The 288,358-nt window shown below is 45.8% G+C and overlaps 1 protein-coding gene across 2 annotated transcripts; it reads right to left on the bottom strand.

The window, feature by feature from the left end:
- Positions 1-75,686: 75,686 nt before the first annotated feature.
- Positions 75,687-275,541, bottom strand: LOC146796236 (uncharacterized). 2 transcript variants are annotated; one of them, XM_085630186.1, is made up of 4 exons: positions 275,314-275,541; positions 209,147-209,236; positions 207,587-207,697; positions 206,331-206,597 (listed from the first exon to the last, which is right to left on the bottom strand). In XM_085630186.1, exons 1-4 carry the CDS (start codon positions 275,488-275,490, stop codon positions 206,502-206,504), a joined length of 474 nt encoding a protein of 157 aa, XP_085486312.1. In that variant the 5' UTR covers positions 275,491-275,541; the 3' UTR covers positions 206,331-206,501. The 2 variants fall into 2 exon arrangements, with proteins under 2 accessions (XP_085486313.1, XP_085486312.1); XM_085630187.1 differs by lacking the exons at positions 206,331-206,597; positions 207,587-207,697; positions 209,147-209,236 and adding exons at positions 75,687-76,191; positions 137,726-137,825.
- Positions 275,542-288,358: the final 12,817 nt, after the last annotated feature.

Below are 288,358 nucleotides of genomic sequence, written 5' to 3'. Positions count from 1 at the left end.
CCCGCGGATCTGACCCTGCGAGATGTCATGGGAGCTATCGCCGAGATGAAGGCCTCGGTGGACCAGCGCTTTGACACACTGGCGCAAAAGATTGACTCGGTCCACGTGGATGTTGGCCTGGTGAGGGCTGATTTATCCAAGACCAACGACCGGGTCGATTCTTTGGCCCACACCACCTCGGGCCTTACAGCGGACGTGGCGGCCCTCCAAAAGGAGGTGCGCCGGCTTGGCCAGGCGAGCGCCCTGATGGATCGTCGACTGGAGGATTCTGAGGGTCGGGCCCGGAGGAACAATGTCCGCATTGTCGGGGTGCCGGAGGGACGTGAGGAGGCGGCGGCGGACCCGTTTGTGGAGGACCTGATTCTCACCCATCTCCAGCCCCGGGGGCTGAGCAAATTCTTTGCGGTGGAACGTGCCCACAGGGTTCCTGGAGGAAGACCTAAGGCCGGAGCCCCTCCGAGGCCTCTCATTGCCCGGATTTTCAACTTTCGGGACAGAGACGCTATCCTTCAGACTTCTAGGCAACAAGGACCGGTCAGACTTGACAATATGGACGTAAACTTCTATCCTGATTTCACCCCAGCGGTCCAGAAGCAGAGACTGAGCTTTCTCGGAGTCAAACGTCGTCTACGGGACTTGAGCCTCAAGTATGCAATGCTTTTTCCAGCTAAGTTGCGGGTGGAGGTGGATGGCCGCACGCACTTTTTTGATCGTCCCGAGGCGGCCGGGGACTGGTTGGACTCCTTGCCCGGGGATCGGGGCCGGGGGGGTGGGGGGGGCGCGGTCGGAGGGGAGGGCTCGCCGGATCAGGACTGAGGGACTAATAGTGGGCCTCGCTCTGGACAACATTGTCGTCATTTTTGACTGTTCGTTAAGTCTCCCTCCTGTGGAGGTGGTACGGGGTCTCTTGGGGGCTCTCCCTCCTCCTCTGGGGGACTAGTTAGTTTAATCATTCATGGGGCGACAGGCACACTGCACTTTGGGGGGGCTGTTTGGGCTCATGCAGGGGTGCAGGGAGGGGGGAGTTCTGTTGGGATGGGTGGGTTGGGGTGGGGTGTTGTTCGTTTTTACCACAAGGCAAACCCTTTATTGTATTGGTGTTTTTAAGGTGCTCTCGGGGGGACGAATGATGGCTTCTGTATGTGATGGGGGGTAGGGACCTGACTTTATTGTCCTGGAACGTTAACGGACTGGGGGATAGGATTAAGCGAGGTGTGGTCCTGCAGTATTTGAAACGACTTTCGCCAGATGTGGTCTTTCTGCAGGAGACACACCTTATTGGTAATTCCTTTTGTGCCATGAATCGGCGTGGCTATCGCTTGGTGGCTCACTCGGGCTTCACGTCGGGCTCACGGGGGGTGGGCATCATGGTGAAGAACTCGCTCCCGTTGGAAATAGACGAGGTGCGCCATGATGAGAGGGGACGATACACTGTCTTAGTGGGGAGAATGGAGGGTAAAGTAGTTGTCTTTGTATCAGTGTACGTCCCACCGGGGTTACAGTCTACGACTTTTGCAGACCTAGGGCGCCTCCTCCTTGACCTTCCGGGGGGGCTTCTGGTGGTTGGGGGGGACTTCAATGCGGTGGTTTCTGGGACCGTGGATCGTCACCCCCCTAGGGACCTCCCCCGGGCGCAGGCGTGGCTGTCCGGCTTCTTAGATACACTGGGATTGGTGGACTGCTGGCGCTTAAAACATCCCACGCAGCTGCAGTACACTTTCCACTCGGGTGCCCATGGTAGCCTCTCACGGCTTGATTATGTCCTTGTCCCTGCGGCCTATGTTGGGAGGGTAGGAGAGGTGCGCCATTTGGCGCGGGGTATTTCAGATCACTCCCCGCTCCTGTTGCACGTTGATGTCTTCCCGAGGGGGGAAGGCAGGGTAGCTCCAATCAATGCCTGGTACCTGCGCGACCCCACTATTCGCGCTGATTTGATTAAATCCTTGCAGCGGTATTTCGATGAGAATGTGGGGTCCGTCCCTTCGGCTATCTCCCTGTGGGAAGCCTTCAAAACAGTTCTTAGAGGGGAGGCCCTCTCCTTTATTTCCCATGCCCGGAGGCGCGAGCAGGAGGAGGTGACCCGGGTGGAGGCCGAAATCGCTGAATTGGAGGGTGATCTAGAGGGTGGGGTGACGGATGCTGCACTACATGTCCTACAACTTAAGCAGGCGGCCTACAGGGCCCTCGTCACGGAGGCGGCCAGGGGCCTCTATAGAGAGCAACAGGGGCGACTGTATGATGTGGGTGATAAGGCTGGTAAACTGCTTGCATGGTTGGATAAAAAGGAGAGAGCGAGTCGTGTGGTCCCGCTGATTGAGAGGATGGATGGTGTGCGTGTCACCGAGCCAGAAGACATTGTCTCTTGTTTCGCGGATTATTTCCGCGAGGTGTATTCCCCGGTTTCTCCCTGCTCGGAGGAGGATTCCCATGCCCTGCTTAGGGATATCGCGCTGCCTTCCCTTTCGGTGGAAGACAGGGTGTCGTTAGATGCCGCTCCTACCTCCGACGAAATTGCCCTCGCCATACGCTCGGTCGCATCCGGCAAGGCCATGGGCCCGAACGGCATCCCTATCGAGTTGTATAAGCTGCGACCGGATGTACTGGCACCCCACCTCCGTGCGATGTTCCTGGCGGCCCACTCGCTGGGCTCCCTCCCGCCGGACCAACGTCTGGCTACAATCGTGGTGATCCACAAGGAAGGGAGACCTCGAGACCGGGTTACATCCTACCGGCCTATCTCGCTCTTGAATGCGGAGCCCAAAATCCTCGCCGAGGTGCTAGCCAACCGGCTGGTCGGCGTGGTGGGCGATTTGGTCCACCAAGACCAGTCCGGCTTTATTCCCCATCGCAACACGGCCCTTAATCTGCGGCGCTTGCACGGGGTGCTCGCGCGTGTCCCGTTTGTGCGGGAGCCGGCCATATTGGCGTCCTTAGACGCCACCATGGCGTTTGACACGCTCGAGTGGCCATACATCTGGGCTATGCTGGCGAAGTTTGGATTTGGCCCGGGGTTCATCAGCTGGGTCAAATTGTTGTATTCGGGCCCATTGGCGCAGGTGGTGGTGAATGGAAGAGTATCGGTCCCATTCGAGCTGGGACGGGGCACGCGACAGGGCTGTCCCTTGTCGCCGCTCCTGTTCGCGCTGGCCTTGGAACCCCTGGCGGAGTGGCTGCGGTGGCACCCTTCCATCCGTGGTCTCCGTTGGACCCCCGAGTATGAGGACCGCGTGTCCCTCTACGCTGACGATATCCTTTTGTACCTAGCCTCCCCGCGTAAATCACTGATTGTCCTGGTTGATGTTTTGCGCTCATTCGGCCGCAACTCAAGCCTTGTCATCAACTGGGCTAAATCATGTGTGTATGTGCTTTCCGGGGAGGCTCCCGTCCTCCCGCGGGGCTGTCCGATCCAGATTGCCTCACAGGGGTTTCGGTACCTGGGGGTTTACATTACTCTGGACCCGGAGGCCCGCTACGAGCGGAATTTGCTTCCCCCCCTCCAGCGCTTGAAGGAGGACGTCGCGCGCTGGCGGCGCCTGCCGCTTTCGCCGCTCGGCCGGGCGGCATTGTTTAAGATGATGTCGTTGCCACGCTTCCTGTACGCTCTCCAGAATACTATGGACTTAGTCCCGGCGCGCTACTTCCGTGAGGTGGAGAGTCTACAGCGCCGCCTGTTCTGGGACGGGAGGCCGCGTATTGCCCTGGCGAAGTTGACGCTCCCATGGTACGACGGGGGGATTGCCCTCCCGGATAGTAAACGGTATTACTGGGCCTCCCAGCTAGCTGCAATTAATCATGGCCTTTACGGGCCCGCCTCAAACCCGGCATTTGAAATGGACAAGATGCTCCTGCCTGGTGGCGACTACAATCGAGCGCTCTACTCTGGCGCGCCCGGACCCCGCCTGACGGGACCTACGCGTGTCATGGTACGAGTATGGCACGCGGCTAACGCAGCTATGGGGTGGAAGGACCGTTTGACCCGGGCATCACCGTTGTACGCGTCTGAGAGATTGGGCTCCCTGTGGACCTCGAAGGGCTTCGAGAAGTGGGACACGATCGGCATCAGTAAAGTGGGGGACCTCTGGACGAGGGGGGGATTTAAAACATTCGAGACGCTGCAGACGGAGTTTCAGCTGCAGGGCAGTGAATACTTTCGGTACTTGCAGGTCCGTCACGCGCTGGGCTCAGTCTTCCCAGACGTCGCCTCCATCCCGGAGTCTTCCCCCCTGGAGGATAGAGTGCTGGATGGCCACGTTCCGGACAGCACGATTTCCCTTATTTACAAAAAATTGATTAATGACCGCTCGAGCTTGCTGACTGGCCTCCGCGAGGCTTGGGTTGCCGACGGGCTGGAGTTGGACGACGAAGACTGGATTTCCGCGGTGGCCTCTCCGAAGGAGGTGGCCATACCGGCTCGCCTTCGCTTCGTCCAGCTTAAGATACTCCATCGGGTTTACATGACGGGGCCAAGGCTTCTGCGTATGGGCTATGCTGAGGATGGGTTGTGTAAGCGTGGGTGTGGTGCTTTGGCGACTTTTTTGCATATTTTGTGGGAATGCCCGAAGGTGGAGCGATTCTGGCGTGGTGTGCATGAGGTCCTGCGAGTGGTTACGCATGTCGCGCTGCTGCCTGAAGCGAGGAGATGCCTGCTGAATGTGTGGGAACCAACTGACTACTCGGTTCCGCAGACGCGATGGGTGACTCTGGGATATATGATAGCTAAGCGTGACATTGCTCAACTGTGGGGATCCCAGAGGCCCCCGGCGGTGTCGGCCTGGAAAGAACACATGGATTGGTGCATGTTCCGAGAAAAGGTGGTGTATGTGGCAAGGGGTAAGCCTGGGGCATGGGTGAAAGTATGGGGCCCCTGGAACGCCTACCGCGGGGGTATCTGCGCGCCACCACTGCTGCCTGCGGCCTCACCAGCCCCGTCCCCTTAGTTGACTCCTTTCCCTAGCCCCGAGCACGGAGTTCCCCCAGTCCTCGATCTGTTCCCCTTCCCCTCTTTAGACTCCTGTGGATGGCTGGGGTCCCCCATTCGGGGAGCACGTGCTGTTACTTTCGATTGCGGGTTGCCTTGCGGGTGTGGTTTTTGTGTTGTTTGTGTAAAATGAAACCGTATTGTGGGGTCAGAGTGATGTGGCCCACGACGCTGATACCTCCTGATCTTGCTTCTCTGCAACGCCAAGTGTTTTTGTACGTATGTCATATGCTCCTGTCATTCTAGCGGCCGGCCGGAAGGTTGTAGGCCCATACTTGTATATTCTTGAGATTGCAATAAACGGTTTCAAAAAAAAAGAATGGTTTTGAGTGTGATGTCTTTGGCCATTGTTTCCTACTCTTCCAAGATCTTTTGCGTTTTCCTTGTCACCATCTCTGTAAAAAAGAAGTTGGCATGCTGATTTCAACATTAAGATGTCAAGTATGAAAGTGTGTGGTATTACTAACTTTGGCTCCCTGAGATGGGCGTTTCATTTTATGATTTACAGTCTGTCTAAGCCGGAGCTTCAAGTAATGAGGGGCCCTCCTGGTGGATGAGCATTAGTGGAACAGAATGATGGCTATCAGGCCTCCCTAGACGGGCTCAGGTAAGGGAATTACCTCTCCCTCGTTTAGGAGTACTCTGCCTCCTTAGGTTCTGTGCCAGTTTTACAGGTCATGTGGCGCTAGAGCGTTTTTCCAAGTGTAAACATTATCAGGGGGGACCTAGCATCCTGTTCATTGTGGGCACTCTATGCATTTTTATAAAAAAAATGCATAGAGTCCGTCCGCCATCGTCTCGGGGAGTGGGACCTCCCGCCTACAAGGCGACGGTCCCACAGCGGGTATTAGAATGCAACCATCACCGTGGCGGTCGCACTTGCCATAGTTTGCATCACAGCGGGTGCTGCTGGCTGCAGCACCCGCCGCAATGTAAAAAAAAGGCACTGTTTACATTTCCCTGCACTACGTGGTAGGCACCATGCATGCCTGCCACATGGTGCAGGGAAATATAGGGCAACCCCCAAACAAAAGTGCCCAGGGTGAAGGGGGCCCGCTACAGGCCCCCAATGTCCATCCCTGCAAGCCTTTCCATGGCGGGTGATGGACCATGGAAAGGCTGGCAGGGATGGACCATGGTAATCCCAATGGCAGTGCCTGGTAGGCACCACCCCTATTTATGGGATTGGAAGGCCTCTGCAGCACCGGTGGGCTCAAGGAGCCCGTCAGATGAGTGGCGGTCAGAGTTTCCGGCCGTCACGGAGTCGCCCGCCATTATGATATGGCGGGAGGAAAATGGAGTAACGATGGCGGTGAACCCGCCACTGACAGCCTGTCATTGTCGGGTTCACCGCCATCGTAATCAACTCCCTAAGATCTAAATAAATAGTAGATTTTATGTATTTCCCTCCATATTACTATTTTATTAAAATGGTAAAAGATAGGGAAAAAATAATTATATTTTTCCATATATTGTAAAAAAAAGTTATGGAGTATTACAGTACATCCTTGGAAGTACCGCAATACTTAATAAACATTAAATAAATTTAAATATGAAATTTAAAAAAACACTGTACTACACTAAATTTGAAAAATATAGCATACTTCAGTGTATTACGGATTTTGAACCTTTTTGAGTCTTTAAAAAAAGAAAAAGAAAATTAAGGGGCATATTCACAAAGAAGTGGCGGTGAGAGGCATTAGCCTCCTTGGCTCAACGCTTCTCACCGCCACTCCTGAAACGCCAGGCTGTACCCTATTCACAAGAATGTGGTGCAGCCTGGCATTTCCCCAATCGAAGGCGCTAAGTCTGACGACTTAATGCCAAAACAGGCACCCTTGCACCAGAGTGCAAGGGTGTCTGCGGGCAGGGTGGTTTGTTATTGCACAGGAAGGTGTCCCTTCCTGTACATTAACAAACCAAAAATACCAGTTTGCTTTTTCCATGTGTGCTGCTACATGCAGTACATATTGAAAAAGCATAAACGAGGAGAAATAAAGCTTTTCTCCTCGTTTAGCCACCTTAAGACCTGATTTTTCTAAGTCTTAACTTTGGCACTGCCACCCATTATCGTCGCCCTTGATAATAGGCGGTAGCGTCAAACTCAATGGGTGTTGCGGTGGTACGCCTAAAGCTACCACCGCAACACCCAGAACACACCTAACTGTGGGGAAAAACAACATGGTTGCCTTTTAGTTTTGTGAAGGTGGACACGCCACTGCCACTCCAATCTCCCCTCTTCGCCACTCAGCTCTATGCCACTCAACTCTATGCCACTCTTCTCTATGCCACTTTGCACTATTCCACTCCACTCCATGCTATTCCACTCTGCGCCACTCCACTCGACGCCACTTCATGCTACACCACGGCAGCCGACCCTACTATACTCTATGACACTCCACTCAAAGCTATTCTACTCTATGCCACTCCACTCTATCCCACTCCAATCTATGCCACTCCACTCTATGCCCCTCCACTGTACAACACTACATTCTACGACACTCTCCTCCACTATTCTCTATAATCCTCCACTTAATGATGCTCTGCTTAACTATAGTCCACTCTACGAGTTGAAACACCATTTATTAAAAAATAAAAACTATTGACACGCACAACCCTCAAATTATTATAACTCACGCACATTCATACACAGTGTAGTGAACTCAGTAGCCACACTACATTAACTATAACTCGCAGCTTCTTCATGCACTGCTTATACCCTTTATTATTATACAACTTATGCCATCTGAAATCATAGCATTCATACAACACTTATGACTTCACAAATCACACAATTTGTGAGAACAAAGTGCACGGTAGAGTGGCAAGTCTGGACACCTGCTACCACCCTCATGGCAAAGACCCCGCTGCCTTGTTCTTGATTAAATCATTCCAGTGAAGGAGCTGTGGAAAGGGGAGATGTGGACTAGGTATCTACAAGGCTGGTGTTGATGATTAAACATTTTTACAGAGCACATTGCTGCCCAATGAGCATCTTGGCACTATCTGTGAAGCAGACAATTACAGAAATGCTGGCCCTCCATAGGTAGGGTCATAAAGGTCATCTGGCTCCTAGTGCACTACTTGCTCTATCCAGGCTGATCAGCAGTAATTTTGAGGGGCAGGGCCTTCAAGGCAGTGGTTTAACAATATGTGAGGGGTTCCCCTTGCAAGCTATCCTACAAGGGGCCCCCACACCATGTTCTGTCCCCTTATCTATCTATCTATCTATCTATCTATCTATCTATCTATCTATCTATCTATCTATCTATCTATCTATCTATCTGTCTACATAATTTTGCCGGTATCCACAGATCCTCCGCGGTTTCCCTTCAAAAACGATCTGCCTGGTATTTGGAAAAAAATCAAGTTTTAAATATTGAGATACAGAAATATTGGAAAAAATAAATTGCGATGCAGAAATATCATTGACAAGAATATTGATTTTTTTAGGTAAGTAATATCGTTCTCTAGAATATCTGTTATTAATATTATTTTCAATAATATAGTTGTAAAAAATATCATTTTTAATTCTCTTTGTGTTTTAGTTTATATATTAATTTTATATGTCAAATATTGGTTGTAAAATTGTTGAAAATATTTCCAAATATAGTTTGTCATTTTAGATGATTTATACATTTAATTGCTAACAGTAATTTATAGTGTTGTAGCAGGTTGTGAGGTTTTTAGGGGTACTGCTTGGTAAGTAGATTATGTATGACTACTTTACAAATAATAATATTAATTATATAAATTGTATCGGTATATATTTTAGTCATAGGTGTGGGTTGCTGTGTGCTGTAAAATGTGTAGTTATATTTTTTAGTTATATAATAGGTGCGGGTTGCTGGGTTTGTAGAGGTATAGAGTGCAAAGTTAAGTAATGATTAATTCATAATTATTAATGTATTATGGATTATTTAATTGGGTTTTAATTATGTAAATTGTGCAATCATAATATTTTTTAAGTTAAACGTTTGGTGAGGGATGTTGGGATCACAGAGTTTCAGAGTAGGAAATTAAGTAATAACTGATTAATAATTAATCACTAATTTATTATTAATTATTTAAATTATTGGTATTTATGTTAATTGTGTGATAATTACATTGTTTAAGTTATATATTATGCCCTGGTGATTGGGTTTGTAGGGGCATAGGGTTGGAAGTTAATTAAGTAATAATTGATTAACAATTACTTATCGATTTATTATGAATTTTTGCTTGATTATTAGGTAAGTAGTGTAATAATTATATTATTAAGTTGTATATTAGGTGCAAGCTGTTGTGTTTGTAGAGGCATTGGTGAGCTCTTCAAATAATACATAATGAATAATAAATTATTCATTTATTAATAATTATTTAATTAATTATTACATATGTTAAATTAGTTATTTTTTTGTTTGTTACATTTTAAGTGTTGGGTGCTAGGTTTGTGTAAGTATAGTGTGAGAACTTAATTAAATAATACTTTTAATTAATAATACATTTTTTAATTAGCATGAAAATCATTTATTTGTTTTTTATTTTGATATACCTAATTTTCCTAATAACAGTTTTGTATTCCTGGTGAACTAATAGGGTTAGTAAAACATGTTATGTGTTTGAAGTGAAGTACTTTCCCTATTGCTGCACAGACTAGAGTGGGAATAGTAAATTGTATCTCTCAGAAGTCCAACCCTGCCCTTACTGTTGCACAGACTGGGGTGGGAATAGTAAATTGAACCCCTCCAAGGTCCATCGCTTTCCCTACTGTTGCACAGACTGGAGTGGGAATAGTAAATGTAACCCCTTCAAAGTTCTGCGCTTTCCCTACCGTAGAACAGACTGGAGTAGGAATAGTAAATTAAATAGCTCTTGAGTCTAACAATTTTCCCAATGTTGCACAGACTGGGATGGGGATAGTGTATGTTTTATTTTTTATTTAAATACTTATTTTTGATATTGTTCACACACACACATATATATATGTATTACCTACTGGCGGTCGTAGTTAGGACCTATTTTCTATAGGAAATCTGCAACATTCTATTTGGAATAACTTTGGCGCTGATTGACGAATCTTGACGAAATTTTCAAAACTTTTGGCCAACTCCGGTCCGCTCCTATCCTGAAAGTTTCACAGTGATTCGTTAAGCGGAGGCCGAGAAAAAAGGGGGTCCCAAAACGCATTTTCCCCATGCAATTTCCCATAGGACCTTTAGCCGCAGCTACAGCCCGAACTGCTGAACGGAATTACACCAAATTTGGCAAAGAGATAGTCCTTAGTTCAGACTCGTGCCTTTTGCTTAAATGGTGTAAATCCGTTCAGTAGTTCCTGAGAAAATGACATTTAAAAGTATATATATATATCTATGGCCTCGGATGATCCGCGCACCCTACGCGCACCCAGCGCGCACCCTGCCATGCAAGAGCTGTATTCTAATTGGCTGTCAACACTCCAAATCAGGAAGTATTGGCAGCCATCTTGTGCCTCGGTAGAACCGAGGCACAAGAAACCTAAGAAACAAACACGCAAAACTCGAAAAGGGGGCAGGGTAGAAACACCTTGACCCCCTAGGCCTGCTCAGGGGGTCCCACAAAGACCCCCAGGGCCCAAAAAAGCATTTTAAAAAAAAATAAAATCGTCGAGATTCTCATTCTTTAATGCAAATTGCTATATATATATAGAATGCATATTTAAATAGCGAACCAAACCACATTCACTGGATGATGTCATCAGTGATGTCATCAGTGATGTAATTTGAGATGTCATCAGTGATGTCACTGACCATGTCATGAATGATGTAATATGTGACATCATCAGCAGTGGATTGCGGGTGCGCAAGATGTAGTTTGCACAACTAACTATGGGGCTGATTCCAATCCTGTAGTTTATTCCCCCGTACGACTCGCATCTGTAAATTTTTACATACGAATCGTACGAGTCCCGTCCGACCTATGAAGTACGATTCGTATGTGAAAAATACATACGAATCCGCCCCATCCTTACGAATTTGAGTCTGGAAAAGTAGTACGACACGGACTCGGACACTTTTACATACAATTTGTAAAAATAGATTCCGAACGTACAAGTACGATCCGGACCGGGTTACCGAATTACGATTCGTAAGGAAAATGTCCGTCTCGTACACAGGGAATGACTTCCACATAAGCGATGCCGGTGTTCGCACCGTACCCAGCAATGGCGGGTACGCACCGCACATAAGTGATGGCGGGGTACGCACCGTACCTAGCAATGGCGGGGTATGCACCGTACATAAGCGATGGCGGGGTACGCACTGTACCTAGCAATGGCGGGGTACGCACCATACATAAGCGATGGCGGGGTACGCACCGTACCAAGCAATGGCGGGTATGCACCGCACATAAGCGATGGCGGGGTACGCACCGTACCTAGCAATGGTGGGGTACGCACCGTACATAAGCGATGCCGGTGTACGCACCGTACCCAGCAATGGCGGGGTATGCACCGTACATAAGCGATGCCGGTGTACGCACCGTACCCAGCAATGGCGGGGTACGCACCGCACATAAGCAATGGCGGGGTACGCACCGTACCCAGCAATGGCGGGTACGCACCGCACATAAGTGATGGCCGGGTACACACCGTACCCGGCAATGGCGGGGTACGCACCGCACATAAGCGATGCCGGTGTATGCACCGTACCCAGCAATGGCGGGGTACGCACCGCACATAAGCGATGCCAGTGTACGGACCGTACCCAGCAATGGCGGGGTACGCACCGTACATAAGCGATTCCGGTGTACGCACCGTACCCAGCAATGGCGATGCCGGTGTATGCACCTTACCCAGCAATGGCGGGTACGCACTGCACATAAGCGATGGCGGGGTACGCACCGTACATACACAACGCATGGGGGGGTGTGCCTGTACGACTCGTACCCCTGTACCGTACTGAACCACGGACACTGTAAAACAGCACAAGGAGTGTCCATTCGATTCGCACAACACCACAAAACACGTCTACACTGCACCAAAAATGGAAAGAACTGACCTGGACACAACCAAATAGGCAAACAGAGGGGCAAACTCACAACCACCCTTTATAACACACCCACCAAAAATTCAAACTGAGCCCCACCCACAAATTGACCAATAAAAAGGGCCCACACACACAAACCATGAGCCTTTGCAACAGACCCACTGCTGAGAGACACCACACAAACAACTGCACCCACCCACCTTAACTTACACACCTTCACACAACCTCCTTCACACATACCCCCTCTTCACATTCAGACCCACACCGTAACATTCACACACACCCACCCACAACCATCCACACCCTCACCCCACACCATGCCCACAGACAAGAATCCGAAGTTCACAAGGGAGGAGCTGGAGATCCTTGTCAATGAAGTTATCAGAGTCGAGCCACAGCTGTTTGGAACATTGGTCAGACAGACCAGCATAGCTGAAAAATCAACCCTGTGGCAGAGGATCGTCGATAGGGTGAATGCTGTTGAACCCAACAGAAGGACCAGGAACGATTGCCAAACCAGGTGATACGATCTGCAGAGGGCTGTCAAGAGGAAAATGACAGAGGAGCACGCCCAGAGCAACATCACTGGAGGTGGGGCGCCCCGCAGACCAGTACATTACCATCCCTGGGAGGAGAAGGTGATGGGCACGCTTCCGCCGGTGGGAGTACATGGACTCCAAGGACTCCCAGAGCCTGGTGAGTACTCCAACAACTTATGTAACAGGGGGGTAATGCCATCCACACCCCAACTACACCAAATGCACGCAACTACCCCCAAGCCATCACCGGCCACAACCACAGTCAAAAGCAATGTGAATGACAATAACATGTGTATACCCCATTGAGAAAGCAAGGCCATGATATGTCCCATGCTACACGAAGCACCAACCCAAGAATGGATGTCCGGTATGCAGGGAGGGTGGGTGCCACAAAACGCTTGTTTGAAATCCTAATCAGGCACAATTGCCCTCATCCCATATGGCCCAGCTACATACTCATGCACCATGCGCAATGCACAGTGATTGGGAAAGTACTGACAAGATAGCGCACACTCGGCCCTGGTGTAGGCAGCACAAGGCCCTCCTGTGACCAGTGCAAACACCAAGATAACAAGGTCAGATAGCTAGGACAGGAACTCACACTCACTGTCATGGCAGCATGCTCCATGTGGGGACAGCTACATCACCTGGGAGCCCCAGTGCCAAATCACACTACATCACCACCAGGCCCTGTCACACACACCCCTTACACAAGAAAACACCATCAGGACAGGCAATGGATTCACCCACTGTCACAATGGACATGCAACACAACAAGACCAATACATAGCCGAAGAAGCACCAAAGCCGCAATTCGACATGTCAACATATCAATCTGTCCCCCGCAACATACCCATCCACAAGTGAACATTCTGGAGAATGCTAGGCACATACAACTACCTGGAGAAACAGTGCCAACATGAATGTGTATGAAACATGCATGTTGCATGAAACAGCATTAACATTGTCTGTCTCTCACACACAGGGCAACGTGAAGAACATCCCCCCCAACAATGGGGGGGAAGATTCACAGTCACAGGCTCGTGAGGAACCTGTCCCCACCAGCAGCGACACCTCTCAACACTCCGCAGATGACACCGACCAACCTGGACCCTCTGGTGTCCAAGCCCCTGCAGCACCTGGTTCAGGGACATCTGTGCCAACCACCACCCCCATGACTGCCACATCCCAGGAGACCCCGCGGAGCCCTGCCCACACTGAACAACTGAGCCTGTCTGACCAGGAGGGACAAGGTGCAACGGGCACCCAGGAGGAGGCAGACAACCCCGCCACTGCCATCCCTCAGGGGTCCCGTAGACCCGATGTGCCCACAACGGCAGCCCAGGCTCGTGTGGGCAGGGGTGGTGGGAGTGGAAGACGGCGGAGGCGAGAACCGGACTGGTATGTCACACATACAGGACATCATGGCCGCATACCGGCGGGACACCAGGGTGTTGAGCCAGGTAGCGGTGACCCTCACAGAGATAAAAAACCAGCAGGCTGAGCTCTACGCCAATCAACAGGAACACCAAGGACGGATGGAGGCAAGACAGGCTGAGCTCCTGGCGGTGCAAAGGGACATTAGCCATTCACTCAGTCGGATTGCCGACAACATAGGCAACCCTCCCTGTGCCACCAGGCGAAGACCAGCACCAGCCACAGGGAGGGAGGAGGAGGAGGATTTGTCCGACGGAGCGTCCCATGCATTGTCAAGGCCTGCATATGAGGGTCCCGCGAGGAAGGAGGGTCGTCCACGGAAAAGACCATGAGAAGCAGCCGCCCATCCACATCTCCCAGGTCACCTGGTCTGGCACCTGGCCTTCATGTGTGACAGCATCACCTCATTGACTGACATCATCTGCCACATGGACTTGCTGGTCACAGTCTGACCAATGATGACAAACACTGTGGGCTGAACTCTGATTACTTCAAATGCCAAGGATCCCATCTCCCCCTGTGAACTTTGGATTCTAGGGTCCCTGCATTGCCCCTTTTTCTTTGCACAAATCACGCCCCAGAGCCAAAAATAAAAAATCTACTTTTCAAATTTTATGTTTCCATCATTTAGCATGAGTCCACAACATACATGTGGAGATATGTCAAAGTATGCCTGAGTGCGGAACTAACTCCAGCCATCCATACACTGGGATCTGAGTCTGGTCGAGGATACACATGATCCACAATGTAACACCAAATACAGACATGAAGCACAATACTCACCCGTGATGGCCTCAAGCTGCAGATGGGGGGCTTGCAATACTGCTCAGACAGACCAATTTTGAAGAGTATCATGAAGGTGTAGAGCTCATGGGTCATGTTGAGATGCCCGGGGAGGGAGTCCCAGGTCTGTTTGGCGAGGTGGGACGGTGCCGCAGGTGAGGCAGCAACAGGTGGAAGGGGTGAGAATTTACGCAAAAAGTAGCACACAAAGACAAGGAGTTCAGAAAGGCACAGTGCAACAGGTGTATGTAAAGGAAGGAGTGTCAGGCTACTCATGGGTCACCACGAGAAAATGTATGAACAATCAACCACAATTAAGGCCACAGGATCAATCAACATAATGTGGAGCTGCGCACAGGAGACACAACATCATCAGGTATTCACGTTCTGTTGTGTGGAGCAACATGCAGAAATACCTACACAACCAGGGACTACATGCACAATAGAGATCATTAGCCATGAAGCACTGCATGCATGTTGTCGAAGGACACATACACACAGATGCTCAATCTGTGACAATTATGCCATAGATGACGCATGCAAACTGGCAAGACAGCTGCAGTGACAGAGAGGAGGCACTTAGGATTGTGCTGAACACCTTTATTGCACATACACACACAAAGGGATATGCATCCATATGAACAGACTCACAGGTCAGTTGACAGAACATGTGGGATATATGCTGGACACCACCTTCACAACACGGATGATGTAAATCCCAATGAACTGCCACACAAGATTAAGGGGATGAGCCAAACATATCCTGCTGCACACAGAGAGGATGCAATTCCCCATAGAGTCTGTTGTTGTGAGGTCCCACACTACGTCCACCCGTAGCATCCGCAATGTTTCAGAGGCAAGTTTTACACACATCGATGCCTTCATCAGACGCCACACTCCACTACAGATGACTGTCAAGAAGGGTGACTATCATGTCATGGGAGTGATGCTACATGTGATTTTGTCCATGGTGAAAATACATGTATGCATGGTACCACAACATGCACAGAAGCAGGCCCACACAGTCCCAACCCGTACCACCACCAAATAGCTTTGCTGCAATCCTTAGCCAAACTGACATTTCCACATGTCTGTTCATGGAACGCTGATTCAGCACACGTTGAAATACTCATGAGGAATAGCAGGAGGACAACGATGACACGAGCAGACAACAGGCGCAAAACCCTGTGAATGAGAGACACACAAGAAGTCACCTAAAACAATTATCGCTGCACACATGGACATTTACAAAACATGAACAGAGTTTGACACATGTACACTTGATAGACAGTCTCTCCGCCAAACTGTATGGCATGACATCATCACTCGAGTGACACATCAGAACACACATCAAAGTCAATTAGCATTCATTCAGTTGGACACACACATTGCATCACATGCCACTCAATGCTACAAGCTTCCACACCCATACCCAGTCACTCACCATCATGAGAAGTTGTGTATGAGCTGACTCCGGATATCATCATCCTCCTCCTCATCACTAGCCTCGTGACCAAGCCCATCATCCTCCACGGGTGGATGTTCCTGCTCATATGGATCGAGGATGAGTGGCACTGCCTTGTCAACTGCCATGTTGTGCAGCATGAAGCACATGAGGAAGATTTTGCAGACCTTCTCCGGGGCATAAGGGAGGGACCCGCCTCTCTTGTCCAGGCACCGGAATCGGTCTGCCCGTGTGCATTGTTGTATCGGTCATCTGCATCTGTTCTTGGGTTGCGGAGAGGTGTCAGCAGCCATGGCATGTTGGGATAGCAAGAGTCTCCTACATGGAAACATCATGTAAAGAAGTGGGTCAGGAGATGCCATAAGAGACAAAAATACCGCAACACACAGGACAAAAAGACTGAACCCACCAACAAGACATGCTCGTTCATTGTGCAGCCGCTGCATCATTAGTGGCACCCTGCTACGCCTCATGATGTAGGCATCGTGTGCTGATCCTGGAAAACGTGCACAGACATGGGAAATCAGCATGTTAGCACGACACACCACAAGGGCATTTATCGAGTGGTAATGTTTACGGTTGCAATAGGCTACCTCCTGTGCCTGTGGTGGTACCAAAGCCACTTGTGTACCATCAATGGACCCAATTACATGGGGCATCCCTCCCAGAGCATATAAATCACCCTTGACATCTCTCAACTCCTCTGGAGTGGGAAATTGGATAAATTCATCAAGGTGTCCCAACATGGCTGCTAAAACATCACGCAAGACACGGCTGAACATGGTCTGGGACATCCCACCCACATCACCTATGGTCAATTGAAACGTACCTGTGGCAAAAAAATGTAAGGCTGCCATCACCTTCACCTTGGGGGTCAGCGCAGTAGGATACCTGTGTCGCGGTTGGAGGTCTGCTGCCAGCCTGTCTGTCAAGTCCTCAATAAACTGCTGAGTGAATCGGTACCGGCGGATGCAGGCCCGTTCCCTCACGGTACCCAAGTCTGGCATTGGTCTTGGGACAGGTGGCGCCCTGCAAAACATTGTTTAGAAGAAGGAAGATTGAGAGTGGGGAAACATCAATGTCAATGAACATACCACATGCTACACTGCCAATATACATCAGCTAACTATGGAGTCTGGTGGGTGCAATACATACAGGACACATATGCCAGCTTGCTGCCACTCCTACAAAAACCAACATACACCTGTTTTTGGTCAAGTCTACATGATATGCCTTGAAATGTTCTTGGGCCCAGTATGAGTGAAAAGCCACAGTTATCACCAGAGTGACACACAACCACATAGCTGCATTGGAAGGATGTTATCTCATCCAGACAGATGATTGCAAAGCACACGTACAGGTCACATGGAATGTCAAATGTACATATCAAACATATTGCGATGACAACACAAACACACAGCCATTGAGACAACGAAGACATGTATGCCTGGGAAGCACGATGTCTGATGCACACTGACACTACAGCCGTGGGAATCCACATGGGGCATGGTGTGAGTAGATGTGTTCCATGCCCATATCCACACAGACCCATGTTGGACGCCCCAACAGCAGATGCAGTTGACGGAACACTGACATCAAGGTCATGTGAACACATGACACACACCTGACATAGTCACAAAGGGGCACGCTGATCGTGACCTGTCAGTTGATGGAGTGTCCCTGTCCCTGCCATCAGGAGACAGGTGCGGGTGTTGATGACTGTGCCATCCCACTGCTGCTGTGCATGACACAGTTGGACTACAGACACACATGTGGCAAATGTCAAGGTGATGTGTGCCACATATTGCACCATCCCACATGACATGTGTCCACAGGTCATCACACATCAATTGTGCAACTAGATGAGATGACCTGTGCAATATCACTGGCTAACACACCTAGGGCCTGCACATGACAGTATGCAATGACAAGTACATGATGGACATCCGTGTGCGACTCGTAGCCCTCCATTCCTGGCATGTGTACGCCTGTATTACCATTGTAAGCGTGTGAAATGCCTACCTGTACGTGTACTAACAGTGCCCACACGTACGTGTAGGTCCCTAGTAGTACGCGTACCCGTATGCGTACTACCAGTACCTACCCGTACGCATACTACTAGTGCCTACACGTACATGTAGGCACTGGTAGTACGCGTACCCGTACGTGTACAACTAGTGCCTACATGTACGTGTAGGCACTAGTAGTACGCGTATGTGTAGGCACTGGTAGTGCACGTACCCGTACCAGTAGTACACGTACCCGTACCAGTGCCTACACGTACGTGTAGGCACTAGTAGTACACGTACGTGTAGGCACTGGTAGTACGCATACCCGTACGTGTACAACTAGTGCCTACACGTATGTGTAGGCACTGGTAGTATGCGTACCCGTACGCGTACTACTAGTGCCTACACGTACGTGTAGGCACTAGTTGTACACGTACGGATACGCATACTACCAGTGCCTACCCGTACGCGTACTACCAGTGCCTACCCGTACGCGTACTACTAGTGCCTACACGTATGTGTAGGCACTAGTTGTACACATACGGGTACGCGTACGACCAGTGCCTACGCGTACTACCAGTGCCTACCCATACGCGTAATACTAGTGCCTACACATACGTGTAGGCACTAGTTGTACACGTACGGGTATGCGTACTACCAGTGCCTACCCGTATGCGTACTACCAGTGCCTACCCGTACGCCTACTACTAGTGCCTGTAGGCACTAGTTGTACACGTATGGGTACGTGCACTACCAGTGCCTACCCGGACGCTTACTACCAGTGCCTACCCGTAGGCGTACTACACGTACCCGTACGCATACCACTAGTGCCTACACGTACGTGTAGGCACTGGTGGTACGCGTACTACTAGTGCCTACACGTACGTGTAGGCACTGGTAGTACGCGTACAGGTACGTGTACTACCAGTGCCTACACGTATGTGTAGGCACTGGTAGTACGCGTACAGGTACGCGTACTGCTAGTGCCTACACGTACGTGTAGGCACTGGTAGTACGCGTACGGGTATGCGTACTACCAGTGCCCACCCGTACGCCTATTACTAGTGCCTACACGTACGTGTAGGCACTAGTTGTACACGTACCCGTACTACTAGTGCCTACACGTACGTGTAGGCACTGGTAGTACGCGTACCCATACGCGTACTACCAGTGCCTACCTGTATGCGTACTACTAGTGCCTACACGTAAGTGTAGGCACTAGTTGTACACGTACCTGTACGTGTACTACTAGTGCCTACACGTACGTGTAGGCACTAGTTGTACACGTACCCGTACGCGTACTACTTGTGCCTACACGTATGTGTAGGCACTGGTAGTACACGTACGGGTACGCATACTACCAGTGCCTACCCAGATGCGTACTACCAGGGCCTACCCGTACGCGTACTACTAGTGCCTACATGTACGTGTAGGCACTAGTTGTACACGTACCCGTACGCGTACTACTAGTGCCGACACATATGTGTAGGCACTGGTAGTATGCGTACGGGTACGCGTACTACCAGTGCCTACACGTACGTGTAGGCACTAGTAGTACGCGTACCACTAGAGCCTACATGTACGTGTAGGCTCTGGTAGTACGCGTACAGGTACGCGTACTGCTAGTGCCTACACGTACGTGTAGGCACTGGTAGTACGCGTACGGGTACACGTACTACCAGTGCCCACCCATACGCATATTACTAGTGCCTACACATACGTGTAGGCACTAGTTGTACACGTACCCGTACGCGTACTACTAGTGCCTACACCTACATGTAGGCACTGGTAGTACACGTACTACCAGTGCTTACCTGTACGCGTACTACTAGTGCCTACACGTATGTGTAGGCACTAGTTGTACACGTACCCGTACGTGTACTACTAGTACCTACACGTACGTGTAGGCACTAGTTGTACACGTACCCGTACTACTAGTGCCTCCACGTATGTGCAGGCACTGGTAGTACACGTACGGGTACGCGTACTACCAGTGCCTACACATACGTGTAGGCACTAGTAGTACACGTACCACTAGTGCCTACACGTACGTGTAGGCACTGGTAGTACGCGTACAGGTACGCGTACTGCTAGTGCCTACACGTACGTGTAGGCACTGGTAGTACACGTACCCATACACGTGCTACCAGTGCCTACCCGTACGGGTATTACTAGTGCCTACACGTACGTGTAGGCACTAGTTGTACACGTACCTGTACGCGTACTACTAGTGCCTACACATACGTGTAGGCACTGGTAATACGCGTACCCGTACGCGTACTACCAGTGCCTACCTGTACGAGTAATACTAGTGCCTACATGTATGTGTAGGCACTAGTTGTACACGTACCCGTACGTGTACTACTAGTGCCTAAACGTACGTGTAGGCACTGGTAGTACGCATACGCATACTACCAGTGCTTACGTGTACTACTAGTACCTACACGTACGTGTAGGCACTAGTAGTATGCATACCCGTATGCGTACCACTAGTGGCTACACATACGTGTAGGCACTGGTAGTACGCGTACAGGTACGCGTACTAATAGCGCCTACACGTACGTGTAGGCACTGGTAGTACGCATACCCATACGCGTACTACCAGTACCTACCCGTACACGTACTACTAGTGCCTACATGTACGTGTAGGCACTAGTTGTACACATACCCGTATGCGTACTACTAGTGCCTACACGTACGTGTAGGTACTGGTAGTACGCGTACCTGTATGCGTACTACCAGTGCCTACACGTACATGTAGGCACTAGTAGTACGCGTACCCATAAGCGATGCCGGTGTACGCACCGTACCCAGCAATGGCGGGGTACGCACCGTACATAAGCAATGGCGGGGTACGCACCGTACCCAGCAATGGCGGGTACGCACCGCACATAAGTGATGGCGGGGTACACACCGTACCCTGCAATGGCGGGGTATGCACCGCACATAAGCGATGCCGGTGTACGCACCGTACCCAGCAATGGCGGGGTACGCACCGCACATAAGCGAAGCCGGTGTACGCACCGTACCCAGCAATGGCGATGCCGGTGTACGCACCTTACCCAGCAATGGCGGGTACGCACCGCACATAAGCGATGGCGGGGTACGCACCGTACATACACAACGCATGGGGGGGTGTGCCTGTACGACTCGTACCCCAGTACCGTACTGAACCACGGACACTGTAAAACAGCACAAGGAGTGTCCATTCGACTCACACAATACCACAAAACACGTCTACACTGCACCAAAAATGGAAAGAACTGACCTGGACACAACCAAACAGGCAAACAGAGGGGCAAACTCACAACCACCCTTTATAACACACCCACCAAAAATTTAAACTGAGCCCCACCCACAAATTGACCAATAAAAAGGGCCCACACACACAAACCATGAGCCTTTGCAACAGACCCACTGCTGAGAGACACCACACAAACAACTGCACCCACCCACCTTAACTTACACACCTTCACACAACCTCCTTCACACATAACCCCTCTTCACATTCAGACCCACACCGTCACATTCACACACACCCACCCACAACCATCCACACCCTCACCCCACACCATGCCCACAGACAAGAATCCAAAGTTTACAAGGGAGGAGCTGGAGATCCTTGTCAATGAAGTTATCAGAGTCGAGCCACAGCTGTTTGGAACATTGGTCAGACAGACCAGCATAGCTGAAAAATCAACTCTGTGGCAGAGGATCGTCGATAGGGTGAATGCTGTTGAACCCAAACACCAGTACGTGTAGGCTAGTAGTACGCATACCCGTACGCGTACTACTAGTGCCTACACATACGTGTAGGCACTGGTAGTACACGTACCCGTACGCGTACTACCAGTGCCTACCTGTACGAGTAATACTAGTGCCTACATGTATGTGTAGGCACTAGTTGTACACGTACCCGTACGTGTACTACTAGTGCCTACATGTACGTGTAGGCACTGGTAGTACGCGTACGCATACTACCAGTGCCTACCCGTACGCGTACTACTCGTGCCTACATGTACGTGTAGGCACTAGTTGTACACGTACCCGTACGCGTACTACTAGTGCCTACACATATGTGTAGGCACTGGTAGTACGCGTACGGGTACGCATACTACCAGTGCCTACATGTACGTGTAGGCACTAGTAGTATGCGTACCCGTATGCGTACCACTAGTGGCTACACATACGTGTAGGCACTGGTAGTACGCGTACAGGTCCGCGTACTAATAGTGCCTACACATACGTGTAGGCACTGGTAGTACGTGTACCCGTACTGCCAGTGCCTACACATACGTGTAGGCACTAGTAGTACGCGACCCGTACGCGTACCACTAGTGCCTACATGTACTTATAGGCACTGGTAGTACGCGTACAGGTACGCGTACTACTAGTGCCTACACGTACGTGTAGGCACTGGTAGTACGCATCCCTGTACGCGTACTACCAGTGCCTACCCATACGCGTACTACTAATGCCTACCCGTACGTGTAGGCACTAGTTGTACACGTACCCATACGCGTACTACCAGTGCCTACACGTACGTGTAGGCACTGGTAGTATGCGTACAGGTACGCGTACTACTAGTGCCTACACTGTAGGCACTGGTAGTACACGTACCCATACGCGTACTGCCAGTGCCTACCCGTACGTGTACTACTAGTGCCTACACGTACGTGTAGGCACTAGTTGTACACGTACCCGTATGCGTACTACTAGTGCCTACACGTACATGTAGGCACTGGTAGTACGCATACCCGTACGCGTACTACCAGTGCCTACCCGTACACGTACTACTAGTGCCTACACGTACGTGTGGGCACTAGTTGTACACGTACCCGTACGTGTACAACTAGTGCCTACACGTACATGTCAAATACACTGTGCAACTGGTGCCGTAGGGGTACGTATTGAACGCGCCGTAACTGTGTGTGGATTTCAAAATTACATAGGGGACACATAAGGGACAAGTTTTAGGCCCTAAATGCATGCTGGTTGTCATGGATACCGAGTTTTCGGTTCAAATTTTTCCATCAGGTGTCCTGGAAAAGTCAGTTGGCCACTAAATACAATGTTGCAAAGTGGTTGTTGACTTGACATGATGCTCAAAATTTGAAAGATGCAAATGCTGTCACTGGTGTATGTTTAAAGGGATTGGAGTAAACGTAAGATGCTAATGATTCTGACCAATCATTATGTACTCCTCAAAATGAATGCCCCTCAGCAAGACAGATATGAGGCAGCCAGGACCCATGAGAGGGCACTTGCCTGCACAACTTTCCTGTCGACAAGATTGCTGCTGTCACTGCTTCCCTGTACCATGTCTCGTGCTGTGGAGAGGGCCCTGCCATTCACCCAGGAGGAGAATGAGGCCCTGCTGGATCTCATCCTACCAAAGTGCACCAGCCTGTATGGGAGACCAGGGGAGCAGGCGAGTGCTGAGTCCACTACCTTAGTCTATGCACCTGTTATGTGACTGTCAATATTGTGTCCAGGTGGGACTGACATGCAATGTTGTTTAGAGTGTGTCCCGGGGGGGGCTCATGCTTAAGGCTCTCATGCAGAGCATCATGTAGTTCCTGTGTGCACTCCTCACTTGCATAGTGCTTACAGTGACTTTCACTGCATAGTGCATGACACATTCAGCCTGGGAAATCGTTGGGGGCTTTTGTTCCTGTTGTCCTGAGGTGATTCAGTGGTCCCCCGGTGTGACAGGTGACTGTACCCACAGATGTGTAGGAGTTGAGTGGACCTGTGGTGAGAGTGTCCAAATGATGTGTATGACCTCATGGACATTGATGTGTGTGAATGTTCCTTGTCATGTGTCTGAGTGTCTATGTGAAGTGTTGCACCACAGCTGCATGTTTGAGGCTACAGATCTACCCATCTGATGTGAAAAGTGAGCCGTGCTTCGTGTCTGACTTCCAGAGCTAGCACCACACCTGTGACTCCCCACTGGCAAATGGCACATGTGCAGAGTGAGGGTTGTATCCGCTGTTGTCAATGACAGGCCAGTGATCTGTGGCTGGGTGTGTCTGTCTAGTCTGCTGAGGGTGCGTGACCATCAGCCTGCTGTTGCATGTGCTGCACAGTGTGTGGCATGTGCATTGAGTGTGTTGCACCCCTCATGCCACCTGTAGACGTTCAATGGCATGTACTGCATTGGCGCTTGCACACAGGCCCATTTCATGTTGTGAATGAGGCTATTGATGTCAGCATCCTATGCCCTGTTCAACATTTCAAAGATGTTCTAATGTGGGTCTCTGGGACATGGAGCAGGTGTATTGATGTTGTGTCACTTTGTCAGCCTGACAGGTAACTGCCTACGAGAAGGGGGAGATCTGGACCAGCGTCGTCAGGGCTGTGAGGACTGCGGGGGGCGTGATCGCCAGCTGGCCCAGGTCCGCAAGAGGTGGCAGGACATCCGGTGCTGGACCCGGCGGATTGCCCGGGTCCAGCTCAACCTATCGCCACCTCGCGCCCACGGCGGCCGCCGACACCTCACCACCCTGATGAAACGTGTCCTGGCGGTGGTCTTCCCTGTGCTTGATAGGCAGTTACAGGAGAGACTGCAGCAAGGAGGGGGTAGGTACATGGCTTTTGTCGTGTTATGTCTTGCCAGCTTTAGGAGGTGCTATTTTGCATGACGATGACGGACAGAAAAGCCCTCCGACCGCCATGGAATCGGGAAATATTCCCCGCATGACCCGCGGCATTTCCGTCGGACAAATTACGATGCAATGGAGGCAAAATCAGACTGCGGCGGAAGGATGCCACAAAAGACCGTCCACCACGTTCGGAAAAGCTTAAAATCCGACCGGGTCGGACTGGGAAAGCTGTTCAAAGGTTTGAAAAGGCAGCTCCTGCCGTGGCATGACCGCACGGCCAAATACGATGAGAATGCGGAGCTGGCGGACCGAGCACTGCGTCCAACCGCCGTGCACGCACATAGGCCAAATGAATAGCTGACGGAACCAACTTCACAACAACGCCCGAAGTGTGCCTGTACCCCCTGCTGCCCACAATCACAACACACACGCCACAATGACACACCCCAACTTGCACCTGGGAAGGAAAGCCATGCGCAGCATTGAAGAGACATCTGGGGGCCATCACCCACGTGGACACACCCACAGACAACTGTATAAAACCAACCCCATCCTGGGCCAATATCCTTTGCACACCGCAAGCCAAGACAGTGAGACAGTACACCATTGACACACACTGCACAACACCACATACACATATCACCACACAACAACACTCTCACCCACACACCACACACATCTCTACCATTACCTTGCAACCTGCACCCCTCATTGATATGCACCATGCCGCCAAAGAAAATGCCCAAACTCACCGAATCAGAGTTGAAAGTGATGGCTGACAAGACAATCAGGGTCGAACCACATTTGTCTGGGCACCTGGTCCAACACACCGCACTTGCGCGCAAGAAACAGATGTGGGCAATGGCGTAGGGACCACCCTATGCACTGTGCGTGAAATCCTGAAGTGATGGGGCGACCTCAAGCGCCAGGTCATGCATTGGGCCCAGAGAAACCATGCAGCAGTCCATAGAACTGGTGGTGGGCCTCCCATTCTGCCACTAACCTTCACTGAATGGGAGGAGAAGGTGCCTGCCACTATGCATCCAGAGAGTCTCACATGAATCGAAGGGGAACTGGAGGCTGGCAAGTGCCAACAAAATGATCACATCACATTGTAATGCACCGTTATGCACAACAAGTGAGCCCAATCGCCCGCACACATCAAACCCAGGTAGAATGCACCCTTACAATATGAATGGATCACAAGGACAGCATCTTCTCAATCAGCTCAACCTCACAGGTAGGTGGTCAGCTCATGCACCACAGCCTCCCTCCCAAACAGCATGCCTCACCCTCCCCACCCCACAGCCATGTGGCAGCTAACTCCGTCGACAGTTCCTCCCAACAGGTAGATAGCCATCTTACTGGGGAGTGGTCATTGAAACCTGACAGCAAGAGCACAACTCCCACAAGGCCATCTGTTTCCCCTCACAAACAGCATGGAGCCAAATGACCCCCACATCCTGCAATGGGTAGCCCACTTTGGAAACCCCAATAAATGTATAGGCTGCGAACCACAGCTTACACCATCGAGAGGCCACATAATTCACAGTGTCACCGATGAAGTCACATGCAACTGCAATGCAGAATGCAAGAACGCGTCCCCAAAAAGCCAATGTGCAAGTCTCATAGCCACAAAGCAGAAAGACTCTGGTCAACACAAAACATGCATGGGAACACTGTCAAACCTCACATACCACAGGAGGTAAGCACAAAAAACACAACACAAATCACGAAGTCGTGGCACAGTAGTCAGATACACATCGAAAAGACACTAATGTCCAAGCATTAACTGAATGGGATGAGCAACAGGTTCGTACCAGAGGACATGTCCTCGGTAACACAACATCGGTACACATGAAATTGGCCCTTTTGCCATGTCACATCGCTGACGAGCAATGTAGGTACCCAGGGCTTCAAGTGAGATGAACAAACTGGGGGATCTCTCAAAGGGGCCTGGCCAATGTATTTAAGGGCGTTGCCAAAAAACCTCAGACCTAAATCTGGGCTTAGCATATTGGGTTACCCGACTAGCACTTTTCTGTCATTGCCAATGCACCCAGATATATGCTACAATAAGGAACATGAAACCTACCACAACTCCGGACTACTGGCCTTGGCAATGTTTCTCAGTTGCATGAGATAAAGAAGCTGCAACTAAGGAGTACATCTAACATCGTAAAATCTTCCACTTAAAGCAGTGAATACACCACAAGGATGTTGCTGCTCATGAGTCTCCAAAGGAGTAAATTCCAGAGACAAAATGAATCCCCAAAGGATTTCACCTCCCCACAACGCTCACCTGGCATGACGTCATGCCGTATTGACTCCGCCACTGAGAAGTGAGGAGTGTGACCATGCGTACATCTATGTGCCTGCTGTCAATGCATTCCGGCTGAAAGAACGGACCACCTGTGGCAGGGCACAAAACAAAGCACGAAAGAGACCTGTACCGAGGCCCACTCAGAAAAAGGGACGGTGCACAGCACCAGTAAGAACCGGCCCACTGAAAGCCCTGTATGTACATCAACATCATGTGCGACTGATGACATACTGACATGAATGCATAGTAAAGCAATGGCAAAAGTCATGTCACCTCAATTCAAATGTGGCAGGCATGGATATCTATGTTGTACTGTGTGCAGAACATGCTGACAAAAGTGACCTAACTCCAAAAGGTGACTCGATAGCAACAGCAGGCAACCGTGCCATGGACGAGCCCAGCCAGCCCCCTGGAAGATGAAGCCTTGGATGCATAGTCCCTGGTCTGTTCAGGTAAGGAGGACCTACATGGCCCCTCCTGCGTGCACAGGCCAGGCATTACGTATATGGGAACAGTTGCACAACGTGTCCTTTTTGTGCCAATGTTCTGCTAACTCCCCCATTGTGGATAGTCAATCGTGGCCTCACATTCCCAAATCGAAAGCATACTTCCATGAGTGTGCATGCACAATGGGCCTCTGTTTAGAAAAGTAGTCGCTCCCACACCAGCCCGAAGACTTTGCTGATCACGGCTCCCCCACTATTTTTGCGGCGAACTGACACACAGAGTATTGATAGCATCTGATACTGAAGACCGTTGCACACTTTTTATCAGACTTGTAGGCTTTGGCCTTGTCCCTTCCTTCCATGCTTTTCCAGGAGTACCACCGGGTGTCAGTACTCTAATTAGCACACTGCATTTTGCGCTTTCTGATCATAAGTTTGGCTGTACAGCTGAGCGCTGGTTCCGAGATTGCTCTCACGCCATGTCTCACAGTCCAGTGGGCCAGGCCGAGCCCGGTCATGTGCAACGGTACCGTGCCCGCATGCAGCGTCTCTTCGGATGTGTCCCACTGGCTGTGCTTGGCATCAGTTATAGTAGGCGAACGTTCCGCAATGCCCACTTCACCTGCGTGCAACCCGTCTTTTCCTGCAGAAGATGTCTGTTCGAGTGAGCCATGGATGTCTGCCTTTCGAACACATCCTATGCTGACCTGGATCATGAGCTGTGGGTGACTCCTTTGTTGGTCCACGTGTAAGACTGCTTTGGCAAGACACGTTTATCGGATGTCTTTCAATGTGTCAGGCAGGCTGACACTTGCGCCTGTGCGTTTGCGCAATGGCTCCTGTGCAATGCCTACATTGAACCTCTCACAGTGAAGAAATAAAACCCTTCTAAGGGGTTCACTGATACACCTGGTCCTTTTAAACCAACAAAGAAGAGATTGGCACAGAAGCTGTAATTTAAAAACAATGCATTTATTAACCTCAGATGAGGGAGATTGCGTCACACAGTACCCTCCGGCCACTGTAGGAGACATTCTAAGGAGTATAGAGAACAGGCGCCTTATATACCCACACAGGGGCTCAAAAGGAGGCGGTACAAGTACACGAGAAGAGTTACACACATAGATGGTCATACAGAAAATGCACAGTCAACAAGTAGGAGGAGTAATGAGTTGCTGAATCAGTTAGAACAGCCTGACAGTTCTATACTAGGAGCAGGTGCATTCTGGCAGCTACAGATCCCTCTGAGCATGTGCAAGGCTCTGGAAGAGGGAGAAAGCACATGGCTAACAAAAATGGCTGCCAGGAACAAAATGGCTTTCAGCTCATGCTAATAGATTCCTGCAATCTTTAACAGATGGTCCTTTTAGCATGAGCTAAAGATATCCCTATGATCTGGTAGGAACATAGAAAATATTTTGCACATTTATTTTCCTAAATTCATCAATGTCCTAATCCATTGCTAGGTGGGCATTTCTCATCCAAACATTTCATTAAGCGGGTATATATAAGGTATACGCAGGAGGACAAAGGGAATAGAGCATTGGGTCATAATTAACATACAGATAGCAGGAGAGAGAAATGGCTATTACAAACAGAACCATCAATATTTTTCAACCCTAAGCAGAAAGCAAATCCTAGAACCATCTAGTCCAATTCTATGTAAAAAACATTTTCAATAGACTTTTCCAGTGTTCCTTTTATGAGGGCTAGAGTATCAATCATTATAGTCAAGGAAAGGGCAAAGTAACATTTGTCAACTGTTTAGATGAACTTTTGCAGAATAAACATTATTCCTAATGCAAATATTAAAGCAGTCAGACGTATTATTACAAAAACAATCCTGGCTGCAGGGGACCAGGAGGACCACACAGGGCCATGAGAATTAGGACGAGGAGTGCACCGGTTTTCTTCGCTTCAATCTAACAGGCACCAGAGGCACAGCACCTGTACCCTGAACTCAAGTCCTTCCCTAACTCCTGTTTTGCTCCTCTGGCACACTGCTCTTTCATTGGGGCCACAGATTGTATCCAGTGTGTCCAGGTATCTCTTGATCAACAAACAAAGCTTTGTGCAGACTTTACAGTCAGCATTCAGGGGCGTGATGCTGAAGTACCTGAAGCAACCCTTGTTTCAAAGGGGGTCACTTCAAGGAAAAGCCTCCTTGCCGTTCTAGTAGGTCTGTGACTCTCTCAGCTGGGCATCAAAAACTGGATCCACGACTTCTCCTTTCTGATTTGTGACCCCGTCTTTCACCCAAGACAGTGGCAGGGGTACACACTTCACATCCCAGTGCTTCCGGTCTTCTACCTTCATTGGGGTCCTAGTTGCCAGCAATGCATGTGCTGGTTCCCTTCACCTTGGCTACAAGCTGGACTGGTGCTGACTCCTCAGACTGGATCTGATGTCCGGGACCCTCTGGCAATTGTTGTAAGGCAGCAAATATCTATTGGTGGACAGAACAAAAGGTCTTTAGACAAGGCATACAAATAGTCTATCAACAGGGAGGATATTCTATTTCAGAAAACGTCTTTTAGTCTTGAGGTGTCCCATACATTAGCAAGGCACCTAAGAACCACTTCATCTATCTGAGAGTAAAAACAACCCTGGACCTATTACACTATTTGAAGCAGCTAAGGAGGTCTGTGTTCATTTACTAAATTCTGAAGAAAAGAGAAAAACAATACAGACATACTCCAAATCATTACATTTGTGTATTCCTATATTATTCATCTGAAGACCCTAAAAAAAAAAAAGGAAATGTTCTACACTTTTACTCATATACTTTACATTACTTGTACAGGACTGCAGACACTTCTAAAATGATTTTTCTTTCATAAAAAACACCTACATTGTACGCTTAGGACCATGCTCTCATGTTATAGGTGCAGCAGGAAAATCTAAAACTGCAAATTTAACGGGGATTCTTATTACAAAAAGAACTTTAAAAAAACTTCAACATAGTGGGTACATACATTTCTTCAGCAGAACATGTTGTAACAAACAAACTCCTATAAAACAATATTTTCCTTCAAAAATGTTTGCTGAGGATCACATGGGCGTCTTCCCTGACATTATAAACCTTATGCATTCTACTTTTCATGATATTGACTATGCAACATCATTTTCAAAGGAAAAAACCCCATTCACCAGCTCTAATAAGGGCTGTCAGCTCAATTACACAGACTAACTAATAAAAGACTAGCAATGCCCTTGCAAAACTGTATGTATCATGAGAATAATATAATAATATATAGTTTACCCTTAAAGGTCAAATAAGGGAACAGCAATCTAGACTACTCATCCTTTCATAATTTCATCAGACAGGATGGGCAGTAACATAGCATATTTTTTTTTTCTTTATTTTATTAAATGCTAACAATTGTAAAACAGTATTACTGAATAGCCAATTTAATGTCTCATGGCTATTTCCTAAACAATTTAGACAGGCTCAAAGAGAGTGAGAAAAAGAGAGAGAAAACATAAATTTGCCTTCCCTTAATTTGTAGAGGAGCTAACCTCCTTCCCCCATTTCGACAGTAGGAAAACCTGAAATAGGTTTACCTTATGTCGACACTATCAACCCCTAATTGTGGCAGCTGGGCAATATTTCCTTCAGCTAATGTTACCTAAAACATCACTTATAGTGCTTTACCTTACAGTGTGAGGATCACAATATTTAAGTAATACAAATAAATCACATACTGTCACAGTGGCTCCCTACGTGGAAATAGCACGTTCAGTTGGTTAGTTCTAAAAACAGACTTTGGCCTTTGACCCTGAAACCTGTTGTCCTCTGTCTTAGAAGGGCTACGTCATGCGGACTTTCCAATTCAAAGCAACTATGAAGAATCACAGCTGAAAGGCAGTCAGTCATGTTCCCTTCCTGTTTTCCAGTAATTTAGAGGTACGCTTAATAACTTCTGCTGGGTTTTTCATACATATTTTCAATTGTAAGCAGTGTGCGGTGTGATTGTCTAGCAGTATAGAGGTCAGCTACTTGTTCTATACTTGCATGTGTGCATTACTGAAGCCTGAGATCAGTTTGAAAACTGCTCTGAGTGGCAGAACTGCTTTTAAACAGTACATGCCCAATTTCGACTTTGGTGTGGGGGCACTTAAAAATGAATAACCTACAATGTTTTGGCATATTAGTCATCCCCAGAGTGTCCCCTACATATCCCAGGAATGAGGGATCAAAAATGTTTAAGGTACACCCTTAAAAAAACGAGATTTGTATGCCTTTGTAAAGTGACATTTTCCATTTTAGTTCCCCCCCCATTGCAGTAAAGCGCTGCTTAAATTCAACTTTGATGCTAGGAGTTCACAGTATGATTATTAGGCCATATAGAGATTAAAAAGCAAATTTAGTGGACTTATTTTTAATAAACTTTTTTTTCATATAATCAAAATTCCCCCCCTTTTTTTTTTTATTAACACCAACCCTTTTGATGGTTGCACATATAAAAAGCAAGCCACATTCCTTTTTGCCTTAAAATGTATTCATTTATAAATATTAGCACAGAAGCCTTACTTGAAACATGCTCTGCGCCACTTTTTAAAGGACAGTTATTATTTAACATCAGAACCACAGATATGCTTATGTAAAAAGCTTTAAGAAAGGAAATCCCTACTTTTAATATTTTCTCTGTTATAATGAAACTGTCTTTTGTAACTTTTAAAATCAGCAGTCTGTAATCTAGTAAAATCTAGTTAACTCAGCAGTTTTTCTGTGTGGCTTTGGACCAGAAATAGCCGTGTGTTATTGACGCAGCTGTTGCTCTGACCAGCAGGCGTCACTTTACATGCCTCTCTCAGGAGAAAAACTCTTGCTACATTGTAATGTCCTGAAAAAGTTTAATCTCCGTTGGTTGTGACAGACAGTTTCTTCTCAATGAGAGAGTTTAAACACAGCTGTTTGAACGCTCTTTTTGTGGTGCAGGAAATTTGAGCATGGTTGAGTCTATTTAAAACTGAGGCATTTCAAGCCAGCACAAAATCTATCATTCTGCAATGTCGTGTTTAGTTCAGCAACAACCAATTTACTCAGATGATGTGAATGCCTTTTAATACCTAATACATAAGGATAAATGCTGTGACATTTTGCATCTTAGTCCAAATTATTGTAAATCCCACAATTTCGTTTTTTCTTCCTTTCTATGAGGCCTTTTTTATTCCTATTGATTGTAAATTCTAATTAATCTTTAGCATTGTGGCAATTTGCACACATGTATAGTTCCTTACTCTTTCAATTTTAATGATAGCGTGCAGCTATTTAGCATATATTACATAATTCATTCCTGGATTTAAAAAAAAAATGTAATTCATTCAATGACATTTTGCATAACAGAATGATGATAAAAAAACACATTGAGCTCATTCCAGACGTTCTCAGAAGGGGGAAATACACTCAGAACACACAATACAGCGCGCTTAAGGCTAGCCATTCTTACAAAAAGAGCGCAATCACTACTTACTCACACAAGTACCACCAATGACAAACCACATAGACATTTAAACACACAATTAACCCACAAATCAACATTTAGGACAGAAACAAAAGACAGCCCAACAGACTGTACTTAAACCAAACCTTGTAAATATTAATTGTAAGTCATATTTACAAGAAAAGCTCTCAAAAGTAGTTCAAAAGACTGCACAAAAAAACAGCCCAAAAGACTGTTCCATGTTCAAGAAGCCAAAATACACCAAATGTGCCTATTTTGGCTGGCAGAACACTCAAAAAGTGCTCTGCATATCACCACTTATGAATGTTACTAAGTGCATAGAACAGGATCCTTTTTATGTACATATTTAATTCATTGGGGTACTTAGTCACCAAGGAAGAAATACGTTTTTATACCTAAACCTATTTAGGTATCCCCTCTAGGGGAGCCGGCTGATTCCATTCAAGATTCATATTGGTACCTCCAAGAAAGCAGCACATTCTTTGATGTGCGCTTGAAAAAGAAATGCCAAAAATATTGCAGCATATACAATATTATACAGCAGTGGCACTTAACACAATATGTGCCGTTACGAATTATTCAAACGTTAAAGAAAAATCTCCTCATTACCTGCCTAAACAAATTGCAATTCATATATTTACAAATTCCAAAATCTTTGGCCTAAACCACAGCAAATCACATGTCGACGACCTTTCCACGCACAAATCTACAAAAACGCACTGCCAAGTTCTGAATGACCTAACGGTCGTTTTTAGAGTACTCAAGCCAAAAAGGTTCTCAGTCAGGAGCGGCAAACATTTGGGGAATCAGATCAGAAAGACCAGAAATATACTGGGCTGCAGAGACAGAGAATCTCCGTGCGTAGGGTACCTCCTCAAAAGATTTCTGTCCTGTCCTCCTCAGTAGATTCCTGTCCCTGTCAAGACCACTCCCTTGGATAGCCGCTTCTCCGATGAGGTCCAAGATTCGGGCGCCATTTGAAGAAATAAAAACCTGCTAAGGGGTTCACTGATACACCTGGTCCTTTTAAACCAACAAAGAAGAGATTGGCACAGAAGCTGCAATATAAAAACAATGCATTTATTAACCTCAGATGAGGGAGATAGCGTCACACAGTACCCCCAGGCCACTGTAGGAGACATTCTAAGGAGTACAGAGAACAGGGGCCTTACATACCCACACAGGGGCTCAAAAGGAGGCGGTACAAGAACACATGAGAAGAGTTACACACATAGATGGTCATGTAGAAAATGCACAGTCAACAAGTAGGAGGAGTAATGAGTTGCTGACAGTTAGAACAGCCTGACAGTTCTATACTAGGAGCAGGTGCATTCTGGCAGCTACAGGTCCCTCTGAGCATGTGCAATGCTCTGGAAGAGGGAGAAAGCACATGGCTAACTAAAATGGCTGCCAGGAACAAAATGGCTTTCAGCTCATGCTAACAGATTCCTGCAATCTTTAACACCAGGTTGCGATGGGATGCACCTTGCAACCTCGGGGTGCGAGGAGCACATCTGTTCCTTCATACTGCTGCATTGGATGGCGGTCCTCTTTGCTGAAGATGAACTGGATCGTCTCTTGGAACTGATTTCCTTCGAAGCTGCCTGTGTCTTCTTAGATTAGTAACCACTTCACAGCAACAGGAACTGTTGGTGACTAATTCAATCATCGTTTCCCTTTCTTCACGCCTCCTGACAAGAATTGGGAACCAGCTCTCTGACTTTGGCCCTGTCTGCATTGGCTTGGACTGTGCTGCGCGGTCTATTTAGCTTTGCACCACAGACCAGTGCAAGTGGCGGTTGTCATCTGACCATTGTGGACATTGTCGTCTGGCATGAGGCCAGCTTCACTAATGCAGCTGTAGCGCACGAAGATTACATGGCGTTGTTGTTTTGCAAGTACCCATGGCTCAAGTCGGGGGTACACGCAGGTACAAGGTGCCCCCCCCTCTTAGCAGGGGGTGGATGCCGTCCCCCCTGCCAGGATGTTGGTCCCCACATGGATATGCTTAACTTGCCCCGGTGTACTCTCCAGATACAGGGAAACCTTCCGCAGCACCTGCACGTTGACTGCTGTCCATTCCCAGCAGCAACATGCATGCAGCGAGCGAGCTTTTACTCACCTCCAGCCAGGCCGAGGAAAAGGGGCCATCCGGACTTTGTTTGTACATGCTGACTGGGCTCCGCCTTGGATCTTAAATGTAAATGTAGATGCCACAGAGGGAAACATATGCACACAGCTTGCTGTCTCTTCACAGGTACTTAAGGGAGACATGTTTTTGCCTTTGTTCAGTCCCTCTATATCAATGCAGACACTGTTAGACTGTCAGATGGGTTAGTCTGTCCCAGTATTTTCACAAATCATGTTATTTGCACTATTTTACTTCTTTCATAGTGCTATGTCATGACGTTGTGAGATCATTTGCAATTTGTCTTACTTGGTCAGTCCCCTCACTTCTTTTTTTAGGACTTGTGCCCTGTAAGTCCCTTAGTACATGTCTGTCACATGAGAGGTGTCCGCAGAGCTTGTTCTCTGCGCGGTCCTGGAGTACTGTCTGGACATTCTGTCTGTGGTCGGAGAACCTTGTCCCTTCTCTTTCAGTTCAGTTCAGGCCATAGTACCCCGACTCAACAAAGTGTCACAGCTGCAGGAGGACACGGATTCCCTTTGAATGACATGGGATTGCGGGCTAAATGCCCCACACTTGGAGGGTGATCCATCCAGTGATGAGTGTGACACATCCAATGTGGTGTAATTTCACCATGTATAGGCTGAGTAATGGGTTCTGCTGACAAGGGCCATGGACTAGGGACATCCCATACAACTCCTTCCTACAAGGGGTGGGGGGATTTGCATGTGGATCGACGTCCAGAGGGATTATTGATGCGACATCTAGCTTCTTGTTAAATGGATATGTCACTGTGGTTACTGGTTAGGTACTCTTGCATTTTCAACCTGTTGTGGCATGTATGTTGCATGCTTTGACACTGTAGTAAAAACTTCACTTTTGGAAACGTTTCTAGTCTTCAACTTTTCTGCTTGTGTACAGTCGCTTGAATGCCTCAGAGTGAGTAGGGGAGCAAGTGAGGCAGTATGGCAATGATGTCCTGTGAGTAGCGGTGTTCAGTCCCTGCATGCATGTGTTTTCGAAAACGGTGCATTGTCCAGTATGTGTACGAAGTCTCTGGAACATCTGACCAAGTCTGTGAGACAACAGCAAGGCACACAGTCATAGTCGTTCATTGTTGCATCACACTCAACGGAAGTAGTTGACAATGAGTTGTTGACACTGGTCAAGGCCTTCTTCCTCACCACTGTCATTGTCACTGGGCATGGGTGGGTTGGGAGCGGGGGAGATGTTGCTGGTCCGCCAGATGAAGCAGTCATGTGCCGATCCCGGATATTCTGCACACACGTGTGAGATGATCTGCTCCGCTTGTCATACCACTTGCATGTTGATGGAGTGGTAGTGTGTGCGGTTCCTATACATGGGTTCACTTGCATGTGGTGGTATGAGGCCAATGTGTGTATCATCAATGGCTGCCATCAACATTTGGGATGCCTCCTAGGAAGGGCCGGCTCAAGGAATCTTTATTTGTGTGGTACAACGAGGCATTCGGGTGGGCAACTGCGTGCCCAATTTGTCACTTATGTCTCTCGCCAGGCCTGCTTCAGGGCCCTCCTTTATCTCTCCTTAGTTTTACAAGGGCCAGGGAGACGCATTCTTTCCTTCCAAATTCTCTTTCTAGATGTTGTCACTCTCAAGAAGTGTGTTTTTTCCTTAAAAGGTACTCCTGATAGGAGGGGGAGGTTTCCTAAGGTGGGAGTATCAGGCATGCAACACTTCTCATGCTCTCACTCATGCCCTCCTCCTCGAATTTCCTCTCTGCCACCCTCATCCAGCGCCCCTCATCTCTCCATAGCCACTCGCTCACGTGCATTTCATTTGTTGTATGACGCTACTGATATGGGTGTAGGGTGTGACAGCACTTTATATCACCCACACATTGTACAGAGACAATCAGTCATGCAAGTACATCAGTCTACAGGGAATGTCACGAAAGCCAATAAGGATTGTAAGGTATGGTAATCATATGTCCTACATACTGAAGGGCAGGATTTTTTAGGGCATTTGGTCTGGGGAAGCACTGACTCAGGACGTGTGTGGGGACATTTACAGGCAGTAGCAGCTAGGCAACTTGCACGCCACACCACTACGTGTGTTGGAAGCGCTAGGGATTACACGTATGTCTGATTTGAAGACAATCGACACCTCTGATTGTCTGCCTATGCCACTGACCCTTCACAAGACGACCCCTGGCCAAGAGACGCCAGTCAGATGTCAAGGGATATTCAAGCAGGGTTCACAGGTTGGATGTTTCATTACACAACATTGGTACAGTGCCGGGGACCTTTGTCCTTTTTGACTCCTTCCCTCATTTGAGTTCATCTTGCCACGAGGCATGGCTATGTATGTAATTTCACTCTCCTTTCCATGAACATTCCATGTGTGTGAAGACTTGGCTCACGGGTCACACTCTCTCATCCCTTCACAGTGTAGTGAGCAGTTGGCATCTTGTCTGCTGGAGGTGCAGCAGGTGGTGCAGCAGGAAGGCCTGTAGCGCAGGATCCATGACGGCTCCAGTGGTTTAGATGGCTTCTGTTTTGGCTCTTCCTCTCCGTAGTTGTATTTCACCATCCGCAACATGGTGGTTTTTACGCAGCGGTGGGAAGGGCTGTCTGCAACATCGTGATCTGCTTGGCGGACGAAACATGTTTCCGCACGCCGGTATTGCCCTGTTGGCTCCGTCCACCACCCTTGCGTAAACAAAAAACGTGCGGAGCCTGACACTGCGGCGAACAGAAAATAGTCTCTGTGGGTCCATTGTGATTAGTTGGTCGCAATGAAGGCACATGGGGCAGAAAACAAAATGATTTTCCGCCACCGCTACCAGGACGGATGGGCTATCGTCCATCATCGTGATGAGCCTCTAAATCAGTAATAATATTTTTATTTCATAGGGATCGGACTCTATTGTCTCTTCCTAGCCTTCTTTAAGTCAGCCTATCCTTTACTTCAAATCTCTTCATTTTCCACCTTCTGACTTTGGGTGGTTCACTGCTCAATGACTTGGAGTTCACATATAGATTCCGCTCCTAGTGGAGATTTGGGCTCTTTGTTTACAAGCTGCTCCTGAGTAGGTTGCCACCATACTGACAAGACGGGTTTCATGATAGATGCCTTGATGGAATAATTAACATTTTCTTATGAGATACATTTGTACCATAGCTTTGACCCTTTCACCGAGCACAGTGAGATACTTTAAGTTAAGTACCTGCTATTGCAGTTTGTGCGTAACCTGAAGGTCTCAGATTCTATGGCCTGATGGTCTGCCTCACTTGTTTACACTACTGTCTCTGACACATTCAGAACAATAAGTGATGCAATAATAATACTTGCTATTTAACATGCTACAAATCACTAAATAAATGTGGGAGGCGCTTTAAATTTAACAAGAAAGGTTTTTCAAAAATCTATTAATGTGTCTTATTGTTCCTCTAAGTAGTTTAGAGTGCTCTATATTATGTGAAAATTGCATATATATACAATTTTGGAACTTGAAATGTCTGACCTCTTCCTCATTCCTGCCTAAAATCCTTCATTCAGGAACAAATTAAATCCCCATTGTATTAAGGGAAAGAAGTCTCTCATACAGTAACTGAATTTTTTAACTGTGATTAATGACTTGCTTGCATGTATTACTGGCTAGAGTTTGGGGTCGATTATTTGTCTAAGAAGGAGCATTTAAACTTTATTCCATTCACACTGAGCACTATACACAACCTCTACCAAGGATGCATTTCACAGAAGGTGGAAAGAGGAATTACACTGGAGCACAGTGAACAAAGAGGCTGGTAAAATGCAAGAGTTGGTGGAGGTTTGCACATGTATGACAGTATAGTACACTTTAAGGGGGATAAAATACATGACAACAGAAGTGGTGTTGACATTGCACAATGGCTGTACTGAGTCTTATGCTTGCAAAATGTTTCCTGTCTGAGCCCTATGTAAGGTGGAAGGCCTTTATTGCACACTGGTTTCCTATATGGAATTATCGCGCACCTATGATGTTCCTTCTTTTGCCATCTGCTTAGATTTTGCACTTGCAGTAGTTTGCTAATGGTTTGGGAGAAGTTTCAATTGTTGTATACCATTTTTAAATAGGGGCTGTAGAGGTAGAAAACTGCCAGCCAACTAGATCATGTCATCAAATCATTTTAGGTTATTGATGGATTCTGTCTATTATGTCTAAAGTAACAAGATTAACATGGAATGCTGGTGAATAGGATCAAGGTTTTAGCAAAAGGGTGTGGTTTAGGCAAGGACCCAACAAGACGTGTCCTCTCTGAGCTAAGTCTGTGCCAGTCTAAGAACAGGATTGTTGGGTGCCAGCTGATTAAACTGAATTCGGTCAGTAGTGATCCCAACATGATGATGAATGCCTGTGTGCCTGGAGAAGGTTGTTGGTGGTTTCTTGATAACGGGTCCATCGAGTTTTACTTGAACGAGTGGTGTCTCCCTCAGTGCTTCCAAGATGGCTGCACCAAGACGGTCATGGCGTAGAGAGCTGCCCTGCGCTGGGACCTGTAGCCCGAGAAGAAGTTGTGATTGGCATATGTGGTGAGATTCACCCAAGAGAAAGACAAACTAATCTCATACTCCCATGCATAAAAATAAAGTAAGAGAAAGGAGATTTGAACATGAGTTGACAGTACAACACTTAGATAGATTACAAAACCGGGGGTGGTGCTAGACTGTTTTAAACTTTGCACAGGGCTAGGGGCGAGTTAGACCATCACCTGATAGTGGCTACAGTGAAGAAAATGTTATACGTTGGGCAAAAGTAATGCAAAATGGGGAATGGCAGACCATCTCCTGGTGGACAAATTTAAAACACAACAAACTCACGGTTATATCAGAGAGATAAAAGACAAGATGGATGGTGGATTAGAGTGCTGGATTACATACATTTCTGCAAGAAATTGTAGCAATGTTCTTTGACTATTAGTTATGTTGGCTTTATTCTAGACAGTCAGCAGCAGAACAACTGCAAGATGCATATTTACAGGAGTATTCATCTCCTTTGATCCCTAGGCTCCTGGGGGAGGACCTAAAGAAACGAATATCACCTTAGGAAGTTTGGAAAATGATTTGGGATCACCTATGAAACAAGGCCTAAGACCCTGAGAGATTTACAGCCTCCTTTTATTGTGCTTTCCAGTATCTTTTTGCCAACACCCTGGCAAAATTGTTTAATCAACCTGGAGTGATGGATCTGTTCACGGATACCATGACTAATTTAATGATTTATGTAATTCTCAAGGCCAGGAGAGACCCACATTCATGTAAGTCCTATCGCCCCTTAGTAATTCTCAACCAGGATGCAAAAATCTTTACTAACATTCTGAGAGCCTGGTTCACAAAGGTAACTTACACTTTTGAGAAATATACACTTTGGAGTAGGTTTACTAGTTTTTGTTTTTCACAAAGTTCAAGTGTAAATGTACTGCTTAAGTGTAAGTTACTTGTCTCAATCACCGGAGTATAGCAATTGACTAATTCTTGTATGGTGGGTGACGTTCCTCCCCAATGTTCTTTAAACCCTTCTCTTCAATCCTACCCCCTTTTTTAGTAAGTCTGCCCTTTTAAAAGCCACTCTTTTGTGTACCGCCCACAGTTCCTACTAAATTGTATACTGTGCGGAGACTCTGAAGTCAAGTCGGAAAATGCTGCATAAGTATAGTAATACAGAGGAGTAAAACTCTGCACGCAATATGTGAATTAGAATTTGTAGTACATTTTGTAGCAGTAAAATATGCACTACAAAGTGCAGTTTATGATTTGTAGATTACGTTCTATTTGGCCAGAGATTATTTCTCCATTCCTGGCTAGTTTCATCAAACTGTGGCAAACCAATGACAATATCAGATTAACATTAAATCTGATCAGCATTGCCAAAAAATGAAAGGTTCCAATGGTCCTCTCATTGGATGCAGAAACAGCCTTCAATAACATTGATTGGAATTAACTGAGTTAAGTCCTAGACTAAATATCTTTGAGCCCCTGAAATGACTTGTTTAATTCTAGCTAACTGTGTTCATCTTGTGGCCCGAATCAGCATTAACAATATACACTCCTAAAAGATCAAGCTGGGAGAGGAGGAACAAGACAGGGGGGCACACTCTCCACTTCAATTTATATCCCTAATTAGAACAACAGAAATAAATGACAATTAGCAAATAAAAGGATAAATCGCACAAAAGGGCACTGATAAATTGCCTGTTTTGCACAGGATGGCATTTGTGCCACATCTAGCCACTTCCCTCCCAGCATTGATTGTAGAAGTCAAAAGGGTTTCCCCAGGTATCAAGGTTCAAGATTCTAAATCATCTGGGATGTTGTTGGCAGTTGGTCACTATGCCTGCCACTCAGTTCCCTACTTGGGGGTTCCTACTGATAAATCATATGAGATACTACAAAGATTGCAAAATCCACCACTGCTAGATACTCTGTCCAATGGCCTATTAGAGTTCTTTTGGTCCAGCAGGATCATCTTGAAGAAGATGAATTTCTTGTGCAGGTTCATATATGTGGCCCAAACCCTAAGGGCCTCATGTAGGTAGCGAAATACCGGTCGGTAACGGCCGATTTTCGGTAAATATGCCGTTACCGACCGGTATTCAGACAAGTGAGATGTAGGAGTCCAAAAACCACTTTTCGGTAAATATGAGGCGGTAAATACCGATTCATAGTTACCGAATTCCAAAATACCGATTCATGTTTACCGAATACATAATTAACGAATCGGTAAATATGAAGTGGTAAATATGAAGTGGTAAAAATTTAAAATGACATGTAGGAGCAGGCGGTAATTAAGAAATCCAGGAAAATCGGTAAATAAGAGTCGGTAATTAACACGGATTGAAAGCAGGTGGTAACCATCAACAATGCACATAAGCAATCCCAAAATGCAACAGCGTGGACAACATGGCCGCCATGTACGTCATTGCAAGGCGCCTACGTCTACAGGCAGCAGGACTGAGGGTGTGGCGACGGGAGGAACAAATCTACAGACAGCGCATCACACTACTACAGCTGACTGATGCAGAGATACATGAGAGGTACAGGCTACACCCCGAAACCATCACGGACCTGATAAGGGACCTGCACCCACTCCTGGACCAGCCAACAAGAAGGGCGCACGCCATACCACCACATGTGCAGGTGCTCTGCAGCCTACATCTACTGGCATCCGGCAGTTATCAGGTGGTGATAGCTGCGGTGGGTGGTGTATCCCAGAGTTGCCTGTCCCGTTTCTTCAGGAAGTTCCTGGATGCCATGATGCAGAGAATGCACCACTACATAAGCTTCCCAAACACACAGGCTGCACTGCAGAAAACAAAAACAGACTTTTATCACATGGCACAGTTCCCCCATGTCATCGGCTGTATTGATGGTACACACATCCCAATCTGTCCACCAGCTGATACAGAGCACATCTACAGGAACAGGAAGTCCACCCACTCCATCAATGTGCAGGTGATCTGTGATGCAGGGAACATCATCACAGATATTGTTGCAAAGTTTCCTGGGAGCACCCACGACTCATACATCTTCCAGAATAGTGGGATCTACACACGACTGAGTGCCGGCGAATTCGGAGAGGGATACCTGCTGGGTAAGTAACAGTGACGCCCCTTGAAACCTGCAAATCAGAGTGTATAGAGGCATGTAACTGATGGTTCCCTCTTACTCATCCAGGCGACAGTGCATATGCATGCCGTTCATTCATCCTCACTCCCTACCTACACCCAGCAACCCAGAGTGAGAGACGATACAACGTGGCCCACAAAACAACACGCAATGTGGTGGAGCGCACGTTTGGACTACTGAAGAGCAGGTTCCGCTGCCTCCACAAGAGCGGAGGCGCACGCCAGTACAAACCCATCACCTGCTGCAAGATTATTGCCACTTGTGCAATGCTGCACAACCTTGCCACGAAAAAAGGTACAGATGTGGAACTAACATATGTTGAGGACAACGAGGATGAGTCAGGCCAGCCAGAGGGCAGCGCAGCTAGAGTGCCAACTGCAATCGATGGGAGAGAGAGACGGGCAGAGATCACATGCAACTATTTCTGAGTAAGTGAGGGGACACAGCGAGTTGTGAGAAGTCATGACGTAGTTTAATGTGGCACCACGCCATGAACACATGAACAGGCCAATCTGGCAATATACCATCTATACAAGGAGTATGTCCAGGGTTACGTCACCCAATGGGAAGTGGCTAAGCAGGGCCACATCAATGTTTGCGCATACGCGCTGCAGTGGTGGATTGCACGGCCTGTGCATCCTCACTAGAGCCAACCCCAAGCCGCCTGCTGCTCCTGCGTGCTTCTGGGACGGGGGGTGTGATGCTGCTGCTGGTGTCGATGCGCTCCGCAGCATCCCCTGCAGCAGTTGTCGACGCCTGACTAGTCAATAGCACCCCTAGTGCACTTGTCACCTGCACCATCCCCCGAGACAGGTCGCTGCAGCACTGTGTTAGGCCCTCCTGCATCGTCACAGAGCGCCGGCAAAGTAGGGAAGTCGCAGTTGCCAGACGGTTGAGTGCCCTGCTGGTAGTGTCCCTTCTCTGGCGTTCCCGGCGCCGTGCTTCGATGTCAGCATCTAATTTGCTGCACAACTGCTGGATTGACTGGGACATGTCCCGAATGCCCGCAGCCATGCCGCCAATGTTTGTGTCCATGTTGACTAAGCTTGTCTTCATCACCCGCATGTGCCTCTGGACTGACATAACTGCCTTTGATTGCAGGCGCTGTTGCTTCAACATTTGGCCCTCGAGCCCCAAGAAGACACCATGGCCGTCAGTGGGTGCTGGTGGACTCTGGACACGCGACCTGCGGCGCCCTCTTGCTCCCGTCTGTGCTGCCTGTGAGGTGTGGGGCACAGTGGGATGGCTCCCTTCCTGGTGCCCGGTGCGGTCTTCTGGGCCCATGCTGTCGTCTGACGAGGTGTCGAAGGCTCGTAGCCTGGCTGCTGGACGCCTCCTCATTCTCACACCTGCAAGCGGAGATGTGGCCGGTGATTCGAACATGAGTGGCGATGCTGGCTGTGGTTGTGGTGATGCTGGCTCTCGGTGAGGTGATGCTGGCTCTGTGTGCGGCGAGGCTGGCTGTGTTGGTGGTGCGGCTGCCAGTGGGCCTGCTCCCTGGTCTGAACTCGTGCTGGCTAGAGGTGATTTTTGTGGCAGGTGTGCCGTCTCCCCTGCAGCATGCCCTGTACTGCATGATGTCACATCTGTGGACAGAAAAACAACATTGGCTCAGTGTCCCCGAAGGGCTGCATTGCAAGCGTCACAATAAATCATTTCACATTCCAATCTGTCCTCTGTCTCCTTGTGCCTCGAGTGCGTGACATGCCCTGTTGCCCTGTGACATTTACGTCATGGTTAGTGTTGCCCTGACTACATCTCCCGGAATGCATTGCCTGTCTGCACTGACACGTGTGGACTGCAGTGTGATTCTCGTTTCACAATGGGGGATGTGGGATAGGGGTAGGGGGGGCTACATTGCTGTGCTTTCGTCTTACCTTGGTGTGTTGCGGCTCTGGCAGAGCTGTCGGCGTCCCCAAGACCCACGACGCTCTCTTGCTCGATTGTGGCCGCCACCAGCTCCTCCAGTTCGGTGAGGGCAGGTGCCCTGTTGGTTCCACCTCCGGTCTGGCTGGCCTCCTTCTGGATGTCGCCCATCTTCCTCTTGGTCACAATCCTCAGGTCATACCAGCGCTTTTTGAGGACCTCAATGTCCCTGTGGGTCACTCCCACAGCATTGACCTGCGCCTGGATGGCCAGCCATATGTTGCGCTTTTCGGCCTCAGGCACTTGCAGGGATTGCCTCCCAAACAGCTTCTGGTGCTGCTTCACCACCTCCTCCACCAGCACCTGGAGTTCCTTGGGGCTGAATTTGAGCTTCCTCCTCCTTTCCCCTCCGTCTTTCTGTGTTCTCTGGCTGGACATGCTGTTCGTTTCCCGCTCGCACATGCAACTGCTCCCTGCCTCTCCTCTGCACTCCAAGCCTCTCCAGGGTCGGCTAATTATGTACACCTGCCTAGTTGTGGCCACGTCGGCTAATTGTGCACACCTGCCTGGGTGTGGGCAGTTCCTGGTTGGGTGGGCTGTCGTTGCACAGGATTAGCTGTTTCGTCAAGTCATGTGATGTTATTTACCGAATCCGTACATACCGATTCGGTATTTTCCGATTCGGTGGATACCACCTCGGTATTTTCCGAATCGGTAGATACCACCTCGGTATTTTCCGATTCGGTAATTATCACCTCGGTATTTACCGATTCGGTGAATTCCGATTCGTATTTACCGAATGTTACCGAATCGGTAACTGTTACCGAATTTTTACCTACATATAACTTACCGATTCTAATTTACCGATTCGGTACGGCTCGGTATTTAAGAACCGGTAAAATTTATTTACCTACATGAGGCCCTAAATCTCTGGAGCTACTATGATTGAGATTTAAAAATGCCTTTGTAAATTTGTCTGGGCTAACAGACTCCCAGAAAAGCTAAAGTCACTTTGAGTACAAAACCTCCAGATGGTGGTATAGGCTTCCATTATGTTTCCAAGTACTTTATTGCTGCCCCGCTTAGACCAGCAATCGACAGGCTAAATGTTAACAAACTCAATCCATGGATAACAGTCCAAGAGGGCTATGGTCAGATTCCGCTTTGTAACCTTTGTGGCTTTTACCATAGCCTAAAGATTGACTGGCTGACATACTACAGGGCTCACAAACACTCTGGGACCTGTGGACCAACCTAGCATACAGCAAGAAGGGGACAACATTCCCCTGTCCATTGATGCCTTTGACTTGAAATCCGTACTTTCTCACGGTCCACATGACTATATTTTTTTTAATCCTGGAAGCATACGGAAATTAGAAGACTTCTACAAGAACTTGAAAGTTAAGAGAAAAGAAAACTGCATCACAGAGTTTTGAATATCCTCGTGTAATGAGTACAAACTAATCCAGGACCAACATTAAGCAACAGCTTAAGATATACCTACCCAGGCAATAACTGACCTGATGCATTTGAGATGGTCCTCTCTTATGTCCTCCCGTAAATTTTTCACAAGCTTAAACAAAGCACTTCTCCACATCACCCTCAAAGAAATAAAACTATGAGAATAAATCGAAAATTGCCCTAGGCCACAAACTGCTGTCTAAAGCATGGCATAGGTTTTGGCTAGGAGCAGGGAAGAGCTCCATCTGTACTCAATATCTAGGAAATGCCGTCAAACATATTACTGCTCATATCTAACTCTAAATAGACTTAGGGCTATGTTTGGGTCCCCATATATTTTCTTGAGAGATTGTGAGGGATAGAGATCACATTTTTATATCTGGCAGACTGACTTTAGTTCAACAGTTGAAACAGGAAATCTCTTCACCCAGGGGCATCTGATGGTCTAAAATATAACAAATCTTCACAATGGAAAAGTTAACAGAACTCGTAAGTGATAGAATGGCCTGTTGCGGGCATATTTGGAACCCATTTAAAAACATATTAGTAGAAAGGCTGGAGGATGCTGAAACATGTTCCAGACCTGGGGTCATATTTACAAACCCCTATCGCCACGGAAACGTCACTTTATTGCGATGTTCCTGTGGCAATAGGGCTTCTCCTTATTTACAAGGCAGGGGGGCTTATTGCTGCTTTGTAAATAAGGCCCCCTTTCATGCTATGCTTAGCGTGACAGGGGAGGGCAATGGGTGTTGCGGTGGGCGTTCCACCGCAACATCCATAGATTCTGACACTATGCAATTATAGACAAAAAGCAGCTAGGTTATGCGTGAATGCACAGCTTGGACCTGTCACTGAACAGTAGTGAAAGTATTGCCCACCTCAAATGGCCAGCTGCTTAAACGGCCATGGATAAGACATATGTTCACACAGATATGAGAGGCAACACAAAAACAGATTCACTGTGTTAATACAGTTGAGCACTGGTTGTTGAGTCCACACAAAATGTATATAAGATTTAAGTGTTCTTTATTCCACACTTCAGCACAGTTATATTCACAGCCAACGCGTTTCGCCCAAACATGGGCTTCTTCAAGGCACGGATTTATAAGACGAAGATGCACAATGGTATTCTTAGACGTGTTAAAATGGTAGCTTAGAATAGGTAAGACCTTGCTAGAAAGTAGCATGTGAGCAAAAGAGATGCGTCTAGCGAAGTGCGTCAATAACTGGCTATTCAAATCTTGGGTATCCTATGTAAAGGATTATCCAAAGGGGGTCTGTAATGCTGTAGTCGCCGTCGTGTTGAGACGGTGCCTTGAAGAAGTCCATGTTTGGGTGAAACGCGTTGGCTGTGAATATAACTGTGCCGAAGTGTAGATTCTGACACTGCCTCCTATTTACAAAATTAAATTGGAGGCAGTGCCAGAATTAAGACCAGGGAAAACCTGGGCTTAACCTGGCGATGTAAGGAGAAATGTTTCATTTCGCCTAGTTTTTGCTGTTTTCATGTGTGCTGCGTTGTGCAGCACACATGGAAACAGCAAAAGGCCAATGATTGTTTATGTACAGAAAGGTCCCCCTTCCTGCACATAAACAATCATGTTTTTAAAATGCTGTTCAGCAACATCTGTGTGTGCTGCTGTAGGCAACACACATAAAAGTTACACAATGGCATTTCAAGATTGTTTATGTGCAGGAAGGGGGACCTTTCTGTACATAAACAATCTTCCCCTGCACGCAGACACCCTTGCACTATGGTGCCAGCGTTGGTGCTAACCTGCTAATCTTTGTGCCAGCGCAGGGAGAAACGCAGAGCTGCACCACATTCTAGTAAATATGGTGCAGCACTGCGTTTCAGAAGTGGCGGAGTAAAGCGTGAAGCAAGGAATGCTAATGCCTCACTGCGCTAATTCCCTTGTTAATATGCCCCCTAACTCGTAAGGGAAATTTGAATAGAATGTTATTAGATGAAGAGTTGTCATTTCAATGGTAGCCGTTTGCTGGAATCTGGAAGCCACTCCTGCCCTGTGCCAGTGAGATGCCAAATCCTCTCACAGGGAAGGGTCAGGGGTTATAAGCAGGCTTTAATGTATATCCCACGGGTCTATCCCTCTAATGGAAAGTTGACAATAGGAACTAATTTCCTGCATTCTACTTAGGGACTGTCTATCTCTGATTGACTGTTTTCTATTTAGTAATAAACAACCTAATTTCTGCCGTCCCCACAATCACTATGATATGATTCCCTCCTTTTGTCCTGATGCAGGTTTATCGATTTGTCGCTTTTTTTTTTCCTTACCCACGTTTCCCTCTTTTAGCACGTTGGTGTTATGGATGGTTTAATTAAGGCTGTGCTATTTTGTCACTGCCTCTGGGTTGAATACCTTCAGAAGGAAATGTGGCTAACACGTGAAAAGATTCTATGTGCTCATACGCTACAATATGCAATAAAGATATCTATAAAAAGTTAATAACTATCTGCCCTTGGCACAGAATTATGTGGAAATCTGAACCCCCAAGTTCACAGCATCAGATCGGAGCAGATTTTGGAATTTCAGACATTCACAAAGGATTCATAGAGTACGTCGGGGATCGGCGACAGTCACAGGTTTCTAGCTGCACCCTGAAAAATATTTGCGAATTTGCACTTGCCACTATGTGGAGGCATTCCCAATACTCAGTTGCACATGGTGCAATTAACATTTGCATTTATCGATTTGCCTTTGCTTTTGGATAATGGCATTTTTTTTCTCTTCGCTATGCGGAAAATATGTTTTCCCATTTGACATATCCGGTCACTTACACCCAGTACACTCTAATCAATTTGGTGTGAGGGTGTGGCTTTCCCACTCCCATTCCTACCATGGAATGGGATTTATATTTCTCCTCAAAGGAGTAGATGGCCGAAAAAAAGTTTGCAAATACCGACAAAGTCTCCAGTAAACAGATTTGCAAGTGGAAGGACATTTTTTGGGAATTCCTTGGTCTCCTAGCAAAAGCCATTAGCACTTCTAAATTAAGATGGCTTGCACAGATGGGTTTTAGAATCAATTCAGGTGTGGGCAATTCACAAAGAAAGGGGGACCGCGCACGGCACTAAGCGCTAAAATCGCCACGCAGCAGCACCTACCTGGTTTTTGGGCTCCAGGGCAGACTTTCCAGGATCTTTCTGCCTCGTCGCTGTTAGTCTCCCCCGCCGCCTCTCGCTCCATCGAGGCTGCAGGAGGGGGGGGACTACAGCCCCCAGCGTCCATCCTGCGAACCGCCCACTTCCGGCGGACACCGCGCCTGGAGGCGCTACTTTAACAGAGGCTCTCCCGGTGGAGCTTGGGGACCGCGCACGGCACTAAGCGCTAAAATCGCCACGCAGCAGCACCTACCTGGTTTTTGGGCTCCAGGGCAGACTTTCCAGGATCTTTCTGCCTCGTCGCTGTTAGTCTCCCCCGCCGCCTCTCGCTGCATCGAGGCCGCAGTAGGGGGGGGACTACAGCCCCCAGCGTCCATCCTGCGAACCGCCCACTTCCGGCGGACACCGCGCCCGGAGGCGCTACTTTAACAGAGGCTCTCCCGGTGGAGCTTGGGGACCGCGCACGGCACTAAGCGCTAAAATCGCCACGCAGCAGCACCTACCTGGTTTTTGGGCTCCAGGGCAGACTTTCCAGGATCTTTCTGCCTCGTCGCTGTTAGTCTCCTCCGCCGCCTCTCGCTCCATCGAGGCCGCAGTAGGGGGGACTACAGCCCCCAGCGTCCATCCTGCGAACCGCCCACTTCCGGCGGACACCGCGCCCGGAGGCGCTACTTTAACAGAGGCTCTCCCCGCGTCGCGGGCGTCGCCGGGCTGAGCCCGGGCAGAGGGCGGGCCGTCTGTGGCCGTCATAGGCCGAAGGAGGCCGGGCTGGGCCACATCTCTTGGCCGCGGACACCGGGTTAGTCTGGACTTCTAATCCCCACTGGTCATTAGATTTTTGTTTTTACATGTAGCACTCAGCCATAAGCTGTGCATAGAGTGTTCTATCTTTTAACAAATACTGTTTAGTTTTTAGTTATTCTTTTGTATAGGGGTTCTTTCCTGCAATATACCAGCTTGTTAGGCTGCACCTGAACTATGGGGAAACACTCTAAACCTTCATCGAGTCGCCCTATGACTAGACAACTAGCCAATTCAAATCCGCCACTCCCAAGTCTTACAGCTATAGATAAAATGCTGCAGAAAACAATTGGGGTGGTTGCTACAGCCATTGAAAGTACGGAAAGACGGCTGTCCATTACCCCTGCATTTACTATGGCACCCCCTTCTGATGGATTGGCTGATTCGTCTTCATATCAGGTGGACATGGAAGCTATGTCATCTATGTTGCCCTTCTTTACCCATCTACCTTGTGCACAGGCGATAGTAGACGAGTCTGAGCAAGCGGAAGTCGGCCCATTATCATCCTCTTTTGTTTCTATAGTGGCCCCCAAGAAGCAGGTAAAGCCAAGGAAAAAAAAACAGATATCTAAAAAAAGGAGTATATATCCTGCCCCCCCTGCAGCTGGGCCTGCCCTTCCAGTTCTGGCCCAACACCCTCCCATTTCTAACCCACCGGTCTGGGCTTCTAATCTATTAATAGACCTACAGTCGCATATAGACCACTCCCTAAACCTTCTTTTAAAAACCCTGTCTTCTAAAATCGACAGGTTGGTATCCTTAATCAATACCAAAGGTATTGGGAAGAAGCAGCCAAATCACGATCTTCTGCATAACTCTGGTAGTATGGAGGGCGTTGGTACTCAAGCCACGATCAACAATCCTACTCCACAAGGTCAGTCTATTTTCCCCTCGCACCCTATTCCTTCTGTTTTAGCCCAGCCACCTCTGGCACTGCTAACTGCCCCTCCTCTCCCTGCTGGTCCCCCTATGCCCCCGATCATCCCCCGAGTTTATATTGTTTCATCAGCATGTGATCAGTCCCACAGTATTAAGGATCATATTCCACGGAGCCCTGGTGGGGGTAGGCTTCCCTCTAATATGGGTGGGAATTCAGCTCCACGGAGCCTGGCTGATTCCTCTCCCCTTGTACAGCTCCCCCCCGAGGCAGCACCCTATGTGATCGTGCTTACAGGAGTTCCTCCACTAACAAATGCTAAGGGGGAAACATACTATGAACTAAAAAACAAAGTTATCCACTGGTTGTCTAAAAATAGACCATTGAATGGAGTTGGTAGAGGGGAGACCCTTTTTGTTTGCAGGGTTAGCTGGGTAGGGACTCGACCAAAGGATATCGGTGGGGATTGTGTCCTGATTAATTTTAGGGACCCTAGAGTAGTCGGACATATATTGGATCTGGGCGGGAAGTTTAAACTAGGATCCATTGACACTTCTCATCTGGGGTATTTTTACCCCCATCCCAATGTTCTGAACCCTGTGGAACTTCCCTACTTCCACCAAGCCTCTCATAATTCCTACTTTAATATCCCGGTTGTCAACCGTTTTGATGTGCTCAGTTCCGTGGATTGACCATCACCCCTGAGGCATAACAAGGGAAGGCACATGCATACGGGGGGGGAGTTTGGGCGGGGATGGCTACGGTATGGAGATGGATCTCTCCTTGGCTGTACTTGGTACCGGGAGAGGACCCACTTCCTCCTCTTCTTTGCTTCTGAACAACAGCTCTACGGAAGGGCGCCCTGAGTTGGGCCCCCTTGAGCATATTGCTTCTCACTGTTCCCCCTTCTCTCTCCCCCTGGTGGCCAGCTCCCTCCGCACACATACACGTAGACCTTTAGTAGGGTCTTGGAATGTGGCTGGATTGGAGTCCAAACTCTCTGACCCTGAGTGGGGAGAGTTAATGGACAATTATGATATTTGTCTATTCCAAGAAACAGGGCTACGGCACATTCCAGTGAGGGCAGGCTACGCATCTTTTTCTGTTCCTGCGGTCCAAGGTGCCAGGGGCAGACCTTCGGGGGGGGTTAGTTGTCTGGGTTGCAACCCATTTAGGTTGCTCTGTAAAGCCCATAGATTCAAAGTCCCCTGATATCTTGTGTCTGTTACTTACCTTTCCTGCCGGTTATTCGCTGGTAGTACTAAATGTCTACCTGCGTCCCTATCCGGTACAGCTGGGTCTGTCGATTCTGGGTGCCCTAGATGATGTATTACATTCCCTTCCCCCTGCGTCTCATAAATTAATAGGTGCAGATTTTAACTGTCATTTTGAACCCCTCCTTGGGATCCCCTCCCCTACTTGTGATGAGGACGAAAACTATAAAATCCCAGATCCTACCATCTATCCTGCCAAACGTCTCCTCCCACTAGCCCTTGAGATCAACAAGCTTGCCATTGCACATTCCTTGAGGGCTTGCAATGGTAGACTTTGTCCTGATGTACCGGGTTCTTTCACTTTTAATAGACCCAGGAGTTGTTCGACTATCGACTACATTCTGGTGAACGTGGAATTTTGGGGCTATTTAGCAGCTTTTTCTGTTATTCCGCGGGTCGATAGTGATCACAACCTATTGTCACTGGAACTGGTAAATAATATTGGTGGCAGTGGAGTCCCACAGGGCCTAACACCATCAAGTAGCGAGAACTTGGTGCTAGCTGCAGGAGGTAGACGGATTAGGTGGGCAAGGGTTGTGACCGATGAGACAAAGCTTGCAGCATTATACAGCAGTGTCACTCGCTCCCTGGAGGCGGTTTCCCACCTTTTGAGCCCCAATGGGGATATCCGGCAGAACCATCTCCTAGATTTCCAGAATATTCACAAGGAACTCCTCGGCGGTCTGGTTGGCTTTTTCTACAGTTCTACTGTCCCAAGGCCAAGGGCTTCAAGGCCTGAGCATTGGTTCAATGGTTCTTGTAGGCTGGCCAAGACTGCCCTGATTAAAGAGGTAAAAAAGGGTACACAGTCCAGTATCCAGGCTGCGAGGGCCTTCTACAAAAATCTGATTAAGGAGGCAAAATCTGAGTGGGAGGATCTAAGGTGGCAAAATATGAAGCAAGCATTAGCAGATCGTGACTCGAGGGCTTTTTGGAACATTGTACGAACTGGTACGGCAGCATGCAGCCCCGCTATTATCCCCAATCTCAGCGAGGAGGTCTGGCTTGCCCATTTTAAACCCCTTTATTCTCCCAGTAACCCTAGGGGAGGTCTTGACCCTGTAATGAATCAAATGGACCAGGAAGATTTAGTGAGCCGATCCTTCTCCCCTCCAGAAATAGAGTTGGCCCTTAGCACCCTATCAGTAGGGAAAGCTCCGGGGCTCGACAGGATCCCTGGTGACCTGTATAGAAGCGAATTAAAAATTTGGGCCCCTTACATTCGGGTATACTTTAATGCCATTCTGCAGGGCCTTGAGATCTCTGATACCTGGTTGGGAGCAGAAATTATACCCATTCATAAAAAATCTTCCCCTTTGGATCCAGCCAATTATCGCCCCATAAGTTTGATTGAATGTCCTTCAGAAGCTGTTTGCCCGAGTCCTTTTGACAAGACTGCAGACCTGGATGGAGGACCATCAAATCCTAACCTCCCTCCAGGCGGGGTTTCGAGCAAAGGTTTCTACCATTGATCAATTGTTTAGGCTACAGTTGATTCTTTGGAAGACAGTCAGCATGGGTGCAGGCAATCTTTACTTGATTTTTGTGGACCTTCGGTCCGCATTTGATATGGTCCAAAGGGAAAAATTATGGGTTTTATTATTAGAGATGGGTGGTCCCCCCTACCTTTGCCATTTATTCAAACGCCTGCATAAAGGCACTTATGCAAGGGTGAGATTTGGGAGATGTGGGGAAATTTTAGGGCCATTTCCGGTTGAAAAGGGTGTGAGGCAGGGCTGTGTCCTGGCCACCACTCTCTTCTCCCTTTTTATTAATGGGTTGATTGAGCATCTCTTGTGCGCCGCTAATCTGGATTCCCCTAGCCTAGCGGGTCGTAAGATACCGGCCCTAATGTTCGCGGATGACACGCTCCTGTTGTCTAAATCTTACATGGGCATCCAGCGTACATTAGAGGCCTTTTGCTCCTTCTGTAAAAAAAGGGATTTGGAACTGAACCTATCTAAAACAAAATTTATGGTTTTCGGCTCTAATTCAATCAACTGTCCCCATCCTAAGATGGGAGATGTAGAGCTGGATAGGGTGTCCACTTTTGATTATTTGGGGGTGACCCTCAATGACAAAATGAAATGGGGGTCTCACATGGCGAAGGCAAATTTGAAGCTAGCACAATCAGTGGGGGGTATCCTGAAGGTTTTTAATAACACTTCTTCTAAACCTCTGGGCCCCCCCATGGTAATCTACAAATCCCAAGCAAGAGGGGGTGCGCTTTACGGCGCTGAACTCTGGGGATATTGTACTCCTGCTTCCTTATCGTCAATTGAGAATTCTTTTATTAGGCGATTGCTGAAACTACCTGCAAGTACCCCCTTAATTCCCTTGAGATGGGATCTAGGTTTAGTTCCTATAGAAGAGATTGCCCTGAATCGCCCTCTCCTGTTCTGGAGACGACTCTGGTCAACGCCCGAGCTTGCAAGCTATAGGTATGATCTCGGCGATATACTGTCAAGGGGAAAATCGGAAAAAATTCCTTGGTTAACATATGTAAAGAACCTCTGTTATTCCATAGGGATGGGGGACCTATGGTCCGCACCGGAAGAGACAAGCCGCTCACTATCTAAGAAATCATTGCGGGAGGCTTTGCAATTGTATCGGAAGGAAATTTTACTGCATTCCTCTCTGGGTAGGCTTACTGACACCTTTCTGGACATCAAGATTAGTCCCCAGTTCGAAGTTTTCTTGGATGTTATCCAACCACCTCTGGCAAAGAAACTTTACATTCAGTTTAGACACGGTTCGTTACCACTGAGGGCTTTTACATATAGATGGTCTAACGCATCTGATCCCTTAAGCACGTGTCCTGTATGTACTGATATTTGTGAAACAGAGCTGCATGTTGTTCTTTTCTGCCCCCTATATAACAAGGCAAGGAAGAAGTGGATCATCCAGCTCTGCAAGTCTAGGGGTCTCAGGGACTATCAGGAGGTGTTTAGAATTCTGAAGTACGACACTACCCCATTGATAGTGTTTACAATGGCCAAATATCTTCTTTCTATGTGGTTCACCAGGTCCAAAAATATGCTATTAGCCACACAACTCTCTTGATCCTAGTATTGTTATTACTGTTACTATAGAAGCCTGTGGTGTAGTGAGAAAATTTTGGGCCTTGGATACAGTTCCAACAATATGTTCTTATGTGGAAAAATGTTGTTCTCATTTGTCCGTGTAATTTTTACTACATAAATTTTAATGTTTTGATGGATTTACTCTATGCAATGTCTATTTAATCATGTTTTATTGTATATAATTATTTATGTCTTTTTATGGTATTTTACCGAAATAAAAGCTTTGACTGACTGACAAAGAAAGTAGTACATTTGCCGCAAAAGTTCTCCTATGAATGGATGCCGATTACTACTTTTTGGAATTCACAAATATTCCCAGTAGCACTTTGTAAAAGCTGGCCGAGGCAAGGCTTCCAGGCGTGCTAGGGTAATGACATGAGTCATTTACAGATGGCTCTCATGTCCCACTGGATAAAACTACATAGCGTAGACTTAAACAGTCGGGAAAAAGTGCTCAAAATGCAAGCACATTTTTTTCCCTTTTTGGAAATCATTTTCCCTATGGAGAAACTTTTCCTCTACTGTCTCCAACATGTCTGGCGGTAACCTGTTCCCTTAACTATCCTGGAAGGAAAGTAATTTCAACTGTTTGCCAGAGTAAATCTCCAATCCTTTCTAGCATTAGAAAGGGTTGGATAGGAGTTTGTAAATGCCAACAAACCTGCAAGATTGAGGGCACTGAAATTCATGCAAGGCTTACCAAGCCTTGTCCTGCTCACGTTATCCTTGGCATGGGATTTACTAGAGCATATTTCTATGCAGTTGTGGCAGAGAAATATGCAAACTTATTTACACTTGCCAAGGTTCATTTTGTGGATGCCTGGCTTTTAGAAATGTTGCCATTTTCAACCATAAACATACATTTACAGCCCAAAATGTCTTTTTTCATATGCCCAAGATCTTTACTCAGGAAACTCTATTGAGCTCTTGAAACCACAGCACGAGACCCGTCTGCTGTATTTTTGTTGTCCACATTTTGCGGGAAAAGCAAGTGTTCACCAGCCTATTGGAGAAGAAGTGTGGGTCGATGTTCAGTATAACCCTGCCTTGTGTATATGGGTGCACTCATAAATAGTGTTTTTTAATCTGAAAAAGAGGACGTGAACTAGCGGGGAGCCAGTAGACGTTTGACACAACTCATGACGCATAGAGTGTGGCACCAGAATAGCATTGTCACATTATATGACATATAAAGCTTGCCCTAAATGTTGCACACAAAAATACCTACACGCTGGAATGAATGATAGTCATTAACACCCAAAGCATGATATTTTTGTAAACAATATTTGAGCCACATTATTTACATAAGAAAATGTTTCACTGTATTTTATTCTGATGTACAATCATGCTGAGTTCGCAAGTACGTGAAGTTTTTAAGCATTTCATTTTCCATTATCTAGTTTTGCATCTCTATTACCTCTTACTATAATGGCATAAGCCTGTTGCTTTAATACAAGGTGAGGTTTATGCAGATTCTTCAAGTGATCATTTGAAGATTGAGCAATGGCATTCACGTGAAAACCCATGGATATGGTACTCTCAGAAGGCACTAAAGGCTGCCAATAACTGATACCAAAAAGGTAACATTCCATTTTAGAGGGGATGTCATGTCATGATCTTGGGGAAGGTCTCAGTAACTATCCTATGATTACTTTCTAAGTTACATGATAGAGGAAACAGCAAAATGGTGGAAGCGGACAACCAATTCCATCAGATGTTGATGCAAAGGTGGTAATTATATCTCAAAAAGAGAGGATAGGCAAGATTCCCCCAAATTCAATGAGGACATCTTCTGCTTGTTCCTGACACATGGCTACCTGAAAAACTCGATACCTGAGAAGAAAGGACTTCAACCAATTTAACAGCAGATGAGAAATATCCACCACCTCCTGCAGTAGTTTTGACAAAATATGCGGTTAATCACATTTAAATCTGCAGATAGATCCAGCAGAAGTGAATGGTCGCCAGAATCTACAGTGTTCAGGACAGTGGACTCTACATTGATGAGAGCAGTCTCTGTTCCTCTATTTGGACAAAACTAGATTGAGCCATCCCAAGAAACCCAACTGCTTTCACAAGTTCCTGAAATTGTGGTATAGCAGCTTTCTACATCAGTTTCAGAAGCCACTGGACATTTGAAATTGAGTAGGTGTTTTAGGTTAGTGGCATGCAAACTGTGTTTCATAAGGAGCAGTCTCACCTAGGCTTGCTCGAGAGTATATGGAATAATATTTTTCACAAAAAGTGTTGATAATTTCTCAGCTATAATGAACCAGCTCAATATGTCTTGCTTGGACAATTTTCGCTGGACAGAGATCTCCCTGACAAAAAGAGGGATTAATAGTCTTCAGAATGGTGATCGTCTCAGATGGTCTCATCAAGGGAGAGCTCACAAAAGATGAAAGGAGCAATGGCATGATCCACTGACATAGAACAAGCTTTCAGCAACTCTCTTGTATCCAAATGATCACAAAAAGAACAGTTTTGTATTTTAAAAGTCTCTGTTCCTATGTACAACAGTTTCAGGCTGCTCAGGAGGGAAGAGACAGTGGTAATGGTGAAGGTTTTCAAAGTATGATGCATTGCTTTAATCTTATTTGTCTGCTCCCAAATTTTCTAAGTTGAAAAGACGTTTTTGTTTTCTTCATGATAACTTCTTTTTATAATTCAAGCTTTCAATTGAATGTTAGCTTACAATTGGTGCATTCTTTAGGGTCCTTACACCACAGCCTCTCTATTCTCATCTCTTCTGTCTGTATAAGTTTAATCTCTCCATTAGACCAGGAGGGGGATGTACATAGTCTTTTGTAATGAGAGCATGCTGGAGGGGTGAATTGATCCACAAATCTGATCAGCATATGATGATACAACTCTGACATTTGTGTAGTATTTACTCCTGCTGGAAAATGTAAATACTCTTTACTAACAAACAAGGCACAATTATCCACAGAGTTGTCAGTAAGCTGCCCAAAGGGTACAGTTTTCTGTAGCCCTCATTCACATGGAACTCAATGTCCAGTAAAGGAGACAGATCTTAGAAAAAGATAATACTTATGCAATGTACCTTCTTTATATCTACATTGGCAATGATGAGTAAAGGCAAGCTTCATGCCAATGAAGTATATGATTTACAGTAAGCAATAGCATTTAAAGCATGTATAACAAATGTTGTGCATGAATTAAATTACCAGCATTGACATATGGAGGGGGGGCAGGGTTTACCCACAGTTCTCCTGTCATACCAATCATTACTTCAAATTTGTCCTGGACCATTCATCAAAATACAGGCCATTAAACCTGAGGAAAACTCCATCAATGAAGCTTGTGGAATTCTTTTACTTGACTTTTGCTTTCACTGTCTACTGTAGGGCAAGTGGCTAGTACGGGCCCTGCAGAAAAAGGGGAAAGTGGGAAAACCCACCTGGTACCTTGCACTATTCACCAGCTTGGGGAATCCCCCCAAGAATACATTTTAGATCAAAATTATTTCAAATGACATTTTCAAAATATAACAAACTTTACACAAGTTAGAAGTGAACAAAACATCTTTAGTGATCAACCATTTGATCTCAAGAAAAAACTTAATCCAAGTTCTCAATGGTGCATCAAGTTAATAGTTTAACAGTGCATACAAATTAACTGGTTCATCATTGAACAAACGTGGCTGTTTTATACATAATAAAAATTGCTTTCAATTCGTTGGTGGAAAATGCCCAATGCATTTCGGGAGTATGAAAGTCCCTTCGTCAGGGGCCGACCTAAAACAGATGTAAGCATCATAAACTTTTCATGTTGAAAACCTTGTAACACAAATGCTAATCCGGTGATGCTTAAGTGGAGGTTAGTAATAACACGCAGCATGCTTGACACTTCAAGCCATGTTTAAGTGTGAAAGGTAACAACTTCTATTTAAAGTACCCTTGTGTGAGTATAGTGACCACAAAAGTAGGCATTGACTATACGTGATATGTTTACCATTAGTGAGAAGGAAACATTCTTGTGGAAAGTTTAATGTGAAAAAACCAGAGGACGAGTTCGTGTATGCCCGTTGGTAAAAATTAGGAAGACTAGGGGTGTTGACTAATGAAAATAGGCAAGCCTGAAGGCGCTCACCTGAAAGCTTGTGATAACTGAATTTATCACTTAAACGAGTATGGCAACCAAATGAGTTTCAAAGAAATCTATGACTTAAAAAATGTGGTAAATTGTAGATATATGTAATCCACAAAAACAAAACTCTAAGAAAACTTTGGAACAGTGAAAAACATGAAGAGGTTCTGGGCTTACCTAGTTCACAAAAAGTGAAATGGCAGCGCTGTATAATCTGTGGATAATAATAGCCACGTACGGTGCCTCCAGAACGGTGAGTTAGGTTGTGACTAAAACAAGAATGATAGTTGTTGTAATATTTAAAGACTGCTGCGGGACAAAACACAGCGATAGACTAATACGTGCAAACGGATACCTTTCCTGCCGTGAACCGGGACGCGCACAGGTGGGAATTCGAAATCTGTGGAGCAAGCTGAAACAGATGCGGTGATTGGACAAAGAAACGCTGATACTTAATGGGATGTACGGCAGTGATGAAAGTCACGTGCAACAAAGAACATAGAAGAAAAACTTCTAGCTATGCAGATTAGAAGCTGAATTATCGATAAGCTGTAAATTCGAGCGAAAAAACGAACTGATAAGTTGGGAGTGAATGAAATGACTAGAACGATCACAAACACGAAAAAGTGTATATTGATGGGAAAAGAAAAAAAGAGAAGGGAACATCTGATTGACTTGTATTGCAAGAACACTCCTGCTAGGAACCATGTCTTAGTGACTAGAGAGAAAAAAATTCTACCGTTAGGGACGAGTCTAATAAAAAGAAAAAAGAAGGCAGTGCATGTGAACCAATATGTTGTGGATGCGTAATGCTTAAAGACCCGAACAATATGTGGGTTAATTGAGTGCTCTTCGTGTAAATCTAGACACATACAACATGTAAACACTTCAAATACGTGCTAGTTCAAGATATACAATTTAACATCAATAATTGAACATGAATGTAAATATCAGGATATTAATCTGTAGCCATGTCCCAAAAATTTCGAGGAATTGAATAGGTATTATAAATGGGGGCTTGTGAGGTACGGGAATGAAAAGAGAGGGAATCAAAAAGGGTGGGGAGTGTGAATGTGCATGTATTCACAGAAAACAGTTCATATCAATCCGGTCGTTGAAACCGGATGGGATCAAAGTGTTCAGGTACTTGATCCAGAAGATCTCTCTTTGTAGCAGTTTTTGCGATGTGTCAATGCCTGGAGTGATGCTGATGAGTTCGACTACCTGAAATCTCAATTGAGAAATGGTGTGATGGAATTCATTTCAGTGGGTGGCAAGTGGAGAAGAGGTACTGAGGTTCCTAATTTTACTTTTGTGTTACGTAATTCTTACTTTGATTTTTCTTTCCGTTTTGCTGATGTAGGCTTTGCCACAAGGACATTTGATGCAATATATTACGTTCATGGAATTGCAATCGCATGAATGTTTCAAGGTGATTGATTTGCCTGAAGATGGATGTGTCAATGTATTTCCAGTAATCACGTTATTGCAATGCACACAGTTATTGCATTTAGTCATTCCTTTATGATGAGTAGTAGTTCGGCTGATATGCGTTGTAGATAAAAGTGTTTTGAGATTTTTCCCGCGAGTATACGCAAATAACGGCTTGGTGACAAAGATTTTGTTAAAGTCATCTTCTGATGATAACATCTCCCATCTGGGGTTGATGATGTTCCGTATCTCTTTAGCAGCTGTGGAGAATTTGGACACAAAGACTGGACGATCAGTTGATTTTTGTGTTTGTTTTTGAAGCAACATGGTTCTATCCTCTTGTTGTGCACGCTGTAGGCATTCGTAGAGAACGCTGTCAGGATATCCCCTGTTTTGGAAGCGGGAAATGTATTCAAGTTCTTTGTTTTTAGTGATTTCTGGGTTTGAACAGATTCTTCTAATTCTGAGGAATTGAGAGAATGGCAGATTCCTAAGGAGGCTGTTTGGGTGAAAACTACTGTAATGAAGGGTACTGTTGCGGTCTGTGGGTTTCAAAAATACTGAGGTTTCAAAATTATTGTTGTCTTCTGTTTTGGTGATAAGAACATCTAAAAAATGGATCTTGTGTTTTTGAATGTTCCAAGTGAACTGAATCCTGGGGTTGATGGTGTTCAATTCTGTGATCATAGTTTCTAGTTGAATCGTTGTCCCTTTCCAGAGAATAAATATGTCGTCAATATAACGACAATACAACAGTAACAAAAAGTGCCATAAATTTTCAGGAACATCTTTAAAAAGATAGAAAAAATAATCCAGCATATGCTTGATAAAAGTCAGAAGGTGATAAAAAAGTGGAAAGTCACAGATGAGAATGGAGTTGAGTTTTAAGTGAGTATATTTTTTAACATTGTGGACATAATATTTTGCTACATTTATACTTTGGCATAGTTTTCAAGGGCAGGATGCAGTTAAGCTCTCGCTTGTTTCTGTTGTGATACCTTGAATGAAGGGTGCTACCCTTCACTTGGCATATATGTGAAAGGTTAGGTATAGGATGTGGAGAACCTCCGTTCCTTCTCACTGCACACAGCCAAATGTCCTTAAGGTTTCTATAATATGTACAAATTACAAAACATTTGCAAAAATAATACCAAATTACACACGTATGTGAAGTAGGAATCAATTATTGCATTGTTTCTTTTATGTCATGCAACCTGTATCAAATGAACTTGAAACTAATAATTCATGTACATTACAGTGCTTGTTGACATTCACAAGATTCACAATGTGCTTAAAATCACAGCCACCAAACTAAAGCAACCCCAATGCATCTCGGGTTGAATAACCCTTCTTCAGGGGAAAATTAATGCAAAGAGTAATACAGTAATGCCAAGATATATATCAGTCTTCAATCGCCTCCAACCAGAAAAATAAAAGAAATGACGGTAATAGAGTAGCAGTTAAAGTTCTGTAGATGCTAGGAATACATAAATGTAACTCTATCTGTGTCCACATAAACTGTGTCCCATCGTGGTGCCACCAAAGACATACTCCAAGTGTGATTCATGCTTCCGTTTACAAGAAATAATATGAAGTGTGTGTAAAAAAAAAACGCAAACATAATTCTCATCAAGTGTGTGTGAAAACGGGCCCTTGAAAACACCAATGTGTCTCCTCTATAAAACAGCCGGTGCCACACTCTAAATATAATGATGACTCAATGTGACGGTGTTGGAGTAATACCTGAGGAAATAATGTGGCCGGAACTTCTGAATGTGAAAAAAACACATATTATTGCCAGAATTGTAAAGAAACAAACGTCAGCCACACCATGATGCCTGAACAATTCTTACCGGAGAAGTGCGGAAATGACTTGTCTACTCAGGAATCTGTTAAAAAAGATCCAATCTAGTGAGTTTCACTCTACCCGACTCAATCGAAAACACATGCGTAACAGTACAACTACAAAATGCTACTTGGGCTGTACAGATCCAGCGTTAAGACAACATCTTATACCTTACCCTGAGGATGCAGCTCGTATCTTGTGCAGTGATCTGAAAAACCAAGTATACAATAGTTCAGCTCCACTCGTCTGCAATTATTTTATGCTCTCGCTGCAAGTAGCCAAAAGTCAACGCAACTCACCAGCATGTGACGTCACTACGTATTCAATCACGTGACCCCTCGGTGACGAGAAGGAGTTTCTCTGTGTTTATATCGCCGAAACCACTCCCTAAAGCACTTACACGTGTGAAGTTGAAAAATTACACTAACTTTATAGATTCCAATCCTGCCATGACAATATTCCAACAAATACCAAATAAACACACTGTCAAAATGTATGAGAGTGTGAACCTGACTCAAACCACTGATGAAAATAGAGTTTTGAGTAACCAAAAATTGTGCAAGTGCGTATGAAAAATAAACAAACAAATGAGTAAATACTGTGCGTCACACACATACAACAAGTGAAATTATGGTGTAACAGTGAATGCGGGTACAGATTCACAATTTCTTAAAGCGCAAAAACATGGATAGTGTTCACAGGAGTAAGAGAACATCTCTATAAGAAACAGAACATTTCATAATTGTCATTAAGACCTGTCGGTATTACAGTCCCAAGGTACTTAATCCAGAATGCTTCCCTGTCAGCTAGTTGTGCATGAAATTCAGTGCCTCTGCCAGCAATGAGTTTCTCTGATACTGTGAATCGAAGTTGTGGAATGGAGTGGTGTAAATCAATCCAATGTGCAGCTAAACAGGAGTTCCTATTGCCTGTACGAATCATGCTCTTGTGTTCAAGTATGCTTACTTTGATTTTACGGAAGGTTCTGCCCACATAAGTCAATCCGAATGGACATTGGATAGCATATATAACTCCCTCAGTGTTGCAATCAGATGAGTGTTTCAAACAAATCTTTTTGCTGGTATGAGGGTGAGAAAAAGTATTACCAGTGATTACGTTACCACATTGGCCACAATTCCAACATTTGTTCATACCCTTGTGTTTTTGAGAGTCCACCGAAGGGGCTATATTCAAAATTTCCCTCAGATTATTTGAGCGTGTATGTGCAAAAAGGGGTTTATCGATGACCACTATAGTAAAATCCGTTTCCTGCTCCACTATCTCCCATCTTCTCAAGATACCTTTTTTGATCTTCATTGCTTGATATGAATGTTTCAACACAAAGATCTCACGTTTCTTGCTGAGTTTGGGTGTGCTTAACAATAGGTCCTCACAACGCTTTCTGTTCACCATGTCTCTAGCTGATTGCAATACCTCAAAGGGATATCCCCGTTTGGTATATCTGACTGATTGCTCCTGTATTAATATTTTGGTCTGTGTTGCATTGGAAGAGATGCATTTAATCCGGATAAACTGGGATAATGGTAGATGTTTCTAGAGAGCTATAGAGTGAAAACTGGCAAAGTGAAGTGCATTATTTCGATCGGTGGGTTTCTTGTAAACCGATGTTTGTAAACCTGTGTCTGTGTTTTGTATAAGAATGTCCAAGAAATTGATACTGTTCTTTTGAATGTTGTATGTAAATTGTATGCGAGGGTTACATTGGTTTAGTGTGTGTATATTGTCCTCAAGTACCTGACGTTCCCCTTTCCAGATTGCCAACATATCATCGATAAAGCGCATGTATATAATGGTATGTTTTTGCCAAAGTTCATTATGAAGAATGAAAGTGCTCAAAGTATGCCATGTATGTGTCGGCATACGAGGGGGCTACTGGAAAGCCCATGGATGCTCCGGTTCTTTGCAGGAAATAATTCCCATTCCATGAGAAATAACTTTGATACAATGAAAACTGTATAATATAATAGAAAAAACCCGTTCACTTCATTGTTTTGGTTGTTCAACAATCTCCATTCTACAGCCTCCAAGACCTCCCCATGAGGGATTGAGGTGTATAAGGCGACTACATCAATGATACATAGCCATATGTCTTGATTGAATTCTTCACATATGTTTGATTAGACAATCAGTGGTGTCCTTCACATAAGTACTCCAAGACTGGACCAGCAGTTGTAGATAAAACTCCAAATACTTGCCAATAGGTTCATGTATGGAACCTTATCCAGGCGAAATGGAGGGTCCACAGCATTCTTATGCATTTTTGGGAGCATGTATCATGGTGTGGCTGACGTTTGTTTCTTTACAATTCAGGCAATAATATGTGTTTTTTTCACATTCAGAAGTTCCGGCCACATTATTTCCTCAGGTTTTCTTCTAACACCGTCACATTGAGTCTTTACATTTAGAGAGTGGCACCGGCAGTTTTATAGAGGAGACTCATTGGTGTTTTTTAAGGTCACGTTTTCACGCACACTTGATGAGGATTATTATTATTATTTTTCTAACACTCTTCATAATATTTTTTGTAAACTGAGGCATGAATCACACTTGGAGTATGTCTTTGGTGGCACCACAATGGGACACAGTTTATGTGGACACAGATATGGTTAAATGTATGTATTCCTAGCATCTACAGAACTTTTACTGATACTCTGTTACTGTCATTTCTTTTATTGTTCCGGTAGGAGGCGACTGAAGACTGATATATATCTTGGCATTACTGGATTACTCTCTGCATTCATTTTTTCCCCTGAAGAAGGGTTATTCAACCCGAAATGCATTGGGGTTGCTTTATTTTGGTGGCTGTGATTTTAAGCACATTGTGAATCTTGTGAATGTCAACAAGCACTGTAATGTACATTAATTATTAGTTTCAAGTTTATTTGATACAGGTTGCATGATATAAAAGAAACAATGCAATAATTGATTTCTACTTCACATACGTGTGTAATTTGGTATTTTTGCAAATGTTTTGTAATTTGTACATTATTATAAAAATCCTTAGGGACATTTGGCTGTGCGCTGTGAGAAGGAACGGAGGTTCTCCGTATCCTTTAACTAAGCATTTCAGTTCGTAGGGTCACAGGCAGATCCCTCATGTCACAGCAGCACGCATGGTTTAAAACTGTTAGTTAAAACTCAGTTATATTCACTTTAGCCAGGTGTGCAGGTTGCAATCCTTTTTCTGATCATATATGTGAAAGGTGTCATGATTTCCTTTAAAAGGTACCCTTTCGAGGAAAAAAAAAAATCACAAAGGCAATAGGAATAATTCAAGACACCAAACTACCCCCGAGACTGAGCAGAGGAACAGTTGAGCATAATCTCTGTGGTTGAAAACTTCAACAGGCAAAAGCAGCTTAGGAAAACGGAGCGCAAACCAGTGACAACAAGTATCTACCTTGAGGGATGAATGCAACGCAAACTAGGGGTATACAAAACATTGTACCCATCCTTCTCAGCTCCAGGCTCCCTTATATATGAGTGGAACAAGAAAAAACCTCATAAGAAAATGGTTGAACAACTGTCATGGTCATTTGTAGTAGATTGAGCCCTGTGCTGGGGAACGAGCATACATAAGAATCCCTAGACAGGGGGAGGAGCCAAGATGGCGACCGGGACGGCAGCGTAGACTCCCGGCTCCGTGAACCTCCGCATCCCGCACGGATATCCTGCACGAGATCCTCAACCTGTGCTACGCGGTCGTGTTTCTGAAGGAGAGTGGCACCCGACTGTGTGACTCCGAGGTTTCTGGCTGCGGTACCGCCGGAGAAATGTGCATCTGAACTTTGCGGCCTGTGCGGCCCCGGAGCCGGGACCTCGAGTGGACGCCGTGGCCGGGTGGCAGTTCAACAACAGCGGTCTGTTGTGACTGGGTGGAGTCGGTCCACCGGAGCGGTGCCAAACTCGGCCTACATTTCGTCGTGGTCGTTTCTATTGTCAAGCGTAGCGGACCGGGTGCATGCCCGGGGGTGCAATTCTCAGATCCTCCGGTGGCTGCCCCTGCCTTTGATGGCGAGCTGCCCGGCCGCCGCCCGTATCCTGCCCGGATCATTGCGGGCCGCCCCCGGATTTTTACGGGAGCTGGTCCGTAGTGGGGACGACTGTTGCCCGTGACCACGCAACGGATAACTTTTTGCCTGCCCCCGGAACCCGGTCACCAGCGACGTGGACATCGAGACGCTTGTCCCAGGGTCCCGGCCCCGGTGAGGGTCGGGCATACTTGGCGGCCATCTTGTTGCGATGAAGCCTACCATCCTGTCCGCTGGGTCGCAGTGGGCTTGTGAGAGTGCGACTTTTGGGAGTGTGGCGGCGCGATCCCAGAGAGCTGTGCTGGGGTACGGCGACCTCCTCGAGGCCCTTGGTGCTCTTCACTCCTCCTTGATCCATGGTGTCGGGGTCTTGGGGAGTAAGCTCAACGGTGTGGCGTCGGCGTTGGGGCAATGGCGACCCGCCTGTCCGCACGTACACAGGGACTACTCACACTGCGCACAGGAGGACACTTTGGCGGCCACCCCTGAGGTTAGTGCACAGCTGGACACTCCGGCCAGTATGCTACAGTGTGTTCGTCCAGTTGAGGGCCTGATCTGTCCCGGAGGCATTGGCCCTGAGTGGGATGTGGTAGCCTCGTCCCGTACGTGCCCTCCTGCGACCCAAGGACAACTCCAGCAACTATTGTCTGCTTTGGCTGCTTCTGCCTTCCTGGACCTTGAGTGCAGTGCATATCCTGGGGCAGCACTGGGAAGCCTGTTTCTCCACGCTGCGGACTGTGTTGATGCTCAGAGACTTCCATCCCACCTGTATGTGTCGCTTCTCGGACGTTTTTGGACAATCCTCTACCTTGGAACATCGGATATGGTGCTGGGTCGAGGGGTAGGCATGGGCAGAATTCCAAAGAGTGGTCAGGGATAAGGCTGATCCTTCAGGGGTGGTCATCTAGTGGACGGGCGGGCTCAGGGGTTGCGTGCTCTCCTGGCATAGCTAACAGCATAATAGGTGCATAATGCTCCCCATCTTTCTTTGAGAAGATCGATTTTGTGCTGTTTATTGTTCACTTTGGGGGAAACTTACCGTGCGGGAGGGAGAAGCCGGGGGTATGTTTTGAAGGCCCTCCTCCAGTTTATTAATACTCTCTCTACCCCCCCCGTCTGGTGGGGTTCTTTTCCTACTTCTTTTTCCCTATTCTCCTATATTTCGGGTCTGGTTCCAGGGCGACAGGCACACTGCTGGGGGGGGGGGGCCGTACTCATCTGCAGAGGTGCAGGGTGGGGGGTTGGGGGAGGGGATTCTTTAGTCTTTTCTCTCTTTTTCCATGGCCTCCTTTTTCTTCTCTGTTTCTTTTTGTTTTTCTTTTTCTGGGATCAGCGTGATACACTTCCTTTGCTATGACTCGCTGCCGCTCCATGTGTACCACAATTTCCGGGGTGCTCTCCGGGAGTTCTGGCGGGGGACTGCAGGCGCCACTGCGTACGATATTCTTCCCCATCCTGATGTTCTTGTGTTTGCGCCATTGACCTAACAGATTGCTGTAAATCGTTTCTGTCTATTACTCTGCATATCTGTAATTGCTGTTTGAAAATTGTCTGGCACCTGATCCTTCTGCCTTGTTTCATTATAAAATGAAAACCTTTTTCTCCTGGTGCCCTACCTACGCTGTTCACAGCATTAGCATTACGATTCTCCTCCCCGAAGTGCTGCCTGTGTTTACATTTGCCTGTTTTTGCTCTGATTGCTTAGCGGCCGGCCCCGGGAGGTTGTAGGCCCATACCTGTTCTTGATTGAACTGTCAATAAAGGTTTTCAAAAAAAAAAAAAAAGAATCCCTAGACATATAATAAAACACTAGCGATCGTGTGACAGTCAGCTCCTTTAGTTCTAGAAAGTGTGGAACTACGAGTATATAAGCCCATCCCTTACAGTGTGCAGATGCTTCTCAATTCAAGGAGTCTCCGTCTGTGCCAGGACAGATAAGTACCAGTCTTTTCGGTTTACCCTACTTGTTGGTGACATGGACTTTATTTATCAGCTTGTGGCGAGTTGTACTTTGGCTGGTATTCTTCTCATTGATTGCAAATGGGTATAATGTCGTGCAGTTCGATGTTATAACCATTTCCAGTGTGGAATGCCTACGAGTAAATCAGAGTGGTCCGCACATGTCATTGATGGATTTTGATGGCAGTAGGGCTGGTGTCTAGCATAATTCCTAGTTGTTGTTTTCTCGTACCTACAGGGTACAACAGATGGTTCACTGCCTATTGAGAAAGAAGAATTTCTTATTATCGAGAGAGGATGGAAGAGGCCTTGTGGTGGTGGATCGCTGCCTTTTTGTTATTCTATCCCTTTCCCTTTTCCCCTGTGTGCTTCCTTGCAGGGTAGTGACTCGTAATACTCCCAATAGGTTTGCCAAGGGTGGAACTGGGAAACTTTTGCCCCCACTGGATCTGTTATGGAAGTTTAGTGGCTGGTATACTCTGCTAACCTGTCAGAACTAGACAGATTGACAAGCCCAAGTAGCATATCCAGCCTGGGTGATGGATACCAACACGGTCCTTACCTCTATACTAGAAACCAGACCTGCCATGCAGACGGAGGTCCATGCCTTTCGAGCAGAGAATCAGGAATTACGAAAAGAGATGGGTTCTATAAGGAGAGAGGTGGCTGGATTAGCCAGATGAGGCAAACAAGAATAGGGGAGTAGGTCTTAAATCAAAGATTGGACATTGCCCCACCACCACAGACACAGACGTCCCTATAGGGAACTCTATACCAGTCTCAACTGGAGGGAGGGCACCTGGATCCAGGTATTTCACTGCCCCACACTCTCCCCCTCTGCCAGCATCAGGCCCTGCAGCTATTCAGGTTATTCAGTCCCCAAAAATTCCTCTGGCCGCACCCGAACGCATTTATGGGCATCCCAAAAAGTTTGGGACCTTACTCAGTGTTGGCTGCATTTCTTATGCAAATCCACAATATTTCACGATGACCAGTCTAAGACTGCTTTCATTATGTCCTACATGGGTGGGAATGCAACAAGCTGGTCAATTCCACTGATAGAAAGAGACAACCCCCATACTGTATAGCTTACCGACTTCTGCACAGAGATCTGTAAGCTGTTTGATAGGAAATCGCATCTTCTCATCTCTGATTGAGAACTAAGCACCCTAAAGCAGGGCTCGCAGGATCACCACGTTCAATCACCGTTTGTTTGAAACAGATTGGCTGCAATAAAACAGAGCCAATCTTTTTTATCAAGGGCTACATGGGGAGTTTAAAGACCTCCTTGACAGGTGATCCATTTACCACAAACTTGTGAGGAATTAATCCAACTCACGGTACAACTCGACCATCAGATGCAGGAAAGGAAGAGTAACAAGAACCGTAGTGATCTCAAGTACTTCATTCCTCATGTTAGGCAGGTTTCCAGAGAATCTGCAAGACCTCCAGAAAGGGTGGAACCCATGCAAATAAACAGAATACGTGGACCTCTTACTGTGGAGGAACTAGAACAAAGACGCAAACAACGACTGTATTGTGAAAAAGGAGGACACTTCATCAAAGATTGAACGGCCAGAAACCAGTCTCCAGAGAAACGACCCCAGTCCAAGACACAGGCGGTAGTGCAAAGACAATGGAATAGAATTGATGAGTTGGAAAACTATAGAACCTGGGCCAGCAAGAGATCCCTAGCTCAGGGGTAGAAGTCGATGTGGTCTCTCCTGTAGTAGCAAACACCATACAGAAGTCTGTTCCTCACATGAATGTGTTTGTGACTCTTTGGCTGGAAGAAGGGTTCCAGTCGCAGGTGCCAGCCTTGTTGGATTCTGGAGCAAAGGGTAACTTCATAGACAGACAATACGCAAAAGAGATAGGTGTGCCTTATCTAAAGAAGATCTCACCTGAACCGGTGAAGGTGGTGGACGGAACATCATTGACTACAGGGCCTGTTAGATTCCATACTCAACCTGTGATCATGCAATTCGGAAAAGAACATTATGAAACTATACAGTTTGATTTTATTGACGTTCCGCACTTCCGTTTGATTCTCAGCATGCCATGGGTAACTGCATGATCCCATGGGAAGATGGGCTAATCGTTCCCAGACAATGGATCCCTCTTTTTGTTGGGAACACTGTACTAGAGTCACTGTATTGCAACAAAAAACATTGGACTTACAGGCACACCTTCTGTCTGTAGGGTGTGAAGAACAGTTAATGTGCTGTGTTATGTCTTTGCCCCAGAGTATGAACTATTCCGCTCTGTATTCAGTAAGCAGAAAGCCAGTCACCTCCCTTCTCATAGGGAGTATGATTGCAGGATTGAACTGACCCTGGGGGCAGCGATTCTATGTACTCAGATTTACACATTAACCGAACCAAAAACTTAACATTTACCAGAATATCTGGATGAAAACCTTGCCATTGGATTTATACGTCCTTCATAGTCTCTTGCTTCTTCCTCATCCCGAAGAAAGGAGATCTAAGAACCTGCATCGATTATAGAGCAATCAGCAGAGTAACCATAAAGAATCAATATCCTTTGCCCCTCATTCCGGTACTGTTAGACCAATTGTAAGGAGCAACTATATTCACAAAGTTGGATCTCCAAGGCACTTATCATTTAGTGAGAGTAAAGGAGGGAGATGAGTGGAGACGGCCATTTGAACGAAATTTGGGCGATTCGAATATCAGGTGATACCTTTCTGCCTATGCAATGCCCCTGAGGCGTTCCAGTACTTTATGGATGTGGTGCTTCGTGGACTCTTGGACGTGTTCTGCATAGTATAAATTATTGACATTCTTATACACTCCTCCAATCCCACAGACCATATGCAACATGTACATCTAGTTCTAAAGAGATTGCAGAAACACTCATTGGATGCCAAACTTGGGAAGTGTCTCTTTCATGCCTCTGATTTGGAATTCTTGGGGTATGTCATTAACACCAAGGGTATACAGATGGACACAAAGGAGGTCAAACTCAGTGGAAACCCCCCATAAGTCTTAAGTCTTTGCAAAGCTTTATAGGCTTTGCCAACTTTTACAGGAGGTTTATCATAGATTTCTCTAAAATCATTCAACCAATATCCCATTTATTGAGAAAGGGGGTGTCCTTCAATTGGAATGAAAAGGCTGAACATGCCTTCCAGGAACTGAAGGCATGTTTCACACAAGCTCCCATGTTAAGACATCCAGATGCTCAGCTGCCGTCCGTAATGGAACCAGAAGCTTCACACTACCCATTAGGGTGAATCCTGTCACAAAGACACCCTGAAACTGGACAGCTGCATCCCGTGGCCTTTTATTCCAGGAAGCTCACTCCCTCTGAGATGAATGATAACATTAAGGACAAAGAGTTATTAGCAATCAAAAGGGCATGTGAAGAGTGGAGACATCACCTGCTGGGGGCCAAACACATGATTGAGATATCCACAGACTAATGGAATTTGTTTTTTCAGAAGCCAGCCTGGGTCTTCATGCCTCGGCAGTTGCGATAGCCACTTTTCTTCTCGGATTATGATTTTGTCATTAAATATCGACCAGGACCCCAAAATGGCAAGGCCGATGCCTTATCCATAAGGGAATCCACATTATCAGAAGATGTTCTTCCTGCCACTGAACCCCCACATATCCTTCATGAGGCTTCTTTCCTGGAACAGGAGATAGCACTGTTCACTACAAAGGACTTTTTGGAACATCTAAAAGTGTGTTTATCTACTGTTGACAAACAGGCTTGGGTAGTAGAAAAACGAAAAAACAGAACAGAGGAGGATCTACTGTATCGTTTCCATGCGTTATAAAATCCAGATGCGGCCTTGCAGGTGCGAGTCTTCACATGGGCCCACCATCCTACGTTGGGAAGACACACGGGTATATACAAAAACATAACTCTCCTAGAAAGATACTTCAGTTGGGCCAAGTTGCGTCAGGCAGTAAAACAATATGTGAAGGAATGTACTGTCTGCCCAAGGGAAATCAAACCTGCAGGACTGCTTTGTCCTATTCCTATTCCTCCTAGTCCTTGGCACACTGTGGCCATGGACTTCATCGTGGAGATGCCATCCAGCAATGGACACACAGTGATACTGGTAGCGGTGGATCACTTAACTAACATGAGTCACTTCATTCCCATGAAGAAGATTCCCACGTCCCCCGAACTAGCGGGTGCCTTCCTGCAGCATGTTGTAAGAGCTCATGGAGTACCAGCAGTGATCATAACAGACCGAGGATAACAGTTCACTTCAAGACTCTGGCAAGAACTATGCAAGACCATGAAGGTATGTGCTCACCTATCCACCAGTTACCATCTGCACACCAACAGGAAGACGGAACGTCTAAACCAAACGTTGAAACAGTACTTGAGGTATGTCTCTTTACAGCATGCAACAGAATGGAGCACCCTTCTGTGGACAGCTGAATTCGCATACAACAAAAGAGAACATGCTACCTTGGGGTGTTCTCCGTTCTTTTGTTTATACGGATACAACCCAAACATGCTTCCTTTTGAGTGGTCAGTTATTGCAAAACATCCTTCCATACAAGAACCTCATGTGCATCTCTGTGCAGTGCTTCTAGATGCAAAAAGTCAGCTAGCTAAGGCACAAGAAGCCTGTAGGCACTTTGCAGACAAGAAACGCTCAAAAGAGCCTTTGTATCAGGTGGGGGGAAAGGCATGGCTAGCTACTAAGAACTTGCACTTGAAGGGGGGTTAACAAGCTGAAACTCAAGTTTGTAGGGCCATATCCGATTGTGAAAATTATAAATCCCCTTGCATGGCACATACACCCTGTTTTCCATGTTTCTCTATTGTGTCCTTGCCCACCGCACACGAGAATATCTAGTCCTCTATTAGCTATGGAGGTAGACGGCAAGCTGGAATATGAAGTGCCATGTATACTAGATTCCAGGTAAAGGTGATGGAGGGTCTACTACCTCGTGGAATGGAAAGGATTCAGACCAGAGGACAGACCCTGGGAACCTGTCCACAACCTCCATTTTCCACTCCTCCTCCACCGGTTCCATGCTCTTCACCCTGCCAAACCAGGGTGTCCGCCGAGATGGCGTTCTTTGTGGAGGTGTACTATCATGGTCATCTGTAGTAGATTGAGCTCTGTGGTGGGGAACAAGCTCATAAGAATCCCTAGACATGTAATGAAACACTAGCTATCGTGTGACTGAGTTGTGTGTGTCTGGTAAGAAAGGAACTACGATTCTCAGAAGACATTGGGGCAGTCAGCTCCTTCAGTTCCAGGAAGGGTGGAACTAAGAGTATATAAGTACCTCCCTTAGAGTGGGCAGATGGTTGTCAAATTCTAAGCCGATTGGATTTGTGCTCTCCATTTCTGAAGACCTACCGTGCAGTGTGTTCAAGACCAAACGCTGCTGCTGCAGAAGATGCTCTGAAGAGCTTGGAGCACTTTTTACTACGCATTCTGAACCGAACTCTTCCTTAGCTGGATTCCTGGGTTTGACAAGGAATCTCTGTCATACATATTCAGGACCGAACACTCCCAGCCAAAGGATTTCCTCGGCTTGGCTCCAGGCTTTTTGCTACGACGCGCTCTGGATTTAACCACCTGCTATCAGGGCTAACGAAGCAGCCCCAACGAAAAACAGTGTGCACTCTCCAGGACCGTGAGAGAAAGATTAAAGCACATGCTTTTTTTTAAAAATATATTAGCTTTACCCCAGGCGTTTTTCTTCATTTAGAGGAGCACTTTATATAGACACTAACAATGCAGGAGTTAGGATATCTTGAAACAACGTGGACCCGGTGAAGTCTTCCCTTCATTTATTCTACAACAGGAGTGATATGGCTTTAGGAGTCTCCTTGTGTACCAGGGCAGATAATTAGATGCCTTGTTTGTTTACCCTACTCGTTGGTGACATTGACTTTGTATTCATCAGCTTGTGGCATGTTGTAGTGTTGCTGGTATTGTTCTTATGGACTGCAAATGGGTATAATGTGGTGCAGTTCGATGCTACAACCCTTTCCAGTGTGGAATGCCTGTGAGTTAATCAGAAGAAGCCTGTACATGACATTAATAGATTTTGATGGCAGTAAGGCTGGTGTCTAGCGTAATTCCTAGTTGTTGATTTCTCTTACCTACAGGGTACCACAGATGGTTCACTGCCTATTGAGAAAGAAGGATTTATTATAATCGGGAAAGCACAGAAGATGCCTTATGGTGGTGGACCACTGCCTTTGTTATTTTATCCCTTTCCCTTTCCCCCTGTGTACTTTCTTGCAGGGTAATGACTGGTAATAATCCCTGTGTGTTTGTACAGGGTGGAACTGGGAAAATATCATCGCGACCGTTGGATCTGTTCCCAAAGGTTAGTGCCTGGTATACTCTGCTAACCTGTCAGAACCTGATAACACTGTCTTGGGCAGGATAACTCGGACAGCAAATGCTGTGAAGATGACCATCTTGATTAGAAATTAATATATCCATAACCAAACCTGCCATCACAGGAAAGTGGCATTGTCCTGGAATGGTAGCTGCATGAAAGGAAATCAAATGTTCTAATGCTGGATCATTTACAGAACAGCCTGGGGGCTGCAGATGCTCTTCAAGGCTGCGTGGCTGTAAGCACTACAACCTAGGTGAAGATGATGGGGAATCCCTCTTGGACAGCAAGTGTGCCACCTTCCCATCTGCTGCCGCCACCTCTCTGGAACCAAGTCAATTCTCCTAGGAGTTCAGAATGTGGATGTAACAATAGTTTAAAGAAATCTACACATTTTGTGGTTGCAACATCAACAGAATAGTTACACTTTTTACTAAATACAGGAAGCTTCTAAAAAATTGAACAAAGGAAACGTTAACCACCTGTGATTGAACAGCTGAAAAACTGCTAAACATTTGTTTTCAAACTCTACTTGCTGTGAGAAGAAAGAGATTGTAATATTAGGGATTCAAACATACTGTTACAGCCTTTAACACACAAACATACACTGTTTAACACATTTTATTACTATCATGTACTGACAATCTTATTTTAAAACCAAAAATCACAGACATCTTACCTGTTACAATTTTGTGGTAATACTCAGATTTCATAATGGCATCTTTCATAAATTTGTATACAAATAAATTGAACATGCCCAAATGTAAAAAAGATGTATCTGAGGTGCAAAATCTGCGATGGCAAGAGAATAATATCTAAAGCAAATTATATATTCTATTTCTGAATAGCAAGTGATGTAATGTTAAACCAAATTGCAGCAGAATTAAATCGAAATAGTTATTTTCAAGGGAGACATTGATAAGTGAATCACTTCTAGGCATGTCGAATTGCCTGGCTGCCTTCTTCGGACTTTATCTCTCGTTCTAAAAGAAGGCAACATGAACATCAGAATGTTCTTTCCTATTCACATCTGAGATATTACTTCATCTTTTTTTCTTTAGGTTTTCCGCATCTGGCCTTTATCCTCGTTATAATTCTCACAGGCAGGGTCTAAAAGAACAATGGTGACATGTCAGAAAATCTAGAAACAGCAAAAATGCAAATGCATGTGAAACCAGTATAAAGTATAGCTTAGAAATAGGAATGCCTGAAGTAAGACGTTTTTATCACTTATACCAAGACAATCGACATGATTAAATATCATTTTTTCTATTAATATATCAATGTCTCCAATTAAATTTTGGGACTTTTTAAAAGCATTGAATGCAAATCCATGCTTAAATGGTATACCACTTGCCTACAATGACAAACAAAACAAGCTTCAGAGAATGCTTGCTACTCTGTTAGCATGTCTTTCAAATTTAATAATAGTACAGCATTTAGAATAATACTGAAAACACTCTGGGAATAATGTTTTCCTTTACAAACATACCCTAATTTGCGCTAACAGAAAATAATCAGACAAACCAACAGCAAGCCTTCATCAGTTTGGAGTTTAGCACATGTTGCTTCTAATGGTCTAGTCTTTGACCTGTTTAGTGAAAGTTACCTTAAATCACACATTTTTGCTGTTTTTCACACACAAGTTGTATGAAATTTTGCTTATGATGCAATTATCCCTAACTTTTTTGCTTTTTATGGACCTGAATTGCTGGTACTTTTTACCTTTAGGCAATGAGGAACTGCCAAACAGCTTATCACCACATGTAGTTTTCCCTGAGCTCAGATAACAAGTTGTACGGTGGAAAAGTTATATACTTGTCCCATATTTACTAACATTTTGCGTCGTGGTGGCTCCACTTTTTTGCACAGGCACGACATAAAATGCTAATCAAGATTTATAAAGTCATCATGGACCGATTTGTGTTGGCTTGCATGGCTTTGCATCGAGTAGACGTTACTTGGATGAAGCATTTGCATGCATCCATGTATTTTGCCACAAACCCAGATTCACTAAAGGCAGTAAACCTGGGTTTTTGCCAAAATGGTTCGCCTACGCCAGAGAGGCGTAACAAGGAGAAATATCTTCATTTCTCCTCATTACTTCCTTTTTCCACGTGTTCTACATTCTACAGCACACAGGTAAATGTGCCTCTAAGGATTGCTCTCATGCAGGTGGGTATAACTTCCTGCCCATTTGAATGCAAAAGCAGTTTTAACTGTTCCTTAGAAATCGTGCCCCTGCTGTATACCCGACAACTTGTACACTGCTTAAAATCATGCTTCTTAGCTCTGGCTCAGGGAGAACTAAAAACCACTTTTAGACCTGTCCGCCCTAGGGTGGTCTTTCCTGGGTTTTTTTCGCCCTTGCCTCATTTTTTTTCTACCCTCTTTTTGGTTGGCCCTAGGTCTCCGGGCACCTTACCATTGCTAGTCAATGCTAAGGTGCAGGTGCTCTCTACTACTAACATGGCTGCCACAGACCCCTGCTACTGCGGAGCGGTCTTTCTTGTAGCGCCCTAGTTGTCAGGAGCTGGCTAGAACCTCTAAGTATTGTGACATCACCAGCCTGACTCCCCTGACCATACCTAGAATGTAGAAACCCCTGGAACCTTCCGGAATAGGGAGTGGTCACATGACCTGGGAGTATATATAGAAAGGGCGGGAAACTTTCTAGTCAGTTGTTGAGGTGCCACTGACCTGGGGGGACCCTGTGCTGGAGTTTTAGGCGGAAGGGGGAGGGGGCACCTATACCACTAGGGGTGACTAGGTCTAGGCCTTGCCCACTAAGTTGTGTGAGGGAACCTGACCAAACCCACTGACCTGGCCAGGGTGAGGGAATCCCCAGGGGACCATCCAGAGAGGCCTGATCGATAGCAGCCTCCAACTCAACCCCCCCCCCCCCCCTAACTGTCTAACCAACCCGTCAGGAAAAAGGGCCGCGTGCCATCAGCGCCACAAGAGATCAACACCTGAGCGAAGAACTGCTGGGGACTCAATCGAGTATCCTCTCTAGAGCCCCCCCCCCCCTCATTGACTCTGTCAGCACTGATCCCCCTCCAGACCCCAGCGCTATGCACTAGAAGCACTAAAGTGGATGGACGCTGTCCTGTCCCTGAAGCACCGAGCCCTGAAGCGCTGAGCCCTGAAGCGCTAGGCTAGAAGCGCTAACAATTATCCCCAATCACCACCACTGCCTGAGTTCTCGTCAGCGCGATATTGAAGAGACCTAAATTGCCTCCATTCACCGCCACCGCACCGAGTTCCTGTCAGCGCGGTAGTGGAAAAGTAGTAATTTGCCCCCAAACTCACCGCCGCTGCCCGGGGTGGCTGCCACTGCAACTGTCAGGGGGCGGGCCGTCCCTTTTGTGAACCCTCACATCAGCTGAGAAGACTCATCAGCACAGAGGCACCGGCGGCCGCAGCCGACCCATGGAAGCTATCCACCATCACGTGACGGGGCACCGGCCGTGTCGTAGGCCTCGCCCTCGTCCAGCCTCCACAGAGCTCCGTCATTACCTCACGCCAGCGGCGCTGGTCCCAGCGGAAGTGGGCGGAATCGCGAATTCCCCGGAAGCCTCCCTTCGGAGTTGACGGCTGGGAGAGACCAGCGCAAGGGCCCCGGACGGCCGAAGAATGCAGGTAACTTCCCCGGGGGAGGGGCACGGAGACCGAGGAGCGCGCAGGGGGGCTGCCGAGAAGCGTTCCTTTCTTAGGAGGCAGCCCCGCATCCGCCCCTCCCCGGGAGAGACTGGGACAGGGCCTCTTGTGCCTGGGGGACGTCGGGAGGCTCGGGTCATTCAGGAAGATACTGTGACCGAGCGTGTGAGGCTGAGGAGAGCCACAAGGCAAGCGCAAAAGCCCCATACGGAACCCCCTTTGATTGTGGTAACTGGAAGCCATACACCAGATTGCTCCCATTACGAGGGGAGATGATTCCCAGTTACCGTGATACTATTAGAGCGGGTTGAAGTGCTCAGTCTTTAATGAATTCATGCTAATTTACTGCCAATGTTTTGCTCAGTCTTTAATGAATTCATGCTAATTTATTGCCAAGGTTATGCTCCTATCTGAATGAATTCAGGCTAACTTACTTCCTGCTACAAAACGCTACATAAAGAGTCTTGTTTTTAAACACAAGTGGTGTGGTGTCAGATCATTGCGTGCGTTACTCTGCCTAGGTGGATGCGTGTGCTGCACAGCTACTTTACACAGAATGCCCTTGGGTGCCTTCCTGCCACGAGCCAGGCTACCCTTGTGAATTGGCAAACCCAGTTCCAACATAATTTGGTGCTCAGAGGTGGGATCCGAACCTGTGGTTGTGCAGCACCCTCCAGTGAGGCAGAGTACGCCGCAATTGGACACCTATTGTTCAGCAAGCATAGCCAGGTGGCCCCTACTGTCTAACGGTGTGCTCAGAGGATTGCCCTAAGTTGTTGCCTACGTCCTAATATTCACTCATATTGTCTGGGTCCCCACCTGTCGAAATGGAGTTCCAGCTGGCCAACATAGAGGAGTACTCGGTGGTTCAGCTGAGGAGTTTCTGTCAGGGGATGGGGGTGGCAGTTGGGAAGAGAGCCAAAGGAGAGGAGCTCCGTAAAGCCCTACAAGCATGGGTATTAGCCCACCCAGAGAGAAAAGGGGACGAGGAACCGGAGGGGCAGGGGGCACTAGGGGAGGCGGGCACGTCACGAGAGCTAGACCTGCTGCACATTGATGTCAGTGAAAACCTGGCGCCAGGGAGACGTTCTGGGGCAGGCAGTAGTGTATCTAGAAGGAGTGCCTCGCCGGAGGAGTATGAGGACAGGAGGGAGGAGAGGCTACTAAGGTGGGAGCTTGCAAAGTTGGAGAAAGAAAAGGAAGATAAGAGGCTAGCAATGGAGGAGAGGAAGCTTGCGCATGAGCTCCAGCTGAAAGAATTGGACTTGAGGGCATTGTAGATCAGTGCGCAAGGGAATGTAAATGGTGGCAGCGTACCAGAGGTTCCACGGGAGCCCAAATTCTATCTCCCAAAGGATGTGATCGCTAGTTACGGTGTAGGGGATGACATCAACCGGTGGTTGGAGGCGTACGAAGTATCCCTGAAGGTCCATGGGGTGCCCACAAGCTACGGGGGGGGGGGGTGGCCTGTACCGATATATACCTCCCGTAGGGAGGGACACCCTCCTGTATTTAGAGAAGGTAGACCAAACCAACTATCCGGTGATGAAGGAGGCCCTGCTTAAGAAGTTTGGCCTCACCCCTGAGAGATACCGTCAGAGATTCCGTAGCAGTCACAAGTTAAACACGCAGAACTGGGTTGATTTCTATGACTATGCCCGGAAGGCTTTGGATGGATGGGTGCGTGGCAGCGAGGTGCATGATTTTGAGGGTCTGTACAACCTATTTCTGAGAGAGCACCTCTTGGATAAGTGTTTTCCGGAGCTGCGCCAACATCTGGTGGACCGCAAGTTGACCGACCCCCGGACACTTGCGGAAGAGGCGGACACTTGGGTTAGCACCCGAGTGACCCTCAAGGGACCCGGGGAAGATGGCCCGAAGGGTGGACAGAGCGCCCCCCAGAAGAAAGAGGGGGGAGATAAAAAGAAGGAGCTCTTCCAAGGCCCACCAAACAGGCAGTTTGGGAAAGGTGTAGGGACCCCCTCTCAGTCCAGTTTCCCAAAGCCCACTCCCCCTGACAAGGGTCAACAGCCAAGAACAGTTAAGTGTTATGAATGTGGGGAGGTGGGACACTATAAAGGGGATGCCCAGTGTCGCAAAAGAACCCCCGCCCCCACGGGAGGTAAGCCCCCCGGGGTGGCTAGTGTAGCGCTTGGGGTGGAGTTGCCCCTAGATAGGGAGGGGGAGTGGACAGGCCTGACCCTGGTTTCACTGGGGGATAGAGAAGAGGTCCCAGCGATTTCCTTACCATCGAATACTGCCAAGTACCGGCAGAGGGTACAGGTGAATGGGCAGGAGGTGGAGGCTCTGAGGGACACAGGTGCCAGCATGACCACCGTAGTAAGGCGGCTGGTGTCCCCGGAGCAGTTGATCCCTGACGTGTTCCATCCGGCCGTATTGGCTGATGGCAGCCTGAGTCATTACCCGGTGGCTCAGGTTCCATTTGAGTGGGAAGGAGTCAAAGGCCCCTTGAAAGTTGCCGTGAGCCCCGCCTTGCCAGTAGACTGTCTGCTCGGGAACGACTTGGAGACCAACATCTGGAAGGAAGTGGAGCTACGAGCCCACACAGAAATCCTGGGGTTACCAGGATGGGCCTGTGTGGTCACAAGGTCCATGGCTGCCCAGCAAAGAATTCACACCGGGTTGGAGCCGGAAATAACAGCCCAACCCGAGGTTGGACAAGAAGAGGAGGTGGACACCCCCCGTGTGATGGAAGAGGAGCCGGCGGTTGTGGCCCCAGAGTCCGCAGAGGTGGATGTTGTTCCTTTGGGGGGACCTGCCTATCCCGGCCGAATGGTGCGTGGAAGGAGGGCCTACCCGGGAGGAATTTCGCCAGGGCCAGAGGGAGTGCCCCACCCTTGAAGGCATGCGGCGACAGGCCACAGCCCAGGCGACCAATAAGGAGAACGGTAGTTACCACGTGTACTGGGAGGATGGCCTCCTTTATAGTGAGCCGAAGGTTCCGGTGCATGGGTCTTCGAGGGCCTTAGTAGTCCCCCAATGCTACCGGACCTTTTTGCTGGAATTAGCCCATGAGATACCTCTAGCTGGACACCTGGGCCAGGACAAGACTTGCGCGCGGTTAGTCCTGCATTTTTATTGGCCCAGAATGCCTCGGACACCTATTGCAAGACCTGCAAGACTTGCCAGGCAAGTGGCAAGACAGGAACCAAGGTGAAGGTCCCCTTGGAACCGCTTCCGGTGGTCGGGACCCCTTTTGAGCGGGTCGGGATCGACATTGTGGGGCCGTTGGACCCTCCAACCTCTTCGGGACACCGGTTCATCTTGGTGTTAGTGGACCACGCCACCTGGTACCCTGAGGCCATTCCTCTGAGGACCATCACTGCACCCGTGGTGGCGCAGGCCCTAATGGGGATTTTTAACCGAGTGGGATTCCCCAAGGTCGTGGTGTCGGATAGGGGCACAAATTTTATGTCAGCCTATATGCAGGCCATGTGGAAGGAGTGCGGGGTGACCTATCGGTTCTCCACTCCTTACCACCCCCAGACTAACGGGCTCGTAGAGCGCTTTAACAAGACCTTAAAGAGGATGATCTGGAGCCTGCCAGAGGACTTGAGGCGGAAATGGGACATCCTCCTCCCTTGCTTGCTATTTTCGTACCGCGAGGTGCCGCAGAAGGGAGTCGGGTTCAGCCCCTTTGAGCTGCTCTACGGCCATCCCGTTAGGGGGCCCCTCAGCCTTGTCAAGGAGGGATGGGAGAAGACTTCCATGAAGCTTCCCCGGGATGTTGTCAACTATATGCTGGCATTCCGCAGCCAGATGGCCAAGCTGTGGAAGGAGGCCTCAGCCAATCTGGAAGCCAGTCAAGCCGTCATGAAGGAGTGGTATGACCGCAACGCTCGGACGGTGGAGTTGGATGCTGGACAGAAGGTGTGGGTCATGGAGCCTGGGGAGCTTAGCGCCCTCCAGGACCGGTGGACTGGTCCGTTCGAGATTGTGGAGCGGCGAGGCCAGACCGGCGAGGCCAGACCACCTACGTAGTAGACTTGAAGACCCCCCGGCAGCCCCATCGGGTGTTCCACGCCAACCGCCTGAAGCCGCACCATGAGAGATCGGAGATGACCCTCCTCATGGTGACGGATGGGAGCGAGGAGGAAGAGAGCGAGCCTCTTCCTGACCTTCTGGCGGCCCAAGAGAAGGATGGTTCGGTAGAGGGAGTGGTCCTCTCCCCATCCTTGACCCCGGAACAACGGAGGGACTGCCGCCAGGTTCTGGAGCATTACGCCTCGTTGTTCTCCCTCACGCCTGGAATCACGCATCTGTGTACCCATGATGTGGACACAGGGGACAGCCCACCGGTTAAAGCCAAGTCTTATCGGCTGTCCGACAAAGTGAGGAGTAGTATCCAGGGTGAGGTGACCAAGATGCTGGAGCTAGGAGTTATTGAGCCCTCCAGCAGCCCTTGGGCAAGTCCGGTAGTGTTGGTGCCGAAAGCAGCCCCACCGGGCACCACACCAGAACTCCGGTTCTGTGTGGATTATCGGGGTTTGAATTCCGTCACCAAGACGGACGCTCATCCGATCCCTCGGGCGGATGAGCTGATTGACCGGCTGGGAGCAGCCCGGTACCTTAGTACCATTGACTTGACGTCAGGGTACTGGCAGATTGCCATGGCGGACGGAGCACTGGAGAAAACGGCGTTCTCCACCCCCGAGGGCCACTTTCAATTTAAAGTGATGCCCTTTGGGCTCAAGAATGCTCCGGCCACGTTCCAGCGGTTGGTGAACCAGGTGCTATCTGGCATGGAGTCCTTCTCAGCGGCCTACCTGGACGACATAGCTGTCTTCAGTAGCGGCTGGGAGGACCATCTGCAGCATCTCCAGGAGGTGCTGCGGGATCTGCAACGAGATGGTCTAACCATCAAGGCCAGCAAGTGCCAGATTGGACAGGGATCTGTCGTTTACCTGGGACACCTGGTGGGCGGGGGTAAGGTGCAACCCCTCCAGGCCAAGATTGAGGCCATATTGGCCTGGGAGCCCCCCCAAGACCCAGACTGAGGTCCAAGCTTTTCTCGGCCTCACTGGATATTACCGCCGGTTTGTCAGGGGGTATGGAACCATCGTTGCCCCCCTGACTGAATTGACATCTAAAAAGCAACCACGGAAAGTCAACTGGACAGCTGCTTGCCAGGAGGCATTTGACACCTTGAAGCATGCGATGTGCACCGCTCCGGTGCTTAGGACTCATGATTATACCAAGGAATTCATCGTGCAGACAGACGCCTCTGAGCATGGCATAGGTGCTGTGCTCTCGCAACTGAACCAGGATGGCCAAGACCAACCGGTGGCCTTTATATCCAGAAGGCTCCTTCCCAGGGAACAACGGTGGAGCACCATTGAACGTGAAGCCTTTGCGGTGGTCTGGGCCCTGAAGAAGTTGAGACCATATCTTTTTGGTTCTCACTTCCTCATACAGACCGACCACCGCCCCCTTCGCTGGCTCATGCAAATGAGAGGCGAGAACCCAAAGTTGCTAAGGTGGTCCATTTCCCTACAGGGGATGGATTTTCGGGTGGAACATCGGCCCGGAGTTGACCACGCCAACGCGGACAGTCTCTCTCGGTTTTTCCGCCTTAGCGATGAGAGCTCCCTAGAGGTTGGGTAGGTCTCCACGCTTTCGGCGGGGGGGGGGGGGGGGGGGGGGGGGGTTTCGCCTGTTAGACCTGTCCACCCTAGGGTGGTCTTTCCTGGGTTTTTTTCGCCCTTGCTTCATTTTTTTTCTACCCTCTTTTTGGTTGGCCCTAGGTCTCTGGGCACCTTACCATTGCTAGTCAATGCTGAGGTGCAGGTGCGCTCTACTACTAACATGGCTGTCACAGACCCCTGCTACTGCGGAGGGGTCTTTCTAGTAGCGCCCTAGGTGTCAGGAGCTGGCTAGAACCTCTAAGTATTGTGACATCACCAGCCTGACTCCCCTGGCCATACCTAGAATGTAGAAACCCCTGGAACCTTCCGGAATAGGGAGTGGTCACATGACCTGGGAGTATATATAGAAAGGGCGGGAAACTTTCTACTCAGTTGTTGAGGTGCCACTGACCTGGGGGGACCCTGCGCTGGAGTTTTAGGCGGAAGGGGGAGGGGGCACCTATACCACTAGGGGTGACTAGGTCTAGGCCTTGCCCACTAAGTTGTGTGAGGGAACCTGACCAAACCCACTGACCTGGCCCAGTGTGAGGGAATCCCCAGGGGACCATCCAGAGAGGCCTGATCGATAGCAGCCTCCAACTCAACCCCCCCCCCTAACTGTCTAACCAACCCCTCGTCAGGAAAAAGGGCCGCGTGCCATCAGCGCCACAAGAGATCAACACCTGAGCGAAGAACTGCTGGGGACTCAATCGAGTATCCTCTCTAGAGCCCCCCCCCCCTCATTGACTGTCAGCACTGATCCCCCTCCAGACCCCGTCGCTATGCACTAGAAGCACTAAAGTGGATGGACGCTGTCCTGTCCCTGAAGCACCGAGCCCTGAAGCGCTGAGCCCTGAAGCGCTAGGCTAGAAGCGCTAACAATTATCCCCAATCACCACCACTGCCTGAGTTCTCGTCAGCGCGATATTGAAGAGACCTAAATTGCCTCCATTCACCGCCACCGCACCGAGTTCCTATCAGCGCGGTAGTGGAAAAGTAGTAATTTGCCCCCAAACTCACCGCCGCCGCCCGGGGTGGCTGCCACTGCAACTGTCAGGGGGCGGGCCGTCCCTTTCGTGACCCCTCACATCAGCTGAGAAGACTCATCAGCGCAGAGGCACCGGCGGCCGCAGCCGACCCAAGAAAGCTATCCACCATCACGTGACGGGGCGCCGGCCGTGTCGTAGGCCTCGCCCCCGCCCACATCCAGCCTCCACAGAGCTCAGTCATTACCTCACGCCAGCGGCGCTGGTCCCAGCGGGAGTGGGCGGAATCCTTCCCCGGAAGCCTCCCTCCGGAGTTGACGGCTGGGAGAGACCGGCGCAAGAGCCCCGGACGGCCGAAGAAGGCAGGTAACTTCCCCGGGGGAGGGGCGCGGAGACCGAGGAGCGCGCAGGGGGGCTGCCGAGAAGCGTTCATCCCTTAGGAGGCAGCCCCGATTCCGCCCCTCCCCGGGAGAGACTGGGACTGGGCCTCTTGTGCCTGGGGGGACGTCGGGAGGCTCGGGTCATTCAGGAAGATACTGGGACCGAGCGTGTGAGGCTGAGGAGAGCCACAAGGCAAGCGCAAAAGCCCCATACGGAACCCCCTTTGATTGTGGTAACTGGAAGCCATACACCAGATTGCTCCCATTACGAGGGGAGATGATCCCCAGTTACCGTGACACTATTAGAGCGGGTTGAAGTGCTCAGTCTTTAATGAATTCATGCTAATTTACTGCCAATGTTTTGCTCAGTCTTTAATGAATTCATGCTAATTTATTGCCAAGGTTATGCTCCTATCTGAATGAATTCAGGCTAACTTTCTTCCTGCTACAAAACGCTACATAAAGAGTCTTGTTTTTAAACACAAGTGGTGTGGTGTCAGATCATTGCGTGCGTTACTCTGCCTAGGTGGATGCGTGTGCTGCACAGCTACTTTACACAAAATGCCCTTGGGTGCCTTCCTGCCACGAGCCAGGCTACCCTGGTGAATTGGCAAACCCAGTTCCAACAACCACGCTCTAATAACTCATTGGATGACTGGCAAAAATAAAAATTGTTAGTTTACACTGAATTTGTTATTCCATCTGTAAGAGCGATTACGTTTAAAAGGTTGATATACATAATTGCTGACTTCTGCTGCCTGGATTGCTCCAAACAGTTAAGCATTAATTACTTTCCTTCACATTTCCCTTGAGTCCTGAAAAGGCGTGAGGAGGAGTAAATAGCCACAAATCTAGCCATCTCCATGGGCAAAAGGCATCCACAGCTTTGCTCCCTTTATTTCTCACAGTCATCGATCAAGAAAAGAAGATCATTGATGAGATACGTATGCAGGTAAAAGAACTGGCAAATGTTGGCTGGCATTTTATTTTTATTTTCTTTGAGTTTTATATAGCGCGCACTAGACCCAAATATATCAGGTATCAGAGTGCTTTACATGATCACCAGCTTAGTTACAGATGGACACATTCATTTTTGTCTGGCAAGTGATTTGCCCAGAATCACAGGATGTTGAGCATCGTTGCCGAGACTTGAACCTGGTTCCCCAGGTTCGAGGTTGACCACTCTAGCTGTAAGGCTACATCCTCTCACCTATCCTCTTCTGATTAGGGAACCACTTAAGGTGAGATGAGTGACATTTATGCCAGGTCAGCAAACGCTAAAAAAATCATGCCACCTCTGATTCTGATATTTCTAATGCCTTCCAAGTTTACTATGAATCACTATATACAGAAAATATCACTCCCTCGGACCTTGACCAAGGCTTTTATGATGGTCTTCCTAATCCCCATTCTATCGCTAATACTTGCAATGCATTAGAAGGTGATATAACTCGTCAAGAAATTACTAATGCAATCAAGTCCTTAAGAAAGCCAAAGCTCCTGATCCATATGGATTCTCCATTGAACTAATATCCTCTTTGTCTTTTTTGCCCCTAAATTGCTTGAGCTTTTCAACTTTTTTCCTTTAAATTCAAAGGTCAGTGGCTCCTTTCTGGAAGCCCTAATCGTAAACCTTCGTTCGGTACACCAAAACCTGCTTGCTGTGCCTTGGTCTTGAAAGAAGAAATGGGGAGATAGAACCTTCTCGATTGCTGCAAGTAAACTCTGGAACGATCTTCCACAAAGCATGAGGGCTATCCCCCAGTTGTTGACTTTTATGAAAGCACTTAAAACCTGGCTTCATGCTTTAGAGATAGTTTTTTTCATTTGGATTTTCAGTTAGGTTTTAGCACTGGACGATTGATAATAGCACCTTGATGCCTTTGGGTAACTGTTGCGCTCTACAAATTCAAAATCAAATAAAATTCCTAAACTAGACAAAGATCATACCCGCTGTCAAAATATTTGTCCTATTTCATTAATCAACTATGGAGGTAAATATTTGCTAAAATCTTAGCATCTCAACTTGAAAGTGCGATTCCCCTTCCTGCTAAATCTGACCAATCTGGTTTTATTAAGGGTAGAGTTGCTGCGGATAATGGCAGAATGTTCTAGAATATTCTTGCATTTGGTAAAAAATATTACTCCTCCCTTGCAGCCTTATCTGGGATAAGTGCTGCAGCCCAGCGGACTGAATTTACGATATTACTTTTTTTAAAACACAATGGTTTGTGTTTTACTCTATAGGCCCCCGCAGAATATGCCACTGTTCCCACAATCTCTGGGTGAACAGGTAGCCCACCTAATAACAAATCACGCAAACATTTTATTGATTGGTGATTTTAATTACTGGGCCAACGACATATTGGGTGGTCCTCACTGAATTTACTGACCTACTGACAGGGATAAATCTTAAACAGATGACTGTCGCAGCACACATTAAAGGGCACATACTCGACCAGGTATGGACTGCCAACCTTACTATGTCTAACCTGGTGATTGTCCTTTGCCCATGGTCCGACCATCATCTGATTAAATGTATTATCAAAAATCTCACTAGGGCCGAAACCCCCGCCCCTGACGGTAGGGTAGCGAGGAGCTGGAATAATACCAATAAAAGTCAATTCCTCAAGATATTGACCAACACGGCCCCGCCTGCCCAATCCTCTATTAATCATAGCGATCAGCTTGGTTACTAGCAGCCAGTAACAAACCTGCACCCCTTAGGAAAATACATCGAACCCGACCTCACGAGGCAGAGATGGTTTTCCTCAGACTTAAAAACCGTAAAACTAGCCCTTCGACAATCCGAAAGGAGGTGGAGAAGTAAATACCCAACTGTGGATAAAAGCATCTACTTAGCTGCACTAAAAAACTACAAAAAAGCTATCCTGGCCACAAAAACTGCATATTTCTCCTCCAAAATTGTGACCTCCACAAACCGGTCCAAAGAAATCCTCGATAGTTAATGAACTATCCAGTCCCGATAGGGTGACATTAAAATCCACGCCTTCACAGAGCTTATGTGACTCTCTGAACAACTTTTTTATTAACAAAATTAAGGCCATTAAGGCTAGTATCTCCATATGTTCCACTCCAGCATGCCCGACCGCGCTAATGAACTCTTGCACTATTGAACGGATCCCAAGAATAAGTCGTGAACTATTACTGGACCTGTTGACCAAAGTAAAATCAGGCTCACCCAGGGATTGCTGCCCCCCCCTGGATGCTAAGGGAAGTCTTCTCTGCTCTCCCTGGCCCAGCTATATCTGTCTTGAATGAGTCATTGTTCCAAGGCTATGTCCCAGACACCTTCAAGGAGGCCATTGTCATTCCCCTCCTGAAGAAGCCAGTGGCCGACCCTAAAACTCTGACAAACTACCGCCTGATCTCCTTGTTGTCTTATCTGGCCAAGGTACTTGAAGCCCATGTGGCCAGATGTCTATCTGCCTTTCTGGAACAGTCTGAATATCTGGACCCCCATCAAGCAGGGTTTCGTCCAGCACATTCCACAGAGTCTGTCATACTAACTGTACTGGACACTCTTCGGAAGGAAGCTTACAGGAGCTCTCCGCAGGCTCTGGATCTCTCCGCAGCATTCGACATGGTCGACCACGACATACTGGTTGATTGTGTAAGAAGCGCAGGAATCCAGGGCTCAGCGCTTGAATGGATCCGCTCCTTTCTGGGAAATCGATCTCAAGCGGTCTGCATAGGACAGTTCACAGCCCCCAAGATGAGTACCACTTGCGGTGTCCCGCAGAGCTCCTCACTCTCCCCCCTCTGTTCAATCTATACCTCCTCCCTCATATTCATGCCCTAAAGGAAAGGAGAGTGCGTACCTTTAACTATGCGGACAACTTTCAACTCATGTTTCGATCAGCAACTCCTCTACATCCATCCACGAATTTCAGACTACTATGCTACTCATCCGCGATTGGATGGATGTCAATCACTTAAAACTTAATCCAGATAAGACAGAAGTGGTCCCAACAGGGGGGCTCAATGAACCCCTGGAGTCCTCTCTTTTGGCCAAAGGAACTAGGACAGCCTCCCACCCCGTCCTATTCTGCCAAAACCTTGTGGGTAACAATTAACATTGATCTCATAATGAAGACCCAAATTAGCTCTGTGACATCAACGTGCTTCTTCCAGTTAAGAAAAATAAGAAAAATATGTGGATTCCTCACACAAGAAGCCAAAATACAGGTAGTCTTAGCTATGGTAATATCCCACATAGACTATGCCAATTCTCTATATTTTGGCATTCCAGCCTACCTAATTAACCGACTACAATTGGTACAGAACCAGGAAGCAAGACTGATTTTTCAGCAAAACAACATCAACATGTCACGCCCCTCATGAGGAAGTTACACTGGCTGCCTATAGCCCATAGATGCGCCTTCAAGGAGGGATGTATCATCTTTAAATCCCTGAATGGCATGAACCCTAAAATTTGTCGACAGTCTCATTCAAAGGCACAATCCTACGCGCAATCTGCGATCTGCCCACATGCATCTCTTATCTATCTCCTCTTTCAAACTGAAGCGCTTCTGTGGAATGAGAATCACTGTACTAGGCCCCAGATACTGGAACTACCCGCCTCTCGAAATCAGATCCTGCACAGATCTTATGAGCTTTAGAAAGCTCCTCAAGACATGGTTGTTTAGACAGGCATACAAGTAAAATCCCAGGATGCAGCACTCCTTAGAGCAGCGCCATGAAACCAATCTGGTGTACGTGCACTTTATAAGAAATATTTAACATAACATTCTGACAAGGCATTTGACCGCAATAACTGGCAATTTATGTTCACTACTCTCCATTGGTTTTGATTTGGCTCTAAATGTATTTAATTCATAAAATTGTTATGTTCTGAACCCCATGCTAGTGTTTGTCAATGGACATGTTTTCGCCTTATTTTAATTTGCATGGAGATACTAGACTAGGTTGTCCTCTTTCTTCTTTGCTGTTTATTCTTGGTTTAGAACCCTTCCATGAACGCATTCGTTATAATACCCTTTTTTTTATGTTTAAACGCAATTCCCTTGAAACTAATCTATTGGCTTATGCTGACGATATTTTGATATGCAGGTCTAATCCCATGACCTCCTTACATCCCTTTTGCCAGAGATTAATTTATATTCTAATATCTCAGATTACAAGTTAAATTTCTGTAAAACTGAGATTTTGCCATTAAATCCGTTCTGCTTACAACATATGCTTGCTAACTGTAATTTTGCATAGTGCCCTTCCAGAATTAAATACCTTGGTGTTTGATTTTCTCTGACTATTTCCAGCGTAATTAGGCACAACGGTAATATTTTGAAACTTAAAATTCTGAATTTACTCACCTTCTGGTCTCCTCTTCACCTTTCAAGGTAGGGTAGGTTTGATACCCTTATAATGATTGTATCACATGTCCTTTGTCCACTTTGTACCTTTCAAAAAACTCAATTATTGTTTTGACCAGACCAATTCCATTTGTACCAAATTGTTTTGGAACAGCAAACGTGTACGTAATGTCTTATCTAAATGTATTCGCCCAAGGAATGAAAGCGGTGTCTATTTCCCTGAGTTTAAGTTATACCATTCTGCTTTTTTAATTAGACAGTTTTATGCCTTGAATAAAGATTTCCTCAATGAATTGTATTTTAATGTTATTTCTTGCAGGATTTTTCATTTACTGATGTGGTGTACATTTCTAACTGCACTTTTATTTCTAAACACCCAACTTGAAAATATTCTCAACATTTGTTGCATACAATATTTTCACAAGGTTTTGATTTATATCAAAGTTTTTTAGCCTCTTCCATTTGGTATAGTAGGTTCATAAAATGTAATCGGAAAAAAAATCTATTTTAAGCATTGGAGAGAAAAGGACAATATGTATGTTCATCAACTAGTATTACATAACTCTGTTATACCTTTCCCCAACTACAAATACAACATAACTTACCAAGCTCTTGGTTACAGGAATATTACCTAATATCATCTGCTCTTCATTCCTTTTTAATAGATAATATTTTTTCTCCTAATCCTGTATCCTTCCACTCGCTTGAAACCATTATATAACCATTATATAATATTGGTCTCAAATCCACTCCCAAAGCTGCGTATATAACAAAATTCAGTCATCACCAACTTCTGTACGACTTAAAAACACTATTGAATTGCTTTGGAAAAGTGACCTTTCTGTATCGTTCACTGTTCATCAGTGGGTAAAAATATGTCTGATAATTTTCACACAGTCATTGTTTTTTGTTTATAGTAGAGCTGTTATCACTCATAAATATATCTCTAAATTTGATCCATCCACTTCTCCATTATGCTGGGGATGTTCGTTTTTCATTGGTTCTTTAACTCATTTACTATACTAGTGTTCTCATGTGTTTAATTTCTGGAAAATTATTTTGTCAAAATGTTCACAGATCTTTCAATGTAACATTCCATTAGCAATCCAGAATGTTTTCTTTGGAACTATGTCATCTGATTTTGATCACATTTTGCCCAAACCTGTGCTATTTGATCTTTTCATTGCATTTGCTTTTAAGGTTATACTTTCTTTTTGGAAAGATTCCTCTAAATGATATGTTTCAACATGGGGCAATCTTATTTGAGATGAACGTAGAATATCTAAAGTTTCTTCATTATCTACACTTCAGAAGATTAAATCAGATCTATATTGGTTACCCTTTACTACTTTATCTTCACACTCACCTACATCTTAGCTTTCATATTCCTATTTCCCCTTCAGTCTCCTCCTACTCCCTGCCCTTATGTTTCTCTTTACTATCCTTCCTCGTCCCTTCCCCTTCTATACTTTTGATTTGTCTTTCTCTTCTTTTATATAAAAATGTTTGCACTCATTATGCTTAGTAACTATTGTTTTTATTTTCTATCTCTGTTCTAACTTAACCTGTAGTTGTATTACTTTGCAATATACAGCATTGTTATATTATTTTTATTACACATACGGTTACTGCTTTCTGAATCTTGAATACAATAGATTTACAAAACAAAAATAATTTTCTGCTTTTTGTGTTAGCAACTGTAAATCATAGTGGCATAGCGCCAGTGGATCCGTTGAAGTAAGAGGGTCAAATAGAGAGGCAGTCACCATACGGTCTTGAAGGGATAACACAGTGCTGATCATAATGGGTGTGTTTCACTTTGATCATAAAACAGTTGGAAGAGGTAGTCTTAATATCCATGTGTGCCTCATGCCGGAATTCTACAAGAGCGGAGTGCAGGTCACTGGTAGAGAGTTTGTGCCACGATCATTAGTGAAGAAAGGGTCTAGTGTGTGCCCGGCCGAGTGGGTGGCGGCCTGGATCAAAGGGTAGAGTTGTAGGGCTGCTAAGTCAGCCAAGAGGTTTTTAATTGTGGAATCTTGAGTTAGGTAGAAATAAAGATTAAGGTCTCCTAGTATGGTGAAATTGGCCGAGCTCACCACTAAGGAGCTTGCCACTTCAAGGAGAGCTTCAATAAATTTAGAAGCAGGTCCGGGAGGCCGGTAGATGTATAGGCCAGAAAGGGAGAAATGGGGGCCCGTTGTGATATTGAATCGAGCACTTTCACAGCTGGAGATATTTTCTTTAGTAAAGGAACATATGAATTGTTTTCTGTAGATGACAGCGATGCCGCCTCCTCTGGCGTCTCTATTTAGCGATTTCATTAAGTAGCTTTCTGGTAGCGCGAGGTTCGGTATACTAGTCGTATCGTCACGGAGCCAGGTTTCGCATAGAAAGAGAATGTCGGGGTTCTCTTCAAGTAGGAAAGTATTTACTTCTAGGTGGTGTTTAACGAGAGACCTGACATTGAGTTGGAGGATGGTAAGGAGGGTTAGTTTGTGCGTACCTGAGAGGTGCCTAAGTGGGCAGGGGCTGGGTGTAGAGAAATGACAGGACTTACATTGGAGGCATGTCTGTCCGAGGGTTCCTGATATCACCTCGCAGATCTGTCCAGGGTTCAGGGCGACTAGAGATTTTCTATCATAGTGGCGGAGTTCTCGTGGAGTTTGGTCAGGGGGACAGGCGAGAGGCGATGTCTTGGCGATGACTGGCGCAGACTGGCTTGCCCTAGGGGGGGCAGAAAAGCCCACTAGACACCAGGGATGTATTTAGGAAGCGACCCATTTGGCAAGGGTCGCTTCCTTGGCGGCCTAATTTATTTGAAGACTTTTCTGCCCCCCCCTGGGGGCAGATCGGTCGTCTTTCTGCCTCTGGGGGGGGGGCAGAAAAGCCCACTAGACAGCAGGGATGTATTTTTTCTGCATGAGGAAGCGACCCCTTGGGCAAGGGTCGCTTCCTTTGGGGCATAAATAATGGGAAGACTTTTCTGCCCCCCCTGGGGGCAGATCGGTCGTCTTTCGGTCCGTTTCTGCTCCCAGGGGGGGCAGAAAAGCCCACTAGACACCAGGGATGTGTTTTTCTGCATGAGGAAGCGACCCCTTGGCAAAAACTGTTTGCATTTGTGCTCGATGTGTATTTTGTTGTCTTGTGAGTAATTCGTTATTTTTTTCTTCTTTCTAGTTGGATATCGTTGGTTTTTGCTGTGTCACTGCAAAGTAGGTTCTGGTGAGTGTAGCGGTCTCTTGTAATTGAATTCTATAGTTTTTGAGTACATTGATCATTGTGATAAAGGTACACATTTCTTTACTTACTTGGTTTGCACATTGTTGGTTGTTGTTGACTTGTTTGTGCAGTCTTCAATCTTAGTAAGTATAATGGCTAGCTGCAGGATTACTGCTCAGCAGGTTGTTGGTTTGCTGTTTGAGTCTTCCTCTGATATTGGTTCAGAGACTGACTCTGCATCGGAGGGAGAGGAGGCAGGGGACGATTCTGGCAGTGAGTTTTCTCTCCGTATGGAGTCATCGGATGATGAAGATACTCTTAGTGCGGATGAAGTGCCTGTGTTAGAGGAGGAGACTGATGTGCCGATAGTGCGGCAAGAGGCATCTGGGCTGCAGCCTGGGGCTGCAAGGCTTCCCGTTGGTGTAGTGCGGCAAGAGGCTTCTGGGCTGCAGCCTGCGGCTGCAAGGCTTCCCGTTGGTGTAGTGCGGCAAGAGGCATCTGGGCTGCAGGCTGGGGCTGCAAGGCTTCCCTTTGAAAGTGATGACCTCTGGGTTGCCCCTGGCATGGTGCAGCCGGCATTGCCAGAGTTTACTGGTGTTCCAGGGTCTAGAGTGAATACTGAAAACTTTTTGCCGGTAAATTTTTTTCAGTTGTTTATGGACGATGTGTTTTTGGCAGAGATTGTTGAGCAGACTAATTTGTATGCCGAACAGTTTTTGAGGGACAACAGTGCCAGACTTAGGCCCTACTCTAGAGCTACCCGGTGGACTCCCACAAATGTTGAAGAGATGAAGAAGTTCTTGGGTTTAACTTTTTTGATGGGCTTGCTAAGGAAGCCATCAATGTCTTCATATTGGTCTAGCAGTCCCTTGATGGCAACGTCTATTTTTCCGGCAGTCATGAGTCGTGACAGGTATTTGCTTCTGCTTCGGATGATGCATTTTGTTGATAATGGTTTAGCGTTGCCACGAGATCACCCTGATTGTGACCGTCTTTTTAAGATTAGGCCTGTCCTTGATCACTTTGTTGATCGATTTTCTGAGATTTATGCCCCTGGGAAAGAAATTGCAGTGGATGAGTCTTTGGTGTTGTTCAAGGGCCGCTTGGTTTTTAGGCAATACATTCCTAGTAAGAGGGCACGCTATGGAATAAAGCTGTATATGCTGTGTGACAGTAGGACTGGATATGTGTCTAATTTCAGGGTGTACACCGGTAAGGAATCTAGGATTAACCTACCTGGTTGTCCGTCCACTTTTGGAGTGACTGAGAAAATTGTTTGGGAACTTGGTAGAGGATTTTTTAACAAAGGCCACCATTTATATGTAGATAACTTCTACACTGGTGTGCGGTTGTTCAGGGAATTGGCCAAAGTGGACACTGTTGCTTGTGGCACAATCCGCTCTAACCGTAAAGGTTTCCCGAAAGAACTTGTTTGTCAAAAGCTTGTGCGGGGACAGTGCAGTGCGTTGCGTTGCCAGGAGCTTCTTGCTGTGAAGTTTTCAGACAGGAGAGATGTCTACATGCTGACTACCGTCCATGATGAAAGCACTGCACCTGTGACTGTTTGGGGTCAGGTCGCTGAAGCGCGCAAACCTGTGTGCATTTTAGACTATAATAGGCACATGGGTGGTGTTGACAGAGTAGATCAGAGGTTGGAACCTTACACTGCTCTTCGTAAGGCTTACATTTGGTACAAGAAGTTGGCTATCCATCTTTTCCACTTGGCAATGTTTAATGCTTTTGTTGTGTTCCAGGATTCTTGCCCTGAGTCAAAGATGACTTTTGCTAAGTTTCAGGAGTCTGTAATAGGCAGCCTTGTTGTAGTGGAACAGGCAAGTGTTTCTAGAGTTGGAGTGGTGGAGGATGTTGCTAGATTGAAAGATCGCCACTTTCCAGATCACATTCCTCCCACACCCTCAAAAGATTTTCCCAGTAGGAGATGTAGAGTCTGTTGGTGAAGAGGTACGCGGTAGGAGAGTCGTATGTACTGCCCCATCTGTCCTTCTCATCCTGCACTGTGTCTCCCTGCTTGTTTTAGAGCGTACCACACGCGAAAGAATTATTGGGAGCATTCATGAGTGGTAAAGTGAACTGCCTGGTCTGTATTCTTTGGATAATTTGATTCTGTTTCAAGGTTGGTGTTAGTGCAATGTATTTAGTTGCTGATTTTCTGTTAGAAGATTTGTATCTATTTGCGATTTGTTTGTGTTTTTATTTTTTTCTAAAAAAATCCTAAATGTGATGACGGTGTGTGTAGGCTTGCGCTTGGCTGTTGGTGTGTGTGGACTGGCACTTGGTTGGTGGTGTGCGTGGAATGGTGCTTGGCTGGCGGTGAGCGTGGACTAGCGGTGTGCATGGACTGGTGCGTGGCTGGTGGTGTGCGTGGAATGGTGCTTGGCTGGCTGTGTGCGCGGACTGGTACTTGGCTGGCGGTGTGCCTGGACTGGCGCTCGGCTGGCGGTGTGCGTGGACTGGTGGTGTGTGCGGACTGGTGCTTGGCTGGTGGTGTCCGTGGACTGGAGCTTGGCTGGTGGTGTGCGTGGACTGGAGCTTGGCTGGTGGTGTGCGTGGACTGGTGGTGTGTGCGGACTGGTGCTTGGCTGGTGGTGTCCGTGGACTGGTGCTTGGCTGGTGGTGTCCGTGGACTGGAGCTTGGCTGGTGGTGTGCGTGGACTGGAGCTTGGCAGGCGGTGTGCGTGGAATGGTGCTTGGCTGGGGGTGTGCGTGGACTGGTACTTGGCTGGCGGTGTGCGTGGAATGGTGGTGTGTGCGGACTGGTGCTTGGCTGGAGGTGTGCGTGGATTGGCGATTTGCTGCCGGTGTGCCTGGACTGGCGATTGGCTGGCGGTGTGCCTGGACTGGCGCTTGGCTGGCGGTGTGCCTGGACTGGCGCTTGGCTAGCGGTGTGCCTGGACTGGCGCTTGGCTAGCGGTGTGCCTGGACTGGCGCTCGGCTAGCGGTGTGTGTGGACTGGAGCTCGGCTGTCTGTGTGTGAGTAGTGACTTTCTGCTGGTCACTACACACACTGCTAGCTGAGTGCCACTCCACGCAATCCATCAGCATGTGTAGTTGCTGTGTCTGGATTGTGGGCGTGTGAAAGTGATGGGCCCTTGAATGGCGCTGTGTGCTGGTGTGAGTTTTGTTATGTGATGGGCCCGCGGCTGGCGGTGTGAATGGTTTTGTATGTCTCACACGTATGAAAGGTGTATGAATGGCCTGTAAAGAGGTTGGTGCCTTGTCGTGGCTTTACAGCTCACGAGCTGAGAGTCAATGGTTCAGTTTCTCGCCCTTTCAATTATTACCAGTGCATTTCATGTTTTGTGAAATAACTTGCTACTACAATTGTATCTACTGAACCATCACTCACCCTCGTGCCAAATCCAACCGGTATTTGTGTGTGCTTGCGGATTAGATGGCTATGCAGTAATATTTGTTTTTCTGAAGCTGGGTGTACCTTGTCCCTTTTTGGTGAATTTTGTACTGTGTTGCATTTGTACCTGGTGGTGCGAATGGTCTTGTTTGTATCACGTATGAAAGGTGTGTGAATGGCCTGTAAAGTGGTTGGTGCCTTGACGTGGCTTTACAGCTCACGAGCTGCAAGTAATTGGTTTGGTTTTTTGTGAATTATTGACAGTGCATTTCATTTTTGTGAAATCTCTAGTTAATAAAATTTAATACACTGAACCATGACTCGCCCTTGTGCCAAATCCAACCAGTATGTGTGTGTGTTTGAGGAATAGATGGTTGTGCAGCAATCTTTGTCTTTAGTTTCTCTGCCAAGGTACACTTTCCATGTAAAAATAACCCACCAACTGTAGATATTGTCGAAAACCCATGGGAGTTCATGGTGATGTCTCTCTTGTGAATTCAAAAAATCTTTTTATCCCCAATGTCCTGCAAACCTCAAAATGTCTGCCCCATATTCTTTGCAATTTTATTCCAAAATCCTCACGCTGTAGGAACAATAGTTAATCTGGTTTTGCAAGGGGGGTCACTTTGGTTTTTGGCCCGGTGCTTAGCGGCCATCTAGGGAAACCTACCAAACCCACGCATTTCTGAAAACTAGACACCCGGCGGCATCCAGGGAGGTATGGCTTGCGTGGATCCCCAACGTTTCCTTACCCAGAATCCCCTGCAAACCTCAATTTTTGCTGAAAAAAAACACTTTTTTCACACATTTTGGGGTGGGAAAGTTGTGGCATCACCGGGCTCACACAAATTTACCACCGCCCAGCGTTCCCCCAGGTCTCCCGGTAAAAATGGTGCCTCACTTGTGTGGGAGGCCCAAGTACCCGAGGCCGTTGATGCCACAACTTTCACACCCCAAAATGTGTGAAAAAGTGATTTTTTTCAGCAAAAATTGAGGTTTGCAGGGGATTCTGGGTAAGGAAACGTTGGGGGATCCACGCAAGCCATACCTCCCTGGAAGCCGCCGGGTGTCTAGCTTTCAGAAATGCGTGGGTTTGGTAGGTTTCCCTAGGTGCCGGCAGAGCTAGGGTTAAAAAACTACAGCTCGTCACTTTGCCAAAAAAGGGTCATTTTTCACTGCAAAATTGAGGTGACACCACGTTGCGTTTTGCGCCGTTTCCTGTCGCGGGCACTATGCCGACCCGCACAAGTGAGGTACCATTTTTCTCGTAGGACTTTGGGGAACGCGGGGTGGGTGGAAATTTGTGGATCCACGCAGATTCCAGAACTTTCCATCACAGAAATGTGGGGAAAATGTGTTTTTTTTGTCAATTTTGTACGTTTGCAAGGGATTCTGGGTAACAGACCATGGTGGGAGGCAGTCAAGTCACCCCATCCTGGATTCCCCTGGGTATCTAGTTTTCAAAAATGTATAGGTTTGCTAGGTTTCCCTAGGTGCCGGCAGAGCTAGGGATAAAAAAACTACAGCTACACTCTTCGCAAAAAAAAAAGTGTAAATTTTCAGTTTGAAAATGTGGTGTGTTCACCTTAGGTTTTGAGCCACTTCCTGTCGTGGGCACTATGCCTACCCACACAAGTGAGCTACCATTTTTATCGGGAGACTTAGGGTAGTTCAGATTTGTAAAGCAACTGTTATTACCTATTGATTTTTGATGCATTTCTCCCTTCCAAATGAAAGACATTGTGTAAAAAAAAAGTCATTTTGAAAAATGACCAATAATTGTCATGCAAGTATGAGTATTCCCAATTTCGAAAATGTCCAAATATGCACTGTTTCTAAACTCTGTAATTTGTTCCCATTTCAGAAATACATAGGTGCCTTTCATACCGATTTTTCCATGTATACATTTTCCCACAATAATTGCTATATACCCGGAACAAAAAAAAAAAACATTACAAAATGCTGCTCAGTTTTTTACTCTGGGTTCGTTGGGCTCTTGGTGAACCTACAAGTCCTATATATCCCCACAACCAGGAAGGTCCACCGGATGCAACGGTACATTGCTTTCAAAGAGATGTCATAATTCGAAGAAGTTACAGGTGAAAACGTTGACTCAAAAGGCTGCTTTTTTCAACAAATTTTAAATTTTTCCTATATTTACCTGTTAGTTTCTATGAAGAAACCTTGATGGATCTACACAAATGACCCCTTGCTGAATTCAGAATTTTGTCTACTTTTCAAAAATGTATAGCTTTCCAGGATCCATTATTGCTTTTCTACCCATTTTTACCATTATCTGGAAGGAGGTTGAAAGCACAAAAAATAGCAAAAATAGGGTATGTCCCAGAAAAATGTCAAAACTGTGTAAAAAATGTTTGATTTCTGACAAAAATCTGTCATTCCCTAAAAGCTGGAGAAATTGTGATTTCAGCCCCACAAACCCTTTTTTGATATCATTTGCAGAGAAAAACCCAGACGCTTTCATTTGCAGCCACTTTTCCGCATTTTTCACAAAAAACCCCAAATTTTGCTGTATTTTGACTAATTTCTGGGAACCCTCTAGGAGAATCCACAAACCCTGGGTACCTTTAGAATCCCCATGATGTTGGAAGAAAAGGACGCAAATTTGGTGTGGATACCTAATGTGGTCAAAAAGTTACAGGGGCCTAAACGTGCACTACCCCAAATAGCCCAAAAAATGCTTAGCACAGGAGGGGAAAAGGCCTAGCAGCGAAGGGGTTAAAGTACTCATGAAGCGCTCTACCGGCCATTGGCCTTGGGCCAAAGAGGAGTGGTGTTTTTTCATGCTTTATATTGAGGTGATTTAGAAACTACTTGAATTTATGACTATGAAAAGGTGGGCCACTGTCAGTTTTTAAGACTCTCAGTACATCCCATGTCACAAAGATATCATCTAATTTTTTAATAACCTTTTCATGTGTAGTGGATGAAAGGTCTTCTACCAATAGGACATGGGACTATTCATTAACAATGACTAGAAGATGAAGTCCATTCTCAAGAGGAACAAAGAAATCAAAAGCAATTATCTGCCAAGCATGATGTGGCAATTCTGATCTGTTCAAAGGGTGCTGAATAACTTGAAATGAAAGACAGTAGCATATATGACAAATCTTCAATTCTTTTTTTATCCTTTTGTCGAGGAAACCAGAATTGGTCATGGAGAGCTCTCTTGGTGGCAACTATTTCTCAATATCCCTCCTGGGTGACGTTGATCACTTGTTGTCGTACACTGTCAGGAATGACAATTCACGTACCTCACAGAATAAAGTCTTCTTGATACACTGAAAGTTCATCACTTACATTTTTTAGCTTCAAATATGGACTATCATTAATGAGAGGTCTAGAGTGCTGGTTCCACGATTGCTGAGTAATGTCTTAACTTTAGCATGTCACTATCTTGGCTCGTGGCAGTGAAAATTTGTTCTAAAGACATGGCAGTTGGAGTGCTCGATTTCACAATAAAATTGATGTAGGCCTCCACGGTCTTAGATGGGGTGCCAGGGCACTGTCAGGTCACTCTGACCTGACAGGACAAAAAACATCTGCTGGGTTCTGATCTCTCCCTGGATGATGAAGCAATATATAGTTTTAGTCTTGTAAACTCAAATCCCAATGTTCAATTCAAGTAGGCTCTTTGGGATTGCCAAATATCGCAGACAGTGCTTGATGATCAGTCACTACTGTGAAAGATTTTCCATACAAGAATATTCACAAGCCCAAACCACTGCCAAACTTTCTTTCTCAGTTTGTGAATAAGCATGTTCCGTTAGTGACTGACATATGATCTGATATGTCCCCCAGCATTTGGCTGTCTGTTGTGCTGTGCAAATATTGTGCCTAACCCAACAAGGCTAACGTCAACTACAACCTCTGTGTGAAGTTTGGGATCAAACTAGGCCATTTCTGTGGCCCTCTCAATGGCTTGATTGTTTTTTTGGAAGCCCTTCTCACATTCATTTGACTAATAAAAATAAATATTATTTTTCATTAATTCTCGTAACGGTGCACTGACAGTAGCAAAGTCTTGTATGTATCTAGAACAGTAACGGGCCATTCCAGGAAATGATTGTGACATAGAAGTGTCTTGTGGCAGTAGACAACTCTTGCACTTTAGCGGGGATCAAGTTTCATGCCCCAATTAGAAAAAACATGGGCAACAAATTTCAATCTTTTCTCGTGGAATTCACATTTGTTAGCTTTCAGAGTTAAGCATGCATCGTACAACAACAGACATACTTGCATGAGAGCTTTGTCGTGCTCTTTCTGTGTGGCTCCAAAAACCAATATGTCATTACTATAGTTAAATGCATTTACTATAGGCTGTATGACACGTCAAATGACATCTTGGAAAAGTTCTACAGCAGAGGACACATGAAAACTCAAACGCTTATAGCGAAACAGACGAATATGCGTAGAAAAGGTTGTAATGTACCTGGATTTTTCTTCAAGTTCCAATGGGGGATATCCTTTCTTTAAGTTAAGTCGAGAGAAGAACTTTGCACCATTCAATTGAGTTATCATATCAGCAATGTGCAGACAGGATGTTGCTCTCACTCAATTGCCTTTTTAATCTGACACATGCCAAAGCACATGCATACAGCTCCTTCACTGTTTCCTTTAGGCACCACTACAATGGGAGAAACTAATGGAGTTGGACCAGTGGAGTGTTCAATTATGCCATTTTTAAGCAACAAATTAAGTACCTTTTCAACCGTTTCCTGCAAGTGAAACGCAATTTATCTGTGTCCTTGAGCAACAGGACGAACATCTTCATTATATGTAACCTTACTTTCATTGTTTTGAATTCTCCTAACCCATGAAATAATGAAGGAAATGGACTTACAATTTTATGATGAGCATTCATATTGTACTTCACTAATATCAATCCCATATCAGCAGCAGTGTTGAAACTCAACAGGCCCTTGAAGCAGTTCCTTGAATATATGAATCAGGTTTCGTCATGGCTACAAAGGAAACTTAACTCTAAGAGTGTTGAGGCAGCCCATGTGTATACTTTAGTTTTTGACTTTGTAGATTGTGGTGACTGAGACAATTCTTGATACTTCTCCTCAGGCATGATATTTATCGATGCACCACTGTCATTTATAAATGGTATCCAACACCAATTTATCTTTATAGTGCTCTTCGGACAATGTTTGAATGTTTTTGGTGCCTTTTGGTGTCAATGTTTTTTTCACATTGGATTTTTTCTCACCCTTAACTAGTCCCACATGTGCATGCCTTTTTGAAGTAAACATTGACATTGCACAATTGTCATTGACACTCACTGAAAACTGATGCTGAGGAACTCTTTGTCGATGATTTAGAAGACTATCAACTTTGTTTGGTATCGATTTGCCTCAGTTGGAGTGAACCCGTGGCCTTATGAGAGCACCTTGAACGTCGCTGAGGTAGCATTCGGTCTGCCCTTTTGTTTTCACATGTGACACATGTATTTTTCTCTACGCTTGCACGTCATCACAAACTGGTTCACTTTACCCCAGCCGATGCATATCTGTCCAATGGCAGGACATTTACCTTCATGTGGGAATGACAGTCTACATCTGTAACACATTTTCTTTTTCTGTGGAGACATCGCCTTGTGTCACTTGGCCTTGAAACTTAGCTTACCTTTCATTCTCATGACTAATGCACATTGGATACCTCTGGCCTCCATGTCAGACACTTGACTATCAGCATGCTCTTCAGCGTGAGCAGCCTTGAGGACTTGTACCAAACTGAGACTTTCCTTTAGCATTTGTCATTGAGAGGAATCTGAAAGACATCCATTGGTTGCTCTGAGGCGGGTAGTTTACTCATCATTAAATTAATTGAATTTACAGTGCTTCACCAGAACATCCAGTCTCTAAACAAACTTATTGATGGCTTCATCTGGTCAGTAGCATTCTTGACAATATATATATATCTCATAATCCACATTTGCACTGAATTAAACTCGACATTCAAGGCAGTATTGATTTAATCGTACATCACATCACCCTCTTTTGTCGTCTTTTTCATGTCTTCTTTCACTTCACCAACCATGCTCCTCAGATACTTTATAATCTTTTTCAAATCTTTTTCATCTATTGCAGCTATGAAATCTTCAAAAGTCTCTATCCATGCAGTCCATCTAATGCCACTATTGCATTTTTTGGCAGAATCAAATGAGGTTGGTGGTTTTAAGAATGCAGCAGCCGTCTATACATTGGTCGACAGTAATGTTTTCTAGGGTGCTTCTTGTGTAACTCGATCAGGCAGAGCTTATTTAGCGCCTTGTAACGTTCTGGCTTGGAGTCGGCCTTAACGACTTATGGGGCTTGGATTTCACCCTGACTCTCCATCAGAACTCTTTACTTGATGGCAGTCTAAGAAGGTGTTATGAGCCCTTACCTGGCAACTTTGTTGGTGGGCTGCTACATTCAAGAACAACTCTACTAGCACAAACCAAACCCTCTTTCTGGGTCTGCTTCGTAGTACATTGTGGCACAATGATTCCTTAATGGTTTCGGTAAGTACATAAACCTTGTATCCTACTAGTCCATGAAAGCAGATAACATTTTGATATTTACTTGGCTTTTTGCTTAAACGTTTCTTCTCAAACACCAGATTAATCTCTGTTTCATAGCACATACATTTCAGTTTAATTTATACTGAACTATTGCTGTGTGCTGCTTTCACAGCCTGGTTGCATTCACCTTTAGCATTCTTGTTCTGTTAGCATTAATTTATGTAATGGCCCAGTACCTTTTATTTCCTGGCCACTGATACATAGACCTTGAATGTTGCTTTCCTTATCTTTAAGCCATTTTACACAGGCTGCCATTACTCTGAGACTCCACCGGTGCCAGCGTCGATTATGCACTTTGACTGGGGCACACTTGGCATGCATGAGCAGTTTGCTGGACTACGACAAACTCTCTGGTAGAGCGCTTTCAATGGATGGGCTTTGTATCCCCTATCATTGCCATTTGTAGTGTCCTGCCAGCCCAGGCACTCACCAATAACCACGCCACACATTGAGGGTCATTGTACACATCTTTATTCTACTGGGTGCAAGTCAAAACTCAACATTCTAAGACTCCTCTCTCCAACGCTTATGTCACAGGCCTACGGTGTACAGTGGGAACCAAAAGAGTTCCAGAGTTCTTTTATTTACAAGACACTACAATAAAAATCTGAAGGCCCTTAATAAAATTAAATCCAGTCCTCTTGAAGCTTAACTGTACTACTTCGAAAATTGCCTACACACAACCAAATATAAAAATTCTTAAGCATCAGGAGGTGTGGCATAGCAGGCTTCATGGACTTAAAATGTGACACTTTTATACAAGGTATTCAAATTTGTTTTCTTGGCCAGAAAAATGCTGACAAAACAATACAAAATGGGCAATGGTCTGGGCCGATGTTTTATTGCACTCAGAAAGGCAAGAAAGTGCCCCTTCTGACTAAGCTCCACTGGCTTCCAGTAAGGAAAAGAGTGAAATTTAAGATGGGCTGTATTGTCTTCAAGGCCTTAAACGGTCTCGGCCCGTCCTATCTCTCTAGCAAAATAACCAACTACACTCCTCTACGCTCTCTTAGGTCAGGATCTAAACGCTTCCTCTCTATCCCCAGAATTAAAAAAAAATCGCGTAGCGGCGGTAAAGCTTTTTCTTATCTGGCCCCGTTTTCTGGAATGAATTACCACAACATCTCCGTGAATGCATGACCATCTCTCATTTCAGAAAACTCCTTAAAACCTATCTCTTCTAATCAGCCCGCCGATGCAGTCGGGCCGTTACAAGCGCAGCGATACCCCTAGGGGTGATTCAGCGCTATACAAAACCATAAATCAAAGGCGCTATTGAGCTATAAGCAGGCAAACCCTTGGGAATGCTGATTCATTGTACAAAGAGATTAAGCCTAAACCTTGTCAATAGCTGGCAATGATAAGCATTAGTCACCCATGTGATCTGATATTTGTAAAGCGCAAGCAAATACCCAGAGGTGTTTTGGCGCTAAGTGACAGGGTTAGTGAGCAGGTTTCAAATGCTTTTGTCTAAAAAGCCAGGAAATGAATCCTTACGGAGCAAGCTGGAAACCTATTTATTCCGGGGCCCTGATATACTTCTGTAAAAAAGTGTTGTCCAGAAATTTTCATTTTTGATTTGTATTTTTGTATCATTAGAGAAGTAATTTAGCTTGGGTAGACATTGCTGATCCGGGCCAAATTGTATGACGACATTTTTAAAAATGGCGATTGTGTTGCAAAGATGATGTAATATTTAAGGAACCATGAGACCTATATACTTCTTTTTGGCGTCAAAACATAGGTTTTGGGGGCCAAGTAGTCTTATAGAGACAGAAAATAGCTCAGCGGAGGCACCCTTCCACCATATCCCACAATGGCAGCTATAATAGAAGGAGACATATTTAGAAACAAAACAAATAATAATGGTTTTTAGTCCTTTTATGTATACACTCAACAATGTTTATCATTGATATAAATATGAAAAAAACAATGTTCATCACTCCTGTTTTAGACACATTTTCATAGTTAACTTTATTTGTTTCGACAGTCGCTAGTGGTATATTTGCAGAATGTTGAACATTTAAGAAGAGCATATAGACAGGTGTGAAAAAGGAGAACACCGGGCACAGTGTGAATAACAAACTTGTTGCGTATCAAATCCCAATTAAATTAATTACAACTAAACATATCGACAGGGACATCTTTTTTCAGCATAGGTTTCGCATGTACATTTAAGTTCTGTAGGTAGAGGCTTTAGAATTTTTTTTAGATTTTAGCATCCCAAATCTTCCTAACCAAATTCACACAGATTTTTTTCTACATAAGCACTATCCAAAACATTTAAAACTCTTCTGATCAAGTACAACACTCTTTTAATGTGTCCACGCACAGAATATGATGTTGGTGAAAGGTAATTTAGCGGGACTGATATATTGAATTCGCTGTACCAAAGATTATCAAATGTATGAGAGTCAGAACTCGTTTTCCACACACGCGCAAGGTATTTTTGTACGTCTTGAAAGTCACATTCTTCTTCTGTCCCAGCAAATCCTTTTAGAATCAAAGGTTCAGGAGATAAAGCTCCAAGCTTTGATCACATTTTGCTGATAGTGTCACCACCGGTAAGAATATGTGGCTTGATAAGAACACTGGGCATCTCTGGGTCGAATTCTTGTACAGAATATGAAGGAGAATTAAGTGTCTTTTCTTGCCTGTTCTAAAACGTATCCATAATTCTGATTGTCCTGGACTTATGAACATTGCAACAAATCTAAGTAGCACAACAACAACATCTGTGTCATTTGACAGTACATCGACTCAACTGGAACGATTTCAAACAGCCCACTCAACATGTGGCACTACACAAAGGTCAGCTTCCTCCAATTTGCAGATAAGTTCTTGAACAATATGGCCCGTACCTTTTGAATATATGTCTTAAGGCATTAACTCCTCATTGACAATCACTCCACTTGCAATAATTGGAAATTCACTGAAGCATCAACAATGTTTTGAGAGTTAACATCTCCAGGTTCATCTTGATGACCTGAATTTATCAAGTTGCACAAGTATAGGTGTAAACCTTTTGATTCAGGGAAGGCCAATTTTTCCATTTGTGGACATTCATCTGATTCTCTCACATTCTTTGACAGATAGTTTAAGATACCTGTCAAAGACAATGTGCAGTTCTTGCAAGGTGCACACGGACTTTAATATCTGTAAAACAGTCTGATTGACCTCTCCGAAGTTTTGCATGGATGAAATCTTGACCATACACAATTGTGACATATAGTCCAGAACAACAGCTGTTTTCAATGAGGACACTTTTGTAATTGAAATTCTTCAGGTAAAAGTTGTGTTTTGACCTCTTGTATGAGTTTGTGCTTCACTCGTTTGATTGCAGCAGCTCCATTAAATAAGAAGATGAAAGAAGAACATGTGACAGAATGTTCTTGATATATTCACCCCTTTCTTTTGCTACATGCTATTCTCTATGTGATTGCAAATTATGTTTTTTTTGTAACTTGTTTTGTAGTGGCTGGCTGGACAAAACTCTTACTATGGCAATTAAAGCGTGGAAGATGAGCTTTAGTGATTATTACACACAGCTTATTCTCTTTCAATAGAAATCTCTTCTGCTTCAGTTCTGCGTATAGTTTCAATTCATGTCCCAGAACATCTAGTAGACGTGTCTTTATATCATTGTCCACATATTGTTTGATAACGAAGTTGTGTAGTCACACAGGTTCAATCATTTCGAAGAGGTTTCCTTACTGCTGCATAAAATGAAGAAGGCTGTCAAATAGTTTATTAAAATTTTCCCCTCTCTTTTCCATTAGTAAGTGGTGAGGAATAGTTGCACGATGGTCCAAGAATTTTGAATTTGTCATCTCTCTGAAAACATTGCAAATAGAAAGGACTTCATAGTAAACTAGCTGCCATTGAACATATTCACTTTTACGTGTCTGACTAACACTTCCCTTGAAGTTTCTGTGATTTCTGGATCGTCTGTTCTAGTTTCAGATCTGGAACCGCAGAATTAAACCATCCCTCTCTGTCTTTCACCACAAAATGTCTTTGGATGAATTTTCTGTGGTTTTTCTAACTCTAGCTTATTCACTCTTTCCAAATACCAGGACCCGTATCTCAGGTAGTTCATGTAATTTGCAATCGAAATCACGAAAAACAGTAATCAGTGACTCCAAAGTCTTCATGAGCAGCTCTCTGATTGGCACGTGCCAAGTTTTTCACTAGAGCAATCATGTGTAAAACTTCTCCAGTACTTGCAAAGTTCTAACCTTTCTTCACATTCTTTGACAAACTCTACGAACTTGGGGGAAAATTTACGAGAGAAGTGGCGGAACGTGGCTTTAGCCTCCTTGCCTTAACACCACGCTCTGCCACTTCTGAAACACAGGGCTGCAGCCCTGCGGTCCCCCCTGTACTGGCACTCATATAGCTGCTGAGCTGGCTGAACACTCCCTTTTAAATAAGGCAAAACCCTTACCGACACTAAAACGTATTAAAAAGTGATGTTGTGGTAGCGATCGGGGTTTGTAAATATGCCCCTTGGTTTTCAGATTTTGAACTTATTGAAAATTGCCTGCCTTTTGAGTTAAGTGAACCCTGTGCCTTGTTCACTTCTGAGATAAGATAAGCAAAACCTAATTTGTCATTCTTGTTCCAGAAAGCATTCCAATGCAAGGTTTCTAAAGCCTCAGATATGATGAGCATACCTTGTAATGAACAAACATATTGAGTTCCACTCAATACTGACTGGACAGTTTTGCTTCCAAAGATTTCAGCCTCAATAAGTGCATCGTCTATGCCACGCTAAGATAACTTCATACACACTGCAATGCAACCTTTGTCATGTGGAAAATGCCCATTATTGGATAAATATCATTTTATTCTACTGGATTGCTCATAGAAATGTCAGCTACAATTCGTAAAACACCATCACAGAAAATTGGCAGAATAGGCTGGTCGTCAAGTTGGGTACGTACATTTCGAAATTGTTTTAGAGCTGTGTATACTGTTGCGTAGTTTGTGACTAGAGATGGTATTATTGGTAAAAACCCAACCTTCTTCAGTGGAACTGTATTCTCGGAGATCAGAGCATGAATTCCAGCCCACAGATGAACTGGCTTTTCTACATCCTTCTGTCTGCACCGAATAAACGATGCGATACACTTAGTTACCTATCTTTGCGGACTGTAGCATCAGGTAGAAGACGATCCCTGTCCTCCGGCACTTTGAAACTTTCTGGCAGACTAGAATGTGTTGATGACTTGTAATGATTTTGCACACGTTGGCAAGGCAGTTGGGTTATACGTTTTCAGCTTTGTTTATGCCCACAGCTGACACAGCTTGTTTTCCAGCAGCTACTTTATTGGTACAGTCTTGAAGAAGTACCATATCAGTATCATCTGTCCTAGATATTCCAGTCAAAGAAGAACTGTCTTCAAAATAAAAATTATCAAGAGCAGCAATTGTAAATCCTTTCCTAGTAAAGTGACTTTGAATTGTTGTTGTTAGAGTCACAAGATTTTAAAGCATGAGCTGCTAACAATTTACTGGTCCATACTATGTCATTATAACTTATTCATACACCAATACTATTAATTGAAGTGATTAGCTCTCTACTCATGCACTTGTCATAAATTGTGTGGGAGTCATCATGTGTAGCGGAGTTTTCCTTTTGCTGCGATTTAATTCATAAAACAGGATTTGGAAACAAGAGTACATTTGTACGGCATGAACTGTCAGTTCATGGGATTGTCTTCCACTTCTTCGCTTATATCTTCAAAGCCATCATCAATGTTGTTCGCTTCTGTTCCGTACTAAAGACCTTTAGTTTGTAACATTTTTGCTTTGCTAATATTAAATAATGACGTAAAAAATGTTAAGAAAACATCATGCATTCTTGTTGACTCCCGTGATTTGCGGAGCTCTGGGGCATCACAAATTTTGTCATCAAGTCCAAAATCTAAATTGTTCAGGACAATCCTTAAAATGGTTCCTGCTAAATTTACTACATCCTGTGATCTTATTTTGGCAGCAAGAATTTCAGTAGTCAAATCAGCTGAGAACACCATATGTGGCTCATTCTTTTTGTTAGACTGACAAAAATGAATTCTGTCCTTGAACATTCTCACAAGACAAATCTTAATACGTTGCTACTGGGAGCTCATTGTACATTCATATTTTTGAATGTATGCATGCATGCAGTTTGAGTGGACATACAAATCTGCTGCAAATACATTCACCTCTCTGTTTAGATCAGGTACTCAGCTGAAGAATTCCTCTTGGAAGAAACTAGCTGCAGATAAAAACATGTTTGCCCTTTGAGACTCACATACTCTGTTCTTCCGTCAGTCCCTTTGGCCCTTGTACTGGCTAAACCACAGATTCACTGGTTTATGCAATTTTTCGATGAATTTCTTCCAGGCTTTTTTCCATTGTATATGACTTGTAGCACTTGTTGTTACAATGATCCACTTCACCCACCATTTTTCCCTTTTGTGAACTTTGTCTTGCCGTATTTCTGCAGCATCTCAAACTCACTTCTGTCCAGCTGCAGTTAATGTTAGCTTTTTTTTCAGATTAGTTTGGCATATGACACATTTTTCTGAGGAGTCCTTAGATTTTGAAGTTAGCAACAGGAGGTAAAGATCCTCTGCTACCACCCGCTATGCTCATGTTCACGAGATGAATCAATGGAAAGCCTGAAACAAAAAAAATATTAAAATAAATAGCCAATATATAGAGGCTAGAACACAATAATAAAAATATTAACAATACTGGAATTTATAGAGAGCGCGTATTACCCGTGATGGTATCAAGGCGCTATCCATAGGCAGGGAGAGATTAAGTGATTTGCCAAAAATCACAGGATTTTGAGCTGACGCCGAGACACCAACCTGGATCCCCAGCTCTGAAGTCAGCATCTCTGGCCAGTAAGCCACATCCTCTCTCATTGAGTCGTCATTCTGGAAAATGGCGAAAGGGTTGCTCTGAGGAGGTTTTTTCTGCCTCTATAAGACTACTTGAACTCCAAAACCTGTGTTGACACCAAAATGAAGTATATAGGTCTCAAGGTTCCTGAAATATTACATCATCACTGCAACACATCTGCCATTTTTAAAAATGCCATGCAGAAAAATCTGGCCCGGATTAGCAATGTCTACCCAAGCTAAATTACTTTTCTAAGGATACATATCACAAATCAAAAAGGAAAATCTCTGGACAACTATTTTTTAACGGAGGTATAGCAACGGGCCAGATCTATTTTGGCTGAAGAGCCAGGTTTTTAAAGTTTTTCAAGAGCAGGGATGGAGTTGTTTTCGTCCTAAAGGGAGCAAGTTCCAGTTCCCTGTAGTGCAAAAAAACCAAACGCCTGCCTCCCCAGGAGGAAAGCTTGTGGGTGGCAACAGCCACATTATTAACTTGAGCGTGAACGAAGAGTCCAGCTTGGCACACATAATCTGATGTTTTCCTTCAGCGGTGAAGAGCCTAGTATGTGATGCACAGGGCCTTGAAAATTATGCACTTCCTTACAGGCAACCAGGGCAGACTGTTGATAGCCTGTGAGGCGGAATGAAATCTGGGGACCTTCAACAACATTTGAGCCGCCGAGTTTTGAAAGATCTGTAACTTATGCAGTGAGCTTTTGGGGAGATTTTGATATAATCCATTACAATAATCAACTCTAGATAGCGCAAGGGCTATAATAACTGATTTCGTAGATCAAAAGGAAGGAACTGCTAGATGTTCCTGATAGCATGCAAGGTGTAAAAGGAGGTAGAAACCACTTTATTGACTTTTTGCCTATATGTGAGTCTGTTGTCAATGAAAACACCAAGATTTCTCTCTTTTTTACCAGGATCGGAGGAAGGCCAAGTTCATCTGGTCACTAAAAAGGGGACCAGAAAGAGGTGTTGTTGCCAAATATGATGACTTTAGTTTTTTGACAAATTTAATTTAAGACAATTCTTGTCTATCTATTGGCTCACAGCACACATACAGTCACAAAATATGTTGCTTGTATCTGGGCCTTTGCTAGAGAGAAGAAATGATCTGGGTGTCATCAGCATACAACACCAGTGACAACCCAAAAGATTTCAAAATAGAAGCAAAAGATGTGAGGTATAGGTTAAAAAGAGTAGAGCTTAAAGACGAGCCCTGTGGAACACTGCATGGTAAAGAAAAAGGTTCAGATGTCAAATGATTCAGGGAAACAGATTTAACATGATCAGTGAGGAATGAGCGCAATAGTGAGAGTGCAACAACCTCAATCCCTAATTGTTCCAACCAACTAAATCAAGAGATCATCATTGACCGTGTCGAACACTGCAGATAGGTCAAATCAGGATAAGAGCAGCATTACGGCCAATATCCATGGATGCCTTGATTATTTTTGTGTCCACGGTTAATGCTGACTTCGTACCTTGACCTTTGCAAAACCTGAATTGCGTGTCATCTAGCAAATGATTGTTATCCAAAAAGGGTGCCTGCTGCAAAGTCTGAAACTTTTCAACAAGCTTAGCTGGGAAAGGCAGCCTTGATATAGGTCGATTCAAATATGGTTCAGTTGTAAGCACAGTTTTTATCAACCAAGAACATGCGCAGCTGATGTCTGTAATTCGTTATCTTCCCTTAAAGCAAAAATAACAATGGAGAAATTGTATTTAACCGACTCGTATTCTGTTTTAGGTATAATTTCGGGGTATCAATATAAATCTGGTCAGCCCAATGTAATAAACTTGGAAATTTTATATATCCAAGCTAGGAGTTCACTTTTAGGTTGTCTGGGGTAAGACAATCTCTAATAATTACTCAGTTCAAGATTGGCACGCTCTTGCACCATAAGAATATCTACTGTAACAGTGGCCTTAGTGCAATGGCATCCGAGATATATTTAACACCCAATTCCTCATGGGCAGTAAAGGTTGAATTATTTTGGAAAACAGCAAGTATGCGTCTGGCAAACCTATGCTCCTCAACCTAAATGACACTGAGATACTGGAACACCCTTATGTTTCTACCATAACATGTGGCAGACGCTTATTTGGCATTGTAGACTAGGAGAAGGGCCTTAATTGGTTTCCTACCCAACCTTATGCCAAAATCCATGCTTGCTCCCCAAGAGCGAGCAAGTATTAGTCTTTTTGAAGTGAACAGAGGACCCCTATAATCAAACAAAATACCCAGGTAGCTAAAAGTATGAACTTGTGTAATGTTGATTTTATTATCAAAAAGGGGTTTATGTTTAGTGGGCTTAGCACCGTTGGCCATTACATATGATTTTGTGTACATTACTGAGAGATTTAAATGATCTATACAATCGGCAATGGTGTCAAGTAACAGCTCCATCCCGGGGGCGTGGCCGAGCCGAGCCGCAAGATGGCTGCCGTGTAACGGGGCTCTCCCGGCCGAACTAATCATCCGTAAACCCATCCGTCTGCTGCTTCCTTTCCTGTGTGGCAGAGCTGCGGCAGGAACTGCCCGAGTGCTGCTGACCCGGCGACAGCTTTCGTGGCCGCAATCGGCGGCGGCGTTCCGGGACTGTGGCCCTCGTCGTATCGGCGACCTGCGCACGTCGCTCTGGGTGGCTGCACACACTACGTGAGTCCCCGGTCGCGGGCCGCAGATCTGGCGGGCGAGGAGGCGCTGCTGCGGAGCGTGGCGGGGACAGGACTGTGCCGCCATGAACTGCCGGAGTGGTGCGGCGGGACCCCTGGCGGACTGAACTGGCCAACTCGCACCGGTGGCGGAGAAGAGTGGCGGAGAGCGCTGCGGGCTGTTGAGGCCTGGAGAGCGGAGCCGCGCCCTGACCTGCTGCACTGGCTGACTCGCTGACCAGCACGGGGAGTGGTGCATGCTGAGCCCCTGAGGTGAGAGCCGGACAACTCCTGATGGTGTGTGGCGCCAGATTGCAAGTAAACGATTGTGGCCCTCCTGGGGAGTGTCGGACTGAGTGAGGCGGTGAAGGCGAGGTGGCTGCAACGAGGGGTCGGAGAGACGTGCCCGTGGAAAGTGCCCAGATGCCGCAGAATCAACGCGTACCTGCCTAGGTCAACAGAGCCAGCCCCTGCCTGCAGGCGGAGCGCGCTGGTGCCCTGGTGGGCCTGACCGTCTCGGAGCGGCCTGTACCCACGGCAGGGGCTGCGGTGGCAGCCCGGAGCGGGGGGGCTCAGGAACCTGCCAGTCCTGCGGATCCAAACGCGGGCCAGATATTAAATGGTCTCATCGGTGCACCCCCCCCCCCTGGGGCCCCTGCCGTGTCTCCCACATAGAACAATGGGGAAGCCGGATGCCAAGCAGCCGAAGCTGCATTTCGAGCGACGCAGTGCCCGGAACATGGAGGTGGAGACGACGTCCCAGACGGTGGTCCCCGAGACACAGATGGACCCCACGCAAGAGGACGACATAAAGAGTATGTTTCGCGATCTAAAAGGCTGCCTCAAGGAAATAGACAACAAACTGGATTCCATGGCTCTGCGCATAGACGGCATCTCACACAAAGTTGACCAACATGAGGAGCAGCTGGCGGCAGCGGAGGCGCGGATTGCGGAGTGTGAGGAGGGCAACAGTGACACCCGGGAAAAACTGCTGCGCATGGATAAGGTCCTGGAAGTAATACGTGGACGTAACGAAGATTTGGAAGCCTGCTCCCGCAGAAATAACATACGTATTATTGGAATTGCGGAGTCCACAAATATTGTTAATATGGAGCAGTTCGTGGAGGGCATGTTCCGTGACTTGTTTGGTGCGGACCTGTCGGCCATGTTTTTGGTCGAGCGCGCACACCGTACACTGGGCCCGCGCCCGGTGCCGGGGGCGCCGCCACGCCCGATACTTGCCCGAGTTCTAAATTATAGGGACCGAGACACTATACTGAGGCTATCCCGGGAAAAAGGCGAACTCACCTTCCAAAACATGGCTATCTCCTTATACCCTGACTTTACACAAGCTGTGCAATCTGCAAGACGTGAATTCATGCCGGCCAAAAAGATCTTTCAAAAAGTGGGGACCAAGTACGCCATGTTATACCCTGCCAAGTTGAGGATTCAGGTTAAGGGGAAGCCGATGATCTTCACAGAGGCGAAAGAGGCGCTGAAATTCGCACGACAGGCAGAGCGGTCGCACTGGGAGCCGCGTGATGGCCGAGGGACCCCCCCGGCTAGCCAGCTGAGTGACAATGAGTAGAACAGTAAACCATTCTGAGGGCTACGACTGTCTGCGTCGCCCAAAAGACGCCCTACGGCTTTGTTGTTAAGTATACACCATTTCATTCTTGATAATGTCTTGGGGCCTGAGATGGGTAGGGGGCACAAAGCTGGGCCAATGGAGGAGGTTAGCCACGGGGCAGAGACTATTTTTGACTTGTTGCTGACTACCCATACCGAGCTGGGCGGGGCGTTGGGCATGTCCTGCTGCAATCAGGCATTTTGCAACTACAGGAGGCAGGTAATGTTCGGCCACCCTGTCACTTTAAGACAGGGGAGGGTGCCGGTGACCCCACGCCCTCGAAGGGATGATTCCCACAATATTGTTTAAGGAGGATTGTTGTTTGTTTTGTTTGGGGGGGGGGTGATGGATCTCAACCTGATTGGGGGGTTGGAGTGGGGGTAAGTTTTTTGTTGTTTTGTATTTATGTACTGCGGCACTCTATCACACAACTCATTGATAGGACATCACTGTCCCCGACCGTCTATATGCTGCTGCTGGGGGCGGGCCATGCTGCAATAGGGCTCCCACCACATGCCCCACCTGCTGAGCTAAAGGTAGACATACAGCCGCGTAGGACACATCTTCATACGTCTCTTGACCGCGCTGCCTGACATGGAATATTCGCGGTTTAAATGACCACCGCAAGATCCGGCTGACCCACGCACACTTGACCAGACACCACATTGACATATGTCTCTTACAGGAGACCCACCTGCCGCGGAGGGCGGGGGAGAGTCTCAGACATGCCCGATGGGGTGAAATCCACACTTCTGGCTACTCCAGCTATTCCCGGGGAGTGGACATATTGATTCGTAAGGGCCTACCATGGCAAACATTGAAGGTGCACGACGACCCCGAGGGGCGATTTATATTATTGTTGGGGCGCTTATTTCACACGCAGGTGATAATTATCAACACTTATGGCCCTAACACGGACGACCCAGGTTTTTTCCGGAATGTTTGGCTTAAAGCACAGTCATTGGATGAGGGGGCATACATCTGGGGCGGAGATTTCAATGCTGTGCTTTCGCTGGAATTAGACAGGGAGGGGGGCTGCCCGCACACACCACCCACAAACGGCAGGTCTTCTTCGAGGCCTGATGGAGGAATACAATCTGCTGGATTCGTGGCAGATATTGCACCCCGCGGTGAGGGAGGGCACCTGTTTCACACCGCACAGAGGAGCCTGGTCCAGATTGGACTTTTGGCTATTGACCCCATATGTGCATGCCTGGGTGTCTGAGGTTCATCACCGGGCGCGCACCCTCTCAAACCACTCCCCGGTTGAGTTGGTGCTGCAGGTCCCCAAACCGTACATTCCACCCTTCACATGGAGACTGCCGGCGCAAGCCTTGTTAGACCAGGTGTTCCGCGAGGATATACACCAGCACATCCTCGATTATTTCGAAATGAACATGAACTCGGTGCCATCGCTGGGCACCTTGTGGGACGCGTTCAAGGTGGTTATCAGGGGCCACTGTATTGCGGGGCAAGCCCGAGTACTGAAGGATATTAGGAACACACTCCAGGGGCTGGAGAAACGCTTACACACCCTGGAAGTGCAATATTGCTCTGACCCCTCGGCGGCCACGCTAGCGGAGACGCCTACCAAGCTGACGGAATACCAAACAGAGGCGGATAGGGAGCTTAAATTTTTACATAAACATGCGGCGGCCCGCCGGTATGGTGAGGGGGATCGCCCGGACAGAACACTCGCCAATTTGTTACGATCGCAAAGAAATTCCTCCTATATCTCCTCAGTCGAAACGGCGCAAGGCAGCCTTGCACACACCCCCCCAGAAATTTGGGGAACGTTTCGGACATTCTATAAAGACCTGTACAGATCTCAGGGAGTTCCTACATCGGAGGACCTGTCCGACTACCTGGACACGGTACAATTGATCTGGTTTGATGCGCACCAAAAAGGATATTTCGATCTCCCCTTTACGGTAGAAGATGTCAAGCAAGCAATAGGGTCCTTGGCAGCCGGAAAAGCACCAGGACCAGATGGCCTACCAGCGCAATTCTATAAGGAATACGCTGACCTCCTGGCACCCAGGCTGTTGGCCGTGTACGCGGAGGCAGTGGAGGCGGGATTGCTCCCAGCGACAATGAGAGAGGCAATCGTCATTACTCTTTTAAAGCCAGACAAGAATGCCCAAAAATGCGACTCCTATAGGCCACTGTCCCTAATCAACACGGATGCGAAAATATTCGCCAAAATGCTCGCCACGCGGTTGCAGCCGGTGCTGCCGCTCCACGTCCCACAACCTCCGAACCCTGTTTGGGGTACTGCACTATTTGGCCCCGCATGTAAAAGCTGCTGCGGTGCTCCTGGACGCCACGAAAGCGTTCGATTCCCTGGAATGGGGATTCCTGTTCCCGCTACTGCAACGCATGGGGATAAGTGACTCCTTTATTCGTTATATCAGATTACTCTACAATTTCTGCCCGAGTACGGGTAAACGGGCTTATCTCTGAGCCCTTTGCCATTGGCAGAGACACGCGGCAGGGTTGCCCCCTGTCACCCCTGCTCTTTGCGATCGCCACCGAGCCACTGGCAGCACGGATCAGACAGCACCACGCGGCCAGGGGCATCGGGTTCTCGTCCCGGGCGCTGACCGTCTCTATGTATGCTGATGACATCACACTATGTGGTTGATCCACATGAAAATCTCTCCCCCATGACGAGAGAGTTGATGCGCTATGGCCTGCTATCGGGGGTAACTATCAACTGGGAGAAATAGGTCATTTTGCCCCTGACGACTGGGACGCACCGCTTTACTCCGGACTGCCCGCTGGAGTGGGCGAACGGTCCGTGCGCTACCTAGGGATATGGGTTAGCACTGACATGCAGGAATTGTGGACCGAAAACTATGGGCGAGCGCTGAGATGGGTTGAGGAAAAGGTGAGCCGCTGGAAGCAATTGCCCCTTTCTCTAGCTGGGCGAATAGCTGTGGCCAAAATGGTCACACTGCCCAAGCTACTGTATCTATTTGCCAATATCCCGCTGCCCCTGACCGTACATTTTCTGAACCAAGTGCGCTCGCAGATGATAGAACTGGCGTGGTGCAGCCGAGGGTGGCCTGGGAGACCCTTACTCTCCCACAGCGACAGGGTGGAATGGCGGCGCCGGACTTCACGCTATATGCCTACTGCGCACAGGCGCAGTTTTTACACTACTGGGTACACCCCACGCCATTTCAGCCGCATGTGGTGATCGAGATGGATAGGGTTGCCCCGCTACCGCTAAACACGGCCCTGTACGCACCACACAAGAGGAGATGCAAAGACATTGACACTGTATACGCAATTAAGTGGGCCTGGGACGGGCTGTGTCGCTGAGCCAAGTAGGACCTTCTTTATACTAAGTCGGTGCCACTGCACGGGAATCCCATGTGGCCCCCGCTGCAAACCATGAAAACCGAGGAACGCGCAACGACACACGGCCTTAATACTGGGGGGGACCTCTTCCCGGGCGATACCTTCATCAAGCCGGAACAGATGTGTGGTGCGGAGGCTCCGACGATGCTCGACACACTGCTCTATTCTCAGCTTCGCCACACATGTCAAAAGCGGTTTCCTACTTTTCCGGCGCCGCCACCGGACCTGTTGGCCCTTGAAAATGTGCTCCGAGTGGAATCAGGGCGTAAACTAATGTTCCGATTGTACAGTAGCATGCAGAGTAATCACCCAATAGTGGTCCCAACGGCGCGATGTCTGTGGGGGGCGGAACTGGGCGCCGAACTCGCTGACGATCATTGGGATATGTGCTGTAGACTGCCTGAGACCCTGCCAGACACAACTTGCTTTATATATTGGGAGCTCTTGCCAATGCGCTCACAGCCAAAGGACATATGGGAACCATTCACACACTGGTTGGCTCAAACTACAATTCAAGCATTGTAAAACAGTGATGTACACTGATGATAGCCGGGGAGGGACAGGAGCCGGGTAGATCATGGGGTGTGGAGGTCATCGAATGTGGTGGGAGTGGTTTGCGGGGTGGGGGAGGGCAGAGATGGGGGGGCCATGCAGGACTTACCGAGCAATGACGGGTTGGCCCTTAGTCCTCCTATTGCTATTGTTGTATTGGTGGGGGACTGTGTTGTCTCTAAAATATTTTATTCATACTGCAGAGGATTGTATTCGTTTTGTTGTTGAAAATGCAAATAAAAAGAAGGATCAATCCAGTTCTGGGGGTTAATGTTTGAGCCCAAACCATCACTCCATTTCCTTGCAAGACATAACAGGCCGCTCCAGGCTTCGTCCTTGATAGTCATCTTACGCTTTTTAATGGTAAGCTTATAATGATGTGTGGCTTTGAGTATGGTTTCCCGATCTCTGGGCCTGGAGTTTAGGGCATCCCTAAGATTTTGATTTGCGGCCCTGCATTCCCTGTCGAACCATCCTCAGATTGATTTGTGGGAGCAGTCCAAGTGCATCCAAAAGAATGACGTATGGATGATGAGTGGCCTAAATTGAGTTTAAAAAAAGTTCCAACCTTCCCATTGAAATTTGGATTTTTTTTTGGTTGGTTAAGTTAAATAAAATATTTCATAATTTGTGTATTTGAAAAAAAAAAAAAAAAAAAGTAACAACTCCATCCCTTTGGCTGTCCTCAACATTAGAATGGCATTGTCTGCTCAAAGAAGGACTGGTAACAAATGGGAGCCCATTCGGGGAACATCACATTTTTTGTCCAACACTACCTCCAAGTGGTTAATATAAATGGTGAACAAAAATGGGGCCAGGATACACCCCTGCATAACAGCTCTGGTAACGGAAAAAGATATTGTACTACAACCATCCTGACTGAACCGGACGGACGTAGACATGTCCCTATGAATGTCCCCCAGGAAGGACACCAAGGCTGGATCTTCAATCATTGCCAACATCATTGACCAAAGCCTTGTACGGTTCACCAGATCAAATGCTAAAGTAAGGTCCATAAAACTCAACAGAGGGTGCCTTTTTAAGGCACGGTGTAATTCTGGGTTATTATGTACAGGTTCAGGCACTGGTCGATGGCACTGGTTGATGGTACTCAAGTCAGGCCTGAACCCATACTGTAGGTCAGAAATGATGTTGTTCTCCTTGGCCCACATGGCTAGCCTTTCCAGAATTACATGACCCAAGACCTTGACAGCTATATCAATTGAGGGGATGGCCGTTTTTTTTAAATGGCACAGTGATAAATTTAGCAAATGAACTAGGAGGACCTGATAACACAGCAGCATTTTGTACTTTGGATGACAGGGGGGCCCAGAGAAGGGAGTAACTCCTAATCAGATCTAATGCAACTCCATCAGCACCCATTGCCTTATTTCCAGCTAATGCAAAAATAGCGCCTGCAACTTCTTCAGTAGAGAAAGAGTTTTGAGTTTCTCGACTGTTCCATCATGGTGGGCTGGATTAAACCATCTATCCCTACCTCAACTGAGTGAATATGTGAAAAATGATCAAACCATTTATCCTCATATCACTGAAGTCAAATTTGGCAAGTCCTCAACTCCTAGAATTGGATTGTGAAGAACTCCCTAAAGGGTGGCACTCAATAACTGGCCCAAGCATTGTCCTCAAGAAACTCTTTTGTTTTCTTTGAAGCTTTTTTTTTACAAAGACCACATAGAAGTTTCACCTCCCTTCTATACCTCGGAGAACACTTGAGGCCTTCATTAGATCATGATTGGCCTTGGAACATGCCCGATCAAACCAATGTTCCACCCTGGTAACAGTATGGCCTCTACTAGTAACAGTGAGGGCGTCCCTCAAACGGTCACAGAGTACAGAAAAACATTTAAGACATCTTTAGGGTAGGAATTGGGTTCAATATGCATTCAACCTCACTACTCCTCTGACAAAATAGATTTCCACAAAACTCCACTTGGATCATTTTTGCCTATTCCAGGCACCTGTCCTGACCCATGGGAGCTAGATGTTTGGTGGCAGGGGTCGACAGAAATCATTTCTGACTTGAATATTTTAAACAGCAATACCAGTGGATTGTGATCACTGAAACCAGACGATAGAACCCTGTAGTTGGTTGGAAAAAAGGATAGTGGTGAGGACATTACTATGTTGTCCACTATCGCTTCACAGCCCCTACCAAAATAAGTAGGATGGCCCGAAAAGCCTGGTATAACTAGATTCAAAGATTGAACTAAAATGTTTACCTGTTCCCCTTAGGCGGTGTGTTAAAAATGAAAAATTGAGGTTGCATCCCCCATGGGGAAATCCCAGAATAACTGACAAACGTTTTGAAAGAGATGAATATTAAAATCACCCCATAACCACTATTGAGATGAAAGGAGTGGAGCTTGAGCCGAAGGTTAACGAAAATGTCTATTTCTCTATGACCATACCCATTGAGGCAATAACATTAGAGTGGACGGAGTGGCCATCAGAAATATAGATGTTTAAAATCAAGAGATTTTTTTTTATTAGGGAAAGTGAAGAAGACCACCCCTAAATCTGAAGAGTTTTTCCTCTAACTCTTCAATCAGACAGTTCAGTGTCAATGATATTAGGGTACAACCCCCCCCCCACCCCTCCTCCTAGGCTCGCCCATAAGAGGATGGAATATCTGGGTAAAGCAAATGAGCAAAACCATATAAGAAGGGTATATTTCTAACTGACCAGGTTTCTTAAAGGGCCAGTCTGCAATAAGGATTAATGAAATCTAACCAATTCGGATCATTGATCTTCTCTTCAAGTCCTGCAATGTTAAATGAGCAAAAACCTAAGCTGATCAGCAACATCAGTCTCTATAGAGGGTGGGTCAGCTCCCCCCTTCAGATCCATAACTATATAGCGATCAGTAGGAGTCAATCCACCTTTAAGAGTGTATTAATAGCATCAAATCTATTCGAGAGGTAGGTAGCAGATTCCTTAATTGGCCTACGAAGTACCTCACAATGACCTTGGTTTGACAGGGATGAATTAAGCCTATGAGTTCTTAGACTATGCACCGTGCCCGGCCAATAGAAAAACCCCAACGACCGTAGCCGAAACTCTCAGCTGGATCTTCCTTACCCTCAAAAGAGGCAAGGTTTCTGCTTGCAGCCCAGCTAATTTTAAAATTAACAATTATGCAATCGCCATAAAAGGTTTGGTGTTGTGCCCCCACCCACCCTACCCTACATACCATGTTAATTTGAGTGTGAATGCTTACTTCTGCCCCAGCCCTTGTAGTTCGCCAATGTGTCTCTTTATGTTTTAACTGTGCATAATTTTCACTGACATAAGTCTTAAGCGGGGGTGTATTTATCAAAACAGCCACAAAAGGTGTAGGTTTGGGTGGAAGAACCAACTGATCAGTGTTGAACAAGTGTACAAGAGTGTCTCCACCTGTAAGAAATCGGTGTCTGAACCTAATTTAGAGTATGTGGGGCAGGTACATGCCCCGCCAAGTCTGGATCAGAGGCACAGATCGAGAATGCTTTAAACTTGTATACTACATGTAAATTTACAGGAAGCACATTCTTTACTTCACAAATACCACCATGGCCTGAGCAAATTTGATCAGTAACATCTATGGATAAGGGAAAAGCAGGAATGAAAGATGAATGACTTTTCCCTGTCGCACAAGTACCCTTGAAGGTTCTGCCAGAGTTAGCTGAGCTGGGAAGGCAGGTGGACTGTACTGTTTGACACACTGGATAATTACAAGTCCGGTGTTATAAAAATTTCTCAATCAGGCATATTATTAGTTTCTAATATGTCCATTAGCCTTGTATTCAAAGCAAAAACATCATCTTGTACAATATGAAGTTAATTCCTCAAACTACTAACAATGGTTTTAATATCGTCCAGACACGAAGCATTAGTTACCAGGTCAGAAATTTAAGGCCGTTCTCTTTCTTTGTCTAGGCTAGTTAGAGGAATATGACAATTAATAGAGACTAAGGGAGTCAAACTGGGGGGTTAATCAGGTGTTAAATCTTCCAATTGTACTGGCTGTTGGTAGAGACTATCTGTGTGACATGCGAGGTAACAGGTTTCATTGTCCTTGCCTCCTCTACTTTTTGTAAGATGACCGGTAGCAGTTTGCAGCACTAGGTCGAAAATCATTGGGGGTCCCTTTGTAAAATTGAGTTATTTTGAGTTGTTAAGGCCTCAAAAGCCTGCATCGTAGGCGGGTTTCTCCCTTTATTCCAGATATCCTCTACCTCCACTATTATTTTTTCACTGTCCTGTAGAGTGCAGTTTTCAGCTGCATGTCTCTAAATGGTCTTAGGGTTATTTTCAGCACCCTGAGGATGGTAGGCTGCCTTTCGTTTGCTCATAATAAGATCCCATCATAGATCAGTACACAGTGGAACCTAATTAACCACAGTCTAAATTGGAACCAGCAATTTATTTTATTGTTTTTCTAAGAAAGAAAACAGAGCATCACCCCATAAATCCAACAGTACAGCTGAGGTAACAGGATTACCAGCAATGTCCAGGCATTATCATGGCACAGGACCAAGGGGTGTGGCCCTGCCTCTTAGTGTCGTTGGTAGGCGCAGACAGGCCTGCCCTTGGCCAGCAGCAAATCCCGCACAGCAGGTATTGAAGTAGCACTATATGCGCAAAGGAGGTGTGGCTTCTCCTCCCTTCCTGTCAGCTGGTGGTGCAGCGTGGAGCTTGCAGTCCCTTCCAAGGCAGCAGCACATTCTAATATGATTCAGGACTTCAGCCAAAAAACATGGACTGTTGTCTTGGAATGTAAGTGAATAACATTTTTTTCCCCCTCTTGAATTGGTAGCCTGGTGCCAAAGTAACATTCTGTGGATGTTTTGGGAACATTTGGAACACCAGAAATAATGTTCAGAATGGATGGATATACGAGTCTATCACTACCTGCTAAACATTCATTTACTACATGTGAATAAAACTGTTGAAATGGGGGGGAATTGCTAAGTTTCAGTGCCAAAAACAAGTGCAATGTGGCGCCTTCCTGGTCATTTCAGTGATGCAGAAGAAAAGCATTGATATGTTTAATATTTCACTTCCAGATACTTCTTTGAATGCAATACGCATCTCAATCTTTTTTTGTTTTTTAAACAGATTGTATTGCGTCAAACAACGAATATTCTTCAGAGCTCTGTAACACAGAGGGCTTCTGCCACGTATATGATACAGTGAATGCGTTGACATTTATGATATGCAGAATATAAATAAAAAAAAATAACAGCAAACAAGAACAACCCCCACTCCCCCCCCCCCCCCGATGCACTGTCAGTATGCCCTCTCCCACAAGTTACATCTGCGTCCATCATAGAAAAAAATGATCCAGGCTATGCAGAACCACTCCTGAACTACATTTCAACATTCTATTTTCAGTGTGTGTCGACACAAAGCGAGTTAGGTACTAAAGAAAGATCTCTATATTCAGCCCACCGTTTCCATATCTTTGTGTGCTTTCGCAGACATCCCCTGGCCTTAAAAATAGGAAGTTCTAGACCATATTAAAGTCCAATCTGTTCTTCCATGCTGCTGTGGGGGGGGGGGGGTGAGGTAGTTGCTTTCCAATGTCGTGCAATGTCACATTTAGCGAACGTAAAACCCAAAAGCATCAGCTGACGTTTGTATATATTGCCTCCAATCCCTTCAATAATGTGCAGGAGCACCAGCTTGGGTGAGTAGGGAAGGTCCCATCCCAGAACCTCCGACAAGCATGCCAACACTCTTTGTCAAAATCGCACAATCACCACATATTGCCAAACTGTATGAAATAAAGTACCATTGTCTCGCCCAATGTGGGCAAAGTGGAAAGGCCATCAAGCCGGCCCGCCATAGTCGAACACGGGTATAGTACACCCGTTGTAAATAGTTAAATTGAATTAAACTAAGACGCATAGCTATAGCAGCTTCTCTAGGGGAAGAGAGAGCCTCTGTCCAATCTTCGCTTCCTAGTGGGCCCAGATCCTCCTCCCAGGACTCCCAAAGTCTATCTAACGTGGTGGAACTATTGGTCACAAGAGACTGGTAGATTTTAGAGATTTTGTGATCCTGTAGGTCCCCCATAAACAGTTTGGCCTCAATGAGGCTGAAGTCCGGAAGAGACTTCAGCTTGGTGACACTGGGTAGAAGGGCATGTCGGAGCTGCAAATATTTGTAGAATTGAGTCTTAGACATCATGAAGTCCTGTTGGAGTTGCGAAAAGGACTTAAGGGTCGTGCCCTGCATCACATCCCAGAGGGTAGAGATCCATATGGCATTCCAGTCTCGGAAGCCCGCCAATTGGGGCAGCATTCCATTTGACCACAATGGGGTCTCCTTAGTAAGTCTACCCCACCATCCAATTTTAGGCAATGCCTGTTTCCACACCCGGAACACTACTGTGGTAATAGAGGGAAGGGCCCGACTCATCGGTGCAGAGTAGAGTATTGTATGCAAGTAGTGGGTCCCCATGAGTGTCCGCTCAATTAAATAGGCCATGTCTCTACAATCTCCATACCACCACTCATTCAGTACAAGTAGGTGTGAGGCCATATAGTAGGACAGTATATCCGTTGTGGCCAAGCCACCACAGTAGGTGGACTGGAAGCATGTACGCAAAGCCAACCTCGAAGACTTCCCAGCCCATAGAAATAGCCCCAACACCGAGTTGACCTGACAGAACCACAACGGAGGAATACGAAAAGGATAATTTTGCAATTGATATAATAACCATGGCAGGGAGACCATCTTGAAGATAGCCAAGCGGCCCGGTAGGGAAAGGGGCATATGGGACCAGGATTTCAACTTGTGTCCATATCGATTGGATGTTGCGTTCCCATGAGACCTAGGCAGAATATGATAAAAAGACCCAAATATTTCATCCCGATTGTGGTAGTCTGTACCGTGGAGGCCCAAGGACCAAGGGCTAGCTGGGGGCCAATAACCCAGAGGGTAGACTTTCTAGGGTTCATATATAACCCAGAGGTCTCTCCAAAGATCTCCATAATCTGGAGCAACCTAGGGCCTGTCCTGTTGATGTCGGTCAGAAAGAAAAGGACTTCATCAGCATACAAAGTAATACGATCTGACAGCCCATGTGCCCACTCAAAGCCTGCCACCTGCGAATCTATGCGTACCATGCTGCCAGGGGTCCATGGCTAAGGCAAAGGGGTACGGCGACAGCGAGCATTCCTGTCTAGTTCCCCCACCAAGAACGTGGATGAGACTGATCCTGCAATACGAACTGAGGCTGTAATATTCGTATATAAGAGTCTTAAATAAGATAGAAACCGCAGACCCAGGTTCAGTCAGTCAAGGAGGGCAAACAGACACGTGCAGCTGAAAGAATCGAATGCCCAATCCATATCTGCGAGGAGGAGTGCTCCTGGGACGTTGAGTCGTCGGATAGTGTTTAATTGCGACATGGGCACGACGTATATTATGCCGTGTTTCCCGTTGGGGAATAAACCCTGCCTGGTCTGGGTGGACTACCAAGGCAATATACGGTGCGAGCCTATTGGCCAAAGCTTTGGCCAATATCTTGGCTTTGATATTGAGCAACGAGATAGGCCGATATGAGGCATGACACTCGGGGGGGGGGGGGGTCGACCCGGTTTGTGGAAAACCACTATCTCGGCATGTCGCCAATCTTGTGGCAGACGACCAATCTCTCTTGCCTCCTCTACAGTGTTCAGGAGGTGGGGTCCTAGTTTGGTAAAGTATCTCTTATAGAATTCACATGGATACCAGTTAGGGCCTAGTGCCTTACCAGAGTTAAGGTCGGCCAATGCCTCCCCCACTTCATCCGTCGTAAGCGGGCAATCTAGGCTATTGCGAAGCACATCTGAAAAGCACTGGGGTGGGATGGCATCCAAGAACTGATGGCTCTGTACCTCGGATAATATCTCCAGAGAGATATAAAGTGTAGCATAATATTGTGCAAAATTGTCAGCAATTGCATGGGGGTTGTCCAGTGGTCTGCCATCAGGCCCCGCTATGGCGGGGAGGGTCAGAGGGCAGACAGCTCCCTGGCAGAGACAGTGTAGTAGTTTGCTCGATTTATCTCCCCGTTGATAAATTCTGCTACGGGTAGCCAGCCACACCAACCGGGCATCTTCCATCAGTAGATCTGCATGGGTTTGGCGCGCAAGGCCCAGCTGACGGCGCGCCAGCGCACCGCTCTCCTCTCTACTTGTCTGCTCCAAGGCGATCAGGCGGGCCTCAGTTTTCAGCAACTCTTCCTTTCGAGTCCGGCGGGCGGCGGAACAGTAAGAAATATCTACCCCTTGTATCGTGGACTTCATAGCCTCCCTTAGGGCTCGGCTGGCTCCACTGACCCAATATTCAGTTCCAAGTACTGATCAATAGCTTGGTCAATATGTTCTCTATATTGCTCGTCTTGTAGGTTCCATGTGGAGAGATGCCACCGGAAAGAAGGTCGTGCCGGGCCTAGTTGCAGTGTTAGGGCTACTGGGGAGTGACCAGAAAGGCCCCTTGGGAGAATGTCTGCCCCTCGCACCCTATGAATATCTCCCACAGGAACAAATAAATAATCTAGGCGGGAAAATGACTCGTGCACAGAGGAAAAATAAGTGTATCCCCGGTCTATGCAGTGTAATGCGCACCAGATGTCTGTCCACCCCAGGCCAGTCACAAGGGTGCTCAGTTTGGTAGTGAGGCAGGCCATCCTATCTCCAGCAGTCCCGAGACACATCCGTCACATCATTCCAGTCGCCATCAATAACAGCTCTACAGGGGGGGGGGGGGGGGGGGATCTCTTCCCAGAGAGTTAAAAGATGTTCAACCAGAGTCCTAGACAGGAGAGGAGGAGCATAGACAGAACCAAGTATTACTTGTTTCCCATAGATGGATCCCTGAAGTATAACATATCTGCCCTGGGGATCTACCCATGACCTGGAAGGTAAATATGGGACCCGTCGGTGGATGAGAATGGCCACCCCCCTGGAGCCCCTAGAAAAGCCGGAGTGGAAGGCCTGTGCAAAGCCATAACGAAGAAGACAGGGGGCCTTGGTACCCAGCAGATGTGTCTCCTGAAGCATCAGGATATCGGCTTTATCTTGCTTGGCCTGCCGGAGGATGGCACCTCTTTATTTTATCCAGTGTCCCCTGGACATTTAAGCTAATTATGCGGAGACCTGCAGTGTTAGGCTGCCGACCCACCATAGGAGAAGACATTTACGATTGCCATTACGGGAATATCTAAAACAAGGGGCAAACAACAAGTATCTGCTACGCTAAGACGACACACTAAAAATGTAATAGTAGATGCAGTGTACAGGAGATGGATGCAATCATCGTGTAGAGGAGCATTATCAATCAAAGTACATATATTAATGGCAGAAGAAAAAAGACAGTGCATAACAAACCCCAAACCCCTCAAACACCCCCCTCCCCCCACCTCAATACCTCATAACCATTGATGCATCTGTCCCGGTCAAGACGGCATAGGGGCCCCAACGGGAGCACTCCAGCCATCTCGCCAATGGATCCCCTAGAGCCCATCCGAGGGTTGAGCGCTGTCCCCTGGACCTCGGAGGGTCAAACAGAGGTAAGGCCCCTAAGGAGCCCCACCGGTTAGGTGATTCAATTATAAAGAAACATCTAAGAAGGAACTATGTGTTTGTAAAGTCGGAGTCTCAGGCCAGAAAACACATGTAGAGACGATACAAATCAGGCCCAACCCCTTTCCTGGGGCAGCCTCACAGACCCACGGCCGACCACCGGAGGGCGGCCACTATAGTTAAGCATCAGACAGCTGGCACAGTGTCCATTCCTTCATTAGGAGGATTCCAAAATCCTCATGATGCCGAGTGTCCCGACCTAGGTAACAAGGCTGATCTGCTGACATCACTACGAGACTGTGAACGGCGACGAGATCGGGACCTCATGGGGGGACTCTTCTTGAGGTTTGGAGGTCTACGAGTAGGGCCACCAGCCGACGAGTCTGAGTCCAGGAGAGGCAGCGTGTGCGAGCGCAGCTGTACTGTCTCATCAGTCCAGGTGAACACTTCTTCGGGTGAATTGAGGAACCAGGTGCGGGACTGGTAAACGAGCAGTGTAGAGCAGGGCGTATGGTATTTGTAGGCCACGGAGGCGGGCCTTGGCTGCCATGAAGGATTGTCATTGCTGTTGAACTAATTTGGTGTAGTCCGGAAAAACTCAATATTTGAGCATTGTTGAAGTGGAGAGGCTCTTTGAGCCGGGCCTGCTTCAGGATAGCGTCCCTGTCATGGTAGTTTAGGATCTTTGCGTTAATCGGACGCGGTCTAGCCCCGGGGGTGGCTTCTGTAGGAGAGCTCTGTGAGCGCGTTCAATGATAAAGCAATAGGACATGGAATCTGGTGGAAGCCAGCTGGTCAGCCATTTGGTTAGGAACTGTTCTGTTGCACCAGACTCACAGCCCTTCAGAAAGCCCAAAAAGCGAAGGTTACACCTGCGAGCCCTTCCCTCTTCGACTCGTGAGGCCAATGTTTTAGAGATAGTTTCCAGGGAGGCTACTTTTTTCCACAATGTAGCTACAGAGCTTTCAACCTCAGAGACCCTTGTCTCAGCCACTGTAATACGTTCAGTCGCATTCCGTAAATCCTGGCGGAGAAGCATAACCTCAGAGCCCACCTCTCCTATTTTGGTCTCGAGAGTCGTCCTGCTATGTGGGATTGTCGCAAGGAGGGCCACATTGTCCGGAAGTCCGCCCTGTGCGCCCCCAGGATCGGGCGCAGAAGCTCCTGGGGCCGTGTATTGATCAATCGTGTTGTGTTTTGCCACATTTCCATGGGATTTGTCTCTTGTCATAGTGCCGGTTTGGGGGCCACAGAATAAGTAGATGAAGAGGATCTGGGCGTGATCAAATGTGTGGCAGGCAGGCGAAGTCGACAGACGTCTACTAGAGCACCCAGCACAAATATGAGTTGGCGCTGTTGGTCTTCTGTGACGCTGGACGCAGGCGGAAACCACCCACCCCCAAGCCTCACCGAGCGCTCGCCCGGTCGCCTCCGCAGGCAGTCAGCACTCCCCCCCCCCCCCCTTCTCCAAGAGGTGCCCAAAAGCACACAGGCAGGGACACACCAGCATTGCTGGGGATAAGGAGGAGGGTCTAATGTACCACAAGGAAGGACCACTGCTGTTCCACGCCACCTCCCCAAAGTAGGGGTGACGCACTGGGCTCCAACAAGCCCCAAGTCTCCAAACCACCCAGCACGTGGCTCCAGGCACAAACCAGGAATTAGAGCAGATAAAGTCTCGTATGGCAGGGGCCCCCCACCGGCAGTCTGCCGCTGCGATCACTCCAGTAGATGTACAATGGTCAGCAGGACTCCCAAGAGCTGCCACGAAACCCCCCCCGTGGCCCGAAATGGCCACCGTTAATGACTCGGGGGGGGGGGGGGGGTGGGGGAGGTGCCGGAGCCACGTAGGTCAGGAGCCACGCAGGTATCACCCCTACCGAAGAGAGTGCGCAATGGTTTTAGCACAGGGGTGAACCCACGGGATCCCATAGCAGGCACCACAAGCCCCACAATCAGGCCCTTTGTAGATATCAAGTGGGGCAGGTAGCCAGGAAAGCCGGGCCCAGCGGTCACGGTCCACTGCACGCGGCGACCGCCAATGCGGTAGTCCCAGGTGTACCCAGCGTCAATGGTGCAGGGGTAGGGAAGAGGGGAGCAGAGCAAACCCCTCTTCGGGCTCCACTGGAACTCACCGGACATTGAGATCTCCGTCCTCAGGGTCACCACCATGGATCCATGGATGGGGCAGCCACGCCCTCAAGTGAAAGGAATGACGAGGACAGTGTGCGCGTCTCCGACACCCTATCGCTGGCTCCGATGGTCTGAGGGCCGTTGGTAGCGGGCTCTCTCGTTCCGATGAGGCTGGGGCCTTGCGTAGAATCTGGCCATACGCAAGACAGGATAATGTCTCGGGAGTCCTGCCCCCTCAGGCGTAATTGGGCCTGCCGGCTACGTATCCGACCTGATTCCAATACCACGTTGGTGATGGCTAGCCGCCTGCGGTAACGCAGAGTCCACCAGATGTTTAGGGACTCTGCGAGCGTCGTTAAGGAGATTAAGAACCGATGAGGCAGGATATATCAAGGATTATGCAGATGGGCTCAGCGGAGCTCGTCTAAGTTGCGGACGCCATGTTGGCACACTAGGCCACGCCCCATCTCAATCTTTTTTTAACTTTATTTGTATCACTTTAGTATTTAGATTACGTCTTTTTAACTACATTGGTTTGGGAAATGTATTGTGTTTATGTCCTAACTTTAATGTTTTGATTTTGCAGTCCATGTGTGACATTAACTTTTTGCTGAGAAAGTCCTTTCTTTTCGTGCCAAAATATCAGAAATAAACTCCAGATTTCTCCCAGAAGTCGGAGATCAACCCTAACACTCATCAGGACTGTGGTCTTCCTCGCTCAGTCTTACAATTTTGTTTCCAAAACTGGTTTGTTCTTTTCCTTAAAGGTATGGTAATCGTTTTCAAAATCCCAATAGGTTTGCTAATTGTAAACAGTCTATACTCCAGAGAACATTATATATTAATTTGAACATCAATATTTTCAAAAGTGATAATATTCAAAAACCTATATTATTTTTCCCCAAAAATACTGGTTTTAAAAAAGGACTTGTTCTAAAATGGCAATCATTTGAAAATGTGGAAGATTAAAGTATTGCAGTCATTGCAGTCTCTAAAAAAGCATTCTTATTTTCTAATTTTCAATGTTAACAATAGTAAACCTGTTACATAATAGGACATATATCTAGCTTAATCTTAACCCTATGGAAAACGAGCAGTGCAAAAAAAGAATATGAATTTATAACCTGGACACTATTCTTGCTAACAACGCGAGTTTGATTGCTAGCAAATGAAGTAAGGAAAAGTAGGAGATGAATAGTGGCTCTTTCCACTATAGAATACATAATTTAGAACTAAATATAATGTTTTACTCACACTGAAATATATGTCATATTGTTCCCACTTTATTTTTCCTTCTTTTTCTCCCTCGTTTGTAAGATGATTCTGCCATTGGTTTTTAGCTTAGTCATTCCTGCAAGCCATTCTTCACAGAGATCATTGTATCAATAATCCTGGAGTGTCTTGCACTGTACTTACAGAAAGGACTTTATACATTTAAAATTAGCATCTTCTGCAAGCACGTAGACTCCATTATTTAGATTAGCAAAACTCAACTGTACATAAATATCTTGCTATGAAGATTTTGATTCGCACCTAATCATTATATCAAGCACTAGCACTCAGTTGTTCTTGGAATGGACTTACGTATATTTGAGACCATTCCTAAAATATGTAGGAAATGCGTTTGATTGGTTTTCGCAATTAAATTCTGGTAACGATTTTTGCGGGGAGATATTTATATAATTTTGTGAATTATGTATTCTATATATTGGAGTAAATGTTTTTGTAAGAAACGTATTCTCTGTGGATGTTTTCATATGGATCGGGATTTCTATACGGTTCAGTCAGGAGAAACTGAAAACACTGCATTATCAAACTCAGCTCATAGTTTCTCTTGAGTGATGCTCACCAACAGTGGCGGCTACCGCAAAACTAAAGTGGGGGAGGGGTAGGATGGGAGATTACAGTGTGACTACCACTCCTCCCTGTCCACCTACACTGCTGGCATCAGCTCAGTCAGCGGTACGTTTATTTTTTGCTTGACCGCTGACTGACTGACCAGTGGGGCGACGCTCCTCCACCATTACAGAGGAACAGCTCCTATTCCCCAATCCTTAGAGCACCCTGATGCGAATTTTTGTGGGCATACAAAGAAGTATATGTTGTAAAATAGGCATACAGGTATTGAAAAAGAGCCAAAGTATTTGCTCTTTGAATCTTCCCTGCAAATCCCATTCAAGGCCCACTTTCCTCTTTCTGCTTGTCTCTACTTCCCTACCATCTCAGAACTATGAAGTGCGTTAATAACCCTTGAAACATCAGAATTATTATCCCTATGTAAAATGATGCTTTATATAAAATAACACCACGGTTCCTTTTACCTTGTTGTTATAGTGAAGAAGTTTCTTGAAATTCCATATTTCAACATATAGTAAAGGAAATTAATGTGTGAGTAATTTGCAAATATATTTAGCCCATTTATTAGATTTTCTCTGTTGAGGATAAAATATCATGAGGTGGCTAGATTTATGGACTTGCAGTGTAGGTCCAAAATATTGAGTACTGAAAATTGCTCTTCCCTAATATCATATCAAAAATATTGAGGACAAAAATGGCGAAAAGCATGTATGTACAGACTTTCTATACCTAACTCCACATCTACATACCATGAAAAAAAGTATATAAAGGTCAGATAATTTAGTTAAACTTTTGAGGGGGAGCTCATGGAATAATCAAATTCTTGAAAGTATGACCTACTTGTCAAAAGTAGCCTACCTCTGCAACTAGAAATTCACATTGATATCCAGCTCATTGTGTCAATTACTGAAAATGGCTCAGAAACTAGGGTCAAATTCACTGTCTGCATGTACTACGTGCAAGCTGAATAAAGGGAAAATATTTAAAGCTCGATGGAGATACAAGAGAGGAGAGCCTATTTGGCAAGTCCACCTTGGTTGGTGCAAGACGTGTTGGCAAAAAAAACCGAGCCAAACTGCCTGTACCAACTAACTCAGCCAGGAACCTAGTGATCATTCTGGATAACAATCTCTTAATGAGTGAGCAGATAGTCTCCGTCTCTTTTACTTATTTTGTCATCCTCCGAATGGTTTTCAAAATATTCAGGTGGCTCTCCATCAGCACCCATTAGACCGTTGCCCAGTCCCTGATCACCAGCCGTATTGATTACGAGAACAAGCTCTACGGAAGCATTCCGGAGTACCTCGTAAGGAAGGTTTACTTTGTACAGAACACTGCCACCTTCCTGGTTTGTAACCTTCCTGCTTGGAGCTCAATGGCTCCTCATCTCAAGGTTCTAAACTGCCTACATATTCATAAACGTGCCACCTTTAATTTGCTTGTCCCATGCAAGTAGCAATTTATGGCACTGGCCCTCAATATCCGCGTTGCAGGGTCACCCTATACAGCCTGACTAGACCTCTCTGCTCCAGTACACTTCATCTTGCAGTTATTCCATGCATAAACCACGTGTACTGGAGGACGTTCCTTCTCTTACGTGGTGGCTTAAACCTGGAACCTCCTCCCTCAGAACCCATCTTACCAACAATTTATTATCTGTAAAGAAATTGAAGAACTTGATCTTTTAAGACCGCCACAGACATTTCTTTCTATTTCCAGTTTTTCTCTGCAGAGTTTTAATGAGCCTGGATACCCCTCCTGAGGCGAGCTTGGCACCTTTCAGAACCTTGCAGCATAACATAAAATGTATTTTCAGCCACATAAAAGTGTATCTGCTAGAAATAAAGGCTGCAGAGGGGAGACAAGACTGCCCAATTCTACACTAGAGAAATCGTGCCCTGGTCATCACTGTGGAACTCCTACATGATATCCCTTGAAATCTGTAACTTCTGAAATGTCCCTTAATTCTATTAACTGAATTTAAAATGTGCAGGTTTTGTGCTCGGTAAATGCATTTGACGGATACAAATGAAACACACATTAACTCAAAAGTTAAGATGATATCCTTAGGCTCTCCCATGTCCCGAGTACCCCCCCACCCCCAAGGCTGAAAACTTCAATAGGACTTCTTACTGAACCCTGAAACTAGCTTCTCCTCTTAGTCTCAAATCCCCTGACCTCACAGTTATGTTATGGCGGTTATCCTTGCAGCTCTGAAAGCCACCCCTGACTCGCGCAAACCTGGAGTCCTTGAAACCTGATCTCCTTGGGGTTTATCCTCGATGACAACTTGCTTTTGCACATGCCTAAAAATCAGACAGCTTACAGTGTTTGGTATCAGCTGAAGTTCCCAAAAGGCGTCAACAGCTACATCTCTACTGTAGACATTCAGATGACCAACCAAGCTCTGGTTCTCCCTCGAATGAACAAAGGCAACATCATCGTGACAGGCCTATCCAACACTCACCGGTCCATATTTCCCTTGCAAGTCAAATGCATCCTCAAAGTTCTTTTTAGTTCTTACTCCTGGTGGTGCAACAGGTATGCATTCGCCTTTTCCTTGCTCATCAGGAGCAGATCCACTTGGCCTCCACATTCATGCAGGCAGATGCAGCCTCGAAAGCAGTAGCAGCCCCGATTGTGCCATCAGGCACAGATACTTGAGGTGCGTCCAGCCAGGGACCAGTTGGAAATGACTGAGGAACCCTCTGCAGCGTACGTTGCTTCCAATTTGCCCTCAGATAGCCATCCCTCTCTGAATGCCCCTCCGTATTTGGGAAATGCTGGTCCTCTCTCGTCCTGGACTATTTAAAATGCTGCAGGGCCAGACAGACTCCTTCCCTCTGCCAGTAAGCAGGCTTCTTGCCACTCGGGTCGATCATGAGCTCCTACATCAGAAGGTGCAGGCTTCAGCTGATGCCCTGTTAACACTGGAAAACTGACCGACAGGCAGACACCTGCCCCGATCATACCAAATTCATCGAGTAATCCAAGAAGCGCTCTCTCCTGGGTCATGAAGGACTTGTATCTAGAACAAAGCTGGGTGGTTTGGGTCCCACTTTTATACTAATTTCTAGACAGGGTATGTGGTTCTAGGGTCTAAAAAGTCAGAACTGTTTTGAGGCGATTCTCCTTTCAAGTCTCCTCTCAGCCTGTTCTCCAGGCAAAGCCACTGTGCAAGAGTGATTCTTTTAAAAGGTAGGTAGAACAGGGGCTGTCTCCAGACTGGAGTACCTACAACACATGCAAAATGAAGTGTGAGGTATCTGTATCTGGGTGTTATCAGCCTCTCTGAAGTAGAAATCAAGGATGGAACAAAGTGTAGGCCTGACCTAGAAACGTCCTCACCCAGTAAAATAAATGAAATCCCACCCCAATCTATACGATTAACAAAATGCCAGTGTGCAGGAAGAACCAGTCAACAGACCCTTGCTAACAAATGAACTGATGGAATTTCTAAAGGTAGCCTTTACTCCACCCTCCACACGTCAGTATTCAGATCTGCACTGCCAGTCAAAGAAATGCAGGCATTACGCTTCCTCTGTCTCAGGAAGCAGTCCTCTTCCTCCATCTTGTATCATACCAAGACAGGGACAAAATGGACCCACTAGCTTCAATATTCAGGCTCACTCACACACAGAGCCACACAACTGCATATGTGGTATACCCTTGCAAACCACACACATGCCCTTGACATATATACTTGATGCCAAAGCAAGGTTCTGGGCAAACTCACGATGACAGAACTTTAAATCAGAAGGGTGTATAGGCCACACTTTCAGCAACAGATGATAGGGTCTGGCCACACTATCAGTTCCAATAATCAAAGTATGCCACCACAATCATTTTAAGTGCTATGCCCAGGACAGGGGAAGTAGTCCTCTTTTCGATATGACTGCACGCATGTGGCACCCCTCAAATGGACAGGTCCAAGACTTCACATAGTCCTAGGCCTCTGTGAAAATGCTTATATTAGTGCGACACTAGGGCCAAAATAAACGTCAGATACACATGCATTTGGGCTCTCAGGGCAGTGAAACATGCCTGAGTACCAGACAGGGGTGATTCCTGTCCCTACAGCTGGGGTACAGGCTGTGTGTACGGATAGATACTGACAGCATGGCTCCAGGCACACTCGCAATGTCTGCAGCCTCCATTCAGAAGAAGGGGGAGGGGCTCTGATGAATGTCCCTGGCCCACTCACCTTTCCTCCTAAATGCTTCCCTAGGAGGTATGCAAAATAATCTCAACCTGCAGTTGTTGGACATAAGGTTCGTCTGCTCCCCTCACACCGTAGCAATGTCACCTCCGCAGCATCCCTCCCATCTCAATATCCAGCCCCGGGAGCATTCCTTGGTCTACCTTTGCGTCCACTGTAGCTATGAGTGTGAATTCGGGAATACAGCATGGGCCTTGCAGCACCTTCTGCAGAGCTGTCAGTGGGGTTTCTTGCACAGGTAGCATCGTTTCATATACTTTTCCCTGTACTATGCTCCAAGGATCGTATGTAAATGAAGTTTCTGCAATTCCCACACCCCTTTGGTTGTCATATGTGCACCTACTGTTGCCAGCTTTAGTTGTCCGTTCGTTCTTTATGGAGAGGCACAGTATGTCCATAATCGTTCCTTGACTTTGAATCACCTTATTCCAATTATGCAGCAAGAGGCATTGCGTGTTTACAGGTATTACTGGGGCAAACATGATAAATGCTTAAACAACACGTGAAAGGATTTGAAATAGTATTATTGCTGAGACTTACCAGAGCATAGGTTCAACACACAGCATATTAAATAACGAAACGATGCCGTAGATGAATCTTTGGGTTTGAATTTCTGATTTCCGGATGTCTGAGACGGTGGCTGTGAACAGAGTGTGAGACGTTAGAACCAAGCAATGATGATGCCGAGCGTTTTCGGATTTATAAGGATTTTTTCTAAACTGCACTAACATGCAACGACAATGTGGCAAGAGCAGCAGCAGTGCAAGCACCCCCGAGACAAGAAACTGCTGTGGGGGGGAGACAGGCGGGTGACAGCCGAAGCTGTGATTGGCTCCCTCACACTCAGAGAGCAGGCCAGTGCTTGATTGGTGTTTGTGGCTGAAGCTGGGGTCCACCGGCACTCAATTTTGCGGACCAGCACTTATTATCCCACAGCAGACTTTGATCCAGAGCAAGAGAGAGCAACATCCGAAAGGGATACCGAAGCAGAATGAGATGGGCGAAAACAAACAGTGACAAAGAGAGAAAGCAGAAGCATACAGGAGTGTGAGTTGATATGAAGGAGCAGGGTTGTCATGTGGTGCAAGGCTGGCTTTAGGGCTGTGCGACCGGTGCAGATCTTGATACCTTAACATTTAATAACGCCTACTGCAGAGTTCCTTGTGCATCCAGCTTTCAGCCAGCAATAGCAATGTCAAGATAAATCTTGTGATTTAAATCCCTGCTAGAGAGAGCGATTCTGTCTAGTGGCAGTTTTCACTCACTCTAAAGTAGCACAGAGGGCTAAAATGCCTGCTGCAAAGAACAGATCTGTATTTTATATTGCTAGCTGAGTGGATTAGTAAGCCGGCCTTCACCAGCGCTTTAAAACAAATGAAATGTATGTGACAGAGGTGCTATGGAGAGAGGAGGGGCACTTTTGGCGGGTGGCAGTGAGGGAATCAGAGGAGATCGGTGGGGGGCGCTAAAAAAGATTGTTGCACAGGGCGCAGCCAGCGCTAAAGCCGGCCCTGTTGTGGTGGATTAGAGAGGCACGAGGTGGAATTAAGTCTGTGCAGCCTAGGTACTTGGCACCCTCTGTGTTTGGGATCGCTGGTCACGGGCAAAACTTTGAGCCCTGGCACTTATTCCTTTACAAATGAAGCACTGGAGCAGGTATAACGCAAGTCTCTGCAGTTCGCGATTCCTCACATGCAGAGAAATGGCGCAGAATGTACCTCTACAACACATATTCAGAAGAGCAGCAGGATAGGCAGCAGCCGCAGTGCACATTTACACAGACAGAATAGGTACAGCATGTGCAGGCGTTGTGCACGCTTCACTTACAAGAGCAAAGGCACACGTCTTCACACATACACAAGACCTACACTGTGGCTAAAGCAAAGGGATGACTTCTGTACACTGAATTGGGGAAGCTCTCCAACCCCCTTTCATTGACAATCAACATTTAGAACACATGTAGGAGCATTTCACCCTTTCTCCATATGCTGGTTGGATTTCGATGAGCTTACCCTTAACGCTTTAAAGACTGGGGGCCTAATTTATTCGTTTTTGCCATATGGCAGCGCCACAGGCCTTCTTGCTGCACTGCTCTATGGCAAAAGAAAATGGTAGGAATGTGCGTATTTATCAGATATGGTGCACTCCTGTCCTTTTCCCCAGCGCTAGTGCACAATAGGCAGCCGTGCGCCAACACTGGCACCTTTGAACCATGGTGCAAAGGTCCCTGCGTTGCAGGGATGATTGTTCGAGCAGGAAGGAAAGCTTTCCTGCATCAAAACAGGCTTTTTCCTCTGTGTGGGCTGCAGAATGCTGCACACATAAAAAAAGGAGGAGAAATAAAGATATTTCTCTTTGTTGTGCCTCCCTTAGAGGGGTGCGTTTTTGGCACCGCCTCAGTTAGGATTTCTCGTAAATCTGGGGCAGTGTCAAAAAGCCATGCATGTTGCTGGGAATGCCCCCAGCAACACTCATTGTACGCAACTATAACGCAAAAAACTGCATTAAAGGTAACATTTACAGTGCAGCATTAAGCCAAAAAATGTGGTTAGTGTTTCCTGGTAAATTTGGAGCAGGCTCCTGTGACACCGGAGCATCACAAAAAAGGACGAACCGGCGGCACAAGGGGCTTAAAATAAGCCCCAGTGAATGCAGAATTATTTATGGTTTGGAGTATAAATTGTTATTTAATAATTTTGTGTTTTAGGTGTTGTTATTTTTGGTATAATCATTCTGAGGTTCTAAATATCGCATTTATGTGCTAGGTATAGTTTGCATGGCTGCTGTGCAAATTACGGACTGTATACCCAACCATCATTTGCGCATTTTAGTGGTGCTTCTGTGTAATTCACACCTACAATGCACTTTAACTGTGACTTTTGAGTGAACTTTTAATGTTGTTTTTCTTAAAGTCACGGGTTATATAGCATGCATTAGGCACTATTTAAAGTCTCTGGTTATATAGCATACAATTGGTACTAACTGGATTGCTGCCATGAAAATGGTGCGGCTGGTACAGATTGGGGGTCGTGGGGGTTCGGAGAAGAAAAAAAAAAAAATACTCACCTCTTTGCTGCCCATCCCTCCTCCATCATCTCTCCTTCGCTTCTCGTCCCGACGAGTCCCAGAACGGAAGCAGGAAGCACACAGGCTCCCCTAAGCAAATCACAAGGCCGCTGTCTCCAGCATGACAGCAGCATCCTGATTGGTCTGAGAGCTGTGGTTCAACTCTCAGACAGGGACTGGGGGCCTGTACATGTTCTCCACCTAAGCTGTCCAATACCGCCCGGTGGAGAACATGCTTAGTGCACATGACCGTTTTGCCGGCCCAAGACCACTGGCAAAACCTTCATGGGCACTTAGAAAGTGCCCCAACCACTCTTCCCCCTGCTCTGTGAGCAGCACAACTCAGCCCTATCCTGCAAATCTTCTCAGCAGGAAAAATTAAAATGAAAATAACATCCTTTTATGGTCATGTTATCTTTCCTTTTTTGCACTGCTGAAAAGCAGTTGGGCTAAGCTACTCCGCCTTAACGGAGGAGCCTCCACTGCCTGAAAATATTAACGGTATTTCACTATTGACCTGGCCACTGTTTAAAAGGCATACATTTACGCTCTTTGGCTAAGGGCCATGCAAATACTAAGGAAACTTAACTATTTACTCAACTGCTAGTTAAATAGCAGACGTTCGGTACTAGTTGGTTGTCAGCCATGCAAACAGCAAAGAAGCTTAACTATTTATCTGCCCGCTGGCATAAAAGAAGATTATGTACTCTTTGGCCCTTGGCCATCTAATAGTAGAGATTGTGCACAGTTTGGTCAGGAGACCGGTAGATTACAAAGAAACTTCACTAGTCACTTAACGGATGGTGGTTGAATTGCAGAAAATACCTAAGATTTGGCTAGCCGTTGTGCAAATAGAAAGAAACATCAGTATTTATTTAGCTGCTGGCTAATAGAACACATTATGCACTGTTGTGTCAAAGACTATGCAAGTAGCAAATAAACCACCATTTATCCGGCTGCTCGCTAGGTACCGGAGTTAGAAATTGGGTTACTGGTTGACTGGGGTGTGAGCCCTGGTCAAGCAGCAACCACAATCCTAGTTAGGGTAATGGACAGGCACACCCCAAATTAGCCGTGCTCAACCCCTCGGTAGATTGCCTCTAAATTAAGCCTGACTGCTCTGTGCCAATGTGTAAAGTATTTGTGCAACACTTCAAACAGTAAAACTGTGAAAACCCCACACAAAAAGATCCCACAACAGGTTAGAAAATAGAGCAAAATGTAATAAATAAAAACAAAAACAGAATCCAAATAATGGAACCACAGTTATGATTTTTTATGAATAAACTGTAAAATAGCACCTAAAATCATAAAGCGCCAACCAAGCATATTTGGTCATGCTGGGCAGGGTCAAATTCAAAGGTTCAATCCAGCCATGATGGAGCATGGATCAGGTATAGACAAAGATTAGTCCTGCTGAAGGTTTGCCTTCTCAAGTTTTGTGCCAAGAGCAGGCTGGGCATTGAGGGCAAGTGTTTAGCATTGGCGGTCCATGTAGACGATCAATGCTTGCTGTGCTAAGAGACAAACGTGCAGAGGCTCACACTGATTTTACGGTCAAGCGGTGAGAACAGGCTCATTCATGGTCACAAAGAGCCCAAAGCTTCAATGCAAGAGTTCGGGCCACACTAAGTGCCCAGAAAAGAGGAACTGATTAAGGGGCAGGAACTTACTGAAGAAGGGTCCAGGAGCTGTTAAGGAGTCTGAAGAAGGGTCCAGGAGCTGTTAAGGAGTGTGTTAAGTCCCAGAGGCTCAGATCAGGAGGCCAGCAGACTAGCCCTTTGAGTCAATCTGGGGTCCTTGGTTCAAGATAGAGTTGCAGGTCCCGGTCTTCTTCCCCAGGCAAGAGAGCAGCAGGCTGGAGGTCGGAGTAGCAGTCCAGCATAGTGACAGTCCTTTCAGCAGCACATCAGTCCTTCTTCCTGGCAGAATATCCACAGTTCCATTAGTGTACTGAAGTGTGGATTCTAAGGTTCGACTTTTATACACTGTTCTGCCTTTTAAATGGGGGATCTGCTTCTGGAGACATACAGTTGAAGTACACAGATTCCCTTCCTCCCCTGCCCTGGCTTCCAGCTAGCTGAAGTGACAATACAGGGTCAGTAGGTCCTTTATGTGGAGATGGGACACAGCCTATTCAGGTGAAAGTGAGGCTGGGCCCAGCTCCACTCTCCCATCCGGCTAGTGATGGCCCATGCAGTCACAACTAAGCTCCCATTGTGTGTGGCTTTTTAGAAGGAATACACAAAGCCCAGCTGCCAACTATCCCAGTCATGTGATCAGAGACAGGTTGCAGACACCAAATAGCTAAGGGATGAAAATACTAACATTTTAAAAGTGGCATTTTCAGAATTCAAATTTGGAATCAGACTTTACCATAAGTTAGGATTTTAAATAGTCATTCCAGAGACACCGAACTTGTAGGGTTCATCTTTTCCCATTTGGAAATGACACTTCTAAAATGTAATAGGGTAACTCCAATGTTATCCTATTGCAGAGACAGGCATTGCAGTAGTGAAAAACAAATTTAAGAGTTTTTCATTACCCAACATGTAGAAGTTAAAAGTACCGTTCTAACTTTATAAATACAATGCACCTTGCACTTTCGGTTGAATAGGGTCTACCTTAGGGGTAACTTGTATGTATTAAAAAGGAAGGGTTGGGTCTGGCAAAAGCTTTATTTTGCCAGGTTGAAACTAGACACACAGGCTCTGCAATGGCAGGTCTGAGAAATGTTTAGAGATCTACTTAAGTTGGTGGCGCAATCAGTGCTGCAGGCCTGCTGGTGAGAAAGCAAAAGACCCACAGATATTACAACATGCAGAGCAAATCAAACATTCACCCTCATTCAAGATATCTGGGTTAAATCCATTGTTTTGTTGCACTATGCTGCCCCAGTTTAGACCCAGCCATATGCAAATCAGGCTTGACCCTGTTACTCATGGAAACAGGCCAGCCCGAACTGCCAAGCCAGGCCCTCCCTGGACTAGAAGTAAGCATCCTAGGACCTGTTTCAGGGCATCACCCCTCATCAGCCAGGCAAGCTTGAATCCAGTGGCACAGTGAGCCCTGGACCCACTTCCCGGCATACTCGGCAAAATTAGGGTGAGAAAGCAAAAGACACACAGATGATGGACAGAATGCAAAGCAAATCAAACATTTGTGTTGAGCAAAAGAACTATGAATTAAACCCACATCCATGTGACGGGGTGAATGTTTGCATTGTTCAGCATTCAGTCCATGAACTGTTCCCTTTTCACTACTACTGGTAGCATTTTATTTACAGGCCCTGAGCATATATGTAGAGAACTTTACTGGGGACTTAAATGTAAATTAGATATGCCAACTGGGTTACACCAATGTTTCCATGTTTTATGGAGGAGCACAAGCACTGTAGCACTGGTTATCAGTGGTAAAGTGTGCAAAGTCCTAAGGGCAGCAAAACCTAAGTCAGCAAAAACAGGAGGTCTAAAGACAAAAAGTCAGGGAGAACCACGCCAAGGATTAAAGCCCTAAAAACATGTAAATATGCGCAATTTATCTGATGGCCTGGAAAATGACAAAGAAATGCAATTATTTACTGCCAAGTGGATCAAAGCAGAGACTATGCATTATATGACCAGTGGCTATTCACATAACAAAGAACCATCACTTTTTACCACTATTTACAAAGCAGCTGGAAAAAATATTAGAGATGGTGCAGGTTTTGGGCATTGTCTGTGCAATTAACAGAAAGCTTCACTATTTACCCTTGGGTTTGCTCGATTACCCCTCAACCTTCACACTTCCCTTTCAAATCTGTCAATTCTCCCCCAAGTATGTCTCCTTTACTTCTCAGCCTTCCCACTTTCCTGCAGTCTGCCCATTTTCCTCCTCAATTCTGTAAATTCACTTTCCATTGAGACTGCATTTTCCTGTTTATCCACTTTCCTCTCAACCTGCCTGTTTTACTCCAGTCTGCCCGTTTTATCCCCAGTTTGCTTCTTCTCCCCCAGTTTGTCTGCTTTTCCTCAAACTGCTTGCTTACCCTCAGTATGCCCTTTCTGGCCCAAAATTAGTCTGTTTACATCCGAAACTGCACAATCCTCCCCCCGGTCACAATCCTCCCCCGGTCTCCCACTTTGCCCTCAGTCTGCCTCCTCACCTTGAGCCTGCCTAGTGTCCCTTAAGTCTACTTGGCCTACCTTCAGCTTGCCTGCTGTTTTTCCCTCTGTACCAAATTTCCCCATTTTATGTGTTGTCCTCTCAATTTTGTATGCTTCGCCTTAGTCTGTCTGCTTTCCCCCAGGCTGCCTGTTGCCCCCTGAATTGGCCCACTTTCACCCCACTCTACTCGTTCTCCAACCGAATGAGCAATATTTTCCCTCAGGCAGACTGTTTTACAGTTTGTCTCTGTCCTTTACCCAATTTATTCCAGCCTGCCTATGTTCCCCTTATGCTGCCTTCTTTTCCACATATCTGCAATTATTTCCTCAAGATTGTGGGTTCTTATCCAAGTTGACCTGATTTGCCCTCCACCTATCTGCTTTCCTACCCCAAGGCCACCTGCTTTCTACAGAGAATGCCAGTTCGCCTCAGAGCCTGCCCCCTTTTCCATCAGCTGGCCTGTCCTGCCTTAATTTGCCCAGTTTCCTAAATTCGGCCAATTTGTTCCCAGTTAGGTCACTTTCTGCTACGTTTGCTTATTCTCTACCTATATTGTGTCTGGTCACTTTTCCCTCAGCCTATCCACTGCCTCCCAGGCTGCCTATTCTCCCCACAGGTCTATCTGCATAACCAGTTTCACCAATCTGCCGTTATCCTCTTGAATCTGTCAGCTTTTCAGTTCTCATACTCCCATCCCCTAGTCTTTCCTCTCTTCCATAGGCTATCAACTCTTCCCTGGTCTGCATGTTTTCACCCTGTCTCTCTGCTCTCAGCCTAGTCTATGCTCCCTTCTCTGCTATCTTCAGCATCTGAATCTTCTTCCTGAGACTGTTTCCCTCAGCACGCCCATTCTCCCTTATTTATCAACTCTCTCCGGTCTGTCTGCACTCTCTCCTGCCTGTCCACTCTTCCCACCAGCCCTTCACTGTCCACATTTATATGCTCTCTCTATCCCACACCACTGTCTAAGGCAGTCTTTATGCTCTCTTCAAATGGCTCCATCTTCCCCCAACCTATTCACTCTCCACAGTCCCTCTGTTTTGCCTGGTCTGTGTGCTCTTTCCTCCCAGACTATGCTTTGTGGCTTCGGTTTGCCTGCTCTCCCCCCAGTCTCTCCTCACGGTCTTGTAATCTCCGTCTGCTCCCCCCAGTACATCTGCTTTCCACCATATTATAAGCACTCTCTCTGCCAGCTTCTATGTCCTCTTTAATTTTCTGCCCTTTCCACACTCTGTCCATTCTCGGTCATATTTCCCTGCTTCAATTCGATCACCCCAGTTTGCTCTCTCAACCAGATGTACCACTGTTGCATCTCTATGAAGTCTCTCAAAGACTCTCTGCTCTCCCTCCCAGTTTATGCACTCCACCATGAGCCCTCCAATCTCACATGTCCAATTTCACTTCCAGTGTCTCCACTCTTCAAGCCAGTCTCTCTGCTCTTTTAAAAATGCCTTCTTTCTCACCCCAATCCCTCTGTTGTTTACCAGTCTCTCTACTCTCCCATTCTGTCCGCTTTCACCCAGAGTCTGTCCATTACCTCTACAAAACTGCCTTTCCCAGCTTCAAAACACTGCTCTCCCTCCCATCTCTCTTCACTCTACTCCAGTATGTCTGCTTCTCTTATTCTAGCTACACACGGTTTGCTCTCCCTGCTATTCATGGCACTGTCCACTAGTCTCTCTGCTCTTCCTAGTATGTGTGGAAATATGGATTTTTATGATCAGTTATGTCCCCTATCTTGGACCCCAACGGTTTCATGTATGAATCACAAGTACATGTATGTTCCCTCCAGTTCCAGTTATGAAGACGCAAACACATGTGCGTCCACCGTCAACACGTCCTCTTTCAGATCCGCCATGAATAGGCCGGATATTCCATTCCTAAGTATGAAAGGCCACCGGCTTTATATGGTTCACTTATGCCATTTTACAGTCCAGGCAAGTAGGCCCTGATTCTGTCATCAAGCTTTTCTTTCCTTCTGCCTCTGAAAGCTCCAGTCTGAGCCTGCATCTGTGACCATGAACTTTGTCTCATTCCCTGCGCGGCTCACGGTGCCTGACATCAGCCTGTTGCCTGCCAAAAACTGTATTTCACCTTCGAAATTATCTGCTCCGCTCCCTGCCCAATGCATTCCTGTCTAGTAGTTTAAGTAAACATTCTTCCAGCTACCGAGCAGAGGCCCGGCTTCTCTGTCTTTATGCAAGTAATTCATAGCCCTATTATTATGGAAGACTTCTGCCCTCGCATCTAGTGTAGACACTTAGACGCTTGTACACGCACTAACAGTCAGTATAGTCAGTATAGAATAAGATTCTACTCTAAGAGACCTCTCTTTTGTGATACCATAGTTCTTTAAACATAGGATGTTAGATATGATTTGGGATTAGGTTGACTCGACCCTCCAGACATCTGTCGCCACATGTAGAGCTAAATGTCAAATCCCCTTCACCCCCTAGTTGCACGTCAATCATACGTCATGCTGCTGCGCGCGCATTTCTGCCAAGTATTTCTGCTGATATTGCGAAATTCTTTCATGGAACCACCCTATTATGACATCATACCTGATGACGTTCTTTAGTTACACCCAGTTACGCCCACTTTTGCTACGCATGTATGTTTTATCTTTACTATCAATTGTTACGCCTCCTGCATTTGCTTCACTGTAATGCCTATTGTATAAAAGTGATTACTTATCAATAAAATATGTACTTCACTTCCTGAACCTCCGTGGTGATGGAACTTGGAGTCAACGATTCGAATCGTCCATTGGAATAAAGCCCATTCCGAACCTCTAATATCACGGATTTTGCCTCTTATTTTACTGAGCTATTTTTATTATTTTTCTGTATCAAATTAAGTCCCGGTAATTAAATTATTTACCACATGAATGGCGCCCGAACAGGGACACTTTCTCATCTCACGCGCCGGCGGTGCGTTGCAGGCCCGGTCTCCTGCCACAGCTGGACGGACAACAACGCGTACCAGCAGGATTTCCTGTATCTCCCTCCGGTCAAGCGGGGGCGACTGAGGCTGCGATCAACACCCAGACGAGGCGGTGAGAAGTGCGAAGTATCCCGACCAGAGCCTAGCTGAGAGAGCAAGATCCGAGGTATACAGAGGCCCACCAAGTTCCGAAGTTCCGAAGTTCCGAGGTTTCCGATGTTCCGAAGTTTCCGAAGTTTTCGAGTCGAGTCCAGTCCAGTTCAGTTCAGTTCCGTTCCGAGGCCTTCCGTTCCGAGCTACCCGGTGAGTACCATTACTGGGGAGGCGTTCTGACGTGCACATAAGTTGTGCCGGTCCAGACGGGTTTGGGTACACAAATCCGGTCTGCACTGTTTTAGCAGTGTATCTGTACTGTTTAGCAGTATATCTAGTATATCAAGTATATAAATTCAGAATAATTCAGTTAATGCTGAGGATTATGTTTAGTGATTAAGTTTTCTCAGATCGTCATCATCATTGTTGCTCACTTAAACGTTAAATGTTAAATGTGTTAATACGTCCTGCATATTGTGGTGTGAATGACTGTTCATTATTGTGTTTATTGTATTAAGTTTGTTCAAAATCAAGTATCAGATCAGTTCTCAATATGCCGCTCTTTTCGAAACTAAGACAGATCACAACTAGAAAAGGGGTACTCGAAGAAGCTGTTCCTATTCCCCCTAGGGACACTCCAGGGTACTTCATGTATCATAAACACGGCTTAGACGCTATATTATTTCTTGATTTATGGGTAGACTACACCAAGGAATTATCAGAAAGTCAGAGGTGGCCCGCAGCTGGGACCTGGGATGCAGAGTGCATCATGAAAGTAGAGGAAGAGTTATGGAAAAGGAAAGCCAGACAGTCACAGAAAGACGCCGTTGAGTTATGGCGTAAAGAATCTCATAGACGTACAGAAAAAGCACTCAGACAGGAGGAGAAAAATAAGGAGAATTCAAATAAAGTCCGAGAAAATCTATTAATTGAAGAAGGTACACGAGTGAAATCAGAACAAGTAGACAGACAAAGAAATGCCCTTATGAATGGTATGTATCCCCTTCTGGCCGAGGGATTACCTAAGGCTACTCCGGAGATACCAAAAGACTTGCCACCCCCATTGTTCCCAATAAAAATGCATCCTAAGGGGCATCCTAGAACAGCAGAAGATGTTTTTCTTTCCTCATATTTAGATGACGCAGCTCCCGAGTATGCTAACTCCGCCCCACATAGACCGTCTGCCGGGGAGGTTCAACGCCAAGATCCTGTATCTGTATCCCTACAGCAACAAATCCTGACACAAGTTCCGGCAAGCACATCTGTTTCCACATCTGTTCCTACAGCTGCTTCTACAGCTGTGTCCACACCTATAGTTGCTGTATCGCGTTCAACGAATCCTTTCACGCCCGATACCCCAGACGGGGCTACGGGAGGTGCTACCAACATTTTTTCTACGCCACCCAGAATAAATAAACTTACTTTTCAAGAATCAGCGCTGTGGGGCAATGTTATGGGTACAGGCGTTAATCTGCGAGATCTGTGGGTGGACTCTTTTGCAATGCTTTATACGGTGGTTAAGTCTGCCCCCTTAAAAAGAAATCACCTTTTTACATTGTATAGAGTATACATCTCACCTAAAAAATTAGTCAAAATAACTAGTTTAGATTACTATTGCCCGAGATGCAAACTGTTAGCCGCAGACGATTTGCACATGTTTGTAGAGTGCCCAATGTTAACAAATTATTGGCTTAAAGTACAAGGCTTCCTGGCTGAGGTTCTAGGCAGACAATTAGTTGTAACTACTAGGATGATCATGTTTGGAGTAACATTGCACGCTGAACAGAACGATCTGGCTTCTAAATTTATCTTTTATGTCATCATCCTAGCACGACGAGAAATATGTAAAGCCTGGAAGAGTGAAAATGCCCCAAACTTTGCAGACTGTCTGAAATACCTTATATATATAAGTGAATTTGATATGGCCTGTGATAGTACCAGCCAAGATAAGATCTGGGCGGCCCTTGTGGCATGGCGGAATAGATGAGCATATTCCAATGATTTCACCTGGGCACTGTTGGTTCTTTGCCTTCAAAACATTGGGTCCAATGGCCTGAATGAAATGGAGTGGAATAAGAAAACAGTTGCTACTAGAGGGGTACTTCCTTCCCATCTCTCCTCAGACCCCTAAACATCGAGATTGGAATAACGCGGGAAGAGGAGAGGGGGCGGGTTTCTCCATCTAGAATGCCCACCTTGGTATATGAGGAATAAAAAAACAAAAAAAAAAAAAAAAAAAAAAAAGAATCAGCGCATCCACGTACGCCCAAACTCATAAATTCCCGCACGCTTAAGGAACTTCTTGTAGATTGTAGATATGACCCTGTGCCCGGCAAAGAGGACGAAATGATCCTGGCATCATTACGTATCAGACGAGCTGCGGTGTATTGAGGGAAGCTACCAGGAATGACTATGCATCTAGATAATATATATCATTTTGTCCAAACAGGGCGAGATTCTGAATGTATTAACAGAGCTATGGAATACCAGAAAGTGGAGATACAGGGGGAACTGTTACGTTTCCTCATAAACTGTGTGATCAGAAATCAAGACCGACCGGGGGTAGATCCGGAAATAATGCAAACTCTTACCAGATGGAGCCAGAATATATCAGAGGGGAGACATGATAGGCAAAAATGTATAATAGCCATGTGCCGAAAGATCCGTAAAGAAATAGAACGCCTACACGAAGAGAGATTAGCGGTAGACCAGTTTGAACAAAACGAGGAGGAGGAAGGATTAGGACTGCCCACAGGACAGTCAGAAACCATAGCCTATGTAGGTAGAGGAAGATCTTGTAATAGTACTAGAGGTTTCATTGACCCGATACGTCCGATATGTCCAGATAATAACAGGAATTTCCAAACACCTATAATAAATATAAGGTCCGCCGAGCATTCGTTCCAAGCCGCTGACAAATTACTCCGAGAACGAAGGGGTTATCATTTACTCGATTCTATGGATGAACAAGAATTAGCCAGGTCAGCCGTTCATTGGGTTGACAGTCCCGGAAAATATGGTGATGATACAGTAGCACACACATTTTTGAACCTCACCCCAGATGAACAGCGTTTAGCTGGGATTTATATGATTCAACAACTTCTTATACTTTATAAAAGCCAACATTCCGATCCTGGTCTTTTACCTGATATATTGACTGAATTACTCACGAATAGATGGAGAGGTTCAGGTACTAAGTTAATTAGAGATATACTAGAATCAAGAAAGCAGTACATTCTTTTTGTATGCCCAGAACATGTCTCACTGCCCATCAAGGAAAGAACGACGTATTACATGGACAGACAGAATCCCTTACGAGAAGTACACCCAATAAAGGGCGAGGACAATCAGTTTAAACGTGTATTTGTATATACGCCCATATCGAAAATAGAATTGTTAGAAATGAAGAAAGTGGTACCCAGTCATGACAAAGACCCAGCGGGTTTTCACCGAGAAATTAAAGACATGTTACTCATGGGAGAGTATACCTATCCCGACATTATGACAATATTAAAGGTATTAATGCCTGCTGGCATTTATGAAAAACTCAAGGAAAAAGAGTGGGAGGTGGGAGACCAAAAGATAGACTGGACAGCATTAGAAAATGAAGAAAAGGCCCGAGGTCCAGGTTCGGGGCTTGGGGATAAAACTAAAGCACTACCAGGTTTACTAGTACAGGTACTGCCACGTTTATTAACTACGAAAAAGGAAGACTGGGGTGCAATCTCAGCCTGTAAACAAAAGCAAGATGAAGACACTAGTGATTTCTATGCCCGATTCGAAAAATGTTTTGGTATAAATAGTGGCATAAAAGCAAGTAGCGAGTCATACCCACATCTGTTTGTGACAAAATTAGTTGAAAATTCCTTGCCCCAAGTGAAGAATAGAGTATTAAAATCCGAGAGTACCTGGCAAGGTAATACCCCATCACAAATGTTACAAATGTTACAGTACCATTACAATAGAATTAGAGAGGAACAAGAACATGAACAGAGACGCATGAAAGACACAAAAATGAAAATGCTAGTCTCCCAGACAGTTCCAGCTGAAGGTCATAAAAAGGGTATGACACAGTCCGGTGATTCAGCAGGACCTGTAAAAGGGACATGCAACTATTGCAAACAACCAGGTCATTACATACACGATTGCCCAGTCCTGAAGCGTAATATCGCCACAGGTAAAACACAAGAAAGACCACGGCCACCTAGACAGGATCAGAATGAACAAGGAGCCCCGCAGCATGCACAGTCCATGCCAGCTCCACAACAGTCTATACAGTCTGTGCCAGCCGCACCAGCGCTGCCTGTTGCTGCCACACAAACCACGACACGACAGCTGTACCAGACCGCACAGTATGACTATCCTGATTATCAACGATACGCATGAACCAGCCTAGAGAGGGAAGTTGACTTACCCCTTATCGAGGTCCCTGTAGTCCAAGAAGGACCTTATGTACATAGTGAACTATTAGGCCAGGATAGAAAATTTTTACTTGATACAGGGGCAAGTCGAACAACTATAAAACGTAGTGAAGTTCCAGGGGCACCCCTCTCAGGCTCACAGAATATTTCCCTTGGTTTCTCAGGAAAACCTATTGTTAATGAAGTATCACAGCCTCTTCCACTTACGATAGGACCTTTGACCCGAACTACAGATTTATTGCTTACTAAATCATGTCCAGAAAACTTGTTAGGTATAAAAACACTGAAAGCTCTAGGAGCTATAATATGTTGTTCTCCGGAAGGAGTAAGATTGTTTTTACGTGATTTCAAAGGTCACTATGTGTCTCGAGACATGGATCCCCGACTGCAGACTTTACCTACACATTTATGGGCACAAGGCCCTACTGATGTTGGTTGCATGAATATTACGCCATACCGAGTTACACTAAAGGCAGGAGTGGTACTACCGCGAATGCGACAATACAAGTTACCACCAGATGCTGTAGTGGCTTTACTGCAAATCATTGACGAGCTCATTGTCCAAGGAGTGGTTGTGGAAACAGACTCCAATGTATGTAATTCCCCGATAATTCCGATTCTTAAACGAACAGATCCAAAGGCCCCGCCAGTGTATCGATTGGTTATTGATCTGCGCGAATTGAACAAATGCATTGCGCCACAATTCCCTGTGGTCCCAGATATCTCGTCATTACTGACAGCTATTGATTCCGGAGCAACATTCTTTACTGTAATTGATCTCAAGAATGCCTTTTTCAGCGTCCCAATAGATCCGGAAAGCCAATACTTGTTCGGATTTAGTTTAAATGGACGTAGCTTTAAATTCACACGCGCACCTCAAGGATTTACAGAAAGCCCCAGCATCTATAGCCAAGCACTGAAACGAGAACTCGACAGTATCCACATGCCAGTCAACACTGCCCTGCTTCAATATGTCGATGATCTGCTGATCACCGCTAGAAGCGAACCTGAATGTGAGAAAGCATCACTGACGGTATTACAATTTTTGGCCGAAAAGGGGCACAAGGTGTCCCCTTCTAAGCTGCAATTCTGTGTCCAGCGAGTTGTTTATCTTGGACACTCGCTGTCCAAGGAGGGAAGGCAGCTTACACCAGATCGCATCCAGCTAATTGCAAATATGCCAATACCCAAGACACAAAAGGAGGTGCGGGCTTTCATAGGCCTCACTTCATATTGTAGGCAGTGGATCCCTCAGTATGCATTTCTAGCAAAACCACTCATTCAATTGACAACACAGGAGGCAGCCACATCGACTGTTCTCCCTTGGACTCAGGAACATGCACAAGCTTTTGAAAGCCTAAAGAAATCCTTATGCCAAGCACCTGTTCTAGCAACACCATGCTACAATAAACAGTTTACACTCTTTGTTACAGAACGCGAAGGTACTGCCTTGTCAGTACTCACACAGGAACAAGCAGGATCACACAAACCATGTGCTTATTTTTCTAGTACATTAGATCCCGTAGCTCAGGCTTTGCCTGCATGCCTAAAATCAGTGGCAGCAACAGCTTTAGCAATCAGACAAAGCGATGCCATAGTATTAGGACATCCATTGACAGTACAAGTACCACATGCAGTAGAGGTTCTCTTGAACCGCACACAAACACAACACTTGACTATAGCACGACTCACTGGTTACGAATTAACATTGTTTCAGCCACATATAGAAATCAGACGTTGTAGTACATTGAATCCTGCCACACTGTTACCTGTAAATGGAACAGACCCACTAGCTCATGATTGTATTGAAGTTATTACAATCACGACGAAACCCAGACAAGACTTGACAGATGTCCCATTGTCAGACCCAGACCTGACATTGTATGTAGATGGTTCATGTATGAGAACAGGTACAGGAGAGTTAGTGGCCGCTTATGCAGTCACAACAGACACTGAAATCATTGAAACAAATTGTATAAATACCTTGTCCGCTCAAGCAGCAGAGCTCATCGCTCTGACACAAGCCTGTATTCAAGCCACGAATAAAAAAGTCAACATATACACTGATTCACGTTATGCATTCGGAGTTGTACATGACTTCGGCGTGCTGTGGCGAGAGAGAGGTTATTTAACTTCTCACGGTGCCCACATTCAGCACGGACCCCTCATTCATGCCTTATTAGATGCAATACATCTACCCACTGCAATATCAATTATGAAATGTAAAGCTCATACGAAAGTTACTGATATCATTTCTCAAGGCAATGATCTAGCTGACAGAACAGCTAAACAGACTGCTCAAACTCAAACATCCGACGTGACAAAGACAATAGTCCCGACACCAACACATTTCATGATGGTTAAGGATCCCGCTCTTGACGTAATTGACATACAGACACATGCTACTCCAGACGAAATAAAGAAATGGACTGAATTAGGAGGGATCCAAACGGATCAAGGATGGATGACGAAGGAAAAATCTGTGTGGTTCCTTCCTGATTCAATGGTCCAAGTCATTATTAACACTGTACATAGTCCAGCACATCTAGGAGAAAAAGCTATGCTAGACAGCATCCAACACATTTGGTTCAACAAACATTTACGAGCAGCAGCTAAACAAAAAGTTCGTACCTGTATGATCTGTTGTCAGTTTAACCCAGGAAAAAGCATTCCCGTAGAACAGGGTGGATTTCAGCCTCCTGATCACCCTTTTGAAGTCCTCCAGATGGATTATATCCAGATGGAACGATGTCGAGGATTCAAATATGTTCTCGTAGTTGTCTGTGCTCTCTCCCGTTGGACAGAGGCATACCCGGTTTCAGATTACACTGCCCCGACTACTGCCAAACAGTTAGTTCGAGAATTCTTCCCACGGTACGGTTTACCACGTGTTGTCTACTCAGATAACGGCCAGCCGTTCTCATCCGAACTAATGAAACACGTTTCACTTTTGTTAGGTTATCAGTGGAAGTTTCACTGTGTCCGACACCCCGAAGCAGCAGGTCTCGTGGAAAGACATAATCAGACCCTGAAAATTAGATTGTCCAAAATTTGTAGAGAGAAAGGTGTCGACTGGGTAGTAGCTTTACCAGTTGCACTCTTTTACATGAGAATGGTAGCACACTCTCGAACAGGGCTATCCCCGTATGAGGTGATCTTTGGCAGACCACCAAATATGTGGGGGACGCCTATACCACGCAAAATAACTGATATTGACTGTAATATGCTGACAGATTACTTGGCTTCCTTGATGTCTGCACTACAATCTTGTCGTTCACAGGTAGCTGCAGCTTTTCCCGACAACACGGAGGTGAAACCCCATGACGTAATTCCAGGAGATTTGGTCTTAGTGAGGAACTTTGATCGGAAGTCTCAGCTGGATCCTAGGTGGAGGTCGCCTCAGCTCGTATTGCTAACGACGAGGACAGCCGTAAAGATCGAAGGTCGAAAAGGCTGGATACATTCAAGTCATATCAAGAAATTTCATGGACTGTCGTCAGACGTAAACTACACACCTTGCGTGTCTTCCTCGATTGACTCAAAACTTCCTTTGGTTGAACTGAGTAACCACGAACAGTACAAACTAAAACTTAGGTCTAACCAGTCAGGCAATTTGATTGTTTAAGTCCTCTCCAAGGTGAATCGGTCGAATTTGTCTCTGACATGTATCACTTAGACCTGTATAGAGAAAGAAACAGAAGGATAAAACTGAAACGACAGGCGTACTGTAAATCACTGCGTAGTCATTGCACAGTGACGTTATTAATTTTGTTTTTCTTAAGTCTTTTAATAATTACTGCAAGTATATTGTTGCACATATATTATCCTATTTCTAGACATGTTTATAAGATTACTGCTGAACATTCTTTTAGTGAATTACCTCTGCATGAGTTGTCTTATAGATTCGCGCTGCGCAATAACACGTTTATTAGTATGTTACATCATTCCCATCAGGTTAGCAATGCTACAAATTGTTGGATATGTGGCCGACTCCCTCCCTATCAGAATTATAAAGGAATTTTACCTCTCTTTCCATACCCGTTCACACACAACGGCTCCTGTGGAGCATGGTTTAGTTTAATCAATTCCCTAGATTCGAATTCTGCAGTTTATCAAGACAACTGGGTATGGGGAAATTTGAACTTAGTTTTACTTAAAGTCTGCTACCCTAACAAGGAGGGACTTCCCAAAAGAACAGGAACTGATCTGGAAAACGAAGTGTATGGATTAGGTAATTTTACGCTTAATCTTATGATCCTAAATGTCGAATCCGAAGCTACTCCAATTTTGCCCGCCATGTCAGTATTTCCAGTAAAAGGTGAATTATGTGTAAGAAAGAATGGTTCCATACATATGGGCCATAGTAGATGCACCACTATAATAGAATTTAGTGATCAAGGCAAGTCTACATTTAGAGCTTCCCGCCATTCCTACTTCATATGTGGTCAGACAGCATACATACGTTTGCCACTAGATTGGGATGGTACCTGTTACATCGGATTCCTTTTGCCACCTGTTTTCCTAGCTCCTCCCGATTATCACAGAAACACTCATTTAGTACACAATAGAGAAAGGAGAGATCTCCCAATAGTCGATTACACTGAAACAGCATGGGAAAAATACACAGATTTCAATAAAGGTCTCTTTCCCTATATAGGTACCGTTACTAATAGTAAGCTGATACGTAGATTAACTAGAACCCTTGAAGCAGTAGTGAACGAAACTATTTCCGCCTTAGGCAATTTAACAGAAGAGCAGTCTGCTATGCGGATTGTTGTGCTTCAAAATCGTCTTGTCCTTGACGTCATCCTGGCCGATAGGGGCGGAGCTTGTAGGGTTATCGGATCAAGTTGTTGCATTTTCATACCAGAAAATTCGCCATCTGTATATAAAGCCATAACTCGCCTTCATAAGATTGTAAGCCAGATACATCAGAATCCAGGCACCTGGACTTGGTCCGGTTGGTTTTGGAGTGTATTATCTACCTTTGGATGGAAGGTCCTATCCTTCCTAGGTATTGGCTTTCTCATACTATTCAGTTGCTGTTTATGTCTACAATGTGGACCAGCGATCTGTGGTCTGTGTGCCACATCGTGTATTCCACCACCAAGATTTCGTTCGTCCCAGAAGAAAAAAGAAGAACAAATGATGCTATATGAACAGATCAATGGATTGATGAAGATTGATATCTCTTGACGGGCAAGTAGGGGACAAGGAGGGAATGTGGAAATATGGATTTTTATGATCAGTTATGTCCCCTATCTTGGACCCCAACGGTTTCATGTATGAATCACAAGTACATGTATGTTCCCTCCAGTTCCAGTTATGAAGACGCAAACACATGTGCGTCCACCGTCAACACGTCCTCTTTCAGATCCGCCATGAATAGGCCGGATATTCCATTCCTAAGTATGAAAGGCCACCGGCTTTATATGGTTCACTTATGCCATTTTACAGTCCAGGCAAGTAGGCCCTGATTCTGTCATCAAGCTTTTCTTTCCTTCTGCCTCTGAAAGCTCCAGTCTGAGCCTGCATCTGTGACCATGAACTTTGTCTCATTCCCTGCGCGGCTCACGGTGCCTGACATCAGCCTGTTGCCTGCCAAAAACTGTATTTCACCTTCGAAATTATCTGCTCCGCTCCCTGCCCAATGCATTCCTGTCTAGTAGTTTAAGTAAACATTCTTCCAGCTACCGAGCAGAGGCCCGGCTTCTCTGTCTTTATGCAAGAAATTCATAGCCCTATTATTATGGAAGACTTCTGCCCTCGCATCTAGTGTAGACACTTAGACGCTTGTACACGCACTAACAGTCAGTATAGTCAGTATAGAATAAGATTCTACTCTAAGAGACCTCTCTTTTGTGATACCATAGTTCTTTAAACATAGGATGTTAGATATGATTTGGGATTAGGTTGACTCGACCCTCCAGACATCTGTCGCCACATGTAGAGCTAAATGTCAAATCCCCTTCACCCCCTAGTTGCACGTCAATCATACGTCATGCTGCTGCGAGCGCATTTCTGCCAAGTATTTCTGCTGATATTGCGAAATTCTTTCATGGAACCACCCTATTATGACATCATACCTGATGACGTTCTTTAGTTACACCCAGTTACGCCCACTTTTGCTACGCATGTATGTTTTATCTTTACTATCAATTGTTACGCCTCCTGCATTTGCTTCACTGTAATGCCTATTGTATAAAAGTGATTACTTATCAATAAAATATGTACTTCACTTCCTGAACCTCCGTGGTGATGGAACTTGGAGTCAACGATTCGAATCGTCCATTGGAATAAAGCCCATTCCGAACCTCTAATATCACGGATTTTGCCTCTTATTTTACTGAGCTATTTTTATTATTTTTCTGTATCAAATTAAGTCCCGGTAATTAAATTATTTACCACATATGTCAAGGGCTGCCACCAGCCTCTCCCTTCTCAGCTCAGTCTGTTCTCACCACCAGTCTCTTCACTCTCCAGTGTGCATTTCTCTAAATGTTTTTGCTTCCCCCACACTGCCTGCTCTCTCTACCAGTGTGTCTACTTTCTCTACCAGTCTGTCTGCTCAGTCCCATCTTGCCCCATCTTTCCCAAACTTCCTTGTTCTACCCTTTGTAGCTCTACTCTGGCTTCAAGTATTAACACTCTCTCAAATCTGCCGCTACTCTTCCAGACTGTCTTCTCACTCTCCCACACTATTTGTTCTTCCATCATCTCCCTAATCTGCCTGAAAAAGTCAACTCTTCTGTAGTCTCTCAATTCTCCATTCCAGTCTCTGTCCCTCCTCATCGCTCTGTTCTCCTTCAATTGCCCTTCTCTAACACCAGACTACCTGTTCTACCTCGGAGTCTCTTCACTCTCTACGGCCCCTCCACTGCCTTTCCTAATTGGACACAGTCCCTCCCAATATGTTCACTCTTTTTTCTAGTCTACCCACTCTCATTTCCAGACTCTGTTCTCCCTGCCAGGCGCTCTATTCTCCCTCTTCCTCCAATCTCACTTACATGTTGCCTGCTTTCACTCACAGTCTGCCTGGTTTCCACATAGCCTGTTATCTTGCACCATAGCTTTCATGCTATTTTCCAGTGCTTTTTTCCCCCTTTTCTTCACCCTGTCCATCTTCCCAGAATTATCCATTCTCCCTGTCACACAGCTGTCCACACTAGTCTCTCTGCTCAAAATCCAGACTCCCTACACTCTCCCCGTTCTTCCTTCCAGTATCTTCAGTCTACCCAGTCCCAGTCCCTTCAATCTCCAGAGTCTTTCCTTTCCCTCTCCCGGCCTGTCCCCCTCCCTTAGCTTGCCCTCTCCCACCTCAGCTTGCACACACTTACCCTAGTCTTTCCACTCTGTCTGCTCTCCTCTAGTATCTTGTCCTCTACAACCAGTCTCACCACTGTGCTCGATGGTGTCTCAGCTCATTATCTATGCTCACCCAGACTATCCCCTCTGTCCTATTTGCTTCATTCTTCCCCATCTCTCAGCTATCCTTCACAGTCTGTTCTTTCTCCCTCCCATTCTGCCTGGTTTCAATTATAGTTTCTCCCCCAGCTTAGCCTGTTCTGCCTCAGTTAACCAGCTCTACCCAACGCGTCTTTGCTTCCTACTGTCCACTTTACCTCAGCTTATCCAGTCTCCACACCAGTCTCTGACTTGGTCATTTACATGATCTCTATATTATCTACTCTTCCTTCCTTTTCACTCACTCTCCTCACTCTGCTCTCTCTCGACAAGCCTCTTCCCTCCCCATTCTGCCCTCTCCAAACTCACTTTACCCGTGTCTCTCCTTTCTCTCCTTCTGTTTCTCTTCTCACTCCTAATCTCGTCACTCTGCGCCAGCCTCTCAACAGTCCTCACCAATCTCTCTGCTCTCCCCAGTGTCTCTGGTCTCCCCACATTGACAATTCTCTTGACTCTCTCCCATATCTGACCTTTGCTTCTCAGTTTGCCTTCTTTTCTTCCAAATGTGTCCCTCATTTACTCTAAAGTTCTGTTCTCCTTGTATGTCTTTCAGTTGACTGCCTATTTTATTCCCATTCACCCCCAGTCTCTGTTCCCCATCCTAGCCTCAGCTCTTCCTCCTTCCTAAATAAGCTGTATTTTGGTTTCTTTACTCTCATTGCCTATGGTGTGTCTCCACAGTCTCACTACTCTCTCCACAATCTCTGTGCTCCTCTTACCCTACTAGCCTCTCCGTTATTCCCCATTTTCCTACCTCTGCAATCACCTATCTATTCTCTCTCCCCTCATTCTCTCCCTCAAAGTCTCCTAGTTTCACTACTCTTTTGACTCCCTCAGTCTGCCCATCCTGCTCTTACTGACGAGCTGGCAAAGTGACATCACGTGCTTGCCACCTGATTCTTCCTGGTTGCTTTGAACACAACATTTACATTCCTTTAACGGAAAATGAGGATGCTCTAGTTCTCATTGGAAAAATGAAAATTGGGCAATCTTAGTGACATTCTTTCAGTGGCCGGCTGAAGAATAAATACTCTCCGCTATTTAGTTGGCCACCGACCAGGTATACAGATTCTTAACTATTAGGACAGCTGCCAGGTGAATAGACACTTCCTTATTGTTTATATACACACCACATGCAATAATTCTCTGTGGCTAATTGGTCAACACTGATGTGCACGCCCTCTAGCCATGTGGAGGGGTTTTCACTGCAGGGCCTAGCGTGGTTCTGTGCTCAAGCCAAGAGCACAACCAATCCCCTCATTGGCTTGTGCAGCATGGGTTGGCCATAGTGAACATATAAATCATATATGAGCTTAGAAAACATACATTCCACTTAAACTGAATCTAAATAACTTTGCACAAACATAAATCATAGTTTTTCAAAAACTAAAGAAAACCGCAACACAAGGGAGAACAATTAAGAAATCAATTTGTCTATTAATCATTGATTTATCAATTTATTATGCCGAGTTTCCCAGTGCGCAGCGGATTCTGCAACTATGTACGTCAACGCGTTACGGGGGAAATATTAGTTAAAACCACCTTCTTCCGGACAAAACAATTAGTATTAACTAATATTTTCCCCGTAACGCGTTGACGTACATAGTTGCAGAATCCGCTGCACAAGGGGAAACTCGGCATAATAAATTGATCGATCTTGTAAAGTGGTTTGAATTACATTGTTTTCTATGTAAATCTCAGTGTCCAAGAATGTTACTTTCATCGCTTATTTCTTATGTGAATTTTAGATTAGTGGGGGAGTTGTTTATTCTCTCAAAGTATCTGGCGAAGTCTTCCTTTGTTCCAATCTAAAATTCACACACGAAATAAGCGATGAAAAAGTAACATTCTTGGACACTGAGATTTACATAGAAAACAATGTAATTCAAACCACTTTACACAGAAAAAGCACAGCGACAAATGCAATACTGCACGGGGAAAGCTTCCATGACACAAACCTTAAATGAAGCATCCCCTACGGAGAATTTCTGAGATTGAGACGGAATTGCTCAAAAACTCAAGACTTCACCAAAAACAGTGAGATCACCAGCAATCGCTTTCTAGCACGCAAATACCCCCAAAAAGTGGTCACAAAATGCTTGGACAGAGCACTGAACCAAGACAGAAATATGATCCTTCATCAAGAAAAAGAAAAAATGAAAAACAAAATCAGACTAATAACAACGTACAGTGCAGAAAACAAAACACTGAATAAGATCATCAGGAAACACTGGGGCATCTTACGAATGGACACAACATTATCAGAGATCATAGGAGACCATCCAGAAATCACATATAGAAGAGCGAAAAACATCGGGGACTACATTGTCCACAGCCACTTCCAAGATACAAAGAAATACACATGGCTACAGAGGGAAGGGTTTTGGCCGTGTAAACAGTGTAAAATCTGCAAAACAGCCACACCACTGAAAGAAGTTCAAATCCAAAAAGGCAAGACTTGGAAGATAAGGCAACACCTTACATGTAAGAGCTCTGTGATTTACATGATCGAATGTCCGTGCCACAGAAGATACATAGGCAGCACCATATTTGAAGTAAAAAAACGCATTCTGGAACATATGCGTGCTACAATTCACAAAGATCGAACAAATACAGTCGCCAAACACATGGAAAGACATCATAACAGCGACTGGGAAACCTTACGATTTTGGGCTCTAGAACAAATACCAGTCTCTGAAAGAGGAGGAGATCGTCTAAAAAATCTACGACAGAAAGAATCGAAACACATCCTCATGTTCAGAACCCTAGATCCAAGAGGCCTGAATCAAAATGAAGAATTGTACACTCATCTCTAAACTACTGTCGCCTTGCTCATCAAAAAACAATTACAAAAATGAGTAAAAATCTTCCCTCTCTTAAGAAATATAATGAAGAACACATGATTACAGGACTTTCACCCTGAACAAAATGATCTGAAAAACAACTCACCAGAGAGCAAAGAATTCCTCAGATCATTAAACTCTTCCTCATAACTGAAGAATGAAATCTAAAGAAATTAGGGATGACAAAATAAACGCTCACCAGAGAGCAAAGAAAGGACTTACAAAAAGACACAAGGCATCATGAACAAACTATGTTTATCATGAGTCCGCGTACGCAAAAACCAAGTTACAAATTTATTTTTGAGCACTGTTTAATCAATAATTTCACTGTATAGAAACTACACTAACCACAATGCAACGGTAAAAAAACAGGAAGTGCTTGTATGTTAAACATAAAAGAGAGACATACTATGTAACCATATCCCGTGATCAAGCCTTCGTGAAGAGGCGAAACGCGTTGGGTTTGGCAAGAATAAAGACCTTTCCATAAAACTACTACGAGTGAGTGCAATCCTTTTCCAGTCCAAGAACCAAGGGACTAGAAACCTACTTTGATATATATATATATACATACATATATATATATACACATATATACATATATACACACACACACACACACACCTACACATACTCAAGAAATCACCAAACTTCCCGTCCGGCAGCAACAGGTATCCACAGTACCCCAATCAGGACTCGAGGCAGGTTTTGGATTATTTGTAAGTTTTATTTCATCATCATGGTAGGGGATACAGACGGTCTATGCGTTTCGGCGATGAGCCTTCAACTGGACCATAGAGTTTTCTTCGTCTGGAATGTCTTTTTTAAAGGGGTAAGTGCAATTATAAGTCCATTTTCTTATTTTACTATTTTTACCGGATTTTTTTACATACAAACCTTTGACATTCACTATTGTCTTTAGACTTATCGCTATCACAATCTACGTGAGATTTTATCATTATTGGCTAATTTAAAGTTCATAATTGTAAAGTACTCAAAACAATTCATGTGTAAAGACTGCATATAATTTATAAAGTGCATAAGTGTCTGTGCAAAAATTTGCATAGTCTTAAAGATTGTGTTAGAGGTCTGTGCAAAATAGGCGCTGGTCAGTGCAAAGTCACAATATAAACTTCATTTAAAGCTTCATTTTAAAAAACAGGATCGATGCGAGTGATAAAGCAGGTTACATTGACAATATTATAAGTGGAGTATTCTCCATATTTCAACTTGTTGATTTGATAGTCTTATGGCAATAAATTTTCATTTTGGATCTTATATCATTTCCTAACTTCTTCTATGTAGTGTAAATCAATATACCATTGGTTTGGGGTTTTCTAAATTTGTGCAAATTGACAACATTTCGTTTTAGTAAATTTAGGGACACATTTGACATATTTCAACAGTTTCTATGTAAAGTACAATTCTATCGAAATTGTTTATACTTTTCAATATTTTCTATGTCTGATTATTATGGTCCACTAATGGTTATTAACAATTTGTCCAAATTCTGCAATTATAAATGTGTATATAATTTATAAAGAAACTCTCCCAATTAATAAAAGAAGGAAAAAGAAAAAAGGAAGAAAGAGGAAGAAGAGGAAGAAGAGGAAGAAGAAAGTTCGATGTAAAGTACACAGCTTTAAAATCCAAAGTACAATCATAAAATTGAAATCATGTTTTGCCATAAAAACAATTTTCGCCTTATGTATATTGTCTCTGTTTTAAAACCACTTGACCAATTCTATTTCTCAAGATTCAGCTAGCACTGATAGGCAAACAAACAATTCCAACATAAACGAGGAAAATATTTTTTCTAGTAATATCCACATTGGTATTACAGATCTATGGCATGATTCAGAAAAGGAGTTAAAATTGGTTATAAATGTCTCTCTTCATAGAATTATTATTGCAAGTGTATATACAGTTCAGCATCTAAGTTATGACCAAAGGGGGTCTCTATACCAATTTTTAGAATGTATCTTGACTCCATTTTTCTAAGATCTAGAGTTCTGTCTCCCCCTCTGTTCTTATAGGTGGCAATTTTGATTCTGAAATATTTCAACTCTCGATCATTACCCTCATGATGTTCAAAAAAGTGTTTTGCAATTGGGTAGCTGAAGTCTTTATTTTTAATTGCTCTTAGAGGTTGCAATATTCTTAATTTCAATTTATTTATAGTGCTTCCAACATATTGTTTCTTACATGGACATTCCAGGATATAAATTACGTGATTTGATTCACAGGTGATGTGATCTTGAATTTGTTCCGATTCACCATTTTGTAATTTAAAACTGTTTATTCTGGCCATATTCACAGGCCTTACATTTCTGGCATTTCCAGAATCCTGGAGTGTTCAGCCAACTATTGTTCCTTTAAGTTTTTTTCTTCATAGTGGCTCTGGGTAAGAATGTCCCCCAGGCTTGCAGTTCTTCTGTAGGTCATACTTGGGTGGGTTGGGAGCTTCTTCTTGAGAGTTTCATCCAATATTAAGATATTCCAATTCTTTTTGATTTCAATATTTTCATTGTTGAAATCCACAATTAATCTGATTGTGTCATCGATGTGTTCAATTTCATCTTCCAAGTTAAATCTAAGTAAAGATTCACTTGACTTCCCATTGACTTTGGATCTAGCTGTTTTAATCACTTCGATGGGGTTACCTCTTTCTAGAAAGCGGGCGCTCATTTCATTTAGTTGTTGGTTCATATCTCCAATTTCTGAGCAATTCCTTTTTACCCTTAACATTTGTCCGTAGGGTATGCTCCATTTTAGGTGTTGAGGATGTCCACTGTTAGCATGTAGGATGCTATTACAAGCAGTAGGTTTGCGATTTATTTTACTGCATATTTTTTGATGAAAATTTACACATCCAAAAATAGAATTTTTTCTCTGCTAACAGTGGATGTGAAACTAAGATTGAATTTGTTCTCTTCTAATGAAGCAATGAATGTTTCTAGATCTTCTTGTTCTCCATACCAAATTATGAACAAGTCGTCTATGAACCGACACCATTTATTGATATTCATGTTGTCATTTTTCGATAAGACGTGTTGTTCCCATATGCCCATCAGAATGTTAGCATATGTTGGGGCAAAAGATGTCCCCATTGCCGTTCAAGGAAAAGATCATTTTTAAAAAGGAAGATGTTGTCTGTGAAGCAGTATGTTAAATATATATATATATATATATATTCACTGAAAAAACCATAGGTTTCACACGTTATAGTTACCGGAAATTTTACTGATAAAAAACCAATGAAATTCCCCCGTTATAGTTAGTGCAGGCAACTATAACTCACGCGACCGCAATCCTCTGCTGATGCTAATACTGTATTTAGACACTTATTTGCCCATGTCTTCTTCCATACATTTTTAGCTATACATATATTACAAATATTTTTTTTTCATAAAGACACATATGTCATCAGCAGAAGATTGCGGTCGCGTGAGTTATAGTTGCCTGCACTAACTATAACGGGGGAATTTCATTGGTTTTTTATCAGTAAAATTTCCGCTAACTATAACATGTGTGAAACCTATGGTTTTTTCAGTGAATTTGCAAGGTTTTTTAAATGCTAATTCCTAACTATAACGTGTGTGAAACCTATGGTTCTTTCAGTGAATTTGTACGGTTTTTTAAATGCTAAGTTACTTTACGCCATTCGTGGCGTGCGCGCCCACTTAACGCAGTTCGTTCCGTGCGCGCACGGTGCGCTTTGCGCACCGTGCGCGCACAGTAAGCACGCGGTGCGCTTCGCGCACCGCGCGCCCACTTTACGCAGTTAGTGCCGTGCATGCACAGTGGGCACGCGGTGCGCTACGCGCACCGCGTGCCCACGTTACGCTAGATGGGCCATGTACGCACGATGCGCTTCGCGCACCGTGCGCACATGGAGGACATATGATGCACTTCGTTTTGAAAGGTAATATTTTAATTTTTCGTAATTTTTATAAGCCATGCACAAATGGTGCCCTTCGGCCACCATTTGCACACGGGGTGGACAGAGTGTGGATAATTTTTTTTTAAATATTATAGTTTTTCTCATAACTTACAAGCAATGCACAATTGGTGGCCTTTGGCCACCAATTGCACACGGGGTGGGGAGAGTGGGGATAATTTTTTTTTTTATATCATTTTTTACCGTACACGTACGGTAAGCGTAATCGGCGAAATTAGCGAAAATAAAAAAATTCCGTTTTTGGCCTTGGGGGATCTTTGGGGACTCCCTCAACATGGCTATGTGTGTGGGAGCTGTCTAAACAGCCCCTTTACATGTTTTTGTGCTTTGTATTTTCATCATCACTCTCAGTGCGAGAGAGAAAATGGCGGCCGCCGCTTCCTGGTTTCGGCCGATTCGAATGTTTACTAAGATCTAAGAGCCAATCAGAATCGCGCTCGCGCACGCCAACGTACGCGTACGGTAAGCGTACCGTAAGCGCACCGTAAGCTGGCTCAGATATATATATTGATTTAAAGGCTATTTTCTCAGAATCTACTGAACAGATTTACACCAAACCTACAAAAGGCACTTCCTTGACCTGAGGACTACCTCTCTGCCAAATTTCAAGTAATTCTGTTCAGCCGTTCGGGCTGTAGCCCTGTCTAAAGGTCCTATGGAAAAATGCATGGGAAAAACGCGTTTTGGGACCCCCCTTTTATCTCAGCCCCCGCTTGACGAATCCCCCCCGAGACTTTCAGGGTAGGAGCGGAGCGTAGCGCCCCACCTATTTTGAAAAATTCGCGAGGATTCGTCGACCGGCGCCAAAGTTATTCAAAATAGAATGTTGCGGATTTCCTATGGAAACGTGGTCCTAACTATAACTACCTACTGGCGACCGCCAGTAGGTAATTATATATATATATATATATATATATATATATATATATATATATATATATATATATATATTCACTGAAAAAACCATAGGTTTCACACACGTTATAGTTAGGAATTAGCATTTAAAAAACCTTGCAAATTCACTGAAAAAACCATAGGTTTCACACATGCTATAGTTAGCGGAAATTTTACTGATAAAAAACCAGTGAAATTCCCCCGTTATAGTTAGTGCAGGCAACTATAACTCACGCGACCGCAATCCTCTGCTGATGCTAATACTGTATTTAGACACTTATTTGCCCATGTCTTCTTCCATACATTTTTAGCTATACATATATTACAAATATTTTTTTTTCATAAAGACACATATGTCATCAGCAGAAGATTGCGGTCGCGTGAGTTATAGTTGCCTGCACTAACTATAACGGGGGAATTTCACTGGTTTTTTATCAGTAAAATTTCCGCTAACTATAGCATGTGTGAAACCTATGGTTTTTTCAGTGAATTTGCAAGGTTTTTTAAATGCTAATTCCTAACTATAACGTGTGTGAAACCTATGGTTTTTTCAGTGAATTTGTAAGTTTTTTTAAATGCTAAGTTACTTTACGCCATTCGTGGCGTGCGCGCCCACTTAACGCAGTTCGTTCCGTGCGTGCACGGTGCGCTTCACGCACCGTGCGCGCACAGTAAGCACGCAGTGCGCTTCGCGCACCGCGCGCCCACTTTACGCAGTTAGTGCCGTGCACGCACGGTGGGAACGCGGTGCGCTACGCGCACCGCGTGCCCACGTTACGCTAGATGGGCCATGTACGCACGATGCGCTTCGCGCACCGTGCGCACATGGAGGACATATGTTGCACTTCGTTTTGAAAGGTAATATTTTAATTTTTCGTAATTTTTATAAGCCATGCACAAATGGTGCCCTTCGGGCACCATTTGCACACAGGGTGGAGAGAGTGTGGATAATTTTTTCTTTTATTATTTTTGTTTAAAATATTTTAGTTTAAAATATTTTAGTTTATCACAACTCTTATAAGCCATGCACAATTGGTGGCCTGCGGCCACCGATTGCACACGGGGTGGGGAGAGTGTGGATAGTTTTTTTTTTTTATAATTTTTTACTGTACGCGTACGGTAAGCGTAATCGGCGAAATTACCGAAAAAATAAAAATTGCATTTTTGGCCTTGGGGGGGGGTCTTTGGGGACTCCCTCAACATGGCTATGTGTGTGGGAGCTGTCTAAACAGCCCCTTTACATGTTTTTTGGCTTTATTTTACAACCTAACTCTCAGTGCGAGAGAGAAAATGGCGGCCGCCGCTTCCTGGTTTCGGCCGATTCGAATGTTTACTAAGATCTAAGAGCCAATCAGAATCGCGCTCGCGCACGCCACCGTACGCGTACGGTAAGCGTACCGTAAGCGCACCGTAAGCTGGCTCAGATATATATATTGATTTAAAGGCTATTTTCTCAGAATCTACTGAACAGATTTACACCAAACCTACAAAAGGCACTTCCTTGACCTGAGGACTACCTCTCTGCCAAATTTCTAGTAATTCTGTTCAGCCGTTCGGGCTGTAGCCCTGTCTAAAGGTCCTATGGAAAAATGCATGGGAAAAACGCGTTTTGGGACCCCCCTTTTATCTCAGCCCCCGCTTGACGAATCCCCCCGAGACTTTCAGGGTAGGAGCGGAGCGTAGCGCCCCACCTATTTTGAAAAATTCGCGAGGATTCGTCGACCGGCGCCAAAGTTATTCAAAATAGAATGTTGAGGATTTCCTATGGAAACGTGGTCCTAACTATAACTACCTACTGGCGACCGCCAGTAGGTAATATATATATATATATATATATATATATATATATATATATATTACCTACTGGCGGTCGCCAGTAGGTAGTTATAGTTAGGACCGTGTTTCCATAGGAAATCTCAAAATTCTATTTTGAATAACTTTGGCGCCGGTTGACGAATCCTCGCGACATTTTCAAAACGAATGGGGCGCTCCACTCAGCTCCTACCCTGAAAGTTTCGGGGTGATTCGTCAAGCGGGGGCCGAGAAAAAAGGGGGGTCCCAAAACGCGTTTTCCCCATGCATTTTTCCATAGGGGCTTTAGTCGCAGCTACAGCCCGAACGGCTGAACAGAATTATGTGAAATTTGGCAGAGAGGTATCCATAAGGTCCATGAAGTGCCTTTTGCAGGTTTGGTGTAAATCTGTTCAGTATTTCCTGAGAAATTAGCATTTAAATCAATATATATATCTGTAAGCGCGCAGCGTGCGCGCACTGAGCAAGTCCTGTGCGCGCACCTTGCCGATCGCGAGCGCACTTCTGATTGGTTGTTAGAGGTCAGTAAACATTCGAATCGGTGGAAATCAGGAAGCGGCGGCCACCATTTTGTCTCTCGCATAAAGAGGGGGTGATAAACAAAGGGGGAGAACGTGAAAAGGGGGCAGAGTGGGGAGATATTGACCCACTAGGCATTGTAAGGGGGTCACAGTAGGACCTTGTAGGGCAAAAAAAAAGATTTATATTTTGAAAAAAAATATCGCCGAGTGCGCACACCCAGCGCGCACCCGAAAAATTTTTAAAAACAAAAAAATTAAAAGAAATTAGCAATTAAGTAAAAAGATATAAGGTGGCTCTAAAAAGAGCCCTTGGGTTTGTGTGTTTCTTGGTACCTACAAGTAAGTACCGATGCAGAGTCTAAAGTTCAAGAGGAAGACTCTGTTGCCTTCATCAGTGAAGTGTACACCATCTCCTCTATAAATGTCTTGCATGTTGTAACGCAAGTTGTTGTGGTATATAGAACCCATACCATAGTCTCGGAGGAAAGCAGAAATAGATTTGTTGACGTGCTTCCTTGCTTTGTCAATCTGCGGACAAAATTGGTTGGACCAGTTCCACTTTTGCCTTTGGCATATGTTAGAATATACAAAGGCAGTTTGTGGAAAAAGCGACATCAATTGCACAAAGGTGTCCTTAATAAGCATTTCCAGACCTACTCCAGTTAAAGTGCCTAGGTCATTTCCACCACAGTGCACAATAATAAGGTTAGGCTGTGGGAGATGTAGAAAGGTTTTCACCAAAGGCATTAATTGGTGCCACTTTAACCCTCTCTGACCAATCCATTTAATGTCTACATTTGGCAAAGCAAGGTCTCTCACCATACCTCTTTTTTCTGCAAATTTTTCACTCCAGAAGACATAGCTGTGACCTACAATCCACACTGTGAACATCTTCAAAGGACATCTGGATGCACTCAGAAGGTGTCTTTCAGTAGAAAGGCAAAAAGAAATGAAAGACAGTTGAAAAATGGGGGCACACATACTTTTTTTTATAAAAAGAACTCATTGGCTGTTTCAAACCATTCTACACTAAAAACTAGGCTGTATGTTTAAATTTTAAAAAGCATGTTTTGTATTGGTTCAGAAAAATGTGTGAACAAAGAACATTAGTTTGGATTTGCTGTTAGGTTTGAAAAGTCAAGCACTCTTGCTCTTTGGAAATGAAACATTGTCTGCTGAACTTCTGACCTCTCTGCTCACACCGGTGTTCCATGACCTGTTGCTATGGTAGCAGGCAGAAGTCAAGTTGGTGGAAGGGTACATTTGGAAAGGGGTTGAAGTTTTCAACCAATAGAAATGTGTGATTTCATTTGAAAAAATGTGGGAAGCACTGAGATTTGAAATTAACATGTATATGTGTGAAAAAAGAGAGGGAAACTGTGCCATTAACTGGTTCTGCTGAGAGGAGAGAGGTGTTCAGCTCAGAGATTCTGGTCTGATAAACTGCTGTGTGACTGCCACATTTCTTTCACAACTAACTAATTTTAAAGGTGAGTTATGAGTTTGAGAGGGGGTGTTTGTGGTTAATTTAATTTAGATATAAAAAAAAGAATTGTGATTATTTGTTTAAAGTTGTGATTTACATTTTCTGTTTTGGGAGATATTTAACTGTTTTGAATATGTAAAATATTATGGAGTATGTTTTCACCATAAGTTAATGTGTACTGGTAACAATGAGGAATACTGTTTTGTGCCTACCATCAAACCATGAGTCTGTGTGCAGAGAAGAATTGTTGACAGAGATTTAATTTGTGTTGCTGTTGAAAAGTAAGACTTGCAGTTGAAAGAAAAGGACAGCTTCTTTTTAATTGTGATGGTTAGCATTTAGCAGAAATCACTTTGAAAGAAAAGAGAGGAAAATGGCAGCACATTTGAAAAAAGCAAAAGTTCTGTAAGAATTGATAACCCAGGAAAGGGGCAGCCTGTGTTTTGTGCCTACCAACACAGCATGAGTCTGTGTGTATATAGGAATTATTGTCTGAGATTTAATTTGTGAAGTTGTTGTTCAGTAAGAAATGCAGTCCTAGGAAAGGGGCAGCCTGTGTTATGTGCTTAAAATGATGGCATGAGTCTGTGTGCACACAGGAATTGTGGGCAGAGATTTAATTTGTGAAGATGTTCAGTAAGAAATGCAGTCCCAGGAAAGGGGCAGCCTGTTGTGTTTACACAAATTATCCCTTAGCACACATGCACTGTTACATACATCCCTGCAGTCTTCATGCAGTTCTGGAAGTCTCTTTGCTCATCTGTCTTGCACCAGACAATACACAGTGTTCAGAAACACACTCTTGGCACACACGCAGCAGCTTCTCCAACACTCTCATGTGTAGTACTCAGCTCTGTGTGCTGTTTCAGATAGCACTGTGTAATGCAAACACATTCAACGTCACCAAGGCCTCATTTAAATTGATCTAGTCTAATCACTCACCCTGTAACACATGGTCATGGTCTTAAGGAGCTGTTAGGACATGTGCTGTTTTCTGCTTCTGTAAATGAAGAGGGAAATGTATCAGGCTGTAACAGTAATTTGGTACTATTCAGGGACACTGTTTTGTTTCAAAAAACATAGCATGAGTCTGTGTGCGCACAGGAATTGTGGGCAGAGATTTAATTTTTGAAGATGTTGTTCAGTAAGAAATGCAGTCCCAGGAAAGGGGCAGCCTGTGTTATGTGAGTAAAAAGATGGCATGAGTCTGTGTGCGCACAGGAATTGTGGGCAGAGATTTAGTTTGTGAAGTTGTTGTTCAGTAAGAATTGCAGTCCCAGGAAAGGGGCAGCCTGTTGGGTTTACACAAATTATCCCTTAGCACACATGCACTGTTACGTACATCCCTGTAGTCTTCATGCAGTTCTGGAAATCTCCTTGCTCATGTCTCTTGCAGCTGACAATACATAGTCTGCAGAAACACACTCTTGGGACACACGCAGCAGCTTCTCCAACACTCCCATGCGTACTACTCAGGTCTGTGTGTAATGCAAACACATTCAACGTCACCAAGGCCTCATTTTCTTTGCTCTACTCTAAACACTCAGCCAGGTTGCAGATACTTATGGTATGAAGTAGCTGTTAGGAAATGTGCTCTTTTCTGCCTCTGTGATTTTCCAGGTAAAATGTGTAAGGCTGTAACAGCAATTATCACTGATCTACCAGAGTAGTAAATGTGCTTTGAATTTGCAAATCAAATTCTGTTTTCTGCTTAGAAGCACACCATGAGGCTGTGTGCGCACAGGAATTGTGGCCACAGATATAATTTGTGTTGGTGGTTCTGTTAAAAAATGCACTTGCAGGAAAGGGGCAGCTTGTTTTTTTTCAACTGTGGTGGTTAGTACTGTGCACAAATTAGTAAATCACAAATGAGAGACCAATGGAAAAACATTTGAAATAAATGAAAAGTAAAAAAAAATATTTTAATGAATTATAATTACAAAAAGGATTTTTTTTTAGTTCCTTGCAGGTATTGCTGAGCAACAGTGAAAAAAAAATGCCTTTAAGGACAAGAAAAAGGAAAGAAAAGCAACAACAAGTATATCTGGACAAAACTGGGAGAAAAAAAAATAGCAGGAGAAGCTGGTGATGGCAAAAAGAAAAAGTCTACTGGTAAGCAGAGCAGAGATTTCTTAAAAAAGATTTTCAAAAAACAAAAAAATGGCAAAAATAACTGTAAAACAAAGAGAGTTTTATGTACAAAGCAACAACACAGTCAACAGCAAAAAAAAAGCTAATGTACAATCAGAAGTATGTCAAACTGATTTAACACGAAAATTAGATTTTAAAAACATTCGTCGAAAAATGTTTCATAGAAGAGTGATGTTAAATTTGCTAAAGGATGTGAAAAAATATAAGAAAAAAACAAAATTTATTAAGAATTTTTTTTTTTATAGAAAATATTGTAAGTAAGGCTTTGGAAATAAAAAGAAAACTTTTTATTCTAATTTTGAATAGGATGCGTAGATTAGAAAAATTAGTGAATGCAATGAAGTCACAAAGCAAAAGGAAAAGAAGTGAAAAAAAGTAACTTTTGTAAAGTGTTCTTGGGAGAATGGAAACACAGTTCAAGTACTGAGCCATTTTTTAATGAAGAGAGTTATCTTCAAAGTAATAGTTTGTTGCATGCAGTTGACACCAATGGTAGAGCATGTGAAGTTAAGGATGGTTGTGTGATGCAAAAAGAGAAAATGGCCCCAAGAAATGAGGAAGAAGTAATGGCTGCTCAGGCTATGGGGAGACGTCCAAAAGCCCCAGTGTACACTTGGAACTGTAGTAGTATTTGTACTGTGCATCAGGAATCTATTGATAAATTACGTGACTTTCTAAGAGAATATAGTAAAAAGAGAGTATAACAGAAGATGAAGGTGCTTCAAACACTAGATCCATGCAGAGTGAGAGAAAATACTGGTTTGCAGGGACATTCTCTGGCTTGTCTATCTAGAAAAGTGTGTAAAAGTGTTTTTCATCATTTTAGGATGCTGGCTGTTCATCATACTGAAATGAGAAAGTTTGTGAGAACATTGTATTTTGCTAAAAGTCCAGCAGTAAAGTTGAATGAGTTGAATAATGCTCTGTTCCGTGGATCTGTATCAGATGTAGTGAAGGTTACTGATGAGATTCAGTTTTGTTACTTTGGTCCAGAACAAGAAAGTGCAGAAAAGGGCACAGTAAACGAGGAAAATGAGGAAAAGAATGTAGAACTCATTATTACTAAAAATTTTGAGGATGAAATGACAAAATTTACTATCACCTCTAATGAAAGACCAAATATTACTTGTATTTGTTGCCGCAGAAGTCATTATAAAATTCAAACAAGGAGTGTTGATCTGTATAAAAAAAGTGAAAATGAAGATAATTATAAGTGGAAGGATTTTGCAACATATATATTTCTTGAAAATTGTTTTGAATTGGGTGAAGATCAGCGTATTTGTAAATACTGTTATAATAAGTTAGAAGAAAATAGAATGCCGACCAGAGCTGTACATAATAATTTAGAATTGGATGCTATTCCTGCCGAACTTTCTGAATTAAATACATATGAGTCTATACTCATTCAATGTGTTCATCCGTTCCAGACCATAGTACGTATGGAGCCCAAAACTGGTAAATTACCTCCTTCTGATTTACTGAGAGGTTTAAAAGGAAGAGTGGTGTATTTGCCCTTGGATTTGAAAAAAAATATGGAAACTATTGCTGCAGATACTTTGGAAACTGAACCATTAGTAATTCTGGTTAATGGTGTACCTACAAAGAATAAGAAGATTTGGCAAGAGCTGGTGGATGTACGAAAAGTACAAAGAGCAAATTTGTATTTGAAAAAAAATAATAAATGGTATGAATCAATTTATATAGAAGAAGAAGAAGAAGATTTACAAGAAGACACAGAAACACCAACTGGTCAAATTGAAAAAGTGGACAAGTCAAAGGAAGAAGAAATTTATGAACATTTTAGCATACATCCTCTTCATTCAAAAGAAGTTATGGGAGACACTATTGATCTGTTTCAGATGAAGAAAGCAAAAGGAACTCCCGTGAGTGTATGGGAGGAGAGCTTGGAAGCTCGATGTTTTCCCCAGCTGTTTCCTACAGGAAAAGGAGGACGATACGATGAACGTCCAGAACAGATTCCAGCTTCTGAGTATCGGACTACAAGACTATTTGCAGAAGATCCAAGATTTCGTCAAAGTATTCCTTATTTGTTCCATCTTTTATTTGAAAGCGACTTGTCTGCATTATCTTATGCAGTAAATCACATTTTAAAAAGAGGAGTACATTTACAGAATGTGTCTGCTAAGGATTTTATGGAGAAAGTGCAGCACCGAGATGATCATTTGGAAACACAACTGATCAATCTGATGGCTTGTCAGCGTGGGACAAATGAATATTGGTACCGACGCCATGGTGAATTAAAATGCATGTTACGGAATTTAGGAACTCCTACATGGTTTCTAACCCTAAGCTGTGCCGAGTACGCTTGGGATGATTTACTGGATTTTCTAAGAGAGGCAAATTCAAACATTAAAAACATTGAATACAAGACAGCTGGAGAACTGTGCTCATTGGATCCAGTTAATGTTTGCAGATATTTCAATCATAGATTTGAGGCTATGATGTCCTTCATCTGCAATAAAAAAAATCCACCTCTTGGAGAAGTAGTGGATTTATTTTGGAGAAAAGAGTACCAGGCAAGAGGTGCTCCTACTATTCATATGCTGTTGTGGATCAAGGATGCCCCAAAGTTTGGAACAGATACTGATGAAGCAGTGTTATCTTTCATTGAAGAATATGCAACATGTGCTATACCTAAAAGCACAGAAGAGAAAAAGTTAAAAGAGCAAGTTTTACGTTTCCAAAGTCATCGGTGTGGAAAATACTGTCGACGGAAGTACAAGACGAAAGATAAATTCTACACAAAGTATCGATTTGGATTTCCTAGACCTGTTCTTTCAAAAGGAAGAGTAAACAGTTTTATGTCAGCTGTGCGACATACTATAACCAGAAAATCTCCCAAAAATACCTACAACCTAAAAAGAAATGAAGAGTCAAAATTTATAAATGACTTCAACCCAGTCATTTTATCCATGTGGAATGCTAACATGGATATTCAGTATGTGGCAGACAATTCTATTGCTGTTGCTCGGTATGTGACATCTTACATCACTAAATCGGAGAAAACAGAATTGAAGGAAATGTGGGAAGAGATTTCTCACGAGAAGACTGTCAGTAAGAAGCTGTACAGTTTCAGTTTAAAGATGTTATCGCATCGAGAAATTGGATCCTACGAATGCTCAGATAGGTTATCATCTGCAAGTCTTTACTCGAAATCCAGAAGAATAATTTGGGTAAGCTTAGGCCTTGCAGGAATGAGAAATCGGGTACTGAAATCTGTTGGAGAAATTGAATATTTGGCCGAGAATGACCCAGAAAGTACAGATATTTTGAAATCAAACATGTTGGACACATATTGCCCAAAGAGAAGTCATCATCTTGAGAACATGTGTCTCTATGAAGTGCTGCAGAACTACATTTTTTCACGAAAAGCAACAGAAGACATCAACAATGGAAAATATAAAGTCATTGGTGAGGAAGGATGTTTGGTGAAGCAAACAAAAGGAAGTTTGATAAATCACAGGAAGCTCAGTTGCGAAACTACTGACAAAAAGGAATTTTACTACTTGGCTCTTTTACAGCTGTTTAAACCATGGCGTTCAGAGGACGAACTACTGGGAGAATTTCAAAGCTATGAAGATTCTTTTAATGCTAGCAAAGACAGTATAGAATGCAGTACTTTCACAACTTATGTCCAAATGTTAAATGAAGAAAATGAACAGGAAGCAAAAATTGCAGCTGAAGTAGCTAGAGACAGTTCTCAAGACAGCCAAAGTTCAGTAACACTTAGTCAAGATCCCCTAGGACAACCAATCATAGAAAATGAAGCTGCAGTAGCCATGACTGAAGTAGAAACGGCTATGAATCAAGCACAGGAAGATTCAATCGACTTACTAAATCTGGAACAACAACTGAATGAAGAACAAAAAGAAATTTATGAAGAAGTCATCAAAAAAAATTGATCATGGATTACTACATGAAAAGAAAGAGTGCTCATGCACATCATTTGAACCAATCAGGATGTATGTGAGTGGACAAGCTGGAACTGGTAAAAGTTTCTTAATAAAAGTCATCAGAAGCTACCTACAGCAAAAAACAGCTTCAAATTTGTCTTGTGTGGTAACTGCTCCAACTGGGTTAGCAGCCTATAACATAAAAGGAATTACCTTACATCGCTTGCTAATGTTACCAGTGGAGCATGAGAACAAAATAGAATACCACAAGCTAACTGGAGAAGCATGCCTCGAAGTTTCAAGAGTGTTGAAGAAGATGCAAGTTCTCATTATTGATGAGGTGAGCATGGTTTCAAATTTAATGCTTGCCTTTGTGCATTTAAGAATGCAACAAATTCTTAAGAGAGACTATGACGTGTTATTTGGAGGTAAACACATCATAGTTTTTGGAGATCTTCTGCAGCTTACTCCAGTTAAAGGACAACCAGTGTTTAATACTGTGACACATGAAGACACGAAGAAGTCATTAGGAAGCATTGGTAATGCGAATATTTGGTCGTTCTTTGAGTACAAAGAACTCACTACCAATATGAGACAAGCAAACAACGAAGATTATGCAAGTATTCTGAAAGATATCAGAATTGGACTACTCACAGAAGTTGGCAAAAAAGCATTACAGAGTCGGTTGCTACATAACTTATTTCCAAATGAAGAAATAGTTGCAGAGAAAATATACCAGAATATTGCAGAAAAAAATACTGTAATCTGCTTAATGCCAACACTACGTGAGTGCTCAATATTCAATGGGGAACTTTTGAAATTGGAAAAGGAAGAGATTAAGAAAATGGAAGCAGAGGACAAAATTCAGCATGAAAGAATTGCTTTTACATTAACAGGCAAACTGAAAAATAAATTGGATTCACTAGAGAAGAATATTTCCAAAACAGCTGGATTAGAAAAAAATCTATATGTTTGCATGAATTGTCGAGTGATTTTAAGGAGAAATTTGGATGTAGAAAAAGGTTTAGTGAATGGAGCTATGGGAAGAGTTGTGGGTTTTATTAATTACCAGAAAAAAGATGGAATTGAATGTTTAAAAATAAAATTTGATCAGATAGAAGAAGTTAAAGACATTTGTCGTTGTTCAGTTCGTTTCATGCTTGTGAAAGACTTATATGTACGTAGGAAGCAGTTTCCGTTTTCTCTAGCATATGCTGTAACTATTCACAAGTCTCAAGGATTAACTGTAGATTGTGCTTTTGTAAACATTGGTTCTACTGTGTTCAAAGAAGGTATGGCATATGTTGCTTTGTCACGAGTGAAAACATTATCTGGTTTATTTATGATAGACTTTGATGACTCAAAAGTTAGTGCTGATACAAACTGTGTAAAGGAGTATAACAGATTAAGAAGAACCTATGCTCCTCATTTAGGTCAGTATCCTGTGATTGAAAAACATGTTTGTTGGAAAAGGAGATTTGAGAATATCTGTAATGTGGATGAACAGAACAAAAAAAAACAAAAAAAAGGACAGTGATGTGATAGCAAGGAAAAAGATATAGGACAGTGTTGAATAGGTTGTTGGTTGCCATTTTGAAAATAGCTCTGGTGTCAACTTCTATGCAAATGTAGTGCTGAATGTTGTATTTTATCTTGAAAAGTTGCTAGAACAGATAATAGTAAATCATGGAAAAAGATTGTGTTCTCTGCTGAGTCTCCTTTATGAGAAGCTGAGTAATGATAAAACTGAAATAGAAAGTGCTACTGATGTTAGAAATCTTTTAGATGTATGTTGTGGTTCTACACAGTTTAAAGAAAATGTCCAGCAAGATGCTCAGGAATTCTTAATATATATTTTGAGTGTACTAGAAGATGAAGGAGTAGAAGTAGAAAACTTATTTGGTGTCTCTTACAAATTGGAACATTGCTGTGAAAACTGTATGAACACATGTAGTAGTAATGTTGATTCAGAAAGGTTCATATTTTTACCATTACCACAAAGTAAATCAGTGACTTTTAGTAAATTAGTTAAAGATGCCAATCACAACATGGAATGTTCTGAATGTAAATCAGACATGTTTTCTACATTATTTTTACAGAAATATGGTCAGTATGCAATTTTAATGATGCAACGTTGTAGAAATGATGGTTCAAAATTGGACACTTTAATAAAGAAGTTTACAGGACAGCAATTATCAAATTCTAGAAAAACTTTTGTTACAGTTGCAATAATTTTTCATGAAGGACCTACTGTAACTTCTGGACATTACACAGTTTATCTTAAATGTGAAAAAGGCTGGACACTGTGTAATGATTCCCAATTGATTTTCAAGCAACGTTTGCCTTCTGATTTACCCAATTATTACTTAATTTTTCTGAAACCTAAATTTTGAAAACTAAAAACTGCATCTGAAGTGTAATGCCCTGAACGTCTCAGGATCGTTTAACAGACACGATAATGAGAACGCAACCACTTGTGAAGGTTTAGTTATTTTAATGAAGGCAAAAATAATACAAGGAATAAACAAAGGTTATAGTCACTGGAATCCTCCAGGCTAAGTACGTTACCAGCCCACAGCACGGATGGTCCTAACCGTCCTCTGCATATACGCCGATCCCGGCGTATGCCAACAGAGGGCAGAAATGAAATGGCCGACAATGCCAATCGGTAGGCTGTGAGGGGCACGAAGAGTGTTGGGGAGAATCGAGGAGTCAGGGAAACACCCAGCCGGGGTCTCTACCTGAAGGGAGTAGCCGCTCAACCTCTTTCCTCAGACTGCACCGGGACGCGGAGTCACCTCCTGGTGATGCGTCACCGATACCCCAATCACAAGCAAAGAAGACTGAACCGAGAGCAGCCGCTCGATCGATCCCGTGGACTTCCGAGTCTGTAACGTGACAAACACCTCCTGGTGTGCGTTACAGCTGGCAGTCCCTGTATCTCTGGTCGGGCTGGGAGTTACGACTCCAACCAGCAAAAGCGCCACTGCGCTTTGACTCAGCCGAGTCAAAAAGCGAAGCTCAATGGTTATCCGGTAGAGCTTCCGGGTCCTTCACAGGTGACGATGGGGCAAGACACGGCCCAGGGAGTAACGACTCGACCTACCTCCGTTCTTGCCTTACTGGAGCACCACTCCGGAACACTGCTCTTCACTAAGCAGGTACGTCGGTGTAAACACAATATCCGACAGCGTTGTACCTCCCGGTTCCTCCCTTTATAGGGCGTGTTTTCCTTGAGTTATGTAACAGCTCTCCTGTTTACATAAGGGCGTGTTTTCCTTGAGTTATGTAACAGCTCTCCTGTTTACATAAGGGCGTGTTTTCCTTGAGTTATGTAACAGCTCTCCTGTTTACATAAGGGCGTATTTTCCTTGAGTTATGTAACAGCTCTCCTGTTTACATAAGGGCGTGTTTTCCTCCCCTCGCATGACAAGAATTCTTGACAGTACATCCTCCCTCTCAGCGGCTCCCCACGGGTCCAGCGCTGGCAGGAAAACGCCGATGGAACAAGGAGACCAAGCGCGGAGCATGAACCCCTTCAGCCGGTTCCCATGACTGCTCCTCTGGGCCATAGCCTTTCCACGCAACCAGGTACCACAGCTTCCCCCTGCGCCATTTGGACGCCCGTATGCCCGACACTTCATACTCCACCTCCGACTCCACGCATACCGGCCTAGGTGTCCTAGACGGCTTGGAGGGTGCTGGTTTGAGCAATGATACATGAAAGACAGGGTGTATCCGCAATGACTGGGGCAAGCACACCTTCACGTTCACGGGACCCATACACTTGGTAATTCGATAGGGGCCCATGTACTTGGGATGGAACACACTGTTCTTTCGAAACCTCATGTTTCTTGTGGATATCCAGACGTAGTCTCCAGTGCGGTACAGTGGCCCGGGCCTTCTCTTCCTGTCTGCCGCAGCCTTGTATCTTCTCTTGGCCTCTATTAGGACAGCCTTTGAGCGCATCAACGGGTCTTTTATGTGTGCCACCCTGTCCGCTGTGGCGGGAATCCTGTCCTCTCTGAACGGATGTAGAAATGGCAAGAACCTGGGATGTTGGCCATAGTTGCTATAGAACGGAGATGACTGTGTGGAGCTGTGAGTGGCGTTGTTATAGGCTATCTCTGCAACCCATAGCAAGTCGACCCATTCTTCCCTGCCCTGGTCCACAAAACATCGCAGGTACTGTTTGAGCGTTTGGTTCAGGCGCTCGGTTTGGCCGTCCGTTTGAGGGTGGTAGCTGGTGGACAGGGCGGTCTTAACATGCAGCGCAGTGCACCAAGTCTTCCAGAATTGCGCAGTAAACTGCGACCCCCGGTCCGACACGATCACCCCAGGTAATCCATGCAGTCGTACCACATTCTTTAGGAGTAGTGACGCCAATTCCCCGGCCGTAGGGACTCTCTTGCAGGGGATGAAGTGCCCCATTTTCGTCAAGTAATCCACCACCACCAGTATTGCAGTCATCCCCTGGTCTACCGGTAGGCCCACCACGAAGTCCAGTGATATGCTATCCCATGGTCTATCCGGGGTCGGAAGTGGATGTAAGAGCCCTTGGGTTCGGCCATGGTCGGCCTTCATGGTAGCACACGTAGGACACTCCTGTCCCCACCTCCTGACATCCACTCTCATGGTTGGCCACCAGAAATGCCGTCCCATGCTAGCCACCGTTTTTTCAAAGCCCAAATGACCTGCGCATGGAGAGTCATGGCACCAGATGAATGCTTGTTTCCTTAGCCTAGGCGTGGGTATCAATAGGCACCTGCCCTTCAGGGGTATCCCGTCCTTCAGCTGCCATTCTCTGTGACTGAGGAGCCACCTCCGCCATGCGAATGACCTGATCCCTCTCTTTATTCCCCTCAGGAAAGTATCCGGTTGGATAACCCCCAATACCATCCTCGGGGAAATGATGGAATGCTCGGTCGCAGGCAATGGTTCCTTAACTGCAGATTGACGGGACAGGGCGTCCGCCTTCCGGTTTTCCGTCCCCGGCCGATATGTGATGCGGAAGTTGAACCCCGCAAAGAAGATCATCCACCGCAGCTGTCTGGGAGAAAGGTGTCTTGTGGCCGTCATGAACTGTAGGTTCCGATGGTCCGTGTACACCGATACCACACGTCTTGCCCCCATCAACCAATGCCTCCATTCGGTGAAGGCGTCCTTGATTGCGAGAAGCTCCTTCTCCGCAATATGGTAGTTGCGTTCGGCGTCGTTGAGTTTGCGGGACATGTACGCAACGGGATGAAGCACCCCTGTGTCGTGGTTGCGTTGGGACAAGATAGCCCCCAGCGCCACATCCGATGCGTCCGCTTCCACCACGTAGGGGAGATCCGGATCGGGGTGAGCCAACACCGGCGCCTTACCAAAGGCGCTTTTCAGGGCCTCAAAGGCTGTGTTCACTTCAGGGGACCAGACAAACTCCTTGGACTTCCTCAGTAGCTGTGTGATTGGGGCCACCAATCCTGAAAATCCATCTATAAACCGCCTGTAAAAGTTGGCGAAGCCAATGAAACTTTGGACGTCCTTCACGCTTTGGGGCACCGGCCATTCTTTCACCGCCTTGATCTTTCGTTCTGCCATCTCCTGTCCCTCTGGACTCAGCATCACTCCGAGGAATTCCACGGATGTGACGTGGAAGTCACACTTGCTGAGTTTACAAAACAGCATGTTTTCCCTCAGCTTTTGGAGCACAGCTTTGACGTGGTGTACGTGCTCCTCCACACTGGACGAATAGATGAGGATGTCGTCGATATATACGACCACGTAGATATCCAACTCCTCTCTGAATACCTCATTCAAAAAGTACTGAAAGGCTGCCGTGGCATTGCACAGACCGAACGGCATGACGAGGTACTCAAAAAGGCCGAACCTGGTCTTAAAGGCGGTCTTCAACTCGTCTCCGTCCCTCATGCGCACCAGATGGTATGCCCCTTTCAAATCCAACTTGGTGTAGATACGAGCTTTCTTGACCTGTTCCAGAAGTACACTGATGAGAGGCAAGGGGTACCGATTCTTTACGGTTATCGCATTCAATGCCCTAAAGTCCACACAGGCTCTCAGCTCCCCATTAGCCTTCGGGATGAAGAAGAGTGGCGAGGCGGCCGGAGACTTGGACGGGCGGATGAATCCTAGCTTGAGGAGTTTATCCAGGTACCCCCGGAGATGCACGTTTTCAGGCTCCGTCAGGGCATACAGCCTGCCGCTGGGAACGCTGGCCCCTGGCACCAGGTCGATCTGGCAGTCAAACTGTCTATGTGGTGGTAGCACTTCCGCCTTCACCTCATCAAATACATCCTCAAAACTGTGATAAGCCTGGGGGAGAGCCACATCTTTTTCTGCCGCTGTGGCCACCGTCTGACTCCCGCTCTCATCTGCGTCAAGGGATTCCGTTCTTATTCCACAATGCAGGATGCAATACGGTGACGTCAGTTCGATGCGATGTGTTGGCCAATCCACAGAGGGGTTGTGTTTCTGTAGCCACGGCAATCCCAATATGACGCCATATTGGGGCGCTCGGATGATGTTAAAATCGATTTGTTCCAAATGGTTCCTCCCACATCTCATCGGAAGGACCCCCGTGTGCTGCCCGATGGGCCCCGTCACCAATCGCCTTCCGTCTACAGCATAGACGTCTTCGGGTACAGCTTTGGGAAGAAGCACTAGCCCTAGCCTGCATGCCTCGTTGTGGTCCATAAACATGCCAGTGGCCCCTGAATCCACCATGGCCACAACGGGTATCCACTGGTCATGCACTCCCACGTGCACCGTGAGAAACAGGTGTCGTTGTCCCTTAGTGACCGAGTTGGAAAGTGAAGGGATGGATGAGTGACTCCGAGATGCCCCTTCTTTGGTCTGGGAGTCCTCTAGTTTTCCGCCGGTACGTCCACCACGGCTGTTACCGACCGGTTGGCCCGATAACGTGACGTCTTCGGTTTGGCAGGGCATTCACGTACGTAGTGGCCTTTTTTGCCACAATATAGGCACAATCCTTGTTTACGGCGTGACTCTTTCTCCGTGGCTGTGAGGCTCGCTCGTGTTGCGCCGATGTCCATGGGTTCTCCCTTGGATGCGGTGGCAGTTTCAGGACTTCCCACTGTCACATAGGACGGAAGGGATTTTCCTTTTCTCCCATGATCCCCCTTTCTTTCACTTAGCCTATGTTCCAGCCGTAATACCAGGTTGATAAGGCCCTCACATGTCTTGGGTTGTGGGTCAATATGAGCCACGGCGTCCTTGAGCTCATCGCACAGCCCGTGATGGAAGAGCGCCGTCTGTTTAGCAGCAGGCCACTTGGTTTCCGCAACCAGCCTTCGGAACGCGTTGAGATACTGCACCAGGTCGTTGGATCCCTGTCTCAACTCAAGCATTTCACGGTCCGCCGTGTACGAGTCAGCCCTTCTGTCGAAGACCTTCAGGAATTCCTCGCGAAAAGCACCCCAATCACATAAGATGGGGTCGTCCCTGCTCACCAGAGGTACGGCCCATTGTGCCGCGTTTCCAGCCAAATAGGATATAAGGAAAGCCACACGAGCCTGACTCGTGGGGAACGCCCTTGGTTTGCACGATAAATGTAGCGCCACTTGTGTGAGGAATACCTGCACTGTGTTAGGATCCCCACTGTACCTCTCTGGTGTTGCCAAGGGGACGGCTACCGGCATTTCCACTACTACCGCAGGGGTCTGGTTCGTGAGGGAGGTGCTGGGCGTGAGCGGGTCCAATTGGATAGCATCCAGTCTGGCTTTTACATCGGCTGTTTCTTGCCTGGAGGCAGCCAATTCAATTTGCACGGTCGCTAAAGCAGCCAGCACATCATCAAGTGTTGCCATGTCTGTTATCGACCGGGAGACAGTTAGTGTTATTAAGGTCGGATATTTTGTAATGCCCTGAACGTCTCAGGATCGTTTAACAGACACGATAATGAGAACGCAACCACTTGTGAAGGTTTAGTTATTTTAATGAAGGCAAAAATAATACAAGGAATAAACAAAGGTTATAGTCACTGGAATCCTCCAGGCTAAGTACGTTACCAGCCCACAGCACGGATGGTCCTAACCGTCCTCTGCATATACGCCGATCCCGGCGTATGCCAACAGAGGGCAGAAATGAAATGGCCGACAATGCCAATCGGTAGGCTGTGAGGGGCACGAAGAGTGTTGGGGAGAATCGAGGAGTCAGGGAAACACCCAGCCGGGGTCTCTACCTGAAGGGAGCAGCCGCTCAACCTCTTCCTCAGACTGCACCGGGACGCGGAGTCACCTCCTGGTGATGCGTCACCGATACCCCAATCACAAGCAAAGAAGACTGAACCGAGAGCAGCCGCTCGATCGATCCCGTGGACTTCCGAGTCTGTAACGCGACAAACACCTCCTGGTGTGCGTTACAGCTGGCAGTCCCTGTATCTCTGGTCGGGCTGGGAGTTACGACTCCAACCAGCAAAAGCGCCACTGCGCTTTGACTCAGCCGAGTCAAAAAGCGAAGCTCAATCGTTATCCGGTAGAGCTTCCGGGTCCTTCACAGGTGACGATGGGGCAAGACACGGCCCAGGGAGTAACGACTCGACCTACCTCCGTTCTTGCCTTACTGGAGCACCACTCCGGAACACTGCTCTTCACTAAGCAGGTACGTCGGTGTAAACACAATATCCGACAGCGTTGTACCTCCCGGTTCCTCCCTTTATAGGGCGTGTTTTCCTTGAGTTATGTAACAGCTCTCCTGTTTACATAAGGGCGTGTTTTCCTTGAGTTATGTAACAGCTCTCCTGTTTACATAAGGGCGTGTTTTCCTTGAGTTATGTAACAGCTCTCCTGTTTACATAAGGGCGTGTTTTCCTCCCCTCGCATGACAGGAATTCTTGACATGAAGAAAGCATTTTTTGTATTTTTAAAGGATTATAATTGAAGATATCACTTAAAAAGGATTTTGAAATTACTATTTGGCCTAAAGGAAAAGTAATAAAAACAATTGTGGACTCCTTTGACAGAAATTATTTTGGCATGTGTGCTTTTGCGACAAGGTTTAAAGACGGTTTGTCTAGAAAATTTTTATTCATCTAGAGAAGTACTTGTAATATATATGTAATATTTCTAACAAGGTATATTTTAGTGAGGAAAGTTTTAGGGCTTTTTTTTAAGCAATCTTTGATTGTTTTTTTTTTGCCCGCTGTTAAATGATGAATACAATTGTTTTCACTATTTTAAGTGAAAAATAAAAAATTCTGAAAACAGCAAAAAAAGGGCAAAAAATTGCTTTGTAAAATATGTATAAACAGGTAATGCTTTTTGTAATGTATGATTGAATATTAATACTTTTTTTCTTTTTTTGCAGAACTGGAAAGAAAAAATAAAAAAAAATTCTGTTCCCTTGCAAAATACTTAAAAAAAAATTTCGAAAAAATTTAATTTTTTTAAAAAATAAGTGAAAAATATTAGTATTATTCAATCCTCCCTTTTCATGCTTCCATTTCTTCACCTGTTTTTGTACATTAAATTTTTTTTAAAAACCTTGGGTGCGCGCAGGGTGCGCGCACCTCAAAAAAAAATTAAAAAAAAATCCAACCAAAAATTTTTTTGGGGTTTAGTTTATAAGTGGCTCTTAAAAGAGCCCTTGAGTTAATGGAGGGAAACAGGAAGAGAAAAACGAAAAAAAAGAAAAAACATCTATGGCCTACTGCACTCATGGGCATCAAATTCTCTGAATGAGATCAAGACTGGTCTCACACACAGAAATAAGTTTACCGCAATCAGTGCAGCGTGTGGACAACCTAGCAAAACAAGGTGGTCCAAAACGAGGTGTGGAAGAAGGCAAAGGCACCACTGCAGAAGAAGTGCTCTGCTGAGCTGCCGAAGATGTGCTCGGCTGAGCTGCTGCAGATGTCGTCGGTAGAGCAGGTGGAGGGTTTGCTCCAGAAGCTCGACGAAAAGTCACTGGATGCATTTTGTCAACATGCCTCAACATAGTGTGAATGCTAAAAGAATATTTCTTGTTAGGATTCCCACGTGACAAGACTTTTTGACAAAGTACACATGTAACTTTAGGTGCATTTACCTTTTTTTGTCCCTCTGGAAAAGTGAAAAACTGCCATATAAAGCTGTCTTTCTGCTTCCTGCTCCTCTGCCTCTCAAGAGTGTCCTGGTCACTGTCTGAAGATGGTTGCTGTTCAGCCATTGTCTCTCAACAACAGAATAGCTCCTTCTCCAAAGGAATCAGAACTAATAATGAGGGGAGTAGGTGTGGTTTGGGAAGAATCTGGAACTGAAAGTACTTTAAACCAATCAAAAGTGATGATTCTTGATCACATGACTTGCCATGAGGGGATTGGGTGTGGTGTTGAAACAATTAGAAACTGAAAGTAATGATAACCAATAAGAAGTGCGGTTTTATTATGCATAAACCCGAGGTGCGCGCACTGCGCAAGCTCCGAGCGCGCACCTCGTGATTACGTATGCGCGAACGCGTAGGAGCGCATGTGCATACGTCATATGCGCGTACCTAGCGCGCATACGTTGAACACGCGTATACGCGACAGTTATTGCGCGTAATTTTAGCGTATGCGGAAGTAAACCTCGTGGAGCGCGTAGGACGTACGCACGCATGCGTACGTACGCACGCATACATACTGGGTGCGCGCTCCCAGTGCGCACTATAACGTATATTTGCGTACGTAAATAACGTACGGCGGTATTCATAAAAACTTACGAAATTGTACTAGGAGCACGCTCAGAGCGCGCACCCCAAGAATTTATATAAAAAAAAAAAGTGGAGAAAAATTAATTGCAAAAATAAAAAAAAACTGTTCAACTTTATCCTAATTGAAATTTTAAAAAAAAAAGCAAAAACAAATAAAAAGATACAGATAATATATAAATGAATACATAGGAATTTTATTTTTAATGTAAAATTATTTTTTTTTCATTAAATAATACAAAAATTAGCATTTAAAAAACCGTACAAATTCACTGAAAAAACCAAAGGTTTCACACACGTTATAGTTCGGAATTAGCATTTTAAAAACCTTGCAAATTCACTGAAAAAACCATAGGTTTCACACATGTTATAGTTAGCTGGACATTTCACTCGTGAAAAACCAATGAAATTCCCCCGTTATAGTTAGTTCAGCTAACTATAACTCGCGCCCCCGCAATGCACTGCTGATGACGTCAAATATTACATCACTCATGACATGGTCTATCTATCAGCTGGCTTCGGCCGGTTTCCTCGTGGCAGCCTTTCCTCTGGTGATGCTGAGAATACAGCGCTCCGCCGCATGCTGTGTTTAAATGACAAGTGGTTCCTCAAAGGTGTTCAAAAGAAACCTTCAGCACTAAGGTGCGTTGAATTATTTAATATTACAATTGCGGCAGAAGCCCTAGCAGATATATATATATATACATATAAATAAATAAATAAAATATAGATCTCTCAAATAAAACGCCTCCTTCGTTCAAGGAGCCCCCGATCCTCGTAGTGGGAACGGAGATCTGCACTGCAGTGAGAAAGGTACAGGTGTCAGAGAGGAGGTGCGTATCCGTAGTCCTAGTCAGAAGCAATTTCTCAAATGGTAGTAGGGGGAAACTAGCGTGGGGGCGAATGGTGTGATGAATGACACAATGGTGGATAGCCACGTACTGCCATTGGGATGGTGGATGGAATATCATAATTGTGTTGGATCCGGCAGAAGTCCAATAGCTCTGGGGGATCAAAAACATTGCCTATTCTTTTGCAGCTGGCTTGTTGCCACTGTATGTAGTTGGAGCTCTGACAGGCTGGAGGACGGTCGGGATTACCAATAATCGCGGGTTTGTGGGGAGATTCGAGTGGACAGCTTTTTCAGGATCTGCACCCTATGAGGTCCCCATTGTAGCCTTATGGACCAGTGAGATGTACACCCCATGAGGTCAGTGTTTGGGTTGCCAGGGTATCTTCCAGATATGGACTGGACTGCCTGGTCAATGAAGGACCAGTGTTTCTCAGAGAGGGGCTCGGACCATTCTACTATGTACCGTAGCTGCGCCACTTCATGGTAATGTGTAAGATGGTGAACACCAAGGCCACCCTCTGCGGGAGAAAAGTACGCCTGTTTTTGGACATACAGGCTTTCTTACCCACCAAGATGTAATCTTCTATAAAATGCGGTAATTTGTTCAAAACCTGCGGTGGTTGGTTGCAGAGGCAATGTGTACATAACAAATATAATCTTAGGCAGCAGAGTAATTTTGATGTCCGTAAGGCGCGCCAGAAATGAGAGCCAGTAGCCTTTCCATGTTTGTTCTCCCCATTTCGAACCAATGTGGGGTGAATTGGAAGAGTCTGGTGCACTACCCACAGCTCGGCCCATGAGAAGGGAAAGAAGCAAATGAGTAAGTTGGTCTGTTGATGGGACTGGTAAATTGAAGATCTGAGATTTCTGGAGGTTGACTCTAAACCCAGAAGCTTTCTCAAACTCCTACAGTTCCTGCACAAGTACTCGAGTGGATGTGTGAGTGTGACTATAACGTTGTCTGCATAGAGAGCAAGCTTGTGGTCCATCCCTCCCATAGTGATACCCGTTCTTGTAGGGTTCTATGAATACGTCCTGCAAGGAGTTCCATGTACAGGTCAAAAAGGTGTGGAGACAAGGGGCATTAACTCAAACGGTCGCTGAGAGTCTGAATAGATACACAAACCTAGCGTCTGAACCACTCACCAAGGCCCACCGCCCGGAACACTGAAAGCAGGTAATACCAATGTACTTGGTCAAAAGCTTTCTCAGTGTCCACAGACAATATTGCAGGAACCCGGTAATGCTGGGTTTTATCCACGAGGTGGCACAAGTGTTTGGTGTTGTCCCTACAGCCCCATTCGGGGATAAACCCCTTCTGATCAGGGTCCACGAGTACCTGTATATATGGAGCCAGGCAGTCACTAATATGGTAGTGAAGATCTTGGCATCCCCATTTAGTAGCAAAACTGGCCTGTATGAGGAAAAAGTATGGGGTGTTTGCCGGGCTTTGGCAGTACCATAATGGTAGCTAGGGAGGTTGCATATAATTTATAAAAATCTGAGGTATAGCCATCCTGCCCTGGTGCCTTGCCCAACTGTAGGTGGGAAATCGCTGAAAACACCTCGTCCATCCGGATATCACAATCCAAATGCGAGGCATCCGGAGACGTTAATTGCTCCAAAGTGGCCTGCGCTAAATATGAGGAGGCATCTTCTTCTGCCAGGGCCACAGCAGAGTAAAGAGAGGCAAAGAAGAGTTCAAAACACTGGCCAATTTCCTCATCTTTGCAATAACCGGACACTCTGTGGCCCTTTGATTTCAGCCAACCATTATGTAACATCCTGGGCCCGTAAGTGGTGTGCCAGCAGCCACCCCGCCTTATTGCACCCACATAATCCTTCTGCTTAGTGCATAAAAGGGCATATTCTGTTCTTTTTTTTTTTTTTTTAAATATTTTTTTATTGATGCAATTTAGATGTTACATAATACATTAGACAGAACCATATATTATCAACAATTAAACAGATGCTAAATCTTCAAGAGGCACCAAAGCCCGGTAAGAACATATCAAAACATGAGACGGGGAGGCATTATGTACATACATTCGAAAATCCAATACAATATACATCAAACTCTTGGTCTTCCAGCAATCCAGTCAGAGATTGGAGACCATATCTTTTTACCGATGTCCTGTTTTTTCCTCCCTTTCTGAGCATATAAAGAAATTTCAATGTTATATATAGCCAATAATCTAGATAACCATAGCTGGAAAGAAGGGGCATTTACATCTTTCCACCATGAGGTAATTAATATCCGAAGTACTGCTACAGTTAAAAAGACCAAAGCTTCCTCAGATTTCCCAAGTTTTAAACTATTATCTAGACCCAATATCATCAACGAGGAGGACCATTCAACCCTTCGACCAAGCACCTCCACCCAAAATTTCGCTATCTCTCCCTGAATAGCTAATAACGAGCTACAGTTATAAAACATATGCGTCAAGTCTGCTTGGGCCAAATTGCATCTGGGGCACCTGTCATCTTTAACCCCCCACCTAAAAAGCTTTGCTGGAGTGAAATATAAATCAAACAGGGTTTTATAATGCTGGGCCCTCAAATTCGTAGAGCGAAAGATTTTTTTATTTAAATAGAGTGCCTTATCGAGATCCACATCGGGGTTATCCAGTTTCCGTACAAGAGTATTCTCCATTTTCTCGATATCGCTCTGTAAAGCATCCAGCAACGACAAATAGACATTTTTAATTCTTATACCCCCTGTTACCAACATATCAATCAGAGGAACTTTTAACACTGTTGGCCATCTGATTCTTAAAACTTTAATGACACTGGCCAGCTGAACATAGGAGATCCAGTGACTTGAAGGGATGGCAGCTCTACTCTGCAGTGCTTCGAAGCCGATCAGCCCATCTGCCCCCACTATATCACCTAATGTGCTGATTCCATGCTCCTGCCAGATCCGGATATTCCTCTCAAGACCTCTACCCCGAAATAAGCTCGAATTACTAAGGTGCAGATGCGCATGGATTTTGGGTATTTTACAAAAGCAAGATATAGCTCTCCAGAGTCCCCATACACCTTCCAATATCTTAAAACGTGGTCTTTTATGATACCTCCGTTCAACCTCACACATCAGGAGACCATATGCCTTACTTCCAACTAATAGCTCATATATAGATGGTGGGGTCTGTAGATCACCTTGCCCTGAATCATTGGGTTGAGTAGGTTGAAAAAGAATAAACATTTCTGCCAGCTGACAGGACCAATGATACAATCTTAAATTGGGTAAGGAGAGCCCCCCCCTATCCCATGGAAGTGATAAAAGGTTGGTGGATCGTCTAAGTTTCCCGTATTGCCAAACAAATCTAATGAATATTGACTCTAGCCACTTAATAGTTTTTTCCTCTACTAACAAAGGTATAGCTCGAAAGAGATATAAGATTTTTGGAAACATTGTCATCTTGAGAACATTGACCCTGCCGATCAATGAGAGATGTAAAACATCGATTCTTTTGAGATCTACTTCTATCGTTTTCCCAAGTGGGATAAAATTCTCTGCTGTGATCTTATTAACCGCGGCATTAATTCTAACTCCCAGATAAATTGCTGAATCCACATATCTAGAGTCGGCTTTATCTATATTTGCTGTACAGATAATTTGGGTTTTAGATTCGTTTAACAGATACCCCGACCTCATGCCAAAAATGTAAGCCATCTGAACCAAAACCCCAAGTGTCTGTTGCGGGTTCGTTGTAATCACAGCCAAATCATCGGCATATGCCATGATTTTGTTTTCAAATCCATTATGTATCACTGGTTCTATCCGGGGGCTGCCTAAGATCTCCCGAATAAGAGGGTCGATATAAAGAGCAAAAAGGATAGGGGAACAAGGACAACCTTGGCGCGTACCTCTCGTTATATAAATTCTCAGAACGCTCTCCCATAACCACAACCCGGGCAACTGGATCGCGATACATTGCCCGCAGAGCTGTAATACAATTCTTACCAAAGCCTCTACCGATTAAAATCCGCCATAAATAATTCCAACAGACACGGTCAAAGGCCTTCTCTGCATCTAGCAGGATCATGGCCATCTCTCCTCCCACTGCAGACTGGATATCAAATAAGGCTATTGCCCTCCTAATATGATCTGTGGTACCTCGCCCAGGTACAAATCCATGCTGCCAAGGGGAGACGAGATCACCAATGACCCTGCCCAGTCTTTTAGCCCAGATTTTAGAATATAACTTCGTGTCTGAGTTAATTAGCGAAATTGGGCGATAGGAGCCCGGTTTGTCCTTTGGTTTCCCTTTCTTATGGAACACCACTATGTTTGTTTCTTTCCATGAATCCGGGGCCACCCCTGTTCCCATTACCCCGTTGAAAAGATCACTAAGAAGCGGGGTAATCTCTGCCTCAAAACATCGATAGACTTCTAAAGGTATTCCATCAGGGCCTGCCGCTTTGCCAATGGCTGACCCTTGCAGGGCTTCCGCTATATCCCTCCCAGAAATCTCACTCTCTATCTCTTCTATTGCAGCATCCGCTAAACGAGGGCCATTATCAGCAATCTCCTCCGTCCCAATCTCCTCCGTCCCAGGTTCATTTAATATTGTTTCTGTGTATAATTTTTGATAAAAATTCTTAAAAACCTGGAGAATATCTGGAGGGTCAGAATATTCTATACCATTTTCTTCCATCTGAGATATAATATTTTTAGACTTGCCCTGCCTTATTTGTAATGCTAATATTCTGCCTGCCTGTTCCCCTGTTTCATACCGTTTAGCCCTAGACGATAGATACTCCAACATTGCTCTCTGAGTAATCTCCTTCTGTAGTTCGGCTCTGGCTACCAATAGTAGCCTATAACTCTCGTTGCTAGCCCGGTTTTGAGCAATATCAGAGGTATGTTGTTCCTCTGCAGCTGATAAATCCTCCAGACATTTTTCGACCTTTCTCCTATCCTCTTTTCTCAACCTTGCTGCACAGCTTATTGTTTCACCTCTAAAAGCGGCCTTAAACGCCTCCCAAACTCCATTTCGTGATGCGCTATATCTATTGGCATCAAAAAAATCACCCAACCATTTCCTGATATGACCAACATAGCGGGTATCCAATAACAGCTTTCTTTCAAACGTCCAACGTGTCCGAGTTTTAGGTACTCCTACCATTTGAAATGACAATACCAAAGGGTTATGATCCGACAGGAATTTGGGAAGTTTAAAGATTTCTACTTTGTTAATTTCTGAGGAGGATGTAAAGAAATAATCCAATTTTGAGTATTTTCGAAAAGGATTCGAAAAATAAGTGAAGCCAGATTTAGAAGGTTCTTTCACACCCCACACATCAATCATCCCATGTGAATCCATAAGAGCTTTTATAGCCCTGAAAACTCTAGGTTTCCGTCCGGTATACGTTATGTTACTGACCCAGTCAGCCGAGATATTCATATCCCCACACATAATTATAGGGGGTATCCAGTTTACCAACTATTTCTAGGAAATCAAAAATCTCCGGGTCGTCACAGTTTGATCCATAGACAACACACAGTGTCAAGCCTATTACCATCTCCACCAATAGCCATCTCCCACTACTATCAGTTTTAATTCGTCTAACACCCCCCATGGATTGGGTAGAACAAGCTAATAGCTCAAAGCCATTGATATGCATGAGGCTTCTCCGAGCCCAGGGGAGGGGAGTTTCTTGTAGGCACAAAATGTCGAAATTATTAAGCCTCACAAACGATGCCAGTTTGTTACGTTTCCTCCAATCATTCATCCCCCCAATATTGACTGAACAGATTTTAATACCGGTCATCCCTAAAATATATACATATAACAAAGACCATCTGATCCTTTGGCGATTTAGCACTGGTTTTAATCACTCTTACCTGCCTACAAAAATGACAAATTTCTATAAACATCGTACTGCATCCATATTTTCCATTTTTTGTTGACCCACCACCCTTACCCTCCCTGCCCCCCTCCCCCTGTGCCACCCCCCTTCTAGTGAAGCGCTCAGACCTAGTCTGTGCTTAGGATGGTGCGCGTGATTTGCAGTGACGGCTAGCCGTTGAAACCAAAAATTTAAACAACAAAAGAAATTACTCTTAGGTCCCGTCGAGACCCCACTATTATTATAACCTTCATAATATCGGTGGACGAACCCCCATCATCTTATTTTTAACACGTTGAGTAATAGAAGACAATCCGGATATATGATCCCTCCCCCGGCCTGCTTAACATACTATTCCATTTTGTCAAGAGAGACCAAGTATTCTTTTGCCTTAATTTCTGAGGAGAAAAAGATAGTCTTCCCTGCGTTAATTATTTTCAGCTGCGCCGGGTTTATCAGATAGGCTTGTATCTTTTTATCCTGGAATAGGCTTATCATCCCTCTAAGTCTCCACCTGCGCTCTACTGTCGCATGGCAGAAATCGGGACGGACAAAGAAAGAGACCCCTTCGCCACTTCTTTTGGAGTCTGGTCTGGCTTTTTCTGCGATGGATTGCCTCAAAATAAAGTTGCCAAAGAAAACCAACACAGCCCTCGGCTTATCACCTTCCTTGGACTTTTTACGAACAGTAAAGGGGGTACGGTGTACCCGTTGGATTTCGCTCGCCCAATTCCATTCAGAAAGCTCTGGGAATGCTTGCACAAAGAGTTTAACCATGTATGCCTTAATATCCTGACCCTCGACTCCTTCCGGTATCCCCAAGACTCTCAGGTTATTCCGTCGTAGCCTGTTCTCCATCTCCTCCATTTTCCACTGCATGTCAGCCACTTGTGCGGATTGGGTCTTTACTTGGTTGATCGCCTCTGCTGACTCTGTCTCCGTTGACACAATTCTCTGCTCCAGGTTAGATACTCGATCCCCTATGTTTGCACATGTCTTAGACAGTTTCCTAACGACCCCCTGGATCTTCCTCATAGCGGCTTGGGCTTTACGGTTGTCCTGACGGGTCTCCTCGCGATGTGAGATTATCTCTTTGTGAATGTTTTCCAACATAGTCATATGAGCAGTGTCCGGATTGGGGGAGCCCTGTAATGCCAAAGTAGAGGAATGATCCCAGCTAAGCTCACCTTGAAGGCCCACCTGAGCTAGAGGTTGCTTTTTCCCAGGAGGACCCACTGGGGGCCTAGATGTAATTACAGGGGGGTCTAGCTCTAATTCACTTTCTGAGTCCAAAAAGGAGCTGCATTCGACATCATCGTCGTCGGACCACTCTGCCCCCTCTGAAACAGAGAAAAAGCATTCGCTAGAATCTTTATCTTTATCTCTACCCTTTTCTCCTTCATCTTGATGAGCCCCAGTGCCAAGGCCGATATCCGGGCTAATATCCAAATCAGCCGTCGCACTTAACAAAGTTTGCTGCCCGGCCTCTTGCGGACACAGCTCCCCTTCGGATTTTTTAGGATCCTGCTCAGGAAGGCCCCTATTATCGCTTGCAGCCTCTTGCAGCCTGAGATCTTTATTAGTCTCATCTCCGATAGACAAACCCTCACTATGTTCCCCCACAGTGTGCAGACAAGGTTCCAAGGATGATGCCTGCTCGCGGATGGTGGATCCGTCTTTTAAATCATTTAGAATAACAGTCTCAATAATCTCCGAGGGAGCACTATCCCGACTGTCTGCCGTACCTTTGGACTTTGGACCCCCCTGCTCCTTACCAGTTCTTGAAAAGATGTCAGCTATTGAGGCTGTAGAGGATGTAGCTTGTCTGGTTCTCCCCAGAGTTTGTTTTGATGAGCCTGCTCGACCGTCTTTCCCACTCCCTTCCTCGTTCCCTGCCACATTTCCTCCTTCTTGTACTTTTTTTTCCCTTTGTATGGCCTTCTTTCCACCTGCTGCAGCCTTTGGTGCCATTACGCTTCTCCTCCTGTGAAACCACTTCGAGGGCGCCAGGACTACACCGCAGGCGCCCTCCGAATCGATGCGAAACTCCGCAGAACTCCGCCTGGGACGCCAACCAGAAGTAGGCCTGGGCCAAAATTCCGTTCGCGGAAATTGCGATATTTTGGCATTTTCGCGTTCCGCCGAAAGCGCGAAAATGTCAAAATTTCCGCATTCCGCAGCTTAGCGATAATTTTTTTCTTGCTCGCGCTGTAAAACAATACATTCTCGCGCGCGATCGCCTTACCTGAATCCCTGCGTTCTCCGACAAGTTTTCTTGACCCGGTCGCGTTCTCCACGAGATGTTGGATTTTGGTACCCATTTTGCGCTGTCTCGCGAGAGTTCGCGGCCGCATTCAAGTCATTTTTCACGCGATCACGTCATTTGTCGCGCGATCACGTCTTTCTTCTCGCGATCATGCACCGCGCGAGTATGAGAAGATTGAGATCTCGAACATGTCATTCTACATCGCGAGCCAGAGAATGAGGACGCGGGCACATGAAATCGAACGCGAACAGGAGAAAGAGACCGCGAACACGTCATATCCAACGCGACAGGGACAAAGAAGAGAACGCGATCATATCGTTTTCGACACGCCGGCGGAAGTAATGTGAAGCTGGAGAACTCAACAACGTAAAATTTACAATTTGGAGAGGAATATCGGCTCTAGCAGCATGAAACCATCTGCAAATACTGATTTTGGATGAAAAGAACTCCTTACATTCACATTTGGCTTTCCTTTTTTGTGCAAGGAGTCATTTTTTTTTTACAAGGTGGAGAGAGGGAGGAAGTGACACAGATTCTCCAACTTCCTGTTCAGCAGGCTCCTCCCAGTGCTTTGTCCATCTCCTGCTCATTCTGCCTTTGGATTTGGAGCTGGAAAGATCACTCTTTTTGTCTGCTGCATCATTGCAATTGGATTTCAGGATTTTTGGAATAGGATATTTTACAAGTAAGTGGTTGTTGTGTTTGATTGTGGGCATTGCAGTTGTTGTGTAACTACAATTTATTTTTGATAATTATCATCATTCCTTTTTTTTTTTAATTTTTTTTAATTTTGTGGGTTGTAGTAGTAGGCCCGAGCTAGCCATGGGCATGGCCTCATGGGTGTGTGTGTGCATGATGAAGCAACTGTTCCTTTTGTTTTTTGAATATATTTCATTTTCAATCACATTTAGGGCATGGATGGCATTGGATTGAGTTGGGGAAGTGTGTTTTTTGGGGTGGCCTTGCTGATGTTGTTGGGGCTCGCCATGTGGCTGGTGGCCATTTTGAGGCCTAGGCCTGCAAGCTTGCCTGGCCTTGTCTGCCAACAGGCCTGCTTTCATCCACTGCTACCAGAGCAGGTAGCCACAGCTTTAGTAATCTACTGTTTTCTGTGTGCTCTGTTGAATTTAGACATCATTTTGGGCATGGATGGCATTGGATTGAGTTGGGGGAAGTGTGTTTTGGGGTGGCCTTGCTGATGTTGTTGGGCCTGGACATGTGGCTGGTGGCCATTTTGAGGCCTAGGCCTGCAAGCTTGCCTGGCCTTGTCTGCCAGCAGGCCTGCTTTCATCCACTGCTACCAGAGCAGGTAGCCACAGCTTTAGTAATCTACTGTTTTCTGTGTGCTCTGTTGAATTTAGACATCATTTAGGGCATGGATGGCATTGGATTGAGTTGGGGGAAGTGTGTTTTTTGGGGTGGCCTTGCTGATGTTGTTGGGCCTGGCCATGTGGCTGGTGGCCATTTTGAGGCCTAGGCCTGCAAGCTTGCCTGGCCTTGTCTGCCAGCAGGCCTGCTTTCATCCACTGCTACCAGAGCAGGTAGCCACAGCTTTAGTAATCTACTGTTTTCTGTGTGCTCTGTTGAATTTAGACATCATTTAGGGCATGGATGGCATTGGATTGAGTTGGGGAAGTGTGTTTTTTGGGGTGGCCTTGCTGATGTTGTTGGGCCTGGCCATGTGGCTGGTGGCCATTTTGAGGCCTAGGCCTGCAAGCTTGCCTGGCCTTGTCTGCCAACAGGCCTGCTTTCATCCACTGCTACCAGAGCAGGTAGCCACAGCTTTAGTAATCTGTTTTCTGTGTGCTCTGTTGAATTTAGGCATCATTTTGGGCATGGATGGCATTGGATTGAGTTGGGGAAGTGTGTTTTTTGGGGTGGCCTTGCTGATGTTGTTGGGCCTGGCCATGTGGCTGGTGGCCATTTTGAGGCCTAGGCCTGCAAGCTTGCCTGGCCTTGTCTGCCAACAGGCCTGCTTTCATCCACTGCTACCAGAGCAGGTAGCCACAGCTTTAGTAATCTACTGTTTTGTGTGCTCTGTTGAATTTAGACATCATTTTGGGCATGGATGGCATTGGATTGAGTTGGGGAAGTGTGTTTTTTGGGGTGGCCTTGCTGATGTTGTTGGGCCTGGACATGTGGCTGGTGGCCATTTTGAGGCCTAGGCCTGCAAGCTTGCCTGGCCTTGTCTGCCAGCAGGCCTGCTTTCATCCACTGCTACCAGAGCAGGTAGCCACAGCTTTAGTAATCTACTGTTTTCTGTGTGCTCTGTTGAATTTAGACATCATTTAGGGCATGGATGGCATTGGATTGAGTTGGGGAAGTGTGTTTTTTGGGGCGGCCTTGCTGATGTTGTTGGGCCTGGACATGTGGCTGGTGGCCATTTTGAGGCCTAGGCCTGCAAGCTTGCCTGGCCTTGTCTGCCAACAGGCCTGCTTTCATCCACTGCTACCAGAGCAGGTAGCCACAGCTTTATTGATCAAGTGTTTTCTATGTGATCTGTTGAATTTTTAGACATCACCTTCTTGAGAGTGTAGTGTGGCTGTACACAGTACTAGTAGTATAACATAGCTCTAGTTAAAAAAAATTCATAAATGGCTAGACTATCTTTTGTTTGCACTAGTACAGTACTAAGTAACTGAACCACAAAAACAAATGCAACATTTCACTGATGTTATTCTCCTGTCTTCTTTGCTTTTAGGTGCACAAAAGACAGAGCAGGAGGTGTGATCGGCATCACCTAGCTACCCGTTGTACTGCCAGCCAGACAGAAGTCCTGCTGCGCATCACGCCCACGTGTGACCAGAACTTGTTGTGCATCTGCCTCCTGCCTGACGTCGGAATAGGATGGCCCCAAAGAAAGGTACCAGGTCCAGTACCAAGAAAGTTGCTGGTGAGAAGAAGGAACAGAAAAAGGAAGTGCCATTAACCACGACTGGTGGTGTGCCGGCCAAGGTTTTTTTTTGGCACCAAAGCGTTGTCCGGGAACCAAGCTGGGAGCAGCACAGCGGTCCAGCAACCCCACCAACCTAGGCCCAAGGGCTTTACTGTCGCAGAGGTAGCCAGTCTACTAACGGGCAGCGATGTTGAAGAAATGTCATTACCGCAAAGTAGTACACAATCAAGTTCAACGCAGGCGCAAACTCAGCAGATCAGTGTGCAGCCGCCGCAACAAGAACAGCAGCAGCAGCCGCCGCAACAAGAACAGCAGCAGCAGCCGCCGCAACAAGAACAGAAGCAGCCGCCGCAACAAGAACAGCAGCAGCCGCCGCAACAAGAACAGCAGCAGCCGCCGCAACCAGAACAGCAGCAGCCGCCGCAACCAGAACAGCAGCAGCCGCCGCAACAGCCCACCATAGTAGTTGTTGCTCCTGACGTAGGGGCATTTCAGGAAATCGAGCTTCCTGCAGACAAAGCGGAGCGAAGTCAAACCACTGTTTCAGAACATCTATTGTCTTCCAGACCACCAGCAAGGAAAAGGAGGCTTAGTCCATCATCTTCTTCTTCAAGCCCCGCTTCTGATGATCGTGATGACACTTGGGTCCCACCAGCTCGGTCCGAGAGTGAAGTACGCCACAAGACATTGCTTCTGAAAAGGAAGGTCCCAGAAAAACTTAGAGTTATGGAGGTAGATGTAGAAGAGGGGGGTGATGATGTTGATGAAGACGAGCCAGTCATCACGCACATTACTCCCGCCCCAAAGGGATTGGAGACCGACATTCTAACCCTATCCAGAAAGGCTGCTACTGAGCGGGATGTAGCACGGATCTCACCAACACAGGTTACACCACCACTACCTCCAGCTGCCATATTTTCCAAGGCCCGGCAGGGACCTACATCCAGCTCAACCACCTCAGTAGGAAGTGGTAGTAAAAGTCACAGTGTAGGTGGACAGGGTCACATATTTTCAAGCACCCCCTCAAGTTCATCTGGTGTTGAAAGTGGCACATCCAGCAGTGCCAGAAAGTTCTCCTCCCCAGTTTGGGACTTCTTTTCTGTTAGCGCCAAGGAGGAGAACGTTGCTATATGCGCAATTTGTCGGCAAGGTGTTCGGCGTGGTAAGCTTGGTACAAACTATGGTACCGGAGGACAAGCAAGTCATCTCAGAATACACCACACTATTGTGTGGGAGGATCACCTACTTAAGTTAAAAGAAAGTAGGAAAACTAAACCCTTTGAAGTTGGTCAGGAATCAGGGAGCGATATTATTGTGGTGGCAGGTGAAGAACAGGGAGGCATTTCTAGCCCTGTCTCCAGTAGTGCAGTCACTGCAGTGGTAACGCCCACATCCTCCTCAGTAACATCAGAGTGGCACCGCAGTAAGAGCCATACTCAGAGTGTGGGTGAGACACCAAGGCGACCGGCGAGTACCTCAATGAGACAATCTGTGTCGTTGAGCCTTAGTGGGTTAATGGCACCACTAAGGAAAGTAAGCCAGCCTACCATTGACAGCATGTTTAGGTTGGAGGGGCAGTTCCAACGCAACCACCCAACGGCACGATTGTACAATGCGAAGCTGGCTAAAATGTTAGCGCTGGACCTTCTTCCTTTTTCATTTGTGGAAGGGGTGGGTTTCCTTGAATTTGTGTCTGCCATCTGCCCGAAATGGAAAGTTCCAAGCCGGTCCTATTTCGCAAGAATTGCTGTTCCGGCACTACATCATGATGTGCTGGAATTGGTTGGACAAGCTTTGCAGAAGAGTGCTGTGCACAATATCCACCTAACAACAGACATGTGGACCAGTTGCCAAGCCACAGATTAAATGTGTATCACTGCACACTGGATCTCTTTTGTGGGGGTTAAAGATCAACTATCTGCACGAGGTGTTGTTGACACAGCTGCGATTTTTGAAGGTACTCGGAAACATGCAACTGTAGCCATGTTCGCCATGGAGAAATCTCATACGGCTGAAAACATTTTAGAAGAGTTTCGCACCAAGGTTTTGGAATGGCTGCAGCCCAGAGGGCTTGGTATTGGTTTTGTTGCCACAGACAATGGCAGTAATGTACTTAAGGCCATGGAACTTGGTTCCTATTTCAGGGTTCCGTGTTTGGCACACTGCATAAACATTATAGTGCAAGACTTTCTGAAAAAAGAACCCATAGTAAGCAATTTACTGTCCATCTGCCGAAGAATATGCACTCATTTCAGCCATTCTTTTAAAGCTCGGAAGCAGCTGAGGATCCTCCAACGTGAGCGTAGGGTGCCAGTCAAGGCACTCATCCAGGAGGTGGCAACACGTTGGAACTCAACGTATTACATGCTTGATCGTCTGTACGAACAGCACAGGTCACTCAATGATTATGTCTGGTACAGAAGCAGTGATGCTAGTGTTAAAGGCATGACCCTTCAGAGGGAGCAATGGACCCTAATTCAATGCCTGACTGAGATGCTGTCTCCTTTTGAGGTCTTCACACGTGAAGTCAGCAAGGAGGACTGTACAATGGGCCAAGCTATCCCATTGTTGCAAATGCTAGAGCATGAGCTGAATAATGTGTCTGAATCCTACAAAGGTGTAGAGGACAGAAGGCAAGCCCATGACTTGGTGGAGAGCTTATCCAGGCGCTTATCAGAAAATGTAAGGATACAAAATAAAATTTTGTCACAAGAACATTACATTTGTGCCACAATTCTGGATCCACGTGCAAAATTAGGACTATTCCGTTCTTTTTCCGACACTGATGTTGCCCGCTACAAAAGTTGTATAGCTGAAGCAGCCATCAAGTTTGAAAACGAAGGGCTGCTAATTAAAAGCCCGCCACATCAACCCACAACAAGTACTGATACTGAAGCAGGCCATGCAGAATCAAGTGCAACTTCGTCGGCTGAGGGCAGTGCGGTTGGCTCACAATCGCAACACTCACCATCACCATCGACTACAAAAACAATAACTGGATCATTCGGCAGAGTACAACCATTATCAGATTGGTATGTAAAGATGGGCCTTAAGCACAGTGCTGATGCACAGAAAAAACAGCACAAAAGCTTACCAGCAGCAACCCTGAACATTGAGCGGGTGGTCCAGGCCTATCTGGACGACCCAACAGAGGTGTACGTTGATCAAAACCCAGTGCAGTATTGGCATAGGAAAAGGTCTGAATGGCCACAGCTCAGCAGGCTGGCGATAAGCTATCTGGCTTGCCCTGTCGCAAGTGTCTCTTCCGAACGTGTTTTCAGTGCTGCAGGTTCCATTGTAACCTTGAGAAGGACCAGTCTATCTCCCAAAAACGTGGAGAGGTTAACAATGATCAAAATGAATCAGCACTTCATACCACCGAATTACACAATGCATGAATAAACAGAGGAAGATGAGGACAGCGGCTCAGGTGACGGAAGTATTGTGTCAGATGATTACCTACTACTGGAAGATCCCCCAGAGTTTGAGGAAGAGCTATACTTCCCTGACAATTAGGCTCGCACTTACCGTCTTCCTCCCTTTTTTCCCCCCCTTTGTTTGTGTCTGTTGTTCCGGTTATAAACTTGTGAATCGCAACCAATGCATTATCACCGTCTTCTAATCTTCTAATTTAAGATACAAGTTTCAGGTGTCTGCCATTTGACACTACAGTCCTCAGAATCCAGCTCCTCCGCTCGATCATACTGCATCTCCTGGTCAATTCCATTTCCCTCATGAATGATGATTGGATGATGGTAACAACAAATTCAAACTTTCCTCGTCCTTCCAAAACAAGTGGACCATGAATCTGATGACTTCTATAGCTATCCTCCTTCAGAGCCGAGAGAGACTGGCCATTAACTGAAAATAAGATGCAACAGGTAATGATTGATGCCATGCATTGTCCGCAGAAAAGCAGACTGAGTGATGTAGATTTTGTTGTGTGTGTTGCGCATGAATGAATTGATGTAATTGTGCACTGCCACTAATCAACATTCTACAGAACACACTAATTTTCCTCTTCTGGCAAACAAGAAATGTGTACTTCTCCTGCATCTTGGTGATACATTGCTTTTAATTCAATACAGGAAGGGGACTCACTCAATCTGCGCAATGCAAATGACTGTGACTTAACAGCACCGTCCATCATGATGATGGCGAAAGAGACGGCCTGCAGCGTTAACGAGATGAGATGCAACAGGTAATGATTGATGCCATGCATTGGCCGCAGAATAGCAGACTGAATGATGTAGATTTTGTGGTGTGTTGCGCATGAATTGATGTAATTGTGCACTGCCACTAATCAACTTTCTACAGAACACACTAGTAATTACTAATTTTCCTCTTCTGGCAAACAAGAAATGTGTACTTCTCCTGCATCTTGGTGATACATTGCTTTTAATTCAATACAGGGAGGGGACTCAATGTGCGCAATGCAAATGACTGTGACTTAACAGCACCGTCCGTCATGATGATGGCGAAAGAGACGGCCCGTTAACTTAAGATGAGAAGGAACAGGTAATAATTGATGATAATTAATGGCATGCATTGGACACCTGACTCTGAGCTATTGGTCTTTGTGTTTGCGTTGTTTGTTGTGCACAAAGTGATGTCAAAGTGTACTAGTGGTAATCTATCTTTCTGTACAGAATAAAGAATGACTCAAGTCATTAATATTTATATTTCTACTCTTGTTGTGTTATAAAAATTACACTTGTACTGCAGGCAGATCTTCAGTCAGTAGAAGTATCAGAGCTGATGATGAAGTCAGGAGGATGTTTCATGAGTGGCATAAAACGGAAAAGCCTAAAGGTAAACACGTGAACAACAACCACAGCACACCCAAATGTCTGTGTAGAAGTTGAATAGAGTGTAGCGGTGGGATGACTGCAGTGCATTGATTTTACTAACTTTAACTGTAAAATGCTATGTCTGGAATGGATAATGTGCTTTGCGTTTGTCCAACTCTTTGAGAGAAAAAAAAAAAAGGACTCTAAAGTGTTAACGTAGGATGTGCTAATGGTAAGCACTGTGGGCCTGATCTCTCCTGTTACTGTTGAAGGTCTATGCTGGAAACAGACTACAGTAGAGATGATGCATATGCATACATGCCACCTCGGAAAGTGTTCTTGTTGCACTACACCATCACTTGTGCACTACACCATCACTTGTGCATTTGTTTTCACTTTCTTTCTGAATATCCCCTTTGGTTTTCAATCTAAAATTACAGGCCGGGCCTTGTCCAAAACTTTGTAAAACATTACAATGCATATTAATTACCTTACCAATCAATCACCTTTTTATTCCAGCCGGGCAGTGGCGAGTGGTGAGGCGACACACCCAAGATTGATGGACGAGAGGAGCAAGAGGAATGCCGAGATGCAAAAAACCAGTCCACATTTTTGACCAGGATAAGACAGTAACAGTATCCACTTTTCACTTCTTTTAAATAATTTGATTAATATCTTGTATACATTCTTTACAACAGTGTGTTCTTGGAGTTATTATCAATCATCATTACGCTTGCTCTGTGTTTACGATTCTTCACTACCAATATTTAAAATTTCTATTTGCTATCTGTTAAAAGTATTAAGGCCGGAACAGAACAAGAAATAGAAGTGTATGTAATCCGGGTCTCATCATGCATGCATTTCCTTTTTTATACCTTAACATATGGAATGGATATGGTATGGTAGTCTTCAATGATTGTCGTTTGTTTGTCTATGTATGCATACTGTTTTTCTATGTCAAACCTTTCCCAAAATCCCCCTTCCCATCCAATCAACGGACCCTAACCCTCTTCCCCCGGGCTGTGTGACTTATTGTCGAGGTGTAACTAAATTAAATGTTCACTAATACTTAATCACACACTTGCTGGGGCGGATGTGGTGAAAGCAACACTACTTCAATTTCAATGCAGAGCGATGATCTTCTTCTGCTTGCCCACCCATGAGTAGGATATTTCACAGGTTATTTTATTTAACAAAGGAACATATACCTCAGCATGAATTGCCGGCATTGATTGGATTTGTTTGTTGTCATTCCTCATATACAGCACTAACGGTTAGACTGTAGGCATAGCCAAGTCGACAAAACTATAGTTTGTAACTCTGTCTAGTAGGCTATCCTCATATTAACCAGCATTCAGTTTTTTTGTCAAATATTTGAGCATATAATTGTTGCTCGGTAAATTCTGTGATGTACTTCATTCAACTACTCCTCTAACAGTCTCTCAAAGGCGATTGACTATCTCCTTTTCTTTTTTTGGAAATGCTGCCACCCTGCCAGTGTATACTACTACTACTATACTACCACCACCACCCCAATCATGGCATGTATGAAAAAGGAAACCATCTTCACCATGCAGCCAGTGCTGTGCCACAGTTGGACATAAACATCAAGCACCGGTAAGAGAGAAGTTTGGGGGAGGCAGAATCAATAATGGACATGTTGTCAATGATGTCAGTTTCAAACACCACTCCAAAGAATGCATAGTAGGACCAGTCAATGAGTGAGGTGTGTCGCATCTATCGGTTTGTGTCTTATACAGTCAGCAAATTATTGAAATCAAACACGCTATGGGCGGCCATGCACCAGCAAAGAAACAGTGTGATGTAAAACAGTTACCCCACCTACAAAACATTAACAACATTGCATGTAACATAGAAAAATATATTTAATTGACCCTAACAAATAAACTAAACCCACAAAAGCTAACCCACCCACCTCCCTAACCCCAACGACTGTCCATAGAAATAGAGAACGCCCAAACGAGTGAAGAACGAACAGGAATTAAAAAAGGGGCAGTGACAGGGACTAACTGGTGGGGCGGGACTGGAGGAGGACACAAATCTGGTCCTCTAAATGGGCGACGCGGCGTCTAAGGCCGCGGCAGTTGCAGCCACAGTGGGGGGGCACCGGAGATGGCACGGTGGCGGCGGGCAGCCGCCCGGCGGTGGCGCCGTACCGCTGGAGGGCGGTGGCTGGGGCCCGGGGCAATGGAGGAGCCTTCAGTAGCTGCAGCAGCCTCCTCCTCCTCCTCGGCTAGGACCACCAGCCGCCGGTATTCCTGCTGGATTGCCTCCAGCTTCCGGCGCCGTGCCTTGGCGGCCAACTCCTTACGGTTGACTTTCGGAGTTGCTGTGTATCAAAAAGAAAAAAAAAAAACAATTGTAAAATATAGTCTTAATAAAACAGTAGGACAAGGTAATTATTTATACACATAGTGGCATGGTAGAGTAGCACTATAAAATAAAGCACAGTAGTACATAACATTTTAAATGTCGCCCGTCCTTCTTCCTTCCACCCGTCTTACACTTTTTAGTTGAACAGTGCACCAGGTGCTCTTCTCCATAAAACTTTCAAAGCGGAGTTGAAATCAGATAGATGAGGACATTGGTTACTCAATACTCCGGCTCCTAGTCCATACCAATTAAAGGGAATTCTAGTCTTCTAGTTCACTCTTCAAACGTCCCCAAGAACTCATACTTACTTACGACATTGGATAGCGGGCGGACTTTGTCCGCCCGCCATCCGACTGCTAAAAAGGGTGGGGGTCCCGTGGGGACAATTAATTAGGATGATGCGCCCGGCACAGTGGCGGGCGCACCCTGTTATTTTAAATTTAAATTCTGGTTGGCTTTGCTGAAAGCAATGCTAAAATGTTGTGCTGCTTTTCCAAGCACAACATGACGGGCCTCGCACGGAGCCTGTCACGTTTTGCTTTGAAAGTCGGGGGGGTACCATAGCATTGGTAGGTACCCTCCATGGGGGCCCCCAAGCATACTCTGCAATGTGTGCATGCCTTTCCGTGGCGGACGGTAATGCCGCCACGCAAAGGCATTCCAAAATGCAGATTATATGGCTGCCGGTGTGGTGAGAGAGACACCACCGCCATATTGAACCCTTTTCCGCCTAGACATGTCTGAATATTTTCTACAGGGATGGCGGGAGGTTTGCCCCTGCTGTGACGGCAGTGAATTCCAGCCAGCCCGGCGGGGGCAATACGCCCACCATCCTAATGGGGGCCCTAATTCACAACTGTACAGTATACATATACATACAGTACACCTTTGCAGTGAGTGTGCTGTCAAGTTCAACAATAGTTAAAGATTATGAATCTAACTTACCACCGCCTGCCACTGGTGCTGCCACTCCCCCTCCGTTGCTATCTGCAACTGCCGCATCCTCGCCCTCTGCGTCGCCTTCGCTGGCCCCAGCAATGGTGGTCGGTAGTGCGCCTAGAAAACATTACACATTTATTAGGCAACATATACACCTCCCCCCTATTGATCAGTAGCAAGGTTGAAAAATGAGTTAATACTAACATAAATCACTAGTACAAATCAGGTAGTAGTAGAGTAGACACTAAGTTATATGATCATTATAGCATTTGCTTGATTAGCCCTAGCCATGCACATGTGACGTTACCTTTACCTTGCAGCTTCTTAAGACACCTTTGAGCCCACATGACCTGCCTCACACTGCTACTGTCTAGTCTACGCGCTGCGTACAGGCGGTCAACAAACATTAACAAGCCACTTTTTTAGGAAGAACTGGTGTACTACTGTTACTGTTAGTCCATATTGCTTATCCATAGATGCTACACTTTTTGGCACGGCTGAGAAATGCTTGCAAGTTGCAATATACTAACGCACACCATTTCTTTTTTCGCTTTACAGACGCAAGATTCGCTTCTACGAACCAGAGCTTCTGAACGATGCACCAACTACCAGTACTAGGTTCTTCTGAGGTGAGGGTTCCCTTCACTCACATCTTCATTTATAAATGTATATAAACTAAATTGCTATGGGATGGTGGTGCTGCCTTCCACCACTTCAGTTATCATGATTTAATTCCCAACTGTATAAGTGTAACAATGTATATTGTTTTAATGTTATTGATTTGCCGGTTGGTGCTGCTAAGAAAACAGTGTACAGACCTTCTCAAATTGAAATAAAAATTTTAAACTTACATAGACTTTGTGGTATTTGGTGTGGAGTGGACTAACTTACACGAGTGAGCAAATTAAAGTAAGGGTGTGCATGTGAATTGCTTCCACGACAGAGGTTGGGTGTGTTAATGTTCTGGGTTGTCTACTTGTTGGTTATCTTGGGGGGAGGGTTCCGAGACCTAATAGGTATGACAAGACAGTACTATAGTCAAGCAGTGGAATTGTGGTGGGTGCGGAATTTCTGATTGAGGTGTGCAAGGAAGGTCCAACCTACCATCACCAACATCCTATTTTCTGGTGCAAATGTATGTGCAAGATCCCTACAACAGTTGTATGTCCTATAGGGTATCATATCAAAATATTAAGAAATCTGGTAGGGCTGTTGCTGTGAATTTTCAAAGCCTAAACATCAACAAGAGTAAAAAGTAGTACAAGACAACGACCCAACGGATTGTACGAGCTACTGGTGAATATGAGTTTTATATTACAACCTTTCACAAAGAGTGGCACTGGCCAACTGGGCAAGACTAGCTACTACAGTACAGACAGACAGACAGATAGTATGTAGTAGTACTCAGTCATCATAGCGGAGGCAGGGATAAGCTTTTTGAAACCGTACAGATCGAAGGATAATTGGTGGTAAAAAAATAGCATTTGGAAACACACTATAGTTCGGGAGAAATGGGGCAGTAAAAGTTATGGAATAAGAAATATTATTAAAAACAAGAAGACTTACTGGGGCCAGCAGAGGAGCCCTCAGCGGTGTCCTCCTGGTGGTGTTCCTGTCCCGCCGACTGCCCAGTCCCTGCCCGTCTGCCCCTGGGTGCTGATGAACAGGAAAGATATAAGAAAGAGACAAACATTGATGGATGGTGTCAACTTAAGCAAATACAATATTTTTCAACAACGGTCAAAAAACACTTATGTAAACAATTGCAATAACTACATTGACCGATCTCATCTGGTCAACATGTAATATCGGGGGATTCGCAGTTCGACTACTTAAGTTACTATTTATCAACAGTAATCCATTCTTCCATTCTGATTCCAGAAAACTAAGTTACAAGTAAGCCTAAGTATTAGTACAACGTACCACCCAACCTAGCCCACCTATTCCAGGCATGCCAATTGTACATTAAGTATGCATTTCCACTGTATTCCTCAACAATGTGTATGATCCAATCATGGAGGACACATGAACAGGACTACATTTTTTGTATACACCAAATTTTGGTATGATTGATGCTGATCTGCTACTGCTAAGTAACTGCAAAGCCTACCTCCACTCATTGAACAAACTAGAAAGGTTCTAAAGACTGGCGTACTAGCAGCACGTCACGTAACTGAGTGAGGGGGGCATCACGCATACCACTAACCAATTAGAAGCTCATACAAAGTACCTAAACCTATGTATCAATCCGCCCCTATCTATTAGTGACAGGACAAAGTAAGGAGTGGACGTGAGTCACTGTAGCATTACGTAACTTAATTTCTCTAAAATAAACTCGTAAAGAATCCCGCTAAGCAAGCGCAAACGCAAAGCTGCAAACAAGTAAGATTAGTAGTAGCGCAGAAGAGCACCTGTGTCATAATCACAGAAGACTTTTAAACGTTATTAACCTGGAATGTATTGCAAGCAGCAACATTCTAGCTGGTTGGAAAGAATAAAAGATATTCGCAATATATAACATAGAGCAGAAGAACAGACACAAAGTTGTAATAATTAAATAGGTACTCACCAAGCCCCGGGACCTCCACTCCTAGCAGGTCCAGCAGGTCCTGCTCACGGTCCAGGATGTCGGACCACCGGTGCGTCAGCTGTGCCTGGGTGCGCCGGACCCCAGAGATGCGCGGCGCACCTTCCCCCACCGCTGCCGACGCTCCCGGAGGCCGTACCCGGACCCAGGCCTGCCACCTGCTGCCAGGGTTGAGGGGAGGTGGCGCTGCACAAAGAAAATTAGTGCAGCCAACTCCGCCTCCCCAAATAAGGCCCGTGCATGCACCCCTTGTGGGCGCCGCCTTCCGCAAGGAAGGCGGTCGCGGCTCTGGCTGCGCCGGCGAACAGCCCTGCCCTTGGACATGGTTCTGGGGACGGGGCGGGAAAGAAAAGGTAAAATAAATAAAGGAGTAAAGGAAATAAATAGCGGGCAATACAAAGAGAAAAAGTAGCTAAAAAACAAAAAAAAAGTACACAAAAACCAAAAATAGAGGCAGGAAAATAGTTGGAGAAATAATAAGTAATAAAGATCCAAAAAAAGTGGCTATAAACAAAGGATTGAAAAGATTTAGGGAGGATTGAAAATCAGGCCCCAGAACCATGCAATAGAGTGGAAAACAAGATGGCCGCGCCCGTTGCGACCACGTGCGCAAGTTCGCGCGATATTTTCTCCCTGGGCAAGCAAAAAGCAACGCGATCAAGTAAAAGCGATCGCGAACAGGAAATATCGACCGCGAACATGCATTGCGCGACCCGGAACAGGAAGTAAACAACGCCAGAGGGCGGGACAAGTGAAAACAAGATGGCCGCGCCCGTGAGCGACCGCATGGGTAAGTTGGCGACCCGCGAACACGCAAAAAATACCACGAACAGGCGGCAAAAAAACTTCCGCATCTTCGCGATATTTCCGGCGTGTTTGCGGAGATTTTCTGCATTCTCGCGATAATTTGCGGAAGTTAATTCCGCAAATTCCGCCCACCCCTAACCAGAAGGCAAGCTCCGCCCCCATACACGTCCGGCAGAGCCCGCGGGTGTGAGAGCCGCTGCAGCTACCGCTACCGCTGCTGCAGACACCGGCACTTTGATAATCCTCCTTCCGGGACAGCAAAGTACCAGGTACAGAGAGACCGCAATTTTCGGCAAGCGCATTTGTCAGGAGAGGTTTAGCGCAAAGATGAGACAGTGGGTCCGTAATTTTTTTTCCGCCTCGATCGGGTTAGATCAGCGAGCCGTCACTGCATCTCTCGCAACGGCTGTGATTACGCCGCCATCTTGCTTCCTCGGGCATATTCTGTTATATGCAGGTCTAGAGCTTTGAGCTCTTTGCACGCTGCAGAGAGTTGGTCGCGTATTTTATGTGAGCCTGATTGTTTATGTGCCTCTTCCAGTTCTTTTACCTACCTCTCAATTGGGATCGTCTTATACCTTCTATCCCAATTCAAACGTGCTGCTAAAGCGATCTGGTTGTGCAACACTGCCTTCAAAGTATTCCATAAGAGTGCCATAAGTGTTCCGGGGATATCATTAGAGTCCAAAACAATTTGCTAATTGCTACCTTTATCTCAATGACCTATGCCTCATATTTTAAGAGCCTATGGTTGAGGCACCAATTACGGTGCTTGGTTGGGGGTGAATCTTGGCAAGTGTGAATGGAGATTAAGTAGGGAGTGATCAGAGTGCAGTGGCGCCAATATTGATTGGGATGGTAGAAGCCAATAATCGCGGAGTTGCAAAATAGAGGTCTAATCTAGTGTAGGTCTGGTGAGAGTCTGAGAAGAAGGTATAGTCCCTCTATATGGTATGACGTTTGCAGCATATTTCTGTAAGCTCATATATGGCCAGTTGCTCTTGTCCCTGTGGAGAAGACGTACCCGATTGTCCCATCAGTTGTATGGACCTCTTCAGGCTGGGATATTGGACCAGGTTAAAATCCCCTGCTATCAGAAACCCTGTACCCATTGTTGTCATCACCTATCCCAGTGCGTCAAGGATAATGGCTTCTTGGTGATCATTTGGCGAATATAAGGTAGCGAGTGTAAATGTGTAAGTCTGTATGGCGTTGCACAGAAACAAAAGTCTGCCAGGGACCTCAGCTTGCATCTGGATAACCCTGCTGGGGAAGTGAGAGGCCAAGAGAAACGCTACCCAGTGCCCTTTTCCCTGTGCTGGTCGAAAAGTACTGATGATCGAACCATCATGATCGCAAGCGCATCCAATCTACCTTAAGAAGGTGCGTCTCCTGACTTAGACAGATGTCGCACTTAGATTCCCGCAACATGGACAGGAACACTAGGTGTTTCAAAGGCGCTTTGAGGCCCAATGTTATAATTAATTTTCCTAACCATTGGTCACTCTGTGGGGAGGTGCAGGTGAAGACTCGGACACGGTGTGACTGAGATAATCCTGAGAGACAGTCTGCATAGTGCTAATGTATGAAGGCATTGCCGTGCATTGGGTGCTAGATAAGTAACGAAGGGAAAGAACAGGAAGGAAATAACACATAAAACAATAAAACCAGAGTGATCTCTCCCAAAGATCGCAAGAATCAACTCAATTGGGGTCCATGTCTCAGCGTCAGTGTGGTGAAGCTGGGCCCCTAACAGATCGCATACAACTACAGGCGAGCGTTAAATCTTGTGTGTGCCAGTGGGGAAATATAGGTTGCCCGTGTTGCAGAATGAGGTCTCCCAGTACTGCAGTTGGTGGAGGAGGGCTGCTCTCTCCTTACGGCTCTCCACTTTGGTGGGTTTGGCTGTTTTTTTTTTTTATCTTCAGTCATGTGGAATGCCTTGAGCCAGATGAACAGTACTGTGTCCATTAGTACGGGGCTTTGTGGACTTTATTGCCTCATTAGACCTACGCACTAATTATACAAAATCTTTTATTATGGCCTGTGGGTCTAGGAAGTATAAAATGAACACGCTTTCGACTGCTAATCAAAGTTTACAATGCACAAGCACTTTTCCTTACTTGGGATTGGTTTTTGCTGCCAACAGCCTGTGGAAGGACCATACTGTTTACTGCAGGAATAAGTTCTCGAAGACCATTGATGCAGTACTCAGGTTACCGTAACCCGGGGGGGGGGGTACTTTACTGATTTTACAAATTTCTAAGGGTCAGGGCACACCCACAGCAACCTATGGGGCATCTCTAACTGCCGCAATATTCAGAACAAAGGAAATTGGTTTTGTCATAAGATCTTTAGGGGCCCCAATTTCCTAGCCCCAATATGTGGGTCAAAGTGAACTAAACCTACACTATGTTGATTATATTAGAGCCCGCCCTGTCTTGTTCTGGCTAGCTATATTGAAAACTAAGCGGCGTTGCTTACTAGAGACACTAAAGTGGACTGCCTTAATTGTGATAAAGGTACGGATATCCCATGGTTAGCAGGGGTGAGAACCAGCTTGTGTAGGGCTGGCTATGGACATGCCTTTGATAAACCTGAGGACTTTGCCACAGTAAGTAAAAAAGGAGGTTTGTGCAGCCCTAAGTGCTACCGCGAGGACAGAGCAGCCAAAGAGGCCAGTAAACTGAATGTGCCTCTATTCATAAATATTGGGCATGATCATTTATTAGCTGGGTATCTGAATAAACCTATGAACTGCTGGGAGCGTGGCCTCCGTTTTCGCCTTAGGGACAGGTACGGCCATGTATTTATTATGCTTTCCTTTGGGCTTTGGTGCCAACCTCGATTCCTCTCACTACCCATGTATTGGACGCTCTGGTAAATCCCTATAACACTATACTTTTCGGTGGATATTATGTGCAATTCAAAAAGCGTTTTTTACTTCCTTTTTTAGAGGTGCTTTTACGTAGATTATAAAAAGCATACATGATTCTCCTTGAACTGAGCAATGAATTAATTTTGTGTGTTGGGGCTTTTTTTTTTTTTTTTTTAAACTGCTGTCCGAGCTCATAACTTGATGAGTACTGTATGATTCTATTGCATTGCCCTGTAAAGTCCTGTATATTTTTATTTGCTCTTTTTATATTATTGTGATTTTGCATGTTTTATTGATGTATAATATTTTCTTTTATGGATATGTTTTTTCCGAATAAAGCTATGATAAGAAATGAGTTCCTGTCCAAGCAATCAACACTGGGCCCCACCTCCTGCTACCTTCCCCGCGTGCACACATTAAACAGTGCGCCCAAGCAAAGCAAGCTTCTCAAACTGCACTCAATTGTGTCCCATACCTCCTAAGGTAAGGAGGTAGGTTTTCTTCCACACGCATCTCTGGCATCTTGGCTGAGACTGGCAAACATCCAGTCCATTGTTGTGTATGTCCTGAAGTGATACATATTTCCATGCATTTAACAGTGGAACAATTACATGTGAGGAGGATAACATTTACCACGCCCATCCTGGTTATGTGTGGTCTCCTAATTACAAAGGGCCCAGGAAGAGCAGTTCCCATTAGAATTTTTTTTTCTTTCATTTAATGAAAGTCCGGTCCAAAATGAGGATTTACTACAGGAATCGGAATTACCAATTAGCCTGCTAATTCCCAATTTCTTATAGGATAAGTTCACAATGTGATTGTATCAAGAATCAGTTTTTCGAATTAATGGGCTTAGATGCAAGAAGTGAAGTTTCGTTGTTTTTTTTAACTTCATTTTGGATGGGTTTATGTAGATGCCAGACATAGGGCCCGATTCCGATCTCATTCAGAAGGGCTCTGAATCGGATTTGGTTTTACCTAAACAGATTCTGACCAACTTGTTCCCAATTTTGAACAACCAAGTATGATGCCTGGAAACCCTTAGCACGGACCGAATAGTTTCTGGAAGGGAAATGGAAAGATCGAGCCCTCTGGAGCCGAATCTTACAGCTCTATGGAGTAGGTTTTCCAAGCGAGCACGTACGATAAACTATTCGGACAGCCTTTACGATTCATTTTTCCCAGATCAAAAAAAGCTTTCGGAATCGGTCTTTGGGGAACCCGTAGCAGGCCCCCCCCTTCACCTGGGACCCTCCAACTCGTGCCCGTGGGGGTACCCAGGGGTCCACTCCTTGCAGACCATGCACAGTGTGGCAGGCACCATGGGATGCCCGCCACAGGGTGCACGATGATTCCAAACCATCCCTTTTGTCAATGGGTGCCTGGGTACTCATTCGGTACACAGGCTCCCATTGAAGTCAATGGGAGTCCAACTGAATCGTATGTGGATGCATTCAAATGCATCATACTTGTTCGGTCGGACTTCCCTGACACAAGTCGTAGAGAAAGCATTCCGGACACGAGTCGTTTGGTTCGCTTTCTGAACGAGATCGGAATCGGGTCCATTGTTGGGTGAAACGTTTTTACGGTTTAAATCTTTTATTAATTTTTCATACAAATAGAGAAAAGGAAACCAGACCCCGACTCCTGAATACTGCGTATAACTGACACAATTGTCGCGACCAATAGCATTACCCAGGTAAGAAGCATGGAGTGAGGCTACAAGAGAGAATATAATAAAAGGAAGAACATAGGAAAAAAAGAGGGGGAACCCTCCAAAGGCAATATTCCCCAAAACTCCCCAAACATCAAACATGTCCACCCTCTGCCCTCCACCCCCCCCCCCCTCTCGTCCAACGAAAAACCCACGGGATAGGGAAGGAAAGGATTAAAGGACCCGCAGAGGATCATCTCAGTCTAGTAGGTCTACGCGGGAGGGCCTTCTGCTGTGGGATTTGCGTGTCAGCCGGACGCAATAATCTGAGATAGCAGGGGCATGTCAGTTTGGAGGAGGGCAAGGAAGGGACGCCAAAGCTCCGGGAACTCAGACCCTCTGCCTGCCAGAGTGAGAGTGAGCTTCTCCATTCCCAACACCAACCATAGTCTCTGCAGCCATCCAGAACGAGGTGGGGGCAAGGGGGAGCGCCAGTGCGCCAGTATATTCTGTGTGGCCGCTCCCAGGGCAATGGCGATTAGGCGACACCTTTGGGATTTTAGAGGGTACATCAACGGGTTTGGCAGGCCTAAAAGGATGTAGGCAGGGAAGCGCGGGAGCTGTGTGTCCAGGTGAATATCTATTTCGTCCAGAATTTGGGACCAATAAGGTTGGATGTGCTCACAGCTCCACAGTAGATGTTCTAGGGTGCCCACCTCCCCACAGCCCCTCCAACAGAAAGCCCTCTGGCGAGGATCAAAACGGTGGAGGTGCTCCGGCGTATAGTACCAATAGGTAACCACCTTAGTCATGGTCTCAGTAAGGCCTGTGTGGTGTGCTGAGTGTCAGGCCCTGAAGTAGATGTTATCCCATTCCTTATGGGTGAGGGATCTGCCAATCTCCCGTTCCCAGCGTGCCTGGCCAGCGTTGTACGTATGTGCGTTAGCAGTCAGAAGGTGCTTGTAAAGATCGGAAATAAGCTTCTTATCCGAGGACCTTGTAATAAGCCATTTCTCAAAGGTGGTAAGGGGACGCTGGGCATCGGGCTTCACTTGGGGTTGCAAGACCCAATGTCTGAGCTGTATGTACAGGAGCCTCTCAGTCTCCGGGAGGCCATATTCTATTCGAATCTGTGGAAAGGAAAGAATGCCATCCGTATCAAATAGATGCCCGAGGCATCTGCACGGAGAGGGCCGCCAGAGCGCAAAGGCCCTGGTTGCCATGCCAGGTTGGAATTCTGGATTGTTAAAGAGTGGCGTTAAGGGGGAAGGAAAGGATGTCAGAGCATGTGTGAGGGCAGTACGGTCCCACACCTCCAAAATCGTGCCAGTGATGTAGGAAGCATAGAGGTTCGGCGGCCTGTGGGCCTTATGAAGAAAGGGGACACCCTGCAAGGTCGTTGCCGCTACCGCTTGGTCTTTGAACAACCAATGCTGCTCGGACTCCAAACGGCTCCACTCTACAAGGTAGCGGAGCTGTGATGCGTAAAAATAAAGCTGCAGGTCAGGAATCCCCACCCCTCCTCGCTCGGGCAGCAAGATTGCTATTGCATGCTTGAATCTGGGCTTGCGGCCCTGCCAAATAAACTGCGCTAAGTCCGATTGAGTTTGCTGAATCCAGCCCGCAGGGGGACAGAGAGGGAGCGTCTGAAAGAGATACAGGATTTGGGGTAGGATGGTCATTTTAGTGGCCGCAATTCGACCTAGCCAGGAAAGGGTGTGATGTTTCCATGGACCTACTTCGCTGCAGATATGGGTGCGAAGCCGATCGTAGTCAGCGGTAACTGTAGCATGAATGGTGGGGCCTAAGTGCACCCCCAAGTAGGGGACTGTGGAAGCCCCCCACTGTATCGGGTGTTCCTCTTGAAGACGAGCCAACGTGTGCTGGGGAAGGGAGATATTAAGTGCGGTTGACTTATCCATATCAATTTTAAAACCCGAGGACTGCCCAAAACTATGGAATTCGATGAAAAGCGCTCTGAGCGACTGGATTGGATCAGGGAGGGATAATAGAATGTCGTCCGCATATAGGCTGATGGCGTGGACATCTCCGCCAAATTTGATGCCAGTTAAATGGGGGTGGCGCCTGATCCGAATTGCTAGTGGTTCCATATGTAGCGCAAAGAGGAGGGGGGAGAGAGGGCACCCCTGCCGCATGCCTCAGCTAATGGGGAACCGAGAAGATGTCTGTCCATTCACTCAGATAGTAGCCGTGGACAGATGGTAACAATTCAAAATCAGTGTACGCAGATTCTCCCCTAAGCCAAACCTCAGCAGAAACCGCTCTAGATATGGCCAATCCACCCTGTCAAAGGCCTTCTCTGCGTCTACGGCCAGTAACATATACCCCAGCGGTACGTGATGCTTTATCAATGAGGTGGAGGACTCTGGGTTTTGTCACTCGTCTGCCTCTGTGGTATGAGTCCCGCCTGGTCCGGCTCCACGAGTTGGGACATGTAGGGCCCAAGACGGGTTGCGAGGATGCTCGTGTACAGTTTAAGATCGACGCCGAGTAGGGAAATCAGCCTGTACGCGCTACAAAGTGTCGCGTCCTTCCCAGGTTTGGGGATGACCACGACCGACGCCTCCAGTATCTCTTCAGGGATGGCTCCATCCTGGGATAAGGTGTTGAACAGGTCTCTTAGTAAGGGGGCCAGTTGAGCACAAAAAGGTTTTGTAAATGGCTGCCGAATAACCATCTGGCCCAGGTGATTTGCCTAACTTTAAGCGCGAAATTGCTGCAATGACCTACTCAGCCCCTATATCCCTGTCGAGATAGTCTGCTTGCGCTAGATTGAGAGCCGGCACCTGAGCAGTGGAGCTGATCCGGGGGGGGGGGCGATGTGGTCGCTCGAGTAAACAGACGCATAGAAGTCACGAAAGGCTTCCGCAATCGCCACATCGTCTCACCCCCCCCCGGGCAACAGCGAATAGATTGCACCCCTTGGCGCAGCCGAGTCGCCCGCAGCTTATGGGCTAGCAGGCGGCCGCATCTATCGCCACCAACATAAAAGGACTGGCGCAATCGGAGAGCCGCGTATTCGGCTCCATCTTGGTCCAGTGCAGCGAGCTGCTTCCGCTCCACGCACAACCGACGCCATGCTCTACCTGCCCCTGTGCGCTGGTGCATCTGTTCCAATTCAGCAACCCTCTGGGTGAGTTCAGCTCGTTTGCGGCTGCGCTCCAGGTTACTGGCCGTCGAGATGGCTATGAATTCCCCCCGAAGGACGGCTTTAAGGGCTGTCCATTGTATCGCTGGAGACGTGGCAGAGTTTGCGTTAAGGGCAAGGTAGTTGGCAATGGCTACCTTGATCTGATCGACAGTGGATGCCAAGTGTAATAGAGTGTCGCGCAGTCGCCAATGCCGCAATGGCTGCTGGACTCGGGGGAAGTGGAAGGTGGCAACAACATCGGAGTGGTCTGAGAGAGATACAGTAAGGATCTCAGAGCCCGTTGCGAGCGCCTGCAGTGGGATGGAGCTAATGAAATAGTCAAGCCTAGTGTATGTTTTGTGTGCCCCTGAGTAGTGCGTATAGCGCAGCTACGGGGGTGAAAGTAGCGCCACAGTTCAACGAGCCCAAGATCGCCAAGATGAGCCAACCCTGCTTTAGAAAGAGCTCCCACCCGAGTCGTCCGCTGGGCTGAGCAGTCACAGAGCTTGTCAAATACTAAATATAACTCACCTCCCGGTAACAGGCGGCGCGCCGCGTTAGCGGTTACCTCGGTAAGTACGGTGTGGAAAAATGTATCCTGACCTTCGTTCCGGGTGTAAACAGAGCCTACTATGAGAGAGACCCCCGCCACTAGGAACTGATAAGTAAGTAAGCGGCCCTTTATCTCAGCCTCCTTCTGAAGGACCCTGCCCTGAAAAGAGCGAGAGACCAGGATAGGAGCCCCGGTGGATTTGGTCAAATTAGAGGAGAATAGTTGCGTGGGGAAGGCGCGCGTTTTCATCCTATGATGGTCCTTGGGGGGTGAGATGCGTCTCCTGTAAGAGGCATATGTCTGCAGCTGAATGTTCCAAAAAGTAGAGAACTGCCTTACGCTTGACCGGATTGTTAAGTCCCCGAACATTAAGAGTAAGAATCTTAAGTGGCTTATGAGGCATCTGGTATGTGGAGGAGAGACATGCTAAGGCGGAGTGCGCAGCGACTACGCTGAGGCGCAACATGGAGACATTCCGGACATATTGCACTACCTGGGCACCACCTGTCTGTGGAGGGGAGGAGGATGGATGAGAGGAGCAAACCCCAATGCAACCCAAGAACCCCATCAAATCAAGAGGACTTTACCCCCCCCCCCCCCCACCCACACAAAGTACCAACCATAAACAACAATGAGCATAGTCCGTCGTCCCTGGACAACTGGTCAGTCAAAGTACGGGGGTCCATATCATGGCCACCAGAAGAGCAGCCCCCCCCCACGCCACCCACCCAGAGCCAGCAAAGATGCTAATAGAGATCAAGAGTGAAAGGTGCCCTCCCGCTTCACTTGGCCGTGTCGTCGCTCCCTGCAAGAGCCTCCGTGGCTGCGGTCAGGGCCGCCTGCTGAGTCCGAGCGATCTCCGACTGGGGCGGCCTACGAGGGTGACACCGTCTAGTCTGTCTCTGCCATCCAGACGAGGAAGTCTCCGAGCCCAACACAGCCCCACCTCGATAGTCTTCATCACTTGGCGCCGCCAGGCCCAACAGCCGGCAGGCATCTTCCAAAGAGCGTAGTTGATGGAGCCTGCCCTCGTGGCGAAATATTAGGCGGAACGGATGTCCCCACGAATAGATGATCCCCTGCTGCCGAAGATGCTCCGTCACGGGCGGAACTGCCGTCGTCGCTGTAGGGTAATCAAGGCCAAGTCTTGATATAGGATAGGAGCGTGACCCTGGAATGAGATAGGATGGAGGGCTTGTGCCTTGGTAAGGATGGACTCCTGATTTTAAGTCTTGAACACACACCAGGATGTCTGCCGGTGGAGCATTGGGACCTCTGGGTGGACCCACTCTATGGGCTCTATCCAAGACAACGACGGCATCAGGAGTGCCCCCCCCCCCCCCAAGATGTGCCGGAAGAGGGCCGTGGTGAAGGCAAACGGGTCCCTAGCATCCTCGGTCAGTTTAACCCCACGGATTCAGATATTAGGTCTTCGGGACCAGTTTTCCAGGTCCTCCAGATGCGTTTGAATATCCATATTCTGGTCCTGCAGGCGGATTACCTCCTGCTGAAGCATTGCCAGTTAATTTGCCGCAGTATCGCTTTTCTTCGAGGGTGGCTACTCTTTTCCTGACACCATCAACATCCCTGTGCATTTCCTTGATTTCCGCGGCAAATTCGGCCTTCACAGATTGGATGTCTTCCTGTAGAGTAAGGAACAGAGACTCCAGGAAAGCTTTAGTGATGGGCTCCTCCCCGGTGTTCGGAGGAAGTCTGGCAGGCTCAGCATCAGACACCCCGCTCGCCATGGAGGCGGGTGGCTGGGGTCGACCGAAGATATCCTTCAGGGGTTTCACCTTGGTATGCCTGGGTTTGGACATGCTCTCTCTCCCCTGCCGGTCGCCTGTCGTTGTATGACCAGAGAGGGCAGAGCCCCTCCGGGGGCTGGCGCAATCGTCGGGAAAAGTCAGTGAGAGCTCGAGGTGAGGTCCCCCAGATGGACGTGGGTCCCCCCACTAACGTCACGAGGCTACTGCAGGCCCCAGCTGCCTCAAGCCCCGGGGACCCCCGACTGATGTCCCCACGTCGATGCGCCGCGTCAGCAGGATCTAGTGCGCGCCCAGAGGCGCAGCCGACCAGTCCCCTGTTACCCCGGGAGCCCCAAAGGCCAGGCCAGCACTGTGAAGTATCGCGGGGAGGAGGCCCCAGTCGCCCCCACCACTCCTCTCAGGGAGGCCTCGTCGTCCAGCCGCGCGACTCCCACGGCCGACACTCCAAGCCTCTATCTCCAGGAGAGCGCCCACAGCCACAAGCCGAAGAAATTATGGGGCGCAGCACACCTACACGTCGCGGTGTTAATTGTCCCTGCTGCTCAGGTTCCGGGACCGGTAGGGCCACTTAGTAACTCGCCACCGCCGTGGTACAGAGATGGGCTGGCGCCATGCTGATCTGAGGTCCTGGGGCCCCTGTCCAAACTGCCCGCTCTGCTTGTGCTCCGCAGCGTTCAGCTGGAGATGTTCTACAGCATGCCTGCCTGGTCCCACTCTCGGGGGTCCATAAGCGAGGACAGCGAGGGACCAAGCGACTGAGGGGGAAGGGGGGGATTGGGGGGGGAAGTGGACCGCCGGGCAGTCCCACGCAGCTCGTATCGTCACTCAGTCTCTGCCCCCAGCCCCTGGTCCCACCTGCACCTATATACCTGCAGCCGTCGTCGCAGTGGGAACTCCACACTCGTAAGGCCGGGCATCTGCGCAGGCCGGCTCCCAGGCACCGCCGCCACGACATTCCAATGCCGCTTTCTCCGCTTTTCTCACAAGGCCCCGTCACCGCCACATAGGCCTCACAGGCCGCTCGGGATCGCCATAGCTCACAGGGGTGGTTTAGGCCACGCCCCTGCGTCGATCTCTGCCCAGGCGGCCCTCTTCAATTGAGCGGGTAGCTCAGGCTCCAAGGAGGCGCCGTCCGGTGGGGCGGTATGCTGGAGCCCCCGGAAAGCAACGGAGCCAGCCTCGATGGACCCCGCCGGGGCCCACCGCAATGTCGAGGCCTCGCCGCACTGGGGAGGCCGGCATGGGCTCTCCTCGGCTCCGCCGGGGCTCCCACCCCCGGCTCTTCCACAGTGGTGAAAGACCCACCGCGAGACCGGGACACCCCAGACCGGGAACCCGGGTTTTGCCGAGCTGGAAATGCCCCACACGGGCCGTGCAGTGCTATGCCGGACGGGCGGCAGGTAGGAGCCGACAGACGCGTCTTACCGCTCCGCCATCTTGGCCACGCCCCCCCGGGTGAAACGTTTTTAATGGAGATAGTAGGGATTGCTGGTAAGTGATTACGAGGACAACAATAATTCCTTAACTTCCTTTTGTAAAGGTTGTATTAGGGCTGCATTGTATACCTTTAAACGATATACATAAAAAATATCGAGTCAGTAATATCGACTGACACAATTATCGAGTTGGAAATATTGTGACACAAATATCGTGGACCGGAATATCAATTTTAAGGTAAATAATATTTTTTTGAAATATACAAGTCATTAATATCATTTGCAAAAATATATTTTTTTTATTACTGTTATGTAGATTAGTATATATTTTAAATGAATGCTATTTAATTTTTTTGTATACGTATTGTTTATGTTATTTAATATATGTATCTCTTAGATTTAATCAAATTAAATTGTGTATTTTAGTTCTATAGCGAGTTGTGGGTATATAAGGGAATAGGGTGGGAAGTAATTATAATAAATTCATATTTTTTTATTGAATTATATTTATTATTTAATTGTGCTTCTAATTTTTGGGGGTACATTCTATGTGTGGGGTTTATAGGGGTAAAGGGTGGGAAGTAATTTATTTTTAATTAGTTATTAAATACTATTCTTTATTTAATTGAAAATTTATTTTAATTGAGTAAATAAGCTTTTTAAAGTTTAATTTTAGGTGCGAGTTGTGGGTATTATAAGGGTAATGTGTGGGAAGTAAATGTTAATGAATTATTTGCTTTTTAATTAATATTTGTTTAATTGCTAATCACTTATGGTAATTATGCAAATACATTTATTTTTCTAGATTGTAGATGTGGGTTGTGGGGTTTGTAGGGGTATGGGGTGGGAATTAAATACATTTTAAGCAATTAATAGATTTTTTAAATTAATATAAATGATGTATTTAATCATTGTCTTGTTTGGGGTGTATTATGGAAGTACATCAATAATTAGTATTAATTATTGAAAATGAGTTTGTTGATAAATATTTATATTAATAGCATAAAAAAATTGGTGCAGGTCATGAGGTCTGTGGTGTTATAAGGTGGAAAGTAAATAAACAAAATGTAATCCAAGCAATTACTAAATAAAAATATTTATTGGTATGATTATTATTTTTCTTTTTTATTTAGAATAATATTTGCAGGTATTTGTGATATGTATTTAACAGTATAATATATGTGTATATATATATATATATATATATATATATATATATATATATATTTTTTTTTTATTATATTATTTTTCAATATGTTTATATATTTGTTCATATACTTTGGGGCCTATTAGGATGGCGGGCGGCCACCCTAGCTGTGCTGGGACCGGCCGCCAGTGGTGCGGTGGTTCCGCACCGGCAATTAGGATGCCACTGCCACGGTGGCGATGGCATCCCCATCCACAACATTGTGGTGGGCCGTGCTCTCAGCACCGCCCGCCACAATGCTGTGGATGCACCTTGTGCATTTGCATGCACAACGTGGCAGGCACCGCGTGGTTCCGGCCACGTTGTGCCTGCAAATGCCATGTGCACCCCCCCCCCCCCCAACACCCTGGGGACCCGCAACGGGCCACTAACTGAGAAGACCGCATGCCTTTCCGTGGCGGCAACGCTGCCACGGAAAGGCTGCTTCCCGCTGCCATTAGAATATGGATGGCGGTGTCTAGCAGACACCGCCACCATATGCAACCCTTTTCCGCCCGATTGACTCGTCGACCGGGCATAAAAGCGGTGGATGGTCTTCCCGTCCGCCACGCTACCCCCTGCAATCATAATATGGTGGTGGGAAATGAGGCGGGCGGGGGATAATGTCGTGCGGATCGCCACCGCCATGCGGGCGGTGGCGATCAGCCCGACATACTAATAGACCCCTTTGTTTCTAAAATAATTGTATTTTGTTGAAGATCTTTTGTTTGTTTTTAATGTTGAACTGACTGTAGTGGGAATACTAAATGTTACCCCTCTGCTATCCAACCCTTTCCCCGCTGTTGCATTTATTGGAGAGGGAATATTAAATTGTATCCCTTCGCATTCCACCACTTTCCCTACTGTTGTACTGACTGGAGTGGGAATACAAATTTTCACGCCTCGGCTATCCAACACTTTCCCTATTGTTGTGCTTATTGGAGTGAGAATAGTATATTTTACTCCTCCGCTATCCTAAACTTCCCCTACTGTTACACTCATTGGAGTGGGAATAGTCAATTTTACCCCTCGACAATATAACACTTTCCCTAATGCAGTAGTGACGGGAGTGGAACTAGTAAGTGTATCCCTTCGCACTCCCATCAGTTTTCCTACTGTTGTACTGGCTAGCATGGGTACAGTAAATATCACCTATCTTCAATGCAAAGTTTTTACTACTGTTGCATTTATTGTAGGGAGATTTGTCATTTTTAACCAGTTTCATTTTTTTTTGCATGTGTGACACGGCAGTAGTAATTTTTTCATATAATTATTTTGATAGTTTGCGTAGTTTGGTATACATTTTGGAGAGAACAGTATATGTATTACATTTTATAATTTATTAATTTGCTTTTATGACGACATTGTTAGGTTTGTTTATTTGAAATTAATGTATTTTTAATTATTAATAGTTTCTGTGTAAATTAGTTTACTACATTCAAAGAATTTTTAGTAGTTGAATTGTTTGTTTTCTAAAGATTATGTTAATGGTATATGTACATATATATGTTTTTAAATTATAATATAAATTAAAATATAGTTTAATAACTTGGTAAGTAGATGTAAATATATATTATTATAAATGTGTATTTAACTTTTTAAAATTAAGTCTCATTTATATATTTGTTAAGCTATATATTAAATGTTTTCTTAAAATTAATGTTACTATTTATTATGCATTTTATATATATTTCAGAAATCGTTATTTAATAAAATTATATTAAGGACCAATATATTTTTGATATTTTTGTACTTCCCAATATGAGTATAGGATGTTGATATTTTTGACATTGATAATTTGGTTATTATATTTTGGCATGGGAATATTTTGAGGGTCGATATTTGGTCAGTGAACCCCTTTAAACAATTCATCCAACAGATAATGGAGAAACCTTGGCAAGGGGACCACAATGTATTTCAATATTCTTAGGTATGTATTTTCACAATGAAATCACACTACGTAACAATACTATATGGCCTAAATTACGAGTGTCCCTAGTAGGGTACATATATTTTGCATACATTTGATGAGAGAATTATCACATATTCTGAAATTTTGACCAATAGTATGCAGATTTTGGTAGTTACTGCATCAAAACCTACAGGTTACAGTAAATACTGTAAATTTTTCAAATTATGGCTGCTTTGATATGTCACAACTAACCAAACGTGTGAGGTTGTCAGTGGACCAGATAACTACCGGGTGCAGTAAATACTTTTCAACTTGGAATTCAGACTCATGTCAAACAGCAGCTTGGCAGGGGCACAGAATACTCTGACTCACTCAGAATATGGGACTAGGCCGGTCAGTTCTGTAACTATACAATGCATGCATTGAAGTATACTAGCCAACATTTCAACTTTATATACATTTCATTGATCAACCCAAAACATGCTTTCTTAGAAATGTTCTGACATGACCCTAATTAAATTTTGCCAACTGTACTGGAAATGTCACAGGAAGTGTTAAAGACACGAATGGGCTCATTAAGATGGCAGACGGACTGGCTCCGTCCGACACGGTGGCGTGAACCGGGATCGTCTGCCATGCATGAGGCGGTCTCACATACCCTATTATGATGGGACTGCCACCTTGGCGGTCTTGTTCCGCCCCGTTAACATTGCGGCAGTGGCTGCTGACAGCAGCACCGCCGCAATGCCAAAAAGAGCATATTGTGCATTTCACTGCACAACGTGGCAGGTACTACACTCTGCCTGTCATTTGATGCAGTGAAATGTTGGGGGTACCATGGGTACCCTCTCACCTCCCCCCACCACAAGGGGAGCCCACATCGGGTCCCCAAGACCAAACTCCACCTGCCTTTCAACAGCGGTTGCACCGAAGCAGAAAGGCTGGCTGGAGACTGCATCATAATTTGGCAGACCGTACTTGCTAGGCACCGCCACCATTTAGTGGATGCAGACCGCTTCACCGGGCAATCTGGACGATTGCCTTGGGCGGTTCCGTGGCAGACAGGCTTTGCCTCTGCAGCAGTCTGAATCCTACCTCAATAGTAATATGGCGGTGGGAGAATCGAGGTCCGCAGAGCTGGCGTACCTCACCGCAGGCTCGGCAGTGGCGGTCCTTCCACCATCATAATGAGCCCCTTTGATCTTACATCTGGCATAATGAGTCCCAGTGCTTAATTTAAAAACAATTAAGTGCCAGGGCTCAAGGCACTTCATAAGGGTCCACGCCAGCTGGCGCCACCAACAGCCCGGCCACTGCTGCAAGATGCCAGTACTAGCATTACTAATGTGCTAGACTTACCATTTTTAAATAAACAATGCTGATGAATTTAGCGGAAGAACAAACACACATCACCACCATGTGATATAACACCAATACAGGTGCTGATGTTTAGAAACGAGTTGCGGTACTGAACACTAGAAAACACCAACACAAATAAGAACTGATGATCCCACATTTGTGTCCAGTTTTCAGTAGTGCTTAATACTGGTGATTGCTCATTTCTAAGGACATAGTTTGGTCAGTTAAGGCCAAGGTAACTGTAAAAATAGGATTGAGAAGCTGCTGCATCGTCTACGTGAATATGAATTTGACACAGTCGTATAATCCATCAGCTGCTTCAAAATGTTGTTCCTAGCTCAAACAGATCTAATAATTTTTTAGATAACTTAACATGGAGTTGATGTATTTGCCAGGCAGTTTGCTAGAGTTCATAGGTCACCTTCAGCTATTAATTACTGTAGTCAGTTGTTATAAAAGTTACCAATGTTGCCCCAATAGTGTAAATATCCCCATTCAATGGACTAGGCTTTATCTGCACCAGTTCAGTGTTTCCACTAGGATCAATTCACTCCATTGTATAAAAAAAACATTTGCTCGTGAGGAGTCGACACCACAGACCGTACTTCATTTTTTTTTTTTTTGGCCAATTCTATCTTTACCTCACCAGACGGTGTTTAATTCCAATTTTACGCAAATACAGGTTTAGTAAATGCAGAGTCAAACTAATTTTTCTACAACAATTGAAGATTATTCCTCCTGTAAGGCAGTAGGATGCTTTTTAAAGAATGCACTCTATTTGCACAAGTCTATGCTGTTTCAGTATGTGATCCACCACCATAGACCCTACTTCATTTTGTTTAGAATTTTGCAAATTCTCTTTCCCTCAGCAGACGGTTTTTACTTCCAATATTACGCAAATACAAGTTTAGTAAATGCAGAGTTCTTCTAATTTCCCTGCAATAATTGGAAGATTATTCCACCTGTAAGGCAGTAGGCTCCTTTTTAAAGAAGGCACTTTATTTGCGCATGTCTATGCTGTTTTAGTATGTGATCACTGCCCATCTTCTTATGCACTTGTGGTTATTACTACCATTTCCCTACTCCTGTTAAAAAAGAGCGCACTTTATCTTCTTTTATTCATTCTGTTTTAATATACGATTCATCAGTCTCACCTCTTTATGATATCAGCAGCTACTTTATGACATTCTTACCTCAAAAAGTGGTCAACGTATTTCTATTGATAACACTGTAAGCACACGTGGGCATTTTTTAATGTGGTCTACTCTCATGAATCATTATATTTTTAAACTGAATCTTGTTGTTTTTAATGTGCGCTTCTTCTTTGACATGGATGACCATATCTGAAGTTTTTAGGTTTTTAAGCATGTTTTTATAAATCTTTGGATTGGAGGTCATAATGTATTGTGGTTTTTTATCATGCATCTTTTATGACCTATTGATCATGAGATGTAATAAAGAAATTCCGAAATTGAATACTACTATGCGGTTCTATGGAACAGTTTTTTTTTTTTATGGAAAGAGGTTAGGCAAAGGTGCAGCGTAATTTGTGTTTAATTGTCACATACTATAGTCAACTCGGTCCCATTATTTTTTTGTCCTTCCCGGAGACATACTCCCAGTGGAAAAGAGACAGAGGAGGATAAAGTGATTTTCCCGAAATTATTAAATCTGATCAAGTATTGAAGTCAACGTTAGAGTACCATTCATTTCAATTCAATATTCAGTTTTACATCCTGATGAAGTCATTTTTGTATCATGGATCATAAGTGTGTGGATTAACCCAGAGTATCCTGCACAGCAGTACATCTAAATACAACATGTGGCAAACCTTATTTTTTCATTGTCAATCATTCTTTATTCTCAATCCTTACAACGTGAGATAAGCTTTTAAGGGGCTGATTACGATGTCAAATTTTGGGTTGATCAATCCAACTTCTATGTGTGCTGCATTAGCACACATAAGAACTTGTAAAACGTCATTTGTTTCAAGGATTGTTTATGTGCAGGAAGGGACACATTTCTGTGCATAATCAATCATTAGAGGTAGAGGAAGAAACCGAGGAGAAATGAATACATTACTCCTCGTAACGCCTCCCCCATTCAGACGCATTTCCAGATCTTAGATTTTTTGTTAATCTGAAAATGTGTCAGATTCCATGGGTGTTGCGTGGGAACACCCACAGCAACATCCACGAACGCCCCTTTCACGCAGAGTGCTATAAGCTTTTAAGGGGCCGATTACAATGTCGAATCGGTCTCTGAATCATTTCCGAAAGAATCCGGTCCTGCGAGGCCGAACGACCAATTACGATGCTTCCCAACATCATTCGGACGTACTAGCATTGACTTCAATGGTAGTCTGTGTTCCGAACAAGAACACATGCTCCCATTGAAAAAAGGATTGGTTGGGGAAAACCTTGCACCCTGCCGCGGCCACCCCATGGTGCCTACCAAATTGTGTATGGTTGGGAAGAGGGGTCCCTTGGGTACCCCCACTGGACCCAATCAAACACCTCCGGGTGAAGGGGGGCCCGCAACAGGCCCCCATAGACAGATTCTGACAGCCGTTTCGTGACGGTCTTCGTAATCGCTCGTCTGGAAACCGTGTCCATAGAGCTGTACGTTTCGGATCCGAAAGACTTGGGCTGTCCGAGTGCCCCTCTGAACCGATTTGGACTGCCCGAATTGCTTCTGCGCATCCAAATCGGTTGCTGGGAAATGTGTACGATTTGTTCAGAAACAAGGGTTCCAAATCGGATTCTGCAACACTGAATCCCATTTGGAGACTTTCTGAACTACATCGTATTCAGCCAGAAGTAACGAATACATAGGTTTTTATTATATCTGTCGCATAAATGGTGAAAAAACATTAAGCAAATGCCCTTACTGAAAAAACCCATGAAATTATGACCAAGCCCATTCAAATGACGGGATTCGGCAGTTGCCAATTATGGAATTTCTGCACCGGTGACATTATCTGATTTTTTTTTTAGGTCAAACGATTAAAAGCTACTATAAACTCTACCATACGTGTTACCATGCGTCACAGAAAGGCAGTTATCTTTTCAATTGCCGATTGGTGTTTTTAGGTGTTAAACTATGAATGATGAGGTGTAGCGTTTGCCCAGACAGCGGTACTGTTGGCAAAAATGATGAAATAACTACTACTGCTTCAGAATGTGCCACATTTCACCCCTTAATTTTCCTTTTGCATAATGTAGTCAATCCTGCTGCAAAATCTGGTCCTACAATGCTGCTTATTGCCAGTGATTCCATGACCCAATTGTAACCAAGGTGGGTTTATTACTTATATAATACAGTTCTTAAAATATGCTCTCCCTCATATAATAATTCCAATTCCATCCTAAGTATGCTGCAATAAGTAGGAGTCTATTTAACTCAAGGGCCGGCAGGAGATTGTTGGACTCACATACTACGAGATTTATCGTTACCCACCAGGGTGAAATAAAAATGGAGAAAACAAAGGGCCATATTTACTAGAAATTGACGTGGTGTGGCGCTGCAAGGCAGCTTTCTGCAATGAGCTGCATCATTAGGAAAGTCCAGGGATGCATCATATTTATAGCATTTCCATGCTTCCTTGTGCTTTTCTCTGCGCTGGCACACAATTTGCTGTTTAGCGGCAACTCAGGTACCCTTGAACCATGGCGCAAGGATTCCTGAGTTGCAGGAATTATAGTTTTTGTGCAGAAAACATTGATGGCGTTTTCCTCCTTTGTGTACTGCATGAAAGAGCAAAGAACGAGGAGAAATAAAAGTATTTCTCCTTGTATGCAACTTTAACCCCTCCCCTAGGGAGGCATAGAAATCTGATGCATTCACAGGTTGACGAAACCTTGTAGAACTAGGAATGCATCAGAACACCCACAGCAACATCAATGAAATGCCCCTTTCACACACAGTAAAGAGTCAAAGGGGGCCATATTTACCAAGGCAAAGAAAAGCCATGCAGGGCGGCTTTGCGTGGCCTTGTAAATATGGCTCAGTATTGTGCGCCAATGGAACTTCAAAAAAAGTGACGCTCAAGAGGCGCAGTGGCCTTGTAAATATGTCCCAAAATGTATATATTTGAAGAAACGTTCCAATAATCTCCTAAAATAAACAATGAATTTGCCTGTTACATTTAAATCCCTACTGCAATTATAAAGCTGCAAAATGCACAGGCATATGTATCACAATGCCTGAAATTTGTAGCACCAGGTGGTAGATACCCAATCAGAATTTATCACCTATGGCATTTCCAAACCACACAAAGAATTACAATACCATTGTGCAATAATCCTGATGGGACACTATTGTCGACATAGCTCGGTTTTATGGCTAGTGGTAATTTGAACCAACTTCAAAATGCCTTTGTGAGGGGCAGAGGTGCTGACAGACATTTTAGATCCTAAAAATATCATTGTGTTCTGCTTCAGACAGCCAGAAGCATGTCACACTAAAGACAGGAGTAAATCACACCTAGTCGCCATACACTCCTTGCCCCAGTGCCCTGCCCCCAACTTACTCTAAATTGAAATCTAGAGCTGTATCACAAAGATTTTTGACGGGCACCATTTCAGGGCTTAGGGGGCAAGTTAAGGCAGTTATTGCCCCAAACACCTTTTAACACAGCATTTCGGAAACAAGATTCTTGAGGTGTAAATATGGGACTAGAAAATTTGCACATATTTGTTATGTGGCATTTTGTTGTTGTAGTGGTGTGTTCTGTTTTTGATTGTGCCTCTGTGTATTTGTGCTGCATTATTGCAACGTGATGTATTATACTGTGGTTGTATGATGTTAGAACGCATGCTGTTGCAACGCATGCCTTTACTACGCATGCGTTACAACGGGAATGCCTTTACCACGCATAAGTTTTACCACAATGCTGCCTTTACCACATATACCTTTACAACGATTTTCATTGCAAAAGCATGAATGAAATAGGCATATTCTTAATAAAGGTTTTCCCTGCCCTGTGTCCTAAAAATGGACAAAGCCCTTCTAAAAACTACCCCTTCCCCTGCCCCAAGCCCAAAAAATGGACCCCTGCACGAAGCCACCAACCCTTCTAAAAATTGCCCCACGCCATGTCCTAAGCCATAGATTTGACCCCTGCTCAGCCCTTCAAAAAACTATTCCTCTCCAGCTCTAAACTGTATATCCGTAGCCCCTCACCCCAGGCCCAATCCCCCTTACCTCTCCATGATTTTACCCCCTCTCCAGCTCTTGGTCGTACGACATAAAGGAGCGGAAAGTATTTCTCTAAAGACGTTGAGTGGTACGACAACAAGAAAGGCGGACGTGGGACTGGAATTCCAATCCAAGATAAGATTTTCTGTTTCATGCGCTTTAAGCATACATGCTGCCACACTTCTACCTTTGCCATACATACCTTTACAACGTAATTCAATGTAAATAAAGGCATGCGTGGTAAAGGCTACTTGTGGTAACAATGTATGTGTTGCAACGCATGTGAGTTAAATGTTCTGCTGTGAAGCAGTGCCGTTGTAATGGCTGTTTCCCGTTGTATTGTGTTCACTTTGACTCTTGCTTTTATGTACTTTGTTATGTTCTAATTAGTTTATTATTTTGCTTTGTATGGGCTACAATATTATGTACGGTTATTTACTTTAACCCCTTGTGTGCCCCGCCCTTTCCCCGCCCTGTGCCGGGCGTTGAATTAGCGGGCGGGGTTCATGACGAGATAGTCTCGTCATGGGCACAGCGCAACCGCGGCCCATGACGAGACTATCTCGTCATGGGCACTCAAGGGGTTAAACATGCCAACAAATATTGCCTCATTTCCAGCCAAAACAAACATTCCTTTAACTTTACTGTCACAAACAACCATTTACCACGGTAAAAAGGTAAGATAGATCAGGCTCTTCAGCTCCATGAAACAAGTCACCCTAAAACATTTGCAGAGACTGGGGCAGATTTACCATTATTTTGCCCCAAGTATGTTTACAGAAGTAATGCAAACCAGGGGGGAATATATATTTTTTTTTTCCGGATTTACTTTCTAGAGCAAAGCTGGTTTTGCACTCGAAAGTTGCCTCAAAGTAACACAAAGGGGTCAATTCCGATCCGGGTTGGACAGCTCTCCGAGAGCTGCCCGTAGCCTTACCGTGCAACCGACACGTAAACGTAGCCGGTCCGTCCTGTAGATGAAGTGCGATGCGCATAACTGCCAAAAACACGACCGACACGTAGGCTGTGATTCAAGCTCCATTCTCCGTCCAAGCCGTAACTCCGAATGCCGAACCGAGTCGCCCGGAAGCAGTATCCACAGCAGTTTCCGCCCTGACAAGTACGATGCGCACTTCCTACGCGCCGGATGGGTCGCCACATACGGCACTTCACAGCATCCAGAAAACAAGCATATCAGCTACGATTCGCGCCACATCTCAATCCACGGCTACGAGACGTACCCGCTGCAAGCTGGTCCGAGACGGAGCAACAAGCAGCGTGTACGAGACGAACACCATATGAATCCCATCGCGCAGGTCATACCAGTACTCTGCATCTATGACCGGATCAGGAACCGACGACGCAGATGGTAAGTCAGACACCTACCACACAAACAAACGACACGTACCTGCAAAATGGTACACACACACACACACACACACACACACACACACACACACACAGGGGATCCACATCCTGGCCACTAACATACCACCATAGGGGTCGCATGGCCATCACCACTACCACCCCCACTCATAGGGGACCTGTTGCCCAGCACTACTGCCACCCCCACTCATAGGGCATATGTTGCCCAGCACTACTGCCACCCCCACCCATAGGGGACCTGTTGCCCAGCACTACTGCCACGCCCACCCATAGGGGACCTGTTGTCCATCACCCCTGCCACCCCCACTCATAGGGCATATGTTGCCCAGCACTACTGCCACCCCCACCCATAGTGGACCTGTTGCCCAGCACTACTGCCACGCCCACACATAGGGGACCTTTTGCCCATCACCCATGCCACCCCCACCCATAGGGGACCTGTTGCCTATCACCCCTGCCACCCCCACTCATAGGGGACCTGTTGCCCAGCACTACTGCCACCCCCACCCATAGGGCTCATGTTGACCATCACTACTGCCACCCCCACACATAGGGCATATGTTGCCCAGCACTACTGCCACCCCCACTCATAGGATCGGTGATGCGCCACACATCCATCATACTCCAACATTAGGTATGTCAGCAAAATACATCCCACCTAACATGACAACAGTGTGTAGTCTGTGACAAATGCCCACAACAGTGATTATGACTTCGAACATACAATGTAACTAACAGCACATGTGTGACCAACAAATGAGTGTGCCCTACACAAGGCAAGCATCACTATAGCACTGTGTCAATGTAAAACTAACACCCCCTCACTGTGTAGAACAAAGGTTAAGTGTGGGCTTCCAAACTGCAGCAAATGTCGAGCATTGTGATGGGGGTCTAAACCCCCCTCCTCACAGAGACCAAAAGGTAAGTGTCATCATGGTCAAAGCTGCAAATGCCAAACAGCATGTAGGATTCCCGGTCCCAACACATCAAACACTTCTGGGGCAAAGTAGTGGTTGTGTCCCATACCCACAGAGATGTGGTGAGGCTAACAGTGCTGTGAAAACCTAACATACTCTCGGCCATGTGCAGACAAGCACCACCCATGGGGGCTGACAATGCATACAGTGTACAAGGACACAAGAGCAGAAGTGACCATCGCAAAGCATACACACATCTCGAAAATAGACACACTAATCAAAACAACCTGTGTAGACTGTGTCAGGTCACAAACTCACATTCCATGCCAGCAATGGCACCTAACAACCAGGATGAATGTGCAGATTGTTGTAATATGACTCACAGGGACAGCAGGGCAAATGACAGAAACAGCATCCAGACAATGGCCCACAACAGCAATACCAATGCACTGATGCAGATGCACAAACATAAACAGGCAACCTCACACTGCACATCTGACACGTGTGTGTGTGTGTCTGTATCCCCAGGCAACTACACAACACATGAGTATTCAACATTGGAAACCAAGCATTACAGGTGCAAGGGCATGTTAAACATCATCAACCTAATGTACAGCTAAATCAAGTTCACAGGGATAAAGAAAAAAAGCTTTATTCAGCATATTAAAAGTTAAACGTCCGTTCAAACAAAAGGCCAATGGCCAGTCCATTATCAAAAGCCAAGGAGTGAAATTGAGTGACAACTGTCACACGTTGCTTACCGGCACTGCTAAGGACAGGGGACATCCCCTTGGAGGGGCATACATGCGGGCAGGCCAGGCACTGCAGGGACAGGATCAGGGCGCAGCAGAAGGAGGCAGTGAAGAGGTGGTGGATGCAGGAGAGACACTTGCAACTGCAGTGGAGCTGACTGAAGTGGTGGGTGCAGTCACAACTGTGGGGCACAAGCCAGATGGGGTGGGTGCCAGCACAACTTCAGTGGCCAGGTCAGATGGAGTGGATTGGGTCCCCACTGCAGTACAACTTCAGTGGGCAGGTCAGATGGAGTGGATTGGGTCCCCACTGCAGTGCCCAAGTCAGACGGGGTGGTCGTGGACTCCACTGCAGTGCCTAAATCCATGTGAGCGGAATGGGGTGCAGGTGAGGTCGGCAGGACAGGGGGGGGGGGGGGGAAGATAAGGTCCCCACATCAGTGGCACTAACCGTCCGACCAGGTGTGGAGTAGCAAGTGGTTGGGGGGACATGGGGGGAGGGCCTCAGCATTTTGGGGATGGTGTATCTGTGGGTGGGGGAACCCGGGGCAGGGTGTGGCGGGGGAACCTCTGGAGTGGTGGGATGGAGGACAGAGACTTCACCTTGGAGCTGCGTGGCGGTGGTGGGGGTCTATCTCTTCAGACTCTTGGGGGGGGGGGGGGCGTGTCCGGGTGTGAGGGGCACACCCCTGTGTGGGGACTTCCACTTCCCCCTTGTAATCTGGATCTGCTGGGTCGGTAGGGGAAGAGGCCAAGGTCACAGAGGAAGAGGTTCTGTGGAGATTGGGTTGCAGGTGAGGCAAGGGAAGGGGGCTCGGAGGGAGAGGTTTCTGAGGACTGCGGAGTGGTTGTGGATGACTGTGTGTGTGTGTCTGCAAACCATCCCCTGTGAGTGTGGTATCAGTCCCATGCGCTTGCTTGAGTGCACGTCTAGACCTTGGTTTGGGTGTTTGTGTGCTGCCCGTGTCTGTGGCTTTGTGAGAATGTGCAATTGTGTGTGTGCTTGGGACAGGTAGGCTGCTAGGAATCGTGGGTGGTGCAGGGGTAGGAGTGGTGCGGGACTGTTGGAGGAGGGACACTGCTGCAGTCAGGGAGGAGGCCACGGACTGATTGGTCCTCTGTAGGGCAGACATGCCTGAAGAAATGCCCTCCATGATCGACACCAGTTGCGTCAACAGACTTGTGTGTGCATCTAGGACCTTCAGCATCGACGTCTGCACTACATGGATCTGTCCAAGTAAGTCCACAGACTCCTCACTCAGGGCAGCAGGTGATACAGGGGCAGGGGGTGCGGTGCCTGGTACAAAGGAGACATGCTCCCGAACACGTGAGCCTCCAGGGACCTCAGGGATGGGAGTCGATGGGAGGGTGGTGATGGTGGTGGGGGCGGTGACCGCCTCACTAGCTGGGGATTGGTGGCTGCTGACACCCGCCTCCACAAGGGAGTCATCCTCAGAGCTGCTGTGGCCCTCAGCTGGGGTGGATGGTGCTGACGACTCCCCTGTGTGGCTCCACACGGCCTCCGTGCAACTGGGTCTCCCCAGACTCCTCTCCTGTCCCCGTCAGGCTCTGTGGCTCCTCCAGTGAGTACATCACCTCACAGGGCAAGCCCTGGCATCATCGGCTGAACACAGCTCAAAGTGCCAACACTGTTTAGAATAAGCCAATTGTCATTCTCATCAACCATGGCACACATATCCCTCCTTGACTTGCACACGTATGTCTGTTGCTCGTTGGATGCTAATACCCCAATGGCCCGACATGCACCACCCACACATTAGTTGGACATGCAAGTGAACATGTAGGAGTATGTCACTATACACACAGCACATCTCTTGCTACTGACTCAGTACAGGTGTCCAGATGAAGGGATGGGCAGAGACTCATTTCACATGCTTGTGATCCACCCCAGCAACACATACTATGATGTTCTCATGTCCTGATAGGCAATGCCACAATGGGGTGCATGGTGCACACTTGAACACAATGCAGGATTACTCATAGCAAGTTAAATGCCATGGCACTGGCATGCCCTGAAAGTGAGTCAACACTGTCTCCTGTCACAGGGGCAGAGCATCCAGACAACAACAGTATGCACGGTCTCACAATCATAGCTCAGGGGTAAAGCTAACTCTGCAGACGACAGGTTCATTTGCCCATCCCCTACAAACATATCCAGAAGACCCCACTTCATGCAAATCAGACATACGAGTCTCTGCAAACACAACTCCCTGTACATTAACACATCACAGTCTGCCATGCATGTAACCCAGCTGCCTGAAGGACACAGTTGCATACACCATTGTGCGCTGTCAGATGATCTCACACCTATATGTCACACAGGTCGTCTCTCAGTCACATCTCAGATGTCATGCTGACCCTCTAAATCATGGATACCCCAGTTGTACGTAACAGGAAGCCACACCATAATGACACAGAGACAGACACCTGAATGCACATGTCACGAAGCACAACCTGTAATTTGAAACACAGGAGTGGGATTACAGTGTGTTTCTAAATGTCCTTGAGGAGGCATGACTGCCCAGGCCTACGTGAAGCAGTGTTTGGCCCTGGACAGTAGTCAGGTGGATAATCAAGTGTGACATACTTCATATACATACTCCTGAGGCCCCCAAATTGGAGTCCCCTGCTGCATGGGTTTGTTTGGAATACAGTATTAGAGCAGTTCCTTGTGGGAAAGAGGGAGGGGGTAGACCGGTCTGTCTTCGTAATGCCCTCACACACCCAGAGAGGTGTCATGCTTCATCATTTTGTTTGGGATACCCCAGCCGCATGTGGCGAGTCAGCCCAGCAATTGGAACACATATCAAGGGCACACACACACATCACATGTCAGTTAACAGGCATTGGGCAAACAATTCAACCACCCATGAAACAGAGTCACGGGAACACATGCTGTCTGGAAGCGGAGGCATAGCTGACTGCAGGGACACAGTGCCCTAGTGACACAAGCAACAGACTGTAGGGGCCGCACCTGTGGAACAGATGAGTAGGGTGCATCACACAATTGAGGGACCCGAGTATTGGACTACAAGACCTTCGTGATGGGGAAGTGTGTCCAGGCCAAAAGACTGCAATTAGCATGTCAGACATAGTACACAGATTAGGCATGGACTAACCCCCTTCTTGCTGCGGTCTGGCCTTCAGCTGCCTATCCAGATCCGGGAAGACCACTGCCAGGATCCGGAACATGTGGGGGGTCAGGGTCCGGTGTACGCCCCTTCTGCGTGGAGGTGACAACTTCAGCTGGACTCTAGCTATCCTCCGGGGTCCAGCCCCGAAGGTCCTGCCACCTCTTCTGGCAGTTGCGGACCCGGCGCTTGTAGACCCCCCACCGAACAAACTGCCCGGGCGATGGTCAGCCATATCTCCTGCTTCTGGTGGGCATCAACCTGTGAGGATGACAAAGTTAAAAGTACATTAACACACATGCCCCATATTTGTGCTGCACACATTTGGATATACAGGTCATCATCACAAAGGGAAATGAGTTACACAGGTAATACAACCATGAGGAAGGACAAATCACCTGTATGTCTGACATGTTAACAATGCCTGGGAAGTTTAAGCTTGCACTAATGCACTTTAGCAGCTGAACACCTGTTTATTACATGTACCTACACACTTTGGGTGATGAAAGTAGTCCATGAGAATACTTGCCACTGGTGTACACACTGCTAGTCAGACAACATGCACAATTAGAAAGGAAGTGGACTGCACACTCACCTGCTCCCCTGGTTTCCCATACAGCTTGCTGTACTGTGGAAGGAGCCAGTCCAGCAGGGCCTGGTTCTCCTCCTCAGTGAAGGCTGGGGCCCTCTCCAGAGTATGTGCCATAGCAGGAGCCAGTGGTAGCAGAGATGTGGTCCAGGAGCATGTAGTGCAGGCAAGTGAGCTCCCTGGGGGCCAGCCAGCCTTACATCTGTGCTGCAGAGGCAGAATCTGTGCCATGTGACCCAAGTGATAGGTCCAACACGGTTGCATTCTATGAATCTGGCCAATCCATGGAAATTTACGACTCGTACACGCCTTCCGCATCGTTCAAATCTTCACCTTCATGAAACACTAGTAATTGCAACATTGTTGTAGGCATCCAACTGAATTTCCAGCGCACAACTCGTACAAGTTTTGAATCCGCATCTGTCTCCATGACAGTCCTGAGCCAATGGGTGCGTCCGGCTCGGTCAACTGACTGTACAACGCGTATTTTGAAAATACACATGCACCCGTCTCCATACGATTGAATGGCCAAGGCGTACGCCTGTCTCGAACCATGCCTGCCCGACGCGTATGCATGATAGTCACCCGCGTCGGACCTCATTGCAGTCAATGGCAAGCGTATGCACGGCTCGGTCATGAACCGTGCTATGCGTACGCATTGTTACATGCGTCGGACCTCATTGCAGTCAATGGCAAAGCGTACGCACGGCTCGGTCATGAACCGTGCAATGTGTACGCATTGTCACCCGCGTCGGACCTCATTGGTGTGACTTTGACGGATTCAACACACAATTACTTGCCAGGGACACCTGTGCACACCTACCACACTACAGCATTGGGCACACAGTGTCCCATGGCATGTAAGGTTGCATTCCCTGGGTGTTGGGGGGGGGGGGGGGGGGGGGAACGGGGTGGCCACATTTGGTTTGTTGAGTGGCACTTTTGTTCAGCCACTCCCAGGCTGTGCACGTGTACAGTGGGGCAGAATCCTTTGTGTATCGTGCACATTACCACTGTGATGTGCAAATGTACAGTAATGGGCATGAGTCATGGACACAGTTTCATGTTGGATATGTTTGGGCCATGTCACATACACTGCGAGTCCTGGGGGGGGATGGCAAGTAGGTCACAGTGAGACCTGTAGCCACAATTCTGATGTGCACCCACAGTCTGTGTGCATGTTGGGTCTCACAAGTGTCTGATCAAATGTGCCCAATGGGAGACAGTCTCCACATCCATGTGGTATATGCATCAACCTTGATGGTGTGTGTTTGTCTAAGAGTCGTCCATGTAGGGCCTGCAGGGACAACAGTGGCCACTATCTGTGGGACTTACGCTTACCTTGTGGTGTGTACGTGATACGCCATGTCCATGCCAGTGTCGATGTGGCAATACGGGGACCCTGGGTTTCATGTCAAAGATCTGTGATGCCTGGGAGACATCAGGCCTCACTTGTCACTGTGGTGTGTTTGGAACATCACAGCAGTACATAGGTTGGTTGACGCAGCCAGATGATTAGCCATTGCACTACATGGGACTTATGTGGACATGTGGAATTGAGATGTGAGGTGATGGTCATGTAGGTGAAATGTGTCCATGCCCAACAGCACACACCTCAGTACATTGTGTAATGTCATGATCTATCATGTGATATTGAGCATGGTCATGGCCACATGAGTGGATGAACAAACAATCTTCCTTTGTTCATCTCTGTTCTGCAGGGCACCAGCTGTCCACCGTTCCGAGACCTTGCAACCATGCAGGAACGAGACTGCATCCGATGGTACTGCTTCACCAGGCTACTGATTGAGGAGTTGGCGGAGCAGTTGGTGCCACATCAGCTACCTGGCCGGACATACCCTACAGCACTGACCCCAGAGATGAAGGTGATGGCAGCCCTGCACTTCTTTGCTACTGGTACCTTCCAGTACACTGTCTACAGCAGGTGGGAGGTCGCAAACTATGTTTAGTTGTGTGCTACGCGATGTTTTGGAGGGGATGTTGCATTTTCTTGACCGGTACATCAAGTTCCCTAGCCCAGCTGAACTCCCTTAAATAAAGGATGCCTTTTATACACTGGGTAGGATGCCGAACGTCATCGGATCTATTGATGGGACACATGGGGCCCTGATACCACCACAGGCACATGAGCAGGCATACCGGAACAGGAACATTTCCACTCGATCAATGCTCTGGTGGTATGTCTTGCAGACATGTGTATCACATGTGTGTGCACCGTTCCCTGGTTCTGCGCACAATGTCTACATAATGAGGAGTAGTCGCATTGCAACGCTGATGTCGATGCCAGCTCAGCATGCCTGGCTTGTCGGTGTGTACTGACTGTTTCTCATTGTGTGTGTTTGTCAATGTTGTATTCCGCACTCCTACAAAACTCAGCTACTTGTTCATTTTTGTGTGTGTAGGTGACTCCGGATACCACAACATGCCGTGGTTGCGGACACCCATCAGGAACCCTGCGACACCAGCCGAGATGCGCTACAATGAGGCACATGGTCGGAGCAGGAGGGTGACCGAGTGGACATTCGGCCTCCTGAAAAGCCGCTCTCGCTGCCGGGACAAGACCGGAGGGGCCCTCCCATATGAACCTGCAAAGGTGTGCAAAATAATACGTGTATGCTGCATGCTACACAACATGGCAGTGCGGAAGAAGGTGCCTCTCATCCAGGATGAGAATGACAATGACCAACCTCCGGCACCTGTGGAGGATCCCGGCCTGGGCCAAGATGCCAGTGAGGAGGATGAGGGTGACGTCCGTTCACAGCTTAACAACTTCTTCACCTGAATGTGAGTTTCCAGGGTTGTTAGATTAATGTATGGAGTTAGCCTGGAATGTGTTGTGGCTGCTCTGTTGCTGTCTGAGTGTGTCTGTGTGCCACTTGACTGGATGCATGCAGTGATGTGTCCATTCAGGTGGCGTGTACTCCACAATAGGGTAGTACTGCTAACTTGTTTTTGTGTAGGTTTCTTGCGACATGTTTTGTGCATGTGTATTGCATTTTTCTTCTGTTCTGCTGTGCTTTTGACTGTGTCTTGTGTCTGTCCTTCACAGGGTAATTTGCCTGTTTGTTCAACACTGACCCCCAACACCCAGAATCCGACGCCAGTGTGGGAGTAGTCAATTGACATCAAGTGATGTGCCACACACCCCTGGACTACAATTCTGAGACACTCTGTGACCGTGTGTCCACCTTAACGTACAATTGCCTTGCAACTATTTTTGAATAAACATGTTGCTGATGTGTAATAAACCTGTGCTATGCTTGGTTAGGTGTGTTGTCTGTCTTCCCACATCTGACTGACATTTGCATACCTCACCTGTGGACTTGTTACCACTGACTGTGGATAGGTGTTGTGGTTGTGCATACCTATGTGTTTCAGGAAAACAAAATGGTGTGTGATGAGTAACATGGCCATGGTGAGTATGTGTTGTGTTGCCATAGTGGCGTCTCCCTCACATGTGTCACATCACCATGACTCACCGAACGTTGGTCACATTGTTGCAGTATTTGGCTTGCACTGTGTTGTGTAGCAGATCGACATCTACATGACACACAAGTATGGTGTACTGGTGAGTTTATTTTCGAACATGTGTGAGGAAAGTGCACAGGATGGTGGGTGCTGTACATTGGTTTTGGAATCTAAAGTTCACATTAGCGTTGGGAGTACTGGTAGATGAAATGTCCGGAGTAAAGTCCACAGTCATCTGCTACATTGGCCCAAAATGAACCCTCCACCTCCATGTCAAGTGGGCGAGTGGTGTGCGATTGAACAAGGTGAACGGGTTGCGCACAAAGAACATTGTCCAGAACAGGTTTAGAGGCCCGGGGGGGGGGATGTGCTGGGACATCTGCCTCTCACATGTCCTTCTTCGGACGACCCCTCTTCTTCCTGGGGGGAATCCTCAGGTGCAGGCTTCTGCGGTGCAGGGGACTCTCCGCCAGAGTCCTCCTCCCTCCCTCCCTGTGGCGCTGGCAGATGGTGTTGCAATAGAGGTTGTGGCCGCAGAGGGAGGTGTGGACAGCTTTGTGTTGATCTGGCGGAGGCATTGTCCCGATGCACCGCAGTAAGGGCATCCCACTTGGCCTCCATGCGGGCATGGTGGGCAGCCTTCTCCTGTTGCATGTCCTTGAGGATCCCCACTACCTGGCCAAATCCTCCGGTGCTATCCTGGTGCGTATCTATGATGCGTGCCAGTTGGGGGTCATCATGCAGTCCAGACCCCTCTGCAAGCCGCGCCCTCCACCCCTATCCACACAGGCAGGACCAGCGGCGGGACACAGGTGACACTGGGACCCCTTGGGTGGTGTTGCTGGTGGTGTTCGCTGTAGCTTCCGGGGAGTCCTGTGTCCCTGTGCTGTAGGTGTTCAGTGGCCTTGATCTGTCCGTGTTGGCAGGGGTGCCCTTTCGGTTTCCAGATGCTGGAGGCATGGGTACAGGGGGTGTAGATGTTGATGCTGCTGCATGATGACTCACACCGGAGGAGCCAGGTTGGTCGTCGTCATCCAAAGAGGACAGAGACAGAGTCAAACCAGAGAGCTCAGTGTCCACCAGAGTGTGGGCCTGGGAATCCTCTTTATTTGGTGCTGGGTCCGAAGCACCACCTGTGTTTGAAAGAGATACACAATGTGAGTTATGTTTCCATATGCATCAATGGTTCACAAACATGACATTTTCTACTGTACGAGCAGATGCCTGCCTGTACACTGCTTTTTTCCAGCTTGTCACGGATAGAGTTTGATATTGTTGTTGCCCATGTTCCAGCAGGGCCTTGTGCTCCCTACAACAGAGCCCAGTGTCAGACATCCTGTCAGTTCCTTCCCACTCCCTGTGGGGAGAGTATGGTTTGGTTAGAACTTGCTGGACCATGTGGGTGGGTATGGATTGTCAGATTGCAACTCACCATCATGCTCTTGGCTACACCCCCCTTCCCAGCATGCCCATACTTCCTCCCTCTTGACTCTGCTTCCCTGTGAGGGGGTGTGACAGCAATGGCAAGATGGCCAATTGTGAAATCCTGGTGTTTGGCTACAAGTCCAAAGAGAGCCCCTGAGCTTCACACAGCTGCACCCTGTACGGGATATCTTTTGATGATATTTCACAGAGGTGTGGGTCAATGCATTCTACCTGGTGAGTTGTGTGGAGTTTGTGTTGGGGGGTGGGGGGGGGGGTCTCCACATGCTGGTAAGTATGGTCAGAGCGGTCAGTCCTCCTTCCCCACCCGACCAGACATCCCACCATGAAACGTGCTTCCATTGGAGGGCGTGCAACTGGTCTTTCAGGATGTCAGTCAGTGGTGTCCTGCTTCTGAGTTTGCGCACATGCCCTACCAGTGTCAGACATCTTGTCAGTACTTTTACACTCCCTGTGATGTGGGCATGTTTCAGAGAGGTCTTGCTGGGGCAATTTGGAGGGGGAGCATTATCTGTGACTACAAACCCTATCATGCTTTTGGATACACTCACTTCACCTGCACCCCCAAAATTCCTTCTTGTCAGTCAGCTGCACTGTGAGGTTGTGTGTTTGTGGTGGCAAACTGTCCGGAAGTGTCTATTTAGCTTTGTGCCACTGCCTTGCTCTATTTGTTTGTAGGTTGGTGCATGTCATGACAGTTCCAAGTCAATGAGATGGCAGGTATTGAGTTTGTCTGACTGGCATACACATCTCGGGATGATTATCTATTGGTTACAGTATCTTTGCTTGCAGTGCATGGTTTCATTGTCCCCTTGCCACACAATCTTGGGTATGTTGTTTGTGTACTCACCAGGCTCTGGGATGTCTGTTAGGCCATGGACGCTCTCTGGTGGTAGGATGTCCCGCACCTTCTCCTCCCTGGTCCTGAAGTAGACTGGTTTGGCAGGAGGGCAACCGCCGGTGCACTGACTCAGGGAGTGATCTTTTCCGATGAGTTTGACCATCCTGTGCACGTCATACCACCTGTTCTGGATATCGTCCTTTGTGCGCCTTGCTGGTGGTTGAGCGTTCACCTTGTCCACAACCCTCGCCCACATCTTTGTTTTCTGTGGCATGGGGGTCCTTTGGACCAATGTACCAAACAAATGTGGCTCTACTCTGATCTCGTCTACCAGCACTTCTAACTCACTATCTGTGAACTTTGGATTCTTCTTTGGGGGCATGGTGATGGGTGGTGGTGGTGGTGAGGGATGTGTGTGTGTGTGAGGGTGCAAGTGAGGGCGGGCTGGTGTTTTTGCTGGCTGTATGCTGATGGTGTGTGAGTTGTGTGATGGGTGAGTTGTGAGTGTGTCTGTGGTTGCTGTGTAATGGTGTTTGCTGCTGGCTGTGTCTCCTGTTTGCAAGTGATCATGGTAGTGATTGTAGTCCTTTATATATTTTGAGTTGGGGTGGGTCTTTGTCCAGGTTGTTTTATTGGCTTTGTCATTGCTTGTTTGGTCCTTTTTTGGTCTTTTTTCCTTTGGGTTTTGTAGGCATGAAGGAGACGTTCATCTGACGGAAACGGATGCTGATGTGGTCTTGTGTGGGCTTCTCCGCCTCGTTCACGCTGCCTATCTTCTTTGTTTCATACGCGTCGGTCGCGGAGATCTCTATTGCTTGTGGGCCCGGTTTTCTGTGCGTGTCGGTCGTGCGGCTTGGTCTCCGTGCGAGTCGGTCTGGGTTTCCACACATTGCATCGTACTACGCCGATCGGACATTGCGGGTACGGGTTGGGTTCATTCCAGGTTTGTGTCGGTCGGTGAAAATCGCGTTGGTTTTCCGTCCGGTTCACTATTTTCCCTACGGCTCGGTCGTACGGCTTGAATTCCGTACGTGTCGGTTGTAATTCACACACGTTGCATCGTACAGCACAGGTCGGACGGCGCTGGTCCGTGTTGGTCGGTATCCGGTCCGGGTCCGTGTCGGTGTCGGTACGATTTGCAACCGGAATCGGCCCCAAAGTAGCACTTTGCACAGCTTTACAATACTCTGTATCAAGGGACATTTCATTAGTGGCAAATGGGCATTCCTATACAACCAACCATTGGGTTTTGCATCAAAAACAATCTATTAACAATATTAAACAGAGTTTTGCAACAAAAAAAATAATGCTGCTTTGAAGCAGGGGTAAAAGGAGGAATACTTAGGAAAGGAAAACATGCAGCTGGGTTATAGATGACTGCACTGCCTAGACAAGTCACAAAGAAGTAATAAGATATTGCCCGCCTCAGATGGCCAGCTGCTATGACCATAAATAATATTTATTTTCACAGGGGTATGAAAGGCAATATTCTAAGAAATTATTTACAGTAAATACATTAGTTCGGGAGAAATTTTTAAAAAAATTCCACGTCGTGGTTAAGGTTCTTTTGATTTTTATTCACGATGTGCTCTTGGTCCAGCCAACGCGTTTTGCCCAGACAAGGGCTTCTTCAGGGCTGCAAGGATCATACAATGAATAACAACTGTGAGCATTGGATATCTGTATTAAGGTCTTTCCCAGAAACCATCCATGACATTCAGAAAAAGCAGAACTATTAGGGACAGTCTGTGCCCTAGCTATACGGTACTCAAGACACCCCTAAAACAAAGTTGGCCCCATAAACCTCTGGGATTCTACAAATGTAGCACCTGTAACATTTGCGATCTGGGATGTAACAAAACCACCTCCTTCAGATACAACACTGGCACACATCACAGGATACACCACTTCATCAACTGTCTTACAAATTTTGTGGTTTACATACGAATATGTGGATGCACCAACATCTGTGTGGGTAGCACAGTGAGACAACTCAAAACCCACATACAGGAACACCGCAGAGTAGCCTTAAATGGGGATACCACATATACCTTAGTCTCACATGAATGCAAGAATGGGGTAGACGGATCTAAATTTCATTTCCATGGCATAGATTTGGCATTGCAGGATATGAGGGGTGGAAACAGGGAACTGACCTTGAGATAACTTGAAGCTAGGTGGAGTTGTACTCTTCGATCGGCCACCCTGGATTTCAATAGTGACAATGAAATGCACTACTTTCTGCAGCCATGCTCCCTATGACCAACTGTATCCTTCCTGGCTTTGCTTGACTACACATAATGACATTAGCAATACCTTCTCATTGAACCCACTTTCACTTCATTTCTATTGGTTCACAGGTTGTGAATGTTTAGACAGGATGCGACTTCTCATGAGATTACCTTTAGCCCGCCTGAACTTATGTTATCACCTTAACATTGCCATTATATATCTAAATTAACATGGTCATTTGTGTGTTGTCCAGGAATTTGTACTTCACAATGAATCTCAAGCATTTGCATTTTATATACAAATGTTTAATGTAATTTTTTTTTGTCATAACTACTATTGATGGATTTATTTTTTAGTATGTCTTTTAAGAAGAAAATTCGCAATAAAGACTGATTGACTTGACTTAAACAACCTGAATACTCCTGTCCGTCACTAGCGAATGTGGGGCACAAACACGTCCTTAGTAAAACAATGGTCATGTTTTTCTTTCCCATTGTACTTTTTGTTAATGAGACTATCTCCATGTTGTTACTGTTTTCCGCATATGTGGAGTTCAAACATGTCCCAAGTATAACAGTGGTCGTACACCTTATGTTTCTAACAGCCTGCATTACCAACCTTGACGTTTTGTACTGCTCACTTGTCACCATTTCTCGTAGCTCTTCGGCTACCCGCTTCCTGCCCATCTATACTTGCTCTTCAGATTTATTGCTTCTTTCTTTTTCTATCAACCTCCCCCCTTTAATCGCTACTGATATTCTATGGGGATGTACCCTGGGTCACACACACAATATGCACGTTTATCTCACCTATCTATCGATCTTGCTTCCAGATTTTCCTACTCTCATTAATTCCACTTGGCCTCACGTTACGTTTTACTTTTCGTTTTCTATTCCCACAAATCCGTTAAACCTCCTTTACCATTCAGGTATGAGCTTTCCAATTGGGGGCCTGCGTAATTATGGCTTATTCTGCTCTTGAGAATCATTTTACCTTTTTTTTGTTTTTTCTCTTTTCGTTACGTGTAGTCTTTTTTCGCTGGGCTTACCCTCTACCAGGAAGAAGGAATTCTACAAGACAGCACCATTACACAGTGGGCTTTTAATGACAGTCTAGCCTTTTTGACACTAATGTACTTCATTACCCGGAAGTACTTCACCGCCATTTTCTACTTAAGATGGGCTTTCTACTTTTCCCGTCGTACACCTTCCTCTACAAGGAAGGACAGGCATTGCTGGCCTAAACCCAGACGGAACCTCACTCTTTTACAAGTAAGCTAACGATCGCTGCTTATGCCAGACCCCGTTGCTCGCAAACTAGGTTTTCAGTGCGCTTCTGTTTAAGCGTTTATCTGCCTCGCGCTATCGCAACTTTCCCATAGGAGGTTTAATAGGTTGCGTGGAGTAAACGTACCCCCCGCCCATTACCTCAGACCATTTGGGTGTCTTTTACCTTTCCGCGTTAGAGACCCAGCTCATTTTGTTCTCGCATGCCTGCTACTTGCCGGTATTGTTCTCTTTAATATACTCTTAAAGTTGTTTTGTTTTACGCTTTTGGGCCACATCCTATTTAGATTACTCTTACCCAATAGGGTAGCCTTTAAGTAAAGTACCAGACCCTTTCTTTGCTGTCATATTTGTTGTGTTTTATACCTTTTGCATTTTTTAAATTGATGGCCTCCGCACCTCAACCATGTATAAATATCGGTGTGTCAAACAATGACCCACACTACATGCACTACGTGCGCACAATTTTTCTGCCCGTCTGGGAGCTACACTGCAGCACGTTTACCCCTTTCATATTTGAATTCTAACATTACTATTTGCATTTATTGGACGCCTCAACGTTTAATCCTTTTTTTCCAAACACTTTGTAGTCACGTATTTGGACATCTAGTTCTCCTGCCTACTTTGTAGCTTAAACGATGGACTCTGGGGGTGTGGCAACAATTTTTCGTTCTCCAGTTAGCGGAACCCAGATCTATATATACTTATTTTTTTCCTTTCTGGCCTTACTTATAATATATTTATCACATTTGCGCCTTATTTATCAATACCACCCAAGGCTGTTACTCCTTGGAAGCCCGAGGTTCTCCTTTCTACTGTTATTAATGATGGTCATATTTCATTATTAGGGCATACCCTCCAATACCTTTTCCAACGTGACTGTACTTTTCTCCTCTCTTTTACGGATTTTCCATTTAACTAGCCTTATCTTCTGTCTAGAATACTGAATCCTTACCGCGGATCAGCCCACAGGAGATGGATTCCAGTCTCCTCATTTCTCCAGGACCGCCTCAGTCTTACTACTGAGAGGTCAGTAGGCTCCCTTGCGTTCAAGACTCACAGACTTCTGATCGGAACTTTCCCCTGATATAGCCCCCTTTTTCTTTCTATTCTACCTCATTAGGTATCGTCTACACTTACTATCACCATCTACTACCAACCCGGACCAGACTATTTCATTAACGGTTACTCCCGCTTGAGGCGCTCCTCTTTACTCACCGTTGTAAGCGCCACTTTTTCAATTAGCCCTGATTTTTCAATTAGCCCTTCTTTTGCTCTCTTGAGATTCTTTCACTTTATTTTCCCTACGTGTGACACCATTCAAGGGCCTTTTTTCACTTTGAATTTTCTAGCTTTCAACTCACCGGTTTCCGACACGGGTCTTTGGTTCACTCTCTGGTTCCACAAATGCAAATTAGTATCCTCTTCACCGCCACATGGGTCCCCCTCCTTCCTGGACAATTCTCTACCCCACTGTTTCAAACTTCTTATCACAGTAGGATGTCACCCTTTAGCTGCACCGTTTTTAACAAAAGACCTTACTACAGAGATCCAAGGCTCACAGCTGTTATTCATTATATGATCCTTGCACCCTTAAAAAGGAGGAATGTTTTTATTTCTCCTAATTTTTCCAGCTTGCAAGGGTGCTGCACTTCACAGCACACATCCGCAGTGGAAAACGCTTTCAGGTTTGTCTAGGCACAATATTTACCAAACCTGTGCTAGACATCACGCACACGCCTTTGCATTACAGTGCAAAGGTATGTGCATGATGCTCTGCAGCATAATTCTGTGCCAGTGCTAGGGATAGAGCAGGACAGTGCCACATCTCTGTAGATATGGTTCTTTCTTCCACTCTCTCTGTCGGGGCTTTAAGTGGGATGAAAGATGTGTGGGGGGGGGGGGGGGGAAGAGTCTCAAAAAAGGGCGTGTAATATGTACTTATAGATGTGGCTTCAACACAAAATACATTTATTTTTTTGCAGTTTTTTATAGTGCAAACTCAACTCTAAGGTATTAGAGCACCAGCTGCATTACACAAGGACACATTCATTTTTGGTAGGCGCAGGTATGTTAAGTGTTCTGCTCAGAGTCACAGGATGTTGAGCCAACACTAAGACTCATATCTGGTTCCCAAGCTCCAAAGTCGGCAGCTCTGGCCATTACACCACATCATAGTGCGCCACCGGCCTGTATTTGGGGGTCTCTCTATGCTTTCCGTTATTGCATCCAGCTATAATAACAGAACAACTGGCATGCACCTAAATACAGCCTGGACTATTGGCTTTGTCAGGGGTTGTCTCTGTGAGCTCTGCAGAGAAGCCAAGGATTGGATGACCTTGTATTCTGAACACCTTTTTGACCCACTGACAGCACTGTGAGAAACTCACACTGCCTTCCGCCACAGCTCCAGAGCATTCAACCATGGTCGTTATAAACACCTGGGGCCAGATTTACAAGGAAAGTGACTCAGTGCGTGCCGCAAACCAGTTTGCTGCGCCGCACTGAGTCACTTTCAACGCACAGGGATGCAATATATTTACAACAATATGTTGCATCTCTGTGCTTCCCCCTGCGCTGGGGCACAGACTGCTGCCATGTGCCGGCACAGGCATCCTTGCACCATGGTGCAATGATGGCTGCTTCGTGGGGAGATTGTTTATGTGCAGGAAGGAAACCATTCCTGCACATGAACAATCAGAAATGGAGTTTTCCAACTTCTATGTGTGCTGCATTAGCACACATAGAACTTGTAAAACGTCATTTATTTAAAGGGATGGTTTATGTGCAGGAAGGGACACCTTTCTGTGCATAAACAATCATTAAAGTTTATTTCCTCGTTCTAGGTGTGCTGCAGAATGCAGCACGCATAGAAAGAGGAAGAAACCGCGGAGAAATGAATAACACCTCCCTACGCTTCCCCCATTCATACGCATTTCCAGATTTACGATTTTTTGTAAATCTGGAAATGTGTCAGGTTCCATGGGTGTTGCGTGGGAACAGCAACACCCATGAATGCCCCTTTCACGCAAAGTGCTATAAGCTTTTAAGGGGCCTATTACGATGTTGAATCGGTCTCTGAATCATTTCCGAATGAATCCGGTCCTGTGAGTCCGAACGACCAATTACGATGCTTCCCAACATCGTTCGGACGAACTCGCATTGACTTCAATGGTAGTCTGTGTTCCGAACGAGAACACATGCTCCCATTGTAAAGAGGGGTGTTTGGGGAAAACCTTGCACCCTGTTGCGGGCACCCCATGGTGCCTACCACATTGTGCATGGTTGGGAAGCAGGTCCCTTGGGTACCCCCACTGGCCCCAACCAAACATCTCCGGGTGAAGGTGGGCCCGCAACCGGCCCCCATAGACAGATCTGAGAGCCGTTTCGTGTCTGACATCATAATTGCTTGTCAGTAGCAGAACGAAACTTGAAGGGACCCCCTCCTGCAAGTTACATGGAGAGGGGCACCCCATGCTCCGGATCCATTCAAGCCTGCTGCCCATGCATAGTGCCGGAAGCGGCCACCTGGAGCTCAGGGGGCACCCCTGCAACGCAGGGATGGCGGGGGCTATCGTTACGCAACTTACCTATAGGGGGATCTGTATATGATAATCTGATGTGACACCTCAAATCAACAGAGCTTCCCCAGTAGAATGGGCATGTAACAGTAGAAGACACATATTAAAGAAAGGTCCAGTCCTAAAACAGCAAAAAATGCAAAATCCAGGATGATTCTTTGAATGCCATCCTGTGACAGTACCTACGAGCTTTATCAGAATTTCACAAAAAGGTAAAGTTAATAGTGGATTCCCTGTCACAAAGCACACAATGCACCTGTAGTGTATACAGATCAATTTTTTCTGGGTCAATTGATGTGATAAAATAAAACGCTAGGAATTGCTTAGGTTGTTAAATCAAACATCAAAGGTGGAAAACTGCATTCATGTTGACATGAAGTAACCTTACAAAAATGTATCGAAGGCCTGACCCATCTTTAAACAAGCAGTATGCAATGCTGGCTGTTAGAGCGCTAGAGGACTTAACCAGGCTCAGGGGCACAGCTATCATAGGTGGAGCCGATGCAGTGGAACTAGTGCCCACTGCACTGTGCAATGGCTGCATTGGACTACTCAACCTGTAAGCAGGAGGATGGTTTTCCTTACGTGCATAAGGGCTGTCTGCACCCTTGCTACACACTGACCACCTGTATCATTTGTGCAGCAGCTTGAGTGAAATCTCCTGGCAGTTGCTGATCTATTTTCTTAATTGAGTCAAGTCTTGGTATGCAGAGCATTCAAAGATCCCAGACTCGGCAGCTGATGAACATCACAAGACTGAATAATAACACCCGTCTTTTAAAATGAAAGCAGGACAAATAAATCTGAGGAGTATAACTATTCATTTTAAAAGCATTTAATTAGACGTGTTTTGCAAACAAAAAACATAAAACAACTGGTCCTACAGAGCGTGGTTGTTAGCAATTAATCTTCAAACGCCTGCATGCTTATTTCTGGAAACTGACACAATCCATTCATCAACAGAGCAGTGCTTCGTTTGTCAAATATTAAATGAAGGTACTCAGTTTTTTTTTTTTAGGAGGCCACACCCACTTTTCCAGCTCCGTCCACATCCTCCAAAGGCTCCACCCACTTCCTTTCTTGGTTCCACTCACATCCACGCCACCTCCTCACATCTTGAGTTCCACAAGAACAAGAGGGCAAAGGAGGCATGGCTGGAGGTGCAGAGGAAGAGAAAAAGGGAAAAGAAAAAGATGGGACGAAGGAAAGAAAGTAGGTCAGGGGAATAGATACAAGTGTGAACGGTACTGGGTCAAGGAGGGACAAAGAATAATGAGTGTAATATTGCAAAGAAAAAAAAAAAAAGATTGAAATACATTTATGTCCTTAACATACCATGAATGTTTATAAAGCACATATTCACCAAGGGGGTCCTAGACACCAATTTAAAATGTTATTGACCTCAAAAACATGAAAGATAGAGTTGCACACCAAGATTTCAATTCATGACCCTGAGAACAAACACCGATTCTTGGAGTGGATATAAAGAAATGCGCAAGAAGGAAAAACATAAAAGGGAGAGTGATGAAGGAGGAGAGGTCTGAAGGCAAAGATAGATGCGGTAGACAGAGAATGTGATGGAAGTGAGAAAAGCAGAGCGAGGGAGTGCAAGACTGGAGTGGAACATGATGTGAATGAAAAAAGGAAAGAGGAGAAAGAGAAGAAGAACAGACAGCGGGGTGCGTGAAAAGAGAGTTCAAGGGAAAGATGAGAAGGTGAAAAATGATAAGCAGTTAATGAGGGAAGGTGGCGATTAAGAGGAAACTTGGACGTAGGGCAGAAAATGAAAGAAGAATGGAGAGAAGGGAAGGAGTAAGGTGTGAAGGGGAGGAAGAAAAGCAGATACTGAGGAAGAGCAAGAAAACAGTACACCTCTCCTTTATTAAATATAGAGTAATTAATTATGAAAAGTTGAGGGGTGACAGGGCTTTATCGTTCTTGGCCTGTCTCATCAATGCATAGCTGTGCTGTCCAAGACACACAATAGCGATTTAGGACACCATACCACTGAGTGGCAAGCTTGGGGGCGCACCATTTGCGCATGCACTGTGAAAGCACGTGCCAATGTTAGTTTTAAGGACTTGTTCTTTCAGAGTGTATGTGAACATGGCGGTCCCCTCCACCTCCTCAAGCTTTGTGTATGTACCGCCAAAAGCGATTGTTGCACCAGACTCCAGGAGCGCTAAAGCCGGCGCTGACAACACGTTCACTTAGAAACTCATTAATTCAACCACTCACATTGACTTGAGTATTGAAGAATACATGACAAAATAACTCCATGTGAAGATAGAAACAATGTCATATTTTTAAATTACGGTTTCCTTTTACAATTTGTCCACTTCAGGCTTGTATGCAAATACCCTTACGGAGAAAACCCATGAAAGTTTGACCAATTATGACCCGGCCCATTGAAATTATGCGATTCTGCAGCAGCTAATTAGAAAATTGCTGCACCTGTGACATAATCCGATTTTATTTTTAGGTCATACGGTTAAAAGCTACTAAAAACTCTACCATACGTGTTACCATGCAGTGGCAGTTTTTTGTCACAGAAAGGCAGTTATCTTTTCAGTTGCTTATTGGTGTATTTAGGTGTTAAACTATTAATAATGAGGTGTAACGTTTGCCCAGACAGCGTTAATGTTGGCAAACATTATGAAATAGTGACTACTGCTTCAGAATGTGCCACATTTCACCCCCTAATTTTCCTTTTGCATAATGTAGTAAATCCTGCTGCAAAATTTGGCCCTACAATGTTGCATACTGCGAGTGATTCTATGACCCAATTGTAACCAAGGTGGGTTTATTACTGTTATTGAAATATGCTCTCCCTCATATATAATTCCAATTCCATCCTAATAATGCTACAACAAGTATGCGTCTATTTAACTCAAGAGCCGGCAGAAAATTGTTGGCCGCACATACGACGAGATTTATCGTTACCTTCCAGGGTGAAATAAAAATGGAGAAAACAAAGGGCCATATTTACTAGAAAATGACGCGGCGCTGCAAGGCAGCTTTCTGCCCTGAGCTGCATCATTAGGAAAGTCCAGATATGCATCATATTTATAGCAATATGACGCTTCCCTGTGCTTTTCTCTGCGCCGGCACACAATTGGCCGTCTAGCGCCAATTCAGGTACCCTTGCACCATGGCGCAAGGATTCCTGTGTTTATAGTTTTTGTGCAGAGACACAATGCACATTAATTTCCTTCATGCACAAAAACAGTCATTGATGGCGTTTTCCTCCTTCTTTGTGTGCTGCATGAAAGAGCAAAGAACAAGTAGAAATAAAAGTATTTTTCCTAGTTGTGTCACTTTAAACCCTCCCCTAGGGAGGTGTAGGAATCTGATGCATTCACAGGTTGACTAAACCTTGTAATACTGGGAATGCATCAGAATCCATGAGTGTTGCATAGGAACACTCACAGCAACACCAATGAAATGCCCCTTTCACACAGAGTATTGAGTCAAAGGGGGCCATATTTACAAAGCTATGAAAAGCCATGCCCTGCCCGCAACTGCCTCTAAATTGAAATCTAGAGCTGTATCAGAAAGAATTTTGACGGGCACCATTTCAGGGCTTAGGGGGTAATGCCCGACAAAATCTTTGTGACCTTGTAAATATGGGGCAAAAAAAAAAAAAAAATGTGCTGCCGGTGCATCACAAAAAGTGACGCACTGGCAGCGCAAGGGGCTTGTAAATCTACCCCCTGGAGCTGACCCAGTTCAATGCATGTAGTCAGGGCTTTAAGTGGGCCGGGTCTCACCGGTGCTGAGCACCGGCAGTTTTTTAAAGGAGGCCTCGAAATGTGTCCCTATCAGGCTCTGTTTTGTGCCCTGGCACAGGGGGTCCGTTTTTAGATCTCACCTAGCGAACGCAGCGCATGCGCTGCTTCGCCTTGGCAAGACTATTGTTGTCAGTTTGGTACACGAAGGGAGACAAACCATGTGCGTGCACGGATAGGCTATGTGCACGCGCATGGCATCTCCTACGCGTGCTTGATTCAGCTCCCCGGTTGTTTTAGTTCACCAGCTGCATTTCATAGCAGAGCTTCAGGCACCATCGCTAATTTTGTGTTATTACCGGCAGCGACAATAATAACCTGTAAGAGAGAAGGAATGTCTACGACGTGAGCTCCTCTTCTAGAAAGGCCTCAGCCAAAGGGAAGAGTGCGACGTCAAATGCTATGTGCAGAATCATCGACAGCATAACGGGACCATTAATACCCAAAAAATCACTTTCTGAAAAAGCAGAACTACCGCATATCTCTTTTGTTCTGTAAATTTTATTTGGGACTTTTTGCAACTAAAATATTTTGCACTGTTTCATTTGTTGGTGAGAGATGCCAACTTACAGAACTTCGAGTCCAGAATCTCTGATATTTTCGGCGGAAAATAAGATTTTCTCTGTAAAGTCCACACACCCCTCTCGGGTCCCCCCCGACTCCAGCAGTCATTTTTTGATTAATTGACACCCACCTTTTACCCTATCTGAATCAAGCTATGGCTGACATTGTGGATGTGTGAATTTAAATCACAAATTCAGAACAAAGTTCTATTCTGTAGGTAGTGTAACATTACATGTGACATAATTGAAGCGATTATTCAGATGCAAGTTAATTGGTGCTCATCAAAATGATTACTATGGAATGCTGTTTCAAGGGTAGTCCGTGACTCGCTTTTACACTACTTTATACCTGCTCTCATGAACGTGGTTCCCTTCACATTACAATATTATTCATAGGTAGTGCAATGCACACCGTTCTTTGTTAAACTTTATATTTTTTCCATACTATGTATTCTCAATGCTTGACCATTTCAACTTTGTGTGGCGTGCAAGCTCGGTTCGTGCCCTGTCCCCGTTGCGCTATTCAACAAGACTAAACACGAAGGAACCACACTTTGGAACCTGTCCCGCTGCACAGCCCAATCCTGGATTATATGAATCCAATAAATCAAATTTTCAATTCCACCTCTTTTAATCTCTCATTATTTTTTTGCTTAATCTTTTTTTCTTAACATTCTTCTTCTTCGATTTATTTTACTCATTCATCTGTAAGTGATGATCTTGGCTCAGCAGGAAAATGACGCAACGCTGTGGAATTCACTTTTTGTGGACATGTGAACTCGGGAGTTCGTTTTTTAATCAATAACACACATCACGGTAAGCACAGTGTGGAGTTTAGGGGATGAGATAGGAGGTGGAGTGACAACAGATGGGGAGAAGTTATTGAGAGAAGCAGGACAGAGTGGTTTCTAAACTACAGCGGTCAGGGGGGTTGAAAAAGGCTCACGAAGGTGAGACTGCTGGAAAAGGGAAGTAGCGAATAACCTTTTTTTTTTTAAACAAGTCTGCGTAGGCTATGTTTACAAGGGGAATGCATTCAGTTTATGTTCTATACTGTACCTAAGGAACATTACATGTATACTGATGGTGAGGTTATTGAATCCTTGTATTGCAGATACCCCTGATGAAGGGAAATTAATCCCGAAATGCATTGGGTGACGCTAATAAAGTCGTGATATGCAGAAACATGTATTTCTCCTGTGTTTGTGCCAACATCATCACTTACAGATGAATGAGTAAAATAAAATCGAAGAAGGTTAAGAAAAAAAGATTAGGCGAAAAAATAAGGAGAGATAAAAAGAGGTGGAATTGAAAATTTGATTTATTGGATTCATATAATCCAGGACTGGGCTGTGCAGCCGGACAGGTTCCAAAGTGTGGTTCCTTCGTGTTTGGTCCCTTCACATTACCTCGTCTTCAAGTAGTGTTAGATTCTAACATAATTATGAGGGTATTGTATAACCTTCCGCATTGTCACTTTCTTCATTTTGTTAACCATTACCTGTGTATCTTGTTTATATGGTTACGAGAATTATCCCCAAAAACGATTGAACATAAATATGGGCTATACCAGTCAATATCTGGCATCAGTCCTTTCCACGCACAAGAACATGCGCCACAAAACCGCACATAGGGTAGAAACGCTGCGTACAAATTCTGCCAATATATTCCATACTGTGACATTCCAGAGATTCGAAGGAACACCGTTAGTGACACCACATACTCCCACACAGTTTTGCAGATGTGACTTTAAAGCCAGGCACCACATGACATCACACCACATAACATAACATAGATAGAGGATAAGCCATAAGTCATTCCCAGGTGCGTGACCTGTGGTGGGTCACACTGGCAATAAAAATTTTACAATTTGTGTTGAATTTGTAACCCTGTGTCTAAAATGAGGATTTGGCCTGCAAGGACTGGCTGGTTAGAACAAATCTTTTATGGACTTCCATCAAAAAGTTGTCGCTAGAATAGCTTGGCAAGTTGTTGTACATACTTATGCAAGCAGCAAGGTCACGTCAGCTCCCAGCTCCTTAAAAGCAAGTGGATTAATGTGCAAAATTCTGTGCCATTGAAAGGTAGACTGATGATTGGCTGAGAGATGCTAAACCAGAATGGGTGTCAGCATGGCCCTAGAACAGGGGTCTTCAAAGTGTGGGGCGCGACCCCCAGGGGTGGCCGTGAAGTGATGGAAAGGGGGTCACGCATTCCTGGTCACACTTCTGCCCAGGCACAACAATGGTTTCAGCCCCCCCTCCTCCCCCCGTAGTGTGTCTCAGCTCAAGCTGCTGTGGGCTCCGCTGGGCTGTCTGCAGTCTTATCTCCTGAGTTTTTCACAGGTCGTTAAGGACCATTTGCAGATTTATATATCTTTTGTAAAGTGGTTACTGAGGCTTAGTTTTTTTTTCCTAGTTCCAGTACCCCCTCGGCCCCAACTCTGCTTTTTAATTACATTTGTATTCTACAGTTACTGCAGTAGTGAGAATGCATTTCATGAAAATAAATAAGTAGGGTTGCAAGAAGAAAAATACCAACCATTTGATGTTTAACCCAGTCTGTGCCCATGACGAGATGGTCTCGTCATGGAGCACAGTCGTGCTGTGCCCATGACGAGACCATCTCGTCATGGGACCCACCCTTGGGGGAAGCGCTGGCGCTCCCCCCCGTGATTCCTCGATCTTTTTTTTTTTGCTGGGGAGGCAGGGGAAGACCTTCCCCTGCCTCCCCCCGCCCGCATCATCAATGACGTCAGCGCGCGAGCCGCGCTGACGTCACCGGAGGCTTCCCCTTTGCTCTCCGAGGCGCAGGAAGCCATGTGCTTCCTGCGCGTCGGAGTGTAAAGGTCAGTTTTGGGGCTGGGGAGGGGGTGTTAGTGCATCTGTGGGGTAGGTAGGGTGGGGGCACAATGTTGGGGGGGTTGGAAATATTTTTTGGAACACTCTGCTTTGTTCCTGCGCTTGGATCGTCCAAGCGCAGGTGATTTTGTGTGCAATTTCAAAAAAAGAAAAACGCTTGTTTTCGTTTCTTTGTCGTTTTCGATCTTAGGGGTGCTGCTAGCGTGGGATGGGGGTGGGGGGCTAAATAAAGTAAGCATTAGGGGTTGCAAAGTGGCCAGATTGATTTTATGTGCATTCAAATACACCAGAATTATTTAGTTTTCCAGTGTAGTGCTACTTTCACTTTCTGGTCTTCTTTTGAACAGCATTGTTGTTCCCCGGGGGCAAAATAAAGTTAGACAGAGGGATTGCAAAGTGGCCAGATTGATTTATTTTACATCTTGTGATCGGTGGGTGCTGGCAGGGGGGTGGGGGGTGAAACAAAATAAGTCAGAGGGGTTGCAAAGTGCCCTGTTTTTTTTTTTTAGTATGCAAATACACCAGCATCACAGAGTTTGCCAGTGAAGTGCTACTTTAGTTTACTCGTGTAACGTTGAAGAGCATTGTTGTTCCCAGGGGGGTGAAATAAAGTGAGACAGAGGGGTTGCAAAGTGGCCAGATTGATTTTATTTGCATCCAAGTACACCAGCATCGGAGTTTGCCAGTGAAGTGCTTCTTTCGTTCTCTTGTCTTCCTTTGAACAGTATTGTTGTTCCCAGGGGGGGCGAAATAAAGTAAGACAGAGGGGTTGCAAAGTGGCCAGATTGATTTCATTTGCATCCAAGTACACCAGCATCAGAGTTTGCCAGTGAAGTTCTACTTTCGTTTTCTCGTCTTCCTTTGAACAGCATTGTTGTTTCCAGGGTGGGAGAGTGTACTATTTCTGGAGGTACTGCAATACCTGGTTGATGGGTGCATTGGAAAACACAATGTGCACCATGGGTCTGTGTTTATGGATGTGTACTATTTCTGGAGGTACTGCAATACCTGGTTGATGGGTGCATTGGAAAACACAATGTGCACCATGGGTCTGTGTTTATGGATGTGGTCTACCATACTGCTTATGTTTTGTAAGGATGTAAGCAATGGACAGTGAAACGGTTCCCTTCAGGGCCCTCTAGTCATGTCCATAACTTTTCCGGTGAAACCACTCGCTGATTTCTGAACAGTTAGTGAGAGATCGTTTAGGTAACCATGTTGTTTCTGCTTACATTTCACATGCTTTGCATTCCCTAGGAGTGTTTTTTTTTTTTTTAGGCAGCGTATTACTCTTATCAAGTGCATAATTTGAATTGAGCCACATCCAAGTGTTTATAGCGGGCACAATTAGGTTATAGCTGAAGGCAGTGCGAGTTTCTCTCAGTGGGCAAGTATGGCGTTCAGTGGGGATGTGGCACTATTGCCGGAGCTGTTGAATTTGGAAATGGGGAACCGGGTTCAGCCTTCATGACCAGTCCACCACACCACTGTACTGAGGGAGCATATTCCCATGCTACACCGTAGAAGGCCCCACTAGACCTTAGAAGGCTTGATGTCTTAGCACAAGCAGGTGTACTGTAGTGGTGTCAACTTACAAAAGAGTACAAGTAGAGGTATAAAAGTGCAATAAATGGCAGACACGCAAAACACAGGAACACACTGGGTAGGCACTTCTACGGGCATGGAGAACAGAATTTCCTATAATGTAAAGACTTCCTTCACACAATAGAGAGGGTGTGAATTAAGTTTGGAAGTGTCTTTGCAGGAGGAGAACTTGGAGGTTAGTTTTGAAGGATTGGGAAGAGGGAGGGGGTGGTCCGGAGCTGAGGCTCAGTTCCAGATTCTCGCCGCGTTGCTTGTAAAGGATTGGGCCATCGATCTTTCCTTTTTGAAAGTGGGAGGGTCAAGCAATACATTTTGCGCAGTACGTGATGGTCTAGAGCATTATATGCATATGTTACAATAAAGTTTTTTTTCTTCTTTTTATTCTAGTCTAAAGCTTTGACGGTGGCTGTTCTGCAGTTTTGTGTAGTTGCATTGTGTTGGCAAGAAATATTTTGTTGTTGTATTTACACCAAATGAGTAATAATATAATGTCTGAATGAATTTTTTTGTAAGTGATGTCATAATGGCGGCATAGTTAGTTAGTAGTTTGAGCATGAAATTCTTTGTGATGGGTTTTGCATAGTCTTATGTGTAATTGCTTTTCTCTTTCTTTTTTAGTGGGATATTGTTGATCCATACTGTGTCTGTACAGAGTTGGTGGTGGTGAGTAGTTTAGCTGCCTCTGGCAAGTGAGTGGTATTGTTTTGGAGTATATTTGAGTTTTTGATAAAGGTGCTTTTTGTTTATTACTTATTTTACAAAGAGTTTGTTGTTGTTGACTTGTTTGACAAGTTACCTTTATTAGTAAGCAATATGGCTAGCCGTAGAATGACTGCTCAACAGGTGGTCGGTATGCTTCTTGAATCTTCCTCTGAGCATGATTATGAGACTGACAGTGCGTCTGAGGGAGAGGAGGGAGGGGAAGATTCTGGCAGTGAGTTTTCACTCAACATGGAATCATCGGATGATGAAGGTACTCTCAGTGCAGATGAAGGTACTCTTGGTGTGGATGAAGCAACTCTCAGTGCGGATGAAGTGCCTGTCTTAGAGGAGGAAACTGCTGTGCCGATGGTGCAAGAGGCATCTGGATTGCAGTCTGAGGCTGCTAGGCTTCCTACTGGAAGTGCTGGACTTTGGGTTGATCCAAACATGGTGCAGCCGGTGTTGCCTGCCTTTAGCGGTGATGCAGGGTGTACAGTGAATTGTGAAAATGTTTTGCCTATACAGTTTTTTCAGTTGTTTATGGATGATGTATTTTTGGGTGAGATTGTTGAGCAGACGAATTTGTATGCTGAACAGTTTGAGGAACAACAGCGACAAACTTAGGCCCCAGTCTAGAGCTACCCGGTGGACTCCCACATATCTGGAAGAGATGAAGAAGTTTTTGGGTTTGACTTTATTGATGGGTGTGGTAAGGAAGCCAACCTTGGCTTCATATTGGTCTACTAGCCCCTTGTTGGCAACTGCCATATTTCCTGCAGTTATGACTCGTAATCGGTATTTACTTTTGCTACGTATGCTGCATTTTGTTGATAATTCTATGGCGTTGCCACGAGATCACCCTGACTGTGACCGTCTTTTTAAGATTCGGCCAGTTCTTGATCACTTAGTGGATCGATTTTCTGAGATCTATACTCCAGGGAAAGAAATATCGATTGATGAGTCTTTGGTCTTGTTCAAGGGCCGTTTGGTTTTTAGGCAGTACATCCCTAGCAAGAGGGCACGCTATGAAATTAAGCTGTATATGTTGTCTGAGAGTAGGACAGGATATGTTTTTAATTTTCGTGTGTACACTGGTAGAGATTCTGCTATTGACCCCCCAGGTTGTCCGTCCACTTTTGGAGTTGCAGAGAAAATTGTGTGGGATCTTGCTAGAAGACTGTTTAACAGAGGCCACCATTTGCACCTTGATAACTTCTATACTGCTGTGCAATTATTTAAGGAATTGTATAAAGTGGACACTTTTGCATGTGGCACAATCCGCTCTAGCCGTATAGCTTATCCGAAAGAGCTTGTTTGCAAAAAACTTCAGAGGGGGCAGTGCAGTTCCTTGCGTAGTGATGAACTACTAGCTGTAAAATTTGTGGACAGGAGGGATGTGTACATGCTGACTACCATCCATGATGAGAGAACTTCACCTGTGACTGTTTGGGGTCAGGTTGCTGAAGTGCGCAAACCTGTGTGCATTCTAGACTACAATAAGCACATGGGTGGTGTTGACAGAGTAGATCAGAGGTTGGAACCTTACTCTGCTATTCGGAAGGCTTATGTTTGGTATAAGAAGTTGGCCATCCATTTCTTCGAATTAGCAATGTTCAATGCTTTTATTGTGTTCAAGGAGTGTTCTCCTGCGTCAAAGTTGACATTTCTTCAGTTTCAGCACTCTGTGATAGCTAGCCTTGTTGTTGTGGAACAGGCAAGTGTTCCTAGATTTGGAGTGGTGGAGGATGTGGTTCGATTGAAAGATCGCCACTTTCCTGATTTCATCCCTCCCACACCGGCAAAAGATTTTCCCACTAGGAGATGCAGAGTCTGTTGGCGAAGAGGTACGCGGAAGGAGATTCGTATGTATTGCCCCGACTGTCCATCTAAACCTGGGCTGTGTGTCCCTGCTTGTTTTAGAGCGTACCATACTCAAAAGAATTTTTGGGAGCATTCATGAGGGGTAAAGTTAACTGATTGGTTTGTAGTCTTTCAAAAATTTGATTCTGTTTCAAGGTTGCCGTTAGTGCAATGTGTTTAGTTTCTGATTTTGTGTTTGTAGATTTGTATCTATTTGTGATTTGTTTGTGTTTCTATTTTTGTCTAAAAAAATCCTAAATGTGTTGGCAGTGTGTGTGGACTGGCACTTCTTTGGCGGTGTACGTGGAGTGGTGCTTGGCTGGTGGTGTGCGTGGACTGGTGCTTGGCTGGCGGTGTGCGTGGACTGGTGCTTGGCTGGCGGTGTGCGTGGACTGGTGCTTGGCTGGCGGTGTGCGTGGACTGGTGCTTGGCTGAACTGGTGCTTGGCTGGCGGTGTGCGTGGACTGGTGCTTGGCTGGCGGTGTGCGTGGACTGGTGCTTGGCTGGCGGTGTGCGTGGACTGGTGCTTGGCTGGCGGTGTTGGTTGAACTGGTGCTTGGCTGGCGGTGTGCGTGGACTGGTGCTTGGCTGGCGGTGTGCGTGGACTGGCGGTGTGCCTGGAATGGCGCTTGGCTGGCGGTGTGCCTGGAATGGCGCTTGGCTGGTGGTGTGCCTGGAATGGCGCTTGGCTGGTGGTGTGCCTGGAATGGCGCTTGGCTGGTGGTGTGCCTGGAATGGCGCTTGGCTGGTGGTGTGCCTGGAATGGCGCTTGGCTAGCGGTGTGCGTGGACTGGTGTTTAGCTAGCGGTGTGCGTGGACTGGTGCTCGGCGAGCGGTGTGCGTGGACTGGCGCTCGGCTGGCTGTGTGTGAGTAGTGACTTGCTGCTGGTCACTACACACACTGCTAGCTGAGTGCCACTCCACGCAATCCATCTGCTTGTGTAGTTGCTGCGTCAGGAATGTGGGCGTGTGAAAGTTATGGGCCCTTGAATGGCGCTGTGTGCTGGTGTGAGTTTTGTTATGTGATGGGCCCGCGGCTGGCGGTGTGAATGGTTTTGTATGTCTCACGCGTATGAAAGGTGTATGAATGGCCTGTAAAGAGGTCGGTGCCTTGTCGTGGGTTTACAGCTCACGAGCTGTGAGTCAATGGTTCAGTTTCTCGCCCTTTCAATTATTAACAGTGCATTTCATTTTTGTGAAATCACTTGCTAATACAATTGTATATTCTGAACCATCACTCACCCTCGTGCCAAATCCAACCAGTATGTGTGCGTGCTTGAGGATTAGATGGCTGTGCAGTAATATTTGCCTTTCTGAAGCAGGGTGTACCTTGTCCCTTTTGTGAATTTTGTAATGTGTTGTTTTTGTGCCTGATGGTGCGAATGGTCTTGTGTGTATCACGTATGAAAGATGTGTGAATGGCCTGTAAAGCGGTTGGTGCCTTGCCGTGGCTTTACAGCTCACGAGCTGCGAGTCATTGGTTCAGTTTTTTCTCCATTGAATTATGGACAGTGCATTTCATTTTTGTGAAATCTCTTGTTAATAAAATTTAATATACTGAACCATCACTCGCCCTCGTGCCAAATCCAACCAGTATGTGTGTGCGTTTGAGGAATAGGTGGCTGTGCAGGATTCTTGGTCTTTTTAGTTTCTCTGCCAAGGTGTATATTCCATGTAAAAATAACCCACCAACTGTAGATATTGTCGTAAACCCATGGGAGTTCATGGTGATATCTCTCTTGTGCATTACAAAAAGGTTTTTTATCCTCAATGTCCTGCAAACCTCAAAATATCTGTCACATTGTCCATGCAATATTGTGCCGAAATTCTCACGTTGTAGAAACAATGTCAAAACGTTCTGGTTTTGCAAGGGGGTCAACTGTCTTTTTGGCCTGTGCTCGGCGGCCATCTAGGCAAAACTACCAAACCCATACATTTCTGAAAACTAGACATCCGGGGGCTTCCAGGGAGGTATGGCTTGCACGGATCCCCCAACGTTTCCTTACCCAGAATCCCCTGCAAACCTCAATTTTAGCTGAAAAAAAATCACTTTTTTCACACTTTTTTGTGTGGGAAAGTTGTGGCATCACCGGGCTCACTCAAATTTCACACCTCCCAGCGTTCCCCTGGGTCTCCCGGTAAAAATGGTGCCTCACTTGTGTGGGAGGCCCAAGTACCCGCGACAGGCAAGGGCCCCAAACGTAGTGATGCGACATCAACATTGCCCATCTCAAATGTCGCATCACTACGTTTTGGGCCCTTGCCTGTCGCGGGTACTTGGGCCTCCCACACAAGTGAGGCACCATTTTTACCGGGAGACCCAGGGGAACGCTGGGAGGTGTGAAATTTGAGTGAGCCCGGTGATGCCACAACTTTCCCACACAAAAAAGTGTGAAAAAAGTGATTTTTTCAGCTAAAATTGAGGTTTGCAGGGGATTCTGGGTAAGGAAACGTTGGGGGATCCGCGCAAGCCATACCTCCCTGGAAGCCCCCGGGTGTCTAGTTTTCAAAAATGTATAGGTTTGCTAGGTTTCCCAAGGTGCCCGCAGAGCTAGGGTTCAAAAACTACAGCTAGTCATTTTTCCACAAAAGAGTCATTTTTCACTGCGAAATTGAGGTGTGACCAGGTTGCGTTTTGCGCCGTTTCCTGTCGCGGGCACTAGGCCGATCCACACAAGTGAGGTACCGTTTTTCTCGTAAGACTTTGGGGAACGCGGGGTGGGTGGAAATTTGTGGTTCCACGCAGATTCCGGAACTTTCCACGACAGAAATGTGTGGAAAATGTGCTTCTTTTGACAATTTTTTAGGTTTGCAAGGGATTCTGGGTAACAGACCCTGGTGGGAGGCAGTCATGTCACCCCATCCTGGATTCCCCTGGGTGTCTAGTTTTCAAAAATGTATAGGTTTGCTAGGTTTCCCAAGGTGCCCGCAGAGCTAGGGTTCAAAAACTAGAGCTAGGCACTTTGCAAAAAAAGGGTAATTTTGCATTGTGAAAATGTGGTGTGACCACGTTGCGTTTTGCGCCGTTTCCTGTCGTGGGCACTATGCCTACCCACACAAGTGAGGTACCATTTTTATCGGGAGACTTAGGGTAATTCAGATTTGTAAAGGAACTGTTATTATCTATTGACTTTCCATGCATTTCTGCTTTCCAAATGAAAGATATTGTGTAAAAAAGAAGTCATTCTAAAAAATGACTGATAATTCTCATGCTAGTATGAGTAGTCCCAATTTTAGAAATGTGCAAATATCTACTGTTTCTAAACTCTATATTTTGTTCCCATTTCAGAAATACATAGGTGTCTTTCATACCGATTTTTCCATGTACACTTTTTTACAGAATAATTACTATATACCCGGTACATAATAAAAAACCATTGCAAGTTACTACTCAGTTTTTGGCTCTGGGTTCGTCGGGTTCTTGGTGAACCTACAAGTCCTATATATCCCCACAACCAGTAATGTCCAGCGGATGCAACGGTATATTGCTTTCAAAGAGCTGTCATAATTAGAAGAAGTTACAGGTGAAAACGTTGACACAAAAGGCTGTTTTTTTCAACTAAATTTCAATTTATCCTACATTTAACTGTTTGTTTCTATAAAAAAACCTTGATGGATCTACACAAATGACCCCTTGCTGAATTCAGAATGTTGTCTTCTTTTCGAAAATGTATAGCTTTCCAGGATCCACTACTGCTTTTGTACCCATTTCAGCCACTAACTGGAAGGAGGTCAAAAGCACAAAAAATTGCAAAAATAGGCTATGTCCCAGAAAAATGCCAAAACTGTGTAAAAATGTTGGGTTTCTGACAAAAGTAAAGTATCCCCGAAAAGCTGGGAAAATGGTGATTTCAACCCCACAAACCCTTTTTTGATAACATTTGCAGGGAAAAACCCAGATGCTTTCATTTGCAGCCCGTTTTTCCAATTTTTCCAAAAAACCCCAAAATTTTGCTGTATTTTGGCTCTTTTCTGTGACCCCTCCAGGGGAATCCACAAACCCTGAGTACCTTTAGAATCCCCATGATGTTGGAAGAAAAGGACGCAAATTTGGCGTGGCTACCTAATGCGGTCAAAAAGCTACAGGGGCCTAAGCGCGCACTACCCCAAATAGCCAAAAAAAGGCCTGGCACAGGAGGGGGAAAAGGCCTGGCAGCGAAGGGGTTAAAGAGCCTGCAAAGGCCTCCTCTTAACACTAAATGGGATTGTAAATAAAATCATATGCATTCATTCGTAACGTGACTTTTCTGTCTTTGTTCCCTTTAATTATCAGTCATGGATCATTGAGGCAGCCCTAGAACACAATTAAAAGTGCTTTCTATTTATATTTGCTGTTCCAAGTACGCACAGATGAGTGCTGAAATATACAGCTTTAGGTGACTGCTTACTTTTGTACCGTCTGGGACATCAAAATAATGACTAGGCAACCCTAACCATAGGACTGGAAGTGTGTTGCAGGATCAGCATATTATTTATTTCCTCCACCCTCAATCCCTGATTAATGTCATAATAGAAATAGTTTAACTTATATCTTAAACCCTACGCTGCCGTCAAGAATATGCTGAGTTACTTCAAGTGTTTGGGAGTGCACCCTGCATTCAGAGAACTCACTTCTCATTCTCGCACTTCACTTTCACACTCACCCTGTACTCACAGCGATCACAATGCACTCACACTGATCACCATGCACTCACACCATTCACCCTCTCACACTGCACTCACAGTGATCACTCTGCAATCACAATGCACTTGCGTTCACCCTGTACCTCAGCCTGCAGTCACACCACTCATCTGCACTCATGTGACACCTCATTCACCTGTCCCCTCACTGCTCAATTTGCAACTTGCTCAAACAAGCTCATCATTAACCATGCATTCATTCGTCCCACTCTGCACTTGCATCCGCACCCAAATTCATGGCACCCTGCAGTCACTCCTCTTTCCCTACTCTCACACTGTTGCATCACTCACCGTGCACTCACATGGGCACACTTCACATCCACAGAGTGCAGAGGGTTAATCTGCCTGCTACAAAGAACATGTACTATGCAGATCACAGAAGTGTGAGTAAACTGAGTAGCACAATAAAAAAAAAAATGTTTGTCAGAAAGGTGCTACAGAGAGATGAGGTGCTTTGTTGGTGAGTGGTAGAGAGGGAATTTATGGAGAAGGAGTAAACGGGGATGGGGCACCAAAAGAGACTGTTGCGCCGTGTGTGGCCTGTGCTATGGCCAGCCCTGCCTGAGAGTGTAGGCCCCCCACGAAGGTTGGGTCTAGTGGCTCCCATGCTTCTGCCTATTACTATTATTTTTTACATTTGTAGTGCGCTAATGTTACCAGAAGGTGTGCTGGGGCTAATAGCCATCTGCTCCTGAAGGCAAATGAGAAACATACAGAAGGGGAAGGAGAACCAGCCAAATGGGGTGACCTACAGAGCATAGAGCCAGGTTTTTATATCTTCCTAAAGGATAATAGATTCTTGGTGGAGCGAAGCAAAGGAGGGTGGACGTTCCATCACTGTGTGGCCTGCACCAAAACAGCAAGACAGACAATTCGTGCCTTCCTGAATTAGGGAACAAAAAGCGGCACAGGCCAAGAGGAGCATACGGGTCCAACCCGTGTGCTCGGTGAGGAGAGCTGCAAGGATGAGAAAGGACAGCAAGGGAGTGAGGGAATTTGATTGAAGAGGTCAGGGATGAGGAGAAATGTGAAGTGCCAAAGGGAAGTGAGGACTCGCAAGAAGTGAGTGTGAGGGAAAGTTGAGGGCACAGAGGAGGGATACTGTCAAACTGTGAGAGAAGATAGCTGAGAGATGATCTGTGACCTAAAAAGTAATTTGATGCGACATTGGTGAGGGACAGCAGCGATAGGGGAAGAGAGGGAGTACTGGGGTGGGTGCTGAGCAGTGATTAATTTGTAATTAAACATGTGCCAGGAACCTCACCAGTAGGCCACTGCAACTTTAACCACCCACCCATTGCCTTGCATGTGCGGCCAATGACAATACCTATGCAACTACGAACCATAACACTGTACAAGTGTGACTATTTCAAGACCCCAAAGCTATAAGAATGGCATGGATGTCAGGAGTTTATTGTTTTTAATGTATATTGAATTAATAAACAGCTGTTCTGCTCATCTCTAAATTACACAGACAGAGCCATCAAGTGACATGTGGCAGACTGTCATATTGCCATTGTGGACAATTAGGTGCCAGTGCGGAGCAACGGAAACCACCTGCTCAAATTAAGCACTGGTGCGGAGGTAACAGGGGAGAGGGACATTGGTTCAAGAAGGTGTGAAAAAACAAAGGATAGATGTGAAAGATGAATGGGGGACTGGAGAGGTGTAAGATACAAATAGACAACAATTTGAATGGAGAGACTTGAGATGAATGAGAAGTGCAGATGGGCACGGGAGGTGACAGGGCCAGAGAGGCCATGAGATAAATGCGAGAAACTGTTAGAGATGAGGGCAGTGAAAAGGCAGAATGGCAAGAGGTGATTAAGGGTGAAGTGAGAAGTTGAATGGGGAGAGTTTAGAAGTTGTAAGAAGGGGTGAATGAAAATGGCCTGCAAAGTGAGAGAGGGATCCAGGATTGGGAGAGAAGAGGAGAGAGGGATGGAAGGGAGGGGTGAGAGGAAAGTGGCATGGGTAAATTGCTCAACTCTGCACAAGACAGCCAGGGTTTTAAGGGACCCCTGCTGCTCCCGGCCAGGGGAGCTTCTAATGTGGCAGCACGTATTCCTGCGGAGTGGAAGGCCCATCACAAAGGTTGACTAGACATCTTTCTGATGTTAATTGCTGTATTTTGGTTATAAACTGGTACTGATGGGGTGAAATCTTTCCTCAGTGTTACTGTGTGCAAAAAAAATCAAAATAATGAACAATTCTATCCCAAAATAACGCTGCATCACATATTATTTAAATTTTCTTCCCACACAATTTAGTCAAGCCTGTCGTGTAATTTGGTCCTCACATGCCTCGTAATTCCAGAAGCCCTGCCTACAGGTTTAGAAATGTTTATCAGGAGTGGTTCCTTACGACTGAAAATGTTGACAGGGGGGTCTCAGCACCCAAAAGTTTGAAGACCTCTACCCTAGAACCTCGCCCCGAGTGGTGGCGTTTACTCTCAAGACTGTGCTTTTAGGAGGCAATCATGTTTAATGTGCTACATTACCCATGAAGAGTAAAGACCCGGATGAGCAGTTATTCGGATACCATCGACTGAGAATCTCAATCAACTCTACCTGTCTACTTGTATGTCTAATAATGTATTCTAGAATGTGGAGTCTTTCTGGCATTACTTGTCGGGCTCCTGCTCTAGACAGTCGTGGGCCCATTTCCTAAGAATAAATCTTCTTGTGGATTTAGCATACAAATTGGCTGTATGCTTTCTATTGCCACACTACAGGGGTGCGGTGCTGCTTTTGTTACAGGAGGCAGATATTGCAGCCCTGCTGCAAAACCAGCCCCCAGTAACAAAACCGGCCCCCACGGGCACAAAACTGGCCCAACCCCTCCGGCCCACTGGGGAAAGACCAGTTGACTGCTATGGCCAGTCTGGCCTGGTTGTCACACTGTGTGTCTTACCACACCGTTCCCTTTAAGGTGCGCGCGCACACACACCTCTTGACGTCAGCGCGAACTGCCGTGTGTGGAGCGCGCACACATCCCGGTCATCGCGCACACATCCCGGTCATCGCGCGAGAACGCCGCCGCAGCTTTAAAACAGTGAGCAGCGCGAAAGCAGGCACCTTTTGGAAGCCGTGTTCCTGGAAGAGTCGCGACAGAGTTCAGGTAAGGCTGCTTTGGGGGCTTGAAAGAAAGACCGTTGCAAAGCTTCCTTCACAAGCCTCCCTCCCCAGACTCCCCCTATGCTTTTTCAGAGCTGATTGCTTTTGGCTGCCCAGAAAAATCCAATCTTGGACCCGAGAGAAGCTAAGGGGGCGCCGCTCTCTGCGGCGGGATCAAAAGTATTGGCCTCTCGGAAAGCGGGGCACCTTTCCATGGAGGCTCATGCGCGCAGGGCTCTGGCAGGAGGATGGTGGCGGGCAGCCGGCAGGGCACCCCGAACATTTAGCGAGATTGGCGGATTGAATTGCGTACTTTACTGCAGTAAGAGGTTTACTGCTGAGACCTAGTCTGCATGTAAAGTGCCGGTGCGCTGTGTATCATAGCAGGTGCGGGCACCGAAACCTGCCTGGGCTGCGAGGGGCAAAGACCACGAGCTTTTTTGCAGGGAATGGCGGCGGGCCCTGTCTGGTCCCCGAGAATTGCAGAACACGAGCCTTATGGCTTGAGTGTGGGGAATGAACCATGTCTGGGCTCCGGAGGGGTGTGGGGGGTTGAAGACCATGAGCCCTGTATCCAGCAGAGGGGTTTGAGGCCTGCCTGGGCTCCAAGGGGTAAAGGCTGCGAGACCATGTATCAGGGAACGGGGTTTGGGTCCTCTCTATGCTCCAAGGCGTTTCATATCGCTTCTGTGTGGCATTTTCTTAATTTCACTGTAAATAGGAGTGACATTCAATGACCGAGTGACTTTCTCGGGAGCAAAATGACGAAGAGGTAAACATATATAAAAAAAAAGTACTAGGAGAGAAAATTGTAAGTGGGTCAAAATGTAAATCTTTACACAAACATCCAACCGAGCAAAGGATTCTTCTTCAAAGTGGTTGATGTGGGTCTAACATATACAGAATCCAGTGTTTTAAAAAAAAATCATAGGCAGAATAAGTGGTCCAAACTAGTCACTGATATAGCCCTGAATAAATGTAGAATTAATTTATGTAGAGTACTGGACAAATGGTCTGGTAACTCTGCAGGAGGTAGATGGTGGGCCTAATTAAAGAAAGTAGTAGCTTTTCAGTTTTTAATATTATATAGACAAGTAGACATTGACCTGGACAAATGTTGAAACACCATTGCATCACAATTACAAAAATGTTGCCTTTTCCTATTTCAGGAACCTTTCTGGTGGTCCTAACTTGTGGTGATAATCTGCGATAGCTTTTTCTAATGGTGCAGGCATAGAGTTTCAGGCATTTTGTGGCCTTAATGTTGAAAATACCTCTTAGACAAAACTATTCTTTAGCAGACATTTTTGATGGGTAGAGCTGATCTACTCGATATAATATTAAAATGTATGTAGGCAAAGAAATAAACTCTGTGGTCACCCAACACTTAAATGATCGATTTTACTATCACCCATTTCAGTGGGACTCATTTTAGCAACCTTTGAAAGATGAAGGGAGGAGTCAACCTTCCTAGATGTGATTATGTGAACTTTATGATAAGCACAGATCTATACAGAGGGTGCTCAACCTATTGAACCATTTCACTGCACACTGCCAATCATCTAAAATTGCACAAGATGCTGGACACCCATAATCCACCTAAAATATGAGGTTGTGGAATGCTTTTTGAAAGGGAAAAAAAAAACATTGGTTTGAAATGCCCATTACAAAAGGACATTAGCATCAAGAGTTGCAGCATTTTAATTAGGCCTGTGGGAAATTTCTATTATGCTGGCATAACATGCGTCATTTTGGGAGTTGCACATCACACTTTAATGTAAGCATTTATGTCATTATGCCATGTGGCATAATTACGCCGGGTTTGTGGAAAAAGTATACTTTAGGAGTAAGGGCACAACATGAATAACCAGAACACGAGCGGCAGTTGTTTGCACTTGTGGTTTTGTGTTATTATGTTTCCACACACAATGCATCCTGGTGGCATTGTGGATAGCAGAGTTATGATGAACTGTGGCTCTAGAAAAGCTCATGCTTTATATCCACACCTCACCGAAACCTTTGAGAAAGTATGGAACTCACTGATACTCTATTTCACTTTGCTACTGTTTTTGGACTACCCTCCCCCAGTTGACAGCACTGGGGCCTATTCTACATAGACTGTATTTGAAAGTAGGTGGTGTGATCCCAGGTATTTGTGGAACTTTTAGGGGAGGCAACCCCAAGAAATCTACACATGCATGTTGTATAGTAATGTGCGGCTGCAAGAGCAATTGTGGGCTCTTGTTTAAGTATTGATGTTAATCACAGCCCGTAAAGGGGATCATGGTACCACTGTTGAAGTATTCTGATTTTCTAAACCTGAAGTATACTTGCCTGTGTAACCAATTCATGTCCTGGTGTGTTTATCCAATATGCAAACTGTCCTTTAGACCCTTAACGTGGCGCTGTATGTGTGAAAATGCACTTTTTAAAGAAAACTTTTGGTGTGACAATTGGCGCTGCAGACGCGCCTTCTGGTTACTGGCGCACACAGCCATGGTTGCAGCGCACAGAGACCCTCCACTGCCGCACACAGAGGAAAACAATTCGAGGGAACATTGCTTACCACCCCAGATGATCTCCCTCCATGACCCCACCACCCCGATACTCATTTTGAGGCCCTACAGCTCATGCTATCCCTTAGTTCTTTCGTGACCCTATTGTCCCCTGGTTGTAGCACCTTCTATTTTCTCCTGCCCTGGGTCGCATTGCTTCACAACCCGTTGAACATACCACTATACCTTACCTTTGCAACTCACTATGCGGTAAGCAGCCTGCAGCGTTCACACACTGCTAACCAGCCTTTTCAGGCTGCACCTGACTCCAGCGCCATTCCACTCCCCAGTGCTTGTTCTTTTCTCCCCATGTCATGGCTCTTTCATGTCACTTCGCACTAGCGGGATTCAGGCTACTGATTGCAGTGATTAAAGTTAATTTTATGTCTTGGTGTCTTTTTTTAATTTGCCTGTCCCTGCGTACATTATCATTATAAGTCTATTATGTTGTTTTGTTGTTTCTAAATGCAAAATTCCACATAAAAAAAAAAACATTTAAAAAGAGAAGAAGGCACAGAATAAACATTGAAAACTTTCCAGCCAATGACCAAAATTATATATATATATATATATATATATATATATATATATATATATATATATAAATAAATAAATAAATAAATAAATAAATAAATAAAATAAAATAAAATAAATGACCTCAAAAAGGTTTGCAAACAACTGGTCAAGGCAAAAAAGAAAGACGCCCTAGCTAGGAAATGAAAAGCATTCCTAAGCGATAGAACAAGCATATGCAATGCAATAGGTCTCGCATTTGTGAGATTTTGAGCTATTAGGATTTTAAATTACAATGCCTTTTATTTATGTGTTGGTTTTGTTAAACAAACAAATAAAAGGAATTGTCATTTACAATACTAATAGCTTAAACTCTCAAAAATGCGAGACCTATTGCGTTGCAAATGCTTGTTCCTGGACTGCAGTGACAGCGGCACATCCATGTGGAGAAGTTATGGCATGACGTCATGCCAGGTGAGTCTTGTAGGGAAAGGGAAAATCCTTTAAAGAGTCATTTTCTCTCTAGATTTTCCTTCGGTTTTTTAAAACCCAGGAGCAGCAACATTGTCGTGGTGTCACGAGGGCTACAAGTAGAATCTTTTTTAATATTATATACAAGCCATAGTTGCTGCTTATTTATCTGATGTAACTAACAACCTTTGACAAAGCCAATAGCCCCGACTTCTTGTAGGTATGATATTACTTGTATGATATATCTGGATGCAATGATAGAAACAGCAAAATACAAGTCGGGTGGCACACTATGCTATGCACAGATTTTTTAGCTGACAAGTATTAAGCCACGCCCTTGATTGCATTGGCCACGCCCCTTTGACAGGCACCCCCCCGTTTTTTCGTCCCACTTAAAGCCCTGCATGTAGTATATAAAAGTAATGCCGCACGAAAAAAACACCCAAAAACAAAACATCCTGAGAATAGCTAACACTCAAGTGCAAGATGTACTAAAACATGGGAAATATAAACGGAATCTTAGTCCTTGACTTGGATTACTTGAAAAGTCATTACATTAATTGCTTATAATTATCAGTAGAGTCAAGGACATAAATATACGGCCCTATAGGGACCCATTTCAATGTCCGTTCTAAAATACTACTCGACCCGAGACCCGGAGGGACCCGGCCCACTTAAAGCTCTGCCCCTGTCATGCAATGCACCGAACAGGGAGCAACGCTGCGTTCCATGATGTGCTTCTGGGCCACCATGTCTCATGTTAGCGCTGCCGGGGCTCACTTATATGACACGCGGCCGTTTGTCTCAGGGTTGTTCTGCTTTAAACACACATTTGAACAATCTAGTCTTGCAGTACTCACAGGGCTGTGCACAACACCGACGTCCTGTCGCTTGTTTCTGCTTCGTGCCGCCTCGTGGTTCTCATTGGCTGATGAAATTGCACTTTCGTGAACATTCCCTGGAGGATGTCCACGCGCTGCTACGCTGATCGCTGCGATCACACAGAGAAGCAACACAGCCGGCAGCACGCGAGCCATATCCGTTACCTGCTCAAGCGGGAGCTAGACTGAACACCCTGCTCGGACACAGACTCGGTTAGACGAGGACGTCACTTCCTTTACTTAACTATATAGGGAGGCTTTCGAAACTACGCCTTTTAATTGGGAAACCAAACCACCTCCAGTATAGTGAATTTCTCCCTGAAACTTTTCAAGAATCTCAGAATAATTGGCCTTTGTAGGAGTGTCAACAGAGGCTGCGCTCTTCCATTGCCACTCACTGAGGTTTGTTTAATACTGAAGCATTTCTAATTTGGAGTTTTTGTTCATACGATCAACACAGAATACAAATAAGATTTTTTTTAAAGCCGTAGATTTTTCTGACAGTTGAATCAGAGTGGAAAAGTAAGAGGGGAAAATATAAAATGGGATAGAACAAGGAAGTGAAAGGAGGAAAGGGGTGGTAATGCTATGTCATTAGTTAGGATTAAAACGTTTAATCCTAGTACGAGTGTGATCTGTGGATTTACATCCTTTTCTAAAATGGTGGTTGAAAAATCTTTTTATTGAAGATTTTTCGTTACTGGAGTTACTCAAACGCTGTCTCTACCTTGTAAAATAAAGGTGTAGAAACTGTAATGTGTTACATTTACCAATGTCCGTCGATATTGGTGGAAATTCTGCTTGCATACAGAGGGCACTAAGAATGCCCACTAAATTTGTGGTACATTTTCAGTGTCCATGAAGTGCTCTCCCTAAAATGCTGGGAGTTAAAAATGAGCATTTTTGCGACACTATACATTTGTTCTCTATGCCCACACCATGACCATTCCCGCAGTTCATGGAGTTCCCTTTGCCTAACATGGCGGTGGACTAATCACACTAGAGTGAACAACTGACCCCCCTACTATGTGTCACAGAATCAACTTCAGACACTGGTGGAGTCGATGGCAAAGCTGGAAGAGTTTTAGATGGTGGCATTCTTTACACCGAGGGTACACAATCCATAACTTGCACAACCATAACCCTCAGACCAAAAGCAATGCACATGATCGTACACTTTGTGAAACAGATGCAGACAAACATTGTACATCATCTTACAGATGAGATTACATATCACTTTATCCATACCACTCTGACAGAGATGCCTGGGAATAGAGTGTGATATGGGGGTTTATTAAGTGTTGTTTAACTGCATTTTATTTGTTGGTGTTTTTATTTATTGGAGTAAATAATATGAGGTCATACACATTTCATTTGGTGTGCGAGTTACCACAGCTTGTGAATTTCACAGTTTTTTTGATTTTATTTCATAACCATATCTGCACTTGACCTGTTTTTTTAGGTGAATGTCTGAGGATTTTTTTAAGCACACATTGAGGAGTTACAGCTATGTGCAAGTATAACTTCACCTTAGCCTTTAATTGGTTTCAGTGAATGCTTGTGAGGTTTTAATCATATTCCACATCCAAAAGTTCAGTGAAACCAACCCACAGCAAGTGGCCAACATCCCTCTAGGCATGGACTCTGACAACGTGTAGCGTGGTTTAGTCGCAGACCCTGGTCTATTGCCTGGCTCTGTTCCCCAGCTTTCATGGAAGGCCTACCCAAGGCACGCTGGCAACTTCCACTTTATAGACTCTTTGGGCATGCATAGTGGGCGTTGTCTGAAGGGCCTGATTATCACTTGAAGCCTACCCTGATCCATTCAATGATTCCTCAGTCAGAAAAACCTTCACCTTAGGACACACCCAGACCAGAAAACTGTTGTGGTGGCAGTTACCAGTCTGACATCCGCTGCAGATTGAAATCATTTGACAGTTTTATGTTATTGATTGAGGTTGGCCAAATGGCTGATATTGTACCAACAAGATCAATAGTTTAATGTCAAAGGTCACTAAAAAAATGAGGTAAATAGTTGTAGGCGTTATAATTCCTTCTTCTAAAAAACACATACATCAATAACTACAAGTGATGAAAATAGGTTAGAAGTTAAACATAAATGCAGATGTAGTTTTCACAAATTTCTATTAGCAACTTCCATGGAGTCTGTTAGAAATTGGATTTCTGGTTGGCTAAGACATGCACCTAAGCCAGGCAGAAACCACCCCTCTAGTCTGGGCAAGGGAGTTACACGCTGAAGATAACCCGTGCTCACCCCCTTGGTAGCTTGGCACAAGCAGTCAGGCTTATCCCAGAGGCAATGTGTAAAGCGCTTGCACAACACACACACACAGCAGCAACACACTAGGCACACTACAAAAGAAACTCCACACAAGGTTATAGAAAAATAGCCTTTGTATTATCCAAACCACATTAGATCATAACCACACATATATACGGTGCCAACTGGCACTAGGCAATATTCACAGGGGATTATATACAGAACCAGGCCAATCGGGCCACGGTCAGAACCATCAGAATGCAGGTAGTAAACATAAAACACAACCAGTAACTACTGGTACAATAATGACCTCAGCATTATCACATTAGGCATAAAACACAATAGGCCCAAACCTCATTAGCATTAACACATTATGCAATAATCATCATCCTAAAACATCATAGCATGACATTAGGCATCACAAGCATAAACACATTATGCAATAAATCTCATAGCCTAAATACATTATGCAATATCTGTAGGCATGAACACCTTAGGCATGAACAACCTAACATAAACACATTATGCCTACATCAACACATGAAACAACAGTCTTGGGTTTTGGCTTGAAGACAGCAAGGCCTAGCCTAATAATAGCAAATACCAAACAATGTGCCAGTGCTGCACTTGACTTATACTGAATTTTTTGTTCAGTGTATTGATTGAAACAATCACACTTGTGACTACTTTTTCAGTTTGATTTAATCAAACTCAAATCTTTGAATTACATTTAGTTTTTCTTTACAACAGATATTTCATAGCCCTAATACCATATCTCATAGTGGTATCCACATTACTTTTTTTACAACAATTTTTTAAACATTTTGGACACCTCCTAACAATATGTAACAAAAATGACATATACTTCACTCACTTTTTAACACTCATACCCACTCACACCCATTCATAACCTTTATCACATTAAAACAAACTAAGTGATATTGTATTTATAAAACAAAAACGGCCATCTACATAGATAGTATTCCCAGCTTTTTTAGAGTTTTGGTCTTTGTTTTTTAGAAAAATTGTCGCTAGTAGATTGACCATAGATTATAAGGTCTACGCGTTTCAGATCCCTTATCTTCCTGGGACCCTCGTCAGGACCAGTGTTCACTGCAGTTTGAATGCAGTCAAAAACACTCAACGGCGTGTTAGGCGAATTAAACGTCCACCCTCTGCTTGAGGTGTCGGCTGGTGGAACAGACTTAAGTAGTTCATATCGTGCCACAATCTTTGATGAATCTTGGTCCGTGGACCGGCTTGGCTTCAATGTTGCCAATTCCTCTCGTAGCGCTTTTTGGAACGAGCGTCCAACGAATCGGTGGCGTTCTAGCGATTAGGTATTCTGCTTTTCTTGGCTATTCTAAAAGCAGAATACCTAATCGCTAGAACGCCACCGATTCGTAGGACGCTCGTCCAATGCTCTCCTACCTGCAGGGGGGGAGGCCCCGACAATGTGCCCCGGCAGTCCCCCTTCCGCAGGTTCACCCTAGGCACCGACAATGTGCCTCGAGGAACGCCAGCCCGGCTTATGGCGAACAAAGCAAAAACCAAAGGAAATGATGGACGGAGTGTTGAACATTGGGTGTGAGTGTTTGATTGGTTCTGATGCACCCCCTTTTGTACCGCTTTGTTCGCCATAAGTTGGCAGGGTATGCGCAGACGTGAGTCCCTTGCTCACTTTGCCACTGGATTCAAGCAAGCCTGGCTGAAGACGGCTGAAATGCCAGAAACCGGTCCTAGGAAGCTTGTTTCCGGTCCAGGGAAGGCATGGTTTGGCAGGTCGGGCTGGACTGTTCCCATGAGGCACAGGGTCAGACTGATTCGCATATGGCCATGTCTGAACTGGGGTGGCAGAGTGGGCTAAAGAACGGTGATGGATCAAACCCAGATCTCTTGACTGGGTGTGAGTGTTTGATTGGTTCTGATGCTCCGTCCATCACCACCCCCTTTTGTACTGCTTTGTTCGCCATAAGTTGGCAGGGTATGCTCAGACGTGAGTCCCTTGCTCACTTTGCCACTGGATTCAAGCAAGCCTGGCTGAAGACGGCTGAAATGCCAGAAACCGGTCCTAGGAAGCTTGTTTCCGGTCCAGGGAAGGCATGGTTTGGCAGGTCGGGCTGGACTGTTCCCATGAGGCACAGGGTCAGACTGATTCGCATATGGCCATGTCTGAACTGGGGTGGCAGAGTGGGCTAAAGAACGGTGATGGATCAAACCCAGATCTCTTGACTGGGTGTGAGTGTTTGATTGGTTCTGATGCTCCGTCCATCACCACCCCCTTTTGTACTGCTTTGTTCGCCATAAGTTGGCAGGGTATGCTCAGACGTGAGTCCCTTGCTCACTTTGCCACTGGATTCAAGCAAGCCTGGCTGAAGACGGCTGAAATGCCAGAAACCGGTCCTAGGAAGCTTGTTTCCGGTTCAGGGAAGGCATGGTTTGGCAGTTCGGGCTGGACTGTTCCCATGAGGCACAGGGTCAGACTGATTCGCATATGGCCATGTCTGAACTGGGGTGGCAGAGTGGGCTAAAGAACGGTGATGGATCAAACCCAGATCTCTTGACTGGGTGTGAGTGTTTGATTGGTTCTGATGCTCCGTCCATCACCACCCCCTTTTGTACCGCTATCTTCTAGAAGTGGCATTTCTAAAATAGCGATAATAAATTTGCGCACACCATTGCACAGCATTTATTATTACTATTCCAATCATACCAAACTTGACCACGCTGCTCCTCTCATATCAGGAATTACCACTGAAACACTTATCAGGGAATCCCAAATGCATTCCTATAGGAGGGCAGCCTCACAGCAGTGAGAAACCAAAATGGCGGTTTGCCACTACGAGGACATGTCACACACTTAAGGTACATGTCCTACTTTTTACCTACAATACCCCCTTCCCATAGTGCTAGCTAGGGCCTACATTAGGGGTGACTGACATGTAGTAAAAGGGGGGGTTCACAGACATGGCACACACTTTAGGTGTCACGTCACAGCGGCAGTAACACTGCGCGCACAGGCCCTGCAATGGCAGAGACCTGAGATAGGTTTGAAAGGCTACTTTGGTGGGTGGCGCAATCAGCGCTGCAAGCCCACCAGTAGCATTTAATTTACCAGCCCCGGGTATATGAGATACCACTTTACAAGGGACTGACAGGTAAATTAAATATGCCAAACAGGTGTAGACCAATCCTTACTATATTTAACACAGATAACACACGCACTTTACACTGGACAGCAGTGCTAAAGTGCCCAGAGACCTAAAACCACCAACACCATGTCAGAAAAAAGGCTAAGAGGAAAGCAACAATTTCAGGGATGACCCTGCAAAAAGGGCCAAGTCCTACAGAGTCTACCTGGTAAATCACATTTATGTTAATATTTTTTCATCAGGGCAAGCAAGATTGTAGTCAGCTTTTTCCGCACTGCTAGGACAACAAATAAAAACACATTCATCTTAGATAGTGTGCAAAAACATTTTCTGCCCACATTAATATTATATCATAAAACAACAGTTCACCTAGTGTTCGTTTTAAGAAAAGTTAAACAATCTGTGTAGTGAAATAACTGCATGCATTTAATGCTTACGTAGATAATGAAACCATACAAATATTCAAATTAAACCAATTTAATGTATGCATGTCATATAGATTATTAGAGTAAGAACAAAATATATACAGTGTGTTTTAAAAAAACACACAACTCCCTCTCTATTGAGTTCATGAAGCTTCAATTAGCCCACCATTGGATTAGATCCTTGCTATTACTAAGTTTGTGTGCTATAAATTTGTCAACGTTTTTCACTTTGTGTTCACTCTGTCTACTCTGTTGTTATGTGACCAAAACTAGGCCTAAGTGGAAAACGGCTTTTCATCTACATTAGTCCTACCTTGCTCTCCATAATGGTTCTAGCACTGACCTTTTAGCCAGTTATGTGCTAAATAAATTTCTATTGATTTCCTTGAAACTAGCCTCATCTATTATGCATTAGGATTCTTAGAAACGTCCCCTGCTCACGACGTACATAGCAGGGTTAACATACTCTGTATGAAAGTCATGGTCATCTTCATACTAGGGCTATAGAACAAATTTGCATAATTGCAGGTATTGATTTAGTCTCATTTACACAATTGTAGTCACAACATAGTGATTGTTGTAGGAACCCTGAGGCTATCTTTATGCTACAAAAGAACCATACCATCACTAGTTAGAGGAGATGCTTCCACGCTGACGAAAGACATTCTGGCACATGCATCAACAATGCCATTTGCGATTCCTTAATAGCGAAAAATAAGGATTCACTAATAAGGAACAGCAAAAGGCTATGCATGTAGAATTCGCTTACAAAATAGCGAATCCTAAACATTCCTTAATTGCTACTCGCAAATTGCGAGTCGCAATTAAGGAATACCTCCCATTGATTCCTATGGGCCTAGAGACCCATAGGAATGAATGGGAAGACTTTCTCAATTTGCTAATCTCAATTAGAGAATCACAAATTGCTCATGCTATTTCAAGGGTGCCAGGGTGTCAAAAAGACACCCTGTTGCACCCCTGAAATCTGCATATGAATACATCTTGCACACACACATGCCCCAAGGGCATGTGTGTGTGTAAAATGGAACTTTGAAAAATGCACTTTAGTGCATTTTTCAAAGTTTTTGCAAATTACCATGAAGTTCAACTTCATGGTAATTTGCTCCCCCTATTAGCGAAATCGCACATTTTTTAACTTTCATGCATTGCATTTAAGGAATCTCAATTTGTGATTCCTTGAATGCAATAGCAATTTGAGGAATCGCAATTTAGAGATTCCTTAAATTGCGATTTTTGCATTTGGGATGATGCATCCCAAATGCAAAAATCCCAGTTGCAAAGGGGCAGATTCTGAGAATCTGCCTGTTTGCGACTGGTTTTTGCTTTGATGCATGTGGGCCATTGTGGTCCTGACCTGCAGAATCTCCAGCATGCATCGGTCTGACATCCCTTGCGGGGTTTCCAACTAAAGACCAAGATGGGGGTCCTTTGTTCTCTCCCATCGGGTAATGGGGTTGGCTCTTTCCTAGGGGTTTCTTGGCTTTACACCCACTGTTGGACCTGACGTCCTTCGGGTAGCTTGGCTCAGGCAGAAAGGCTTTCCCTCCAACATTGCATGTCGTGCTTGCATCACACCCAACTCACACCTCAGCGCTACACCGCTAAAAAATGACGCTACACAGAAACAGTGTTCAGATTTAGAAAATAAGTTTTATCTTTCTTTATTAGGTGCACTCAATTAATGTTATCCATTACATTTCAGGATCAACATTACATGGTATTCAGAACAACAGTATAATTCCTTTCTCTACTCCAGTATAGCACATTCCTAACCACTATCACATATGTCAATCCAGCGCCTAGATTCTAATATACCAAATTAAATCCCCACATATACCCCTTCCTGTAACATTTTCTTAACACAATACTCCAGTTGGTCAGCAGGCCCACAGGTGGCCCTTCAGACAGTTGGTTACACTAGACACTTCACTTCTTGAATCCTGGTTTGTCACCTTTGGTCAATCTTATACATTAGGCGCTATACTGGTGATTTATCTGGTTGCTAGTAATCACTGTTACATTTGAGCTTGCACCTGCAGCTTTTCAGTGACTGGTAGTCACACTAATCCAGTTGAACATTTACGCATAAACCATCCCTGTTCCGGGAACCAGACTAATACAGTTGCACCTTATTTCTACCTCTATTCGGGGAGTTCCCAATGTGTAACCCACAGTCTCGCAAGGGTATATCTCCTGGCTCCGGTAATTTCTATTTAACCCAGTATCTGGTTTTCAGTTCACAAATCCCAGTGCATTTCCTCCCTTTTTGCTTATACCCAGCTTACTGTTAACCTCGTGGTCCTCCTCTCGTGAAGGTCGGCGAAGCTTGAGCCGAGTTCTCACTTCTTTCAGGGAAGACGGGTTCACTGTGCAGACATGGAGAGATCTCTTCAACCCAGGGGGCGGTAATGGGGCACTCCCACCTACCACCTCCCCCAAGGGCTGCCCTGCTAGTGAGTCTCGCTGCGGAAGGCCACCTTGCTCTCTCGTCCTAATATCACTGACACAGAGTTATTCCCGGTCAGCTACTCGGCTCGGTCCTGGTCCCCCTCCGTAGCTACTGGGAGACGCGCCGCCGCCGCCTGAAGCAACGCGGCATGGAGGCGCGGCCTCCTCCTACTACCAGCGGCAGGGGGCGGCGCTTTGACGTCGGCTCCTGTCACGAGTTACTGGGGAGACGGCTTCCAGGCCTCACGACCCTCTCCTCCCAGCGGCGTCTTCCCTCAGCTGCTACGACGCGTCACTCACTCGCCGGCTCACACCAGGAAGTCCCGACTCACTCTTCGGACCTCCCGGCTCACTTCAGACCACTCCCCCGCGACACCAGGCGATCCCTCAAACTCGGGGTTGCAGCGGCGATATCTGGCCACAGCGCTCCTCCGGGACAACGCACAGGCACGCAGCAACCCGGCCAGCGGCGGTGAGTACCACGCGTGGTGCTTCTTGGGTACAGGGTACTATCGGTCACAGCGCCGAGCGCCACATCCAGTTCCTGGGGCACTATCAAGTAGTAGGGTTACGCCGCTCTCCGCTGGCCCAGCGCTGGGAGACAGTTGTGATTTCTGGCCATAGAGCGCTTAGCTGGCACAGCGCTTCACAGTTCCTCAAAAGGGGGGGGGGGGCTGAATTGAAGGGTGCAAGGGACGCACCAGAACGGACAAGTAAGTCAATCACCCGATGGTTACTGGGGCACAGTCACCTCCTGGACCGTCCAGAATGGTGGTTGGTCGTTTGTGCCTGTTTATTTCTAAAGTCTCAGGCAACAACAGGGATGAGGGTGGTGAAGTCCCGGGCGATGGCTTCTCACCTGATCTTCCTTCCGGGATTCTGACTAACAGGAGCCCCTAAGTCAGAGAGGAGTCCCCAAATCAGTGGCTGGAGTCAGGGACGGGTCAAGAGGTCGAGGGTGGTATCAGCTGATGAGGGAAGTCACGCAGACCCTAAGACCTGTCAATTCCCTCTCTAGCGTAGCCACCTCCCCACTCAGGTGCCTTACTCCTGTCTACCTCACAGCTCACCAACCTCCTAAAATGGCCGATCGACCTCACCTCTATTTATCACCTGGGCCCTGACTGGCTAGAGTGGTCCAGAAGGTTCCGGAACCCCCCATGACAGTCTATGCCCCAGGTTCCAGGGTGACAGTTTAGTCCACCATTTTGTAAAAACTCCCTCTCCCTCCATTTTAGTGCAGCACCTTGCGCCTCTCCCTCAGTTAGTGAGAAAGGGGCGCCCAGAGCCTCTACATCAACACCAAAAAGAGGGTTAGAGGACAGAAAAATGAGAGGGTGAAGGGAGAAAGGAAATAAAAAAAATGAGGAGGGAACAGCCAATGGGCTGACAGGTCTAACACGCGTCCCCCCCAGCTGAAAGTGGGGAGAGCTACCCAATCTCTTGGGAGTTCTCTTCACTAAGGCGGAAATACCTGAAGAGACCGTCAGCATTGGCGTGGTCCACTCCGGGGCGATTTTCCACCCTAAAATCCATTCCCTGTAGGGAGATGGACCACCTCAATAACTTAGGATTCTCGCCCCTCATTTGCATCAGCCACCTGAGGGGCCGGTGGTCGGTCTGAACCAGGAAGTGCGAGCCAAACAGGTATGGCCGCAACTTCTTCAGAGCCCACACCACCGCAAAAGCCTCCCTTTCAATCGCACTCCACCTGGCTACAGGGTACTATCGGTCACAGCGCCGAGCGCCACATCCAGTTCCTGGGGCACTATCAAGTAGTAGGGTTACGCCGCTCTCCGCTGGCCCAGCGCTGGGAGACAGTTGTGATTTCTGGCCATAGAGCGCTTAGCTGGCACAGCGCTTCACAGTTCCTCAAAAGGGGGGGGGGGGGGGGCTGAATTGAAGGGTGCAAGGGACGCACCAGAACGGACAAGTAAGTCAATCACCCGATGGTTACTGGGGCACAGTCACCTCCTGGACCGTCCAGAATGGTGGTTGGTCGTTTGTGCCTGTTTGTTTCTAAAGTCTCAGGCAACAACAGGGATGAGGGTGGTGAAGTCCCGGGCGATGGCTTCTCACCTGATCTTCCTTCCGGGATTCTGACTAACAGGAGCCCCTAAGTCAGAGAGGAGTCCCCAAATCAGTGGCTGGAGTCAGGGACGGGTCAAGAGGTCGAGGGTGGTATCAGCTGATGAGGGAAGTCACGCAGACCCTAAGACCTGTCAATTCCCTCTCTAGCGTAGCCACCTCCCCACTCAGGTGCCTTACTCCTGTCTACCTCACAGCTCACCAACCTCCTAAAATGGCCGACCGACCTCACCTCTATTTATCACCTGGGCCCTGACTGGCTAGAGTGGTCCAGAAGGTTCCGGAACCCCCCATGACAGTCTATGGCCCAGGTTCCAGGGTGACAGTTTAGTCCACCATTTGTAAAACTCCCTCTCCCTCCATTTTAGTGCAGCACCTTGCGCCTCTCCCTCAGTTAGTGAGAAAGGGGCGCCCAGAGCCTCTACATCAACACCAAAAAGAGGTTAGTGGACAGAAAAATGAGAGGGTGAAGGGAGAAAGGAAATAAAAAAAATGAGGAGGGAACAGCCAACGGGCTGACAGGTCTAACACGCGTCCCCCCCAGCTGAAAGTGGGGAGAGCTACCCAATCTCTTGGGGGTTCTCTTCACTAAGGCGGAAATACCTGAAGAGACCGTCAGCATTGGCGTGGTCCACTCCGGGACGATGTTCCACCCTAAAATCCATTCCCTGTAGGTAGATGAACCACCTCAATAACTTAGGATTCTCGCCCCTCATTTGCATCAGCCACCTGAGGGACCGGTGGTCGGTCTGAACCAGGAAGTGCGAGCCAAACAGGTATGGCCGCAACTTCTTCAGAGCCCACACCACCGCAAAAGCCTCCCTTTCAATCGCACTCCACCTCTGTTCCCGGGGGAGTAGTCTCCTAGACAGGAAAACCACAGGTTGGTCCAGACCCTCTTCGTTGAGTTGCGACAGCACTGCCCCGATGCCATGCTCCGACGCATCCGTTTGGACTATGAACTCCTTGGTGAAGTCAGGGGCCTTGAGGACAGGTGCCGCACACATTGCCTGTTTTAAGGTGTCAAAGGCTCGTTGACACACCTCGGTCCAGATTACCCGTCGAGGGTGCTTTTTAGAAGTGAGCTCAGTCAAGGGAGCCACGATAGTTCCATATCCCTTGACGAAGCGTCGGTAGTAGCCAGTGAGGCCCAGAAAGGCTCGGAACTCCGTCTGAGTCTTGGGGGGTTCCCAGGCCATGATGGTTTCAATCTTGGCCTGGAGGGGTTGCACCTGGCCCCGACCCACCAAGTGACCAAGGTACACTACCGACCCCTGCCCGATCTGGCACTTACTGGCCTTGATCGTCAGACCCGCTTGCTGCAAAGCCTGAAGGACAGCCTGAATGTGACACAAATGGTCCTCCCAGCTGCTGCTGAAGACAGCGATGTCATCCAGGTACGCAACCGAAAAGGCCTCCATCCCGGAGAGGACCTGGTTCACCAGCCGCTGAAAAGTGGCAGGGGCGTTCTTGAGCCCAAAGGGCATCAAACAGAACTGGTAGTGACCCTCAGGCGTGGAGAAGGCTGACCTTTCCTTTGCTCCATCTGTCAGGGAGATCTGCCAGTACCCGGATGTAAGGTCAAAGGTACTCAGATATTGGGCAGCTCCCAACCGGTCAATGAGCTCATCCGCCCTCGGGATTGGATGAGCATCAGTCTTTGTCACAGAGTTCAGTCCCCTGTAATCCACACAGAACTGGAGTTCTGGGGTAGTGCCCAGCGGGGCAGCTTTGGGTACCAGTACCACCGGACTGGACCAGGGACTGCTTGACGGTTCAATTACTCCCAGCTCTAGCATCTTGGTGACTTCTCCATGGATGCTAGCCTTCACCTTATCCGATAAACGTTAGGACTTGGATTTCACAGGTGGGCTGTCCCCTGTGTCCACATCATGGGTACACAGATGAGTCCTTCCCGGGATAAGTGAGAACAAGGAAGCATACTGCTCCAAAACCTGGCGGCAGTCCCTCCGTTGTTCGGGAGTTAGGGATGGTGAAAGGATCACTCCCTCCACCGATCCATCCTTTTCCTGGGACGCAAAAAGATCAGGAAGAGGTTCACTGTCCTCCTCCTCCGATCCATCAGTCACCATCATCAAAGTGACCTCCGGTCTCTCTTGGTGGGGTTTGAGGCGGTTGACATGGAGCACTCGATGGAGCTGCCTGGGGGTCTTAAGGTCCACCACACAGGTGACCTTGCCCTTCTTCTCAATCACCTCAAGGGGGCCTGACCAGCGATCCTGGAGGGCGCTAAGCTCTCCAGGCTCCATAACCCACACCTTCTGGCCAGGCTCCAGCTCCACCGGATGAGCATTTCGGTCATACCATTCCTTCATGACCATCTGGCTGGCTTCTAGATTTTCAGAAGCCTGCTTCCACAACCGAGCCATTTGGCTACGAAAGGCCAGCATATAGCTCACCACATCCGGGGGAAGTTTTCTGGGAGTCCTTTCCCATCCATCCTTCACCAGGCTGAGGGGTCCATGCACAGGGTGTCCGTACAACTGCTCGAAGGGGCTGAAGCCCACTCCCTTCTGTGGTACCTCCCTGTAGGAAAACAGCAAACAAGGTAGGAGGACGTCCCATTTCCTCCGCAGGCTTTCGGGCAG

This window comes from Triturus cristatus, chromosome 10, assembly GCF_964204655.1.
Source record: "Triturus cristatus chromosome 10, aTriCri1.1, whole genome shotgun sequence".
Taxonomy (NCBI): Eukaryota; Metazoa; Chordata; class Amphibia; order Caudata; family Salamandridae; genus Triturus; species Triturus cristatus.
Note: the sequence above shows the minus strand (reverse complement) of the source record. Positions and strands in the feature narration are given on the sequence as shown.

What these genes read in the sequence shown, in the direction of transcription:
- LOC146796236 (XM_085630186.1), bottom strand. Translation starts at nt 275,490, where the DNA reads ATGGCTCGCGTGCTGCCGGCTGTGTTGCTTCTCTGTGTGATCGCAGCG. An exon ending in TCGGTGTTGTGCACAGCCCT is followed by an intron (nt 209,237 to 275,313) that starts GTGAGTACTGCA and finishes CCTGTTCATCAG; the next exon opens with CACCCAGGGGCAGACGGGCA. An exon ending in GGGCTCCTCTGCTGGCCCCA is followed by an intron (nt 207,698 to 209,146) that starts GTAAGTCTTCTT and finishes AATGTTTTCTAG; the next exon opens with GCGCACTACCGACCACCATT.